The sequence below is a fragment of the Gopherus evgoodei genome, chromosome 5 (assembly GCF_007399415.2).
Source record: "Gopherus evgoodei ecotype Sinaloan lineage chromosome 5, rGopEvg1_v1.p, whole genome shotgun sequence".
In the NCBI taxonomy this organism is placed as follows: Eukaryota; Metazoa; Chordata; order Testudines; family Testudinidae; genus Gopherus; species Gopherus evgoodei.
Window position 1 is genome coordinate 135925414 of NC_044326.1, and position 288358 is coordinate 136213771.

At 43.6% G+C, this 288358-nt stretch overlaps 4 protein-coding genes and 1 pseudogene across 13 annotated transcripts; 3 read left to right on the forward strand and 2 right to left on the reverse strand.

The window, feature by feature from the left end:
• The first annotated feature begins 1803 nt into the window (after positions 1–1803).
• On the forward strand, positions 1804–65738 carry LOC115652910 (transmembrane protease serine 11C-like). The gene is made up of 10 exons (XM_030565558.1): positions 1804–2091; positions 12184–12305; positions 13202–13320; positions 35327–35394; positions 39433–39596; positions 54277–54315; positions 58676–58871; positions 59604–59863; positions 60728–60870; positions 64820–65738. Exons 1-10 carry the CDS (start codon positions 1940–1942, stop codon positions 64979–64981), a joined length of 1425 nt encoding a protein of 474 aa, XP_030421418.1. The 5' UTR covers positions 1804–1939; the 3' UTR covers positions 64982–65738.
• A 13841-nt stretch (positions 65739–79579) lies between these two features.
• UBA6 (ubiquitin like modifier activating enzyme 6) lies at positions 79580–127869 on the forward strand. 4 transcript variants are annotated; one of them, XM_030565366.1, is made up of 34 exons: positions 79580–79699; positions 80576–80788; positions 84952–85014; positions 87640–87734; positions 88865–88893; positions 90143–90237; positions 90815–90926; positions 91887–91967; positions 92999–93121; positions 94928–95051; positions 96861–96964; positions 98161–98223; positions 99380–99456; positions 102872–102938; positions 103862–104005; positions 104598–104665; positions 105063–105141; positions 106230–106310; positions 106854–106931; positions 108663–108844; positions 110303–110408; positions 111058–111147; positions 111267–111347; positions 112742–112870; positions 114635–114686; positions 114801–114864; positions 116045–116114; positions 117224–117295; positions 118298–118415; positions 119645–119838; positions 122129–122256; positions 123153–123240; positions 123562–123656; positions 125804–127869. In XM_030565366.1, the coding sequence occupies exons 3-34, from the start codon at positions 84974–84976 to the stop codon at positions 125937–125939; spliced, it is 3066 nt and encodes a 1021-aa protein (XP_030421226.1). In that variant the 5' UTR covers positions 79580–79699; positions 80576–80788; positions 84952–84973; the 3' UTR covers positions 125940–127869. The 4 variants fall into 4 exon arrangements, with proteins under 4 accessions (XP_030421226.1, XP_030421227.1, XP_030421230.1 ...); XM_030565367.1 differs by having other exon boundaries at positions 80674–80788; XM_030565370.1 differs by lacking the exon at positions 125804–127869 and adding an exon at positions 124556–125794.
• Positions 127870–130284: 2415 nt separating this feature from the next.
• Positions 130285–169117, reverse strand: STAP1 (signal transducing adaptor family member 1). 5 transcript variants are annotated; one of them, XM_030565375.1, is made up of 11 exons: positions 168214–169117; positions 164917–165002; positions 156218–156289; positions 148144–148257; positions 146633–146689; positions 141792–141964; positions 137617–137745; positions 136002–136071; positions 133613–133733; positions 133039–133179; positions 130285–130908 (listed from the first exon to the last, which is right to left on the reverse strand). In XM_030565375.1, the coding sequence occupies exons 2-11, from the start codon at positions 164926–164928 to the stop codon at positions 130832–130834; spliced, it is 966 nt and encodes a 321-aa protein (XP_030421235.1). In that variant the 5' UTR covers positions 164929–165002; positions 168214–169117; the 3' UTR covers positions 130285–130831. The 5 variants fall into 5 exon arrangements, with proteins under 5 accessions (XP_030421235.1, XP_030421233.1, XP_030421236.1 ...); XM_030565373.1 differs by lacking the exon at positions 168214–169117 and adding an exon at positions 164487–164699 and having other exon boundaries at positions 164917–164979; XM_030565374.1 differs by lacking the exon at positions 168214–169117 and having other exon boundaries at positions 130286–130908; positions 133634–133733; positions 164487–164998.
• A 237-nt stretch (positions 169118–169354) lies between these two features.
• Positions 169355–238060, forward strand: CENPC (centromere protein C). 3 transcript variants are annotated; one of them, XR_004000753.1, is made up of 20 exons: positions 169355–169470; positions 176275–176321; positions 177852–177916; positions 178244–178341; positions 182024–182114; positions 182224–182506; positions 182962–183165; positions 188853–189262; positions 190198–191080; positions 192351–192389; positions 194532–194614; positions 194968–195036; positions 197355–197459; positions 205133–205219; positions 209368–209463; positions 209832–209986; positions 210619–210709; positions 211588–211692; positions 216162–216234; positions 237792–237810. XR_004000753.1 is itself a non-coding variant. In XM_030565371.1 (19 exons), exons 1-19 carry the CDS (start codon positions 169456–169458, stop codon positions 237832–237834), a joined length of 2937 nt encoding a protein of 978 aa, XP_030421231.1. In that variant the 5' UTR covers positions 169355–169455; the 3' UTR covers positions 237835–238060. The 3 variants fall into 3 exon arrangements, 2 of the variants coding, with proteins under 2 accessions (XP_030421231.1, XP_030421232.1); XM_030565371.1 differs by lacking the exon at positions 211588–211692 and having other exon boundaries at positions 237792–238060; XM_030565372.1 differs by lacking the exons at positions 209368–209463; positions 209832–209986; positions 210619–210709; ... (1 more) ...; positions 216162–216234; positions 237792–237810 and adding an exon at positions 205914–206201.
• On the reverse strand, positions 169678–172319 carry LOC115652836 (annotated as a pseudogene).
• Positions 238061–288358: the final 50298 nt, after the last annotated feature.

Consider the following 288358-nt stretch of genomic DNA (forward strand, 5'->3'; position numbering starts at 1 on the left):
CACCTAGGCCAACAAGGCCTAGGCCTAGGGCAGCAAATTTGCAGGGGCGGCAAATTTGCTCGTGACTCCTCCCCAGCTCTGCCCGTTCCCCAAATCCCCAGCCCGCCTCCTCTCCCCAGGCGCACTGCGCTTTCCTCCTCCCTCCCAGGCTTGCCGCACGAAAGTGCTGGGAGGGAGGGAGAAGCGAGTAACGGCTGATCGGAGGAGGTGGAGCAAAGGTGAGCTGGGGCCGGCAGGTGTGGGGAGTGACTTGGGGGGGGCAGGGAACGCTTCCTGCCCCAGCTCACCTCCACTCCACCGCTGCCATCCCCCGAGCGCCACAACTCCCCTTCTCCCACATTCCTCCCAGGCTTGCCGCAGGGGAGCAGAGGTGAGCTGGCGGAGGGGGAGAGGCGGGGCAGCAATTTTTTGAGGGCCATAGGGCGCCAAATTTGTTAATCCGCCACTGGGGGTGCCCCAAATTTTCAGGTGCCCTACGCAGCCGTGTATGCTGCGTATGCCTAAGGATGGCCCTGGAGACTAGATGACCCTTGCGGTCCCTTCCAACTCTATTGTTCTATGATTCTCCCCCAGGGCTTCCTTCTTGTTCCTGGGGGACTCCCAGGGAACACCTGCAGACGCCTTCCTCTCAGCCCCCTTCTACTTGCAGCTCCCTGGTTTTCAGTGCTGTCCCAGCCAGGCTTCGTTCTCGGCTAACCCTCACCCTCCTCCTCTCAGGGGATGCCAGGTGACCTAAGTGGCTCCTCAGGCCCTTGTTACCCCATCAGGGCTGTGTGGGGGGTGCATCCCCCATCACAGTAAGTGACTTGACCAAGGCTGTGGAGACAGTCAGTGTCAGACTGCCTTTCCAACCTGTCTTTGGGGTGAGGATTTCAGAAACACCTGTGGGAGCGAGACACCCAAATCCTATTGACAGTTCCTCTTAGGAAATAAGCATTTTTGAAAATCTCACCCTTAGTCCACTGGACCACGCTGCCCCTACATGTCAGGACAAGTCACACTAGGTGCCGACACAGGAGTGGGCATGACCTCAGCCAGTTAGCTGGTTTTGGGGTGGGGCACACAGCAGGCCTAATGCTATCAGCATAACCCTGGATAGCAGCTCCCCCCCAGCTGTGAACTGAACCAAAACCAGAGGGCCCCACCGCTGTGATTTCCAAAGACCCCAAAAGTCTGTCTTGAGGGACTGCGAATTACCTGCTCATTAGGAAAAATCAGGGGCAAGCTTTCAACCCCAGCAGTCAGCTCCTGTCTGCTTTTATCGTGCTCAAGGTTGTCTTTGCAAGGGAGAGGGATGGACACTCCCTCTAAATGAAAGACAGAACTCTTTGGTACACCTTCAAGGCTGCCCCGCATTACGTGTGAGGGCTGCAGCCATGAGCTACGCAGGCCCAAAGGCAGGGATTATGTTAATCACAAGGTGCCTAACATATCATTACCCAGCCTGATGCACACATAGTTGTGATCCCTGATGCCAAGTGAGTCTGGGAGGAGTGAGCAGCTGGGGAGAGTTGGCCAGGCAGAAGCCATTTGTTTTTGTATTCATTTATTTGCTCTCTGTACTCATCGTGTAGGAGGGGAGCTGTAGAAGGGCCAATGATGCAGGCTCAAGAACAGGGATTTGACCTGGAGTTCGCACTAGAGGGTGCTAGCATTTAGGTCACAGCCCAGTGACATCAGCTTGCCAAAAAGGGAGTAATACTGAAGGGAAATGTGAAGCGCTTCCTGTTATGAATCCTGTCTGGTGAAGAACAAGTCTTCTCCCCTAGCCTGTGTGGCCACCCTGCCATGTGAGCCCAGCAGTGTCAAGCACAACTGAGTGCTGATCGGCAGCTTGGCGTCTCCATGCTCACATCTGCTTGGGGTTTTATATGCATGCCAGTTCCTGCGTTTTGCAATAAACCCACACGCTGCTGAGTGTTGCACCACAAGCAGCTCAATGAAGACTTTTCGCTTACCATCCTATTCTCCCTGCAACACCCAGCCGTGCGATGACTTTATGTACCAGCAGCATTCACGGTGCTTTCGAGACTTCAGTCGATCCCAGCGAGGCTACCAAACCTACCGGGATGTGCCATGGGACCTTCAAAGGTAGGTGACGTGTTTAATCCGTCTGAGCTGGACTTGGGGGATGCTGTTTGTGGAGAGATTTTGTTTACGTTAAGATGTGTCTGAAGGACCTGGAGCGAGGCCCCCAGTCATCTCCTCTCTTCCCTGTTCCAAAACCCAGTGGCTTAACCTCTCCCCATCTCTCCCTGTGAGGATGCTTAGGCAAATGCTGCTCATGATTAGGGTGACAAGACAGCAAGTGTGAAAAATTGGGAGGGGAGTGAGGGGTAATAGGCGCCTATATCCGACAAAGCCCCGAATATCAGGACTATGCCTATAAAATTGGGACATTCGGTCACCCTACTCATGATTGACCATTCTGAAATGTACAGACTCCCAGAGGAGAAGGGATTCACTGCAGGGAAAGCAGGAGGAGAGGAAATTAACTGGAAGGTCACATATTGAAAGCGCAAGCTGGTGGAATGGCCTGGCTTAGTGGTTCTCCACCAGGGGTGCGCATATCCCTGTGGGGTATACAGAGGTCTTCCAAGGGATACATCAACTCACATAGATATTTGGCTAGTTTTACAATGGACAACATAAAACGCACTAGCGAAGTCAATACACACTACAATTTCATACACACAGTGACTCTATACTGCTCTATCTACTATACACTGAAATGTAAATACAATATTTATATTTAAATTGATTTTATGTGCTAAAAATGAGAGAGTCAGCTATTTGTCAGTATTAGTGTGCTGTGAGACTTTTTTGTGTTTTTATGTCTGATTTTGTAAGCAAGTCATTTTTCAGTGAGGTGAAACTTGTGGGTATACAAGACAAATCAGACTTCTGAGAGGGATACAGTATTCTGGAAAGGTTGAGAGCCACTGGTCTGGATAAAAGGGAGTCATGGTTTGGGGGGGTTCACGGGCTGGATGCGAGGGGAACTTAGGGTTTGATGGGTGGGTGGGGCTCATGGGCAGGATGACTCGGAGAGCCAGGTTTGATGCGGGAGTTGGATCATGGGCCAGAAAAGCAAATTCAAGTGTAAATCCTTAGCTAGACTTAACTAGACCTTAAAGCTTTGGCTTCCATTTAGAAATGTATCGTGGCTGAGGCTGTTCCCTTATATTTCCCCTAACTTAGCTGGTCCCTCCTGCCCCCAAGTAGAACAATTTAAGGTGCCTTTTTTTAAAGGGCAAAGCTTCTGTGGCATGAATCCTGTGTTTTTGCCTGTGTGACTAATTACTCAGGGACAGATTGTGATACCCTTTCCCTGAGCAGCTCCGTACTCCAAGTGATCCCACTGAAATTGACAAAGAAACTATTATCTCCAGGGAGTAGTTTATTATGGAGTTAAAAGAATAAGGTCCTGATCCTGCAATGCCATTGCATTGCAAGCTCGGGGGTCTAATTTAGTAAGACATTTTACTGTTGATGAAGTTTAACATATTTTAAATTTACTGATGGTTATAATCTCTCCCTGGAAACTTGAAACAAAAAAAAATGTTGGTTCTGGGTTGGTGAGATTTAGTCTTTAAATGCACTGAAACTTTTTTTTAAGATTGTACAAAATATGGCATTGTCTTTGCAAACCAATACAAAGGAAAAGAACTAGTTCAACCTGTGTTCTTCCTAACTGTAGCAGCACCCTTTGCAACTTTTAATCTGTAATAGGATATGCATCTATTCAGCTACTGTGCATTTTAATATGGAAACAAAGCACCAGTGCGATCTTGCACAGTGGTGAATTTGTGCATGTAAGTGATGATGGAATGCAGACTAGGGTGACCAGATGTCCTGATTTTATAGTGACAGTCTTGGTATCTGGGGCTTTTTCTTATATAGGCACCTATTACCCCCCACCCCATCCCAATTTTTCATACTTACTGTCTGGTCGCCCTAATGCAGAGTAAGGATGAGATGGGCCATGGAGCTGCCTCTCAGAGCATGAAACTGGATAGAAAAATATCACGGTCGTTTTTCATTTGTGATTTCTTGAAGCAGAGAACTGAAAGGTTTTTTTGCATATAGGTGTGACACTGTATCTCAGGGGCTTGTCTATACACAAGCTGTTGTAGTATATTATAATACTATCCTATGGTATGTTTAAAGCAGTACAACCCTCCTATTGCGAATGCAGTTATACTGGTATAAAGGTGCTTATATTGATATAGCTTATTTCTTTAAGAGATGGGAAATATATAATACTGGTATGAGGGACTTTTTATATTGATAAAACTACGTCCACGCTAGAGGTTGTAACAATATAACAATTTTGTTATAAGAAAAAAAATCACACCTCTAACCAAAATAGTTATGCCAGTACAAAAACTGCATTGATCAGGCCTGAGTAATGTGTATAGCCTCCTTCTGTTTGGAAAGAAAGCTTGCCATTTGGAGATCATGTAAAAGAATTGCATCACTCATCCTGCAGCTACAGGGCAAATCTCTGAATTCAATTGTAGATCTGGGAAGCAAGGGAGTACACTAGCTTGACTTCTCAGAAGGCTCATCTCGTGAAAGAAATTTCTAAGTGCCCCGCACAGAACCCCATCCTGGCTAAGGCTCACTGTACTGCACTGACGTCAGAGGAGCTTTCGTTAGGTGTGAATTCAAGTGAGTTTTGGAACAAGAACAGTCATGAGCTATTGGAGCTGCAGCACCTGCCTTATCTCACTAATACAGCAATCACATTATTCCTTACTGAAAATACATTGCGACAAACCTGCGCAGGAAATAGAAATCAGAACCTTCAGGGCGTTGGTGGTGCTGAGAACTACAGCTAATGACTCTGTTGTTCATTCGAAAGCAGCATGGGAGCATTTCAATGACGGTTGAATCAGCATTGGCTCTTGTTTGTACATGCGCAGCTAGGTTTGTTTGTATTTTTTATAAAGCAGGCTCTGCCAGCTTTAGGGAAGTTGGGATCCCTATTCAAATTTAGCAGCTGGTGCCTTTCTCTGTAATTGAGCCAAGGTCCCAGTTCAATCCACCTCCCCCTAAATTTTGGAAAGTTCAAATCTAGGTCCCTGATCCAGCACAAGACACCTAAATACCTACTTAATCTGAAGTCTTTGAGTGCTGTAATGTACTTTTAGATGGGCATATTGCAATTTGGAGACAATTGCATTACAAGTAACAGATTTTGGTTTCATGTTGCCAAAGAACTGTCATAACCAACAGCAAGTTTAAAAGACATGCTACAGCACACACAAAAATCCAGTGGGACTTGTGTGGCTAAAGTTAAGTATGTACTGAAGGGTTTTTTTCCTTTTTTTCTGGATTGGGGCTCTGTAGGCGAATCTGAGCTTTGCAGGCTATTGGGCCCAACTATAACTGGAATGCTGAAGTCATTATCCTGTCATTATCCTGTTCAGTGATGCATCTTTTTAGAACTTTTTAAAGCCAGTCTGACAGCAAGCACTTGGAAAGACTGTACAGGGAGCAAGCCCTCAACAGACAAGGACCCCATTTGGTCTTGTTCATGTTCGATCTCTTTGTGGTCTGTGTTCCGAATGCAGCCTGGAGTGAGTGGATGCATCCATTGCCCCCATGGGAGACTGTGGTCCAAATGCCATGGTGATGTAAACAGCAGGGATAGTTACACACGTTGCACTGAAAAATGGGTGTAGGTGGTGAAGTACTGTAACTTGCATTCATTTGGCATTCAGTTGGTGATCAAAATGCGTGTAAATTGCAGGCCAATGGAGGCAGAAGGGGTGTGTGTATTGCAGGAAAGGGTAATGTGCCTTTTGCCCCCACATCCTATTTTAACTTACGCCACCGCTTCTCAAAACACTCCTGAGGCCAGCACTGGCCCTGGTGTCAGCGGTTGCATGTCTCATTGAATCAGACTTGAAACTGATTATTAAAGGAGCTAAACATGGTCCCCAGGCAACACCAAGCCAGTGCAAGTTCCTCTCATTTTGTACAGCTGGGACCAGATCCTGATCCCACTGAAATCCAAGTAAAATGCTTTGTGATTCAGTGGGACCATGATTTGATTCTTGTGGAGTTAATGAAAGTTATGTCCTTTGCCACTTTCACCCATTTTCTAACCAGTTTACGCCCGAGATATCACCCAGACCATCAAGTAGGCTGCTGCAGTGTGAGGGTCGGTATCTCTAGATCTTCAGAGTATGCAGTATCTTGAACTCTGCATTGCTTATGGGGAAACGTAAGGAGGAGCTCTTCAGTGAGAGGTGACTTCATCGCTAGTCCTAATGCAGATTGTTTTAACGACTAGAAATGTGGCCAAGAGGGGCCCCCCACTATAGGATCATAGAAATGTAGGGCTGGAAGGGACCTCAAGAAGTCGAGGCAGGACCAAGTCAACCTAGACCATCCCTGACAGGTGTTTGTCCAACCTGTTCTTAACGTTCCAATGATGGAGATTCCACAACTTCCCTTGGAAGCCTGTCCAGGATTTAACTACCCTTATAGCTAGAAAGTATTTCCTGATATTTAACCTACGTCTTTGCTGCAGATTAAGCCCATTACTTTTTGGCCCAACTTCAGAGGACACCGAAAACAAATATATGCTGTCCTCTTCATAACGGCCCTTAACAGATTTGAAGGCTATCAGGTCTCCCCACAATCTTCTATACTCAAGATTAAACATGCTCAGTTTTTTAAACATTTTCTCATAGGTCAGGTTTTCTAAACCTTTGATCATTTTGTTACTTTTTTCTGGACTTTCTCCAATTTGTCCACCTATCTCCTAAATTGTGGTGCCCAGAAGTGGGCACAGGACTCCAGCTGAGGCCTCACCAGTGTCAAGTAGACAAGAACATAAGAACATAAGAACGGCAATATTGGGTCAGACCAAAGGTCCATCTAGCCCAGTATCCTGTCTACCAACAGTGGCCAATGCCAGGTGCCCCAGAGGGAGTGAACCTAACAGGTAATGATCAAGTGATCTCTCTCCTGCCATCCAGCTCCACCCTCTGACAAACAAACAGAGTCTAAGGACACCATTCCTTACCCATCCTGGCTAATAGCCATTAATGGACTTAACCTCCATGAATTTATCCAATTCTCTTTTAAACGCTGTTATAGTCCTACCTTTACAACTTCCTCAAGCAAGGAGTTCCACAAGTTGACTGTGCGCTGTGTGAAGAAGAACTTCCTTGTATTTGTTTTAAACCTGCTGCCTATTAATTTCATTTGGTGGCCCCTAGTTCTTGTATTATGGGAATAAGTAAATAACTTTTCCTTATCCACTTTCTCCACATCACTCATGATTTTATATACCTCTATCATATCCTCCCTTAGTCTCCTCTTTTCCAAGCTGAAAAGTCCTAGCCTCTTTAATCTTTCCTTATATGGGACCCTCTCCAAACCCCTAATCATTTTAGTTGCCCTTCTCTGAACCTTTTCTAGTGCTAGTATTTTTTTTTGAGAGGAGGCAACCACATCTGTAAGCAGTATTCAAGATGTGGACGTATCATCAGTTTATATAAAGGCAATAATATATTCTCCGTCTTATTCTCTATCCCCTTTTTAATGATTCCTAACATCCTGTTTGCTTTTTTGACCGCCTCTGCACACTGCATGGACATCTTCAGAGAACTATCCACGCTGACTCCAAGATCTTTTTCCTAATTTGTTGTAGCTAAATTAGCCCCCATCATATTGTGTGTATAGTTGGGGTTATATTTTCCAATGTGCATTACTTTACATTTATCTACATTAAATTTCATTTGCCATTTTGTTGCCCAGTCACTTAGTTTTGTGAGATCTTTTTGAAGTTCTTCACAGTCTGCTTTGGTCTTAACTAGCTTGAGCAGTTCAGTAGCATCTGCAAACTTTGCCACCTCACTGTTTACCCTTTCTCTAGATCATTTATGAATAAGTTGAATAGGATTGGTCCTAGGACTGACCCTTGGGGAACACCACTAGTTACCCCTCTCCATTCTGAGAATTTACCATTAATTCCTACCCTTTGTTCCCTATCTTGTAGCCAGTTCTCAGTCCACGAAAGGACCTTCCCTTTTATCCCATGACAACTTAATTTACACAAGAACCTTTGGTGAGGGACCTTGTCAAAGGCTTTCTGGAAATCTAAGTACACTATGTCCACTGGATCTCCCTTGTCCACATGTTTGTTGACTCCTTCAAAGAACTCTAGTAAGACACGATTTCACTTTAGAGAAACCATGTTGACTTTTGCCCAACAATTTATGTTCTTTTATGTGTCTGACAATTTTATTCTTTACTATTATTTCGACTAATTTGCCCGGTACCGACGTTAGACTTACTGGTCTGTAATTTTCAGGATCACCTCTAGAGCCATTTTTAAATATTGATGTTACATTAGCTATCTTCCAGTCGTTGGGTACAGAAGCTGATTTAAAGGACAGGTTACAAACTCTAGTTAATAGTTCCGCAACTTCACATTTGAATTCTTTCAGAACTCTTGGGTGAATGCCATCTGGTCCTGATGACTTGTTAATGTTAAGTTTATCCATTAATTCCAAAACCTCCTCTAGTGACCCTTCAGTCTGTGACAGTTCCTCAGATTTGTCACCTACAACAACCGGCTCAGGTTTGGGAATCTCCCTAACATCCTCAGCTGTGAAGACTGAAGCAAAGAATTCGTTTAGTTTCTCCGCAATGACTTTATTGTCTTTAAGCGCTCCTTTTCTATCTCTATCATTGAGGGGCCCCTCTGGTTGTATAGCAGGCTTCCTAATTCTGATTATTACCACCTTTGGAGTTTTTGGCTAGCCGTTCTTCAAACTCCTCTTTGGCTTTTCTTATTACATTTTTACACTTCATTTGGCAGTGTTTATGTTCTTTTCTATTTACCTCACTAGGATTTGACTTCCACTCTTTAAAGGAAGTCTTTTTATCTCTCACTGCTTCTTTTACATGGTTGTTAAGCCACGATGGCACTTTTTTAGTTCTTTTACTGTGTTTCTTAATTTGGGGTATACATTTAAGTTGGGCCTCTATTATGGTGTCTTTAAAAAGTGCCCATGCAGCTTGCAGGGATTTCACTTTAGTCACAGTACCTTTTAATTTCTGTTTAACTAACCCCCTCATTTTTGCATAGTTTCCCTTTTTAAAATTAAATGCCACAGTGTTGGCCTGTTGAGATGTTCTTCCCACAACAGGGATGTTAAATGTCATTATATTATGGTCACTATTTCCAAGCGGTCCTGTTACAATTACCTCTTGGACCAGCTCCTGTGCTCCACTCAGGACTAAATCTAGAGTTGCCTCTCCCCTTGTGAGTTCCCATACCAACTGCTCCAAGAAACAGTCATTTAAGGTATTGAGAAATTTTGTCTCTGCATTTCATCCTGAGGTGACGTGTTCCCCAGTCAATATGGGGATAATTGAAATCCCCCACTATTATTGGGTTCTTAATTTTGATAGCCTCTCTAATCTCCCTCAGCATTTCATCATCACTATCACTGTCCTGGTCAGGTGGTCAATAATAGATCCCTAATGTTATATTCTTATTAGAGCATGAAATTACTATCCATAGAGATTGTATGGAACATGTGGATTCACTTAAGATTTTTACTTCATTTGAGTCTACATTTTCTTTCACATATAGTGCCACTCCCTGCCCTGCATGACCTGTTTTGTCCTTCCGATATATTTTGTACCCCGGAATGATTGTGTTCCATTGATTGCTCTCAGTCCACCAGGTTTCTGTGATGCCTATTATATCAATATCCTCCTTTATCACAAGGCACTCTAGTTCACCCATCTTATTATTTAGACTTCCAGCATTTGTGTACAAGCACTTTAAAAACTTGTCCCTGTTTATTTGTCTGCCCTTGTCTTATGTGCCAGATGCCTTTTTATGTGAATGTTTCTCGTCTGATCTGGCCCTTATATTATCCTCTTCCATCCTCTGTTCCTGACTAAAACCTTGAGAATCTCGATCAATAGACTCTCCTCTAAGAGAAGTCTCTGTCCAATCCACATGCTCCTCTGCAGCAGTCGGCTTTCCCCCATCTCCTAGTTTAAAAACTGCTCTACAACCTTTTTAATGTTTAGTGCCAGCAGTCTGGTTCCACTTTGGTTTAGGTGGAGCCCATCTCTCCTGTATAGGCTCCTCCCATCCCAAATGTTTCCCCAGTTCCTAATGAATGTAAACCCCTCCTCTCTACACCATCGTCTCATCCATGCATTCAAACTCTGAAGCTCTACCTGCCTACCTGGCCCTGCGCATGGAACTGGGAGCATTTCTGAGAATGCCACCATAGAGGTCCTGGATTTCAGTCTCTTCCCTAGAAGCCTGAATTTGGCCTGCAGGGCATCTCTTCTACCCTTCTCTATGTCATTGGTACCTACATGCACCACGACCACCGGCTCCTCCCCAGCACTACACATAAGTCTGTCTAGATGCCTCAAGAGATCCACAACCTTTGCACCAGGCAGGCAAGTCACTATACAGTTCTCCCGGTCATCACAAACCCAGCTATCTATGTTTCTAATGATCAAACCTTCCATTATTAACACCTGCCTTTTCCTAGTAACTGGAGCTCTCTCCCCCGGAGAGGTAACCTCAGTGCAAGAGGATACCCCAATACTATCTGGAAGCAGGGTCTCAATTATGGGAAGGTTTCCCTCTGCTCCCATAGACTGCTCTGCTTCCCTGGGCCTTTCATCCTCCTCAACAGCGCAGGGGCTGTCTGACCGGAGGTGGGACAATTCTACAGTGTCCCGGAAAGCCTCATCAACATACCTCTCTGCCTCTCTTAGCTCCTCCAGTTCTGCTACTCTGGCCTTCAAAGCCCTTACGTGGTCTCTGAGGGCCAGGAGCTCCTTGCACCGCTTGCACACATCCGCCATCCACCCACAGGGCAGGTAATCATACATGCCGCGCTCAGCACAATAAACTGGATAGCTCCCACGCTGCTGCTGCGCTTCTGCCTCCATTGTCTCTTAGTTAATGAAGGAGTTGTTTAAAGCAAGAAGTTTTGACTGTAGACTAGTTTATAGGTTTTAAAACAAAAAACAGCAAGGGGCCTTTGCCCCCTTCCCACTCCCCTTCCAAACTCCCTTGCGAAACTCCCTGTTAGCAGCCCCTGTTCGCAAAGCTCTCATGTCTTACATACAACACTTCCTGTTAATACACCCCAGAATGATTTTAGCCTTTTTTGCAACTGCATCCCATTGTTGATTCATATTCAATTTGTGATCCACTATAACCCTCAGATCCTTTTCAGGAGTACTACCAGTTATATCCTCCACTCAATTATCTAAGTAATTAATAAAAATATTGAATAGTACCAGACCCAGGACTGACCCCCAAGGGGTCCCAGTAGATATATCCTCTCATTTTGATAGTAAACCGTTGATACTTTGAGTGCTATCTTTCAACCAGGTTTGCATCCACCTTCTAATAATTTTATCTAGACCACATTTCACTAGTTTGCTTATGAGAATGCCATGTGAGACTGTGTCAAAAGCCTTACTAAAATCAAGATCTGTCGTGTCAACTGCTTTCCTCCTATTCACTAGGCCAGTAACCCTGTCAAAGAAGGAAATTAGGTTGGCATAATTTGTTCTTGACAATTCCATGCTGGCTATTCCTTATAACCCTATGATCCTCTAGGTCCTTACAAACTGATTGTTTAATAATTTGTTCCAGTATCTTTCCAGTGTTGAATTTAGGCCGATTGGTCTATAATACCTTGGATTCTATTTGTTCCCCTTTTTAAAGAGAGGTATAATGTTTGACCTATCTCACTGCCAACTCTTGTGATTTTACTGCAAGTCTCATGATATTTGGTGTCTTTATTAGAAATCCTGCTCCTGGAGTTATGTGAACCTGTTGGCTTTCATTTAAAGAAGGTAGTAGGTTTTTAGAACACTTGACCATGAAGAGAAGTTTGAAAATGTGACCCAGGCGACCCCTAAAGGTTCAATAACCAGAAAGCAAATAGAAAGAACCCAGCACTTGTTTTTCCTAAACTCTCATGATTGTAAAGCCAATCTTGTGATTTTTAAGGGTCGACTCAGGCTTTTTGACTGTTTAGGGTGGCAGCAGCACCCTGGAGCATTTTGTCTGGGATGGGGAGGTCGCGGGGGAAATGACAGATTGGGATTATTGGTACATTTACTAATAGCAGGGGATGTTTTTCCCCCTTTGCTTTTCAGAGTTCAGAAGTTGGCCACCAAACCGAGATTTTTCAAGCCCTGGAAGAGTGCTCTAATCGCCGTGGCTATAGCGATGGCAGCAGCAATCACCTTTGGCCTCCTGGTGTATTTTTTGGCCTATGGTAAGTATTGTGTTGATTTCACTGTTTGGGCAGGTGGTATGGTGCAGCTGCCTCAGGTTCAGGTGCTTTGCACGTTACTGGGAGCCAGTGTTTCCATCAGCAGAATTAAAACTCATCTCGGAGGGAATTACCACCAACTTCGACATCTCCTGCTTCTTTCCCCCTTCAGCAATCTCTGCTCCATGCTGCCTCCTGCCACATGGGGTAGCAAGTATCACTGTCGCTATTGTCTCTCGGTCATAAGGCCACTGTCTTGTACTCTTTTCAGATCCTTCCTCTAAACCCACCTCTGCTGTGATGCCTGCACATCACTGCCGTGTGGCTCTGGTTTGCCAAGTAACCAGCGCTTCCTGAGAAACTATCCGTTCTGTTGGTCCCTTCATCTCTCACCCGGCCTGTCTCATTCGGACTGTGAGCTCTTCTTTGCTATGTGCCTGTACAGTGCCTGGCCCGATGGGACCCTGATCCTTGAGTGTGGTTCCTAAGCACCACTGCAACACACACAGTTGTGGGTCAGCCCGGGAGGGCAGTGGGCCCATTCGATATTTCTTGCCCATGCTCTGGTGCCATGTGGGGTTGAATATGAACTGCAGCTTGTTGGCAGAGAGGTTGATGGGGATACCCTCCTGGGGAATCGGATGATCTGCCCCCTCATTGTTACAGCTCTGTTCAGTCCACATGGAAAGGTCAACCCCCACCCCTGTTCTATTCAACAGGAAGCTTTTATCCACTGCTGCCAGCTCTTGCACCGCTGCCATCTTAATGGCATTAATGCAGGTGAAAGCCTGCCCACTCTTGGGCCATCAAATGTTTTCCCAGGAAACCCCAGAGTGGTCTGAGTCAGCCCTTGATGGGCTGTAATGCAAGTATTCCCCATTCCTTTTCTTTCCTTTCAGATCAGAGGCTGTTCTATTACAATGGCAACTTTAAAGTCACTAGTATCCAGTACAGTGATGTCCTGGCCAGACAATCCTCAGGAGAGTTTAGAGACCAGAGCGGAAGGATCGAGAGACTGGTATGTTGGGATTTCTCTCTGCTGCTGATCATTGAACATGCAGGGGGTGATATAACGTAAAATCAGAATGATGCGCTGTTATGCCATAAAGCTCCGACTCCTGTCCCCTAAGCTCCAGGGCTGGCCTGTGTCAGGGTTTGCTTATCTCTGACAGCCGCCAACTTGGCCAACACGCTTGGGATTCAACCAGGGATGTCCAGAGCTAGAAGCATGAGCTGCTACAGGTGGCTTGAGTTCCCCAGCTCCCTTGGACCTTTATCATGTACCCAGAAACGTTTCCTCTTGTAAAACATTCACCACTCTGCTTTCTGGCTCCCACCCAATAGAAAAATGGTACCATTTCTCCTTCCCTGCTTTTTCTTTTAACCTCCGATGTTCTATCCCAAAAGGATCAATGGAATGTATTCAGACTACCTTCGTAAAATTGCCTGTGGCAATTTAGAAAACAACTCAGTATATAAATGAATAATGACAGACTCTTACTGGATCGAATCCTGCCCCTTAATGAAACCAATGGCAAAACTCCAGCTGACATAGCTGAGAGAAAGAAGGGCTGTCTGTGGTATTTGGAGCAGTTCCTCTACTCTGGGGCAGTTCTAGGAGAAACATTTCCTCTACTCCTGAGATTCCTCCTAATTCAGCCCAATTCGCTCCAGACAATTCAAAGAATTCTTATTAATTGGCAGTTTTCTCAGCATTTCGATCCAAAAGGTTTTCATCCATTTGTTAAAACCCAGCTTCTTGTCCCTTTGTTGTCATTGTTCTTGCTTCCTAATTCATCTGGATTTACTCGAATCCCTCTGGGTTCAGTGTTTTAACAGCCATAAGCCTCCACTTTGCCATTAATCACAGGGATGCTTTGTAGATAAATGCAGCATGTTTCCTAATGATAAACACGGTGAGCAAAGGTGAATCATCCTAACAATTAGATATGCTCAAACCACCTGTTGTGCAACTCCTGGCAGTTTCTCCCTGCTCCGATCCTTGTCTGAATAGGCATCCTTCATCCATACTCAGAACAGGTCAAAGATGAGTTGCCTTTAAAGAGCTGGTAGAATACAGGGGAGAGTGACTCCAATACCTTCCCTGCTAGCAGCTGCGTACACATTTGTACTCAGTGCCACTTTGGTGCTGAGCACCAACACAGCAAGTATGAATAACGCTTCCTGCTTCCTTATCTCCTCGAAGGCCGACAGGAAGGTCGGAAATCATGCCAGAGCGCTGATGAGCTTGGTGCACCAAGCAGCACCCAACAATTGACATGAAAGTCTAGCATACATATTCCCGGGGCGAAGCTGGGAGCTGGAGGAAATGGGGAAGTAGATGATGAAAGGTTTCTGCTCCCTGGCTTGCTTACCCTGAGTGGACCTTAGAGTTCCCTCAGCACTTTCTGAGAGAGCAAGACGTTAGCCTGGGGACCTGATCCAATCTCAGCTCAGGTTGTGCTATTCGGGCTAACTGGATAAGGTATCTTCCCTTCCCACCCTAAAATACACTCAACCAGATCTCCTCCTCCTGTATGTGGTATCTAGGGAGCCAAGAAGCAGGGACAGGGTTCATAGTTTCTGGATGTCCCCGCCAAGCTTATTTTATAGTGGACCCCCCTTACTACCCATCTGATCTCCTCCTAGACTCCTCAGATACCATTTCTTCTCTGCTGGCTTTTCTGCATCCCCGCTCCACCCCCCTAAACCCCACAGTTCCTGCCTTTCCCCATGTCAGATTTTAGTTCGGTTTCCTTTGCCCCCACAAAATCCATCTGTTTTCCCTCAGGCCCCCACAGAGGCCAGCTTCCTGTCCCTCTCAATAATAACCTCAATGGGGGTGCACAGCTCTAGCGCCAGCCTCAGCTCTGCCCTGGTCCAGCCACCTAAGGGCTGTGCATCTGTAGTGGTTACCTTGGCTCACTGTGGTTGAGGTGCCTCAGCTCTCCATGCGGTGGCTTATCTGGGTGACTTCAACCCCGGCAGTAGCACTGCAGGGCCCCAAGTAGGGAGAGGGCTGCAGGGGCGGGGCTTTCCTTTTGAGATGGCTTGAAAATCCCCACTTTCAGATTCCTCTTCCTTTGCCATTGGCCTGGCCAGGTCCATCCCTCCATCCCTTGTCCCTACACCCCCGCATTGAATTTAGACCCCTCCTCCAGCCTTGTCTCCCATTACTCTCCTACTGGGGTGTGGTATTTAGCCAGCTTCTGACTGGGTGGGCAGTGATTGTGGAGGTGTCAGTGGCAGCGCGGCTCCAGAACAAACTATGCGGCCAAAGGAGAAGTGTAGAGGGGCCAGATCTCTACACATATGCCCCAAGAGCTGTGGGGGTGGAACTGGATTTCCCCAAGAAATATCAGTCTGTGCAGGTTTGCAAGTCTGCCTCGTCTTCCTTCATGATAATTTGAATCCCCCCTTCCCATTCCAGCTCTGACAGCGTGTCAGCAGGGGGGGTGTACGGATCAATGCAGCATGTATAAAGCTTTTAGGTTTCCTTTCAGATGGAAGGTGCTAGATGCGTATATATGAAGGCCAGATGGGACTATAATGATCATCTACTCTGACCTCCTATAAAACACAGGCCATGGGATTTCACCCAGTTACTCTTGAACCTAGCCCATATCTTGAAGTTGATCAAGAGCATCTTCTTTACAAAGACATCTAAGCTTGAATTAAAGACTTCAAGAAGTGGAGAATCTACCACATCCTTATGTATAAAAGTTTAGGATAGGCTTACTTCAGTGAATATCACTCTTGAAATATAATACCTGAGTATGTTTGAGAACAAATAATGTGGGTTTGCAGATACTACATTGTCAGAGCATCAAATCCAGTTACTTCTCTACCAAATATTGTAAAGTACTTAAAAACACTGGAAAATTATTATTAAAATTTAGAAATGCTATAAGAAAAGTATTGTAGAGCATGCTATACAAATACATTTATTGTCAATGGGAAAGTATTACAAAATGGATTGTGGGGAAAATGGTCAGTTTTGAAATGAACTACACTGAAGTGGCTGTCTTGGAACTGGGTATAGGAAAGGAGTTCCAGGTTAGATTACCAGGATGATATGGGAGAGATTCTGTCGTATTTACACCGATGCTACGTGGTTAGAGGGATGTGTTTAACTGTGACAAGGTGGGTGAGATAATATCTTGTATTGGACCAACTTCTGTCAGTGAAAGAGACAAACTTTTGAGTTACACAGAGTTCTTCAAGTCCAGAAAAGTTACTTCGAGCAGCAAAGTTAAATACAAGGTGGAGCAGATTTGTTTAGCATAGGTAGTTAATACATATTCTAATCTAAGGAATCATTCAAGGTGGAGTGGCCTATTGACACCTCTGCAGTCATATGAGGGGAAAAAACGGGGTGCTGGTTAATGGGTTACAAATTGTTGTAATAAGGCATACATCTGGTGTCACTGTTCAGTCTGTGATTTTAGTGTCTAGTAGAATTATGAATTTAAGTGCCCAGGCTCATCTTCTGAAAGTGTTGTGCAGGTTTCCTTTGAGGATGAGGACTGAGAGGTCAGGTATAGAGTGATTGTTGTGTGAAAAGTATTCACCCACAGGTGATAGGGTGTTTTTATCTTTTATCATTTTCCTGTGTGAGTTTATTCGGAAGTGTAGTGATTGTCTGGTTTCACCCACGTAGTTGTTGTTGAGGCATTGAGCGCATTGGATGAGGTACACCATGTGTTATGATAGGCGTGTGTAGGACCCATGGATCTTGAAAGGTGTGATGTGGAGGGTGTTGATCATTGTCATAGTGGAGAGATGGCTGCAGGTTTTGCATCTGTTTTTCTGGCAGAGTCTAGTACTGCTTTGAGTTGATGTGGCCTGGTTTGTGTGGAGCTTGCTTCTGATAATGAGCTTGGAGAGGCTGGGAGGTTGTTTGAAGGCCAGAAGAGGAGATTCAGGAAAGATTTCATTCAGGATGGGGTCCCCATTGAGCATGGGTTGTAGCTGTTTGATGATATCCTGTTTGGAGTCTAGTGTGAGGTGGCAGGTGGCAGGTGACAAGTAGGGGTGTGCAGTTTGAGGTGGGGTGGTTATTTCTGCATTTAGCAGCTTCTCTTGGCGTATTTGGGTGGCCTGTTCCTTGAATCGATTTACTTCTCTGGTGGAGTTTCCTTGTTTGGTAAAGGCAGTTTTTGCCAGCCGACCAGGATGAGGGTGGTCTAGCTTAGTGTCCAAAGCAGGCGGCAGGCCGGAGCCAGAGCTGTAGTCAGTTGCCAGAGCTAGGGTTAAGACCAGAAATCATAAGAGCCGGGAGTCGAGCCAGAGTCCATAGTCAGGAGCCAGAGGCAAGGTTCAAATCCAGAGGTCAGGAACTTGAGCAAGCAGGGTAGCAGGCTAGGAAGGGTTCAAGGCAGGGATGGGAGAGAGGCAAGGCTGGGTGCAAGGCAGGACCAGATAGGAATAAGGTGGCCCAGGAGCAGGCACACTGGTGGGCATGAGTGTTGAGAGCACAAGGTGCTTCTATTCCTGGCTTAAGAACCAACCTGCTGGCCTCGGAAGCCAATCAGGTTGTGTGGTTATCAGGCAGCTGTTGCAGGCCAGCTGTACTGACGAGGCTGCCTGGAGACTAGCTCTGCTGCAGGCCCCAATTCCTGACAATTTTGAGTATGTTAAGGTGTGTGTCCTGTTCTGTGGTATCTGAATGCCTGGCTGTAGAGAACAGATTTCTCGGTGTGTTTTGGGTGGTTACTGGATCTGTGAAGGTAGCTGTGGTGATCCATGGGTTTCTTGTGTATAGCTGTCTGTAGGGTTCCATTGTTGAAGCTGATTGTGGTGTCCAGGAAATTGATGCTAGTGTGGGAGTGCTCCACAGAGAGTTTAATGGACGGGTGGTGGTAAGTTGTTGAAATCTATGAGGGAGATTATCATCCATGCAGAGGATGAAAATATCAAACCCCAAATAAATCCGTTTTACCCTGTATAAAGCTTATACAAGGTAAACTCATAAACTGTTTGCTCTCTATAACACTGAGAGAGAGAGATGCACAGCTGTTTGCCCCCCTCAGGTATTAATACATACTCTGGGTTAATTAATAAGTAAAAAGTGATTTTATTGAATACAGAAAGCAGGATTTAAGTGGTTCCAAGTAGTAGCAGACAGAACAAAGTGAATTACCAAGTAAAATAAAATAAAACACGCAAATCTAAACCTAATACAGTAATAAAACTGAATACAGATTAAATCTCACCCTCAGAGATGTTTCAATAAGTTTCTTTCACAGACTGGATGCCTGCCTAGTCTGAGCACAATCCTTTCCCCTGGTACAGCCCTTGTTCCAGCTCAGATGGTAGCTAGGGGATTTCTCATGATAGCTTCCCCACTTTGTTCTGTTCCACCCACTTATATATCTTTTGCATAAGGTGGGAATCCTTTGTCCCTCTCCAGGTTCCCTCCCTCTCCTTCTCAATGGAAAAGCACCAGGTTAAAGATGGATTCCAGTTCAGGTGACAAGATCACATGTCACAATAAGACATCATTACCCACTTGCCAGCACACTCGTATACAGGAATACTCACAAGTAAAACAGAGCCATCTACAGTCAATTGTCCTGGTTGATGGAAGCCATCAAGATTCCAAACCGCAATTAATGGCCCACAATTGCATAATTACAATAGGCCCTCAGAGTTCTATTTCATATTTCATATTTCTAGTTTTCAGGTACAAGAGTGATACATTTATACAAATACTCAGTAGATTATAAGCTTTGTAATGAAACCTTACAAGAGACCTTGTGCATGAAGCATATTTCAGTTACATTATATTCAAACTCATTAGCATATTTTCATAAAATCATATAGCTTGCAACGTCGCAGGGTGGATCTCAGAGGGCTGTCCATTGTCTTGTAAATATTAGAGCCAGGCAACTATGCTGTCACTGTGAAGGATGTTGGTATGTAGAGAAGTGACATCCATGATGGCAACGACGGTGTTCTGAGGGAGGTTGTTAATGTTGCAGAGTTTATGGAGGAAGTCAGTTGTGTCTTGGAGGAAACTGGCCCTTTGTGTGGTGAGTGGTTTGAGGATGGTTCCTATGAGTCCTGATATTCCTTTAGTAAGAGTGCTGTGGCCAGATATGAAGGTTCTGCCTGGGTTCCCTTGTTTATGTATCTTGTGAAGTATATAGAAGGTCCTTGGGGTGCATTCATGGGGGGTGAGGTTGTAGAGTTTCTCCTGGAGTTGTTTGGGGAAAGATTTGATGATAGCCTCAAATTTCTGGGTAAACTGTGGTGTGGGGTCTTCTTCGAGTTCTTTATACTGTAGAAGTTGGTGTCGGAGAATTGTTGGTTGGTCTTGTTAATTGTTGAGGACTATGATGGCACTCCCTTTTGTCTGCTGGTTTGATCACTATCTGGTGGTGAGATTTCAGGGATTGTATGGTTATCCTCTCGGTGGTGAAGAGATTGTGGTGGATGTGATGTTTAAGGATTTTATGGTCAGTTTTTTTCCTGAAGCAATCAATGTAAAGATCAAGAGTGTGGTTTCATCCGCTCTGTGGTATCCAGTCAGATTATTTTTTTCTTACGATTGTTAGTGGGGATGTGGTATTTGTGAGTGGTCTCATCATTTTTGTGAAAGAATTTTTTGAGGCAGAGTCTGTGGAAGAATTCTTAAGAACATAAGATTGGCCATACTGGGTCAGACCAATGGTCCATCCAGTCAAGTATCCTGTCTTCCAACAATAGCCAATTCCAGGTGCTCCAGAGGGAATGAAAAGACCAGGTAATCATCAAATAATCCATCCCCTGTTGCCCATTCCCAGCTTTTTTGACTGCTGTTGCAAATTGAGAGAACTATCCACAATGACACCAAAATCTCTTTCTTAAGTAGTAACAGCTAATTTAGACCCCATCATTTTATATTGTGATAAACTCAGGACAGATAGCTGCAAGGGAGGGGTAGGAATCAGTAACAGAAGGTTAAAAGGCCCTCCTCCTTATCAACTGAGAGGCAACCACAGGTCAATCAGGTTCAGCTGGGAAAGGTTACCAAGGTAGTAAATTAGAATTAGCTGAGGGGGGAGCTACCTGAGGTTAATTGGGACCAGCTGATTCCAACTTGGGGCTGCCTGAGACCTTTTTAAACCCTTCCCTGTGGAAGGAAGGGGAGGAGAGTAGAGAGAGAAGAAGCCCTGCTGCCAGGAGTGCAGGAGCAGAAAAACAGCGAGACCCTCCAGGAGGAGAGGCCGTACTTTCTCCCACAAGGGGGGTAAGAATTCACTAACCAGGACTAGTGGAGATACAGGGAGCAAATTTCCCTTGTGTCCCAAGGGGGACCACATTACCTGAGCCTGTCTCACCAGGGCTGAAAGGAGCAGAGACTGGGGAGACTGAGGAGGTGCCTTGCCACACGTGGTGTCAAAAGTGGGATAAGAGTGAGACTTCGTGGCACGTCATCTTGGGGCAGGGTAAAGCACCCCCCAACCCAGAGAAAAAAAAAACACAAACAAACCCAAAATGGAGGATGTAGTAAAGGCATTGTTGCAGGCCACTGCAGCCCAACAAGAAGCTACCAGGGTGCAGATAGCTGCCCAGCAGGAGGCAGTGCGAGTACAGCAGGAGACAAATCAACTACTGATGAGCCAGGTGGCTCAGGATCGAGCCACCCTGCATGAGGTTGTGAACCAGTTAAAAGCCCTGACCACCCTAGCGCACGGCCCCCCTGGGACTCGGCCCCTGCGGGCAAGTCACTGCTTACAGAAGATGACGATGGATGATGACGTGGAGGCATACCTCCTTGCGTTTGAGAGAACAGCCCGGCGGGAGGCCTGGCCCCAAGACCAGTGGGCCAGTATTCTGGCTCCTTTTCTGTGTGGGGAGGCACAGAAAGCATATTTTGACATGACAACAGAAGCAGCTTCAGATTACTCCCAGCTAAAGGCGGAGGTCCTAGCGAGGTCTGGCGTGATGACAGCTGTAAGGGCACAACGGTTCCATGAGTGGACATACCGGGTCAACAAAGCCCCGAGGTCTCAGCTCTTTGACCTGATCCATCTAGCCAGGAAGTGGCTGCGCCCCGAGACCCACCGGCTGGAGGAAGTTGTGGAAACCATGGTGCTGGACAGGTACATGAGAGGGCTACCGCCGGCCATACGAGGATGGGTCAGTCAAAATGATCCCTCCTCCTATGATGAGCTAGTTGCCCTCGTAGAGAGACATCTAGCAGCGCAGGAACTTTCTCGGACCACTGCGGAAGGGAGGCGCCAGAGTAGAAGACAAGTCCATGTACCAAGGGCTCGAGTTGCTGTAGCTCCGGGCCGAACTCTGGAGGGGAGGAAGGAGGCCAAAGAGCAGCCAGAGTACTCGGAGGGACTCGGGGACTGGGAGAGAAAGACTCGGGGGTAAGGCCTCACAGCCCGAAAATTAGGGGGCTGCCCCGAGCAGGATACCGATGTTATGCATGTGGAGAGATAGGGCATATAGCTGCCCAATGCCCAAACCTAGAGGAGCACATGCAATGCGACCTGGGAAATCTGGAAGAGCCATGTGACCTGATAAATCTAGTAGGGGTAGCGATGGTCCCTCATAGATATACTAGGTCAGTTAAAATGAATGGCATAAAGACCACCGCATTAGTAGACTCAGGAAGCGCAGTCATGCTGGTCTCGGGGAAGCTGGTCGGGTATGATCAACTATCCCGGGCCAAGTGCACAGGGATATCCTGTGTCCATGGGGATGTCAATTACTACCCGACCATCCCAGTAAAAATGGAGGTCCTGGGGAACCCCATTAAGGTGATGGTGGGGGTGGTCCCGAAATTCCCCTACCCAGTCCTCATAGGACGAGACTTCGCAGGGTTCAGCAGTCTACTTCCTGGAGGGGAGTCAGAAGGTGATAATGACCCAGAGAGCAATGGGATGGCCTCGATAGTTAGTGACCCCCCGGCCTTCCATGAGTTTGCCCAGGATTTATTCTCGCCCCCTGAGAAACCCAGGAAGACTCGGCGAGAAAGGAGGGCAGATAAAAGGAGAGGAACAAGAATCCTGACCCAGAACCAGAAGCCTATACTCGTAGGGGAAAAAGCTGGTCGGACTGACAAGGAAACTAGGCAGGAGGCTGTAAGGCCAGCAGCTGGGCCCAGTTCCCCAGGGACCTCCCTCGAGGGGGAAGGGGAATAGAACCCCCTGAGTTTGGGCAAATTGGGCCTTCACTAGAGAATTTTGGGCTGGATCAGGCCAATGATCCAGTATATAATAATATTCGCAAAGAAGTAGTTGAGGTGAATGGGGTCCCTGTGGAGGGAAGAGCCAAGGGCCCAGGGCCATATTATGTGATCAAGAAGGATCTGCTATACAGGGTAGTCCGTATCCAAGAGCAGGTCGTGGAACAACTCCTAGTACCACAGAAACATCAGAGGGGAGTGATGGAGCTAGCCCACAGCCATTTGTTCGGGGGCCATCTGGGAATAGATAAAACCCTGGATTGAATTCTGCAGAGGTTTTTTTGGCCTGGAATATATGCGGTGGTCCGAAGATATTGTGCCTCCTGTTCGGAATGCCAATTACATGGGCCCCGACCACGCCTAAGGGCACCTTTGGTACCTCTGCCGATTATTGATGTCCCCTTTGAGCGAATAGCTATGGACCTAGTAGGGCCGCTGGAAGAATCGGCCCGAGGCCATGAGCACATACTGGTGGTGATAGACTATGCCACCCGGTACCCCGAGGCTGTTCCCGTACGGAACACTACGTCCAAGATCATAGCTAAAGAATTAATCCAGATTTTTGCTAGAGTGGGAATACCTAAAGAGATTCTGACGGACCAAGGGATTCCCTTTATGTCTAAATTAATGAAGGACCTATGTGCCATGCTCCACATACGGACCCTAAGGACATCAGTCTATCATCCGCAGACAGATGGCCTCGTCGAACGTTTTAATAGAACATTGAAGAACATGATACGAAAGGTGGTGAGCCGGGATGGGAAAAACTGGGACACCCTGTTACTGTACCTAATGTTTGTGATAAGGGAGGTACCACAAACTTCAACTGGGTTCTCCCCATTTGAACTGTTGTATGGTCGCCACCCCCGTGGCATATTGGACATTGCCAAGGAAAGTTGGGAAGAACAGCTGAACCCAGGGAAAAACCTCATCGAGCATGTGTTGCAGATGAAAGACAGGATAGCCCAAGTCACCCCCATAGTGCGGGAACACATGGAAAGGGCACAAGGGGCCCAACAAACATACTACAACCGCCAAGCGACGATCTGAAAATTCCAGGTGGGAGATCGGGTAATGGTGCTTGTACCCACAGCGGAGAGCAAGCTCCTGGCTAGATGGCAGGGGCCATTTGAGATAATAGAAGCCATTGGAGAAGTCAATTACAAGGTCCGACAGCCTGGACGCCGAACGCTGGAGCAAATCTATCATGTAAACCTGTTGAAACCTTGGCAAAACAGAAAAGCTCATGTAGTCACTCTAGGGTCACCTCCTCCCGAGAGCAACCCACCTGGCCAAGTGAGAATATCCCCAGAATTGACCCCTGAGCAACGATCTGAGGTGATCACCATGATCAAGCGCAACGGGGACGTATTCTTGGAAAACCCAGGCAGGACTACGGAGGTTCACCATCACATCCTCACAGAGCCTGGAGTGAAGGTGAATGTCAAGCCATACCGGGTCCCGGAGGCGAAAAGAGAAGAGATCAAAACAGAAGTCAGGAAAATGTTGAAGTTAGGAGTTATTGAAGAGTCACATAGCCAATGGTCAAGTCCAGTGGTCCTTGTACCTAAACCAGACGGCAGTACGAGATTTTGCAATGACTTCCAGAAACGAATGAGGTGTCCCAATTTGATGCATACCCTATACCCCGGGTAGATGAGTTAATTGACCGACTGGGGAAAGCACGATTTTTGTCCACCCTTGATCTGACTAAGGGTTATTGGCAAATTCCCTTGGCCAAGGCCGACAAAGAGAAGACAGCCTTCGCAACACCAGAGGGACTGTATCAATACACAGTCCTCCCTTTTGGTTTACATGGGGCTTCTGCAACCTTCCAACGGCTCACGGACAAACTGTTGCATTCACATGGCAAGTATGCAGCCGCCTATCTTGATGATGTCATCATACATAGTCCAGATTGGGAGACGCACTTGGGAAAGGTAGAAGCAGTCCTCGACACCTTGAGGAAGGCGGGGCTGACTGCAAATCCCTCCAAATGTGCAATTGGGCTAGCAGAAGCCAAGTACCTGGGGTATATAGTGGAGAGAGGCGTGGTGAAGCCCCAACTCAACAAGTTAGAGGCAATTCAGAATTGGCCCCGACCAGTCCGGAAGAAACAAGTCAGAGCATTCCTGGGGCTGGTTGGGTACTACAGGTGGTTCATCCCCCACTTCGCCACCAGGGCATGCCCGTTAACAGACCTAACGAAAGCCCGTGGTCCGGACATAGTAAGATGATCTAGCGCGGCTGAGGAGGCTTTTGCAGATCTGCGGACCGCCCTCTGCACCAACCCAGTGCTGGTATCTCCAGACTAGGAGAAAGAGTTTATCCTGCAAACGGATGTCTCTGAGGTTGGATTGGGAGCGGTTCTTTCCCAAATAGTTGGAGCAGAAGAACACCCAGTCCTGTTCCTCAGTAGGAAACTCCTGCCCAGGGAACGTAAATATGCCATAGTAGAGAAGGAATGCCTGGCCATGAAGTGGGCCGTAGAAAGCCTTCGCTACTACCTACTCGGACGGAGGTTTACCCTTGTCACGGACCATGCCCCTCTGAAGTGGATGCACCAAAACAAAGAGAAAAATGCGAGAGTGACAAGGTGGTTCCTGTCGCTACAGCCCTTCCACTTCAGAATACAACCTAGGTCCGGAATAGAGCATGGCAACGCGGATGGCCTTTCAAGGGTGCATTGTTTGCCGACCCAAGTAGCCCAACCCTGTAGTGTTGAGCGGGGGGGGGGGGTTATGTGATAAACTCAGGACAGATAGCTGCAAGGGAGGGGTAGGAATCAGTAACAGAAGGTTAAAAGGCCCTCTTCCTTATCAACTGAGAGGCAACCACAGGTCAATCAGGTTCAGCTAGGAAAGGTTACCAAGGTAGTAAATTAGAATCAGCTGAGGGGGGAGCTACCTGAGGTTAATTGGGACCAGCTGATTCCAACTTGGGGCTGCCTGAGACCTTTTTTAAACCCTTCCCTGTGGAAGGAAGGGGAGGAGAGTAGAGAGAGAAGAAGCCCTGCTGCCAGGAGTGCAGGAGCAGAAAAACAGCGAGACCCTCCAGGAGGAGAGGCCGTACTTTCTCCCACAAGGGGGGTAAGAATTCACTAACCAGGACTAGTGGAGATATAGGGAGCAAATTTCCCTTGTGTCCCAAGAGGGACCGCATTACCTGAGCCTGTCTCACCAGGGCTGAAAGCAGCAGAGACTGGGGAGACTGAGGAGGTGCCTTGCCACAATATGTATAATTGGGATTATGTTTTCCAATGTATATTACTTTGCATTTATCAACACTGAATTTCATCTGCCATTTTGTTCCCCAGTCACCCAGTTTTGTGAGATCTCTTTGTAACTCTTTGCAGTCTGCCTGGGACTTAACTATCTTGAGTAGTTTTGCATTATCTGGAAATTTTGCCCCTTCACTGTTTACCCCTTTTTCCAGATCATTTATGAATATCTTGAATAGAACTGGTCCCAGTACAGATCCCTTGGGGACACCACTATTTACCTCTCTCCATTCTGAAAACTGACCATTTATTCCTACCCTTTGTTTCCTATCTTTTAACCAGTTACCGAACCACGAGAGACCTTTCTCTCTTATCCCATGATTGCTTATTTGTTTAAGAGCCTTTGGTGAGAGACCTTGTCGAAGGCTTTGTGAAAGTCCAAGTACACTATATCCACTGGGTTACCCTTGTCCACATGCTTGTTGATCCTCTCAAAGAATTCTAATAGATCTCTGAGGCCTGAGTTCCTTTTACAAAAGCAATGTTGACTCTTCCGCAACAAATCCTGTTCCTCTGTGTATCTGATACTATAATTTAACCAGCTTGCCCGGTACTGAAGTCAAGCTTATCAACCTGTAATTACCAGAATCACCTCTAGAGCCTTTTAAAAAAATTAGTGTCATATTAGCTATCCTCCAGTCATCTGTTACAGTAGCTGATTTAAATGATAGGTTACATACTACACTTAGTAGTCCTGCACTTTCATACTTGAGTTCCTTCAATACTTTTGAGTGCCACCTAGTCCTGGTGTCTTATTACTGTTTAATTTATCAATTTGTTCCCAAACCTCCTCCACTGACACCTCAATATGGAACAGTTCCTCAGATTTGTCACCTAAAAAGAATGGCTCAGATGTGAAGATTGATGCAAAGAATTCATTCAGCTTCTCCATAATGACATTATCTTCATTTGAGTGCTCCTTTCACACCTCGGTCATCAAGTGGCCCCTCTGGCTGTTTGGCTGGCTTCCTGCTTCTGATGTACTTAAAAAATGTTGCTGTTAGCTTTTAAGTCTTTGGCTAATTGCTCTTCAGATTCTTTTTTGGCCTGCCTAATTATATTTTTATACCTGAGTTAATACAATGACTAAACAACTAGTTCTATTTATTGGGTCCATTTATAAGGCACCCATCATTTTGGTATCAGAGTGCACTTTACATAGCATGGATTATGAGCCATTAACAATCCCAAATATAGGGCCATATGGTGGAGTCGTTGTTAATTTTGTTATACAGTCCTTACTCTGGCAAAGTCTAATTCAACTGAATAACAATGAGAACTAAGTCAAACAAACAAACAAACACACAAAAAGAGTTGCTTTATGGAACTCATGCTTTTTAGTCCCATGGTTTTAAAGAACAGAAGACAGGAAGAAACTTGACTGCATGGAATTCCAGGGCCAACAGCTAGCTGAAAAGCTGGTACGATCAGGTGTGTCTTGTAAGGTACTTTAAAGACCTGATTCCAGCAAAGTGCTTAAGAAGGTGAGTTGTTCTTTTGACGTCAGTGGAACCACTTGCAGGCTTAAACTGAAGCATGTGCTTTGCTGGATCTGGGCCTTATTGTACCCAGGTTTTGGCTTAGGCATAGATTCCGCAGGAGAAGATCCCAGAGGTGGGAGCTGGCCATGGAGATCTTCCTGGAGCACCAGTTTCCATGAGCTTTCCTTTTGGGACAGGGTGATGGAGTACACCCAGTGACTGTAATTGTGGTGGTGGTGGATAAGAGGAGAAGAGAGAGGGCTAAACTCAGAGGTGATGTACAGGGTGGTGGGAATTACATATTGGGAAGAGTGTGGTTATAGTCCTGTCAGTCCCAGGATATTAGAGACACAAGGTAGATGAGGTAATATATTTTATTGGACCATCTTCTGTTGGTACGAGAGAGAAGCTTTCAAGCCACACAGAGCTCTCCTCCAGGTCTGGAAAAAGCACTCAGAGCTGAAGGGAAACTCTCTGTGGCTCTAAAGCTTGTTTCTCTCACCAACAGAAGTCGGTCCAGTAAAAGATATGACCTCACCCACCCTGGCTTTCTAGAATTGAGAGGAGGGTATATGAGAGTCCAAAGGAGTCTGAACTGGAATAAGTTACAGAAGAAGGAGGTCTAAGGATGTGTGAAGTAAAGCAGAGGCCTACTTCACCATATGACTGTTTGTACCCTCCTCCTAATGCTTGTCCTGCTACCACTCTCGCTTCTCTCCCCGTAGTGGGTGAGTTACACCTGTGAGACTCAGACTGAGTTGGCCAAATTATAAAACCAGCTACGGTGTGAGAGGGAGTAAATTACACATTGGGAAGTGGGCGTGAGTCTCAGCAAGCCTGGCTTGGTTAAATTTACATGTTGAAAGGGCTGGGGAAAGGTGTGATGTCTCTCTCAACCTAAACTCCCTTCTGAATATGACCCACTTTTCTAAAACTTGGGCTTAAGTCATTTCAGCCATTCTAGTTGGTGGCCAACATTTGGAACTTTACCTGGAAATGGATTTGCAGTGAGGGTAGGGTATGATCCACTGGGGAAATATGCTTCCTCCATCTGCCTCACTCAGAAGGCAAGTATTGTAGCTACATTCTGCGCTAGCCAAAGCTTTCAAAGGGCCATCAAGTTTAGTCCTAGGCAGGGGGGTTTGCAATAGCAAGTCCCCAGCAATGTGATCCTATTTTTATCAACTTTCATAAACCTCATGGGATAATATTTTTAAATATAGTTCCCTAAAGTTAGGCTCCTATGGCCTTATTTAGACAGGTGCTGGGTGCACAGGTTACTTAGATACCTAAATGAGGACTTAGAGGTAGACCCAGTCAAAATAGTAGAAAAAAAATCTTTGAATAACCCAGGATGGTCTTTTGTTTTGTTTTGTTTTGCTGAAGATTTGGGTTTTAAAAATATGTGCATATCATGAAAAACTAAAAACTTTCTGGTTTTCTAAATAAACATTCTTAATTTTTTTCAGTTTAGTATTTTTCCCCCTTCTTCTCCAGCCTTTCTTACCTTTTTCCCTTTTCCATTTTACCATTGGAAAAACATCACAAGTGTTAGTTTATATTTTTTCATTAAACAAATAGAAGTTCTACTTTTCTCTTGGCATCTAATTTCAACAACAAAAAATTTTGTTGGGGGGAGGGGCTTTTTTTTCTGAAATACACATACATACTATTTTTTGACAAGCTCTGCTTAGGAGACCTAACTTTAGCTAACTGAATAGTTCTTGTTTTTCCAAAAACATGGCTACCAATCTAGTCTGTCACAATGTAAGCTCCCTCGAGAGGTGAAAATGCTACTCTACATGTGTTACTCAAATGTGACAAAAGAGTATACTGCTGATTCCTGCACAAAGCATGGAATTAGATGGGGAAACAGCAAAACCAAATGCCTCCCTGCAGCTCAGCCACCTGGGAAATGTGGCTGAACAACGGAGGAAGTTGGCATGATGATGACTGATTTATTTAGCTACTGAGTTGGAATTTTATAATGCACTCAACGTTCAGTATAAAGCTGTAGGAAATAACCAAGTTGTGGTTTTACTTGATGCACACTGTACCCTAAGAAAGACAGTAACATACAAAAGGCATCATTTCTTTTTTTGTGTCTTAAGTTCATTCAATATTTGGGAAAATACTTGAATATGTTCTTAAAGTTAAGTACATGCTTAAGTGTCATTGAAGTCAACCGAACATACAAGTATGTTTAAAGTTAAGCACGTGTTAAGGTGCTCCTCTCAGATGAGATGCTGTACTGAATCAGGGCCTTAGTCAGGTACCTGTGTTTATATAGGACTTTCACTTAGCAACAGGGGGGAGAAAAATAGTCACAAAACTCTGGGAAATGTGATTTAGGTCCCAGAGTTAGCAGATCCAGCGTGGTATCTGAAACGAATTATTAATTATATTTGTTAGTGAGATGATTTCGAGTTGATGGTATTCCTTTAACAAAAGCAGTATATATCTCCAGAGCTGCAAATATACACACAGTGTTTGCCTGAGTTTACAGCTCTTTGCAAGTTTTTTTTTGTAATGGAAAGTACTTTTCCTGATGACATCCATACCAGCTGCTTTTTCATTTCCCCCTTGGTTTATCAGGGTGCCAGATGTGATAAACATTCTCCTGCATATGAGAAAGCCTGGAACAAAGGTACCAGGAAGGATCTTTTTGCAAAAAAGGGCAAAAGCAGGTCATTTGCCTGCAGGTCTAATGGGTGCCCCAAGTGCAATCACTGGGCTGTTCACTGGATCAGGATCCCAAGTCAGTACTGAGAAGAGAAAAGATTAGAAGAAAGACTTGAGGCTCTGTTACAGACAAACTTGATACAGGAGCCCCTGCCAACGTATGGCTAGAAAAGATGCACAAGAAACCCAGGTATAAGAAAAATAAAATAGGCTAAATGTCATGAAGCTCAATTATCGGTAAATTAGGCTATCAGATCTGGAGTGTATGGTTGACATGGAATCTTATCTTGGTTACACAGCTGTAAAGCCAGAATCATTCCACTGACTTAACGAAAATTAAATCAGTAGAATGACTCTTGATGTACACTGGTATAACTGAGATCAGAATTTGGCCCTCGTAAAAGCCTTAAGCTCCATAGCTGATATTCCAAGAGGCAGTTGTTTAAAACATGCGGTCAATTATGGGGGGAAAGAATCAAAACAAAACACCGTGCATGTGTGAATTATGATTTTTCAAACCCTTATAACCAGACCACATCAAAACAAATCTTCCCAGGGATACTGAAAACCACTTTTCTCCATAGGGCTATTTCCCTCCAAACTTCAGCTTCTCACCTCCACCTGCTCTGAAGCATCGGCTGTTCAAAAAACAAAAAGCAAAATGTTGTTATAATGGGGAAAGTGCAGTTAAAACAAAAAATACCCCTCTCCTTGTTCTCCAAAGCGTCTGACCCATTTCTTTCAGAATTTGTGAAAATATTCATTGGCTGCAGGGTGAAAGTTTTAGAAAGTTAGTTATGAACAACTGAAAACAGGGAGTAGGAATGGAAACACTTAGGTGACCTTAACTGAGGCTGCCTCTATTATTACTGGTGTCATGAAGCTATAACGCAGCAAAGAGTCTGTCAAATTGGTTGCGTTAGGGATAAACATTGTGGTTGTTTAAATCCTGAAGTAAAATTCCCTCTTCAGGAACTAACATACTTGATTAGTTATTTGTCCTCAACCGCTGACACAGCAAGGAACCATCCAGATGAACTCTTTATGGCAGTGCACAATCGGATTATGCCTGCCTGCCTCGTTTCTTTGGGAGTCCCTTCCATTTGATTTCTGATGTGCTTGTGATCTCCTTTGTGCATAGACTGAGTGAGGAATATTCTTTCCTGCCCTTTCAATTAGGAGAGATGCAGATTCCTGATGGACCATCCTACATTAGTTGTGTTTATTTGAGTTCTGCTGAGAATGTTCTCTATTTCTGGGCCTGAAGCTCACAAATTGCTGCTGTCACCCTTTTTCCCTCCATTTTGTTTGCTTAAGGCAAATGATGTTGCTGTGGAGTCATTACTGGCTGGCATTGCCAGTGTCTCAATTAGTAAAGGGGACGTGTCTGCCTCCAGAAAGCATGCAGAGGTCCCTCTTTGCTCAGGGATCCATCAGCTGATTCCAAAATGCTTTCTCAGTACCAGCCAGCCTCCATCTTTCTCAAAGAGAATGAGATTGAGAAGGCCACCAACTCAACCCTGGCTTAAGACGTTGCTTTGGAGTGGAGACCTCACTTGTCAGACTTCAAATGATCTGCTCCTGGCTATAGCTATAGAGCAGTTCCATGCTGAGACCTTTCAGCAGGTTTTGATCCATCAGCCATGGTATGATGCCTTTGCAGATAAGAGGCATTGCTGAGATGTCTGGAGCTTCTCTCTGAGATGGAAGCCAATCAATGGGGTTGGCCAACCATGTGTCAGCAATAAGGTATTTAAAATGTGATGTCTCTGAAGAACAGGTTTCTGTAGACATGAAATCTCTTGAGGTATGTCTGCTCAGCAGTTGGGAAGCATGATCCCAGCTACAGTACAGACACACCCTTGGGAAAATCATTTCTAAACAGAGGGTAGATTGTCATCAGTATGACGATGATGCCCAGCTACACTGTAGATCTCTGCCCCATCCATAGCCCATGGTGACTGCACAACATCAATACACACCTTTCTCACTATGGGAGCCTTTATTCCCTTCTCTTTTGATCCCTTTCTCTCTCCCTTATAAATTGGATCAATTTGTTTGTATGTGTTTGTAAAATATCACCATCTTAAACTTGTTTTTATTAAATTATGTTACATGGGTATATTCTCCTGTATAGTATACAGGGAAATGGACACTATAATGTGTAATTAATAACATTTGTTATTGGTAATTATTCATATTTTAGTATTATTTTCCATTTAAAAGCTATAAAGAAAGCAATTGAACCAAATGACTAGTTACATCTTATAGTGATAGTAGGAAAAAAGTCTCATAACAAGCTCCAGATCCAAAGGAACCAACAGGGTATAAAAGAAGAGCGCTTTCTGAACCTGAATGTGGAAGAAATATATCTGGCACTGGTTGGAGATATAGGAACCAATGTTTGGAATTCAACAGGACTTGTGTTCCTGAGTCATTTGGGTGCTTTTCAAAATCTCACCCACATAGTTCAGTGGGTTTTGGCAAACACCCCAAAGTTCCGAGCTTTTTGCCACATCCTTTGGTAGATCCTGCTTCCTTAGGAATGTCCTTTAACATCTCTGGAGTGTTCCATGGAGAATTAACAGAGTTATTGGAAAGAAGAACTAGTACTGACGTCTTGATGTAATTCTCAAAGGAGGAAAATTTGTGATAACACTCAGTATGAGGGGAAAATGCTCTTTCACATTCAAGTGTGGAATTACACAAATGAGACCAAAATCCAGTACTGGGCTTACTTGCTTACACTCATTGCTCAGGTTTGAAATGTTCAGTATCTATCATAACCGGGAAAGGAGCTAGGACATCCTTGTTATGTCTGGCTGGATCACCTGACTCCTTTTAGTTTGAAAACAAAAGACTTTTTTCTGATGATTGACTCATATTTGGGCTAGTTTGACTCTTCTGTAAGCTGCAAAACAATGATTCATCCCCTATCATGGAATCTGTCTATATTGGCAAGACACGGATTTCCTGATTGGTGTTTTCAGAAAGTGCTTCAGAATGGGGTGTGCGTGGGACTTGTGGAGGGTGGAGCTGAGCATGTTATGAGTCCAAACTACCCAAAGTCAAATGAGTTGTTCAAGCTATCAGAAACAGGGGCAAGAAAACAAAGGATAATGAGGCTCCATATCTGGCTGTATCGACATGTAGAAGTGCTCTGAAAGGCTGATGAGGCTTTCTCCGCACAGTTAGCAGTGATTCTGCCAGCTAGGAGTGGGCGGCTGGCAAACAGATGCACAAAAGCTGAGAGAAAATATCTATACATCTATAGTTCTCTATAGTTCTCGACATATACACTGAGGCGGGTGGGGATGTGTGTAAAGTCTTTGAACCCGGTCCTCATCTGGCGTGAATCAGCACAGCTTCTTTGTCTTCAGTGGAGCTGTATTGATTTACATCAGCTGAGGATCTGGACCTAACTTCTGCAGCAAGACTCCCAAACATCTGTGCATCACATCACTGCTGAATTGTGCATCAACCTCAGACCAACTGAGGATGGAGGGGTTTATGGAATCTGATATGAAAGCAAGTAATGCAATCCATGCAATTTTCCCTGCACCATTTATTGTATCCAGTTTGATATATTTTGTGCTGACCCTGGGTTTTCAGTTTACAGCAGATGGCAGATTTTGCTAACGATGGTGCATAAATTCATGGTAGAAGGGTCTAGGTGGGAACCAGGAGGTCTGGTTCGCTACACAGGAGATAGTAGTGGCATTGGGGGTACTCAGAAGGAGTGGGGAATGATTTAGGATTTGGATAGTCCAGAGGAGATTGAGGGCTCTGGCAGCAGAGAAGGGGATGTTTTTCTCTTTTCTCATTGGCAGGGGAAGAGATGATTTGACATTTTGTGGAGGTATTAAATTCCTAGCACCCTACCCCAGTAACACTTGACAGCATCCAGCCAATGCATTGCTATTAGTCATCTATAACCCACTAATAGTCCCGCCCCCGAAAGCTGTCTATCCTCCTCCTTCCTTTCCCCCCATATGATGTGAGGGGTAGTAACAGACCACTTCACCTAAATGGGCCCTTGAAATATGTGTAAACTGCTTATGCTAAACAATCTGTTCCACCTTGCATTTTGCTGTGATGCTGAGCATACCTTTCCCAGACCTGAAGAAGAGCTCTGTGTGGCTCGAAAACTTGTCTCTCTCACCAACCGAAGCTGGTTCAATAAAAAATGTTATCTCACCCACTTTGTGTCTCTGATATGCTGGGACCAACACGGCTATGACAGCACTGCACAGCTAACCGCCGGCAGTGCCACTTCTGAGTAATGCAGCGATCCTGAACTCATGCTGATCAAACTGTGTATCAGGCCACAATTGTAAGATGCCTGCTCTCTCTCTTGGGCCAATCCTACACTACTGCCCCTTTCAACCTGCCAGGGCCCAAACATAGGATGCAATGTGTGACAAACAGCAGCAAACATCAGATTTTCTGGGATTGTTTCTGTTAGTGTAAATAAACTTCTGATGTAAATAGTGTTTGACAATAAAAAGGAAGGGGTAGTAGGTTGGTGTGGAAGGCAGGGACACTGTGTGTGGGAAGGCCGTCTGAATGAAATCAATGGGACTTTGGCCACTGATTTCAGTGGGATCTGGAGAGGCAGTCACTTGCGTGTGTACTAGAAGGCAGGTCTGTTAGCCCTTGAATGCTGAAGGCCTGAGCTGAGAAGGAGTTACCTCAGGTCAACTGGGGACACGGGAGTCCAACTAAGGACTGCTTGTTACCTTGAAAACATCTGTCTTGTGGTGAGAGAGAAGGAGAGGTGAGGGACAAGCTGCGGCAGGGAGAAGAGGCTTCTCCTGTGGGGGACGGCTGCTCTCCTCCCTTTAGAGGGAACAGCGAAACTAAGGACTGGCAACCAGAGGCCAGTGTAATAGGACGATACCCCAGAAAAGGGGCAGGGAAAGATATTCCCTTGTTGTTTTCCAAGTTTGTTTCTTTGTTTGGCTACCCCGAGGCCCACCGGTACACACTGGAAAATAAAAGCCGAGCAAGGAATAAAACTCTCCAGAGTGGGAGTGATTTATTGCAGGCCCCCCTGTCCCGAGGGGGAGCATTGAGCCCAGCGAAGTGAAGAAGGTGCCTTGCCACACTTACGTGTTAAGAAGATCTGCTCTAGAAGATCTGTTTTCTAGAAGATCTGCTCTAGTCCAATCAGGAATTAGTTCTGGGAAGTCCTGTGGCCTATGTTTTATGGGAAGGCAGATTACACGATCGGATTGCCTGCTTCTGTTTTTTTAATCTATGAATTTGTGAATTATTATATGAGGAGGCAGCAGCCCTGTAGGTGGATAGTGTTATAACAGAATGCCTTGTAAACACACACTCTCTGTTTACACTGAGTATTTTTAACGGGTTTTTTTTTCCTTTCTTTCAACAGATAGACCAGACATTTCAGAGTTCCATTTTAAGAAAAAAATATATCAGGTCACGTGTTGTCAGACTGAGGTATGTAAGATTGCAGCCAGGAAATCCAGGAGAAGATGTAATGGATTGTTCATCCTGCCCCAACATCCTGTTCCAGTGCAGACTATAGCTAGTCATAGGGCCCACAAATCCTATAGTGATTGCTGTTGCCTGCTGAGGGCTCCAGTGCGATTCTTTGCTGGTGCAGGGGTCTGGCCACACAGAGTTCACTGCAGGACCATGGCCTTAGGCAGTATGGAGAACAGTCTGTCTAGCTGACAGTCCACCATCACTACGTCCTGGAGTTTCCAAGCATATGATCTGAGTTGCTGGAGGAACTGGAGGGATAATGCTCTACACCTCTGAAAGTCAATCCTGAAAGCGCAGTTCATGATGGTCTTTTGATCTTCAGTTAAACAAGGCAGGAACATACTCTGCTAATCACTAAACCTCATTTGAATTGGTTGGTTGTGGCCTGTAGATGACCGAGAAGACTGGTGAAACTTCTGCACACCAAAACTAGGTGCATTATTGTGCTGGGGTCTGTAGTAGGCACTAGCTCATACTGCAGACATTCCACTGAGCTGTCCAGAACTGACAGGAAGAGAGTCAAGCCTTTATTCCTTCATTAGAATGTAGAATTTTATTTTTCATTTTCAGTTCTCTCCTTAAAGTGCACCATAAAGTCTAGGTGCGTGCACAGTAACAATATTACACTCACTCATATGTACTAAACCCCCAAGATGAACCAAAGCTACTTCATGATCATATTGCTGCAGATGGATCTCTCCTTATATCTCCAGTCTTTGTTACCATTCTGCCTCAGGCATTGATCCAGGAGACTGCATCAGCACGTTGAACTCCAGTACTCGTTTAGCTGTTTAGCCTGTAGATTCTTTGAGGCAGGGCAGTCGTTTGTAATTTGGTCAGGAAGTGACATGCCTCTCTGTGGTGCATTATAATTCATAGCAACGCAAATGACTTACCAAGACAGGTGACACATCTTCTGTCTCAAGGTCTTTGGCTCTGGATTTTTTAATGTACATTTCCCGGGGTGTGAGGAGGAGCTGATTGTACCTATCTCAGTGACTGGAGAGGTATGGCCTGCAAGAATTGACCATCATTTCTGTATGGTGCAGCACAGGAAGTGGAGGTGGGGGGTGAGGCAAGAAGAGGGAAAATGTAATGTGACGTGTGATAAGATAAGATAATCACTTGATGATGATGAGTCAACAGTGTGATACTGTTGCAAAAAAGCAAACGTGATTCTGGGATGCATTAATAGGTGTGTTGTAAACAAGACACGAGAAGTCATTCTTCCGCTTTACTCTGCGCTGGTTAGGCCTCAACTGGAGTATTGTGTCCAGTTCTGGGCACCGCATTTCAAGAAAGATGTGGAGAAATTGGAGAGGGTCCAGAGAAGAGCAACAAGAATGATTAAAGGTCTTGAGAACATGACCTATGAAGGAAGACTGAAGGAATTGGGTTTGTTTAGTTTGGAAAAGAGAAGACTGAGAGGGGACATGATAGCAGTTTTCAGGTATCTAAAAGGGTGTCATCAGGAGGAGGGAGAAAACTTGTTCACCTTAGCCTCCAATGATAGAACAAGAAGCAATGGGCTTAAACTGCAGCAAGGGAGATTTAGGTTGGACCTTAGGAAAAAGTTCCTAACTGTCAGGGTAGTTAAACACTGGAATAGATTACCTAGGGAAGTTGTGGAATCTCCATCTCTGGAGATATTTAAGAGTAGGTTAGATAAATGTCTATTAGGGATGGTCTAGACAGTATTTGGTCCTGCCATGAGGGCAGGGGACTGGACTCGATGACCTCTTGAGGTCCCTTCCAGTCCTAGAGTCTATGAGTCTATGATGATAACCCTGAGGCTGATGCTAAACAAAACAGCCTGCTGGAGAGGACATTTATAGCTATTGGGTCTAGATTGGGGCAGGGATCACGTGATTGTAAAATGCCTGGTGCCTTTTGAGGGGTAATAGGTCTCTCTGTTGTCCAGCACCAGCAGATAATGAGAAAACCCAGTTTGGGTTTGAGAAGTGTTCTGCTTGCTGCGGATTGTCATCATGAGGCTGAGTTGGTGAATTCTGCATAAGCTGTTTGCATCCATTTTTTTTAAACTTATTTCCCTTTTCTGTCAATTATTTATTTATATTAAAGTAGCACTTCAGAGCCCTAGTCTTGGACCAGGATCCTGTTACGCTAGGCACCGTCATGGCCAAGATATCACAGAATTATCAGAAGCTCTCTCTTTTCCAATCAGCTTCTCCTTGCAGTCTGAGTCCCCAGTGATACTAAAACACAAAGCTTATCACATCACAATTCATGCACAGAATCCAATGTGAAGTAACTGATATCACCAACTATGGGTTGTGTTATCACTTAAGGAATTGGGTAGGAAGAAGAGGCTGAGTGGAAAGGAGATCTTCTCTTTACACACCCTCTCTTAATTGGTCAGCACTCATGGGAAAGTATATACTCAAAGAGCATACTGGATTAGGCCTATGAGGTAGGTAGTTCAATCCTCTGCATCTGGCAATGCCAAGTAACTGATGCTGCTGAGAAAGTGATAAATAAATAATGATAATGAACAAATTCAGTCCTTGTATAACTTTCCTACTTTCAATGGGATCCTTTGGTGTGAATTTAGCCTTCATCGTTGTTCATATGTGGAGGAGTTTCTTCCTAATCCTCTGAAGTGATGAGTTTATACCCTGGGGAATAAGTTTTGAGTACCTCACTCCGTGAGCTGGTTTCCATACTTACAAAGATCATGTATATATCAGTTCAAAATTATCCTATTCATTCTAAAATCTAGCCACAGCATTAGTCTGGCAGCACACTGTCGTTACGAAAGTTACATTACGTGTCTAAATGTTGGCTGGATTAAACCTGTAGTTCTTTAGCATTGACCATTCCCCTTGACTTTTCCCAGTCTTAAAAAGACCACTGCAATAGTCGTCGCAAGTTATAGAGGTGTCTGTATGTGGAACCGGTTATCCACCTGTTCTTCCTAATGATACTGTTATGTTGTTAAAAGCCCCTTTGGGGGAGTTGGGGGAGCTTTTCAGTAACTAAAGTGGACCCCTGATTCGTTGGAGAGTTTCAGTGATTACTATGTGGTTTCTGCGGTCCTACACCTCTCCAGGATTCCCATGCAGAGACACTGAATTCAGCTTTATCTCCATCCAAATCTGGAGTGGCAGAATGGTTTTAGTCAACTCCTCCCTTTCCCCCAGGTTTCCCCTTTGCTAAGGCCTGTAGATTCCTTAATCTGTTATTTACTGGGGCCCAAATTTTCAAAGCTAGGTGCCTAAAATTAGGCCCCTAATACAATATCTAGGCTGCTGGCACCTACACTAATTGTCTGATGTTTTCAGAATTGCAGAGCCTCCACCCATTGAAATCAAGGGGAGCTGCAGGTGACCAGGTTATTTGGGTGCCCAGTATAGAACGAGTGACCCATGTCTAGGCACCCAGGATTGAGAATGTTGGCCTGGCTGCCCATTCATAGGAAGAACAGGAGTACTTGTGGCACCTTAGAGACTAACAAATTTATTTGAGCGTAAGCTTTCGTGGGCGACAGTCCATTTCATCGGAAGCATAGAATGGAACATATAAGAAGAGTTTAAATATACATACAGAGAAGATGCCATACCAGCTCTGTATGTACATTTATACTCTTCTTATATGTTCCATTCTATGCATCCGATGAAGTGGACTGTCGCCCACGAAAGCTTACGCTCAAATAAATGTGTTAGTCTCTAAGGTGCCGCAAGGACTCCTGTTCTTTTTGCGGATACAGACTAACACGGCTGCTACTCTGAAACCATTCATAGGAAGTGTCGCTTCTCCTCGGATGTAGCTTTCTTGCATAAATCTGCTCAGTTACAATGTCCTGGCATCTGCTCAGATTTTTCAACACTTCCCTCTCTCTTTACACAGCCTATGGCAATCCACATAATCCCTTAAATTAATCTGAAATCACTGTAGGATCGAATGAAAAACCAGGAAGTGTAGGAAGAGCAAAGCAGATAAGTCACTTACCTCTGTCTTGTTGATTTGCAGCCCCGACACTGGCGGAGTGCTGGCACAGGTTGTGCTCACGTTCCTTTTCTCTGCCACTGATGATAAAGCAGCATTTCTGGGAAAAATCGATAGTGTCCTGCAGAAGAAACTGAGTAAATATTCTGGGCCTGTGCGAATAGATCTTGCATCTTCTACCATCTCAAGTAAGTGTCTCATGGCTCTGTTTTGCTCTTGGTTTGTTCTTTGTGCTTTTCCTTTCTTTGTATAATGCACATTATTTTGCATTGTAAATATGAGTTGTTTCCTTTGTATATCTGTTCTCAGTGGAACTCTGGGTGAAAGTCATCCCTGTACCTGGGGCTAGCATAAAGTCTATGTGCCCTTAAGCCTTCTCAGTAGTGCTTAAGGGGGCCTTCAGTGGGCCATATGCTTTGCGCTGGCCTTTTCTGCTCAAGGCGGATGAATTTCACCCCTTGGGCAATGCTGGTAGCTCTGGGAATGGACAGCCCTAGTTGATACTGCTGAACTGCAGCAGGCAGCAACACAAATAAGCGAGCTCCTTGGCTTCCAGGGCTCTTTGCTTCTTGCCTTAACCTTGCAAACTTGACACCGTGGGAGCATCTGAAAACACATTCCAGCTGTGTCACTGTGGACGTGTCAGGTTCTAAAACATCCTTCCTGACCTCCTTTCTGTTTTGTGTGTGTGTGTGTGTGTGTGTGTGTGTGTGTGTGTGTGTGTGTGTGTGTGTGTGTGTGTGTGTGAGTTTACCATCATTTCCCTCATCAAAAACAGTGAATGTTTCCACTTATTTTAAAAGTTTCAGCACCTATAATTTTGGTACAGTAAATGTTACCAACTGTCACTCTTAGGATCAGTTCCCTACCTCATCTTGCTCCCTCTATGCGCAGCTGCCCAGTTAGGGAACTTTCATGCAGACTTATGGCCTTTGTTTTGCATATGAATAAGGCGAGCTTCACTTATTCTCTCTTCCTTTGGAGGCAGGGGTTGGCTTAAACTATCCAAAGGTAAATAGCTGAACAGAAAGAAGTAAATACCTGCACTTTCCAGCATTGCAGGCTTTCCTCTTGCTCCACCCTGAGATGATATAATACACACCTGGGCGTTGTATTACCCTGGTTTTCTGTAACAGTGTATTTAGACTATCTGATGCAGATAAGTGCAGGCTAGATAGATATGTTGAAATGTCAAGATCAGTGCTGACTGCAGGAGCATTTGGTCAGACTCCATGGGTTCCAGATCCAGGGTTTCTCCCAGTCGCAGATGACTGCAAGCTGCCTCTCCTTCCTTCTCTCAGCTCTTGTATGGACTGCCTTGCAGGCATAGAGTAAGACCCAAATGTGAGCTGGCTCATGCCATGTGTTTCCTCAGGAACACTCCATTTGTAACCTGTGATGTGGAGAAATGGAAGAGTCCACTGGTTAAAAATCAGACAGATCACCCCAAGCCACTGAGCTTTGTAGCAAAAGTTCTGCTTTGTATTATTATTTATTGTTCATATTACAGCAATGCCTACAGATCCCATTCAGTGATCAGGGCTACATTGTGCTAGAGCATGTATTAAAAAAAACCCCACCCAAAGTCCCTGACCCAGAAAACTCACCATCTGGGATTTCAACCGTATGGAGCAGGTGAACAATGTGACAGATGGTGGTGGAAGGGGATGAGGGTGGACAAGGTAACAGGAGAGAGATAGATATTTGCATAAATTAGAAGTCACAATGGTCTCCACAGTTGCGGGAGGCTGCCAGCCTAACTGACTGCGGAGAGGAGTCATTTGCAGATTTAAGGCCAGGGCTGGCTGACAACATTTTGGCACCTGAGGCGGGGAGCTCAAATGGTGCCCCCATGCCCCTAGCTTGTGCCAAAACTTTGAAAGGTCTCAATTCTGCCTTCTTCCTCTTCTACTCCTCTCATGATGCTGCTCTGCTACCTACCCCAATAAAGCAGAACTAAGAACTTAAAATGCCTTGTTTAAAAATGTTAAGTAACACTTAACTTTCAAATGCCTGAACAGCAAATGTAACTTTTCTTGTCTGCATAGTAAACACTGGCATTTTTATCTGTTTGAATAATCAAAGTGATGCTTTCCGTGCCTCCTTGGTTGCAAAGATTTGAACTGCTTCCTACTGAAGGTCCACAGTCTGGGCCAGCTCATGCTTTATTGAGATGGTTGCAAGGTTGACCAGCCTCTCCTGTGTCATTATGGAGCGTAGATGTGTTTGTATTAACTTCAGCTTGGAGAAGCTGCCTTCTCCACTGGCAACTGTTACAAGAAGTGTTAGAAGTATGCACAGAGCAACAAAAGCATTTGTAAAGAGGGTGGTCATCTTATTTGTGCAGATGTATTCCAGAACAGCCTTTGGAGTTCATCCTGATGAAATGTATCTTGAAATGACTTTCAGTTCATCACTTAAATCACTCACATCAATATCGCGCATGTCATCATGTGTCAACACTGTCTCTAGTGCCCTGCATTGCTGGTGTAGGTCTTCTTCAGATATAATGAGGGGGTTTGGAATATCATACAACATCCCAAATATACTGCTGTGTTCCTTGAGCTGCATGAAACATTCAGCTAACTGTATTGCACAATCTAGCATCTGGTTAAAGAATTGAACTTTGAATTGTTGTTTGGGGTCTCTTATGGGATTATCCCATGCCTCGTCATCAAAATGTCTTTTTCTTCGGTGACTCTTGTATTCTTGAATGGGTGGGAAAACAGCTTTGGTGTGAAGTTCCTCTGCCAACTTCTGTGCTCTCTTCAGAACATTTTGAAATCCCTCATCTGACAGTAAGACTGTAGATGTGACTTTGCTTTGTCTAGTTGTTCCATTGCTCCAGATATATCAAGGTCAACACCTTGGAGTCTCTTGCTTACAACATTTATTTCAAACAGTATGTCATGCCACAACACTAAGCCACACAGAAATTTGAAGTTTTGTATGTTTCTGGTGATTCCATTTCCCTCTGCCATATTCTCCCATGAACAGTTCCTGTCATAGCATTATTCACCATAATGGCAACTATGGCATCATCTGTCTTCCCAAGTTGGTGTTTGATAGGCTTTATCGCCTCCACTCGACTTTCCCATCGTGTAGCACTCAATGGTTTCATTGTCAGAGAGGATGTTCCCCGATGTTACTTCAAAATTTGCCATTGATGAGTTGATGCAGAGAAAAATATGTAAATACTCTGAATTATATTAAAAAATTCAGCAGCCTCACTAGAAGCTGATGCTGCACCACTGACCACCAAGTCCAATGAATGAGAACTACATGGAACAAAAAGAGCTTGAGGGTTTAACTCTCGGATTCATGTCTGCACTCCTCTGTTCTTTCCTTTCATGTTGGCACCATTATCGTAGCCCTGACCTCTCACGTCAGCTATCGCAATTCCCGTATCGTCCAGCTTTTTAAGAAGCATATTTGTCATATCAGTTCCTGTAGTATCATCAATGTCAATAAATTCTAGAAAATACTCTCTGACATTCACCATTGCAGGGACAATTTTCACTAGGTTCTGTTGTTGTTACAAAATGCACCATTAAAGTAAAATGTTCCGTATGGCTGATGTCAGGTGTGCAGTCCAGAATAACGGAGTAATATCTTTCTGACTTCAGATATGCCACAATCTTCTGTTTGACTTTGTTGCCAGTAACTGTATGATCTCATTTTGAATTGTTTTTCCAAGGTAGTGGTGTGTGTACATTTCTTGGGTGGTGATTCTTCTTAGATGCTCCTGGAGTACAACATCAAACTCAGCCATCAACTCCACAATTTTAAGGAAGTTTCTATTGTTTGGCACATACAGCTGATCTGAAGTGCCACTCAGTGCTAGGTTTCGGGTAGCAAGCATTCTCACAATGGCAATGAGCCTTTTCAGAACATTTTGCCAGTAAAGAGACTGTGATGCAATCTTCTCTTGATGCTGATCATATATGGTGGCCTCTACCCTTAGTCTCATCTCAAGCTCTTTCCATCTATGGAATGCTCTCTGGTGATTTGCTCCCTTCTCATGGCATACCAGATTTCTAGCCAGATTTTTCCAGTCCTTTGTTCCTGTAGAACCCAATGTGGCTGGAACATTAGACTGGAAGAGTTTGCAACAAAAACAGTATGCAGCATTCTGGGTTTTTGAGTACATAAGCCATGGCCTCTCCACTTTGTCAGCATTGGGGATTTCACACCAGTAATGTGTTGGATGGAAACTTCTATTTTCATTGTCTTTGGGAAACATGAAGTTTTTCACTTGCTGTGGCCCATGCAGTACAAGGAAGTCCCTCAGGCTACTGCTCATGTGGGTCCACAGTCCTGGATCATCTAGACTTAAGGAATTAAACTCAGCAGCACCTGTTTCTTGCACCTCCATCACACTCTTCTCTGATCTACATTTTTCTTCAGGAATGTGCATGGTTCCATCCATTTGAGATGGAGAGATGGATGCTGCAGTAGCTGCTAGGTCACCGGCACTCTGGCTAACTGGAAGATCAGGCATCTCTTCACCACTCACATCCTCACTGGGGCCAGAAGGCTCAGCATGAACATTTGTGTCTATGTATCTCAGGAGAGCTCCTTCCTGCTTAGATAGAAAAACTTCCTTTGCTTGCTTTCTTTTTCTGAATGCTGCCCCAGAGGGGTGTTTTCTTCTTTCATTCATGACTGCTGTTCTGTGCCAGCTATAGTGGCTCTCAACATTCAGTTGAAGGGGACAGATAAGCAGGCTGGTAGCAGGCCTGAGTGAGGAAAGATATCAGCGTCTCAAGGCCCTAACTGGATCCTACTACTTCAGCTGACTGCCTGTTCGCCTCAGGTGGGTTCAGGGAAGCAGCAGGAAACAGGAAGCTCCCTGAGAAGCTGGTGTGAATCAGTCCAGGCTCTTGAGGGTCCTCGAAAGTACATAAGAGGCTCCTCCCTTCTCTCTCTCCCTGCAGCTCCTGCTACTTTGTTATTCCCTCTCACCTTTACTGCTGCTTCCCTGTTATGTCTCTTGTACCCTCCTTCCTCCAGCACAGCACTCCACCATCTCTGTGCATCTAGAGCAAAGAGAATACAATATACACCAGCAGCAGACACAATTTTCTACACTCTGGGTCCTAATGGCATTCCCCTCCCCCACCCCAAACACACAGTCTGTCGCCTGAGGCGGCCGCCTCTGTTCGCCTCGTGGTAAGGCCAGCCCTGTTTAAGGCAGAGGTAGGTTCTAAGGAGGGATTTTAGACGAGCGCAGGGTGCTGGCTCTGTGAATTTTGATAGGGAGTTCTCAAACTTCAGGAACAGCAGAGAGGAAAACACACTACTTGCCTGATCAGCTGCATGTAATCAGAATCTAGTAAATGATGAGAATTAGATAAAATGATGCAAAAGCTTTGTTTTTCTAACTCACAGATGCATCGAGGCCAGGACTGTTAAGATACTGTAATTGCTTACAGTAAACTCACTAGTTAAATGGAATCAGATTGTTCATTAAATACTCAATTATAGTAAGATGACTTCTCAGAATAGGTTTTATAAAGTTATCTGATTACGTATAGGACTGAGAAGTACTGCGGCTAATCTTTGAGTTGCTTTTTCTTGTCTACCCTGATCTGAGTGTAAAACAGTGATCATAGAATATCAGGGTTGGAAGGGACCTCAGGAGATCATCTAGTCCAACCCCCTACTGAAAGCAGGACCAATCCCCAGACAGATTTTTGCCCCAGATCCCTACATGGCCCCCTCAAGGATTGAACTCACAACCCTGAGTTTAGCAGGCCAATGCTCAAACCACTGAGCTTGACACAATAGTTCTAGTACTCCGTACAAAGACAATGTAAACATAAAACAATACCCTGCTCTTTCTGGGAAAGAATAGTAAGAGATTCCCTTTGGGATCCACACCTGGGCAAGTAAATCAATTTTAAGCAGTTCTACTTCTAACAATCCTGACAGTGGTCATATTTATAGTATTACATTAGAGTGACTGATGGACTTATCCAAGCCCTCCAGACCTGAGTATCCCTGTGCCTTGTAGGGAGCTGGGTGATGTGGAACGTGTGCACCAAGATCCAGAATGCCATGTTTTGGCATTATCCCTGCAACAGGCAGAAGTGAAATCCTTCAGCTGAACTCTGGGGTGTCTAGGAGTCCCGAAGAGGATCTCTGGTTTGCAGTTCAGGCCTAATTCTATTCGGAACAACATGTAACACAAAGTACCCTATCCAGCATCAACCTTTAGAACAAAAAGGACAAGTAAATTCTGAGGGTACCAAGCTTTTGTCCAGGTTATGAGGTATCCTTACCAACTTCTGCCTCATTCCATCTTGTTTCTTGTTGTCCTTACAAAACATAAGGGTATTCCTAAGCATATTCTTAATGGCTTCTTAAAGCCAGCATAGATCCTTTCACTATATGTCATTTACCAAAAGCCTATGGGTTTGTGCCATAATATATAAAAAAGCATCACTAACTGGTTGAACTCTTATTAAAAATCTAGGTCAGGTACTCATTTGCATGGCACACTAGGAGGTTCCGACAGGGAGAATGAGTAAACCTTCCTCCTAGTATCTCACCAACTTGTTGTTCAACACCATGTCTCAACTTGTACTTGGTTCAAAAGTAGTGATGCTGGGGAGCAGCTGGAACAAACTGCCTAGGAGTCTGGTGCACCTTCTGTTATCTGAGAGCCGTGATCATGGGCAGCTTTGCAAAGCTGGTGTGAAAATTCACAGCCACAATATTTTGCTTGCCCACCCACACCAGTATGGTGGAGACAGATATGTTGGGAAGACTGATGATATTTTACTAGTCTATTCAAAACAAAAACACTTTGCACCAAGCAAGTCGGGAAATAGAAATTTTGCAAAGCTGAAAAAAGGGACGAATATACCGAGTGTCTACATTTTGTCTCATCATTACACGCTGGAAAGGAAAAAGAACAGGAGGACTTGTGGCACCTCGAGGCTAACAAATTTATTTGAGCATAAGCTTTCGTGGACAGAGAAATCTGCAGAAATACATTAATTTTGGTGGATAATATGCTGAAGATACTACAGTTATATTTAATAATTTGTAATTGTATTTAATATTTCTGCAGCAGAGAGATAATGGTGTCTTCATACACCAGACACAGTAGAAAATACAGAGATGTCTGGAATCTCTCATCCACTTCTGTGAGCTCCTGGGAAATATTCCAAAGCTTCCTGTCTCTTCTTGGTACTATGCCTTTTTCTACAGATGCAGCTGGAAGCCAGTCAAGCCTGTATTCTTTTGTGGGCCTCAGGTAGGCCTCGGTAGCTCATAATACAAGTTCTCCCTGAAGATGAAAGCAACCTAAGTCCCATTTTCACTAGATAACAAGCAAGGCAGCAGGAAGGGAAGATGCAACTTGTGGCCCTAACTCTGGTGCTGAGGTATAGCAGTGATAGGTGTCTTAGAAACACCTGAGATAATAGATTCAGTCTTCTACTGACACTTGGTGTGGAGAGGGATGTGAATTTCTTCTTCCTTTACCGAATTGGTACCAGAAGAGAAGGCATACATGACCTAATTTCTTTCCCTTCCTCCCATCCTTTCTCCATCAGCAGGATTAGAAGATGGAAGCAATTCACAGCCTGATCCCTTCCCTGCTCCAGCAAGGGGACCAAAAAGGAAGGCAATTGCCAACCCATTTCTCCCTCTCTGCCAGCTTGCAGGCCTTGCCAAGTGCAAAGTTGGCTATTTGCTTCTGTCTGGAAAAAGGAAACTAGCTGCAAGATTGTTGGTGCCACCACATCAAAGTATGAAGAACATATTCTCATCTGTCCCAGAGTCAGAGGTTTTGACCATGAACAACATGAGTCCCAAATTTGTTTCATATAAGAAGAAACATCTATTATTATTTTTATTTATTTATCTACCAGTCAAAACTTTCTAGACGCTTTACAAGCACAGAGACCAGCATCTAGGAGATAGATGTTCTCACTTGTCCTAGTCGGAGCCTCCTTCATTGCCATGCAGATGAGTATCTGACCTGGATTTTTGTGGATTGCTTCATTGGGTTGTGTTTCAAATAGCGTATTTGGGAGCCTGCGTATTTCCACTTGTATACAAGTGACAACAACCTGGAGGAGAAAAGTGGAACATACATCCCCATTCTGAAAAATCACATCAAAGGCTTTCTGAAAGTCCAAGTACATTATATTCACTGGATTGCTCTTGTCCACATGCTAGTTGACCCCCTCAGAGAATTCTAATAGATTGGTGAGGCATGATTTCCCTTTACAAAAGCCAAGTTGACTCTTCTCCTGCAAATCATATTCATCTATGTGTCTGATAATTCTGTTCTTTACTATATTTCAGCCAGTTTGCCTGGTACTGAAGTTAGGCTTACTGGCCTGTAATTGCCGGGATTGCTTCTGGAGTTTTGTTTTGTTTTTAAATTGATGTCACATTAGCTGTCCTCCAGTCATCTGGTACAGAATTTGAGTTCCTTCAGAACTCTTGGATGGATATCATCTAGTCCTGGTGACTTATCACTATTTAATTTATCAACTTGTTCCAAAAACATCTCAGTCTGGAACAGATGCAATTATAAACTACTTATTATGGGTGGTTTAATGATTATTAGCTATTTCAATACATGGTTAATCCATTGTTATAGAATCTATCAGGTCAATAGGTTGCTTATAACTACAGTAACTCCTCACTTAACATTGTAGTTATGTTCCTGAAAAATGCAACTTTAAGCAAAATGATGTTAAGTTAATCCAATTTCCCCATAAGAATTAATGTAAATGAGGAGAGAGGGAGGTTTTAGTTTCCAGGAAAATTTTTTTCACCAGACAAAAGACTCTCTCTCTCTCTCTCGACACACACACACACACACACACACACACACACACACACACACACACACACACACACACACACACACACACACACACGGAGTATAAGTTTTAAACAAACAATTTAATACTATACACAGCAATGATGATTGTGAAGCTTGGTTGAGGTGGAGGAGTCAGAGGGTGGGATATTTCCCAGGGAATGCCTTACTGCTAAATGATGAACTAGCACTCGGCTGAGCACTCAACAACACATTGTTGTTAATGTAGCCTCACACTCTACAAGGCAGCACAAATGGAGGGAGGGGAGACAGCATGGCAGACAGAGACACACACCCTGTGTATGTGAGAGCGAGAGATGCGCATTGCCCCTTTAAGTAGGCTGACACCACTCTAAGTACATTGCCTTTTTAAGTAGATCAGCAAGCTGAGACAGCAGCTACTGCCAGCAAGCTCCCTCTGTCCTGAGCCCTGTCATGTCCCCCCCCCCACTCTGTGGAGATGGGGTAAGCGGGGGGCAGGAGCATGGGGAGAGGGACACCCTGACATTAGCACCCCTTTTCCCCTGCACAGCAAGCAGAAGGCTCCAAGGAGCAGCACATGGCAGTGTGGGGAGGGACAGCTGAACTGCCGGCGATTAATAGCCTGCTAGGCGGCTGCTGCACAGGGAACTTAGGGGAGTGGGCAGCTGATAGGGGGGCTACCGGTCCACCCTGGTTCGAAGCCCCCACCGGCTCCCTCCACCAGGCTGCTCTTTCTGCAAGCAGTGGACAAAGCAGGTGGCTGCCAAACAACCTTATAAGGGAGCATTGCGCAACTTTAAACGAGCATGTTCCCTAATTGATCAGCAACCTAACAATGAAACAACGTTAACCGGGATGACTTTAAGTGAGGAGTTAGTGTACACAGTGGTGTTGTAGCCATGTCGATCCGGAGATATTAGGAGATGGCGGTTTGGCCTTGGCCCAAGAAGAACATCACAGTTGGCACTAACTGCTAGCCTGACCAATGAGATTATGGAATAAATAAGCACCCCTTAGAGGCAGGGCTCAGGCATGCTGTTGATGTTGTGGATTCACTTTGTGAGGCTATCCATCCAGTTCCTTTTAGGGCCCTAACTTCACTCAAAATACATTTACAAAAAAACACAAAGAAGGGGGAAAAAACTAAGGCCAAACTTTTCAAATTATTCATAAAACCAAGACACCTAAATCCATGTGGAAGCACACCAATAAGTGCCGAGTACCAAGCAGCTCCCACTGATTTTTTTTTTTATGGATGCTGCTCATGCTCATCTCTTGTGAAAATTATGCCATGTATTTAAGGCTCCTGAATCCTCACAGAGGCTCTAATTTTAGGCCCCTAGTTTTGAAAGTCTTGGCCTTTGTCACCTAACTTTATAAACTTAAGTTTAAAAATTTTGCCCTAAGCCCCAATTCTCTGCAGTGCAGAGCCTGCTTTGTTTCACTCCAGTGGCTCCAAGCAGTCCTGATGCCAGCTGATCTGGTCATATGAGGAGTCTCTTTACCAGTCCTAAAGGGACCTTTGGTAGAGATGAGCTCCTACAGTGTTTCTTATGCCACTTCACTCCCAGCCCTCAGGGTAGGGAGCATGGGCCGGGCCACTGTCCCGCTGGCAGATCCCTGGCTGCCCCCTGCAAAAAAGTATTACTCCTACCTTAGGGCATATGTTCGTGTACTTTGCCTTCCTCAGTGGAGGGTGAACGTGACTTTGCATGATCTGCACAGACTTCGATTATATGGAATACTTGCAAAACATGCTAAAAATGAAGCTGTACAGACAGAGAGAACATACATTAGGTTCCTTATAGACCTTTACACCTTCCCCAGAAGGTAAAATGTAAGTGGCCAAATTCTCCTTTCAGTTACATCCATGCAACCCTACTGAAGGCAACAGTATAAGTCACAGCTGAATTTGGCCCAGTATAAGGTATGTGCCACTTCCGACATAAATAACCTAGGCAACTATCAGGTGCTAGAAGGGGAAGTAGAGAAAGAGAGCTGCTTAGCAGTACAGATGAGAGACACAGATCAGTGAAAACATACCAACTGAATCACTTCTGGTGCTGGTTGGAACAAACTGACTGATCCTTTTGTCTCCCTCATTGGTTTTGCAACCTAATGTAAGTGATGGTAATTAATTACAGGCTTTGTACTTAAGCTTTTAATAGTTAGATGTCCCTCCATCCCAAGAGTGGCAAAAAGAAAAAGAAGTCACTATTTGAAATTAACGAAGAGGGAATGCTGAAAACATCTTGTATCTTTCATTTGTAGAGAAGAGGTGCACTTTTTTGCTGTTCATTGCATCTGTCTAGAAATCAGTAAGAATTGAATACTCTCATTCTTCTCATTGGGTAACCCATCAAATGTTTTCAGTGGGAGCAGCTGAGGACTGAGCACTTTTGAAAATCTGGCCGTCAGTGCTTTAAATCAGTAAATTTTGAATGACTATATTGTAGAAATAAACATCAACGTTATCCCTCAAAATCCATAACGTTAAAATTAAAACCTTCCCAGCTTAGTTAGGGATTTATCCTTCAGAGTGGAGTGTGTACAGGAGTGAGCACTTATACTGTGACTGGAGCCCACAACTGACCACTTGATCATTGATCAAAATTAATCTATGTTTATTATGCCAGTAATCTTCCATTATAATGAAGAACAGTGAATCATGGTTTAAAGTCAGTCATAAATAATTTCCCCATCCCTACAAAGTAACACAGCAGCTGCACAATGACAGCAGTCTATACCTTTAACATTGTCCTTCCCTCTGCTAATGCTCAGGGATTCTAAGACGTGTGTGTGAACAGGATGGTTTTGGGTTTTGTATCATAACATACTTTTTTTTTTTTACTTAATATAAGGAAATTAATTTGCCCAGGTACAGTAATTGCTGACTGCAAACAAACTGAATTCACGGAACAGATAGAAAGGAGTGTCAAGCCCACAAGCAGAATGCCACTGATATTAACACAACAGACAAGCAGTGTGATCCAAAGCCTATTGAATTCAGTAGAAAGATTCCCACTGATTGCTGTTGGTTTTTTATTAGGACCCAGATATAGTAAGGTAAAGAGAAGGCAAAGGAGCAGGACATGGATGAGAATAGGTATTGGGTGATACCTAGGTGAAGGTAGAGAAGGCAGAGGAGAGGGACGTGGATGAGGATAGGTATCGAGTGATACCCAGGTGACGGTAGAGAAGGCAGACAAGTGGGACGTGGATGAGGATAGCTATCAGGTGATACCTAGGTGACGGTAGAGAAGGCAGAGGAGCGGGACATGGATAGGGATAGGTACCAGGTGATATATAGGTGAAGGTACAGAAGGCAGAGGAGTATGATGTGGATGAGGATAGTATAGGGTGATACCTAGGTGATATTAGAGAAGGCAGAAGAGAGAGACATCGATGAGGATAGATATTGGATGATACCTAGGTGACGGTAGAGAAAGCAGAGGAGAGGGACGTGGATGAGGATAGGTATTGGGTGATACCCAGCTGACAGTAGAGAAAGAAGAGGAGCGGGACATGGATAGGGATAGGTGTGAGTGATATGCAGGTGATGGTAGAAAAGGCAGATTGGGATGTGGATGAGGATAGGTATCGGGTGATATGTATGTGAAGGTAGAGAAGGCAGAGGAGCGGGACATGGATGAGGATAGGTATCGGGTGTTACCCAGCTGACGTTAGAGAAGGCAGAAGAGAGGGATGTGGATGAGGATAGGTATCGGGTGATACCCAGGTGACGGTAGAGAAGGCAGAGGAGCAGGATGTGATGAGGATAGGTATCGGGTGATATGTAGGTGAAGGTACAGAAGGCAGAGGAGTTGGATGTGGATAGGTATTGTGTGATACCTAGGTGACGGTAGAGAAGGCAGAGGAGAGAGACGTGAATAAGGATTGGTATCGGGTGATACCTAGGTGACGGTAGAGAAGACAGAGGAGAGAGACGTGGATGAGGCTAGGTATTGGGTGATATGTAGGTGAAGGTTCAGAAGGCAGAGGAGCGGGATGTAGATGTGGATATATATTGGGTGATACCCAGGTGACAGTAGAGAAAGCAGAGGAGAGGGATGTGGATGAGGCTAGGTATCAGGTGATATGTAGGTGAAGGTACAGAAGGTAGAGGAGTGGGACGTGTGGATATGTGGATATGTATCGAGTGATACCCAGCTGACACTAGAGAAGGAAGAGGAGAGGGACTTGGATAGGGATAGGAATCGAGTGATATGCAGGTGAAGGTAGAGAAGGCAGAGGAGAGGCACGTGGATGAGGATAGGTATCGGGTGATATGTAGGTGAAGGTAGAGAAGGCAGAGGAGAGGCACGTGGATGAAGATAAGTATCGGGTGATATGTAGGTGAAGGTAGAGAAGGCAGAGGAGAGGCACGTGGATGAGGATAGGTATCGGGTGATATGTAGGTGAAGGTAGAGAAGGCAGAGGAGAGGCACGTGGATGAAGATAAGTATCGGGTGATATGTAGGTGAAGGTAGAGAAGGCAGAGGAGAGGCACGTGGATGAGGATAGGTATCGGGTGATATGTAGGTGAAGGTAGAGAAGGCAGAGGAGAGGCACGTGGATGAGGATAGGTATCGGGTGATATGTAGGTGAAGGTAGAGAAGGCAGAGGAGAGGCACGTGGATGAGGATAGGTATCGGGTGATATGTAGGTGAAGGTAGAGAAGGCAGAGGAGAGGCACGTGGATGAGGATAGGTATCGGGTGATATGTAGGTGAAGGTAGAGAAGGCAGAGGAGAGGCACGTGGATGAGGATAGGTATCGGGTGATATGTAGGTGAAGGTAGAGAAGGCAGAGGAGAGGCACGTGGATGAGGATAGGTATCGGGTGATATGTAGGTGATGGTAGAGAAGGCAGAGGAGAGGCACGTGGATGAGGATAGGTATCGGGTGATATGTAGGTGAAGGTAGAGAAGGCAGAGGAGAGGCACGTGGATGAGGATAGGTATCGGGTGATATGTAGGTGAAGGTAGAGAAGGCAGAGGAGAGGCACGTGGATGAGGATAGGTATCGGGTGATATGTAGGTGAAGGTAGAGAAGGCAGAGGAGAGGCACGTGGATGAGGATAGGTATCGGGTGATATGTAGGTGAAGGTAGAGAAGGCAGAGGAGAGGCACGTGGATGAGGATAGGTATTGGGTGATATGTAGGTGAAGGTAGAGAAGGCAGAGGAGAGGCACGTGGATGAAGATAAGTATCGGGTGATACCTAGGCGTTAGTTGCTGTTCAAGAGTCACTGGACAACTTCAAAATGTTATTGAACAGGTGAGTTTTTCCACTGGCCTGCAAGTAACCAGGAATGTGGCTCTGGTTAGAAAGTGGGTGTTGTAGCCAGGGGACTATATTGATGTTTGCTTGCTTGACCCTGTGCCCATTAAGATCACTGATAACCTTTACACAGACTTCAGTGAGTGCTGAATCACACCATAGATATGGTGTAATGAATTGGGGTAGCAGGGTATCTCAACAGTGCCATCAATGCCCCACCGTGACACACCAAATTATTAGCATTAATTTTATTTATTTATTTCAGCCTCCAAAAGTGTACCTGGCACCTCCCAGTCCAAATAAGAAGCTGTGGGAGCAGATCCTCAGGTGGTGCAGGTTGTCAGCTCCACTGAAGTCAGAGCCAACGCTGACAAACTACACCCACTGGGGAGCTGCGCCATGGTACCTGCCCTGAAGAGCTCACAGTCTCAGGGCCAGATTGTGGCTGACCCTTACGCTGCTGCAGAGTGTGGTGTGGGAGAGCTTACGGAGCTTTCTGCAGTGCCCAGGCAGAATTTCAGACCCTGTGCTCTGGTCCACAGGAAATGGCTGGCTGTTTAGAGAGAGACCAAGCTGTAGCCCATCAGGGGATATAATAATGGGTGCACAGCAGAAAACTTTCCACCTCCAAGTGATTCCTCTGTAGCAGTTCAGCTCCACCCCACCCTTTACTATGGGCTGGGCCTAATCTGAGCTACATTCATAGGTTAAAAACCCCGGGCTGTGCTGAACTCACTCTGTTTGTTTGTTTATTTCAGATATGAGGCCCGAGAGAGCTGAAACCCTCTTCAGTGACTGTAAGTGAAAGCACTGCATGCTTGGCAATTCCCTGACTGTTTTAATAAATAGTCTGATCATTTTTCTGGCCCTTTAGGAAGCCTCCTCTTTTTCTCTTGAATGAAGTTGACCTTACACTTTACACAGAGCCTTCCACATTCATGGGGGATGCATCTTCCCAGTTCCTTCTGGTTTTACTAGGATGACCATATTTCCCAAAGGGAAAATGGGACACCACCGGGGGCTCGCCTGAGCCTCCCACCCTGAGGGGGGCTTGCCTGAATGAGGTGTCAACATTCTCCAGAGTCTGGCGGATCGGATCTGATCTGACTCCATTACACTGTTGTCTGCTGTGCCATTGATGAAGTTGGATGCCTTTAGAATCACAGAGGGAGTTTTCTCACCTGTTCCAGGTACTCAGCCTTATGGGACAGAGCGTCAGCCTTCCCATTTCTGACTCTTGGGCAATAGGCAACTATGAAGTCAAACTGGATGAAGAAGAGGGACCAGTGGATCTGTTGTTGGTTGAAGTATCTGGTTGCTTGAAGATTTTCCAGGGTTTTATGGGCTGTGAGCACTTGGACAAGAAACCTGGCCACTTCCAGTAGAAACACCATTTTCCTCTCTGTACTACGTGGGTTTCCAAGGACTGGGTGAACCGGACTCCTTTTCACAGAGGGATGGTCAGAGGAGCAACTAGGCTGGAAAATCTCTCAATGAATCACTGGTAGAAGTTAGCACAGCCTAGGAACCACTGGACCCCACTGGTGTCCTTTGGTGCAGCACAGTCAGAGGTGACGGTCACCTTGCATAGGTCCCTGGTTATTCCCTCAGAGGAGATAATGTAACCAAAGAATTCTATTGTATCCTGGTCAAACTTGCATTCTTTGGGCTTTGCATATAGATGACATTGGCAAAGTCTAGGATGCCGTGGACATGCTGATCATGAGAAGCCTGATTGTCAGAAAAGATGAGTATGTCATCCAGATAAATGACAACATGGCATTCTAACGCATCTCTGAAGATATTGTTTATGAAGTACTGAAACGTTTCTGGGGCATTGAACAAGCCGAATGGCATGACCAGGCACTCAGTGTCTGTACCCCATATGGAAGGAGATCTTCCACTCATCTCCCTCTCTATTTGGGACAAAGTTATAGGGTCCGTGAAGGTCCAGCTTAGTAAAAACCATTGAAGAGCGGAGTCTTTTGTAAAAGCACATTAATGAGAGGGAGAGGACATTGATTTCAAATTGTGACTCTGTTTAAAACTCGATAGTCAACACAAGGCCTTATTGATCCATCTTTTTTCTTCACAAAGAAAATTGGAGCCCCAGCTGGAGACATGGAAGGATGGATAAATCACATTTGTAGATATTCCTGGAGGTAGTCATGGAGAGCCTGAAGTTCTGGCTCTGAAAGGAAGCAGACGCGGACAAAGGGGATTGGAGTGGGCTGAAAGTTGATGGGACAGTTATAGCTGCAATGGAGTGGCAGAGCATCTGCGTTCTGTTTCTCGAGCATATCAGCAAAATCCTTATATTTAAGTGGTAACATGGAGGCAGCGGACTGGACTGCAGTGGATAAAAAGACTCCCTGGGGATTAACCTGATCAGACTTGGAATCTCGAGGAAAGCTCCCAGTCTATGGTCCCCATATTTGGATTCCAGGGACAGAATTGTTGGCAATGTGGGGCACCGAACAGTATTGTTCCCACCCACCAATGAATGCATGGATCATAAGAAGTGTCCAGGGCATGCTGAGAACAACTGGAAAATGTGGTGCTCAGATAAGTCCAAACTGAAGGGTTTCTTGTTGACCCTGAAGAGTCATCACCTGCAGGGATGTGGACTGGGGGGTAACTGGGCCTGATGAAATGAGTGAGCCATCAATAGATTCTACCAAGTCTGGAATGTCCTTGTGTTTGGTGGGGATCTGATGTACTCATATAAAGTCCTGATCCATGAAGTTGCTAGAGGCATCAGAATCCACCAGTGCCTCCAGGTGGACATTGGAGATGGAGGGGTGCGGGCTTGCAGAGGGAGTTGCAGATGTGTCAGTATACACCTGATTATTGTCAATCTATCAGCAGACAGGTACCGATGCTGGGTACCAATAAGAGGTAGAGAGTGCCACCCCCACCCAGACTCCCTCCTGGGGGCTTGGCATTCCCTGACCAGGGTGCAGAGTGCACCTTAGCGGGGCAGCCCAATGCGAAGTGCTCTGGTCTTCCACAGTACATGCATAGTGCCAATGCTCGATGCTGCATTTTCTCTGTTGAGCTGCATGTGTTGGGGCTGTGGGAAAAGCACTGAAGCTTGATGGACTGGAAACAGGAGGACTGGCAGGAGCTGGGAAGCTGAACTTCTTTCTTGGCTGCGTTCCATCAAGCAGTTGTCAATCTTTATGCTGAGTCAATCAGGACATCCAGAATGGGTGGGGAGTCCACTCACGTGAGCTCATCTTTGATGTCATCATTTAGGCTGAAGCAGAAATGATAATACCGCACGGCTTCGTTCCATTCAGCCTCTGCTACCAAGCAGTGGAACTCTGTGGCATACTTAGCAACGTGCTGAGGTCGCTGCCGTGATGCTCGAAGGGTGGTCTTGGCTCTATGCTCAAAGATCATGGCAATGGCATGAATGAAGTCTTCAAGCTAGCCAAGGAGTGGGCTTGCTTTCTCTAGGAGTGGGAATGCCCAGGCCAGAGCTTCCCCAGTCAGCCAGCTAATAATGAGCCCCACTCTGCATTAGTCAGTGGGGAACAACTGCAGACGCAGCAGAAATGGGAGCAGGGAAAGACTGGCCAGGAAGGTTCTGTACTAGCCACTGCTCTGGACCTCTTGTCAGCCTAGATCCTCTGTTTTAGAATTTGGGCTGCTCAAGCTGTCAGGAGACCAGATCACAGGCAGTCATGCCTAGCAGTCAGAGCAGGAGTCAGGCCTAGCGGTTGGAGGCCGAATTCCAGAGTCTGGGGTCGAGACAGGGTCGGAGTCAGAGCTGGGGATTGGAACTGAAGTCAGAGTCCGAATGACAGAGCCAAAGGTTGAGGCAGAGTTGGAGTCAGGAGTCGGAGCCAAGGATTGGAACTGGATTACCAGGAGTCAGGGAAGGCAGGAGCAAGGCTGGGACAGGATGGGAACAAGGCTGGTCAGAATCTGGGCTGGAGCTGTGGAAGAGCAGAGCAGGACTAGGGCTTGGAGAGATGAGCGCAGGGAGGCAGAGAGTCTGTGGACATGTGTGTTAAGCAGCCAGCAAGCTACTGTTGCTGCTAGGATTAAGAACCGGCCTTCTGGCTGTCTCAGCCAGTCAGGCAGGGCAGTCCATCAGGCAGCCTAGCTGGCTCAATAGGGTGTCAGGAGTACTGATCAGGTGCAGCTCAGGGCCTTATGCCTGACAGATCGTCCGCTGCTCCTGGATTTCCAGGTAGTAGCAGAAGGCAAGAATCTTGTCTTTGTCTCTGCTTGGCAAAGAGCTTGTCACTTTTCTTGTCAGAGGCACACCTTGCTCTGGTTAACCATGCCTTTGTCACTTCTGGCTTGGATTAGTGCAACGTGCGCTACTTGGGACTACACTCAAGGACCATTTGGAAACTTCAGCTGATGCAAATCGCAGCTGCTAGCTTCTATAGCAGTGTTTCACTGAGAGAGCATTGCATACACGCTCCGTATGTTGCACTGTTCTCCAAGTCATGTCTGGCTGAAATTCAAGGTGCTGCTTTTTCTGTAAAATACTAAATGGTGTGGGTCCCACCTGTCTTAGAGAGATGCCTTATCCCAGCAACTGAGACCAGCTGCAACCAGGGCCGGCTCCAGGGTTTTTGCCGCCCTAAGCAGCATGCAAAAAACCCCCAAAACCGTGATTTGCAATCTGCGGCAGCTCTACCACCGCCACTTCAGTCTTCGGTGGCAATTCGGCGGCAGGGCCTTCGCTCCAAGAGGGATTGAGGGACCTGTCGCCAAATTGCCACCAAAGAGCTGGATATGACGCCCCTCTCAGTTGGCCATCCCAAGCACCTGCTTGCTGAGCTGGTGCCTGGTGCCGGCCCTGGCTGCAACATTCAAACGGACAATCTCTGGAGCGGGATGCAGGGTGAAAAGCTCATGACTCTAGAATTCGCTCCTCTTAGTCACGCAGTTGAGCCTGAGTCTGTTGAACTTCGTAGCTCTCCACAAGTTTCATCTGTTCTCTCAGACTTTTACTTGAAAGGGTGGGTGTGGACAGCCTCCATATCAGGGAGTGTTTTGAGTTTGACATTATGTCATTACAGGGTCTAATTGCATGTTATCTTACGGTACATTTTGTACATGTGCCTAGAGGCATCAGTAGGCACAATTAGTGCATTGAGAAATGACTTATGTTCTCTCTCCCCATTTTGACAGTCTGCGGGTTACGACAGAATAGATCAGCAAAATCAAAATCATCATCAATATCAGAACGAGTAGTCGGAGGGTTGACTTCTGCAGAGCTTGGAGATTGGCCGTGGCAAGCGAGTTTACGGCAGAACAACATCCACCGTTGCGGTGCAACGCTGATCAGCAACACGTGGCTTCTGTCTGCAGCTCACTGCTTTAGAAAGTAAGTTCCCAGCTCTGAAAGAGGCTGCAGTAAGATGTGGTATGTACTGACATGCACATCAAATGGTGCTCCATTCAGAACCAATGCCAAGTCCCGGAAGGGCCGTAGTAAAGTTGCAGCGTTTCAGGCAGAGAGCTGTGACCATTCTTTTTGAAGCTTGAGAGAATAGTACCTGAGGAAAAGGCTCTGAAAGATGCTCCAAAGGAAGCTGCTCTGCCTAAGGTCAGGTAGAGCAAGAGGAATGACTTTGTGCTATCACAGCTTGGCCCAAATATGTATGTTTTTTGAGCCATTAGGTCACCTTACTCCTTTCCTTCTATGGGCAGTGGTGTGAGTTGTTCCCTGAGCAGAGGTTAGAATTTGATGGTTCCATCACTCCTTTTTTGAATAGCCAAGGAGATAGTGAAGACTGAATGCTTCTAAAGGGTGTGGCAGTATAAAAACTGGAATAGATTAAGGGTCTGCAAACAGCAAGGGAAACACCTCTGGTTACCTGCTGTAGTGAACTGGATTTGCTTTGTGTATTGGGAAGCTACCTGGCCACATTTATGATTTGGCCAGTGAGTAGTACAGATGGGATGGTGTAGGCACAAGTCCCTATTCCACCAAAATCTTCCAAGGATTTTGTAAGGAACTATGGGTGAGGTTTTGAGCTACATACACTGGACCAAGTCTAGAGACCTTTATCTCCATGGCTTAAATATATCTACAAAGTTCTTTCATCTTTTCCAGAGCAAATAACCCACGTATATGGACTGTTACCTTTGGAACTCTTTTAAGACCTGCAAGAATGAAACGCTTTGTCAAAGCTATTATTGTCCATGAAAAGTACCGTTATCCAGCACACAACTATGATATAGCTGTCGTGAAACTCTCGAAAGGAGTTGATTTTACAAATATTGTGCATCGCGTCTGTCTGCCAGATCCATCTCAGATTTTCCCATATAATTCTGACGCTATCATCACAGGCTGGGGAGCACTGAGCGACGATGGTGAGTGCCTCCATCTGCAAAAAAAAAAAAAAAAAAAACATCAGACATTTTACATTAATGATGAGTCCAACTAACTGTTTAGGTGAGAGCAGCAGTGTGGCCACATCTTGTTTAATCCTTGCAAAAAAATAATAGATTTGTGTAACTATAAGAAACATATTCCTTATTTTCTTGCTTTCTAATGTTGGATTGGAAAAAGACAAAGCTGCCAGCCACTGAAACAGAAACTAGGGAGGAGTCTGACATTCTGTTTCTGTCCATACATTTTAGATTGCAAGCTCTTTGTGGCAGGCACTGTCTAGCAATGTATTTGTACAGTGACTATGGCAACAGGGTGCTGGCCTTGACTAGGGTTTCCCAAAACCTTTGTGAGATATGTATTATAACGTGTGGAGCAGAGGTGCAAACTGAGCTGGAGATAGGTGGCTTACTAAAGTTCACGCAGTCAGAACACAACTAGCCATAGAACTAGCCATCTTGGCTCCGTGTCACCTGCTGGAAGCATTAGCCTCTGCTCCATTGTATGGTACTGTACTTAAGAGTAAATAGCCTGTGGTAGGCCTCCTCTCCCACCTCAGTGATACCACGCCTAGGTCCTCATCTGCGCGTGGGCCATCTTAATCAGTGACTCACAGCTCTTTACTGTGGAACCCTTCAAGCCCTTCCTACAAAGTAATGGTTATAATGTATGTATAACTCCTCCCATATAGTACTCCAATCTATGAAAAGTGGTACAAGCTGGAACAGCTCTATTTCTTCTTAACCCAGCCCAGCCCTCTCACCCATGAACAGATGCTAAATGCTCCTTCCACATCTTAGCTAGTGCAAAGGATTTATATTTGTAGAGTCATTTTTTCCCTTCAGGCCCGAGTCCTAATGTTCTCCAGGAAGCAACAGTGAAACTTATAGACTCAAACACTTGCAATAGGAGAGAAGTGTACGATGGGCTCATCACACCTGGGATGTTGTGTGCTGGATACTTGGAAGGAGGAGTAGATGCCTGTCAGGTAGGTCTAAGCTCAATACTTAGAACTAGCAGGGAAAATGACTTTAAATTATTAAATATAGTGATTCCCAAATCTTAACTAATACTGTGTATGCTCCTTCCCTGGACTCTTTGTTTATATGGGTTCTGATTCAACCAAGACTCTGGCTAAGAGGTTTGTAAAATAAAACATTTATTCCATGCAGTTTAGCACATAAAACTCATATTAACAGAACTAGGATAGTACCTGTAAAATTCAAAAGGGCAAGATGGAACTGGAGCCCTGTAATTCAAAGTTAGCTTGTGCCCGATCTTTATCTCCCATCATGGCCTGCACAGTTTGTCACTCACTCCCCATCAGCTCTCACAGGTACTATCATCTCCTGGCTTCCCTGTGTTGCTGCCTCAGCCTTCCTCCATCCCCACCCTGCAGCTGCTGACTTCTTGTTGTCAAGTGATCTGTTTTCTGCTAGCAAGTGGGCCTGATTCTCATATACATTATAGCATCAGAGGGGTAGCCGTGTTAGTCTGGATCTGTAAAAGCAGCGAAGAGTCCTGTGGCACCTTGTAGACTAACAGACGTCTGTTAGTCTATAAGGTGCCATAGGACTCTTTGCTGCATTTACATTATGGGCTCTGCTCTAAAAAGGGGCCTTAATGTGAAAGTAAATTGTTATACTGGAGCTAGTCATGACAGCATAGTAAAGATTAATTATAGTTATGCCTATTTTAAGGCCCTTTTACACTTCTAGAGGGGCAAAAAGTGGCCTTAGTATAAATGAGAATCTGTCCCATAAGGAATAAATTACTTTGTACTATCTCTCTGCTAGCTTTGACGCTGAGTGATACCTGACCTGCTTTTTTTCCAGGTAATAAAAATGAGGCATCATCTGAGATTGAAGTGTCAAACATTAAAAAATTCCATAGCAACAGGCAGCCAGGACCAGACAGTAACCATTCAAGAATTCTGAAGGAGTTTAGGAATGAAGTAGCTGAGCAATCGCTCATTAAAATGTGCAATCACTCATTAAAATCAATTTCTGGTCTGGAGAGCAGCAAATGTACCTATGTTTTCTAAAAGGTGCTAGGGCTGATCTTTGGCATTACTGAGCAGTTGGACAGCTTCAGGACCAGGAAAACTGGTTGAAACAATAATTAAAGATTGTTATAAAACAACAAGATGTACACGGGATGCTGCAATGTTTGACCTGCAAAGACTGCCAGGAATATATCCAAACAAAAACTGTCTCCATGGCAATATTTTTAAAATTTCTATTGAGGTTCTGAAAAGTTCATCTAAATGTTGAGTCTAAATACTTAACAGCTCCACACTATTGCCCCAATCCTGCAAAGAGTTCTGCGTATGCTTAACTTTATGCATGTGAGTATTCCCATTCAATTCAATGTGCACAAAATTATTATATGCAAAAGTCTTTGCAGGATTGGGGCCTAAATATCTTCAGTCCAGATAACTTAGTTCCTATGTTCCCATTCTACTCCACATAGAAAAGGGCTGAAGGGCTGTCATTTATATCTTTCAGTAAAGTTGGGGAGGGGAAGGGAATATATTCACTGTTATACCAGAACTAACTTGCCTGAAATCCTGTAAGCTTCCCAGACCAATCTGCTTTATGTGTGATGCTATTTACATAGTGTCTGAATTTAAAATCTGAGAGAGGCTAATGTGTTTAACATTTAAAGAAATGTCATCAACTTAAAAACCACAGTTCTGACTGAAAACTTAGTTTTAACGTACTATAGTTACAAGTAACACCTAAGATTATTTAGAAGAAAAAGGATTGCGGGAAAAATATTGTTCTTGTTCCATTTGCTGTGTGCCTTTGACAACACTTTGTGTACAGCAGTTGAACTGTTTCTCCTGAAAGACTCCCTCTGATTTCAGTGGGCTTGAGATCAAGCCCTTAGTCAGGTTCCCCTGTCGAGAGAGAAACTTTAAAAATTATAATTGGGAAATAGGATTGTAAAACCACAGAAACTGACAGGGGGACTCCATGGCTGGCAAAGAACCACAGCTTATCATGTAGGGCAGTGGCTCTCAACCTTTCCAGATTACTGTACCCCTTTCAAGAGTCTGATTTGTCTTATGTACCCCCAAGTTTTGCCCCACTTAGAAACTACTTGCTTACAAAATCAGGCATAAAAATACAAAAGTGTCACAGAGCACTGTTACTGACAAATTGCTGACTTTTTCATTTTTACCATATAATTATAAAATAAATCAAATGGATTATAAATACTGTACTTGCATTTCAGTAAAAAGAACAGGAGTACTTGTGGCACCTTAGAGACTAACAAATTTATTTCAGCATGAGCTTTCGTGAGCTACAGCTCATTTCTTCGGATGCATAGAATGGAACATACAGACAGGAGATATTTATACATACAGAGAACATGAAAAGGTGGAAGTATGCATACCAACAGGAGGAGAGTCAACTCTTCCTGTTGGTATGCATATGTCCACCTTTTCATGTTCTCTGTACGTATAAATATCTCCTGTCTGTATGTTCCATTCTATGCATCCAAAGAAGTTTCTTAGTCTCTAAAGGTGCCACAAGTACTCCTGTTCTTTTTGCAGATACAAACTAACACGGCTGCTACTCTGAAACCTTACATTTCAGTGTATCTTGTATAGTGCAGGTTAAACAAGTCCTTGACTGTATAAAATTTTAGTTTGTACTGACTTTGCTTGCGCTTTTTATGTAGCCTGCTGTATGGTATGCGTACTTCTGTTTGAGAACCAGTGCTAAGGGCACATCTGCACTGCAAATGAAGGTGTGACTGTAGCATGGGTGGACATGCCCATGGTAGCATTAGTTTAGCTAGTGTGGATAACAGTAGTAGTGAAGACGTGGTGGTATGGGCTTCAGCACGGGCTAACCGTCTCAGTACAAGCCAAGCAGGGACTCTGAATACCTACTCTGGTTGCTGGCTCATGCTGAAGTTGGTGTCGCCACGTCTTCACTACTGTTGCTACCCGTGCTAGCTAGATTAAAACTCACGTGGGTATGGCTACCTGTGCTGCAATCACACCCTCATTTGTGGGATAGATGTACCCTTAGTTTTTGGAAAGTGACTAAGTTCCAGGTTGATAGTGTTCCTTTAAATAATGCTCTCTTCCCATTTTCCATCAAAGGAAGCTGTCCCTTTCCAGCTATTACAGGGGCGGGCAAACTTTTTGGCCTGAGGGTCACATTGGGTTTCGTAAATTGTATGGAGGGCCGGTTAGGGGAGGGGGTTGTGGCCCGGCCCCCACCTCCTATCTGCCCCCTGGGACTCCTGCCCCATCCAACCTCCCCTGTTCCCTGACGGCCCCCTGGGACCCCTGTCCCATCCACACACACCCACTCCCTGTCCCCTGACTGCCCCTGGAACCCCTGTCCCGACTGCCCCTGCCACCCCATCCAACCTCCTCCTCCTCCTTCCTGACTGCCCCTCAGTACCCCTGCCCCCGTTCAACCCTGTTTCCCCTCTGAGCACCATCCATACCCTTGCCCCCTGACCACCACCCTGAACTCCCCAGTCCTCCATCCAACACCCCCCCCGGCTCCCTGCCCCCTCACCGCGCTGCCTGGAGCACCGGTGGCTAGTGGTGCTACAGCCATGCCGCCAGGCTGGAGCTGGGTCATGCTGCCACTGCGCAGCACAGATACCGGGTCAGGCCAGGCTCTGCAGTGGCGCTGCCCCAGGAGCTCACAGCCCCGCCGCCCAGAGCATTGTGCCAGCAGCAGAATGAGTGAGCTGATGCTGCTGGGGAGCGGGGACAGCAGAGGAGGGGCTGGGGGCGAGCTTCCCGGGCCAGGAACTTGGGGGCCGGGCAGGAGGGTCCCGCAGGCCGGATGTGGTCCATGGGCCGTATTTTGCCCACCTCTGCCCTATTGCCTGTGAAAATAGCTATATTTTCCTTTCTGGTTCACTAAATTTCTTTTTTCTCTTTTTTCCTCCTCTCATAGGGTGACTCTGGTGGCCCACTGGTTAGTCCAGATTCTAGAGGAATGTGGTACCTCGTGGGCATAGTGAGCTGGGGAGATGAATGTGCTAAACCAAATAAGCCGGGAGTCTACACACGAGTGACTTACTATCGGGACTGGATCACCTCAAAAACTGGCCTCTAATGCATCAGAAGTCACAACTGGACTAAGCTACACAGGCTGCATGGAGGTCATGCTCGTCTGTAACTCTACAAGGTGTCATTTAATCCATATATCCCTACATCAATTCCCGTCCAAAGCAGGCACTAGCTTCGATGCTGGAGATGCCATAACCCCTTGTGAATTCACACTGAAGGTGTGAGATCACCTGCCTCCTCTCCAAGCTCGGAATCACTCTGGCTTATTAGAGGAGAGGAAAACACCCCATCAGAATGAAAAAAGCTACTGATTTATTTATTTTACTAGTTAAAAAGTGTATGTACTTCTCCCAGGAAAGGAAAGTTACCTGCCCCAAGGTCTGATGAGTCCCCCAGCCTTGGTACTCTCCTCATCCTCCACTAGGGCCTAAAGTCTTAGTCACTTTTATTCTAGCCAGGCAATCCTGGACAGCTCCTCCTTTCAGAGCCTATCAGCACAGTCCGCCAATTACAGGACACTGGTTGCAATTAAGACTCAGGGCATTTCCCTCCAGTTGCTGAGAGCCTGTCCTTCCCCACTGCTCCAGAACATGGAATGAGGACTAGAAATAAACCAGAGTATCTAGCAGGGGTCTAGAAACTAGGACTAGAAATAAACCAGAGTATCTAGCAGGGGTCTCAAACTCAAATGACTATGAGGGCCAGTACATTGGCCTGAGGGCAGCATTACTGACATCTCCCACTTGCTGCCCTCGGCTCTCCCCCACTCCACCCCTTCCATTAGGCTCCGCCCCTGCCCTGCCTCTTCCCTGCCCCCATTCCAACCCCTTCCCCGAAATCCCCACCCCAGCTCTGCCCCCTCTCTGTCCCAGGGGGTGCAGGAGGGGTGTGGGGTGTGGCAGGGGATCGGGGTGCAGGAGGGGTGTGGCAGGGGGCTCAGGGCAGGGGGTTCGACTGCAGGAGGGGTTTGGGGGGCGGGCTCTGTCCCGGCACGCACTGGTGGCACGGCAGAGTCCTTGCCTGCCTTGCCCCTGTGCCACTCCGGGAAGCAGCCGGAACATGGGGGAGCAGGGCCACGGGGAGTGGGGGGGGTATTGCTGTTGCTTTAGGCACCACTCCCAGCATCTCCCATTGGCCGAGAACCGGGAACCATGGCCAATGGGAGTGCTGGGGGCAGTGCCTGAAGCAACATCAATACACACATCCCTGTGCCTCTCCTCCCCCAGGTTCCCGCCGCTTCCCGGAGCGGCATGGGGGCAGGGCAGGCAGGGACTCTGCCGTGCCACTGGTGCGTGCCGGGACAGAGCCCGCCCTCCAAACCCCTCCTGCAGTCGAACCCCCGCCCTGAGCCCCTTGCCACACTCCGAACCTCTCCTGCACCCCAACCCCCTGCCCTGAGCCCCCTGCCGCACCGCTCCTGCACCCCGATCCCCTGCCACACCCCACACCCCTCCTGCAACCCCTGGGACAGAGCCCGCCCCCCAAACCCCTCCTGCAGTTGAACCCCCTGCCCTAAGCCCCTTGCCACACTCCGAACCTTTCCTGCACCCCAACCCCTGCCCTGAGCCTGCCCTGCCCTGTCCCGGTGCGCGTTGGGGGCTGGAGCTGCTCTGGGTAAACGCTGGGGGAGGACGGGGGCTGCGAGGAGCTTGCGGGCCGCAGAAAATAACCTCGTGGGCCGCCTGTGGCCCGCAGGTCGCATGTTTGAGACCCCTGGTAAATAGCATGGCAGTGCAAGGTCCTGGCGCTAGGCCACTGCACTTACTCTTAAACTGCAACATCAGTGCTGACCTCAGAACTCTGTTGGAACCAAAGGCAGGTAGCACTGCCTTCTCCCGCAATAGTAAGTAGTGCTATGCCAGCGAGTACATAACTTAGCTGTGACGCCACCTTCGGCTCTCTTGAGGAAGCCAGGGGCTACGATGAGGGGCCATGGCGGCTGTGAAGAAACTTCAGAGGGAGTTTCGGAGCTCACAAGAGAATCTAACTGTCCCCAGAGCCCACAGTCAGAGGTCCGAAGGGGTAGTCAGAGTCTAGGGAAGTCACAGGAATCGGGACTAAGGGCAGAGCTAAGCTAAGGTGAAGGAGGATTTCAGTGACTCCAAAAGTAGGTTCCTGGGGGGAGAAATCTCGCATGCGGGTATGAAGTATATTTTTAATTGCAACTCAATGGACTCAGTGAAGCACAGATTATCTTTAATTTTTAAAAAATCTTTATTACAGTTGGATGCTTCTGCTCCATTAATGTACCTCTAGGCTGACTTCTCTCAGTCTGCACAATGTACTTGAATTGCCTCAAACACACGATATATCCTAGTTTGGTGCTTATTGTGCAATAGCAACGCAGTTTATTTTGTTTAAAGAACAGGAAGGAAAATCAGATCGCAGAAAAGACTCCCACCCTTTTTGTTCAGGCTCTCATCTAGATGTTTGTGAAAGGGGAACAAATGCTCACCATAAATTAGAGCTTTAAGTAAAGATGTCATGGACATTTCTGAGCCTCTGGCTCACTGAAAAGGAAGACCTGAGTGGTTTGCTTCCTACTCCACTGGTGGATTTATCCCTGCCAAGGATGACCATTATCCCGACTCAGAAGGCTAAAGGGTAATTTTAAACATTAAGAATAGGCCAAAGGGGACATTCAAAAGGAAATTCCCTGGGATGACCCCTCTCCTCCAGCACGAGAACTTTACCACCCACCGCTTCAAATGATAATGCACTTTTTAAAAAATGTCACGACGAAAGCTTATGCTGAAATAAATTTGTTAGTTTCTAAGGTGCCACAAGCACTCCTGTTCTTTTTCCTAGTAAAGGATCTCAGGTGCATAATGCTTGCCCTCCCACCTCCTAATCCCCTTGAAACCCACCACTGCTGCATCAGTGTGAGGCACCAAAGTAAGGCCAGTTGCGCCTCCTCCTGTGTCTGATTGGCCAGGAGAAGCAACTGGTGGTGTAAAATACAGAGGATCGCCTTGAGGTTTGAGAGAAGCTGGAAATCTCCTACTGCTGAACAGCTCTTTAGAATTCCCTGCTTCCTTTTCTGCTCACATCTTCTGACCTAAGCATCACAGTGGCCCTTGATGACTGACGCTGACGGGAGTTGCAGGGTGCTCAGCACTTTATGATAGGTCAAACCACTCATTTGGGTGTCTAAATATGGATTTAGGAGCCTAACTCTAGGCCTCCATTTTTTGAAAATCTTGGCTTATTTTCAGATATTTTTCATAATTAATGGTGAGAAGGTTTTCCTCTATCTTGAGCCACCGTACTTTGGTCTGAACAAAATGGGTGCAGTGTCTTAGGCAATTCTCTACTTTTTAAATGGTGGCATTTCTACTCTGATTTGCCATGTCATTTTAAATTATTGTTCTTTCTCTGCCAGTAAACTACAAAGGATATCTTGGAATATTCAGGGTTAGGTCAAATCCAACAGGTCTGTTACCTTCACTTATTGACAAAGGTTGCTAATCGTGCACTATTCTGTTGCTGCTCCTTTTCAGCTGAGATGTCATTCTGGGCCAAATCCAGTATTCAGGGAAGAGATCCAATGGGATTTCAATCAGGATCTTTATGAACAGTGTTCTCAGTCACTGTGCCCTGATCACATTATTGATAGGGAACAAGGGAAGGAAGCAATTTCTCACCTCCAGAAGGAACATCAGGTTATACAATAAAATAAGGTGACTAAAAAATCATGAGACACATTTTCCAAAGGGCAGCCTCCCTTGTCCTTTTTGTGCCTGGAAAATTGTCACCCATTTTTCTGGGCTTGTAATGGAACTGCAGGTGCAAATCAGGGTACTTGTCCCTGTAAGTACTTGAGTGCAGGTGAGAAGAAGGTGGGTAAAAGGGAAAGAGCTCTGACTTGTACCTGGAAAAAAAAAAATTTTTTTGCCTACAAAATGGGTGACCAAGCTCATCTTATATAACCCATAATCATCGGGTCCCAAACGTATACTGAAAGTGATGTGTGTGTGTGTGTGTGTGTGTCTTTATTTATATCTATACATATTAGGCCTGTCAAGGGATTAAAAAAATTAATCACAATTAATTGCATGATTAAAAAGATTAATTGTGCGATTAAACAATAATAGAATACCATTTATTTAAATATTTTTGGATATTTCTAAATTTTCAAATATATTGATTTAAATTACAACACAGAATACGAAGTGTACAGCACTTGCTTTATATTTTTTATCACAAATATTTGCACTGTAAAAAAACAAAAGAAATAGTATTTTTAAATTCACCTGGTACAAGTACTGTAGTGCAATCTTTTTATCATGAAAGTTGAACTTACAAATGTAGAATTATGTACAAAGAAAACCGCATTCAAAAATAAAATGATGTAAAACTTTAGAGCCTACAAGTCCGGTCAGTCCTATTACTTCTTCAGCCAATTGCTCAAACAAGTTTGTTTACATTTGCAGAAAATTATGTTGCCTGCTTCTTGTTTGCAATTTCACCTGAAACTGAGAACAGGCATTTGCATGACACTGTTGTAGCTGGCGTCGCAATATATTTTCATGCCAGATGCGCTAAATATTCATATGTCCCTTGATGCTTCAACCACCATTCCAGAGAACATGCATCCATGCTGATGATGGGTTCTGCTCAATAATGATACAAAGCAATGCGGACTGACGCACGCTCATTTTCATCATCTGGGTCAGATGCCGCCAGCAGAAGGCTGATTTTCTTTTTTGGTGGTTTGGGTTCCATAGTTTCTGCATCAGAGTGTTGCTCTTTTAAGACTTCTGAAAGCATGCTTCACACCTTGTTCCTTTCAGGTTTTGGAAGGCACTTCAGATTCTTAAACTTTGGGTTGAGTGCTGTAGGTATCTTTAGAAATTTCACATTGGTATCTTCTTTGCATTTTGTCAAAGTTGCACTGAAAATGAACAACATGTGCTGGGTCATCATCCGAGAAAGCTATAACATGAAATATATGGCAGAATGTGGGTAAAACAGAGCAGGAGACATGCAATTCTCTCCCAAGGAGTTCAGTCACAAATTTAATTAACGCATTTTTTTAACGTGCGTCAGCATGGAAGCATGTCCTCTGGAAAGATGGTTGAACTATGAAGAGATATATGAATCTTTAGTGCATCTGGTACGTAAATATCTTGCGACGCCAGCTACAACAGTGCTATGTGAACGCCTGTTCTCAGTTTCAGGTGAGATTGTAATTAAGAAGTAGGCAACATTATTTCCCATAAATGTACACAGACTTGTTTCTCTTAGTGATTGGCTGAACAAGAAGTAGGACTGAGTGGACTTGTAGGCTCTAAAGTTTTACATTGTTTTGGTTTTGAGTGTAGTTATGTAACAAAAAATACATTTGTAAGTTGCACTTTCATGATAAAGAGATTACACTACAGTGCTTGTATGAGGTGAATTGAAACATACTATTTCTTTTATCATTTTTACAGTGCAAATATTTGTAATAAAAATAATATAAAGTGAGCACTGTACACTTTGTAGTCTGTGTTGTAATTGAAATAGCTATTTGAAAATGTAGAAAAACATCAAAAATACTTAATAAATTTCAATGTATTCTATTGTTAGTGCAATTAATCGTGATTAATTTTTTTAGTTAATTGCGTGAGTTAACTGCAATTAATCAACAGCCCTATATATATATAATCTCACTTTGGAAGTGGGAAAGGCAGCATTTACTTCCGATTTTCCCTGTGAGAAACCAAAGCACCAAGGGGAGCATGACTCTCCACCTTACTCAGGGACTTGCAAGCCAGACAGAAGCATTGTTCTTCACGTACTAGTGAACTGTCTGGCCTAGTTTTGTCTTTACTGCATGCCAGTGTTTTATTTATGAAAGCAAAGTTTATTAGCTGCACTAAAACAGAACAAAGAGAACCTTGTATAAGTGAAGACCCCTTATAGTATTGTTAAAATTGAGCTATGTCAGAGATTTAAACATGGTAAAATTATTATATGTCAAGTGTGATTAAATATATTTTAAAAATTCTCTCTTAGTTATTGTCCATCTTTGGTTTAATAGTAACCAAGCCCAAGTTCTCCTGTTTCCAATATTTCACATTAATCTGATTTAGTCTAGTTTTCCAACTTTTTGTGGCAAAACTAGAGCCTTTATTTTCTCTCACTGATCTCAGAATGGTTTGACTTGCATTATGATTGTCCAACAGAGATTTCTGCAAAGACTTAGCCACATAGTCCACAACTCAGCTCAAAAACTAAGAGGTGGATTTGTGGGAGAGATGGAAGAACAACATAAACTGAAACATAACCTGAGCTCCTGTCTGAACTTAGAATATTTTTAAGGTTTGAACAAGTTCAGGTTCGACATGTCTTGCTTCTGGGCTTGGAAAAAGCATGTCCTCGTTGTATTTCCAGCTACTCTGCTGTAAAAAGTTTCATAAATTTCGCAAGAGATTTTCCAGTTTTACAGTTCCAAGTGGTTTGGCTAAGCTTCCAAACTTTGTGTTGTCCTCTCTGGAATCAAGTCCAGAATCCTCTAGCATGCACACTGGCCTCCAGCCAACTTGAAAGGGAGCTGCTTAAACACAGAATTTTATCCATGGTGGTGTAAAGAATATTTGCAGAGCATCAGCAGAACTGCAGTATTCTTATAAACCAGCCTTCAGCTATCACAAAGCTGATTTGCTCAACCCCTAATGTGCTGTAAACAAGACTGTACAGTACCTTAAAGTTCTCTTATGTTACCTCAGCAGTTGCTTGATCGACTTTCCAGCAGGTGTTTTTATTAACTTTCATGAAACCAAGTGCTCTGTTTCGTTGTGTTTTTAAATTAAAGCTAGTGCTACCCTGTCAAATATTAGCACTTTTGTACAAAGATTTTTATGTCTATAGCTGTTACAGGTTGCATCACCAAAAACATAACATGCTCCACCCCACCCCAGCCCCACCACGCCAATCCTTTCTGGCATGCCATCCAGGCCAGGCCAGTGGTATATAAAGTAATGGGAGGAAAGTCAGATATGTTCAGGGTTTTATAGATCAGTATCAGAGAGCTACATGTGCAAATGGGATGTCAAATAAAAATGATACAAATGAAGCAGTATAATGTGTGATGTTTATATTTCAGGCCACACTTGATTAGTAAATTCTTACAAATGACAAAGGTTAGTGTAATATAATCTGACAAGGATTAGACACAGATCCCTTTCTAAGTAATCAAAGGACGAAATTAAAGACAAAAAATGCTGATATTAATGATCTGCTACATGGTAAATATTCATGTAATTGTCTCTACATGCCAGCTCAGTGTTGCTGTTATATTATTCTCCCATGTTCTTAGATTCCCCTTCCACTTAGAGTATGTCTATATTACTCGCTGGATTGGCAGGCAGCAATCAATCCAGTGGGGGTCAATTTATCGCATCTAGTCTAGACGCGATAGATCAACCCCTGAGCGCTCTCCCGTCGACTCCTGTACTCCACCAGGCCGAGAGGTGCAGGCAGAGTTGACGGGGGAGCATCAGCCGTCGCCTCACCGCTGTGAAGACACCACGATGAGTAGAACTAAGTATATTGACTTCAGCTACACTATGCACATAGCTGAAGTTGCGTGACTTAGATCGATCCTCCCCCCACAGTGTAGACCAGGGCTTAGCCATCACCTCGTGCCTAAAGCACTCCCTTTGCACTCTCCTCCCATGCTTGCTTCACCATAGGCCTGAAACTTCCCTGAGCAGTGGCAAGAATCCGACTCTTCCTTTAAAAACCTCCTCTGTAACAGATTTCAGTTACCGATCTGCCTGAGGCGTCAGGTGATCAGGCTGAGGCCACAGGATCATTTGGGGAGGAGATGATGAAACACACCAAGGGTTTAAATTTTAAAGCTTTATTAATAACATAACATAACAGCAGAGAGTGCTGGGAACACTCCCACATCACTCGGGGGAAGAAAGAAAGCGTTAGCGCCCCAAGCCCTAACCCACTTTCATACTCACACATGCCAGGCCTGGGTGTAATGTCAGAAGAAGAGGAGGGGAAGGGTGGACGGGAGTTCTGTCCTGGGTCTAGGCCCTCTGAGGTCCACTGTTGATGTCTGAGTTGCTCTGGCTCTCAGGAGGGTTTTAAGTCCTGGGTTCCTTTAAGGGTGTACCTCTGCTCTTAGGGCTCTTTGTGCCAGTCCAAACCAGCTTTCTGTGGTCTCTTCACTATTCCTAAAATACCCCAGTTCCAGGGACACAAGTCGTCTCGTCTGTGTTTTCAATTTCCGCAGGCCTGGACTTTGTTTTAGTCTTTGCTGGCCTTGCTGTCTCATAGGCCTGTGCAGCTGGATTTTTCTTTCTCATGGCTGCTTGAGAAAGCCTCAAGCCCCCATCTTTCTCAGCTGTCAGCCAAGTCTCAGATGTGAGCAGTGTCCTTGGGCAGCTGGGGCCAGCATCTTACCTTCTGACTGAGTTAGCTGAAATGTTGAGTTAACTCATTCTTTGCTCTCTTATTCTTCTCCCCTCGGCCTCTCATACCTGCAAAGGAAACTTCCACTCCCCACTCACACACCTTTGACTTTCCCCAAAATGCTTTGCAATGATTGCAACAGCGTTAGCAATATACAATGCTGATCTGCCTTCCCATGGGGACTCCCTGAGGGAGGGGGCCTTGGGGTGTGACACCTCCACTCACACTTTTGTGAACTCCACCTGCACAAGTGCTCATATTATAACTTTAAAATCCTGCCTCTCTGGGTGAGGGTTCCCTCACTTTGTCACCCAGTGCTTGGTGTGTCTGAGTCATTCATCTTTGGTATGCCTGTTGCAGTTAGCACAAATTGCACACACAGACTGCACTAATCCAACTTGCATCATTTTAAACCAGTGCAACTTGTGTGTGGGCACTTCTTTATATCAGTTTAGAACTGGTTATACCAATGTAGCTGTTGTCTGTAAAATTATAAATACAAGCTAAACCACTACAAGCCAAGTTTAACCTGATCTGAGTGCCCACACACAAAGTGGCAGCCATCTAATTAAACCAGTATAAAATCACACCTTCAGTTAAACTGGTACAACTTTGTGTGTAGACCAGAACTTAGATTTTAACATGTTCAGGAGAAGGACCATGTCTCTTTCGTTATATATATATTCACAGTGAGGATGAGCACACTAGTTCCAATCAAAGAACAAAATATTTTATCCTTGTATTTTCCATTTTTAATATATACTATTTGAAGCAAGCAAACAAATATAATTCTTACGTGTACCTTTCATTTCTGAACCTCATCCTGAACAGCTGCATTGCTCTCTCGCTTGCTCTCACCAACCAGTCACACAATTTAGAATTTTGGTGTCCTCTAGTGGTCACATGAAATGTCCTTTCATCTTCCCATTCATTTTGCCTGAGAATTAAAGGATTTGGTGAAAGGAACTCTGACTCCAATCCTGCAGACCTATTCATATGTTTAACTGCACCCATTGTGAGCAGAGCAGTTGCAGTCATTGGTATCACTCACAGTGCATAAAGTGAAGAACGTGTAAATCTTTGCAGGGTTGGAGCCCCGGTTTCCCCAGTGGCCCTCTTTGACGTGACTGCCTTGCAGGCAATCCATTAGAGAAGAAGACAACAACCCGGACAGGAAGGGTAGCAGGGGGTCCTGGGGCTCCAGTGAGAGGGCAGTATGAGGTTCCCACTGACCAGGGAAGGTGGATGCCCTGGCCCGCACCAGGGTTGGGCTATCATATGTGTTGGGAACCACAGCATGCCCCTGCTTGCTCTCATGACCATGTTTGGCCTTGCTGATCCTCGCAGCTGTCTGGGTTTTCAGATCCTTGGCGGGGCTGATGGCGCAGCTCGGCCTCGCTCAGCAGAGATATCGGACAGACACCCCACCATAGGAAGAGCTGGATGTTCATGCAATGGGTCTCTGCAAGGACCTCATTAGAGGACGAGGGTCTTAGACTCTAAATTATTCTATCTTTAAAAGTACTTATTCCTGCTAATACATACTCTAAATTCCAGCCTTCCATTTCGGTCATAAGTATCTTTAAAGGCTTACAGCTAGTATGTAACTTCACACTTTTATGCAATATATTCCTCAGATGTATATGTGCAAAACTAGTTCATGAGGGTTACTTGGCTCCATCAAGGGTGAACATACTTCTCAGATTCAGCCTCTTCATCTATATTGGCATTTTGGGCATGATTCTCCAGTGCCTTACACCTTGTGCAATCATTTACATCTGTGCAAATGAAGGACAAAGTAGGGTTATTCAATGGCTTTTCATATTCACTTTACCAAATTATGCCAGGCCACACAAAGGGCCAAACAGGGCAGAACAGGACCCTTCCATTTACAATACCCAACTGTAGCAGGGTGTATTTCTTACCCTGGAAATAGGTCACAAAAGGAAGAACTATTTCAATCATTAGACAACTTAATAATACTTTAACTCACTGCAAATAAGTTGTCACGCTTCAGGGCATACTCCAACCACTAATTGATGGGGTTTAGAAAGAACTTCTCCTATGGCAATTATTTCTAAATTATTTGCTATGTGGCATTTTGCAACTTCCACTAAAGCATGTGGTCACCGTTAGACACAAAACAACAGACTAGAGTGACCACATGTCTGATATGGCAGAGCAATTCCTATAACCAGTAACTTTGGAGGGAACTCAAACTCCATAACATGAGAGAAGGTGTGAATCAGCAAGCCTCTCAACTCACTAATACTTTTTTGTTCTCTACATTGTTGGGGGGCTGATGGCTGCTAATACACTGAGGAGGTCCAATCCATACCCACAAAGGTGCTTAGGTATTCTGCTGAACCAGAGCCTAAAATAATAGTATCAGCCTGTCTACATTAGTGCTCCCAAAGTTGTTAACAGCAATGGAGGTGTACTGCTGGTAGCAACAAAGGGACATTTTTGAAAAATAGCCCTAATGTAGGTGAAGACAAACTGAACATGCATCATGTGTTTATTGGGTAATCCCAGCTTAGCTGTGTGAGAAATTTAAAAACCACTATACATCAAAACAATAATATTGCTGTCACTTTATGCTATCTAGGCCAGCTCTACAGCACAGACCTATAGCTACTGAGGATGAAGATAGGTGAAAGTACGCAGGGGTTGTATAGAGATTGGAAAGTAGGGTATCTCTAGGGGGAGGAAGTGAAATGTGTAATGGTGGGGGCTGTAGGGTTGGGTGAAGGAGTCTCTGTGGGGGGTAACACATGGGTGTCTATGAGGGATGGGAGAGACGAGAGTGTTGGACAGGGCGTTTCTGTGGGGCAGGAAGGGTAAGGATAGTTCTGAGGAGACGGTAGTTGTGTATTATGGCAAAGAGTAGCAGTTGGGGTGTATCTGTGAGAAGCTGTGGGTTCAGATGGCTGTGTAGCAGGTAAGGGGAGGTGTGGCTGTTTCTCCAGGGCAGTGGTCAGGGGTACTCAAAAGGTCTTCTGGGGATACATCAACATCTAAATATTTGCCTAGTTTTACATCAGGCTACATAATAAGCACTAGCAAAGTCAGTACAAACTAAAATTTCATACAAAGTTTTGTTTATACTGCTCTCTATATTATACAGTGAAAAGTAGGTAAGATATTTATACTCCAATTGATTTATTTTATAATTTTATGGTAAAAATGAGAAACTCAGCAATTTATCAATAACAGTGTGCTGTGACACTTCTGTATTTTTATGTTTGATTTTGTAAGCAAGGGGTTTTTAAGTGAGGTGAAACTTGGGGGTAGACAAGACAAATCAAACTCCTGAAAGGGGCACTGTAATCTAGAAACACTGAGAGCCACTGCTCTAGGAAAGGCTGATGAGAGATGATGAGGAGGTGAGGATGGGGAGGTGAGGATGACTGTATAGGAGAGAAGCTGGGCCAAGTGTGTCTCTGTGAGGTACTAGGGAGGTGGACTGTCCCTGGGGAATGTGGAGGCTGGAGTTCATACACAGGGCTATGATGGAGCATAGGGATAGGGGTTAGAGTTGCCAACTTTCTTTTTGCAGAAAACTGAACACTCTTTCCCCGCTCGAGGCCCTGCCCCTGCCCCGCCCCTTCTCTGAGACCCCTCCCTTTCTGACTCCATCCCCCCTCCCTCCATCGCTCGCTCTCCTCCATTCTCACTCGCTGGCTCATTTTCACAAGGCTGGGACAGGGGGTTGGGGTGTGGGGTGGCCTTTATCTCAGGTGGCTCCCAGAAGTGGCCGACATGTCCCTCTGGCTCCTAGGTGCAGGGGTGGCCAGGTGGCTCTGCATACTGCCCCCATCTGCAGGCAGCACCCCCGCAGCTCCCATTGGCCCAGGTTCCTGAGTGATGGGAGCTGTGGGGGTAGCGCTCGAAGCCCCCAGGCTAGAGTGACCAGATGTCCTGATAAAATCAGGACTGTTCTGATATTTAACTTTCTGTCCTGCATCCTGACCGATGTACAATTGGGATGCCATTTCTCCCAATATTGTAAGGTTGCCAGGCCTCCAGTTGGTGTGGGGCTGGCAGGCTCCTTATCCGGCTGGCTTTGCACAGGTCCCTGGAAGTGGCGACATCTCCCTCTGGGTCTGAGGTGCAGGGACAGCTGGGGCTGGGGGGTTCTGTGTGCTTCCCCCGCCATCAGCACTGGCTCCGCAGCTCCCATTGGCCAGCAACCACAGCCAATAGGAGCTGCAGGGGCAGCACCTGCAGGCAAGGAGGCATGCAGAGCCGCCTAGCTGTGCCTCCGCCTAGGACCCAGAAGATGTTGATGCTTCCAGGGAGCCGCCGGAGGTAAGCGTGCCTGGAATCCCCTCCCGCACCCAAACTCCCTCCCACAGTCAGCACCTTGAACCTTCCCCTCCTGTGCCCCAACCCTGAGACCCCACCTTGCAGCGGGGGCCGTAGCCATATGCCCCCGACCCATGGTGGGGGATGGAGCTGTGGGCCCCCAACCCGCTGCTTCTGTCAGGGCCTGCAGCCAGGGCCATGCCCTCCCTGCTCCCCCACCTTGCAGCTTCCTACAGCTGTGCGCTCCTTCCCCCGTGGCTTCAGTGGGGGCTGTGAGCCTGTGGCTGCTCCTTCCTCCGCCCCCAGCATGTGTTCTGATATTTTACTCTTGCGATCTGGTCACCCTACCCCTGGCCATCCTTGTGGCTGGGAGCCAGAGGGACAGGCCGGCTGCTTCCCGGAGCCACGTGGAGGTGGCTGCTGCAGCCAGCTGGACTTTTAGCAGCCTGGTCAGCAGTGCTGAGCAGAGTCACCAGGGTCCCTTTCTGACTGGATGTTTGGATTGAAAACCAGATGCCTGGCAACCCTAAGTGGGGTGCGTCCCTGAGGAGGGAGCGATAGACTACAGGTGTGGGAGGAAGATGACAAGGGGGATATAGAGGATAGGCATGGCTGAATAGTGAATAGGAGAAGCAAGGGTTCTCCAGGGTGGGGCTCATGGGAGATAAGGGTAGCTGGGTGGGGCTGCAAAGGGCATCTGGGGGTGACAATGGCTCTGGTATGGGCTGGTGGGAGGCCAGGGACTCTGTGGAGTAGGGCTGGCTGTGTAGGGTAACAGGCTCTGTGGCTAGGCTTACATGGAGGGGCTGGGGTTGCATGGAGGGGCACCTCTCTGGGGTGCAGCTGGCTGTATGAGGTAGGAGGGTTTCTGCCACTGGGGTTCTGTGTGGGGCTTGAGGAGGTGGGATGGCTCTGGGAGATCCCACTGCATGATGGACTCTAGGGGCTGGGAGCCCAGTTGTATTGGGCTCTGTGTAGGAGTGGGGCTGGCTACAGGGGCTGAGGGGAAGGGGATGCACAGATGTGGGGTGCTGTACAGTGCTGGGCTGAGTAGCTGTGTGTGTGCTGGGCTGGTCGGGAGCTCTGTGCAGGGCTGTGTAGGACTGGGGCTGTGCAGGGCTGGGGCTTGGCGCTGGGCAGGTTGCAGTGCCCGGGGCTCGGTGCTGGGCTGGGGGCAGGGTGTAGCACCCAGGGCTCGGTGCTGGGTTGGGGGCAGGGTCCGGGGCTCTGTATGGAGCTGGGGGCAGCACCCAGGGCTCTGTATGGGGCTAGGCAGTGTGCAGGGCTCTGTACGGGGCTGGGCTGGGTGTAGGGCCCAGGGCTCTATATGGCGCTGGGTCAGGGCCCAGGTCATTATGCAGAGCTGGGAAGGGCTAGGTGCAGGGCCCCGGGCTGAGTGTAGGGCCTGGGTCATTGTGCAGGGCTGGGTGTAGGGCCCAGGGCTGGGCTGGCTGCAGGGCCCGGGTCATTGTGCAGAGCTGGGTGTAGGGCCCGGGGCTCTCTACGGGGCTGGGTTGGGTGTAGGGCCTGGGGCTCTGGGCTGGGGCAGGGCCGGGGTCATTGTGCAGGGCTGGGAGGTGCAGGGTACAGGGCCCGGGTCATTGTGCAGGGCCTGGGACTCTGGGCCGGGCTGAGGGCAGGGGCTCTATACGGGGCAAGGTGCAGGGCCCGCGGCTGGGGCAGGGTCCGGGTCATTGTGCAGGGCCGGGAAGTGCAGGGCCCGGGGCTCTCTACGGGGCTGGGCTGAGTGTAAGGGCCGCGTCATTGTGCAGCGCTGGGGCAGGGCCCGGGTCATTGTACAGGGCTGGGAGCGGCTGCGCAGCCTCGGGAACAGGGTCCGGGTGCCGGGCCGTGCCGGGGCGGGGCGAGGCGAGGTGCCGGCCCAGGGCGGCGGGGATTGGCGGCGGCAGGGCCCGGCCCCTCTGCCGCGCAGGCGGGGAAGCGCTGGCTCAGGCACCGGCCCGGCGGCTGCTCCTGCTGCTGCTCCAGCTCCCGGGGCTGTTGGCGGCGCCCGGGCCTCGCAGCCGCTGAAACCCGCCACGCGGTGAGAACCGGGCCGGGCCGCGGGCCCCGTTGGTGGCGAGCTGCGAGTGGGCGCGGCGAGACCCGGCCCGGTCGGGTCGCAGCTGTCTCGGTATCCTCTCCCCGCCGTGCTGTGGCCGGCCTAGGGGAGGGGAGGGATGGGGTGGACGGGGGGTAGTAGGGGTGGGGGAGTGGCGTGGGGACAGGGTGGTGGGAGTGGGCTGGGGTAGGTGGGGGGCGGGGTGGGGGAAGGGAGGTGGGGTGCGGATTGTGGGTGGGGGGTGGCGATAGCAGGGGTAGGTGAGGTGTGGAGTGGGGGGTGGGGAGTGGCGTGGGGGTTGTGGGGATAGGTGGGGTGGGGGTGGATATGTTCTGAGAAGTGCAGTTTTGGCCCCACGGGGCACATGCCTGACATCGCCCCCCATGGTGACCAAGGAGTGGGGTGCGGGTGTGGGATGGAGGTTCTGGAGGGTGTAAGAAGGGGTGTGTCGGGTGGAGGGACTTGTGGCTGGAGTGTATGAGGGGTCTTGGGGGGTGAGTGTTGGAATTGGTGTTGAGGGTGGATTCTGGCAGGTAGAGAGTGGGGAGGTATGAGCTGAGAGGTATAAGAATGGATGGGTGCTGGTGGATGGTCGGGGTTATAGGAATATGAGTATGGGGGATATAGGGAGGGATATGGTTGTATGAGGCACTTATTTAGGTCTCATTTTTTCCATATGGGACATGTGATATTTTATGTGGAAAATAAATGACTTTACAACAGTTGTAGCCCTTTCTCCCTTTTTGTTTCTCATATTTCCCTTCCTCTTCCCCTTCTCCCAACCTAACACTGGTGCTCTTAAATCCCACTCCGTCAGTGGTAGCAGAAATCTTACCAAGTGTTTTACTATTCTTACAGGTGTGTGCATTGCAGTCATTGGTCATCTCTGAGGTGTTTCATATTCATACAGACCACTTTCCCCTTCATCCTTCCTCTCCTTCTGTTTCTTGCTGCAGTGAAGCCCTTCTGAACTCTTACCAGCAACCAGAAGTGGCAGAAACAGATCCTGCTGACCTCCCAAAATATCCGAACTAACCAAATACCAGAATATTTGTGTGCTCTCCCTTTTGAGTAAGTGCCACAGTTTCATACCACAAATCTTACACATGATTTTGCCTACCAAATGATTAGGATTTCAATCAAATTTGTAGCATCTATGTTCATATAGCAAGTAACAGAATACTTGTCTCTGCCTTGAAGTTAGGGTAGACACTTGCAGAAGTCTTTTAAAAGTTAGGCAAACAGGGTGCTGTTAGGATGTGAAATTGTGAGCTTAATGAGGCACACATTTCAGTTGTTTAGGATAGCAAAAATCCTGTAACTGGAGCTGACTGCACCCTTGGTGGTCTCAACAAAATGATCAGATTATTAGACATAGAGACTGAATTACCATCCTGCTCTGGATGTGATCTAGAATGAATTAAGGCAAATGGGCTGTGTCTTGGCTGTAGTTTTTGTGAATCGGTGTCATTGTTGGTGCATAGCACTGATGCTAGCAATGGTGGGGGCACTAGTGTAGATTATCTGCAGGTGTTATCAGTCAGGCCAGCTATACCTCTAGTATGTCTAGTCTAGATGATATGGTGGTGATAAACCTAGAAGCCAGTATGTGTTATTGCTTCTACTGTTAGCGCTGGGGGGTTCTCGTATGCTGTAATGACTGAGGGAGATATTTCCAGTGTAGAAAAAGCCCATTGGTGCAGTGTGAGGGGGAAACTTACCAGAGGCAGAGCATCTGTGACACGTGCCATGTGCATTTATAGTTCTGTATAAATAATAAATGCTCTATGGATTAGATGACCCTAGCCTCTAGAGGTGTCACTCTGACAACTTTCAGGATTGCAAAAGTCAGAGCTGAACTTCTCTCAGAAAAGCATTAGTACTGCTTAATAATTAGCCACGAGTGTGTTGAGCATGATGGATGTTCTGAAGACAGTATGTTATTTCTGTCACATCCTCCTCTTTTAAATATAAATTTATGCTGGAGAAATAGTCTGACAGCGCTGAAGTCCTCTGTCCACAGGGAGGAAGGATAGTCTTTTGATTATCACCAGACTGGTTCTGGGGAGACCTGGGTCCAGTTTCTGTTCTGCTTCAATTAATGTGTGGCCTTGAGCAAGTCACTCAGGATATGTCTTCACTATCAACCAAACTCCACCAGCCAAACAACAAAACACCAAATATGCACATCTTTGAGAGGCTTGCAGAAAGTAATCTTGGTCCAACTGTCCCGTAAGCTCATTTGTCCTTTGAAAGACATTCAAATGAAGACAGGATTTAGTTACAGGAAAATATTTCTCGGTTTGCTTGAAAGCCACTTTAAGAACAACAGTATCCTTAAGGTTTCTTATTGAATAAGAGATGTATCTGCTGCTAAATATAATGGGTTTACTGGCAGCATGGTTGTACAAAAGACACTGAAGGGAAATCTGGAATTTATATGTACAGTGAAGGAACAATGTCCAAGCGAGTTGTGTGTGGTATACATAAGCTTGGCAGAATTCGATTTTCATCTTTTTATAATTTTGATGGATAATATCAGTGTTTATTTTTAAGCATTTTTCGATTATCAATTTAAACTTTCAAAGTTGTGCAAAATTATGTTTTTTTTAAATCTTTATTGATTTAAATGTTCATAGTTGCAGAAAATCATGGGGGGGGTCAGACTATACATACTTTAGTAATAGACGTTGAGATTCAAAAAATTAAAGCTTTATAACTGTTAAAACACATTGTCTGCATCACGTGTCAAAATATATGAAGTAAATATCCTTAAATCAAACTCGCTAGTAAGTTCTCAAGCAGCATTTTCTTACTTTGTCTATCTGTAAATTTTGATTATTATAGGAGGAAATATTTTTGGCCAGTTTGTGCGTGTATATGGTTAAATTGATATTCACCTCCATTTACTGATAAAAATCGAATCCTCCCAAGCCTGGATATATGAGGAGAAGGTTCTCATGTCTAATTCAACCTTACTGTTCACACAAGACTGGGAATTTACAGATGCTAGTACGTTCTCAGTTGAATGTCAAGTGACAGGGAGGTGAGTCAGCAGCATACCACTATAGTACAAGCAGCTGGGCTTTCTGTAAAGGTGGAGAATATGGATATATGTGACATCTTGTCCTTAAGGGCTGATACCTGCTGGCTCACGTATAAAGTTGCATGAAAACGGTCCCTGTATCCATAAATTGTGGAGCACAGTATACATAAACTGTGGAAACACTTTAATTGTTTCCACAGTTAAACTTGTACCTCCACTTGTAGCTCATTTTCCACTATAAACGTATTTTTACCTCTGCATCTACCCCTGCAATTTCTTAACTTTCAGTAAAAATTCATTCTGCCTGAAATGTGACGTGAGTTGTAGCTGGCTATGGGAGACATTGTCTTGGAAAGTTTGAATTGATCAGGTTATTATTTTCTGGGATACTAGATTTTATTTTGCTGGAGTGAGGGGAGAAACATTTTTTCATTTGAAAAGTCTTAACAATTTTTTGAAAAATAAATATCAAAAAAGTCTTGGCCTAGAACCTTCTTATTTGCTTTATTCTTAAATGATATCTAGTTTGCAGTATTAGAGGTGAGGTAGAAATCTTAAATGTTACTGATCACTGAACTAAATGCCAGATAAAATAGCATTAAAGTATATTAGAAAAGTAAAAAGCATGAATCGTGAAATGTCTGGATGTTGCAAACAAACCTGGTAATGGGGAAAATAAAAGTTTGGTTTACCTTTAAAATATAGTGTGATGCTCATGTATTCTCAGCTGTTTGCTTGCGGGGTTTGGAGCAGTTGATTTGTTTTTTGAGCAGTCTTTTTCTTTTTTAACAGGAGATATAAGACAGAATATATGGTTTTGTTTGATTTACTTTTGTTAGCGGTCATGTTAGGGTGCATTTGATGAGTCGAACAAGTAAAAATTTAACCTTTGAACCTAACAACTGTGACAGGCATTTCTTTAAAATGAAGCTATTTCCGCAGCATTTGAATTCTCCTCAGGAAAACAGACCTTTTGGGTCTCTACCTTGAATGTATTGCTAGACAGGGCTTGTAGCCTTTCTGTTGGATCCCGTATCACGATATTCACATCTTGCACTCTTAAGTGCAGTGCACTTTAATCAGTCCCAGAGCTTAGGAAATTTGAATTGAATGTGTCATCTAATGACAACTATAGGAATTGCCATTTTGGATCAGACCAGTGGTCTATCTAGTTAAGTATCCTGTCTCTTCTAGGAACCACTACCAGATCTTTCATAGGAACGTGGCTTGATTCCCAACCTGGACAATTATGGAATAATCTGTCCAGAGGGGAAGTTTCTTCTTAAATTCATCTCTTAGTGGTGAACTTATGCCCTGAATCCAATGTATTTTTGTTCTATCTAATGTAACTATATGTTTCTATTCATAAAAATGTCTAATCCTTTTTGAATCCTACCAAGTTGTTGGCCTTTATCTTGTGGTTAAATGTGATATATAAAAAAAAAAAGCCCTGTCATAAACTTGAATTTATGTAAAGGCATTCAATTTTCAGTATTTCCTATTCTGTTCTTTACACAGCCTAATATTTTGAGTGGTTTTTTTTTTGGTTTTTTTTTACTTCTGTGTATTGACTTTCATTAAGTGGTACGGTGTCTGTTTCCCAGTAATGTAAATGAGTGGTTCAGATAATTCCTTCCAATTACTCTTATTCTTCAAATCCATTGAACCTATTTTAATAAAAATAAAAATGTAAAGCCATTAATATATAGTGAAATTGTACATGCTCGTAGCCAGGAAATTTAAAGTTGTCTCTCTCATCTGGCATAACTTGGACATATTGCACTAAGTAAGTTAACATGTAATTTCTGCGTTATGAAGATGTCAGGTTCAACTCCATAGTTAGGTTTGAGTTTTGCACTTAAAGCAGGGATTTTATCTCTATTATAAGAGGACAGATTGTAAACAGCATTGAGATCCTTAATTTTTGGTTTCTTGTATGTTTCTTGTGTGTTTCAACTTTTGGGTATATAACGCTACATCTGTTCATAGATTATCTTTTTTAAAAGCTGGAAGGAACCATTATTATCTTGTTTGACCTTCATATCAGTGTTGTTTTTTGTATTTCATCTATATCTAATTTGTTTCTGATGTGACTAAGAAAACAATAGTAGGCATTTATAAAGTTGCTTCATTTGTAAGCATGCTCTATTCATTTTGTCGTCCTTTTTTCCCCCTCTCCCGCCCCCAGCACAAACAAATTATATTCCATTATGGCAACAGACTCTATGGAGATCGATGATGCTTTATACAGGTAAGAATGTGATTCCTGTTATATCACTGTAAGGTATATCTTTGATATTATTGCAAGTAGATACACTTTGCTGTACCCGGATTAATACCCGGATTTGAAAAAAGTATTTGCTGCCTATTAGCCAGAGTGAAAATATCTCTACTACTGTGTCCCCTGCAATTTAAAGGAATAAAACATTTCAAAGTACAGTACACACAAGTAACATTGTGACTCCACTTTCTATTTAATACAGTCTTTCAAAACTTGTAACTTGATATTGGGCTAGCTGAATGGCAGGTTATTTTTTGTATACTTAATTAATTTTATTGGTACTTGCCATACAATACATTTGTCCAGCTAAAGAACTGGTCAGATACTGCAGAGTAAGTGCCAAATTATCTGAACAATACTAGTGAATTTTTTTGTCAAGTTACTGTGTTGTCAGCCATACATAATTACACCCCTTATGTTTTGTATATTTTCTCTTCCTTCCTGATGTCAATCCACATTCACTGTTTCTTTCCTAAAATAGACTATTGTGTATCTTTTCTCCAGTTGTTTTCTATTTATTTCCTCTTCTCCTTCCCTCTCCCTCCACCCCTTATCTTTCTTCTGGCCTTTTCCATATTGCATTCTGTGTCCCTCCAAAACATAATTTCTGTCTCTTTATTTCTTCCCTGTCCAGACCTGTCTGTCCTACACTTCTCTTTTCTAACTTACCCAGTCAATGAGTGTGCTGAACCCTGCTTGGGAACCGCTGACTAGTTCAGGGTGTGATAAACTTGAAACTCCCTGCCCACGCTGGCTGCTTCAGCTCATGGAGTTTTTTCATCATTCTTCCAGTAGAAATGTGCTCCCTTGGAACAGGCTGGGCGTTCAGTGCACCCTAAATCCTTGTGATCCTTTCATCCAAAGCTTCCTGAGACATCTTAATAAGATGGTTTGCTGATGGGCTCATTGAATTTTGCTGTCCCCAAAACACCTCAGCTGTTCCATTTCTTTCTTCCTTGGAGATGAGACTTCTATAATTCTATTACAGAGGGAGACAAAGCAATATGTTTGTTAGAAGAGTGGGTTCAGCTCCATCACATATACTGTAGAAATTAAAATCTTTCTACTTCATGTTTGTGCATGACAAATGTGTTTTAACTAAATAGTTAGTCGATTTTAATATCTTGTTGTTATACATTTTTTAATTGTCTTTTGCAATATTTGATGGAAGTGCTAAAAGTCAAATTTTGTCATCAAATGTCAGAATTGGATTCTGACTTTCATTTGCAATTTGTAACCCATAAGTAGTAATAAATAATATATTGAGATATACGTATCTCATAGAACTGGAAGGGACTCAGAGGGTCATTGAGTCCAGCCCCCTGCCTTCACCAGCAGGACCAAGTACTGATTTTGCCCCAGATCCCTAAGTGTCCCCCTCAAGGATTGAACTCACAACCCTGGGTTTAGTAGGCTCAAACCACTGAGCTATCCCTCCCCATAATGATTCCTACATTATGACAATAACAGGACCTGTCTATATTGGAACATCATAGCCCTGAAGATGGTGAGGTAGGGAGAGAAGTGTCTGTGTTGGAAAGATATAAGTTCTCAGTTAATGATGTTTCATGCACCAGATGTGATACTTTAAACATACTGAATTCCCTTATATTTTAGTGGCATAGTATTTTTGCACATTGCATACACTTACATATTTGCCTTTCTTGTGCTCTCCTGCTCATCCCCTGTGCCCCAGGACTTCTCCCTTCTCTTCACCCTGCCCCCCCAAAAAGTACCTGACAAATCTTTGGGTAGACCAGTTGCTATGCTTCTATGAATATCAGTACCATATCAAACAAACCTAATTTCTCTCGCTTAATCATTTACAAAATAAGTCACTGCTCTTGATACAGTAAATGAAATTCAGAATGGTTTCAATAATTGGATATACTGAGTTGAAACCAGATGGTTGGAAATGTTAGAGAGCTGAAGATCTCTAGAAGTTCAGCAGTTGGATGTACATGAGCTACTTTGAACTCTGATTTGGTCAGGAAAATTCCCGGTTCTGAGCATGCTTGTGCCTGCAAGAGATGTAGTTCCAAGTATGCCCTGATGTATCCTGAAGAGAGAAGTCTTGAACTACGTTGCAATGAATACAGACCCCACAATGTCAGATTTTAAGGTAGAACAGCATTAATTTTTCTTTGTATGGCTCAGATTTCCATATCAATTATGCTGAGTTTGCAAGTAAAAATGTTTTCTAACTCCCACCCCACACACTTGCCTTGGCCTCTGAAACTCAGAACTTCTTTCAATTCATGCATAATTACTAATTCTTTGTCTTGCAGAATCTTCTGTGTCCTTAAACTACTCTGCAATCTCACTGTTTTTAGATTGTCCTTAGTTACGTATGCGCAAATCTTTGAATGGCTAATGGGGTTTTATACATTTTACTGATGGCATAATTTGGTCTGCAGAGCTTTTATCGCTGGTGGCAGCGTGAGAGATGGTAAGAAGCTGGCTTGGCTGTCAGAACCCAGGCTGAATTTGCAGGGCTGGTAATTTGCAAGTGAAAATACCTGCAAATTCTTGAAATAGTGTGTACTTATTTTGGAGGGAGTTCTATTTGTGTGTTGTTTTGTTTCTTGCTTGTAGTCGGCAGAGGTATGTTCTTGGAGACACAGCAATGCAGAAGATGGCCCAGTCCAATGTGTTCCTGAGTGGTATGGGTGGGCTTGGTGTGGAGATTGGTAAGTTTAGGTAGCATTTACCTTTAATAATGCATATATATGTTTTAAATAAATTAAATTTAGTGTGTATTGAGTGAATAAATGTACAACTTACAAGAACATAGAGCAGAACCAGAATATGTAATATAGAAATATTTTTGTAGCTAGATGATGTAAAGCATTTTGAAATACGTTTGTAAGGCTTATTTATGCTGTTAAATTGTTGCAGAAATTGAGTGATATTCTTTGGCCTGTGTTATGCAGTAGGTCAGACTAGATCATAATGGTCCCTTCTGGCCTTAATCTGTGAATTTGTACAATTAAATAATCTGAAACTACAGGCCGTATTCTCACTCTGAGTGGGGCAAAGTTGTTAGAATTCGGCCCTAACTGGTCATCTGAGAATTCCCCTGGCATAGGGGACCTCTGACCTGGTACCTCTGCTTTGGATGGGGAGGGGCATGTCAGCCGAGTGCTTCTGTGCCCTGTCAACTTTTATCCGGCATGTGGTCCCTTCTACTGACTTGATTGGGAGTTTTATCTGACCCCAGAATTGGGTGCATGGTCTTTTGAAGTGGTAATAATAGCCCTTTCTTTGATTAGAGTTCCTGTAATGATGCTTGTTGGATAGAGGATTGTCAGAAAATAAATGCAGTTCACAAGTGAGGGATTAAAAAGCTCCTTCTGTGTTCCCTGGATTTCCACTAAGGAGCTGAATTGACTCTTTTTTAAAGTTATTCAGCAAGATATCTGACTGGTGCAAGCTGTTAAATTTATATGTAAATAGAAGGAATGAGTGATTTCACTACTGGCAAGTAACTTTTCAATCACTTAGAGCAGGGGTTTTCAAACTTCGTTGCACCACAACCCCCTTCTGATAACAGAATTACTACATGACCCCGGGGGTGAGGTATGGAGGGAGAGGGGGCCAGAGCCTGAACCCCAGTTCCCCATGTGGGAGAGAAGGAGCCGGAGCCTGAGCCCTACCACCCCGGGTGAGGGGAGAGCTCAGGCTTCAGCTTCAGCCCTGGGTCCCAGCAAGTCTAATGCTGGCCCTGGCAACCCCATTAAGATTGAGTCGTGACCCACAGTTTGAGAACCGCTAACTAAGAGCTTTACGTTCAATCCTGTACATGTTTTTTTCTTTTCAGCTAAGAACATAGTTCTAGCTGGAATAAAGGTATGTACATTTTTTTTTGTTGTAAAAGGAATTGGTATAAATTTCCTTTTAGTTAAGTAACGTTTTCATTTTTGCAGTGACTGGCAATGTTCTTGATCAGAGATCAAATGATTGAGAAATCTAGAGTTTTATCTCACAGTGCTGATAAGACAGGCTATACTTGTTCCAGAAGTACATTCTGACTCTCTCCTTAGTCGTATTCTCATAGAAGGGCCCTTTTGAAAAAGAATTCTGACATACATACTCTTGGGGGCATTCTGTGCCAGAAAATTAAAAATTCTGCACACACTATTTTAAAATTCTGCAAAATTCTGTGAATTTTATTTGTCAAAATAACATTACATAATCACGCCAATTTCAATTATGTTGGTCATTTATATCAAACTGCCTGTCAAGTATGTTTGTAACAATACGGGGACACACACAAATTCCCCCAGAAGTACAGAGTTAAAGAAACCTCTTTGACAACCCAGTTCCTGTTTCTTTGCCCCCTTCCTCCCCCAGAGTCTGGCCAGGGGGCCAGACACTCACATCTCCTCCCCCGCCAGAGCCCAGCTGTGGGGCCTCCCCTTGCCCAGGCACCTGTCTCCTCCTCCTCCTCCCCCCTAACCCCATAAGCCTCAGGATCCAGAGGGAGAAACAACCTGATGTTGGGTCCCGGGCTGGCAGGGAGTTTCCTGCGCACCACCCTCTCCTTCTCTCAGGGCATGCTGGGAACTGCAGCTGTCAGGAACTCTCTAGCTCACTTTCCCTCCCCCCGGAAGTCTCTTCTGTGTGCAGCTGGGCTCTGCTGAGTCCAGTGGCTCCTAGTTGTGGCTAGCAGCACCGCAGACCATTTCTGAGAGTGGGAGGGAATCTTCCTTTTTGGTGAAAAAATATTGCAGTGACAACTTTTACGTAATTTTTACCAATTACAGTTAGTGGCTATGAATAATCAAGTTTCATACCTTAAACATGAGTCGTTGCCATGTTGTATACTGAGCAAAACATTGAAATGTAGACATATTCTCTGATTGAATTGTTTATTCAAGGGCAGTAGGAAACGGTGTGGAGTCTAATGTTTTTAATTAAAGCAGTACATCTAGCAGTTCTATTTAGCTCACTTAGTTTTACTGCAGTTTTAATTCTTCAGAATCTCCGTATTGAACATGATACCTAGGCAGGAGTATATCGTGACTATGTGAATTTCTTTCAATTGATGTTCCATGATTTGTCGGTTTTAACACTCCCCTCCTGAACATCTTTGAAGGCTCTTACAGTTCATGATACCAAGCAGTGCAAGACATGGGATTTGGGAACCAACTTCTTCATCTGTGAAGATGATTGTATAAATCTAAGGAACAGGTTAGTACAGTTATTTAGATGTTTTTGAGCTATCTACTGTCTCTTGTGTGTAACAAGAATGTTTGTTTTCCACTGCCTATGAATATATTTTATGTTGTACGTTTAGTGTGCATTACATCTTGTTCTATTGGAGTCATTGCCTTTGAGCACAGTGCCCAGGTATAAAGGGAGAGCATTCTGAAGTGGGATTGAGTCCTGTTTGCTCTGCGCATCTTGACTTCCCATAGCTAGCAGCACGTAAGCAGTGATTGTTTCTTTGTAGCGAATGAAAGATCAGAAGTGCATTTCTTTTCCATCTTTCCAAGGTTGGCTGAAGAAAGCTAATAAACACCTTATTTGTAGTCTTTCAATCTTCCAAAGCAAATATTAAAAAGTGTTAGCGGTCAGACTCTAAATCTTGCTATCTGGTTGATGGAGCCAGAGTTATCAGAGCACGTGTGGTAAATTATTTTAAATGTGAGGACGCGTGAGTAGTCATTTGCAGTAAGTGTTTATTGTAAAAGAAGACTGTAAAGAAATAAGCATTCTGGGAATTGATTGGAGGATGCCATTGAAAACCAGAATGCTGTTGTTTCAGAGCTGAGGCCACACTTCCTCACATCGCAGAGCTCAACCCATACGTCCATGTTTTATCATCGACTGCACCACTTGATGAAACCACAGACATCTCCTTTCTAAAGAAGTATCAGGTATGTAGTATTTATTTAAAGTAGCTGTGCAACATTCTACCTGACCAGAGTAAGTAGTTTCTTCATTTTGTCTGAAGTGAAACAAAACGCTCAAACTATTTTTTTCATCTTGTTAAATAGAAGATGAATAGGTATTGTGCCTAGGCTGGTAAAAATTGTAAGAATAATTTTGCAAGACTGAAAGAACATGTTCCTGACATTGAAATTAAAGCTGTCAGTGCATAGTTAAATGTCAGATTGTTTCACAATTTAAATTCCAAGACAGAGAATGGCAAAGATTACAGTTTCTGCTCTAGAGCTGACCTGGCTGTATTGTACACTTTATAACAAACTGTGATGTAATTGAGATTCATATTTATCCTGAAAAACACAGGAATGGAAAACGCTACATATATGCAATGTGATCAGATTTAATGATGTAGTGGCAACAAAATCCTAAATTTTTAAAAGCATGTTTGCATGTTGATGTGAGTTTGCAGCTTGGACATTTGTACACACTTGAAGTGTTGGTGAGTCATTTGCATTAGAACATATGAGACAGTGCACATTTTCTTTAAATAAAATAAAAATTAAGCCAATATTGTTTGCATTTCCTAATTTTATGCCTTTAACCTTAAATATTGAATTAACATGGTTTACTTGAATTTGTCTTTTTTTTCCTTTAACACAGATATTCCTTGTTACTAATACAAGTATTTAAATAGTCTGAGTTAGGCTTTGAACCTCACTACTTGCAGGAGGGGTTATTTGACTGTGCAGGAGGAGTGAATTCTCATCTTTGCTGTCACTGTCTGGAGACTGTGTTAATAGAACAGAAGCACATCTGTTCAAATTGTGATGGTTAAATCTGCGCAATAGAGGCTTTCTTACACCTGCACTCTAAAAGGAAAGGTGCATCTCTTTTTCTTACTGGCTTTCAGCAACACCTGGACATTATTTCTTGTACCTTTTTGTCAACAGTGTGTCATATTGACTGAAACGAGGCTATCACTGCAGAAGAAGATTAATGATTTTTGCCATGCTCAACACCCTCCTATTAAGGTAATGCAAAACTGCGGTGAGCTTATTGGTCCAGATCGTCCTGTGTTGATCCATGTATGGAGGATTCTTCCTTCATCCTCCTCTTTACACAGAAGTGTGAAGAGGGGAATGCTACCTTCACAGCCAGGGCTTTGAAGTAGAGCCCAGAGCTGGAGCGCAGAGCAGCTCCGGAGCACTGGAGCTGGAGCGGAGCCGGAGCACAGCTTCAAAGCCCTGTTCACAGCACAATGCCTTCCACAATCCCCTTTTGCTGGCATACTATGGGTGCCCTGGAGATGTTACTTTTAATGGTACCATTCCTTGCCCTGCTCCTGGATTTTTGGATAGATGCCCAAGTGGGAGGTAGAAGAACTTGTAGCTGTATTATCTCTTTCTGGGTACACTCCACAACTTGATGGCGAGAGCTGCTAGAAAAGGAGTGCAAGTGTTTAAAGTGAAGTAGATAGATCTAGATTGTTCTGTCATCTAGTACCACTGAGAACAAGGAGTAATGGTCTCAAGTTGCAGGGGGGGAGGTTTAGGTTGGATATTAGGAAAAACTTTTTCACTGGGAGGGTGGTGAAGCACTGGAATGGGTTACCTAGGGAGGTGGTGGAATCTCCTTCCTTAGAGGTTTTTAAGGTCAGGCTTGACAAAGCCCTGGCTGGGATGATTTAGTTGGGGTTGGTCCTGCTTTGAGCAGGGGGTTGGACTAAATACCTCCTGAGTTCCCTTCCAACCCTGAGATTCTATGATTTTATGGTGAATCTGATCCAGAATGAATCGAGACAAAATACAAGCGATGGAAAACATCTTTTTTCATTAGTTTTGTTGTGTGCTGATGCCATCTCTGGTTCCAGCGGTATGTGTTTATTTAGAAAGATTGATGTAGGGCTAAATTCTGTCTTTTGGCGCAGTGTTTTCTGTATTCTATACAGTACACGGTGGAATTTGCACCTAAATTAACTTCATTGGATAGTATTCTTAAGTGGCAAGAACACTTCTGTTTTGTGCACCATTAAGAATGTTCATAGTTTTCCCTTCTTTTATAGTTTATCAGTGCAGATGTGTATGGAATATGGTCACGTTTGTTTTGTGACTTTGGTGATGAATTTGAAGTGCTGGATACTACAGGAGAGGAACCAAAAGAAATCTTCATTTCAAACATAACACAAGTAAGAGCTAGAAATCAAACTGCCATGATCTGACTTGTTTTATGATCTACACTTAACTTGATGTCATCTGTCTGTAACATGGTAAATTTTGGATGCTGCATCTGATCAGTTCCAGAATTTCAGGGAATGGTTTATGCATCAGTGGACTGAATCTTAATTTGATGAAAACTGAAAGGGAGAGCAAGGGGCACATGGAGCCCCTGGCAAGTGGTTAGCAGCCTGAGCAGTTTCAGCTACCTCTGTAATTGTGTATAGATCACAGATAGAACGGGTTGATGGCAGCCACTAACAATGATACCTCCCTTTTCAGCTTTGCTCATCATACCAATACAGTTTGAAATGCACGACTGCATGACTTTTCTCCCAGACAAAAAGAAAAGAAATAAGAGGGGTGGGGTAAGGAATGGGAGGATCCTAGTATGGGGGTGGGAGGAAGGAGGAGTGCACAGAGCCCTTGGCATAGAGGAGAGGGTGGGCAGGGATTGCAGGCAAACCCTGAAGTAGAGGGACATGGGAGGGTAGCATGCAGGGAAATTGTTCAGAGGAGATGGGGGGCACAGGGATGCAAGGAGCACCTGGTGTGTGCAAAGAGCTCAGCCTAAAGAATTTATCACCCCCTAATTGTTTGTTAGGTGTCAGTATTGTGGTATCACCTAGAATCCAGAGGGGTCTCGTTTTGCTCCTAGGCACTGTATAAACGTACAATGGAAGACAGTCTCAGCCTAGGAAAACTTACGGTCTCAATAGCCCAGCAGACAAAGGGAAAAGAATATAACATATAAGCAGGATGATGGCTTGGCAGTGTCATGTTAATGCCACAATTGTTTTCCTTTTGTTTTGTTTGCTTAAAAATTTTGGGGTTCATTTCTTTTTTTGTTTGTTTTTACTTCTCAGACTCCGGTTAGGGACTTGATCTGGCTGGAGTTCTATTTTCCAAGTTTTGTTTTTACAACAAGCTTGAAGTACAGTGAACAATGGTGTTATATAGTGCAACAGAGGTTCATATTGATGTAATAGATATGTTAATATTAGTCCCTATCTTGCAGATACACCCCTCTAAATAACATAAGATTTCCTGGGGATATGTACAGGAGGAGGAATAAAGTGAGTTTGGCCAAGGGAAAACTACGTATATTTAAATAAAAACATTCTGTTTGACCTGGCCAGTGGTCTCTGTCATCTAGTGAGGGTGGAATAGATCCATAATTCTCCTTACATTGTTTGTCAGATTAATGCCTTCTTGGACAGGAATTGTTATTTAGAAAGTAGAACAGGTAATTATCTTTATATCTGAAAGTTAAAAATGTTACGGGTGAGGAGACCAACTTCTTCAAGGAGTCTCTCTGGTTTCAGGAGAGCAGAACTGAAGAAATGAATTAGGAGTGTGGTATGGAGAGGAGCAAAGCCCAGGGATTTTTTAAAAATGATATATTGGTTCCCTGGGTTTATTGAACTCAAGTTTCTAAAGTACTGTACTTCTCTCCAGGGATCTAAAGAATTTTTTCCAGTATCTGTTAGCGAAAAGTATTTTGATGAATTCAGATAAGTGGTAGTAAGATCAGTTTTGGATACAGAATTCTGGAATAAAGACTTCTTTTAGGGAAAGGAAGGAATGTGTAACAGATGTCTTTCATGAACTGCTTTAAGACCTGGCTTGCACTCTATAGCCAGTTTGTCTTCAGTAACAAAGATATTAGCAGTAAAGTAATAGAAGCCTGCTCCTACCTCTTCTACGTGTTTAGTTGCTTCTGAGGTTACACTTTTAGGACCGTTCCTTACTAACTTTGCAGTCGATTCCATTTTCAGTCAAACCCTGGGATTGTCACTTGCCTTGAAAATCATCCTCACAAGCTGGAAACGGGACAGTGCTTAACCTTTCGGGAAGTTAATGGAATGTCTTGTTTAAATGGATCGATGCAACAAATAACGGGTAGGCCTTGTATCTATTGTTTTACTTGTGCAAAAGGAACACTTTTTTTTGTGCATTTTCCCTCACTACAATGCCAGTATGCTTGCAGCAGGAAGAATGTAGATACACTGGTGTAGATCAATACTGAATTAAAGGATCTCCTGTTTGTGGAGCTCTGCTTGGTGGTCTGCTAGATTAGAACATGCTGAGATGATGTGAAAGGATTTTTTTATAAAATGAGTATGAAGAGGTCAGAACCACTGGAATTGGGACCATCTACAGTGTTTGGACACCTGATATTTTTAGCATTCAGTCATTGATAGTATCCTAGGAACATGGAACTCATATCCCATCTAAATCTCGGCCAGTCTCTCAAATTTAATTGTACTGTAAACTTGTTAAAGTAAATTTTAAGGTAAAATTTAAATTCTGAAGGGGAAATTTACAGCACAATTATGCCAAATTATTTCAAGTCAGTTCTGTGTTCTTTATTAGGGACCTCTAAATGATAGTACTTAATTTTTTCTGGTGACATCTGGCTATGTTAATATCATCATGTAGGTTTTGTAGTGCAAAATTTCTTAGGTAACATCTTATCCTAGCTGTGTTGGAGGTAGAAACTGTAAATCTATAGCACAGAGTCCAATAATGTTAGTGATGAAATGTCTGCCTTGTTTTGAGCTTTTCTGAACTGAACGCTTCTGTTCTTTCCTCCTAACTTCCCTGATTTCTCCCTCAAGTTCCCCTTTCTGCCTTTGTTTTCCAGTTGGCTAAAGTACCCTGATGCTTAGGGCTACAATTTTGGCATGAATGTCATGGTAATCGTGCATTTGAATTCAGTCCTTTAAATCTTGGAAATGAATGTAAAACTACATTTAATTAGGCCCCCAAACTGATTGGCACTGCTACCTGATGTATGGGGTCACAGCACCACTCAGGTTTGGCTTATCAGCCCCATAGAGATGGAGGGGTAGACAGGCCAAACCCGAGTGGTGCTGTGACCCCATGTGCCAAGTCTCAATGCCCCTAGCAGGGAGCCAGGCCCAGCCCTGCAGTGAATGCAGAGTGGGTAGGTTTGCAATCCAAACCCCTCTTCCCTCCCGCCTCCCAGCTTTACCTTTCACTTTGTGTGTGTTGACGTAGCAAAAACTACATTATTTGCTGACTTTCCGGTGATGTACTGATTCCCCCCCACCTCTGCCATGAAATTTACTAAAAATTTCTGTGCCAAAATCATAGCCTTACTGATGCTTATTCCCTAACAATATTCTTCCATAACTAAATGATATTTTAATGAATGAATTTTTGACAAAGGCCTGGTTTTTGCCCTTAAGTGCTCCAGCTGCTTTGCAAAAGTTCCTGCCTCTATTTCCATGTTATTCTGCTATGGTGCTGAGCTTGGTTGATAGTACAAAATTAAGTGAGTATTGTTTGGGCTAAATTGGGTTGCTCTAATTGTCCAGTCCCAGGGGAAACCAATATTTCGTATTTCCTGTTCCTTTATGGCTAAACTGATAACAAAAGTTCCTTACACTTTAAAAGGGTGTGTGTGTTTGTGTTTGTGTCTATATAACAAATTATTTTAAACTAATGCTTTAGGCCCATACATGGGAAAAGACATGAAATGTTGAAAAATGGGTAAACTACACTGACCATCATGGTTTTGTCATAGAGATGAACTATAGCAATTACAACCTGAAAAGAAGCAATGACCGAGTAGAAGTATTAGCAGAAATAATGTACATTGCTGAGAAATGGAATAACTGTATGTACCTAAGCTGCTTATTACATAACATTGTCACCAAAATGATTAACCTTTTATCTTTTCAGTGGTGTCACCTTATTCTTTCAGCATTGGTGATACTTCAGATATGGAGCCTTACTTACATGGAGGCATAGCTGTCCAAGTAAAGACACCCAAAATATTTTGCTTTGTAAGTGTTCTCTTGGTGCAGCATGTTTTTCTTCTAAATAGAAGTGTGTTTTTTTTTAAAAAGTGGAATGAGAATTGAGCGGTTGCAGATAAAGGTATATGTAGAAGGTATAAATAGGATGAAAGTACAGGTAACTTTTTGGCTAATGTGGTACCCCCCCCCATACGGTCAGAAAAGTAGTAATTTCATTATTCAGTTGCAGAGAAGCCTGAAAACTTCAACTTAAATTTGTTGTTCATCAGTCCAGTATATCTGAATGTTTGATAAGCCTCCTTCTTAACCCTAGCACAAGGGAATGTTGTAAGAATACCTCTTGGCTGGGATGTTGGAGAATATGTAGTGCTTTCAGTGAATATGTGAATATGTATAGCATTTCCCCTGTTAACTCTGCATGTGGTCACTTGTGTGTGGCAAGCTCAAATTACTACCCCACGTCTCTAGAAGTGAAAGGTTAGTGTCCTCTCCCCACTACATTGCCTTTCCACTCCCTCTTTCCCCCGGACGTACACACACTTTTTTCCTTTAAATTGTTTTTTTAGTCTGGGTTCTACACCAGATTCTTTTCATATGATCTTAACTGCTCAACTGTTCTCTGATGTTATTGTTTCTGCTCCTATCAAGTGTGAAGTGGTAGCTAGATGGTGCAATGGAACAGTGCACTGGCTTATCACCCCTGGAGACCTGAGATCAAATTTTGGACTTTCCATTCCTTTAAATTGTTTGTTCCCAGATGATTCCAAGAGCTTCTAATGGACAACCAGAAATAGCATTTCATGTGGTGGGAGGTCCATCCTGTAAGCCACCACTCAATGATACACAAGTGCATTTATCTAGTTTCCTTGTGCACTTACAAAACCATCACAGAACTGGCCGCTGGTGTAGAATCACCAGTAACTGACAGGCAGAAGTATTGCTGGAATAGGTATAGCCAACTGGATATCTATCATAGCTGCAGATGTCATTTGTAGAAACTCTTTGAGCAAAAGTAGAAATACATTAACTTCTGTAGCATTAGTGAAATGAAGAGTAATAGAGATGAGAACACCGAAAAGAAGGTATGTGTAGATTTCAGTGCTTCATGTGTGGAGTTAGAGATCAGTTACCATTGTTGTCCCATTCATTGCCCCATAATAGAACAGGATATGTAAGTAAATAGATGTAATACATTCTGTTCAGGAGATCTTGTTTTCTTCTAGGAACGGCTGGAGAAGCAGTTAAAAAACCCAACTTACCTTCTTGCAGATTTTAGCAAACCTGAGGTAATTAGCATGTGGATTTTTTTAAGACTAAATATCCCATAATTTTGCAATATGAAGTTTCATATCTGTCTACTTTTGTATTGGTTGAATGTGAGTGTATTGGAAAGTATGGAGTGGGAAGGCGAAAAGGGTCTCAGTGTGAAATGGTAACGTAAAATGTATGTTTTGTAAACATTTATTGTTGTAAAAGCTCTTGACCCAGAAGTCCTGTTTGGGATTTTGTGGGAAAATGTAAGAGCCAAATTCAACAACTTGTTAAGAATTCTCATTTTTCATATAAATATCTAACTGCAAGGTATACTATTCTGTGATTGGCTAGGGCTACTAACCATTGATTTCTGCTGCTTGAAATCTGAGAGCTCCCAATATATTAAATGTTAAAAACTGCCTCACTAATATTTGAATCTAGTGCTGTTGTCTTCCCACCACTGATTTAGTAACATACTATGGACCCCCAACTCACACAACTTTAATCCCATTTAAACGTTGAATCAAAACGTTTGCGCTGGTGATTCCATCCCACACTTCATTTTTTTCCCTCTTTTCTTCTGGGGCTTTCCTTTCCTGACAACTAGTGTTTGGCTGTTGTATTGGAGAATGTAACTATCATTTGCTTTATTAGGTACTGGAAAGCCTTGCATTCAAACTCTTTTTGTTAGAGCTGAAGTGTTAACTTTGACCTTCAGCTGTGCTCCAGCAAGAAGATAGCTAACAAAACTTACAGAACACTGTGGAAAAATGTTTGCCATCTAGAAAAAGGACCAAAAAGGTGGAGGGGGGAGGAGGAAAGTTTAATCTTAATTCTAAAAAAGTATTTAGCAGCATCCTCTGGGGGTTTGTGTACACAGTGCACACCAGAGAGGTGTAAATTCTAGAGTGCTTTAAAGTGTTGTGCTTTAACTGTTTTGGGTGAACCCTGCTGATGTGCTTTGAAAGGTTCCTAGTGCGTGTTAACATAGTACTCTTTCAAATGGGACTATATCAATGTGCACTAGGTACATTTCAGCAGGATCTAGCTAGGGCAGTTAGAGTGCAACACTTTAGAGCATTGTACAACTTATATCCCTCTGGTGTGCATTGCTGCACTGTGTAGATGGGCCCTGAGTTAGCCATGGATTAGTTCTGTGTAAATCAGACATTTCCTCTTCCTTAACAGGCACCGTTGCAAAGTCACACTGCCATGCTTGCATTGAACCAGTTCCAGGAAAACTTTGGTCGCATGCCGAACATTGGGTAATGTCATTTGAATACTGTGTTTATCTTCTGATGATTAATTTGTTTCATTTCCAGTATCAGACTATTGCAGGGGAATGTGATGGATTGTGTTACTGGTGAGGTACCTGGAGTTTTTCATCTCTAGATCATGAGTTCAAATCAAGGCCAGTTTAGTAATGATAGAAAGTAACAATCTATGGATATGCCACTGAACAGTTATCTTTGAGTTTGGTCTTAGTCCATGACCCACTCAGAAACCACTCCGCTATCTGGCATCTCACTGTCAGTTTCACCAGGAGAGGCCAGATATCTAACTACTTTTTCTTCAGTAGCCATCCCTGTATGTCATGGTGGTTTCCCATTGATGGAGCAGTGTGCAGAAGCTTGCAGTGCCACTGCACTATGTGATCCCCTAGCTCTTGTATGGATAAAGAGGGAATTTTAGTCTCACCTTTTACCACCAATAAATTCATATAATTAAGTCCCTGTACACATACAAACATAAGTAGTCTTTAGGAGAGGGGTGGGCAAATTGCGGACCGCATTTTAATCCACCCCTTGAGCTCCTGCCAGGGAGCAGGGTCAGGGGCTTTCCCTGCTTTGGTGCTCCAGTGGGGATCGGCGCTGGGGGCTTGTCCCACTCCGTGCATGCTGTGACTCTGTGCGGCTCCCAGAAGCAGTGGCATGTCTCCCCTCCGGCTCCTACTGTAGGGGCAGCCAGGGGGCTTCGCATGCTGCCCCTACCCCAAGTGCCGTCTCTGCAGCTCCCATTGGCTGGAAACTGCGGCCCATGGGAGGTGCAGGGGCGGTCCCTGCGGACGGGGCAGTGTGTAGAGCTGCCTGGCTGGCACTGCATCTCCACGTAGGAGCCAGAGGGGGGACGTACTGCTGCTTCCACGAGCTGCAGGGGCAGATGGGGCAGTGTGCAGAGCTTCCTGGTCACGCCTCTGCGTAGGAGCTGGAGAGAGGACATGCCACTACTTCTGAGAGCTGCGGAGGCAGCACCTGCGGACGGGAGAGCATGCAGAGCTGCCTGGCTGCACCTCCACGTTAGGAGCCGGAGAGGGGGACATGCCGCTGCTTCCGCAAGCTGCTTGAGATAAAGGCCACTCAGAGCCTGCACCCCTGACCACCTCCTATGCCCTGTGACAAAGTTCCTCCTCTACCTTGGTGGGTCCTGCGCTTATTGGCAGATTTGCTCACCCTAGTGATCTTCCCCACAGTCTGGATCAGCTCCTCCTGTGTCTGATCAGGAATTGGGAGGTTTGGGGGGAACCCGGGCCCACTCTCTACTCCGGGTTCCAGCCCAGGGCCCTGTGGATCGCAGCTGTCTATAGTGCTTCCTGTAACAGCTGCATGACAGCTACAACTCCCTGGGCTACTTCCCCATGGCCTCCTCCAAACACCTTCATCCTCCCCACAGGACCTTTCTCCTGGTGTCTGATAACGCTTGTACTCCTTAGTCCTCTAGCAGGACACCCTCTCACTCTCAGCTCCTTGTGCCTCTTGCTCCCAGCTCCTCACATGCACTTCCTCTCCTCTGGCTCCTCCCTGCCTGACTGGAGTGAGCTCCTTTTTAAACCCAGGTGCCATGATTAGCCTGCCTTGATTGGCTGCAAGTGATCTAATCAGCCTGTCTGCCTTAATTGGTTCTAGCAGGTTCCTGATTACTCTAGTGCAGCCCCTGCTCTGGTCACTCAAGGAACAGAAAACTACTCAGCCAGTGACCAGTATATTTGCCCTCAGCCAGACTCCTATACCCCACTGGCCTGGGTCTGTCACAGCCTGTCATAACATATTTCCCAGATTTGGACCTTAGCGTCCAAAATATGGGTGTTAGCATGAAAACCTCTGAGCTTAGTTACCAGCTTGGACCTGGTAAAGCTGCCACCACCCAAAAAATTAGAGTGTTTTGGGGCACTCTGGTCCCCCCAAAAACATTCCCTGGGGACCCCAAAGACCCAAATTCCTTGAGTCTTACAGCAAAGGGGAGTAAACCATTTCCCTTCCTCCCTCCAGGTGTTCCCTCCCTGGGTTCTTGGAGAGATATACAGAAGCAAGCTCTGTGAATCTAAACAGAGGGACTCCACCCTCCCCGTTTCCAGTCCTGGAAACACAAGTACTTCCCTCTTCACCCAGAGGGTATGCAAAGTCAGGCTTAGTAAATCTAACACAAAGAGATTTTCCCCCTGACTTCTTCCTCCCACCAATTCCCTGGTGAGTTGCAGACTTAATTCCCTGGAATTCCCACTAAAGAAAAACTCCAACAGGTCTTAAAAAGAAAGCTTTATATAAAAAGAAAGAGAAGGACATAAAATGGTCTCTCTTTATTAAGGTGACAAATACAGGGTCATTTGCTTAAAAGAAAAAAATGAATAAACAGCCTTATCCAAAATGAATACAATTTAACACATTCCAGCAACTACACACATGTAAATACAAAAGAAAACAATATAAATCTATGGTCTTCCTATCTTTGTACTTACAACTTGGAAACAGAAGATTAGAAAGCTGGAGATAGAAAAATCACTCTCATAGCCGAGAGGGTCAGACACAAGACAAAGAACTCACACACAAACTTCCCTCCACCCAGATTTGAAAAAGTCTTGTTTCCTGATTGGTCCTATGGTCAGGTGTTTCAGGTTACTGGTGTTACCCCCTTACCGGTAAAAGAACATTAACCCTTAGCTATCTGTTTATGACACAGCCCAACCCCCCTGCCCCAGCAATAATCCCCCTCATGCCCTCTGAATCCGTCGGTCTGAGCCTGGAGCACCTTCCTGCACTCCAAACCACTCCCCCTCCCCCCGCATCCCAACCCCCAGCTTCAGCCCGGAGCCCCCTCCTATACTTTAAAGCCCTCTGCTCTGGCCTGATGCCCCCCCTACACTCCAAACCCCTCATCCCTGGCCCCACCCCAGAGCCCACTCCTCCATCCGGAGTCCTCACCCCCTCCTGCATCCCGATCCCCTACCCCAGCTTGGACCCCCTCCTACACCCTGAACTCATTTCTGGTCCGACCCCAGAGCCCTCACCCCCTCCTTCCCCCCGAACCCCCAATTCGTGAGCATTCATGGCTTGCCATACAATTTCCATACCCAGATGTGGCCGTCAGGCCAAAAGGTTTGCCCAACCCTGCTTTAGGAGTCCAACTTCAGGTGGTGTTCTAAGCTTATATTGTCAGAGCTAAAATACCAACATTAAAACCTTTTGTGTAGACATATCCAGTAAAGACACCTATTTTTGAACTAAATATTACAGTTTTAAAACAGATTTTAAGATGTATTTTCAGCACTTTTACAGTCAAAAACTAGACATATTTCTTGAGTTTGCTTTCTGGCTTTTTGCATAGGGAATTGTTCTTCTATGTTTGTATTCATGGATAAAAATCTTTACTATTAAGCTTTCTTGCTGTTTTTGTCCTGGGATTTAGATGCCTTCAAGATGCTGAGGAGATGTTGAAAATAGCAGTATCCGTAAGTGAAACACTGGAAAGCAAAGTGAGTAGCTCTTAGCTAAGTTGCAATTACTCTACAGTGTTATGTAGGTGGTTATAGTATGAATGTGATTAATATTCTTAAGAGCTTTTGTTATAGATAATTTTAAATACATGTATACCTGCCTTGCTTTAGTTTCTGGCCCTTGACCCAGCTTTTGTTGGTATTCTTTTGATGGATTTTAAACCTACAACTCCTGCTGCAGGAAAAGAGAACTATGCATCCTTTCCTCAGGGTGGGTTTGGCCTCATACAGGCTGGACATTCCCTGGAGTCTAATATGAAAACCAGGCTCCATTGCCCCTGGATCTTGAGTCTTGTGCAGTTCTGGGCTATGTAGGATGCTCTCTAGAAACCTCTTTCCTTCCATCCTGTCCGCCGTTTGCTTTTGCCTGCATGTTTGTACCATCGCCTGTTTGAGGGTAGTGGTTTAGGAAGCGTAGCGAGAGGGAGCTAGTGCTGATTAAAACATGGTTAAATCTAATATGGGTTTACTTTTGGAAGTCTGGGTGGCTATTAGATGAACTGGTCTCACAGTGGCTGTTCCCCTTGGCCCTGGAATCCCCACGTTGTCATGCCTAGGAGTGGCAGGCCTTCTCCCAGGATTGTAGGGCATACTTCCTTAATTTGTAGGGCTTCAGACACTTCAGTGTCTCTTCCCCCATAGGAAAGCCACATCTGTTGGCTCCATTGTCAGAAAAGCTGGATGATGAGAAAAGCCAGATGTTGAATGGGTATGGAGACTTGAAATACTGTCACTTCTAGAAGTGCTGGTACCTTTAGGTCAGGGTTGACTCTGCCGTTCCTGTTTTCTGGATAAAAAGTACACGTCGTTGCCTGATTGATAGCACTATCTCACAAGCACAGAATATTTTTCATTTCTGGGAGAAATTCATAAAATCCTCTGTATTGTGGATTATCTTTCAGCCTCAGGTGAATGCAGACATAGTGAGATGGCTCTCTAGGACTGCTCAGGGATTTCTAGCTCCCCTTGCTGCGGCAATAGGTGGTGTTGCTAGCCAAGAAGTCTTGAAAGCAGTAACGGGAAAGTTTTCTCCTTTGCAGCAGTGGGTAAGCTTTTTCTCTCTCTTTTTTTTTTTTTGATGTTTAGCTTTATTAATACATGGCAGAGGGTTTGGAGGTTGTTTCCACATGCTAAAATTGAAGGCAAGCATAGACACTTACTGTTGTCTTTGTTGGTGTGAAGGTATGATGTATGCTAACTTGAACTATGGTAGATAAGAATGGTGCTGCCACGGATGCTGGGACTGTCCTCTAGAATGCAGTTCAGTTATGAACAGTCCGAGACTCATAGGGAACTACTTTCAAAAGGACTGGATAAGTGATGTAACTGTCATAGATCAAAAGAGACATCTGAATGCTATGAATGTACCAGCTTTTTCTCTGGCATAAATGTTTATTTTCAAGTTCATTATAAACTTATAGTAGCTAGGAAAAATAACTCCCAAGTTAATGATGCTATTTAATCGTATATTGACAGTAGAGGTTTAGCCTTTGTCTTCCATATTTAATTTTCCTAATTTTCATGGCTACATATTGTACACAGAAAGTGTGCATTCCTAATTGTCTCCTTCTAAATCAAATACATTTACACATTAATCTGAAGTATTTTCATGTGATCAAATTATTTCTTCCCCCTTAGCTGTATATTGATGCATTGGATATTGCTATATCTCTAGACAAGACCAGTTGTGAAGAATTCCTCCCAAGGTAAAGCTGAAATATTCTAAATGTAATAGTGTTTTATGTACTGAATCACTTGTGGGCATGCAATCCAATTTTTGAGATTTTAACGTAGTAATACTTCAGTACATACTTTGCGCATTTTTTAAAATCAGTTAGAGGAAATGTTCCCTAGGTGGGCATATCTTATTTTTAAAATCACAGAAGCATAGAACTGGAAGGGACCTCGAGAGGTCATCTAGTTCAGTCCCCTGCACTCATGGCAGGACTAAGTAATGAGTCTTGAGACTGTATGAGTTGTGGGGAAGTTTTCACCTCATTTTCTTAGCTAATATTGAAGCACAATATATGCCATTTATCATGTGTAGGTTAGTATCACTCTTGCCGTACTGTTTTCCCTCTTTATCTGAATGTGTCTGCACAGGGGAGATAAATATGATGCCTTGAGAGTTTGCATTGGAGAGTCTCTGTGCCAAAAGCTGCACAAGCTGAATGTTTTCCTGGTAAGTTTGGCTTATGATATGAAGTAACGTGTTATGTGAACTATTGTATATTATGGTGCAAGTAATTATAATTGTCCTCAAATTAGCCAGAGCTGCAGTGGTTACATGAATAACTGGCCAGATAACCATTCAAAAGTAAAAGTAGATTCTCAGTAAGATACATTAATATCTAAGAGATCCATTGTAAATTACTGAATTGTGTAAATGATGCCTTGGAGCTGTGTACAATGAGACACTGCTCATGTGGACTTCCTTGAAGACCAGAGTCTTAATGAGTAAAAGAATAAAAATATACAAAGAATGCATTGCAAAATTATAACTTTTAGAATGACAGTTTGGTTCCTGCTGTGGTGCTTCATAATGTCCTGAATATAAAGGAACTGTGGCTGTATGTGGAAAACAAGTCTTATTAATACAAGGTGTTTTAAATCTTTGGAGAAAATCTTGTAGCAAGAAGTGAAGAGTGATTTGGAGAAATCTATTTGTAATTGTCCAGAAAGGTCATTTAACCAGCCTAACTTGGTAAACTTTAATAGTAGTATTTATAAGATGTCCACTGCTTTGGTTTCTGGGCTCCTTTTCATAAAACAGCCCAGAACATAATCTTTCCTGCTTTGCAGTCCATCATAGCAGCCAACCTAATTTTCCTCAGAGAATCCATGGAAGTAGCTAGAAGCTAGTATAAAAAATATCAGGCAAGTTAGTGAAAAGCCTGATAGAACAATGTCTTGGATCTCACTCAGAGAGTGGCTAGGTTAGGGTTTAGTTGTATATTTGGCAGTGAGTTGGTGGCTTGCCAAAAAGAACATTCTCCCCCTAGTTCTTGATGGTTTCACCCTTCATTTAAATGGTTGGAGCATTCCTTCTGCGTGAAATTGTTGTGGCAGGTCATATGGTGTCTCTGATAACTGAGGCCTAGATCATTGAGGACTTTTATAGCTAAACATCTGAATTTTGAATTTCACTTCAATATTTACTGTAATTTATATACTTTTTCAGCTAATCTTATATTATGAAGTCCCCTCCTATTTTTTTAAGCGATAGAAATAAAATGATGGCGTTGACCACTATAATTGTTTTTTCTTTAGGTTGGGTGTGGAGCAATAGGCTGTGAAATGTTAAAAAATTTTGCACTTCTTGGTGTTGGTAGTGGCCGAGACAAAGGCATGGTAAGTTTTATGCACACATTGGCTTGTCATTATGTATCTAAACAATAACATAAGACAGGGTTTATTGTAAATATGGCATGCTTTGGATGTATTGGAAACTATGCGGGGAAAACGATGATGGTATGCAGAGATGTGTGCTTGTCTCATTTTTTTCCCTCTTTTAAAGAGGATTGTTTCTAATGAAAACCAGTTTAAATACCTTCTTACAGATACATATTTAAAATAAAAATTGTATCCCATTGTAGTCTTATTAAGGAGTTAGTCTTGTTTTGGATTGAGTTCTTGGGTAGGAGGAAGAGAGTTGCGTGTAAATTGGGATGTTCATGTGTGATTTGGAAGTAGAACTCATGAGCAGCACTCTTGGGAAATAATTTGTTTTAAAATCTAAGATATTAAAATAGATTGTTGTAACAGTCTTAATGCTCATGTTACCATCTGTCAATCTTATTTTGACACTGGAAACTAGATTTTATAAAAAGAGCAGTGCTGAACAGCACACTTAATTTCTAATTTCAGTGGTTCTCTTTTTCCTTCTTGCTGTAGGTCACAATTACAGATCCAGACTTGATAGAGAAATCCAACTTGAACAGGCAGTTTCTTTTTCGACCCCATCATATACAGGTAGACTTTCTTTTTGCATCATTACCCACTGTGAGACTTTAGCTTAAGCATATAAATATTTGTGTGCAAAGAAAGGAGTCTGAGAAACTGGGGGGCGGGGTTGGAGAGGAATGGACTTTAACAATACTAAATCCAATATTTAGACTTATTCATACATCTAAAATTGTTATTTATGTTAACACCAGTTTAATGGACTCAAAGGGCCTAATTCTCCACTCGTATACACCAGTGTCACTCTATTGACATCAGTGAAGTTATTCTTCCTTTACATAGCTGTGAGTGAAGAATCAGAACAAAGACCTTTTGCAGGTCACTGAGAGTGATGAGAATTATGAACAGAATTAATGATAGTCTGCTTTAAACACTTTCGCCATGACTTTCTGAAATATTTGTATGGAGACCCTGGAGTTCTGATGCTAGATGTTTTAATTTGCAGTTCATAATGGTCAAATCAACTTGCTTGCCTGTGTGCATCCTTGCATATAAATATACGCTGTCTTAACTATTCCCCCCAGTTAATGCTGTCAGTTAGGTGGATAATGTGACCTTTGAGGTCAGCCGCCTGTAGATGACATTTCAATAATTCAGTTTTAAAATCACAGTGCTATTGGTTATTGTTTGAGGTCTACTTCGGGTAAGCACTGGTCACATTTTCCTGCCTATATGCAACTGAAATACACTTTTAGCCACAGATGCTACCTAGGGGCAATCAGGGATTCAAAAGCACCACAAGCAGAAAGTCTACTGTAGTAATAGTGGCAGACACCATCTCTACCCTATTCTGTAGATCAGGAGTGGGCAAACTTTTTGACCCAAGGGCCACATCTGGGTATAGAAATTAAATGGCGGGCCACGAATGCTCACGAAATTGGGGGTTCGGGTGTGGGAGGGGATGAGGGCTCTGGCTAGGGTGTGCTGGGGATGAGGGGTTGGGAGTACAGGGTGCTCTGGGCTAGGACTGAGAGGTTCAGAGGGCGGGAAGGGGATCAGGGCTGCTCTGGGGCAGGGGGTCAGGGGTGCAGGTTCCAGGCGGCGCTTACCTCAAGCAGCTCTCAGTAGCAGTGGCATGTCCCGCCTCCAGCTCCTATGCGAATGCACGGCCAGGCAGCTCTGCTCACTGCCCCGTCCACAGGCGCCACCCCTGCAGCTCCCATTGGCCGCAGTTCCTGGCCAATGGGAGCTGCAGGGGCGGTACTTGGGACAGGGGCAGGGTGTAGAACCCCATGGCTGCCCCTACATGCAGGAGCTGGAGTGGGGACATGCCGCTGCTTCCAGGAACCACGCAGAGTGGGGCAAGCCCCCGACTTCGCTCCCTGGCTGGAGCTCGAGGGCCGGATTAAAATATCTGGAGGGCTGGATGCGGCCTCTGGGCCATAGTTTGCCCACCCCTGCTGTAGATGCTTTCTCTCCAACTTCCCCGAACCACCAGTATTGCATCTTGTCTGGATTGGGTTTGGCCAGGCCCTCAGAGCAGATCTTTCACAGCCTGTTTTGGATGAATAGGATGATTAAAGGTGATGAGCTCATCTCTTGAGTAACCATAACTTGGTTTCCTGTCTAACTTTTTATTTCCTCATTTTCAGCGGTGCGGTTCAGATTTATACATTTTATACATTGAATGGTTGTTTAATCTGCAATCCTGGAGGAACTTTCGTGACCTAAATCTAGCCACCTTGACTCTTGGTTTTAGAATGAATAAAGATAAAATAAACACATTTTTCTTTTGATTAGAAACCTAAAAGCTATACTGCAGCAGCAGCAACCTTGAACATCAATCCTCAGTTAAAGATAGAACCGTATCTTAATAAAGTGTGTCCAGCCACAGAGAACATTTACAATGATGAATTCTACACCAAGCAAGACATCATCGTTACAGCGCTAGACAATGTGGAGGCAAGACGATATATAGACAGGTACGTGTGTTGAGATGGGCATCAGATCTGCTCCTCTGGTTTTTTTCCCCCTAATCTTTTTTCCTCCAATTCTAGTGTTTTTTTTTAAATGTGACTTGACAGTAGTATCCTCAATCTTGTCTTTCAGACCTTGAGAGGAATGTAGGCCACAAACTGGATTGCCTTTTAAAAAAAAAAAAAGTGCGTGTGTGTGCGTAAAATTCATCTTAGCTGATATAAACAGTGGTGACAGCATGTGTTAGGGATGGTCTCAGAATGTTTTCTCTGGCATGAAATAGCAGCCAAAAACTGTAAGGGAAGAGGTGGTGGAGAATACCTCTGAGATGCTGAGAATTGCATCTTTGGCCATCCATTAGTGTAGCTGCACTAATGGAAACTATTAGTGTAGACAAGCAAGGCCTCAGTAAACTGATCTGTTGTTTGTGGCTTCCCCTAGTTTTAAGCAGAAATAAGCTACTTCAGTGCAAATCAGTTCATAATGGCATTGCCTTTATGATGGCATAAGTGATTGAAATCCTCAGTAAGACAAGGCCCAAGACAAGTTCAGGAGCTAATCTGTCAGTCTTTAAAAAAAAAAAAAAAGTCTTTCCTATATCCGTAAAATCTATTTGGGCTACTGGATACCTGTGACATCGCTGGATAATGCATGACCTGGGCGTTCCTGAAAATGGAGGGAAGGGAGGTCCATTTCTAGTTGCACACTGAATGCCTCTCCTGGCCTGGATAATGGAAACATTGAGCACAGATATTAGAAACTGATGTAAATTTTCAATGTCCTTTGCAGTTCATCTTGAAAAATGCGATTGATTCTGGTCTGAGAAGTGATTACTTTTAAATGCTGCATCATGAGGTTTCCCCTTTGTTGTGGCTCAGTGACTTCCATGTTGAACTTGCTATGTGTTATTAGCGAGATTATGTAACTCACTGTTCAGCAAAGTATTTAGTGTTGGGACAATAAATACAATATAAAAACTTAAAATACAAAGAGTTTGAGGGTTGCAACTTTAAAGGGAAGTGTAATTTGGGAGAGAATTTCCCTTTATGGGGAAAAAACATGAAGGTGCTTTTGAAGAGTGTAGAGAGACATGAGTTCTATCATGAATGGTCCACACAGGATAAATGAGACCTGCCAACTCCAGGACACTATGAAGGAAAACTCAACCAGTAGATGATCTGCAAGCACAGAATCCCAGCCAGAGAATGCTCAAAGGAGAGGTCTGGAATGTAGTCAGGGCAAACACTGTCAAGGGCTAAAACATCAGGTTTGACAGCAAACCTAGTTTTTGAGTTATAATGAAACAATCCTTCACTTATGAAACATTCAGAAGCAAAAAAAAGAGTATCCATGAAGATTTTTTTTTGAGGACATTTGGCTTGATTTCAGTTACTCCAGAGAGGTCAATGAGATCCTGAATGATTTTTTCCCCTGATATCTTTTATGTTGTATTTCCACTTTAGTCGTTGTGTAGCAAACCTGCGTCCTCTCTTAGACTCTGGAACAATGGGAACTAAAGGACACACAGAATCTATTGTGCCTCATCTGACAGAGTCCTATAACAGCCATGTAAGTGTTCTTTTTGTAACAGTAGCTTACCATGTGTGGCTGATCCTACAAGTGCCTTTTTTCTTATACTTTTTCTACCTCTTGTGTATTTTAAGTGCAAGTGACCCATTTGAGTGATCTCCTGTTGTTGGAAAGTCAGACTTTAAACTGTGGCAAAAATTATTTTTCTAAAGATGTTCGCAGAGGAGAACCAAAACTAAAATGTTTTAAGGGTTTTGTTTCCTCTATTTAAGCAGCAGTTACAGTGGGATCAGAAATTAAAAGTAATTCTGAAATAACCTTAAAGTGTTGGCACCTGTTCTTATTTGAAAATGGGGAAGTGATGCCCTTACGTAAATGCAGTATCATGGTTCAGTTTTGCTTTTGGAGCTCCTACCCTCTTGCCTTTTAAGTTTTGTTTTTCAGTTGCAGTGAAAACCGTTCTACTTATAATATCCCTCTTGCCTGTAAAGACACGTCTAATGCCACTGTGGCAATTTAGCCTTGTTCTGGCAGTCTGTTTTTATAAACAACCTCCAACAGCCTTTATGTTTAATGTCAGTTGACATTCAACCTACAGATAATACAGACATTCACAGTGTACCGATAGTAATATACTTTAACATGTCTCTCAGCATACACTGCTCTTTTTTTTTTTTTTTTAATTTAGCGAGATCCACCAGAAGAAGAAATACCTTTTTGCACTTTAAAATCTTTCCCAGCTGCCATTGAGCACACAATACAGTGGGCAAGGGATAAGGTAGGTGTACTGCCTGGCAAAGTACACACATTCTTTCTGTATTTAGAAGTGTGTGTGGGGGGATCAACTTGAAGAATAGGGACCTGCACAACACCATAGTTCTGTTTTTGTTTTTTTAGTTTGAAAGTGCGTTTTCTCACAAGCCTTCATTGTTTAACAAATTTTGGCAGACCTACCCATCCGCAGAAGAGGTCTTGCAGGTAGGAATAAAAGTTATGATTAAAAGAAGGGGCTTAAAGTAATGGCTGTTGTTTTAAGATCAAGATTCAAGTTCAGTTCTGTTTTCATTCCTAATACAGAATCTGTGATGTGATGATAATCATTAAGGCTGTAGGTTTGTAACCGAAGTCACGGATTCCATGACTTTCCGTGACTTCTGCAGCAGCCGATGCGCCATGGCATGTGTACCCCTGCCCCTCCCCGCAGCAGGAGAGTTTGAGTGTGTGGGGGGATATGGGGTTGGGGCACAGGATGAGGTGAAGCGGGCTGTGGGCAGCGCTTACCTGGGGGGCTCTCCAGAAGCAGCAACATTCCCCTTGCTCAGCTGCTAGACAGAGGCGTGGCCACGCAGCTCTGTGTATTTCCTCCACCTAGAGCCCTGGCTTCGCAGCTCCTGCTGACTGGGAACCACAGCCAATGGGAGTTGCAGGGGTGGTGCGGACAGGTGGAAGCAGTGCGCAGAGCTGCCTGGCCACGCCTCTGCCTAGGAGCTGAGCACGGGGGATGTTGCTGCTGCTTCTTTTGCACCCAGTGTGATCAATGATTATTAAGGCTATGTTTTAGTCACAAGTATTTTCAGTAAAAGTCGTGGACAGGTCACGGGCCATGAATTTGTTTTTTGTTTACTGCCTGTGATCTGTCCATGACTTTTACAAAAAAAAAAAATACCTGTGACTAAAACGTAGTCTTAATAATCGTTGATCAGATTGGGTGCAAAATAAGATTAGTTATAAATATCCACAATAGCCTTATCAGGAACACCTCTACCACTTCCTGAATTGCCACTGTCTGAGTTAGTATCCCAAAGCTGAGTCAGTTGTGTGTAGAAAGCTTCTCTAGCTGATATGTACCTGTACACATGGGTAGGAGCAATAAGTTGTTATACTGTCCTTTGATATTAAGAAAATATTGGGCATCTTCCTGAGAACTGGTGCAACAACTAATCTGAAGAAACTAGAAAGAAACTTATTTGCTTCTAAGTAAATAATTTCATTTTTCTGCATGGTAAATTAATATGCAACTTCCAGTAAGAGGATTTGCACACTCATTCTCTATACTGAGCATTGATTACCCCATGGTAACCAGGACTGAGGCCAATAGAAACAAAATGGAATAAACCTCTAACAAGCAGGTAACTTCAGAACTGCTATGTTAGGCAATAGAGTTTGGAGAAATTGCAAAGCAGAAGCTGCAAAAAGGGTGGCATGAAGTGAAATAGTGAAGCCTAGAATAAAGAATATTTCATAAATTAGACTTCCACTTTCCCTTTTCTTAGTAAGGTAACAAAGTTTAATTTACTCTTTCATTTTATTAAATGGTTGTAACAGAGCTTGTCGAGTCTAATACTGTTTTCCTATTCCCCCTTTCTGTTCAGAGAATAAAGTCAGGAGAGAGTTTAGAAGGCTGTTTTCAAGCTATCAAATCACTCAGTAGAAGACCCCGAAATTGGTCTCAGTGTGTGGAACTTGCAAGAATAAAATTTGAAAAGTATTTTAAACATAAGGTTTGTATATAAAACCTGTTAATGTTGAGAAATGGCTTTTGATTAATTGAGGCTTATAAAAGAATTTTTTATTTATCTCATGGATAAAATACCAAAATTATTTGCAAAAAGTTTTTCAGATCTGTTTCCTGTCTCTTTCGTCCAGAATTATCAGGCAGCGAATCTTTGCCACAAATGCTACAATTAAAAAACTGCAAAACCCAGCGCATCTCTTCAGAAGGTTTCACATTGGGTGTAGTCTTCCATAGATTATTAGATGTTTTTAACTTAATTTTATAAATCCTCACGTTATTGTAGTGTATTAGACTTAAACTTCGGGTGGGACTTGCTGTATTTTTTGGCAGTGTATGCACTGATAAATATCGTAGTCCTGCTGCCCCACAAGGTTGCCCTTCTATTAAAATATGGCTTATGCTTTCAGTGAATTGACTTTGAAGAGCTCGTGTAAGCTCGAAAGCTTATCTCTCACCAACAGAAATGGGTGAGAGAAATGGGCCCCTGTCTCTCTCTTGTTGCAGTAGACTCTTAATATGGTGCAGTAGACTCTTAATATGGTGCTAAGATTGCTGTCACCTTACTTCTTGTATTGGTGTACTTACTCAGTTTTCTCATATACAGCAAACAGGATGATTAAAACATGCCGATTGTGTTGATGTAGGTTTGAAAGTGTGATAAGTAATGTGCTTAAATTATGTGTACACAAATGAGTGACTGTGTTGCAGAAAAAGTACTAATTGCATGCACAGTTCCTTGGTTGCTAGTGTGTACTTCACATGTTACACAACATTTTTGGATGAAGACTGGAGAGTTCCCTATTCAGTTGGCACCTGTATCTTCTGATAGGCACGAATACTTTCATTACTTCAACCCTATGGTTCTGTACGATTGGGAAGGAGCTCCCTACATCAGGGGTGGGCAAACCATGGCCCGCGGGCCAGCTCCGGCCCCGCAGGGCTTTGGATCCGGCCCATAGGATTGCCACCCCCTCTCAGAAGTGGCCAGCACCACATCCCTGCGGCCCATAGGGGAGGGAGGGCAGAGCAGAGGACTCCGCACACTGGCCTTGCCTGTTGGTACCTCTCGAAGCTCCCATTGGCCGTGGTTCCTCGTTCCTAGCCAATGGGAGCTTCAGGGGAGGTACCCATAGGCAATGGCAACACGCAGAGCCCTATACACCCCTTCCTCCAGGGGCCACAAGGACATGGTGCCTGTTGTTTCCCGGGGCAGCGCAGGTCCTGGGCCAGGTTGGGCATGCAGGCTGAGAGCCTGCGCTATTCTCGGTGCGCACCGCTGCCACCCTGGAGCCTCTCCAGGTAAGTGGTGCTGGGCCGGAGCCTGCACCCCAACCCCCTGCCCTGAGCCCCTTGCTGTACCTTGTACCTGTACCCCAATCCCCTTCCCTGAGCCCCCTCATACACCCACACCCCTCCTCTGCCCCAACCCCTTCCTGCACACCGCACCCCCTCCCACACTCTGCACTCCCTCCTCCACCCCAACCTCCTGCCCTGGCCCTACATGCAGTTTCCACACACCCAGATGTGGCCCTCGGGCCAAAAAGTTTGCCCACCCCTGCCCTACATGTACCTAAAATTTCTTTTATTTTCATAACGGATTAGAAAACTTTCCCTCTATCAGAGGGAAATATGACAAAGCTGGATCAAGACTTTACAACACCACAATGACATTTGTTCTGTTTCATTCATATTTTGAATTGCTGATTTGTGTATGATGGAGTATTAATAGTACTCGACGTTTCTTTTCTAGGCTCTTCAACTACTTCATTCTTTTCCCCTTGATACCCGGTTAAAAGATGGAAGTAAGTATAAATAGCCACTTATACCTCCCTTTGATGTGACTTCATATAGTAAATCATTGCTTTACTATGTTATTAACTACTTAGAATTTCACTTTAAATTCTTCCAACTACCAGGTTTGTTTTGGCAGTCACCAAAGAGGCCACCTTCTCCAATAAAGTTTGAATTCAGTGATCCTTTGTAAGTATTGTACCTCTATTGATATTTTGTATATACATGGAGGAAGGGAGGGATATTATGTAATAGGCTTGTGCAGCAGAAAAATTGTCGTCTGTAGAACTTGAGGTTTTGAACTGAGCTAAGACCCACACAAACTGAAGTGAGGTCTGCATTGGATACACTGCTGCCTGCAACTTCCCCGTAATAGCAACCTCAATGTAACCAAGGCTAGACTTCAGTGTTGCAGATAACTAAACTCAACGTTTTCATGCAAAAGAAGCATGTCAAAGTCTTGAGGTTTTTCAAATGAAATATCGACTTCTCCTTTGAGAAACTGCTCCTCACTCTTGGGGAAACACTCACCTAGTTTGTGAACTCAGCCTCTTAAAAAGTGGGATCAAATGGGAATATATGGCAGTGCATTGGATGTAGTTATTATAAGACTGAATTCTTTTGAGCGTGTGAAAAGTATGCGGTTCCTGTAACAAGCATTTCATTGAATTCTGTGGTGTGACGCTGACAAGAATAAGGGGAAGACTAAAAGTAAATCACACCGGCCTCTCTCGAAGTTGTGCAGTGTCAGGACTTGATTTCACTATGCTGCTGCAATCAATGCAGTGGGTGTCGATTTAGCGGGTCTACTGAAGACCCACTAAATCGATGGCAGAGCACTCTCTGGTTGACTCCGGTTCTTCAACTTCCTGAGAAGATTAAAGTAAGTCGACTGGAGAGTGTCTCCCATCGATGCAGTGTAGTTATTCACGTAGCTGAAGTAGTGTAACTTAGGTCAACTTACCCCGGTAGTGAAGACAAGTCCTCAGTGAGGATTTTAACATTTTGACAAGATAGTTTTTGATTGTGTTCAGCTGTCATTAGCCAAAATCCTTCTTTTCTCGTGTGTTCCATCTACTTTCTTAATGATCCTGTCATGTAAGGAAAATTATTCTTGGGCAGTAGTTCCCTGATGTGTAGAAGCATCCCATGATATGCTGCTGTTAGTACTTTGGTAACACATCCTCTTTCATTTTTAGATGATAAGTATTTAAGGGCAGGAACCTTACCTTGTGTTTTTTCAGAGCCTGACCCACTGGGGCCCCAATCCTCATTTGAACTACATGGTGCTGCTGAAACACAAATATTATTTTAAAATCTGAATTTAGATTTTGGTACAAAAACAACTGCCTTCTGTTTTTTTCAATAGACACTACAGTTTCATAGTGAGTGGTGCAAAACTCTTTGCAAGAGTATACTGTGTCCCTGTCACAGAAAAGGTAGGTAATAATTATAATTAGAGCAGAGGTTAGATGCACTTGATACTCGGTATGCATTGAGATGCTACTGTTTGTGTTCGGTCTTCAGTGATAAATTGTTGAGAAACAAAATACTTTTAGAATTACAACTGATCCCTCAAGTGTTTTAGTCTTTAGCATGATGGTCCGGTGCCACCATTGCTGCTCCTTATCCATATTAATCTTTAAGAAGCTGCTCTACTTTTTAATTGTCCAAACTTTTCTTTAATTCCGTCCTTAACAAGAAGAAAAACTAAACTAATACCTCAGCCGCGTTCAATCAGGATTTATTTCATTTGCCCTCCTGTTTCCTCCCTGCTATGACCTTACCTTGACAATATTTGTAAAGGCCTGTCTTGCTCCCCTTAACCTTTTTGGCCAGCATTAACTCATTTTTCTTCCCATGTCCTTTTTCCCTATAAGCCGTAAGTGTGTGTTTTCTTGCCTTGCCCCCATGATCTTTATTTACCGTTCAGATTTTCACCCTCAGTCTCTCATGTACCCACTTTGGCCACTTTTTGTTCTTTGCAATCTTCTTCAGCGGATGAACTACAGTCAAGATGCAACACAGTATGTTGTCTCAGGCTTTCCCACCCCTCTCAGTAGCGCTTAGATGAAGGAAGAACAGGAATTTTAAATAAAGGAAATGCTGGGTTATTTTTCACTGTTGTGCATTTGACTTGTTAATACACATCTCTAGCTGCAAGAATATATAAACATCATAGAGAAGTGGATGTAAACATAGTAGCGTTAACATATGTCTGTCGTAACTTGTATAAGTACCTAGTTGTGTGTAATACTGTGATTGCGTTTTATAATGTAGATAAATGCCACTTTTACAAACTTTAGACCTCATAGAACTGTTCAGTGTGAAATGCCTTTGTGTCCCCCAGACTGATAGTTTATGATGATTCTTCAATGTCAAGCCAGTTCGGGGTACCTGGCCCATAAAACTGTAATTCTGCTGTAAATGAACTATAAATTACAAATATTTTTTAACTTTGCTTTTTTTAAAAAGTGTAGTAGATATAATAAGGTTTTGTCTATTTCTTATAAAGTAAGCTGCAGTTATCTTTATTTAAAAAAAACAGGATTTGTCAGAAGAAACTATTTTGAAGATAATTTCGGGAGTAAATATACAAGAGTTCAGACCTTCAAATAAAGTAGGTTTAATATTTTAATAAGCTCTAAGTTAAGCAAACACCTTTCTTGTGATGTTGCTTTTGTCAGTTGGTAATTCTCCCCTCCCTGTTATATGGAGGAACTCCTGGTGAGAATATGGTTTGGGTAGCATAGGTTCTGCTTTGTTTCCCCATGTTTTATAGTCAAGATTTTGTATTTAAATATCCCAGCTAAATCAAGCCCAAATGAAGCTGACAATGATCTGGACTCTTCAAAATTATTTTTTGTTTTTAAAATTGAATCATATGAGTGCAGTCCATGACCTTAAGCCTCCAGGCTTTTTTTATATCTGCACATCGAAGTTTTTTAGTTAACTTTTAATTTCTGTGACAGTAAATGCTCTGGGTTACGTTATTTTAATACTAGGCAAGAGAATGGGATTATTTGTCTCCACGTAAAGCTAATGTTTTAGAACTTTATTAACCAAAAAGATTTCAGTAGGTCGGATCAGGCTGCAACCGCTTAAAATACATGGCAGCAAACTGTCTCTTGTAATTTTCTTTGTGGAGAATGGAGGTTTGAATTGTTGAGACTATACATCCTGTTCATGTGTAGTGCTGTTAGGTTGTTGGTGATCTTGATAGTTTGGCAGAAATATACACGTCAGGGCTTCTCTAGCTTTGAAATCCAGCAGGGCACAGCTGCAGCTCTGCGTTGTAGCACTTCAGTGTAGACACTGCCTAAACCAATGGGAGGGGTTCTGTCCGCACAGGTAGTAACACCTCCCTGCCAGGCAGTAGCTAGGTCGACAGAAGAATTCTTCTGTTGACTTAGTGCTGCTTACATGGGGGTTAGGTTGGCTTAAGGATGCCATTCAGGGATGTGGACTTCTTCAGTTTTCCTAGACATTGAGAGAACATCAGCTTTTTGGTTAGATGTGGTGATAATGCAAGGCAAATGCCACATGTAATCAGTTTGGGCAAACCTGGCTCTTGGGCTAAGGGTAATACCATGCTGCATGTTCATGCTGCATCTATTCATAGGTTGTGCAGACAGATGAAACTGCAAGGAAACCAGACCACATTCCAGTAAGCAGTGAGGATGAGCGGAATGCTATTTTCCAGCTGGAAAAAGCCATATTATCCAATGAAGCTCTGAAAAGTGAGTAACTTCCTTTGTAAAATACTCCACTACTTGTTGAGTTGTAGCTGCTACCGTAGTGCCAACTGTGCACAGCTCAGGTCTCTGGAAAAATAGTTCAGTATCTCACCAGCTTTTCACTTTGGTGAGGGCTTGTAAAGCTTTCTTGTTGTGTATCACCTAAAGAACCAAAACTTTCTTTTAGAGATAACTATCCATAACTCAGTGGTCCCCAATGTGGTGCCCGTGGGTCCCCGCCGTGGCATCTATGTGCGCCCGCATACTGGCCGGCAGACAAGCATCCTCTGAAATGCCACCGAAAAGTGGCATCAACATGAGTCGCCGCCGAAATGCTGATTTTTGGCAGCATTTCGGTGATGCCTCTTGACGTTGCTGCTTCTCGGCAGCATTTCGGCGGATGCTTGTCTGCCGGCCATGGTCCTTGGTGGCTCATCATCAGGCGCCCACCACCCAGAAAAGGTTGGGGACCACTGCCATAACTTGTTGTTTAAAAATATAAAAAACACAGAATGGCTTTGAAGGGTTCCCTAAGAAATAAACATCTGAGTCCTTGTGGCTTTGCCATTCTGACTGTTGTATCTCTTGAAGTACAGGTTCTCAACCTGGGTGTCAGAGCATTGTGACCACCCTGCCCTTTCCCTATTGCTGTGTGTGTGGGGAGGGGACGAGGGGGTGTCCTGGCTAGATCTCAGTCAGATTGGAAGTGGTCCTGGTATGGAAAAAAGGTGAATTACTTTCTAAAAGGGAACTTGATTTGTAATTGCTCTCATAGTAAAAGGGTGCCTGGTCAGGTACTTCAGACACATGAACATTTTGATGCTTAAAAAATAATAATTAGATGTAACTATAGTCTCAGTGAAATGGTTACACACTGCTAACACTGACACAGAGGGGATCCGTACAGTTCAGGGTGGGGAGAAAAACACCACAAAACAGGCCAACACTGGTTCCTGACACTGCAAAGGAAAAAGTGCTTGGTGTCTCCGTTACTATTAAACAAAAAAACAACCAAAAGAAAAAAACACCCAAATGGACAAAACTCAGTCGTCAAATGTAGCAGCTGCTTCTCTTTGTAGCACAGATAACCCTGCACCAGGACCTAATACTCCCTAATCTTTATAAAGCACATAATTGAAACCGTATTAATAAAATAGACCCGGAACAGCAGTAATTTATTTTAGAATTCATTCATCTTATTGGTGAACGTTTGATTTTTGTTTTGTGAACAGATGACTTGCAAATGAGGATGCTCTCCTTTGAAAAAGATGACGACGCTAACGGGCATATAGACTTCATAACAGCAGCATCTAATCTGCGAGCCAAGATGTACAACATTGAACCAGCAGATCGGCTCAAAACAAAGCGCATCGCTGGAAAGATTATTCCTGCTATTGCAACGGCTACTGCTGCAGTGTCTGGCTTGGTGAGTGAGTTTACATATTGAGGAGTCTTTATTTTGCAAAACCACCTCTGATCTGTGAGAAGCAAAGGCCCTCTTTTCTGCCTGTTCTTCATTGTTTGAGTGCTGGTTAAAGCTACTACATCCCTGCTGCAAGACTTTTGGTAGAAGTGATCCTAATCTAGGTATAACTTGACAGTGGCCTCTTGCTTCTGTGATCCTGCAGCGTAGGCTTTGTGGCATTGTGGAAAGACTGGGAAGGGGGGGTATTAATTACCAGTATAATGTACTTGTCTTTAAACAAGTAGAAAACTTTTTGAAAGGCAAGAAGCAGTGTTTTCTGTGGTATAGAATGTGTGTGTGAAAACCACCATTTTGAATGTGATACAGTATTTGATAGCAGTATGAGAATTCATTAGCATAGTTTATAAACCAATTTCTATCATGCTTTTAATGCTAGTTTGGCAATTAGAAGGACACCTTAATGTGAAAACATTAAGGGTAACTACTGCATTTACAAAAGATTTGATTAACTAGTATTAAAATAGGATAAACCGGTATTAGTGTTAACACCAGTGTGCGTGTCATGTCGTAGCAAGAAGGTGTCAGCGACCAGACTTGAGGTAAAATATCAGTTTGCAATCCTTTATTTTCACTTACATTCCTCACTTTATATCTGAGAAATGGTGACTCCATTGTGATCAATACAGGCCATGTGCTGTCAAGGAGAGAAGCAGTTGCCACTGAGTTTAAGCTTGTGTAATGTGAGAATCTTTTCAATTACTTGAAAATAAATTCATGCCCCTTCCTTTTTGTCACTTTGGTTTGTGTGGTCTTAGCTCAGTTCAAAACCTCAAGTTCCACAGATGACAATTTTTCTGATAATTCACTTATGCAGTCCACCAGCACGGGATGAGTTCTGTATCTACACAAACGGAATAGAAGTGGAATAGCAAAGAAATTGTTTATAGTCCAGGAGAATAAAGGCCTGGACTGTGTCTTGCTGATCTGTGTATGGATCTCTACATTTCCACAGGAAAAGTAGGACACTGTCACTTCCACACAGAGGGGTAGGCATTCTCTGCAGCACCATCCCCTGCTCTGTGCACCCACTACTACCTAGTAATGCAGGTGGAAGACTCATATTCCCTCACTTCGGGTCCTTTGCACTGCTGTTGGACAGCCAGTGTTGGCATGGCACCAACAGGAGTGGTAATGCTGGGGGGGGGGGGAGGGGGGTTGTTTCAGCCTTCCAAGTATACAATCTCTTAACTTCTTGCACCAGAGGGAACCTTTCCAGAGGAGGGTGTGAGCCAGCCCATGTTCATGATTGCTGCATATCTGGGTTATGATAATAGAACTTCATTTGTAGCAAAATAAAAACAAATGTCCAGGTCTTAAAAAATCATTAATTTTGAATATAAAGCAATAAATTTCCCCCTTACCAACGAAGGGGAAAAACCTGAAGATGCTATTGGCATTTTTACAGCAAACATCAATCTTAAACTGGAAAATCAACAGTAATGTGAGTGCTCTCAAGGTTAACTATTTGTACCAGCTCCATTTTTGGCTGGGAATTTCCTCATTTTCCAGAAATGATGACAAAGTTTCAGTGATGGGACTAACTTTCACGTTATGCAGTGACTGAGGAAGTTGCAACTTCTGCAGGGATAGACTCCACTCCTTCCCCAGACCAGCCCTAGCCTGCTGCTCTCCATGTCAGAGGTGCTGCAAACTTTGCTGTGTTAGAGTTCAGAACTCTTTGCAGTACCAATAACCCAGCCACTCTTCCCCTCTCCCAAAAAACAGTCCAAGCTCTTAGTCCTTGGCAAAACCAGCAGAATAAAACATATTTGGAGTTACTAGGCCAAGATGTTGGGTTATTACTAACCAAAATATTTGAAATGTTTAAGATCTGAGATCACCACCTTATTTTTTCTGAACCTGTCTCTCCCAAGTTCCTTGTCTGGTTTGTCTCGGGCTTTCCAGAAAATTCTACCCTACTGTCAGAACACATGTGCCTGGATGTAGAATTAGAGCTATTAGGGAGGTGTTTGAGATTGGGCGCACTGGAAGGTTAGCTTTAACCTTAATTATGCCCTGCCATGCTGACACTGTCCCCTTTCTCTGACCGTGATTTCTGTTGTTCCTAGTAATGTTACTGGAAGGCCATACCAAATGTCTTCCACATACAAGTCTTAGCCTGCTGTATCAGCGTGCAGCTGGTTACACCAGATTTTATTTACCAGCTTTATCCCAAGATACCGTGTAATTTGTAGAGTATTAAGTAGCTCTGTCTTTGTGTTTACCCTAGGTTGCCCTGGAACTGATCAAAGTTGTGGGCGAACATCCATTTGAAGCATATAAGAGTTGTTTTTTAAATCTAGCCATTCCAATAATAGTGTTCACAGAAGCTGCTGAAGTAAGAAAAACAGAAATAAGGTAAGGAGTAAAACGATGGTGTGTTGTCTAAGAACTTACATTTGATAATTGAGAGGGGTGTAATGTTACATCAGGACTGGAGAGACACAGTTAGTATATATGGGGGTTGGAGGGAACACATATAGCCTGGCTACGTGTTGTCTTTTGGACTTCACGCAACAAGAATATGAAGAAACCACAGTTGGGTTCCAAGCAACCATGTTAATTTCGTACAGACATACCAGGCCTCACTACCTGCTACCGCTCTGGCGGGTTTCTAAACCACAGAACACAGTGAGCACGTGGAGGGGTAGTGCCCAATTCCTGTCACTACACTAAGCATTACTAATATTCTTAGATCTGATGAGGCTGTTCTCAAATGTACAGTGCCAGGGGTTGGAAAGCCAACAGAAACATTTTGACCTATACAAACTGGAGAGCAGATTTTCCAAAGTACTCAGCATTGTTCTCAGTGGGAGTTGCTGATTACTGAACTTACTGCCTTTGTAACTATTTCAGTTAGTAAATGTATTAGTCAAACATTGTTCAGTCTGCAGAGTCTTTGGTTGCAAATATACATATCTCTGCAGTATAAAAATACAAGTTTGCCAGTATCTTTCTTCACCGTATTTGTTCTACAGTCGTATTTAGAGGCTTAATCTGGGTTCAGGACTTCCTTGCGCTAGGTAATGTGTACATGCATTCTGAGCGAGGTCTCAAAGAACTTAGTCTAAATAGACAAGACAGACAAAGGGAGGGAGGGGAAATAGGGGCAGAGAGAGGAGGAAAGTTAAACAGTAGGTTAATGGCAGAGCTACTGATAATGACAATATCGGTTTCTGAAAAAAAGTCTTTGAATCCACAGTTCCAGAGTGCAGATCAAAGGAATGTTTAGCACTCTGTTCTTTTTCAAATAGAAATGGAATCTCGTTTACAATCTGGGACAGGTGGACTATTTATGGGAAAGAAGATTTCACTCTGCTGGACTTCATAAATGCTGTCAGAGTAAGACTTCACTTACCGTAAAGGTTTAGTAGAGGATGGGGGGAAGTGGCTTACTTTTTTTTCTGGCTTGTGTCAAGCTCCTATTAATGCCAAAATAATTTTTAGGAATAAGTGCATTTTGTGTGGCCCCTGATCAGAGCTGTAATTGAATATATACAAAGATTTAATCAAATCAATTTCAATAAACCATTGGTCAATTTTATATTCAATGCATGAAAAAATTTCTAATTTTTAGATTTTTAGAAGTGGTTCTATCATTTGGAACTAATTGTCTGTCTGTCTGGCACAATCTGCTAAAATGTTTGCATTCCTGAATTGTAGGAGAAATACGGAATAGAGCCTACAATGGTTGTACAGGGCGTCAAAATGCTGTATGTTCCTGTGATGCCTGGTCACATCAAAAGATTAAAGCTGACGTAAGTATTAATAGGGTAGTAAAAACGAACTGTGGATCCAGGAATGTGACCTGGTACGTTAATGATTCCTTTTACTTATTTAATGTGGCTGGCACCTAGATACCATGGTGATAGGCACAGCATAAATACATGAAAGCTCTTGATAGCTGGATTCCCTCAAGGGATTCCTGAGCGGCAGCTTGGAGTTCTGTCCACCCATTCATCGTGCACTAGGCTCTAACTCAAGCCACAACTGCGGATGCAACTGTAGGGATGGCAGTACTACAAGCATCTCTGCTGACAGCTTCCCTACATCCTTCCTCACTCTGAACACAGCTTGCCAGTCACTCGTGTGTGGAATACGCATAGGGACCAGCACTCAGCAAAGAAATGGAGGTTACTTAATGTAACTGGAGGTTCTTTGACAGGGGTGGTCCCTATCTGTATTCGACTACCTGCCCTTCTTCCCCTCTGCTTCGGATCCTGTTGGATTGTGCTAAGAGGAGGAACTGAAGGGGCATCGACCCGCACTGCCTCTTATACCTTTGGTCAGGAGCACAAGGGAAGCTACTGCGCATGTGTGTCAGTGGATTCTGCTCTGGGAAATCTCTGGACTTGGGCACATGGCGTGCATGCGTACCCATGTGCGGAGTACAGATAGGGTCCACATATCTTGAAGGACCTCCAGTTACAGTTAGTAGTGTTCATTTCCTGAGTGCTGGGGGCACAAAGCTGCAGTTTATAGCTGGCTACCAGCAGGCGTTTCCACAGTGAAAATGGAGTCCTCCATAGGTTTGATTATATTTTATTCACCCTACAAAATTGTTTTCTTTGGTCTCTTGATGTTCAGTGTTTAGCTGCACTGGTGACTAGTGCATTTTGAATTACTGTATAAATCCTAATTTGTTTTTATTTCCAAGGTGCTGCACATTTTTATTCTTCCTTTAAAAATAATTGCAACCACCAAATGGCTCAGATGTGCCAATTAGGCGTTTTGATACTGTCCTTGCATTCAGAATGATGATCTGCTGCATGAGTTTGTCATTCTGTCTTATGAAACTTGCTTTTAAGGATGGCTGGGTAGCTCCATTGAATTTGCTGTCCACCTCCTGTGGAAGGGTTAAGACCCTTATTGTTCAGGTGAGACGAGACTTACACTTTCAGTGGTTCTTGTAATGCAGCAAATAATTTCAAAGAGAGCAAACTTCAACTACATTCCAAATGAAGACCGCAAAGCTCACAGAATCTGACTGCAAGGCACGGATATGTTGTGTCAACTCAATTGAAATGGTAAAAATATTTTTGGATAAGTGTTAGAAGTGTAATCTAAACACACTGTTAATTGGCTCTTGCAGTTCAGAATTTTACTATAAACTTTTTGTTAAGAATAAGATGCTGTGCAGTGAGGCCACTCTTCCAGGGTGGTACTTCGATAATAAAGCCACATATGGGGGCATGTTTTAGCGCTATCTACAGCAGTAAGTCTACTGGCATTGCAGCTAATATTCAGCAAGGGCTCAAGCCTGGCTCTTTACCACCACCACTACCCAACTCCAAAATCCCTGGCAATAGACTGCAGCAGAACAGTCCCATTGCAAGGGGACCCCATAACTTCCTGCATGCAGAGCTCCAGGAGAGCCATGGAAAGAGCCACTGTTGGTGGACAGGGGAGGTTCGGGAAGTGTGACCATTGGATTTGTTCATACACAGTACAAATCCATTGGTCAGAACCACATGTGGGATGTACAAAGGCCGTGGTCATGACTGCTGGCCATGTGATCAGGGAAACAGCTATTGCATGGATCTGTCTGCTCTATTGGTGCATGATGGGGGAAAGAATTGTTGTCTTCCTCCAGTCTCCCAGCCCTGCTCAAAAACTTTTCTTTGCTTTTTATCACAAGCAACATAATAGCTCAGAGGTTGACTGCTCTGAGAGCAAAAACAGAAATAGACTACCTGAAATGTGACCTTCCACAACCAAGAGAGAGCAATTTTGGTACATTGCATAAACAGAAGTTTCATTGTCTTTAACCAAACTTCTGATGCGTTGGACTTCATTCCTGGTAGGGCTCTGAAGATAAAACAATGTCCTATTACACAGGATAGCTCAGCCCAGCCTGCTCTTGGCTTTTTTTCTTGTGCTTACAAAACTCATCCTCTCTTTGCAGGATGCAAAAGCTAGTGAAACCATCAGCTGATAAAAAATATGTGGATCTCACAGTGTCGTTTGCTCCAGAAACAGATGGAGATGAAGACTTGCCAGGGCCACCAGTGAGATACTACTTCATCCATGAAGACAATTGATGGTAGTGCTACTAAAGTTGCTGTAGGACCATTTGCTTTGAAGGGAGTGTGCTGATTTCGGCTTAAAACAAGTAATACATATTTCTTTGGTGAAGCCTTAATTAAAACAGGGACAGTTGAAGTCGGTGAATTGCACTGAAGAGGTCTGTCAAACTGGATTTACTGTTCACCTGTCCCTATTCTTTGCATACATCTGTCGGTTCGTAAAGAGGATTGGAGGTCTGCTGAAATGGAATGTCATGTATAATGCATACCACAAAGAAGAGATTTATATTAATTTATGGGGTGGGAAGGGGAATGGCGAACTTAGCATCTTATTTCAGTATGCACGATAAACGTTAAATGGAGGGAGAGAGCAAAAATTGAGGAAATTGTTTTATAACATGGTGGTCATTAATAATCCATTTCTTATGACTCTCTTCTAAAATTGGGGTGCCAACCACATAATCTGAGTACTAGGCCAAATTCATCCCAAGTGTAATTCCATTAAAAAAGCAAATGAATTTGCCTCATTTACATTGTTGGTGTTCTCTTCCGAGCCATTGCTATCACTGTATGTTGGAGCAGTTCTTTTAGGTCAGTCTGGATGTGGAAATGCAGGGGGTGGATTCTCAGTGTGTAAATTGTCAGCTCCAGTGAAGTCAACCGAGTGACGACAAGTGAGTTCTGCCCCAGGAGCGCAATTTGGGAACAGTGAAGTACGGCAAAAGCTGAACTCTGTTGGAGAGTTGTGCCCTTATTCTCCCAATTAAGCTCTTCTGCTTGATGAAGAGACAGATGAAGTTGTTAAATTTTCTGCCTCCAAATCAAGAGCACGGTAGCAAATTGTTACCTTTTGAAGGAGGCGGGTCAAGAGAGTATTCTGTGTATTTCATATCAAACATTTGGTTCCTTTTATCTCCTCTTGATGCCATAACTGTAGAAGGAAGCTTTATATAGCATAATCTGTCTCTACAACACAAATCTGAGTTAATCTGAAAATTTGAGTTTATATTTGCTTCAATCTATAATTTAGGCATCTAAAGTCTGATAGATCCATTTAATTCAGTAATAATCAGGAAATCATTTTGGCTATGGCAGTTAGTAGAAAATGCTGGTGCAGTACGACAGCTTCTGTGAGTTTCCCTGATTATGGAAAAACTAAAGCAAGTGAGATGGGAAAAAAAATCGCATCTACTAACGTTGCCCTGAATATTATTCTTTTTCCTTTGGAAATAGTTTGTATTTACTGTATCTCCTGCATATGATGCAAAACTTGTTAACCACTATAAAATCAGTAATGTCAATATATGATTCAGTTTATTAACCTTTAGGGATCTTTTGGAGCCTAAAATATTGGATAATTGTGCTTGTTCTCATCTCCCCTTTCCTCCCAATTTGTTTATTCAAGAACAAAATATCCAGATGGTTGGGCATTTGGACACCAGATATGTATTGAATTTACAAGCTGGAATCCATTAAAATTATTCCAATATTTGGGAATAAGTCTTAAATGTAGTACCTCTTTTGTAAGGTGTATATATTTTTTACTCTCAACATAGTTTATAGATATTTTATAGTTTTAACAGATTTGGTTTGAAACCCAGCTGGTTTATTTAACTTTTTTTTTTTTTAACAACGTCTCTTTAAAAAAACAACAACAAACATTCTGTAAAACAGGCAAAGAGAAGGCATTCTTAGAGATGGCAAAGTGCATAATAATTGACATTGGGCAAAAGGCAAACAGGGAAGACTATTTGAGAGTAAATATCTGCTTTTGAGTACTGACTGAAATGTGTGTTCCCCCCGGCAATAGCAGGGAGTGTAAATCCCAAATGAAATCTGTGATATGGGCTTTACTTTTTATTTAAATATTTGGGGCAAACGTAAAGCACTGTGAACTCTAAAAGTCAGGAGCTGGGAAACAATAAAATGTAATTTGAGTAACTAACCTCTTTGTTTGTTTACTCAACATGAAAATGGAGTCTGGTATATTAGCTGGATGTTAATAGCACACAGAACAGTTTTGAAAATAAGGAGTCTATACAAGTACTGGGTGCTATCCTGACTTACATCTGATGGTCTCTTCAGGGTTAAAGGTCAATATTCAAATATAACATACTGAATGGCCTTTGTTAACAGCTTCTCACTTCCTGACCGTATGTAGTTACATGCAGTGTTGGCACTTGAAAACACTCGTGCGCTTTTGTGAACTCTAAATATACAGGTGGCAGGAATTGGGGGCCAAAATTAGCAAAACACTGATGCATCTCCACGTCTCACAAACAGTGGGTGCCCTTTGGATGCCCATTCTGTGGATGATTTCTGCCTAGCTGAACCGATGTATTTCGAGTAGTACACCTCTACCTCGATATAATGCGGCCCTCGGGTGCCAAAAAATCTTACCCCGTTATAGGTGAAACTGTTATATTGAACTTGCTTTGATCCACCGGAGTGCGCAGCTGCGTTATATCCAAATTCGTGTTATATTGGGTGGCGTTATATCGAGATAGCGGTGTATATATACTAGGTCATTGCGCATTCTCCGTTTGATATGTATTTCTCTGGATTTGTCTGAACAGAGGTTGATGTGCAAGTTTTTATGAACAAATGTAAAGCGAACTTAATATGACAGAGAGAGATGTTGCCCCACCTGCCAGTAAGAATTGCTCTTCATCTTTTTTCACATTAAAAATAACCTGAACTACTGACAAAGCGAATGAACATATTTTTAAATGGAGATGTCTACAGTGACATAATAGTTGCCAGGTGTGCACTGATTCCAATCGATGATAGGTTAAACACGAGCCCTAATGACAACATGAACTATGCTACTGCTAATCACTTTAGCAAAACCACAGTTTGCACATGGAAAGTACAAGACACACGTGTAGTGAAGGAGAATAAAAATTCCCAATTATTTCAATTCACAGCGATGTTCAAATTGCAATTTTGGATATTGCAATCTTCTGCTAAGTGATGCTGCTCAGACAGATTACTTCAGCAGAATGGTCCTCCTGTGTATGTACTGAAATAATCTGAAATGCTATTTTGTAAACATGAAGTTGCTCTCTAATACATTGGGAAAAACCACTGTTCAGCAAAAAGGATCCAGCAATGTACAGTGTGAAAAGCAGTGTGCTCTCCCTTATTTCTCTATTTGAATAAGACTGAAGAGGTGGTGAGAAAAGCACCTACAAGAGAGAGAGATTATTTCTGCCATATTGAGGGCATCCATCCTCCTCTTTTTACTCATTTCGCAGCCTAGGGCTGCTACTGAGCTGCAATTAGATGCTCACATAGCAGCAGTGAGCTCTGAGCTACGTCTGGCTAGGCAGTTGTTACCATTTCTTGCAGAGTTAGGCAGTGCTTACAGAAGCACGGTCAGTCACCTCAAGATTTTGCTCTACAGAACGTTATCCCTTCAGTCGATTTGGAACTCGAAGCTGGTGCACAGTGTACCAACTTCAACTTAAGTGGAGAAATTTCACTGATTACCCGTTGATTTCCAAGTGGAGCTTATGGTGTTTAGTTCTGAACTATAAAGCTCTAAATGGACTGGAAGTTACCTAGGTGAGGGACTGCTTTTCTCCCCGATACAGTGCTGCTGCAGTTGCTATCTACTGCTCAAGCTTTACCTACTCAATTAATACAAGTGGGGTTTCAGTGCTAAAGGAAGCAAATCCTTTGGGAGGGCCTCTGAACTTCAGAATTAATTTTCCTCTTTATTGGGCCACAGTATCCCAAGCCTAGACTTTATGGGGCTCTCTGAAGATCATTTCTTTTGGCAGGGTATAGGGAGGGAAGGTGCACTGATTAAGAGCTAGAGCTGAAATGGGTTCCCCCCTGTTCCTGTTTTTGAGGAACATAAGATCGGCCATACTGGGTCAGACCAAAGGTCCATCTAGCCCAGTATCCTGTGTTCTGACAGTGGTCAATGCCAGGTGCTCCAGAGGGAATGAACGGAACAGGTAATCATCAAGTGATCCATTCCCAGCTTCTGGCAAACAGGCTAGGGACACCATCCCTGCCCATCCTGGCTAATAGCCATTAATGGACCTATCTTTCATCAATTTATCTAGTTCTTTTTGGAACCCTGTTATAGTCTTGGCCTTCACAACATCCTCTGGCAAGGAGTTCCACAGGTTGGCTGTGCATTGTGTGTGAAAAATACTTCCTTTTGTTTTAAATCTGCCTATTTCATTTGGTGACACCCTCCCCCCCCAGTGATTTACCTAGCTGCCTAAATTTGGCTTCCAGGACCTCTTTCCTATCCTTCCATATGTCATTGGTACCTACATGTACCACAAACACTGGCTCCTCCACAGCACTACACATAAGTCTTATCTCGATGTCTTGAGAGATCCGCAACCTTCACACCAGGCAGGCAAGTCACCATGTGGTTCTGCCAGTCATTGCAAACCCAGCTATCTGTGTTGAATGATTGAATCCTCCATAACTATTACCTATCTCTTCCTAATAACTGGAGTTCCCTCCCCCCGAGAAGTAACTTCAGTGCGAGAGGACACCACAACATCATTTGGAAGGGGGGTCCCAACTATGGGATCATTTCCCTCTGCTCCAGTAGGATGGTCTCCTTCCCTGAGACTTTCATCCTCAACAGCACAGAGGCTGTCAGATGGGGTGCGATCATTCTACTGTGTCCCGGAAAGTCTCATAAGGCTGCTGAGACAAATGTGCTTAGAGCCATGGAGATGGACTTTGTTTTGACCAACTGGAAGCCTTGGGAAACAGATATCCAGTTTAATGTGCCGTAATTTATTCCACCAGCTTCTGAGATTTGTTGATACAAGGTGAGACTGTACTACTAAATTTAGCTCACAGGGATTTTGGGGGCTAGAATGTGACTTTTTTCCCCTAAGAAAACGTCCATCCTTCCTACATTTTCCACTTCAAAGGGGTTGATTTGCACGTTGTCTGTCAGCTGCTTGTCTCTTCACTCTTTCTTTCATCTCTTTGCCACGAGTTTCTGAAAGAATGGGAAAAACACTTGTTAACACTAGAGAGTGAAAGTGTCATGGCACAGCCATTCCAACTTCAGCAGCTTCCCAGCAGAGCTTCCACTCTCAACTCTCTCTCTGCTTATTTGCCTTATTTATATTGTAGGTAGCATCTACAACCTCCATTGGGATAGGCACTGTGCACGTACGTAGATACTTGTTTCATTTTCCATACTAATTTGCCATAAACACTCCATTCCTTCTGTGTTGGGCTAGCCCTGACTCCTCAAGACAATAGGAGAAGCTGGCGGGAGATGATTTAAATATTCAAGCTGTTAAATTATAGTGGTGGGAGAAGTGCACTTCCAACTCAAGGGCTGCCCTAGCCAGCAGTAGCAGAACTGCCCTTTGTCTACTCTGTCCACCATGATCAGAGGCCCTTTCACATTGTCTACTGTAAGTGTTGTTCCTAGGTCAGTAAGAGCACCTTCGATTATTGCAGCAGTTTTTAAAACTGTTGCTTTTCACCATTTTTTTCTTTCAATTTCTCTGAAAGTCCTTGAGTCATTTTCTCAGAACTGCACGGTCTGGATTCCTCCCTCTGCAGAGGAATCAACTGGGTTACTTTAATATATGGAAGCATTTCTCTTGGCTCTAGGTTTTCATAAAGTTTATTCTTACAAAATCTAAGTTTGGGGGCAAATTTGAAGTCAGTGTCCTTCAGCATAAGCAAGGTAAGTGGCCAACGGAGGTGGCTTGTAGCGAATATTCATACTGAAGCACCTAAAGGCCCCAGTTGTGACTGGGGCCCTAATGTACCAGGTGCTGTACAAAGAGAGCTCCAGGCCCTGAAGAACATCAATCTCATGCCATAAAGAGGATGACAATACAACATGGAAGCAAATCTGGTGAAGTGGCAGAGGTTTGTTAATTCAAGGTGGTGGTGTTTTTTTTTAATGGGTTAGAGGAAGAGAATTGGAGGAGTGGAAGAGTCACAGCTTGTCACCTGCCTGGACATGATCAGAATGGCGGCTTTTGGAGGCATCATTGCGAACGTGAGGTTTAAAGAGGATGTAGGGTTAGGAACTGTTCAGGTTTTCAGAGTTTGTACAAGGGGCAATGTGGGGGAGAAAAGGAAGGAGCGAAGGCCAGGGGCTGACATTGTGATTGGTTACTAGAGCAGCTGGGGAGGGTGGGACTAGGTAAGAAAGATAAAGACAAGAAGCTTATGCACTTATGAGGCAGTGAAGGAGGGAGTTAGCTGAGGGACGCCGAGGGGTTGACGTGGTCAGAGCACAATCCAGGAGAGTTTTAGCAGCATTCTGAATGGAACTTAGAGAGCAAGGCTGCAAGTCAGAGAGGTAAATTAAGGGCTTGGCTGAGCTTTTCCATACAGACGGACTGATGAATGGCTAGATGTTAGAGACCTGTAAGAAAAAGCAGCAAGACTGAAAAATATGAATATGTAAAGAGACAAAAGGTGGTGACCATATCTACCTTCTCCCTGAGCCTGGGCCCAGCCAGGCAAAGCCACTCAAAGCTGCCATTTGTGCCAGTGCAAATTATGGCTTTACTTGTACCAGGGCTTTGCACAGGTGCAGCTCAGGAGTAGCAGCGGTGATTGGCAGGGCTGAAGACAAGTTTCCTAGCCCAGCTGGCAGCAGCACAGTTTCTATGTGCCACTTTCATGTGATCACGTGTAAGGACAGTGGGGCAGGACAGTGTACATAGTCCATGCAGTCCTTGGCCTCGCTGAGACTGCCAACAAGTGTCAGCATCAACTGAGGCTTGTACTCCACAGAAATGGACAGACCACACCAATTCATTTAACATAGGCGCTGGACGGGTCAGTCACTGCAGTCATCTGGGTTGAACCAATAAGCTGGAGGCAAAAACCTGTCTTCCATCTCTAATCCCTCCCCCTGTTCACTGACAATATCTGCTTGCATCTACCCACCACCCTGAGAAGTCCTTGTCGGGGAGAAGCAATGCTGCTTTTGATAGTAGGGTGTGCAGACTGATAGATCAGGAGAGAGGCTCTGAATGCTGCTGTATCCCCCCACTGCACATGACACTTCCCTCCCCAAAAAACTCACTTTCCCATTTTCAAACCTAACTTTCAAAGAAACAGAAGGCCCGCAAAGCTGTGCTGTCCTCACCATGCACGTATCTGGCTACAGGATACTGCTGAAGCAGTGCTGTTTCTTTCTCAGGCATAGGGCTCCGGGGAGGCTTGGCTCTGGGCTGAGAGACAATCACCGGGTGTATGTCTCTTGGGGCATGGTCTAAAGAAAGTTCAGCTGCAGAAAACGGACAGAAGATTTAATGTTCCCCTGTGTGTGAGAGCAGTCTCCTGAAGAACCTAGCCCCATTTATTAAGAATAAGGATATGTCTACACAGCAAAGAAAAACCAGCGACTAGCTGATGCCAGCTGGTTCGGGCTGTGGCCCTGTTTCATTGCTGTGTAGACTTCTGGGCTTAGGCTGGAGCCCAAGCTCTGAGACCCTCCCAGCTCTGCTGAATTAATAGGTGGCTTATTTCAGTTGTTTTGAAATTAGAGTGATCCATTTATTTGATAGAATTCACCCCTCCTCTGTTTGTAACGTGAGATGTTTTTGTTCAAAATAGTCAATCCATGTTTTATGCCCACATGCTTGCAAATGAGTTACTGCCAGTATAGACACCTTGCAGTTAACACAGTTTAAGAGCTGGAATTCAGAAACTGTGCTTACATGTAGAAACAAGCTGCATACCCAATTTGTTGTCATACGTGTGTGTAACAAATGGCTTCAGGCTCCCTTGGGTTTGATTCACAAAGTAATCAATGACATCATGAAGGCTCTGGCGTATAACCTAGGTGACAAAAAGGGGTGTGAGAAGTTACTGTGAACTATGTTTTCAGTCAGCAATGTGCTAGCAGGTACGTACCTAAAGATATTGTCAAGTGGCTGAAACTGGATTCACCCTCAATGCACTGTTTCAAGGGCCACCTACTATAAGGGCAGTGAAAACAGGAGCTTCCCAGAGCACCCAAATACAAGGGCAAAATACGTGCTGAAAATCAGCATTGCATGTTAGGCACATTGTAGGAGGGGGCTTATGCATGGCACTGATGGGTATGCACTGCAGGCTTGGGCCTTGAACAAGGCTGCAGTTTGGGCTTCCTTTCCAGAAACCCCTCCTTCCATCTTTCTCTCCTGCAAAGTACAGCTCCAGCTAGGCAAAGGAAACAAAGCACAGTGCTAGTACAACACAGCGTGGGTTCCTCCCTTGTTCCCAAAGTAAAGAATAGGCTGAGACGTGACACACACCACTAAAAAACACTTGTCTCTTGAGGTTCTGCCCCTCTTCAGCTCAAAGCTTATCTAGACAGGCTATCAGATCCTACAGTGGGAATTTAGGTTGAGTGAGGACTCCTAGGTTTGGCCTTGGATTTTAATCTTCTTGTGGGAGAGGGAGAAAATGAGCTGAAATGTTTTAATAAAATGGCTCCACAGGATATTCCACCACCCCTATCATGGCACAGCTTCATTTTAGGATCATCATCAAAGGCAGATGTTTGACTAGCAGGAGGAGATGCTAATACCTGAGAGATGCTTCCAGGACAACAGGGGAGTGGAGAGCTGGCCTGACATTTTTGGGGGTCCAATGCCAAGTACACCATGTGCTCCCTTTCCAGATTTACCCCCTTTAAGGGCCAAGTTCCTCTAGGTTTGCACACCTATGACAGCCTTGTCTGTGATCCCTGGAAGCTGCTGCAACCTCTACCATTGTCAGTTTGTGAGGCTCCATGGCTTTACTATTTGTCTGGTGTTTCACAGTGCTTTTTATCAGTTGATCTCAAAGTGCTTTACATAGGAGATCATACTCAGTATCTCCATTTTACAGATGAGGAAACTGAGGCAGAAAGTGATCTAGCAGGCCTCTGGCAGAGCCAGGAATACAGCCTAGGTCTTCTGGGTCCTAGTCCAGTGCCCTCTCCACTAGGCAACATTGCCTCTCATTTGGTCTTTTGTTTTAATTCAGCTTTTTAAACCAATTTCTGTATGTAATGTTTGGGCTCTGCTTCTGAGCACTTATAGCAACCCATTGAACTAGTACCAGTTTGTTTAACCAGCTTTGGTTTAGTCCGTTTCCTCTCTCCTTTCTGTACTAGGTCAATAACATTTCTATATGAGCTAACAGTGCCCACATCCAATTCCAGTTAGTCGGGGGCTATTCGGTGGCAGATGCCTCAGAGAAAAGGAAACTTCTTGTAGATTTCAGGAGACTGAGTTGAACGGTGTGGTGTGGTAACACCCTTAAGAACTCAGTCAAGGGCCACAGAGGTTACAATTTCCTACTTTGAGCAGTTCCACAAGGAAGCTGGCAAGGGCCAGTATGGGCACAGAGATCTAACCAACCTGCAAATCCAAATGAAACCTTAAAAGTTATCCTGTAGTGCCACGGTAATTTTGGGCGAGCAGTTTGATTTCTCAAGTTTCAATTTCTAAATTGTGATGGAAGACCAGGCATTTCAGAACTATATAGAAGAAAAGTGTGAGCCACCTGGGAGAAAGTTGCACTGATTTAATTTAAGGTGTGAATTTCAATACATCTAGTTATACTGGTAAAAAAAACCAACCAAACAAAAAGCTGTATGGACACTTATTTCTGTATAAACCAGGGTAATTTCAGTTTAGCTTAAACCTGTTCTTAATTCTGCGTGTAAACAAGTTCAGATACGAGTTCAGTTTCCAGGCTGGTCACAGACATAGAATTAACTTCTCAATGGTATAACATGATCCAATGCTGGAGTTAAAGCTAGACAAATTCAGAGAGCAAATAAAGCATCCATTTTTAACTGAGTAATTAACCACTGGAAAAAATTACCAAGAGTCGTGGTAGATTCTCTATCACTGACCATTTTAAAATCAAGATGGGATGTTTCTTCAAAAGCTCTGCTCTAGGAATTATTTTGGAGAAGTTCTTTGGCCTGTGCTACACAGATCAGCCTAGATGGCTGTCCCTGCTGGCCTTGGAATCCCTGCTTTTTTTGTTCTACTTTTCCTACTCTTTCCAACTTTCTAACATAGGCCCAATACATGGTTTTTTATCTCCAACAAGGAAACACCCACTTACTGGTCTTGACAGTTCAATTGTGTAACCTTTGCCCATGTTCATCACTCGGTAGTGCTTTATGCATGGACCACTGACACAAAAAGAAAATACAGTATTAATACACTGCTGTTCATAAAATACAGTGTAAATGAAAATGAATGGGGATGGCTGCAGGTTTCCTGTCTTTTATTTAAGATGTTCATTTGATGGAAGGTTTCAATACACTAATGTTGTTAATCTCTTTTTGGAACAGTTCATTTAAAGGTGACCAGTAAGGGGGAAAAAATGGTTTGTTTGCCTTTTTGCTGCTTTGTGATGCATCAAGAAGCTGGAAAGGTATTTTTAGGTCTTTATTTTACTTTAGAAATACCAGGAATAGCCAGTTTTGTCTTCCCAGGTTTTGCTTGAGGATGCTGGAAACAGCAGCAGGGCCTAGGAGTGTGGGGTCTCTGGGAATTGTTTTCTGGTTCTAGGTGAAAATCTCATAGAAAGAATGCCAGAAACTTTAGTGACTTTAGATTTCAGACTCAGACAGTTACAGAAATGTTCTACATTGTGTTTCAAAACAGCACAGGAATTCCCTAGACCGCGGCAGAGGGGACCCTTCTGTGCGCCCAGCTGCCAAAACCCTCTGTGTCATGGACCATCCCAATCTTCAACCACTGGCACCACAGGGACTGCAAAAGTATGTGTGTGTATGGAGGTGGGAAGCACCCAAACAGGCCAAATTTGAATGATGATGTAACCCCATGCACCAGGTCACAACACCCCTCACTCGAATTTGACCTACCTGCCCCTCCGTCATGCCAATGGGGAAGGGCTCTGTCATTGTCACTCAGCTTCAGACAGGGGACAAAGTGGGGGTGAGGGATTGGGTCCCCTGTCTCTATTGTGCCGAGTTCAGACTCTCAAATGTGGAGGCACATGGTTCCCACCCACCTCCATTTAAAAATGGTAGCAACGGCCATTTGCCCTTCCCCCTCAGTCTCCAGTGCCCATGTCACCAACCCAAACCCTCCTGGGGACTTCTGTCTGCGTTGGGGTCCTACCTGAAAGTCTGGTCCCCCTAGGGAAGGAGGCAGAAAAGGTAGTCCTTGAGGTGAGTGAGGCCAGGAAGAGGAGAGCCCAAGTGTGTTTGCTACCTACAGCCCCAGAACTTCGTTTTGGGTCTCAGCTGCCTCTGGTTTTGAAGCTCTCCAAACACTGAAATGTAACAAGTTTTGTGTGGTTTGATGCTGAGTTCAATTTTATTAGCTTTAACTCTGATCATTTGTTCTAGTGTTAGAAATGGCTCCAGTGTGTACACATGTTTTTTGGTGCTTACTCTAGGGTTTGAAAGTCTAATATTCCATGATGTAGGAGACATTTCAAGGACCAGGCTCATGCCCTCTGCCTCATCAGGCCAGCATGCTTTGGCTGATTTGTATCTCATTTGTCAATGTATCAATCCTCTCTTTCTCTGTAAGCCAATCACACTGTTCCTTGAGCCCATGCTCAGTGCCTGATTTACCTTCTCCCAATTATTCTCACAATACAGGACAGATTTCACAAGCAGTCCCTGGGAATTCTACATTAGGCATCATAATACAGTACATGTCAATTAGCAGTTAGATTATATCTTGTGGATTCAACTTACTCTATCACCTGTCTGATAGTGACTGAGTAGTTCTTACTGTCACTACCAGGCCGCAGGATCAGGTTCCCCCAAGAAGGATTCTTCTCTAACATCTCAATCGCTTTCTGCCGTGACACTGCATAGAAGCACCTGCAAAGAAGGGAGGAGAGAGGCAGCATGAACACACTGAGTTCCACTAGCAGAAGCCGATCATTCTATGGGCAGGTAGCATGAGTCTGGATGAGGACTAGATCTGCCTATTTGTAGCGTATCCTGTACCTTAAGTATCCGGGGCTACCGTTTGCCTTTGTTGCTCCAAGAAGTCTCACACCTGAAAGGGTCATTCTATAGAGTGATGCCACCATGTTAGCCAGTCGGCAGAACTCCAGATAGCCATGATTCATCCCTTTCAGTGTTTCAGAGTGGTAGCTGTGTTAGTCATGGGGCACAGCTCAGATGGCAGGCGGTGTAACCAACAAGGCTTAATACCCAAAGCAAAGTGAGTAATGTAAACTGACCCATTTTGCTCACCTTAGATGGAATACTTTGAATATCCATCACCAGCAAATATATTACCTAGTACAGTATAATTTTCCTAGAAAGACAAACATATGTGACAGTCTAAGGCATGGTTGAAAAAGCTTCCAGGAAAGCAGCATATGGTCCATTTGAACTTTCTCAAAACAAAACACACTGAAACAGCAAGGACAAAAATCTCTGGCGAGTGAAGAGACACAGGATGAGGGCAGTGTCCTTTCTGAAATGCTGCTACAGTAACTGGAAGTATCAGGAGTGACGGGGCTGAAATGCCAATATTCTGTAGTGTTGAAGAGTAATCTATGTGATTACTGAATTACAGAGATGAGTCTGAACCAAAGAACCCAAATTCTGTGCACTGAAACCCACAGCTGAATCTAGAGCTAAACTTTGCAAATGATCCCTATCTCTACAATTGGCTAAAACAAAATCTCAGATCCAAACAGCCCTGCCTGAATTTTGATGTGTTCAGAATCCAGATCCTTTGGCCCATCACTATGGAAGAACCTGCAGTCTATCATGGCTCCTATTGTTTATCAGAGATTTTTTTGAAGATAATGATGTGCTAGTTCCTGAAACCAAGAATGCACCCATCAAATACACATATACATACGCTACAAGGAAACAAGCTAGCAACAGTTGCTCGCAGACCTCTGGCACCCTCTTCTTTTTATGTAATAGGTATTTTCAAGCACTGGCTCAATAAACCAAAAGGGACAAGTGTAGTGCAATGTTCAATGAAAGGACAAATACATAAAATTCCATGCTACTCATGACAAAGTCAAATGTAGGCCCCTGAATGAATAATGATTAAGGCTGCAAGTCTGTCATGGAAGTCACGGCTTCTGAGACTCTGGGACCTCCATGATTCTGCAGCTGCTGGTGTGGCTGGCCTGGGGGCTGCCAACTGCTGCTGGGGCAGTCTTAGGCCACCGTGCCCCTCCCACACAGCAGCAGCAGGAGTTTGGGAATGGGAGGGGGTTCAGGGCTGAGGCAGGGAGTGGGGTGTGGGAGGGGGTGAGGGCTCTGGACGGTGCTCACCTCAGGGAGGGGAAGGGGGTCCCCGGAAATGGCAACATGTCCCTCCCTCAGCTCCTAGGTGAAGGCATGGCTAAGCGGCTCTGTGCGCTGCCTCCGCCTGCTGGCAGCGCTCCCGCAGCTCCCATTGGCCATGGTTTCTGGCCAATGGGAGCTCCGGAGTGGGCGCTCAGGGTGGGGGCAGCATGCAGAGACCCTTGGCTGCAACTCTGCCTAGGGGCTGCAGGGACATGCCTGCCACTTCTGGGAGCTGCGCAGAGCTGGGTAGGAAGCCTGCCAGCCCTCCCCTAGCCCCCCAGCACCTGCGGGGGTGCCAGGCTGTGGGCTGCCCCCCGCACCAGCAGGGGTCCTGGGCCACTTCCCCCAGAGTACCCACAGTGCCCCTGGGCCACTCCCTGCCCCAGGCACCCAAGATTTAGTCAGGGGTATATAGTACAAGTCAAGGACTGGTTACAGACTATGAATTTTTGTTTATTGCCAGTGACCTGTCCATGACTTTTATTAAAAATACCTGTGACTAAAATGTAGTCTTAATAATGATTGATATAAATAAATGGTTTTGTTTGTAAGAACAGTGTAGTGAGGGGGCCCCGCTCTCCCGCGCTCCTGAGGAGAAGAGGCCAGAAAGGGTGCAGCCATGGGCGGAGCCCCTTCCGCCTGTCCCCCCCCCCCCCCGGAAGTCAAGGGGCAGGACAGGAAGTACAAAAGCCCGGCCCCAGGGCTCAGTTAGAGGGAGGCGGCCAGAGAGAGCAGATGATAGGGCCCGAGCTCCTGCTGGGCCCGGCCTATCCCACCCGGTACCCGGAGGGGTACTGGCCTGACCTCCCCTGGGGCCAGCACTCAGAGGAGCTGACTGAGTGGTCTGACGCTCGGCCTGTGGAGGAGTGGACTGGACCTCCCGATGCCCGGTACCCCGAGGAGTGGACTGGACTTCCCGACGGTGGACACCCTGAGGAACCCATGGTCTGGGACGCCCTGGACGACGCTGGCAGAGGGCAGGTACCCAGCGAGGGGGAGGTTGGAAGTGGCCCGGGGGCAGCCGACCTCAGTCAGGCTGCAAGCTCGCCTGAGCCAATGGCAGTGTGTTTTGGTCAGGATTCCCCACTGACCGTCAGCACCGTTAACAGCTGCTAGGGCCCCGGGCTGGAATGCAGTGGAGTGGGTGGGTCTGCGTTCCCCCTGCCACCCCTCCAAGGGTGGCAGACTCCCCTCCCCTGACCTGAGGAGGCTGTCTGAGTTACCTTGTTGCTCAGCCCCTGCTGAAAGGCCTGAGCATAGACTGTGTGTTTTGCCCCGCCCTGCCCAAGGGCTGGGGCGTACGTATATACTGTTCTCTCGTGCTCAACCCCACAGCAAGGGATGGGCCCGAGGCAGAAGGAGTGAGGCGAGCTGGTGTGGCTCCCCTCCCCCCCCCAAGGAGGGTCGAGCCCCGGCCGCGCTCTATTACAAACAGCCATACTGGGTCAGACCAAAGGTTCATCTAGCCCTGGTATCATGTTTTCTGACAGTGGCCAATGCCAGATGCCCAGAGGGAACGAACAGAACAGGTAATCATCAACTGATCCATCCTGTCACCCATTCCCAGCTTCTGGCAAACAGAAGCTAGAGACACCATCCCTGCCCATCCTGGCTAATAGTTAATGGACCGATCCTCCATGAACTTTATCTAGTTCTTTTTTGATCCCTATTATAGTCTTGGCCTTCACAACATGCTCTGGCAAGGAGTTCCACAGGTTGACTGTGTGTTGTGTGAAGAAATACTTCCTTTTGTTTGTTTAAAACCTACTGCCTATTAATTTCATTGGGTGACCCTTAGTTCTTCTGTTCTGAGAAGGAGTAAATAACACTTCCTTATTTACTTTCTCCAAACCAATCATGATTTTATAGCCCTCTATCATATCCCCCCTTTAGTCGTCTCTTTTCTAAGCTGAAAAGTCCCAGTCTTATTAATCTCTTCTCAAATGGCAGCTGTTCCATACCCCTAATAAATTTTGTTGCCCTTTTCAAAACTTTTCCAATTCCAATATATCTTTTTTTTGAGATGGGGTGACCCCATCTGTACGCAGTATTCAAGATGTGGGTGTACCATGGATTTATATAGAGGCAATATGATATTTTCTGTCTTATTATCTATTCCTTTCTTAATGATTCCCAACATTCTGCTTGCTTTTTTGACTGCCGCTGCACGTTGAGAGAACTATCCACAATGACTCCAAGATTTCTTTCTTGAGTGGTAACAGCTAATTTAGACCCCATCATTTTATTTATATATATATATATATATATATAGTTGGGATTGTGTTTTCCAATGTGCATTACTTTGCATTTAACAACATTGAATTTCATTAGCTATTTTGTTGCCCAGTCACACAGTTTTTGAGATCCTTTAGTAGCTCTTCGCAGTCTGCCTGGGACTTAACTATCTTGAGTAGTTTTGTATCATCTGAAAAATTTGCCACCTCACTGTTTACCCCTTTTTCCAGATCATTTATGAATATGTTGAATAGGTCTGGGCCCAGTACAGATCCCTGTACACTTATATATAGGAAAATTATAATGCTCTGAAAGAAAAGAGAAAATTCTGATCAGACTTGTAGTGACATAGTTCAGTCTGAACTTACTCTGGCATAGTGTTCAGTATTTTAACGTAGTCTCCATTGTTTGTCTCCTCTGTGCTCAAAGATGCACTGGGTGACTCTTCCATTGCAGTCCTCCTTTTCTTTTCTTTCTCTAGCACCTCATGCAGCTTAATAAGTTGTCCAGGTAGCAGTGACCTACACACTGGAACTGACAACTGGGAATTAACAAAAAATAAAGTTGCAAAAGAAATGGAATGGGGAGAATAACGTTGGTGGGTGTTAACCGTGTTGGACCCCACTACCACCACACACTAATAAAAGACAAACCACAAAGCAGAAATCTTTTTTTAATTGCTGGATTTAGTAGATGAGCACTGGCTGGTAAATGGAACTGCCTTGTGTCCAATCCTACCTTTGAATAAAAACTCCAGAGTGATTTGAGCAAGTGGAGCTAGATGTTCATGGCAGTGTTGGCGATGGAAATATAGTATCTAGGCCTGTTTATTAGCCTGAGATAGAATTTTGGCTTTTGTTTGTCCGTTTGACTTCTGACATTCTTATATCCTTACTAACCTGTGACCAAAGACACTGTGTGTTGCATCTGCCCACAGCCAGCTGGGGTTTATAGCACAATGAGAAAAGATGAGGAATAGAGTTAAAATGTTGCTGGGTATGGTGGGAGTTTAATATACAAACGTACACTTGAAGGCTGCCCAACTCCTCTCCCAAGCCAAGGTCAAGCAACCAGGCAGGAGAGGTGAGGGAGTTGGAGGGAAGGTATAAGAAGGATAAAAGCCAAGGAAATGGTGATCCTGGCTGAAACACAGTCTCACTCCCTACCCCTCCCATGGGGTACAAAAGAGGTGGTACCAAATCCCCCAGACTCAAGACCCTCCAAAATGGAATCTGACTACAAATCGTTAGGGATGGTACCAGGGGCGAGCACTATAGGTATAAGTAAGCCTATTAAAAAGGAGAAGGAGGTGGGGGGAAAACAGGAGAGCTCCATTGCTGTGAAGAGCTGGGATATCCTTGCTTGTTCACGCCAATAAACATGGCATTGCCTGCGCTTTGGACTCTGGTCTTCTGCTTTCTGTCTGCATGACAAGAACCAAGGGAGGGCATGGGAGCCTTAACAACCAAATGCAGCTGTGGCCTGACTTTCTGAGATGCTGAGCACCCATAGCATCATTGATTTCAATGGGAATTGTGGCTATTTAGCACTTCTGAAAATCAGTCATAGGGAGTGTGTCTACACTGCAATAAAAAACCCACAGCACTGAGCTTTGGAGCCCAGGTCAGTTGACTCATGGCCACAGGACTGGGGCTGTGAGGCTAAAAACTGCAGTGTAGACATTCAGGCTTGGGCTTGCCTTGGGAATGCACCCAATGTGTAACTGGGAGCCCATGGGGTTTCTGAGCATGGACTCCAGCCCAAACGTCTATATGGATATTTTTAGCCCCGTCAGCTCAAGTCAGCTGGCCTGGGCCAGCCACAGCCATGTCCTGGATATTTTATTGCAGTGTCGATGAACCCTTAATGGCCGGTCTACATATGAAATTAGCACGTTTAACTAAAATCAGGTTTTAAATCAATTTAATTAAGGCAATGCGAACTTCGATGTGGACATACTCAAATCAGTTTACAACTGGCTTATATCAATAACCAATCATTATCCACCAATTTGGTCATTTAAGCAAAACTGATATATGCCAATTGTGAACAGAAAGAAGTATGTCCACATAGGAGTTTGCACCAATTTAACTGAATTGATTTTAAAACTTATTTTAGTTAAGCCACATCTAAACACAAAATTTAAGTCTGAGCCTGGGGCTGTGAAGAACAATACCTGGTAAATTGACTAGCAGAAAGTGGTTTTCAATCTTTTTTCATTTGCACACCCCTAAAAACCATGTTGAATGGAGGTACAGACCCCTTTTGAAATAGTAGACATAGTCTGAGGCCCCCCAGGGGTCTGTGGACCACTGGTTGAAAACCACTGGGTTGGAAGAAAGAAAGGGAGAAGGCCGCAAAGGTCAGGCTGTTGTAGTTAAGACATTTCAAATAGCTTATTTCAAGTCTTTTCTACCAACCTGACAGCATTTGACAAGGCTTGTGTTCTGACCAAAGCAGAATCACACTCCAGTGATTTGGTCTGAGCACAATGGGAGATTATTTGCAAAGAAGCATCTTGTCCACAGAAAAACAGTAAGTGAAGCAGAAGTTATTTAATAATGACAATTAAATAAAACTAAGTGAAACAGCCCAGACTTTGTCACAGAGTGAAGAAACTTCAAATTAAGCCAACGGAAGCCGTCCTTCATGGACAGCAGCCACCCTTCATGGACAGCAGTCTTTCTGTAGGCTCTTTTTACTAGAGACAGGTATTGTGGCTGTTTCAATTTGAAACTCCGAAGAGAACAGCACAAGATAATACATGGGTTGTCCTGGATGCTGGGGAGAAACTGCAGTTTGCCAATGGGGGTAAATCCCCTTTTGTGCAATACTGAACTATTGAATTTTTAAAAAATCTAGTATTTTACTAAAAGGGAACATGGCAAACACTGCAACTGCTCAAAATTGTAAAAAACAAACGCGAGTCCACAGTCCTGCAAACACAAAGGCACATGCTTAATGTTATGGTAGTTTGAAACAGGGTGGTCCTCCCCTGTAAGGACCCCCAGGCCTGGGACCAGCCAGGTCTGTTCAATCAGCCCACCTGTGCCATAATTAGCTGCATCTTAGTGAGAGAGTCAGGTGACAGCACCCAGCCTCATACTAGGGCTGAGAAGGCTCACTTTGTAGTAAGAACTACGGACAGTGACAGTTTCCTGAAGAAGGGCCTGAAGAGACTTCAGGAAAAGAGTCTGGGCTCTATTCCAAAGCCAGAGAGTGACTTAAAGATAACCTAGAAGAGGTTAGGAAGTGAGCCTGGAGGGTGGGCTGAAGAGGAGCCTAACTCCTGTAGGACTTTCCTTACCCTGGAAGGGGGTCTGAATTAGATGTAATATAGCTGGTGGGCAAAGCTGTGGAAACAGGCCGTTGTAGGGCCCAAGAAGCACCTAGGGAGTGCTAGATGCAAAGACCCCTGCAATGCCATGCCCTGATGGTAGGGGTGATGCGGTGAGTGAAACTATTTAGAGGGTTATGGGTATGTTAAAAGTTACGCTTGTGCCTAAAGTGTTGGCAGGATCAGTGCCTTAGGGAGCCTAGCTTTACCTCACAGCAGGCTCCCAGTTACACATTGGGTGCATTCCCAAGGCAAGCGTATGGACTGAGGCATGGGATCTCTCTGTGACCCAGTACAACAGCATGGGTGTATCTAAGGAAGGGAGACTGAGCCTTCAGCACTAGTGTACAGCCTGAGGTTTCTGCTGTTAAGAAAGCCCCTGGGTATGACATAACCAGTTACGCTGGCTCGGTTTGAATCATGTGACTAGTGAGAAGTACACGGATAGCAGGACTTTGCACAAATAGGAGCCAGTCTGTCACATACAGGGCATTTGACCAACTGTGGCCCTTATGGATGAGTAATCTTTTGGCACACAGCTGTGAGTAGCTGAATAACTTTTGAAGAAAGGAACTTCTGTTAAACGGATGAACTTTTACTGATCTACAGGAAAGAAGCAGCTGTGATGCAATATTGGCATACAGAACTTTGAGACCAATGTATGCTGGGCTAATACCTAAATAAATCAAAAACCCCCTTCAGCCAATGCAAGGTGTTGTAGGATACTTAACATAAGTGAACAGGATTATAGAATTCAGGCCAAGTAATTGCTAGAAATGTGTGATTTTTATTATAATTTCATATGAAATTCATATACATCTCTACCCTGATATAACCCGACCCGATATAACACGAATTTGGATATAACGCGGTAAAGCAGTGCTCCAGGAAAGCAAGTGTGCACTCCGGGGGATCAAATCGTTCGATATAACCCAGTTTCACCTATAACACGTAAGATTTTTTGGCTCCCGAGGACAGTGTTATATGGGAGTAGAGGTGTATTAATATTTTTTGCAATATATATGCAATGTTCTAATTGTGTACTTAATGCATGTTAATATGTTGTTTGAATAATTCATATTGATATAATTAATCACTACCATATTAATATTAGTCACACTATCAATGTAACTTTGTGTATGATATATAAAATCACACACACATTTGTAGCAATTACTTGGCCTGAATTCTATAATCCCGTTCACTTATGTTCAGTATCCTATAACATCTTGTGTTAGCTGAAGCAGACTTTGGCTTAAGCAGATGGGTGTTATACCATAGTACAAGTCTAGAAGGTGCCTGCGTGACCTTGGTAGTGGTAATGCATTTCTTCAGAACAAAGAGAGAAGAGGTACACCTGGTACCATCAAAAACAAGGTGGAAAGATGACTGGCTAAATCTAGCCTTAGCTGAGGCATGGGTACCTTTTTGCTGGTGAACAGGTAGGATAGCCTTGGGGTGTTACTTTGGAAGCACAGCTCCTGTGTAAGGTGAACTTAGTATGGCATGAGATGGCTTCCTGAAAACTGGTATTGTACCTGAGCTGTTTTTCCCCTGCACTATACTACTGACTTTTCCACAATAAACTAGGCTGATATGGGTTATTTGGTCTTGAGTGTATTTCATACAAACCAACATGTGATCAAGCAATTGATGATACAATTTTCACCTGCTGAGAACCATAGAATCATAGACTATCAGGGTTAGAAGGGACCTAAGGAGGTCATCTAGTCCAATCCCCAGGCAGATTTTTACCTCAGTTCCCTAAATGGCTCCCACAAATTTGAACTCACAACCCCGGGTTTAGCAGGCCAATGCTCAAACCACTGAGCTATCCCTTCACCCCAAACCAGCACTAAAGAGCTTCCCTACCTGTGTGACTGTGAGGATAAAGCCTTTCCATTCCTCCCCACTGTCATAGTCCTCGACCTGAGAGAATAAAAAGTAGAAACCTAAGAGTGACTCCAAAACAAAGTATTCCCTGGTCTCTCCTGTGTGTGTCCCTCTCACAATCCCCTGAGTCTGCATTTTTAAGTTGACTTGAGCACAGCTCTCCTAAGGAAACTTAAGGTGACACTTGTCAGGTTTCCTCACTGTCACCTCTTATCTACCATCTTTTTGTGCTGAGTGTTCAATCTGTACTCTGACTACGGGGACCATATTACCCAAAGGGAAAACAGGACACCACGCAGGGCTGGCCTGAGCCCTGCCTGTCCCCCACCCAAGCCCTGCCTCCCCACCTGGACAGGGCTTAAAGGGACTGTCCAGGCTAAAACAGGACATATCGTCACCTAACTTTGACCTCCACTGGCAGCTCCCCTTCTGATTCAATGCACAGGATGCCATAGTGACTACCTACCTTGAGACTGAATACAGGTACAATCCCTCTGTATGACTCCCTCAAACTCCTTCTCACATAATGTGGAGGGGGTGGTAGGCTTTGGAAAATGGATTCCCTTTGCCCAGTACTTAGCCGGGGTGAAGGGTGAGAACAGGCACTCTACAGAGAGGCAAAGGCACCAGTACCTCATCACTACACTTCTGCCTCTCAGTGTGTATGGGGAGAGGCACAGTAGGGGATGAAGACCTCCATGTAACTATTTTTTTGGGGGGGGGGAAGAGTATTGTTCCCCCTCGTGTACTCCATGCCCCACATTCATCTTCACTGCTCCCTCTTGCTTTCTTATCTCCTTTTCCATCCTTCTCTCCTCCCTTCCCCCTCACCCTTACTGTATGTGAGAGACAAGGGAGGTAGAAGTAAGCATTGCACCGGAGGCAGACCTGGGTTCCCTAACTGGCCCTGCCACCGACTGGCTGTGTGACCTTGAGCAAGTCACTTTTAGCTCTGTACCTCTGTTTCACCTCACGTCTTGTCTGTCTTGCCTAGCTAGACTGTAAGCTCTTCAGGGCAGGGAGGGTCTATCTGACTAAGTGTATTTCCAGTGCCCAGCACAATGGGGTGCCACTCGTGCTGGGGGTGCTATGGAATGAATACAATAAGTGAAGGAGATAACATGGAAGGGAAGGTAGAGACAGGTGGAAGTTGAGCCCTAACACTGGCCAGGAGGAGCTGGGGGGAGGAGAAGCCCCCTTGCTTCAGCAGGGAGCAACAGTGACCGTGTGTGCAAAGGAAGCCCTGCAAATGCCTCCCAGGGCTGGAAAGAGGGGAGTGCCATGGTCCCAGAAGATAAAGCCTTGGAGACTCCTCCCTAGGATAGGAGTGGCACCCCCACTGCCTTTTGGGGGTGGGATCATGTGCCAACCTTTGAAAAATAACAGCCCTGCCATTGCTTTCTGCTATGTTATGGTGATCAGGAGCAGCTTGGATCAACATGGCCAAGGTGCGTAAGTCATGCCTTTCCAGCTTCACTGGGTTCACTCACCTTCAGCTCCACTTTCTCATTTCTCAGCATCAGGATAAACTGTGCACCGCACTTTTCATCTGGATAAACGTTCACTACTGATGTCGAATTCGTCAGCTGTAGTTTCTCTAAATACTGAGAAAGGAAAGAAAGATGGGGCATGCATTAGAGCACATCTAAACAAGTCAGCTGTTCCCAGCAGACACTAACTGAAACAAGAAAACACCAGGATTTTCTTAAATTTCAGATTGGTGCCATTAACATACATGGCAAAACAAAGTCCTTTATTGCTTCTTTTAGAAACTATTTTCAGCTACAATATACATTTTGGGAAAACTTCTCACCACTCTTCAGTGTGGGTATGCAGCACGGACCCCAGAATTCAACAACATTCCCAGACTGATTACAAATTGTGCTAGATTCAGCCCTGGGTTACACTGATGTTTCCCATATGGAGATAGGTAGCTATTTTATTGATTCACCCTGGCAGCCAAATATGGTGGGTCTCATTAGCTGCAATAGAGGAGCATAAAAAGTTTAGTCTCTTTGGAGCAAGAGGTAACTAAATGGTGGGACAGAGGTTGTCCTGCATGGAGAAACCCTAAGAAGAGACCACTTAGCAGAGAGGGCAGGGTAAAATATATGGACCCTATCATGCCAATAAACACACATATGAATATTTATTGGCAGTATAGGGCCTGTCGTGGGGTGTACCCATCACTGTACCCATGATAGGCATCTTTAAGGAGAATAAGCCCAGCTCAGCTCAGCTCACCTGTAAGCAATCAACTCCTTTGGTAGCTAGTTGGTGGCTAATGAGCACCTGCCTCTGATAAAAGGCAACCAGATGTCACTTAGGAAGACTACTCCTAAGACAAGGGGTTCCCAGGGAAAGGAAATAGCTCATCACAGGCTGGGCTCCCTACAGCCATGTGCCGTCAGGAGAAGAGTTGCAGTTAGCAGGAAAGCCCTGGCTCCAGATAAAAAAATCAAGATTGAGAGTTAGCAAAGGGCTTGGATGTGGGATTGATAAACTCAGAAGGAGTCTGTTTCCTGGATGAGAAGCCTGGGTGTAGTTCAGTCATGCACTTCTGTGAACTTCCCGATAGTAAATCAGACCTTTGGTAATGGGAATGCTGTTTGACATGCTAAAGCCACTCAGGGAAATCGAGGAAGGGTGCACTTCCGCTGCTGGACCTGGCAGCAAGGGGTGCATATGGATGGCACATGCTGTTGATAGGCTCATAAAGTTTAGTTTGAGCTCCCCTCATCTGTGCTCTTCTCCAGGGGGTGTAGGTTGTGGATACCTTACTGCTCTGAAGCCACTTCACTGTGGCTAATTTTATACTGAGATGAAGCTGTAAAACTCTTCTCTCTGCCCTAAGGTTCCCCCAAGCATGCCACTGCAAGAACATTAGAGCTACAATGAAAAACAAATAACAAATGTTAGAAAGCTGGAAATGCAGCTTTAAGGTGACACCTCTTACACAAAACATCCACACAACTTTCTAGCTTCGAGCCCTGTAGACTAACAATAGGAGTTACAGTACTTCACTAAATGTTCCCTCTAGAAGTTCTCGTTATGGTTGACTTACGGGAGCACAGGAGGTGTCTGTGACTATGCATGGATCTGCTAGAGAAAAAAATAAAGGAGAAAACCTCTTTCTTTCTGTCTATCACAAGGCCATCTCAGTATGTACATCCTGTGATGGGGAACATTTCGGGGATGGTGCTTGAGTTCTGTGGAAATGTAGAGTAAAAGTTTGTTAATTCTTTAGGGTAACTACCTGGGAATTGCTGGTGTGAGCGTCTTGCTCAGTCACCTTCTGATTGGAAATGAACAGCACTTACAGCTCCATTCATTGACAGGGCCACCCAGAGGATTCAGGGGGCCCCTTCCATACAAAAAAGTTGCAATACTATAGAATACTATATTCTCGGGCTCGAAAAGTGGTCCATTAGCTTAGTCAGGACCAGGTTACAGGTCCAGGGAGGGACTGGAGAGCGTGAGTAGGGAAACACCTTCTCCAGCCCCTTGAGAAATTGGGCTACCATGGGGTTGGAAAACACAGAATGCCCCAACTCCCCTGGGTGGAACGCCGAAATGGCAGCCAGATGTACTCTAATTGAGGAGGGGGGCGAGACCTTGATGTTTAAGGTGCAGCAGGTATTCCAGGATAACTGGAACAGAGGCCTGAAGCAGCTGTATATGCTTTGGTTCACACTAGCAGGAGAACCTCTTCTACTTAGCGAGGTATGCCGCCCTAGTGGAAAGTTTCCTACTGCCGAGGAGAATTTGTCACACCTGAAGAGAGCACTGGCTCTCCATCACGTTCAACCACAGAGTTTCTACGCCATGAGATGCAGAGACTGCAGGTTCGGGGGGAGCAGGTGCTCACGGGCCTGCGTGATGAGATCTTGGTGCAGGGACAGAGCAATCGGGTCGGCTACTGACAGCTCCAGCAAAGTCGTAAACCAATGTTGGCGGGGCCAAGCTGGGGCAATGAGAATCTTTACCACCTGGTCTCTGCGAATTTTGAGAACTCTGTGGATGAGCAGGAGCGGTGGAAGGGCATACTTTAGGCTCCCGCTCCAAGGGATCGCGAAGGCATCTGCGACTGAGCCCAGACTGTGGTTTTGGAAATAGCAAAACAGCGGGCATTGACTGTTGTCCCTGGTGGCAAAGAGGTCCATTTGGGGAAATCCCCACTTCTGGAAGATCGATTGCAAGACATCTGGTCTCATTGACCATTCAAGCATGCGGTACAACCTGCTGAGGTGGTCTGCCAGCTTGTTCTGCTCCCCCGGAAGGTATGACACTAAGAGGTGTAATCAGCGGGCTATACAACAGTCCCATAGGATAAGGGCCTCTCAGCAGAGGGGAGAGGATTGGGCTCTGCCCTGTTTGTTATGTAGAACACGGCGGTAGTGTTGTCTGTCAGAACTGTCAAGCTGTGACCTGTTAAAGCAGTGTGAAAGGTTTGGCAGGCTAGGCGAACTGCCCTGAGCTCCTTCACATTGATGTGGAGCAATATTTCATCCTTGGACCACAAGCCTTGCGTCCGAAGGTCCCCCAGGTGCACTTCCCAGCCGAGGTCTGACGCGTCTATTACTAGCATCAGCGTGGGTTGTGGTGCGGTGAAGGGGATCCCTTCGCAAACTACCTGCAGGTTGAGCCACCAGCGCAGGGAGTCCAACACCTGGGCAGGGATTGTCACTTCAAGGTCTAAGGGGGTCTCCGCCCAGGCGATAAGACCGGACTAGCCACAATTGTGAAGTCCTGAGCTGTAGTCGAGCGTGTTTGACTATGTGGGTGCACGCCGCCATGTGTCCTAGGATCTGCAGGCAGCATCTGGCCATGGTTGTGGGGAACTTCAGCACTGAATCTATGGCATGCTGGATGGCCAGAAATCTGGATTCTGGGAGGCTCGCTCGTGGCTGTACCAAATCAAGGACTGCCCCAATTAACTCCAACCTTTGTGTTGGTATCAAGGAGGACTTGGGCACATTGACTAGAAGGCCTAGCCTGCGGAATACGTCCAGTGCCACCGCCACATGGGAACGGACTTCCTTCTTGGACTGACCTGCGAGAAGCCAGTTGTCTAGGTATGGGTATACTTGAATTCTCCTTTTTCGTAGAAAGGCTGCCACTACCGACATGCATTTTATGAACATGTAGGGGGCTGCTGCCAGGCCAAAGGGTAGGACTGTAAACTGGTAATGGTGCTGGTTTATGGTGAACCGCAGGAACCGCTAGTGAGTGGGATGAATAGCGACGTGAAAGTATGCATCTTTCATGTTGAGTACGCTGTACCAATTCCCCGGATCCAGGGATGGAATAATAGTGCCTAGGGAGACCATGTGGAAGTGGACCTTGACTAAGAATTTGTTAAGTCCATGCAGGTCTAAAATGGGTCAAAGACCCCCCTTTGCTTTGGGAATAAGAAAATAACGGGAGTAAAACCCTTTGCTCCTTAGATCCCGAGGGACGTCTTCCAGTGCCCCCGCCTCAAGGAGCATCTGTACCTCCTACATAAGGAGTTGTTCATGAGAGGGGTCCCCGAAAAGGGATGGGGACGGGGGGTGGGAGGGAGGGAAGGAGGAGAACTAAAGCCTGTATCCCACTTGTACCATGCGTAAGACTCAACGGTCTGATGTTATATGGGACCATGCATGGTAGAAGCAGGACAAGTGGTTCAGGAAACATAGGGAAAAATCCAGTAACTGGCTTGGTATGCTGTCTTCGAGTGCACCTTCAAAACCCTTGCTTGTTGCCAGGTTGCGGCTTGTCCTGGCCCTGACCTTGGCTAGGCGTGTTGTCTCTGCCTATCCTATGATACAGCTCCTGCCTAGGGCAGGGCTGGTATTGTCTTTGCTGAGGCAGCTCGGGCTTGAAAGGTTTCCTCTGCAGCACCGGGGTGTGCATTTCCAATGACTTGAGGGTTGCCCGGGAGTCTTTGAGGCTATGCAGCCTGGCATCCATTTGGTCCGAAAAGAGACCAGACCCTTCGAAGGGGAGGTCCTGAAGGGTATTCTGGACCTCTGGCAGAAGACCTGAAGCCTTCAGCCACACCGAGCGCCTCATCACCACTCCTGAGGTGATTGTTCTGGCTGCTGCATCCGCTGAGTTGAGAGAGGCCTGCAGAGAGGTCGTGGCTACCATCTCTGCAGCTTGAGGTCTTCAAACCACAATTTGAAGACTTCAATAACTCAGACATAGGTTATGGGTTTGTTATAGAAGTGGACGGGTAGGGTTCTGTGGCCTGCTTTGTGCAGGGGGTCGGACTAGATGATCACATTGGTCCCTTCTGACCCTAGAATCTATGAATCTTTCCTTTACCCACGAGGGCCGCAAACTCAGGCTGAGTTAAAATTGGGTCTGTTCAGGATGGCCTGCTGCTTCGCGATCCTCTACTGGAGGCCCCAGAAGAATAGACCTTCCTGCCAAATAGGTCTAGACATTTAGCCTCTTTGGCCTTAGGTGCTGGGGCTTACTGACCATGTCGTTCCTGTTCATTGACCGCTGAGACGACCAGTGAACAGGGGGCTAGGTGACAAAAGAGGAAGTCATATCCCTTGGAAGGGGCAAAGTACTTCCGCTCTACACCTTTTGCTGTTGGCGCACTAGAGGCCGGGGTTTGCCAGATCATCTTGTAGTTGGACTGGATTGTCTTTATGAGCGGGAGTGCAATTCTGGAGGGGCCCTCAGGGCTTAAGATGTCCACCATAGGATCTTCCTGCTCTACTGCTTCCTCCACCTGTAGGCCCAAGTTCTGGGTTACCCTGCAGAGCAGCTCCTGGTGCGCTCTGTGGTCAATTGGAGGAGCCCCGACACCGCAGTGCCCACCCTGGCTTCATCTGGGGATGATGAAGAGGTGAGGGCCTTCTGCATCTCGTCTTCCAGCCCTTCGTGTCCTTCCTTGCATGCTGGGGGCTCCTCCGGTTCCTGCCTGACAGACTGCCTCCAGGATGGCGCCGGGCTCGGTGCCGCTTCCACTCTCCTGTGTTCCAGAGAAGCGTCTGGTGGCCTGGATACTGTGGCCTTCTTGGGTGTGGAGGGGGGCTTGTGCAGCGACTAAGAACGATGCACCGAATAGCCAGATCTTGAGGATCTGGGGGAGGGCCCCTGCTGTTGGTGATAGGCCCATGGTGTCCAAAAGGTCCCCTCAATTCCCAGTGGGTCAGGGGCAACTGGGAATCAGCAGAGGCCGAGCTTGATCGGGCCTGACGCCAGGACCAGTGCCGGGATGGTGACCTTGATTGGTGCACCATTGCTGGCTTGCCTCTTGATGGCACTCTAGAAGACAGTGCTGGAGGCTTCTTTTTGGCAGGGAGGGGGCTTGCTGCCGACAACTGGATTAGGTCCTTTGCTGCCTCAAATGAGTCTGGTGTGGATGGCTGTTCTAGGAGCTCCTCTAGCCCTTCCTCTGCACTCAAGGCGCTTAGCCCGGGGCTCAACGGTGCCGGAGCCACCAGAGCTGGAAGATGTCCTGGGGCAGCGCTTCCCTTTTGAGTGTTTTTTTGCTTGGGCGGTGCCAGCTTCCTATGTGGGGAGCGCCCTGGGCTTGTAGACTGGCCCTTTGACTGTGCCGGTGAGGTCGAATGGTGCCAGGGGTTTTCTCGTTGCCTCGGTGTGGCATGCTTGCAGTGCCCCACCGGTGCCGGATCATGAACTGATGCTGGGGAACTCCACATCGAGGATGCTGGCGCCAAGGCCAGATGGCCCAAGGTTGAAGGTTGCAGCACGATCTCCTTGAGTAGCTGCTTGAGGTGAAAGTTTCTTTCTTTCTTAGGCCTGGTCTACACGGGGGTGGGAGGGGAGGGGATCAATCTAAGGGTACGTCTTCACTACCGGCCGTATCGGCGGGTAGCAATTGATTTCTTGGGGATCGATATATCGTGTCTCATCTAGACGCGATATTTCAATCCCCGAAAGTGCTCCTCTTGACTCCGGAACTCCACCAGAGCGAGCGGCGGTAGCAGAGTCGACAGGGGGAGCCACGGACATCGATCCCGTGCCATAAGGACGGCAGGTAACTCAGTAGGTATTCACATAGCTGAAGTTGCATATCTTAGATCGATCCCCTCCCCTAGTGTAGACCAACCCTCAGATACGTCGACTTCAGCTACGCTATTCTCGTAGCTGAAATTGCGTATCTTAGATGGACTTACCTCCTGTCTTCAAGGCGTGGGATCAATGGCTGCGGCTCCCCTGTTGATTCTGCTTCCACCTCTCGCTCTGGTGGAGTTCCGGAGTCAATGGCAGAGCGTTCAGGGATCGATTTATCGTGTCTAGACGAGACACGATAAATCAATCCCTGATAGATCGAGCGCTACCCGCCGATCTGGCTGGTAGTGTGGACATACCCTTAGTCTTTGGCTTAAAAGCCTTACAGATCTTGCAGCGTTCACTCTGATGTGATTCCTCCAGGCAACGGAGACACGAGTCATGGGGGTCACTAATCAGCATAGGCTTGTGGCATGTGGTGCAAGTCTTAAAGTTCTGGGCCTGCGGCATGCCTTGCAGCCCAGGGCTGATGCTGAAGACAACTTCCAACATCTAAGCAAAGAAATCTTAACTATCTATTATTAAGAAGTGCTAACTACTGATAACTGTTAACTGCTGATAACTATGCTAAGGGACACTCACAAGTTGCCGTTAGAGATGGTAAGAAGGAACTGAAGGGGGCTCAGGTCGGCAGGGGTATATATGCACCAGAATGAGGTGCCACTCTGGCGGGGCTCCCCTGCTCCCCCACCAAGAGCCTATAAGGGAAAAAGTTTCCGACGTCTGTGCACTTGGCGCGCGCACACCTAATGTGTAATAGATGTGAACAATCACTCGAAGAAGAAGAACTGGATCCCTTATCTATAAAATGGGTCTCAGAAAAAAATCCCTGCCCATGCTGCTCTGAGAAGCTATACATAAACAACACGTGGATGTTGCTAGCAGAGTTTCAACCATAGTTCAAACAAGGCAGACTACATCTATGTGGGATATGAAAGAACTTTTGCTTTATATTGGCCCTCATTTCTGAGGTGCAGATTTTTGGCTAGAAAGGCAGAAGCTCTGTGTTGGAGCAGTTTATTGGACAGACTGGTTTAAGTACCAATATGCAAGATGCGGAGGATGTGCATATTATAACTATACTGCACCTTTCACCCTGACTGATCTCCAAACAGTTAAAAAAAAAAAAGTGTATACACACTACAGCAGCTGCTTCTGAAGTAAACATGAGGGAGGGAAAGTCTTAGTCAAGGACTGGACAACCCCCCCTGCTCTCATAAGTGCCATGTGCAACATGTTCTTGAATGACTCTGTCTAGTAAATGGGGTGGTTTCAATTAATTCTCATCTCAAAAGTGAATACAGAGAATAGCCTGAATGACTAAGAATCTTGCTAGGAGCAGACACGTTTTTTATTATTTTCTAACAGGCTCTCTGTTACAGTGCTTGATACATGCTCCATGGTTTCAAAGATGTGAGAACAACGATGGGAGAGGCACTTGCAGTAAATGAGTATATACGCACTTGGTGAAAATGACTACTACAAATAATCATATATACATACACACAAGCATGTTGTACTACTCACGGTTGGAGTTTTCTTATCACTATAAAAGAAAAGCGTAGTTCCTCTGAGTTCTGTCCAGTACTGTTCAAAATCCTGTTGGAAAAGAGCAAGTGGCAGTTTACCTGGAAAATCTTTTTAGCCCTCAAAGAAAAGTGAATGAAATATGGATAAGAAAATTACCATAACCCAGGTGGGTTTATTTCGGTGTTTTATAGTTTGGAAAAGGTCAAAAACCTTCTGCTTATAACTTCCAGTAAATGAAACAATTTGTAAAATTATTTCATTCCAGGTCAGGAGTTCCGATATATAGACTTCAGGGCTGATTCATTATTGTGTTACTCCAGTTTATGCCAGTGTAACCCTATTGGCTTCACTGGAGTTATTCAAGTTTAAAACTAGAGCAGCATCATAGTGATCCATGTTCAATATCTTGGTTATAGTAACTGACCAAGTATTGGTATCAGTATGGATTATCAATAGCACGGACAATTTCTCAGTACTGATGACCAAGTAGTTTATATATTTTTTGACATTTTTGTCCCTCCTTTAAAATGTGAACTCCAGCCTGGGGAAGAGAACTGTTTAATAGCTTTTATTTTTTACATTGCTCTCCCTAAATTGCATAAAAAGTAGACTCTGTACTGAAAACGGATGAAAAGGAGAGCTGGAATTGTATTAATTCAGACTATAATGACTGTGAACTAGGGTGGGAAACAGGATTTGGGTCATCTAGGGCAAACAGCAAACTAGACAAAATGCAGACTTTCCTCTCACCCCTGTCATCAAGTCAGTTTGTTTTAATTATTTAAAGCAGTTAGGGATCAGCACAAAATCAGTCACTTATTGTTCATCACAGATATACTTTCTTTATAGACCTCTGTATTTATTCCATGATTTCTACTAAAAACCTGGACTCCTTACATCTTCCTCTATTGACTGGGAATGTATGATTACTGCTTTAGGTAGTGAATATCTGTCTAGACACCTTCTGAAGACATGAAAGGACCAAGATTTAAAAAAAAAAAAAGTGTGTGTGTGTAAAGTTAGGCAGGCTACTAAGTCCATTTCTAGGTGTGACGGGTTACCCCCCACTCTGATGCAGTGCCACCTAAGGTAGTCCACCTGTTCCACCAGCCTGGGCTACCTTACCCTGTCCTGCTAAGCCAGGCCCCTAAGCCTCCTCTAGCACACACACGGGTAGGGACACACCCAGTTGCAGAAAGGCACAGACACTGAAATCAGTACTGCATGGGAAAGCTTTCAGCAAAGGAACTGCTCAGCACTCAAGGGCTCTCCCCCTCTGGAGAGTAAACCCCAAATTGTACTGTCTTGCACAGAGAACTGTACAGCATAAGCTAATGGAAATTTGCCTTCTCCTTCAATGTGCAGAGAGAGATGCACAGCTTTTTGCCCCTGCTTCCCACGTTATGAATTACACAAACTGGGTTTAAAACAAAAACAAGTTCATTAAGTACAAGAGGTGTATTTTAAGTGATTGTAAAGGATAGCCAACACATCAAAGCAGATTACCTTAGTAAATAAACAAAAATAGCAAACTGAGCTTAACACACTAGATAGGTAGGATATAAATTAGCAAACTCTCACCCTGAGTGATAAACAAGCTGGCAGATTCTGAAGGCACAAGCCGCTTTGGCTTTCTCAGGTTTTCATATACAGGCTAAAGATCCCTTTAGCCTGGGACCATCACTTCCCACAGTTCAGTCCTTGCCCCTCAGGTGTTTCCAGGTGTGTTGTTGTAGGGAGAGTAAGGACCCCCCATGATGTCATTGTCCCCCTTTTATACCTTCTTCTTACTCACTGCAAAGCTCTTTTGCTGTGACCTGGGTCAAACAGTTCCCACTGTGTAGTGCTATCTCTGAGACATTTCTGTTGTACACAGTTCCTGGGGTAATCCTTGTGCTTGTGTGCATTTCCTCAATAAGCCATTAACACTGTTTGGCCTGTTTACTGTCGTACCTGGCAGGCTGCTTGTGAGTGTTTTCAACTTCACTACACGTTTCGGTAACACATACATACAATGATAGCACATACAATCCAATGAGATATTAATGTCTAGCAGATCAAGCCTTTTAGAATACCTCACAAGACACACTTTGTACAAAACACGTCCCAATTACATGACAGTGGTGAATATTGGGGTGTCAGGGTGTCACACTAGTACCTAACTGAGGTCTGAGTTTTTTTTCAAAAGTGCTTATTGCCCACTAGCAATCATGTGGAATCCCCATCATTAGAGGTTTTTAAGAACAGGTTGGATAAACACCTGTCAGGGGCAATGTAGGTTTACTTGGTCCTGCCACAGCACAAGGGGCTGGACTTGATCTACATTTCTAGGATTCTATCATTGATTTCAGTGGGAGATGTGGTATACAGGCTGTAAAACAGTCATCAGATAATGTCTCTGCTAACCTGGGCCAAATGGAAACTAGTGGAAGGCAAACAAATCCAGAGATGAAAGCCTTCACATCCTGTCATTGTTCCCCTGAACAATCTAGTCCCACAAAGATTAATATTAACTGTACTGGTTTGTTCCTTCACCAATATCTCCCTCTAACCTAAAGCTAGATTGTTACACTCCCAGTGACTCTTTATCTACTTCCCCTTTCAATGACGAAAGACTATCGATCTGCAACCAGCCATAGCCTTATTGTTATAAATCTTCCCTATAATGAACATGCTAGTTAGTGATGGGAAAGGCTGTAAGACACTTGCAATTAAATACTCTGCTCTCTTGTCTGAGGATGCATGAGAAGCATATATTATGGGCAAAGCCTTTCATTTTGGGATTTTATTTGTTTAAAATTGCCCAAATATTTATTGGTGTTCATTGCAAAAATTAAAAAACAAGTGAAAATCAGTGCATAAAATTAAATTAATAGTTTTCTGGGTAAATACAAGGGTGGTTAATATTGAGAGACAGGAGGACAGAAAAAAGCAACAAAGAAAAGGAAGAGTATTGAATGTAAAAGCAGTTTCAGGCAGTGGTGTATTTCATGAACTCTACATTAACAGTATGTAGTACATATGCCCATGCAGGCATGTGTCTCTTCCAATACCTTGCCTTACTTTAACAGACAACCTCACATTTACACGTAGGTGGAGGTGTGTAGGTTAATAATGAATTAGTCTAATGTCATGGATTGGATTTTTTAAAAAAAATAACCAACATTCAGGGGAAAATCAGTAAAACCTTTTGTAAAACCTGGGGATTTTTTGGTAAAATTTGGTTTGAAAAGAGAAAGAAGGGCCTTAATTATGGACTAGTGAATGAAGATAGTAAAACTGTAAAATGTACTTTTTTGGCAAAAAAATGAGTTTCTCACACCAGGGTAAACACTGCAAGTCGGCTAGGTCTGACAAACTAAGGCATGCAGGATATTCCCTCCCTTCCCCTAAACCTCTACCTGGTGACCTCTCCCCCATAAACTTCAGTCTCATAATAATTCTTTTCAGGAGCTCTCCAGAACCACTTGTGGATTAGTGTGCTTCTCCCCACAGAATTCTTGTAACCTCTGAATTGATAAACTGAGGGATGTACACTGCACCAAGCATGGAGCTGATACACAGAGCTGATACATGTTTCTCTCCAGCCCCATTGCAAAGCAGACGCAGACTGCGAATCTTTATCTGCTTCTCAAAGCATGAGAGGCAGCCCAACTTGGTGCTGCCTCATACAATGACCTTGTGGCAAAGTTACAATTTAGACCAAGAAAACTGGCAATATTTTACAAGAAGAATATTTACTTTTGAAAATGAGTACTTGGGAGACTTGATCCTCTCATACAGCTATAGTTGTCAGGCTCCCCACTTTGGATAATGTGTAAAAGAAGAGGGGTCTGATTCTTCACATGCCACTGTAGCTCCACTGAAGTCAGTGAATCCCCTCCCTCCACACACATACAGAACGAGCTGACACAAGGGCTATGCACCACTTTAATCTCTCATAACCCCGTTTTGAAGGCTTAAGTAGTGCATAGTCTTTATATAGACTCTCTGCACAGGTATGAATTTCACCCTAATAAGAATGAGCAAAACTAGTCGCTCTACAAGCTCTATATATTCAGGAATGTTTTTGGGTCACGGGTAAACAACCTCACCACTGCCTATAAATAAGGTGCACAGACTTAGTCACCTGTATTCCAACTAAAATTAATAAAATTGTGAACCCATGCTGCCCTCTCAGCATAGCACTTGCTCTATAACTGGCTGTCCAGAACTGCCACTTCAACTGCATGTAATGTTAGTTTTCCCTTTTCCGATTTGTTGTGTGATAATGCTGTGGCCCGAGTGATAATGGCCATGTTCTACTCATGGTGTTACTGCATTTCAGAGGTGGCTGAAGTGATTCCTATTTGTAAAATGCTTGGGGATTAAGAGCAGAAGCATTATATAAATGCACATTTATTAATATTAAAACTACCGGTGGGAAAGTGCTACTAAACATGGCTATTTCCATCATGCTAGATAAAATGAAGAAATGTTTTAGAATAAGTCTGATTGCTACTAACTATTTGAATAGCAAGATTAGTAGTTTACTTATGGTTTCTTGGTGTTTCGGTTTACTGTGCTACCTATTCCTACACATGTGAATCACTGTGCTATTTTTGTCTTTCAACCATCCATCCTTAGTAGCATGTAACTCCTGTGTGCTCTCTGGCTCCATCTACACTGCAGTTTCCTCCATGTTATGAAACTTTTCTTGAACAAATTTTAATTTAAATAATTCCGATGGCTGGTGCATCATTTTTTAAATAGGTATTTTAAAAAATTTTTTTTTGCCAAAGCTACTTTTTAAAGATAAGTTCTGTCCATGCAAGCTAGCATTCCAGGGTCAACAGAAGTCATTCCTTAGATATGCATGTAAACTGTAGCACAGATGGGAGATCCTTGTTTCTCTAACTGATTTTCATGGCTCTGCCAGTGACATCAACACTGGCATTTATTTGGAGCTGAAAGAAAGGAGAGCAGGGAGAGACAGGCAAGATTGCCTTTAAGGACCCGATTCTGCGAAAAGAACTGTGCAAGTTGACTTTTTGGTTGTGCAGAGCCCTACAGAAGTCAATGGGGAATCCACATGGGCACAAAGGTCTGCTCATGTGGTTCTATTTATCACATTCAAATAGACTTTGAAGAGCAAGTAATGAATGTGCATTCGTTTATTATAAACAGGCCCTGACCAAGAACCACAGATCCAAGCCACATCCTGTCTTTAGGGAAATTTGACTCCAGATCCAACTGCAAACTTCACAGCTTGGTTCCGGCTCTTTTTATTAATAGCAGATACACATTTGAACTGATACCTCAAACACAGAGCTCCTGGTGCTCTGCTTGATCATAAAAGATTGCATATGAAAGTTTGGAAGAGAGGTGTACTGTCTTGGTCTTCCTAGCCAATATTTTCCCCTCCTCAGTCTGTTACGTTGCATACTGTGTGCCAGTGGGTCATCATCTTCTCTCCCTACAGCTGGCTGTCTTTCAGTATGTGACATTTTGGAGGCTATTTCAGGATGAAAGGTCCTATATAAACGTTCTATTATATTATTTTATAGTATGCTCTGTATACAAGCATAACAATGTTAATGATAGTCATATCTCAGATTGAAGTTTTTATTTTTCTAATCGCTGGTCCAAGATGAGAGCTTCAGTCATGTATTGGTCCTGAAATATCAAGATTTTCAAAAATGAAAGTCTAAAAGTTAGGCTCCTAAACTCCCATTTAGGCCTAAGTAAGTGACCTGATTTTCAGAGGAGCTGAGCAATGCCATGTCCCCTGGACTGCAACAGCTGACACCATTTAGAATATTTCTAGCCATGACGGTTTCGGAGGTATTGCCTCTTAAATGTAACGCTGATCTCTTGGTGTAGCAATGGGGGTTTTTGCATTGGTTTAGGACCATCTGTAATCACCTCAGTACACATTTTGTCAATGGCTCAGTTTATTTTTTATTTTATCCCATTCACTGCTACACATATTAGGTTTCACATAACACCAGCAATCCTCACTATGTTTATCAACAACGCACACCCCTAGGCGAGCTTGGGGAGACCTGCTAGACTTTTAAAACCCTGCTGAAAAAACATTCTAGGGAAACTGACCTTTTCTGGTGGCAGGCAAAACAATTATGGAGGGGAGAGATGGGCAGAAGTATCTTTATTCCATCCCTTCTACATACTGAAGCTGCCTTCAAATCTTTTGACTATCTTAGCATACTCAATCATTATTATTAATTTATATGGCACCATAAATGTGCATGGTGCTTTAAAATACAGATACAGGCAGACTCCATGCCTTAGAGAATGCATGGTTGAAAGCCCTGCTCCCGAAAAGGAATCCGCATGGGCATAAGGATCCACCTACATGAATCTCTTGGCAGGGCTGAGGTCTCAGTTAAGACCATAAAGAGGGGAAGAGGAATACAGATGGAATGTAAACGTCTGCAAAAGCCAAACTTTTGGTAATATCTATTGTTATTCCCCTGCTCCTGGACACTTTTGACCTAACCTTGATAGCAAACCCTTCCATTATTAAAATTTCATAAGGAAATGCAGTTCTGTAACAGACCACTCCCATTCCTGATATGAATAGTCTCACTACAAGTTTCCATGGCCTCTTCTGATGCCCAAGAAAATCATATTGCACTGCTGAAAATATCAATTACATGTATGATCTCAGTGTTGTGCAGTGAACTGCCAGTATGTGAGTTAGTGACTCTGGAGAGAGGGTGGCTTTTAAAAGATTTCATACACAGGGGAACTTGAAAAATATCTGCTGTTTTATTTCTGTACTGTTATGCAGCATAATGAAATTTCAACCAATCTTCCATGCTGGGATACATCATTAATAGTGATGTTCAAAAATATCACTCTTCTGAACTTCCTCTTGCTATATTGTAGTTTTAAAAAAAAAAGGGGGTAGTAGTTACTTTTTTCTTTGTGAGATAAAATGTATTCCCCCACCCCAACTCTACTAAAAATAATTATGGGGAAATACAAGTTTACCTTCAAACTTATTTTTGAAAAAATCATATTTGAGCAGTGATCAAGCACAGAAAATATTAAATCTTGTATGGCCATAACTGGGTACGGGAAAGGATCATAATGGAGACTGTTTTGCAATCTCAATTATAATGATCACTACCGAGAGCTAAAATAAATAAATGTATACTAAAAAGCAATCAGCATGTTCAAGGATCTGATCTGTAAATGTTTAACTAAGAATGTTCACACATGCATACCAGATCAGTATCAGGGTGTAAATTATTGTCCTGCCTGATAAAAATTCCACTGTACTGTGTTTCCAAAGTAGTCCATAAATAAAAGTTAAATGATTTCAGCATTATATATTTTTAATTATTATAAGTCAACGCTATGCTCATTTTAAATGCTAGATGACTGACAATTTCTGGTTTAAGACTAGTATGGGATATTTCAGAACAATATTAACGAATCAAACTTTGCTCTTGTGGCTTAAAATGTAATCTACGTGTCTCATCATTATCGCAGCTCTGAAATCAGTCCCAATCAACTTTCCTGTAGATTATTAAAAAAAATGATGGGGTGCTGAATATTATGGTGTGTAATGCAGTTGTTTTGATTATATACATTTATAGAATAAAACTGAAATGGAGTAAGAGTCCATTGGAAAACCCAAAATAAACTACAGCTTCAGAAATCAACATCTTTCTCTATCTTTGCTTGTTATAATATTGTCTACAGAAAAGGAAATGCATGTCTATAAATATGGAGACTATTATGTACATGTAATATTTATATTATTTTGTTAAAGAGTCTATTTAGTTGAATATATATAAATAAGAATCTGAAAGCAAAAAAAAGTAGTTTCAAGTTTGGGGACTATTACTCTCTGATGCAACAGAAGAAAGTGCCAAGAGATACTCAGATTTGTTTACACACAATCTTGACTGAAATAACTAAATCTGTTTTAATTCACACCTTTAGTTATTTCAGTGCAAATCTGTGTGTGGATACTTACTTCAGAATAAGAGTTTCTGATTTTGATTTTGCTTAAATTGGTAAAAAAATGACTTCAACTAAATTGTAATGGGACACGTTTATTCTGAAATAAAGAACGCACAGGACTTTCACTAAAATAACTAAAGGTGTGAATTAAAACAGATTTAATTATTTCAGTGCAAGTTGGGGGCTGCAGACCAGCCCTAAGGGACAGGTTTCAACACCTGTAATGAGTTACAACACATTTCTCAGAAAAAGTTTAATTGAATGCAGCTGCTCGGATTGTGCACCTTACCTGGTGCTGTGCACGTCTGATAGATAGAAATCCTTCAAAGTACAGGGGCAGAGCAGTAATCCTCTGTCTCTCTTGGAAGATTCGTCGTGGGGCTGGTTCAGGGATTTTCTCAGGCTCAGCCATCCTGCTCCCTCCCTATCTGCTGAATTCTGTCTGTATTCTTTTCTTCTGTGTATTCTTGTCTGCTTATCTTCAGCCTCTGGCAAAGGAAAGCTCACCCCGGTTTGAGAAAACAAGGTGACGGTACAAAGAGGAAGTCTCAGTAGTTATTTTTAAATAAACACACTGCACAGACCCCTTGCTCACAGTATAACATGAAGAGGAACAAGATTAAATGGATTAAAGGGAACTTTCCTAGCACGCTATTTGTATGTTTCCATCCTGCAGACCAAGGTTCACAATCACAAATGATAATTATTCCATTTCTTACCAGGATTATCATTACTGGATTTAGTGGGGGATCTGTCAGAGAAATCTCCCTCTCACAGTTCAGACTCTGGAATCTTTACAGGTGATCTGCAAAGAAAGAGAGATTGTGCCTGTTTGCTTCTGAAATGTTTGTTTTGGCTTTTAAAAATTCTACTTGGCTTTTTACATTAAGAATGTCCAACAATTGCTTTTGCTGCAGATCGGGTGCAATTCTGACCTAAGAGTGATTGAGAGAAGAAGGTATTTTTAGTGAAAACTGCTGTTTTTGTTGTTGATGCATGTGTAACTCAGATTTCTGACAAACACTTGGATTTTTCACAAAGAACGTTTTTCCCCCATCATCCCCAAAAGTTCAGACAAGGTATGGGAGAGCTCCCTTTCCCAGGGTGAAATTCTGGCCCTATTGAAGTCAATGGAAAAACTCTTGTTGACTTCAACAGGGCCAGGATTTATCTTCAGGTCTGTGTCCCTTCCAGAAATCCTCAAGAAAGAACAGGGACAGCAAGACATTGGGAAATTTCTATAGGTAACAAACAAGCAAAACGTATTTGAAAGTGTGCTCTATAAAAAGGGAACACATTTCTTCCCCTTATTCTTGTGGGTTACCCTCAAGGCTCTTTTTCTGCTTCCCTGCAAACTTCACGCAGATCCAATAGGGCTTCAATATATGTGACCTGCTTGCAAGGCAACTTTTAGACTGTGCAATTGCTAGGCAAGAATAACAGAAAATCTAGTACTTTGCAGAACTATGTGAAAGTAAAACATCTATTTTTACTCTGCAAGTAATGATTTCTTGGAAAAGTCCATATTATTAACTTTTTGCAAGAATTTATTAGATGGCAATTTTTTTCCCAGTTGTGCTACTTTTGGCATATTTTTGTAGTAAAATGGCAGAACTTGACTTTACTAGGACAATTCAGCAATTGGGCAAGATATGCACCATTTTTGCGACATTCAGTAGCTGAAGAGGGGCAGTTACTATACTTCCAGCCTTGGAAAGCCAGCACAATCTAAACCCACCATCAGTTCAAAACAGAAATCAACATGTAATAACTGATGCAGTCTTACTACATTGACAGATTACAGAATGATTTAGTGAAGGTTTTGACCCCATAAGATTTTATATTTCAACTCAGAGGTAGACCCTTGAGGTCTAAATCATTACTATCTAAATAATACTAGACCTGGCTGATCACTGTGCTGCAATTTATGTGGGTGTTTGTCTGAATGGAAAACGGATGTCAAATGCTAGTAAAACAGAATGGTAGCATTATACTCACATTGCAGGGATGTGAATGACTGTATAAAGTGTAGGATGCTGGAGAAACAGTTCCTTTGTTTATTAACTCTTAAGAATGCTTCTTTTTAATAAAATCACTGGAAATAGCATGTCACATATAGTGTAAAGATTCTGACTCTTTAATCAACACATCTCTGTAACAGGGTGTTACCATATTAAAGTATATCAGTGTGTGATGTTTCTCTAAACAGAAGCTTGCTGTGGAAATCTTGTTTTGTCACTGATATTTAAATAACAAGGATTTGTAAACCTCTTAACTATTCCTAAATAAATAATGTCTCTTTTTTTAAATTACTTTTTTGGTTGTATTTTAAAGTGACTGTTCGTTCTCAGTGAGTTGCCTTCTCAGCTCTAGAGCAGTGTGACAGTTTCTCTTTTGAAGTTTTCATCATCATCTTTTTTTTTTTGAACACAAACTGTAAGATACGTTGTACCATTTAAGAGGTGACATTTAGACCTGTTTGAAGCTTCCCTTTCTTTTGAGATGTGCCATTTATGATGAAATATCAACCATGATACCTTTTCCATTAGGGAAGGTAATTTTCACAATGAAAGAACTACAGTCTGTTCCCAAAAACTTCTTGTTGTTTTGTTTTTATAAAACCAAACAAAACAGCAACCAACTAAACCCCAAATAAATTCCAGGCACATCTGCAATATTGTTTTATATTTTCATAAAACTAGATTTTTCACTTGAGGGGATCCTCTAGAGCCAGATGCCTCAAAACCTCTGTTAAGATGCTAACCTATTCTGCATTGCCCTATGCCCATTTTATTCCACTCCAGTGGAGCAAAGGTACCATGAAGACAGCAGAGCTTTTTACCAGGAAATATCACTAGCACAGATGTTTCTTGGATGGCACTGAACTGACTATAATGGCTCTCTGCCGCTCCCTTTGAACTCCAGTTTAGAAGGAATGCCAGGGCTATCACCACAGTGCCACTGAAATCCAGCTATTTTTGGCTGCTGGAAGGACCCTAATGGGCTACTCCAGCCTCAGACAAGTTAGAGTATCTCTGAGGCTGAAATTAGAAGACTTCAAAAATGTCTTTATTTTAAAATTTTTGCAGAGTCTAGTGTGTCTATATGTACATCTACGTATGCAAATCCCATTACAACACACATTTTTAAGCAAGATGCAATTTTCAGGGACAAGAAAAGTAAAATGTTTGAGAAATTGCCTTTATCTGAACACTTGATGTGATTGTGTGTCAGTTATGCCAATGGAGAAAGATGGTAGCAACTGCTAGAGTCACAGGGCTGATGTCTGGTTGATGTTTGTGGTCAAAATAGCAATGGACTGTTTGACTGTGAATTTAAAAATAAGCCAGGCCTGACCATGAGAGGTACACTAGAAAAGAGGATGTACTCAGCAGCACACAGCTGGAATGGATGAACAGCTGGAGCATGTGGCTTCTGCCATAAGCAGACTATGCAGCATGTTGCCAAAAAGGGACCACAATGGTCAAACGACAGATCTTCCCTGTGCCTCCAATTTCTATGGGCCAAATGTTCAAAAATGGCCTCTGATTCTTCAGTTTTTAGGTGCTCGCTTCTAGCACCAACAGCCTAGATTTTAGCAGAGTTAAGCACCAGCAGCTTCTATGAATCTCAACGTGAGTGATGGGTGCTCAGCGCTCCTAAAAAGTCAGGCCCTTGTCTCCAGAGCTGGGCACCTAGAAAATGAGACACATTTTACAGCACTTAACAAATTAATAATAAAAACATGGACCTCAACGCTAGAATAGCACCTGTCCCATGTTAGGCAGCCAATAGGCAGGAGTGAGAATCTTGCACAGCAGGTATTGTATCTTTAGAGAAGGAGGAGGAGCTCTTGTGGCACTTTAGAGACTGTAACACATTTATTGGGGTATAAGCTTGCATAGGATAAAACCCACTTCATCAGATGCATGCAGTGGAAGAAACAGAAGGAAGAGAGATATATATATACACAGAGAACATGAAAAAATGGGTGTTGCCAAACCAACTCTACCCACCTTTGTGAACTGCTTTAGGTTCTCCAGATGAAAACCACAGTCTGTTAACCACATTTCTGCAGGGGGCTGACGCAGCCACCCATTGAGTCTACGACTGGTCTGTAAAGCGCTGGGGGAGGGGGTCAGGCACTGGCTGTGGGATTCTAGCCTGGGCTCGGCTGCGGGAGTTCACTATTTAGCACGTGGCTCGGAGTGAGGGGCTGCGAGTGCATGACAGGCTAGCTTAGCACCAAGGGGGGAGTGCGGGCAGGTCTAGGAGCTTGCGAAGGGCTGGCGATGAATGCACAAGGGCACGGCGTGGGGTAGCAGTGTGTGCAGAAGCGGCCAAGGGTGAGTAAAACGGGTGGGTGAGAGCAGGCAAGAAATTGGCACGTTTGAAAGGGTGGGGGGGGAGGCTGGTGTCTGTGAGGCAGCGAGGCGTGGGGCAATGGGTGGTAGGGAAGGCGGAGGCGTGGGGAGTGGGCACAGCCTGGGTGGGGGAACGCGCCGAGTGTGAGGGAGGCTGGGTGTGCAAGAAGGCAGGGCGGGGGGGGCCCAGGTGTGCCCAGACGGTAGGGCTGGGTGTACAAGGGGGCGAGGCAGGAGTGCGCAGCCCCGGCAGAATGGGGGCCGCCGGGGCGGATGCGGGCGGGGATGTGACTGTCGGGGCCTCGCGGAGGGCGGCGGGGATCTGAGGTACAGGCAGGTGCGCACGGAGAACGGGAGTGCGGGCTGGTGTGCCGGAGGGGAGGGGGGCGGGTGCGCGCGCAGGGCAGGGCCGGGAAGCTGGCTGGTGTGCTGGGGGGCGCGTGCGCGCGGGAATCTGAGGTACAGGCAGGTGCGCCGGGGTGCGAGTGCTCGCGGAGGGCGGGAGTTCAGGCGGGTGCACCGGATGGCGGGTGCGCGCGGAGAACAGCAGTTCGGCCTGCTGCGTCGGAGGGCGGGGCCGGGAGGCGAGTCTGCGAAGTCGCTCCCTGGCTCTACTGCGACCCCTCCCGCCTAGGGCCGTCAACTTTGTGGGAACCAGGTTCGTGCGCAGGCGCAGCACCCAACAGCTAGCAGTGAGGAGGGGATGGCTCTCTATGACGCACGCCCCCGTTAACCAATGAGCGTTCCCCATCTCCTCCCTCAGCAGGAGCGCGTGCGCAGCGGAGGAGAGCCGAGTTTTCAAATAGCCGGAGCGGAGACGGGCGGCGCGCGCAGGCGCGCACGGGCGCGGTCTGGAGCGGCGTAGGCGTAGGCCTGGGGCAGCGCTGGGCCAACATGGCGGAGCCGCTGGTGAGAGAGCGGGGGGAGGGCTTGGGGATGTCTCGGCCCGAGCCTGGTTACTGCTTGCGGGGCTCCCGCCCCCGCCTTGGGGCTGAGCCGAGGGTCCTGGGCGGGGGGTGGTTTCCAGGGCAGGATGCTGGGCGGGGTGGGGGGGGGGTTGAATGTGGGGATCCTACCTGGGGGTAGTTATTTCTTAGGTGTGTTACGGTAGAGCCGAAGAGCCCGGGGGGGGGCCCGGTAATTATTGATTAGGTGTGTTACGGTAACCCAGAGGCTCCCCCTGGGGGGTAATTATTGATTAGGTGTGTTACGGTAGCCCAGAGGCTCCCCGCTGGGGGGTAATTATTGATTAGGTGTGTTACGGTAACCCAGAGGCTCCCCCTGGGGGGTAATTATTGATTAGGTGGGCTATAGTAGCATCCTGTAGTCCTGTGGGGGTAGTTATTTTTTCGATGTGTTACGGTAGTGAGCAGGAGTCCCACGGGGGGTAATTATTTATTAGGTGTTTTTGGTAGCACCCAGGAGGTCCTCCGGGGGTATTTCTTTTTTAGGTGTGTTACGGTAGCGCCCAGGAGCCCCCTCCTCGGGGTAGATATTTAGGTGTATTACAGTAGCGTCCATAGGCCAGGGCCCCATTGTACTAGGCGCTGTACAGATACAAAGCTCGCCCCCCATAGCCTGTGGAGCTGCCTGCCTAAGCATACGACCGTGGGTGGAGCCAATAACGTGTGGGTGTTAGGTGGTGTGGGCTGTCCACTCCACCTGTAGCACAGGCCAGCACATCTTCCCTGCAGTCTCTTTCCTGTTGCAAGTGGGCTGAGGCTGCCCAGTGTGATGGTAGCTGCATGTTTGTTTGTTTGTTTTTCAAAGAGATCATTTTTATTTGCCACCAAAAATAAAATAAAATAAAATAATTGACCTTGGCTCCAACGAAAGCAGGCAAGATCCATGCATCATGTCAACCACAGGAAGAAAGAAAAAATCACAAAGAACCACCTCTGGGATTTGTTTCATGAAAGGAACTGTTGATCCTGAAGTGTTAAAAAAGAAAGAGCGAAGAACCAAGTCCGGCAGCGGTTTCAAAATTCGCCCGAAGTCTTTATGACATGGAAGAGCATGACGTTGTACATGACCTGGTGACCATTGTTCCACGTGTACAGCACCCTCTCCCGCGGGTTATAATCCAGCATGGAGATGTGAGAGTACTGGTTGTGGAACGGGATGTCCGTGTACTCGTAGCTAGAAGTGTTTGTGTAGTAGGCAAAATAGATCTTGGCCCGGGCCAGGTTGGAGTTTGTGACGTAGAGGGTGCCGCAGATCATGAAGGACTTGCCGGTGCCGCGCTTGGGGTAGCCAGTGTCCCAGCTGCGCAGGATCTCCAGCGTCTGTGGGTCCACCTTGCTCACCACAATGTTGCCGGCGTTTTGGTTGGTGGTGTAGACCGCTCACAGCTCGTTCTCGTCCACCATGAAGTCAATGTCGGAGAAGCCCCCCCAGGAGTAGGGGAAGGTGGTGGTGTAGCCTGCGGCATTCAGGCTGCGCTGCACCAGCACGCTGCGCGAGTGGAAGTGGTACTTCACCATGATGTTGCTCTGGTACTTGTTATAGTAGAGGGAGCCGTTGAAGACCACGTGGCCCGTCCCGGCCCAGGGGTGCGGTAGCAGGTGCTGCACGAAGTTCTGGCCCGTGATGAAGTCGTTCAAGGTCCAGAACTCCAGCATGTTGCAAGCCAGGTAGATTTTCCTGGCTTCTTAGGGCTTGTCTGCACTACCCGCTGGATCGACGGGCAGTGATCGATCCAGCGGGGGTCTCTATGCGATAAATCAACCGCTGAGCACTCTCTTGTCGACTCTGGTACTCCATCAGAATGAGAAGTGCAAGCAGAGTCGAAGGGAGAGTGTCAGTTGTCAACTTACTGCTGTGAAGGTGCACAGATCTAGGTATGTCAACTTCAGCTGTGCTATTCACTTAGCTGAAGTTACCTATCTTAGATCGACCCCGCTCGGTAGTGTAGACAAGCCCTCAGTCTCCTGTGCTGGGGCTCTTTGTCTCACACAAGGGGATGTTTAGGAAGTGCCTATCATCCAGACATTTTAATGTACTTGATAATCTGTTTTTTAGTACTCCCTGCCGCAGCAGGGTCCTCATTACACTCAACAGTTCCCAGCAGTTACTGTACGTTGGGGTTATTAGAGAAGTTTCTCTGTGTAGTTATAATAGGAAATAACTATGGTAATTGGCATATAATGGCAAATATTGACTTGTGATCTGCAAGGGGCGAAAGAAATCTATATTCTTTATGATGCTTCTTTATGATGTACTTATTTTAAATATTAGAAATTCAGGTCTGGAACTATGTAGAAGACCGAGTGGGATTATGACATCACAAAAGACTGAAACCTCAGCAGTTTAAATGTAACAGATTTTTAATGGTGACTTAAAAAAAAAATTGTTCAAAAACATTTATGAGAAAAAGTCTTTGCTGAAGTTCCAGAATTCCCAATTCTTTAGTTAAGGTGTGAGAGGGTTTCATACACATTTGAGATTACCAACGAGTTCTCCAGCAATTTCGGGGAAAGTCAGGATTGACGTTCCTAATATTTCTCAGGCTAAATAAAGAAAACAGACGCAAACCTTTTTTTTGGCTAAATGAATTTTTAGTCCTTTTTTAAGCAAATGATTCATGAAGAAGCAAAGAAAGGGCTCAATTAAAAAAAAAATCTGTTGCAGTTCATTTTTAAAGGTGACTTCTGTAGGTCAGTCTAAGTCAGGCCTCCACAACATGCGGCTCGTGTGGACTCACTGTGTGGCCCACGGGGGGTGAGTAGGTGGGCTCATTGTGCAGCCCGCGGGGGACAAGTAGGCAAGTGGTGGGTGAGGGAGGGGGGCTGAAGAGGTGGGCGGGCAGTGGCGGGGGATGATGAGGTGAGCCGGGGTGAGTGAGGGGCTGAGGAGGCGAGCGGGCAGTTGTGAGGGCTGAGGAGGCTAGCCAGGGGGGTGGGGGCTGAGGAGGCAAGTGGGCGGGCAGTGGCGAGGGGTGAATAGGTGAGCAAGGGGGGTGAGGGGCTGAGGAGACAAGTGGGCAGGCAGTGGCGGGGGTGAGTAGGCGAGCGAGGAGTCAGTGGCTGACTTGTTCTCCTGATCTGATCTGGCTCCCATCCCCTCTCCAAGGGTTGCAGCTGTCTGGAGGTGCTGCCTTCCACGCCTTTCTCATTCACACTTCATTCATTAAACAGGGCAATTGATTACAAAGTTGGGGGAAGAGCTTGTTCTACTAATAGCAAAAAGACATTTTTCTTTTACCTTAATTATACTACCTTAGGGGCCTGCTATACCCTATTACCAAGGTTCAATGCTGCCGTTTTGTCGGGGCAGCATTGGGAAAGGAGTGTTTGTTTCCGTAGGGCAGGTGGTGCTGGGGGGGGGGGTATTTCAGGGGGGCTGGGTGGTGCTGGGCGGGGTGTTGTGTTTTGGCGGGGGCTGGGGGGGTGTTCAGTGGGGCTGGGTGGATTCGGTCCTCAGCTGTTTTGTTTGGAGTAATATGGCCCTCGCCGCTTTACAAGTTGTGCAGGCCTGGTCTAAGTAATCATTCTGGGATGCAGACAAATGTTTTTTATGTAAGGGTTTGTAGATTAATTACCAATAGCTTGTTCTACCATGTGTATTACATATGTGTTTTAAACTTGCTCTCTCACCACAACACTGTTATTAAGCAGGCTTCCACAATGTAATACATGAGTTCCTATCAAACTTAGTTTTACAGTAGTTGGATTTTGTGTGAACTTTGTGCTATTGTGTTTAAAGTTTCTTAGGCAGTTTTCCTCAGCTGTTGGAGAGTCTCATAAATGTTAAATATTGCCATCTCCATTTTCTGGTAGCAGGTCCTAGACATGGCCTTCTAAGGACTATGAGAAACAGACCTAGCAACAAGTAAAATTTACTCAAGCAATACCATATCCATAGGCTTGTAACTCTTCAGTCTTCTGCTTCTCAATGTGATACAGGTGAGATCTGCTCCAGATCTTAAAGATGACTATGAGTTACCAGTAGCTGTACATTCAGAATCACATTTTGACCATTGTATCTCAGCTCCCTCTACATGCTTCCCAACTGCTATCTTTCTGACCATGTTCAAGCAATGGAACTTCCTGCTGGATCTGCACCTCTGATGCTGGTTCCTGCTCTCTGATTGTACCAGACTGTGTTCCATGTATTAAATTAATAGCATTCTAGTCACTCCTTGTTATTTAAGAGTTAACTTGTTCTTGATCCATGTGTATATTGGATTACATGACCTGGACCTCCATGACTTCTCTGCTACTGCTTTTCTTGACTGTAGTCCTGGGGGTTCGTTGTTGCCTGGTGTCATAGCCAACAAATAGGTTTGTGGTCAAGGCTCTGGTCCTGCAGTTGCTTCTCCATTGACATGATCGCTGTTTGCTTTGAATCAGCTCTTGTACTGTCATTGGGTTTTGATGCTTGAGGAAGATTGCTTCATGTTAAGTGGGGGCTTTGATGTATTCTTCACCGCAGAGCCCTTGGGATTTGTCTTGATGCGTGGCTGCCCTGGTTATTTCTTCACAGGATATCATCCTTGTTCCTGTCTAGCTGGTGGAAGAATGGAAGTTCAGAGGCATTAAAGTGTCTGTTGAGTGCAGTTTCACATTCAGTTACCCCTAGGCGTGAGAGTTGTGCTCAGTGTCTGGGAATCAAGTATAGTGTGACGTTGAGTGTTGGATGTGCCAACAGATGTTATCAAGGACCCCGTTAGGTTGAGACAGGAATACCTGAAATTCTATCTTAGGTCCTCTGAGAGATGCTCTGCTAAAAGCTGTCCTGAGGCTGATCTAAATTGTTTTCAAAGTTGTCTACCTCAAAGCACAAACCTGTAGTTCCTCTGCTGAGTGCTTGGGTACTCTGCAGTGGCATTATTCAGGTTGGCATAATCCCAGCAGTGCCATTTTGAAGCTTATCTTGATACGGTTTGTATCTTCATACAAGCTAAAAATCTCTCATTTGAATAGCTTTTTGTGCATTAGCACTGGGGCTTTGCTGCTGTGACAATATCAGACTGCAGACTCCATTTGTGATGTTTTTTACCTTGTCTGTTGTCCTGTTAACTCCATGCTGGACTTAAATTCCAAAGGTTGATGGCAAAGTCTAACAACAGATGGTCCTTGATTTAAGTGCTCTCCCATTGACATTGAATCATTCTAAAACATTGGCTGACTACTGTCCAGGAGAACTGGCTTATCAGAGAAGAGATCACCTGTCAATAAAGTGACCTGGTAAGTGTCTGGGATCACCTGAAGAGGCTGATCCAGGAGGAAGGGACTTGTGTTAATTTAGATGGAATCGAGGTGTTAACATCACTCTGTAACTGTCTAACATTAAACATTGAGGGGCCCCTGCTGGTTCTAAATGCAGCTCTTAGAAGTGGAGGGCTAGATAGAGGATTTATCAACGGTCTGGTGTGTGGCCAAGAAGAGGCACTCTACTAAAGCTGTGACAGCTCCAACCTAAGTGCTCCGAGGTAGTGAAATATCCAGTAACTCTCTAATATATCATTATTGCTACCTTTGAAGTAGCTTCTCATCTCAACCAGCCTCTGACTACTCTGCCTTAAGCCTCAAAATCTAATGGCAACACAAGAGCTGACTCAGTACAAATAGTGCTGAAGACAACGCAGAAGAACTGCAGGACCAGAGCCATGACAATATAGCTATGTGTTGTCAATCATAGGAATAATCTGGCAATTTTCTTCAGTGGCCTACGTGCCCATCCTAGCTGTGTTACAAATTCAAGGTTAAAACCCCAAGGACTTGTTAGTGGAATAAAGTCATCAAACCATTTAGTGTGTGTGTGTGTTTGCTTGCCTCTCTTACCAAAAGAACCATGTTGAAGTACTGTTTGTAGGCATTGCTTCTTGCTTAAAAAGGATCTAGGTAGGAAGGTTCTAGAGCAGGGTGCCAGATTCACTTGGAGCAGAGGGCCAAGTTCTGTTTGTATATGGTATACATTCAGAACTATGCACTCTACACAATACACGGTAGAATTCACTGATGGTCGCAGGAGATTTCTATAGCTCGAGAGAAGAATACTATATTTGTTCAGTGCTTTATTGTTGCATTAATCATCAGTGAGAAAATAAGCTCCCTTTTAAACCTGCTGCTGGGAGCAGGACTGGATGCAGGGTCAGGAGCTGGGGCTGGCTCGCTGCACCCCTCCGAATGTTCCTTCATGCCCCCCAAGCGGGATGTGTCTCATACTTTCTGGACCTTCTGAATTAAACGATTTAAATGACACTTTGGAGCATCACCTTAATGTTGACACTAATCAGATTGATAGAAGACATGGGAGTTCTCTCATTTGCGTCATTGTTTCAGGCGGTCTTCAGACTCGGGGAGACATGACTGCATCAGTTACAATCATTGTTCATTTGGAAAAATCATCTGTGCAGTCATGATGACTAGAAAGTTTTAAAGTGAAAGCTTAGATTCTGAAGAACCTGAATGTCATGTGTGCCATGTAATTAAATCATGCTGTCTGGGTGCTTTACACCCCTATTTTAGAGGTAAGTGGTGTTACTGGCTATTGGTATACATGTGTGGGCACAGCTACCAGTACTGTAGAGGGCCAAAAAGCATTAGCTAAGGGAATTCCTACCTGTTTCACACCAGCACAAAACCAAAGCCTGGAAATCCTCTGGACTGATGTACTCATGGAACAAGAATTAGTTAAATTAATTTCCATTTCTTTTCTTTTCCAAGTAGTATCATGTTTGATAATAAGTGACTTTTGTTTTTTTAACAGAATCATTTGAAAAATGACTACAGAGCAAGATTCTGCAACGGAGGAGGGTAATTAATTTGTGTTTGCATTTTAAATTTTTAATTCTTAGACACTGACCACTTGTGAAAGTTATGTTTGGTTTATATCAATAGGATAATATCATAATTGCAGTCTATCAGCTATATCCCTTTAAATTGGTTATCAGATTTGCTTAGTGTTTTGCTTTTATTTTTGTGATGTGGCTATGTGAAAGTTAAGATGTTAAATACTGAAGTAGTGATACTGAAAGCATCTCATTTTTTCCTCTTGGATGTCATGGACAGTTGAGCAATCCTCAGTTAAATAGAATATTTGAAGGTGGACATTGAAAAGCGAGTGCATGGTTGGTCACTCAGAAGTCAGTTAATGCCAGTGTTTAGGTTGTGTACACAACCTTAATCTTGCTTTTAGCTACTACATTACCCCATCCAGCAACCCTTTGATTTGCCTCTGGGTAGGAGGGTGAGTGAAGGTAGGGCCTTGTTGATACTCCCTCCTCAGGCCCCAGGATCTTTTCAGAGCATTTATTTCAGCCACCCCAGGTTGAATAGAGATCTTGATGGTGAGGATGGAGGACTTGCAGGCCTCTCTTACCAAGCTATTTGTCAAAGAGCTACTGGAAGGGGGTGGAAGCTGATAGTTCTGAAGTAGGAAGCTCTGCTCACTTCGGAGACCAACCTGCTGTGCTTTCACTGATTGTTACTTGATGGGGGGAAATTTCTGTTTCTGTTCCCCATCTGTCCTAGCTTCCAGTGTGGATGGGGTTACAGTTTTGCACCCCCACCAGCTGGGTAAAGCACTTTACAGAATTTTCAGGTATGCTTCATTGGTCTGTGTGCATTTTAACAGTCTGCAGGAGTTGTTCCTCAAGCTGTTCCTCCATTGCAAGTTCCACTGGGGACCTTATTCAGCCCCATCACACCTTAGTTTCTGCAGGAGCCATTTCCCTATTTACAGTTGTCCCTGCCAATTTGCGGTAATACATTTTGTTATTTTTGCTATGCATCTAAGTCACATGTGCATATGCTGGGAGTCCATTTTTAGGTGCACACTTTATTAGCTTAGTGAAAAAATCTACCCTACTTGCCTAATATCTGATTTTTAAACCTTGTAACTTACTCATATCAAAAAACAATTTCTTCCTATCCACTAGTCAGTGATACCCAGTGAGGGCTGCTCTCAAGCAAGATTTCATCTTTCATTTTAAACTCTTTTACCTGTACGGCAGTTTAGGAAAAAAGTTGTAAATTTTATTCTATGAGAAGACGACTTTCCTTCGCTCCCCTCACACATAACATTGGTTGAGCAGTTTTCCCTTGAATTAAAAAAATAAACAAACAACCCCAAAACACTCCATGAAGAAAACTGAGCATGGTAAATGAGAAGTTTACAGGAAGTTATGAACTAATGTAAATAGTGATTTCACTGTCAACCATTATATAACGTTAAGCATAGTGCTTGCTGCTGTATATGCTGAGATAGGTTATGTGCAAATTTAAAGTAGGTAACTTTTTATTGCAAACGATTCTTTCAATGTATTTTTTCCTTCTTCCTTCTAGAAAACAACAGATTAATGTACAGCCAGGCCAAAATGTACTGAAAATTATACGAGATTGTTTTGAAAGTAAGCTTCAAACATTTGTCTGTAATTAGTATCTTTGATTTATCTTTTTATGAGCAAGTCGTAACACTCTCCTTAATTTCACCTAGTGGAAAAGGAGTAGTTGTATAAGCGGTTTGATTTTTCATGTAGCATGTCTATAGCATAATGCAAAAAAAAGCAATGATCTTTCTAAAAATATATGGAAACTGCACTATAACCTGTTACATAAACTCTGTCGTTCCCTGTTGATAGGATATTTTCTCATTAATTTTGAGAATCATATTTTTGAAAACGTGCAAGCTATGTACTATTCCATTTATCTCATTACATTTACTTTTTTCTTTTTAGATTGTGTTAGTGATTCTACAATAAATTCTCCAAGCATAACACATTGCTCAACCCCTATCATTTTAAAGCAAAAGGAGGATTTATTACTCAGCAAAGAGGTCAGTTTGTTAATATAACTGTGTAACTGTTTGGTGTGGGAAACAGTTCCCTTTTGTTCCCATTGGACAGAGTTTTATACATGTACCTCTTGATGTATCCAGTCTGTACATTTTCTTTATATTTGTGGCATAATTTAGCCCTCTACTGCAGGGGCTCTCAAACGTCATCGCACCGTGATCCCCTTCTGACAACAAAAATTACTACATGACCACAGGAGGGGGCACCGAAGCCTGAGCCTGCCCAAGCCTTACTGCCCCGGGTAAGGGGGCCAAAACCTGAGCCTTACTGCTCTGGGCAGGGCTTCAGCCCCAGGCATGGTGCCTGCAACCTGAACGCTGCCGCACAGAGCTGAAGCCCTCGGGCTTTGGCTTTGCCCCTGGGCAGTGGGGCTTGGGATTCAAGTCTGGGCCCCAGCAAATCTAAGCCAGCCCTGGTGACCCCATTCAAAGGGGGTCCCAATCCACAGTTTGAGAACCGCTGCTCTACTGTAATGGTTGATAACATTATTTTCCTCAGTTGTCATGGTAAAACAGTTTGAGCATATTCTCTAACAAAGGTTGTCTCTCTCCCTGCCTCATCCTTTTTCTCATAATAGTTTACCCAGCTTTCATTCCTGATAACTTTCCCTGGTAGTCTCTCAGGTTCAAACTTACTTTGAACTTCTGCTTCTCTTGTCATCCTCCCAGCCTCATCTGTTGGTACCACTAAACCTTTTACAGTTAAAACTTCCACTACTGCAAAAAGCAACAAATGCTTCCTTGGCCACCCGCTGCTGGTTAGCAGAACTAGCTTGCGCCCTAGTGGAAAAGAATTCAGTTGTGTTTGTTAGATCTTGCTTTGTGTTCTTTTTCCCAGCAATCAAATGGAAGTAGTATAATTGAGGCGTTGACGGAGGACGCTTGTATAAAAGGAGCTTGTTAGCTCATGATCTTTGGTTGTTTGTAAGAGGTTGAGTAGTTCACTTTCTAGCTGGCTTAATTGAAACAGAAAGTCTTTGCCCTATGATTGCACCTGTCGGGGTACTCTCTGCTACCAAAGGGGTCAAGCTGCTATCTCTTGGGGTACACCTATACTGCAATAAAAGACCCGCAGCCGGCTCGCATGAGGTGACTTGGGCTCATGGAGTTTGGTCTGCAGGCCAAAAAATTTCAGTCTAGATGTTCAGGTTCGAGTCTAGCCTCTGAAACCTTGCGAGGAGAGTAGGTCTCTGAGCCTGAATGTCTACACTGCAAATTTTAGCCCTGCAGCCTGAGCATTGCAAGCCTAAATCAATTGACATGACTCTCAGGCTCAGTGTCCTGAGTTTGTTTTATTGCAGTGTAGACATGCCCATAGTTTGTTACCACTATTCTGCATATTTCAAGATTTCAACTAAGACAGCTCATTGTAGGGATCCTGTATTTATCAGAACAAGTGCTTCTGTATATGTGTGGTCTACTTAGATGTTTATATGGCCCCTATCAACATCCTATCCAGTTGCTTTACAGATATTAATCAGTTTATCCTCACAACAGCACTGAGTAAGGACATATTCCTTATTTTACTCTGAGGTTGATAAAAATCATGACTTTTAAAAAATCAATAATAAACTTTTAAATCACGATCTTTAATTACATTTTTTCAAATTTAAGAATTTATATGTTAGCACTTCCCTTTTTATAGTCTTACTAAATTACTCAAGTAGCTGTTACACTTTAATTAGCTTCTTGCTCATTAGCAGAGTTTCAAATTTTATATAGGTTTTTTTGCACTAAGAAATTTCACGCGTAACATGCTTATCTATACTGAAAAAGACAAGTTCAGAGCTTCACTTAATATTTTGACTGTGAGAATAATACAAACTCAAGCAAAAAATTAATAAGCAAATAGCCCCTGCTGTATTTGCAACCAATACCACCTTCTGGTACATTGAACTTCCACAGATCAATAAAACTGAAATGCTTTGACCAGGCAGTAATAGTCCATCATGATTTGTATTTTGAAGTCAGTGGGACTTTTGCTTTTAAGGTACTCAGGTGCTTTTGAAAATCCCACCCTTAGGTGCCTAAATCTGAGCCTAAGGAGCTTAACTTTAGACTGAAATGTTTTAAAAATTTGGCCGGTGTATAAAAAAATTCACAATAACTTTAATGTATTGAAATTTATTTAATGCATTGTATTTTCATTGTGAAGCAGTTTTGTGTTAATTCAACAAAGATATGATGGCACTAAGATATTTTTTAATAAAAAAAATTAATTTCTGATTTTGCAATCATTTATGCGCGTTGCCTAATTTTGCACACTTGAATAGTCCCATTGAAGTCAATGGCACGATTCAAGTAAAGTTACAAACCTGCTTAAGAATTTGTAGTGGTAGGGCCTGTCAGGGTTCCCTCCCCACTCTAAACTCCAGGGTACGGATGTGGGGACCCGCATGAAAGACCCTCTAAGCTTATTTCTACCAGCTAAATACTTCACCAGGGCACAAATTCCTTCCTTGCCTTTAGTATCGCTGTCACCACCAAGTGATTTAAACACACATTCAGGGAGGGCCACTTGGAGCCCCATCTCCCCGCAGAATATCCCCCCAAGCCTCTACGCCCCCTTCCTGGGGAGACTTGAGAATAATATCCTAACCAATTGGTTACAAAGTGAGCACAGATCAACCCCTCTGGGTCTTTAGGACACTGAAAAAACAATCAGGTTCTTAAAAGAAGTTTATTTAAAAAAAAGATAAAAGAATCACCTCTGTAAAATCAGGATGGAAGATAACTTTACAGGGTAATAAAAAGATTCCAAACACAGAGGATTTCCCCTCTAGGCAAAACTTTAAAGTTACAAAAACAGGGATAAAGCTCCCTCTTAGCACAGGGAAAATTCACAAGATAAAACAAAAGATACTTGAACGCATTTTCTTGCTATTACTTACTATTTCTGTAATATTAGATATATCATTCTGGTAGGAGCTGGATTACTTGCTTGGTCTCTCCCTTTGTCTCCTGAGAGAACACCCACAGAGCACAAAACAAAGCCCCCCCCCCCCCCCCCAGGTTTGAAAGTATCTTCTTTCCCCATTGGTCCTTCTGGTCAGGTGCCAACCAGGTTATCTGAGCTTCTTAACCCTTTACAGGTAAATAGGGATTTTATGCTATCTGTAGCTGTATGTTTATGACAGGGCCTTAATTTTCAGTATTTTGTTTTGGTTATGGCAGTTTTGTAAAAATCAAATGATACTCCATCAGCAGTGTTATTAACACCCCTCTTCCTCAGCATTTATAATTTAGTTTATTATGTATTACAGTTTCAATAGAACAGATTAAATTAGTTTTTACAAAGCTTCAGTGGGATTCATGAGAGATTTTAAAAAAATGATTTAAATCAATTACTTACATCAACCTACATTGATGCAGAGGCTAAATAACTTGCTCAGCATCTTATAGGACTAAGAATTGAATTGTGATGAGAGGCTTGAAGTGGTTTAATTACTTGAATGTTTTATCACTTTACTGACCATTACAGACTGGAAATGTAAGTATTAAATTGTGATGAGAATCTGCTTTTAAATGATTTTAAATAAGATTGTGATCAGAAAATAGGCATGTAATGTAAGGATTTATATTTGTTAAAATTTTTACTGTTGCTGTATCATAACAAACTTTTTTCTTTTCTATCTCTCCTGCTGTTCACTGTCAAACATTGCAGTCAAATTCAGGTTTATTTAACTCTGTGAAGAAGACATTTAAGTCTACATCCTCTGTAGTTGCATCACCAATAAAATCAATCAGCTGTTCAGGTTGGTGGTGTTATCATTGAATTGTTAAATTTTTGGGGTAAATATGTCTTGGGATTTTTACACAGTTTTTAAAGGTGAAAACACTAATGCTGTTTAATATGTATAACAGGACAGTCAACTGAAGCACATCAGAAATCTATAGCACTTGGCAACATAATTAGTTCTGACAGAAAAGAGCGGTGTGTATTAAAAGAAGATACAAACTCAAGTGATGATGATCTTTTTGATGCCGATGTTCCTGTTAGTTCTAACAAAAAAGCAAATAGTATATTTAAAGCTGTTGAAAGATCAAGCCAAAGCCCTCCTGTCATCTTTGATACTGATGAGGATAATTATGAGGTCATTGGATCACCTGTTCTTCTTGTTGAGGAAGCAGAAACATCTGTACACTTGTAAGTTGCTAAATCTACAGTAAATTGCTTAGCTTCACTTGCTAAATCTACAGAAGAAATATTTGAAAATTCTACTATGTAGCAGTTTTCAGTGCTTACAGTTAAATTTAAATCAATTGGTAGTGATTAAAATGAGACTGTTGTATGAGTATTGGATAGCCGTGGTTCCTTCCAAATTTTTTTTTTGCAAGCCCACTTCAAGTTATCAGACATGGTAGAAGTAGTTAATGTTAGACTACATCGCAGTGTCACAGAAATAGAAATGTAGAGCTGCTAAAATAGTCACCTGCAAAACTATATTTTAAGTTGCTTGACAGAAATTTGCTCTTAGCTTAATGATATATTTTCATAACTTTTTTAAGAAACATGTAAACTGGAGGAGGATCTAGAAAGAAACTTAAAGTACGTTTAGAGATTAATAGTATCAGATCTAAATACTGTTTTTTTACATATAGATTAAGTCTTGATGAAAAAGCAACTCCAGCAATGATGAAGAGACAGACAGAAGTTCAAAGGTCAGAAGGTCTTCAGGCAAGGACAGAAGAGCAGATAGTTCCAGTGGAAAGAGCAAAATGTATTGCTATACCTTCTGAACAGAAAAAGAAGTCGCTTTCTTCACCATTCTTAGTGGCTGTGACAACAGGAACTGTTGAAAAAAGGTGCATTGAAGTAAAATGTAATTGTTAGCAAGTAATTAGCACAATCTGAAGTACTGTAGCAAAAAATTTACCTAATACTGAATGATGTATTAGAGCAAGTCCATCTGATTACTAAAAGTAATCAAAAAAAAATTGGAAATAATGGCGGTTAATAAAGTGTTTTTAAGGTGTCCCAGAAGCCACAATTGAGGAAAAAGGCCAGTGGTTAAAAAATGGACAACGTTTAGAAAGGAAGTGAATATAGCTATAAAAAAAGTGATGTATAACAAATGAAAGGAAGGGGAAGTTGATGGTAGTGAATATAAATCAGAAGGTAGTAATGGTATAAAATTGATAAGGGAAGCAAAGGGGCACAAAGGAGAAATGTATGGCTAGTGGAGTTGGGGACAGTAAGAAGGAGTTCTTAAGTATATTGGGAACAGAAAGTCCTAACAATGGTATTGGTCCATCACTAGATGGAAATGGTAGAATTATTAACAGTGATGCAAAAAAGGCAGAAGTGTTCAATAAATATTTCTGTGCTGTATATGGGGAAAAAACAGTTGATGTAGTCCACTTTCCATTCCATTAGTATCTCAGAAGGGTGTTAAACAGCAGATACTAAAGTTAGACACATTTTTAAATCAGCAGGTCCAGATAACTTTGATCCAAGAGTTTTAAAAGTTGTCTGAGGAAATTCCTGGATCCATTAATGCTGATTTTCAATAATTCTTGGAACATTGGGGAAGTTCCAGAAGACTGGAAGAAAGCTATTGCTGTGCCAATATTTAAAAAAGGGCAAATAGGATGATGGATAGATGTGTTAGTCTGCCATTGATCCCATTATATTTACATTTAACTACATCAAAACACCTCTTGTTTGCTTGCACCCTGCTTACCAACAGATCCAGGGAAAGATCATGGAGCAGCTGATATAGGACTCGATTAATAAAGAATAAAAGGAGAGTAATGTAATTAATTCCAATCAACATGTGCTTATGGAAAATAGATCTCATCAAACTAACGTGGTATCTTTTTTTCATGAGATTACACATTTGGTTGATAAAGGTAATAGTGTTGATGTAATATACTTAGACTTCAGTGAAGTATTTGATTTGGTACCACATGGCACTTTGATTAAAAAACTAGGATGATATAGAATTAACATGGCACCCATTACATGTATTAAAAGCTATCTAACTGATAGAGTCTCAAAATGTATTTGTAAATGGGGAATCATTGAACAGGTGTGTTTCCATTTTTAGTCCTGTGTTGTTTTACATCTATCTTAATGACCTGGAGAAAATATAACATCATCACTGATAAAGTTTGAGATGACACAGTTTGGAGGAGTGGTAAATAATGAAGAGGACAGGTGATTGAGAGAGAGCGATCTAGATCTGTTGGTCAGCAGGGTGCAAGTAAACAAGATGTGTTTTTATGTGGCTAAATATAAATATGTACATTTAGGAACAAAGAATGTATGTAGGCCATACTTACGGGATGTGGGACTCTGTTCATCATTCATCAGTGATTCTGGAAAGGATTTGGGGGTAGTGCTAGGTAATCAGCTGAACATGAGCTCCCAGACTAGATCAAAGTTGTTCTTTTTGGCTTCCAAAGCTATGAATCTAAGTCTGAAATCTGACATTACTTTTTAGTAATTGTTTGTTTTGTACATTTATTTCCATCTATGATTCTTGGGTTATCAAAATTTAAGTTATCTAACATAAAAATCGGTAGCATTTGAAACTACTGTGCAGTTGAAATCTTGAACTGGTTTGAGACTCTGGCAGAGGATACTGATGCTGAATTGATGCCACTATAACTGTCATTGGTCTCAGAAAAAGAGCCAGCAAACCCTAGGTCTGTTAATACTGTAACCATCATTGACCAATATCATACGGGTCATTTGAGAGGTGATATGGTTATGTACTGTAAGCTAAGTGACACTTGTTTTTTAAAAAAAAGAAGCAGGGAGGCAGCAATACGTGCTGACTGCAAAACTTTTAGGAAAGCCAAAGCCATCACACTGGAGATAACTTCTACCAGGAGCAACATTGGCTTTGTGTTTAAACACTTGAGTGACCTCACTGACAAAAAGGATCAGTCACTCGGTGAGGTCAACTCCAGTTCTTGTCAGCTAATCAGTACAAAAGCAGAGTGCGCGACATTTCAGCCTGCCGCTTAGTGCACCCACAGTCTCTTTGGACCGTGACAGAAGAACATAAGAATGGTCAGACTGGGTCAGACCAGTGGTCCATCCAACCCAGTATCCTGTCTTCTGACAGTAGCTAATGCCAAGTGCTTCAGAGGGAATGAATAGAACAGATGATCATCTAGTGATCCATCCCCTGTCGCCCATTCCCAGCTTCTGGCAAACACAGGCTAGGGACACTTCAGAACATGGTTTTGCATTTGTGACATCCTTGCCAATAGCCATTGATGGACCTATCCTCCATGAATTTACCTAGTTCTTTTTTGAACTGTGTTATAGCTTTGGCCTTCACAACATCCTCTGGCAAGGAGTTCCACAACTTGACTGCACGTTATGTGAAGAAATGCTTCCTTTTGTTGTTTTTTAAAAATCTGCTGCCTATTAAAATGATATGAAGGCTGCTACTGAGTTGACCCATTTTGCGCAATTTGATCCTAGAAAATTCACTTTTAATGAAATAAGGTGGCAGAAACGTGGAATTCTAGCAGAATTGTTAAAAATATCCTGGCTACAAACACTGTTAATGTCATTTGGAGAACAGTATCTGTCCCATCGGATTGGCAAACAGGCATTATTTTTCTGCTTTGGAAATATAAAGGCAGCAGATGAGATTATTGTGGCATTACTCTTCTGTCTGTCCTGGGGAAAAATTTTGTTTCTGTTTTGTTGACCTGAGCTGCTTATATATTAAGGAGCAAGGGAAGACTATAGCAAATTGGCTTTAGTCCTGGCAGTTTCATGACGGAGCAAATCTTCATGCTATGCCAGCTTATTGAGAAGATATGCCTCATTCACGTTGTGTTTGTGGATATTAAAGCCACCTTGGACTCTGTTGACAAAGTATTGCTTTGGCTGAACTTGAAAACTTGCAGGCCTTCCTTAAAAGCTCTGTAGAATGTTCCATCTTCTAGATGATGACTCTTCAAGCTACATTCTTTTAAATGGGGGGAAAAAACACCTTCTTTTGAATTAGGTTAGGCATTTGACAAGGATACATTGCTGCCCAGAACTCTCCAGTGCCGTTATGGGCTCTGTGCTTGACCAGACACTTAGTAAATGCATTTTCGGCATATGCCTTGGTGACAAGAAACTCACTGACATTGATTTTGTCAACAACATAGTACTAGTCATCTTATCAACGGACAAGCTAGTTGAGGCACTTAAAGCTCTGGAAAGCTCATTGGCAAATGTCAGCCTGAAAATTAGTTGGCAGTAAAACCAAAATTCTAGCAGACAGCAATTTCATACGCACTGCGGGCTCCAGCATCCAGTTGAGATCATCTATGATTTCACCTATCTCAGCTCTGTTGTTAACATGAGTGATATCAAGAAAACTTGAAACCTGCACTGCAGAAATGTTACCAGTAATGAGGCACCTTATCAAGAATGTCTTTTGCAAACTGAATAATTGTTTAAGTAGAGAGGCGAAGCTTGTGGTCAGTATTCTGACCTATCTTACTGAAATATGGTCCTTCCCTGTCAAGATTGAAAAGAAGTTGGACACGGTTCAGTTGAAGCATCTCCGAACGATCGAAAACGTTAAAGCGTACGAGTTCAAGTTGAATGAAGATATTTATTTTCTAACTAAACAGGTGCCACTCACTCAAATGGTTGCCCAGTGCTCTTTACGGTAGTATTGTTATCTGCTCTGAAAGCCTACCGACTTCCCTGAGAGAATAATCTTCAACTTTGTCCCAATGAAAGCTGGGAGGAAAAGACCCTTGGGAAAATCTAGAACATGATGGCTGGTGGGTGTCAACAGACATCAGTCCCTCATTGGCATCTTACACTGTAATGTGCCAGATTTGGCTCAGGTTAGGATATCATAGAGATGCATACCACATTCAGTGGCCTCTGCTCTGTCCAAGTGATAGCATTAGAACTAACCAACCAACCTAACCAATTTTGTACCTTTGTGATTTGACATTTATTATTCTTGCTTGTATATGCCAAAGTAGTGTATAACTCCTAGTTTTTTGTGGATTCAATACAAAAACAGTAGTGTCTGAGTGGGATAAAGGTGGATTTATGCTGGGGCAAGGCTGTGTGGGAATGATTTTTAAGAGTGATGGTGGAGTTATGCTCTCTGGAAGTTGGCTGTATGGTTCTTAGCCTGAGATAGAATATTGCTTTCTAGGGAGTTTAACTTAATGGGAGACGAAGTTCGCTGGGATGGGGATCAGGTGGGAGCAGTGTTATGGCTCTCCAAAGTGTCTGAGTTAATGATGAGGTACAAACCTGTGGCCACAGATAGGAAAAAAAGGGGCTGTGTCCCTATTTGGTCAAGTGGCAGGGAAAAAACAGGATGGAATGATTAACAGATTAATAGATTCTATGACTGGAAGGGACATTGAGAGGTCATCGAGTCCAATCCCCTGCCCTCGTGGCAGGACCAAATACTGTCTAGACCATCCCTAATAGACATTTATCTAACCTACTCTTAAATATCCCCAGAGATGGAGATTTCACAACCTCTCTAGGCAATTTATTCCAGTGTTAAACCACCCTGACAGTTAGGAACTTTTTCCAAATGTCCAACCTAAATCTCCCTTGCTGCAGTTTAAGCCCATTGCTTCTTGTTCTATCGTTAGAGGCTAAAGTGAACAAGTTTTCTCCCTCCTCCTGATGACACCCTTTTAGATACCTGAAAACTGCTATCATGTCCCCTCTCAGTCTTCTCTTTTCCAAACTAAACAAACCCAATTCTTTCAGCCTACCTTCATAGGTCATGTTCTCAAGACCTTTAATCATTCTTGTTGCTCTTCTCTGGACCCTCTCCAGTTTCTCCACATCTTTCTTGAAATGCAGTGCCCGGAACTGGACACAATACTCCAGTTGAGGCCTAACCAGCGCAGAGTAGAGTGGAAGAATGACATCTTGTGTCTTGCTCACAACACACTTGTTAATGCATCCCAGAATCGTTTGCTTTTTTTGCAGTGGCATTACACTGTTGACTCATGAATGCTGCAGTTATTTGAGCAGTACCTTGTAACATGCTCAGGTGTTGTAAAGTCACTGTTAGATTTTCAGGATTAAACTCTGAGGGTTTTTAAATCGAAGCATTTGAATACTGCTCAGAGATGAAAGCTCAAATTGAATTAAATCCTCTTCCTTTCAGTTGCAATGAAAAACAGAAGTGGATTAGTCCCAGTTGGCATAAAACAATTTCTGAAAATGTTTATTGGTGGTTAAAATCTTGTACATACAAGTGTAAAGTATGGAAGAATGTTCCAGGAAAAAACAAGTTAAATTTAAAATTATTTTGCTGTTTGGATTGTTATATTGTCCATAGTAGTACAATGCTCAAATTACTGGTGATTCTTTCTCCCCTCTCACTTCCCAGATATTATATAGTTGGTAAATAACCCAAAACATTCTAGGCATTTATCTTTCCTTTAATACTTTGTCTCATTTATTTTTAAAACTGTTTTATATATTTGCTAAACCAAATTACATGAGAGAACCCTTTTTTTTGTATTTTTATCCTTAGGTGTTCAACTTCAATACCACCACCACCACCTCTTGTAAAAGATTTAGGAATGGAAAATGAGTGTGAGTTTTTAATTGATGAATCAGATGGTTTTTCTTTTACATCCTGGTTTTCAATTCCCAAAAAGAACAAAAAAATAGAGAAACAGGCCTTATCAAAGCCTATGCCAAAATCTCAGCCTTCCGAAAGGAAAAAGACAGTTTTACGAGAGAGCAGGAAACGCAAGGATAGAAAGGCACAGAATGCAATACCTGTTAAACTGACTCGTATGGAACAGTCAAAAATGAAAACGTGTGACGTTGCTGAAGGGATACACGTTGAGTTACAAAATGCTTCGGATACAAATCTAGGTTTATCTGACAAAAAGAAAGATGCTCTTAAATCTGTAAAGCAAAGCAGTCCTCACATAGGTAAGTTATATTTAGAAAAAAGATTAAGATGTAAAGACTCTTTGGATTTTTATACTTGCAAAGGCAAATGTTGAAAATTGAATTGTGATGAAAGAAAACAATTAGTCTTTTACATTCCTTATTAATGGGAGATCCTTCTGCCCTTGATTTGCCTGTTCTTAATTGAATCTGTCAACAACCGAAGACTTTTTCCTTTGGTTTAGAATGGTGGTACTTCTACTGGGAGCTGATCTTCTTGGGGATGTTTTGATTGATTCCAGGGTATGTTAAATCAGGGAATGGGGAACATAGGAAAATATTCCTAGGTCCCCTTGTTCCTGAGACTCTCTATGATTATTCAGCACTTGGGAGGCAGGTTGGAAGAGTCCTGAATGGAATGGAAGGATCAACTGAGGAAGTATGGTGTGAGTGTATGTGTATATATAGCAGTAAGGGAGGCAACAGCGACTTATTTCCCCCTTGCCCACATGTGGAGATATCAAGGAAGGTAGCAGTGATTACTTGCTTCCCTGTTGTCATGGGGACCAAGGAAAATGGTAACACCTGTGTTCCACTCCCAACTTTGTGGAAAGGAGGTAGAGATATGTGGTGTGTCTGCAGGGAATCAGCATTTGAGGAATAATGGGGGAGAGCTATTTAACAGGAAGAATAGAAAGTTGACTTGGAAGCATCTATGGGAGAGCAAAAGTTGCTGCAAATCTTTCTAGATTAGGGTTTAGAACCCAGCAGATGAATGGAATGTGGTACACTGAATATTTACCACTGTACACAGAGTATTCAGTAGATAGTGTTGCTTTGAGAACTTTAAGTGAAAATCACCCACCAGAGAAAAAATTATGTTCATGATATTTCAGTTAATAATCAGATATATACATAAAGTTGTTCCTGTGGCATTAAAAAAGGAAATTAATATGTGCATTTTTGTATGTTGGCAGAAGAGAGTGAAAAACACACACCTGGACAAAGATCCACAAGAACCCCAAACAAGAAAAACTCCACAGCCCTGAAACAGACACAACCCAAAAAATTCACTTTTTCAGTTTCCAAATCAGACACAGATATTTCTGATACAGAACAACCTAAACCAACAGAAATACCTAATGAAGATTTGTTTGGGTCTTGTAGTATGACTGAGCAGCCTCAAGAGCAGGTTGTGTCTTCAAAAGAGGATCGTAATTTTCCAAAACATCCCCAGTCCATTTTAAAAACTGCTCTCTCCCACACGACACAAACTGCTAAGCAGAAACTTTCAAAAGTTGCATCATCTAAAAAACTGGTAGAAAACCGAAGAAATCAAGTTAGAAAATCTGCCCGTAAATCCAGTAGTAGAAAATCCAGGGTACAAATCTCAGAGGAGAATTCTGAAAGTGAGCCCATAGAGGAGGTGGGTGAAAGAGATTTTTTAAAGTCAGACAAAGTGTTTGCCCCTTCATTGCAACAGGGATCTCCGCCTTCTGCATTACAGAAGTCCCATAAATCCCCCAAACCTAAAAACCTCATACATTCACTGGAATCATCTGGTAATGTACATATCAAAACTCCTGCAAATTCTAAAAAACCTTCACAGATTTTCATAGACTATACAGAAGACTCTGATGAGGGGAAAAGAGCATCAGCTGAATCTCTACGGAGGACAGCTAGTCAGATTAATCAAAGAACAAATATGATTGATTGTTCAAATCCTGAAAATGATGAACCTGGGAATACAACACATCACAAGGGTTCTTCTGGCCAGGACATGGCAGAACAAAAACACAAGAAGTCAAATGCATCTGTGAAAACAAAATATAAAAAACAGAATAATGTCCACCGATCACAGTAAGTGGTTTTGTGTACTTTTTAAAATGAATATGCAGTGCAACTTAATTGTTCATAAAACATCTACCAAGATCGAGGCATTATTAAGGTGTAGAATAATTCAGTAAAATTTGTAAAGAGCCTTAAGAGGAAACTCAGACTTGAATTTATATTCATGGCTGTTAATTTAAAAAAGTAATCAGTTGCATTTTAAAGGATGCAATCAGCTTGAGTTGGGACCTCACTTTTTTCCGGGGGTGGGAGAGGAGCAGGGGAATACTTTTACAAAACATAGGAATCTAGGAATTCTAGGAATACCAAATAGGACCAGTGGGCCTATCTAATCCAGTATCCTGTCTCACAGTGCCCAGTGCTAAATGCTTTAGAGGAAGGTGCAAGAATCCCCATAGTGGACAAATATGGAACAACCTGTTCATAAGGGAGTGCTTCCTCCGAACCCTATTAGTTAGTGTTTGACTTATGCCCTGATCCAAGAGGGTTTGTTGTCCTCCTTGATATCTAAATGTTTTATTCTGTCTAATGTAACTGTTTTTATCATATAAATGTCTAGACTCATAAAATACCAAATTCTTCACAACCAAGACTGATAGAAATAGTTCTTTGGAAACTGCTTATGCATAAGGTTTTATGTGGAATAATATAGTTAAGCCAGGCATTGCAGCATTCTATGAGTCTGACATCCAGATAATGGGGGAGGGAAATGCTAGAAATACATAGACACAAAGTAAACAGTGCAGAAACTGTTCAAAAACAAATCAGATTGGTTAGATAGATATTTTTCTAGGTGAGTGAATTTATATAGTAAATAGAAGAGACCATGAAAAGTAAATTCCATTAATAAGTCATTATTACAGTCTAAAAATTACCACTCATCTTAATCCTAAGTACCAAGAATAATGTCCAAAATATGAGTGACATACATCAAGAGAAATGACCAAACCATTCACCTTAGTGTTGGGTTTGAAGAAGCAATTTTATGACTTCCTGATATTTCTTATTGAAAAAAAGGAATCTGTTACTTTGATCAGTTACTTTTAACAAATGTAGTAGGAGATGTCATATTTACGTTTGCACAATATTTACTTGCAGTGAAGTTAGTACTAGGTTAATGGTTGGTCATTACTGCTGATGATGCCTGGCTCTGATTCAGACAAACTAACTTCTGTACTCTTATTTTGTATCAGTATTTTTCTAAAATTCCTTCCATATGCCCCTCTTTACTATAAATAATTACTTTCAGTAAGATTACTAACAATTGCATCTCTTCTAGAGTCTCTCCTGCACCTGAGAAAAACAAGAATCATAGCAGGTAATTTCCTCTGTTGTGTGTAGAACTGTCATCTTAATATTTCTCTGCACTAAGAGACCATAGCAGTGCTGCAAAGTCTTCTCAGTAGGATAAACGAGCCATCACTAGGGTTTTGCTTTTTTTCCTGACTCGTTGCCTTGATCCCAAATCAGATTGGTATTTTTAAATCTTGCTTGGTAAAGAGCTATTAACAGTAGTACCAATAATACTAATAGTATTATCAGTAGCATTACTATGTAGAAATATATTATTAATAGTAATAGGAGTCCCAACTGAGATTGAGATTGTGCTAGGCATTGTATATATGCATACATCCTCAGGGAATTTAATGTCAAAATAAATAATACAGGGGCTCATCTGTTGAGTGTATTATTAATTTTCATATCTTAATTCAATGAAACTCAATATTTTAATTTAAATGAAGCTGCTGCAGAATTTCTGGTTTGTCACACCAGTGTCTCAGAGTTCAGTGGGTAGAGTTGCAATTTTTATGTTCAGCTTGCTGTAGAGTATTTCGGTTATAATTTAACACAGACTGTTGGGTCCTAACTGCCTGGAGTTAGTGTAACCAACAATAGGAAGGGAGGACGAGTGTAACAATGATAAGACAGCTCCCTGAAGCCCGTTGTGGAGAACTTCTCTGACTTCATTGGGACTCTGTGCAGGCAGACTATTGGGCCACTGAGTATCAAGTTTCAGGAGTGGGCTTAACATAGTCCAAGTTCCAAATGATTTTCTCTATTTTCTGTCCCCTCCCTACTCCTTTTAAAACATTTTTAAAGCACTTGTAGATACCTATGGAACATTATGGGGAAGGAAAGAAGGGAAAGATGGTGAGGCACAATGATGAGGAGCAAAGAGTGTTGGCATGGAGAAGAGAAGGGAGTGGGGAAGGGTTCTTGGTGTCTGTCAGGAGGAGGAGAGGAGGAAGGGTGGTGAGAAGAGATGGAGTAAATGACACCAAAAGTCTGTCTGCAGGAAGTGAAGGAGTCAAAGAATGAAGTGCTGATTTGAAGAAATGCAGCTCTGACATCGGGAGAAGCTGACTGCTTTAAGGCTTCCAGAAGAGCTGGAGAATGTCCAGTTTCAACTCCCGTCTGCTGGCAGCCACGTGGTGGTGGGACCTGGATGGGTCTCCCTGTTTCTGGTATAAATGGGGGCAATGAGAGGTCCTGGAAGCTTAGCTGTCCCTCCCTTTCCCAGCTGCTGCTGACCTTAAACACAGCACTTAACCTTTGTACCTCCATTTCCTTGCAATAAAATGGGGACAATATTTACACATGTTTGTAATGTGCTTTGAGATCTACCAATAAAAAGGGCCATATAAAGTATGGAACTGATGTTTACTAGAGTAAACTGGTTCCTCATGATAAATGTCTGCATGGATCCACATCCTTGAATGATGTATTCACTGGCACACAAGCTCACTCATTCTACTAGTAGCTAGCATGTCTATTGAGTGGTGTGCACACACTGCCTAGTTTTGTACCCATATTTGAGGGAGCATGGACCCAACTGCCCTTCAATTCCTTCCCCTAAATCAAGGATCTATAGTAAGACTCTAGAGTAGTCTCTGTGGTTTCAATGGCCTTTGCAGCTGTTTCGCTAGAAAGGGCTCTGTGGAGACTATTGCTTCTAGGTCAAGAGTCTTCTGTGGGCAAGTGCAAAACTTTCTCTTTATAGCTGCTCTGGGCTTCTAATCTATCCCAGCTGTCTGTCAGTCAAGCATTTCTGTTTGGGCAAAACAATCTGCCAAGTTTATTGCATTACTTACAACATGCTGTAGCATCTGTAGATACCATGTCCTCTATCTTCCAAGCCCCTTAAGTACAGATGTTCTGCCACTCCAATTCTACAAATATTTTCATCAATTTAATTTTTAAATACCAGATGTGGTTTTCTTCCCATTTCCCTATACTAGGCTGCAAATGTACAATGGAATGTCTACATCCATTTCCACAGCCTCTTTTCCTCTTCCCTCATTTATGGTTTTTTATTACATTGACAAATACTTTACATCTTTAGAAGGACAAATTGTTAATGCATTATGAAAAAAAGCTTTGAAATTTGATACTATTCATTTTGTAATGTTTTTATTTTTCATAATTAACATTTTCACACCAATGCTATTTTTTTTTAAAGTGGGCCTGTACTGAAACGTTATGTAAAATTTACTTCAAAAAATGACGAGCCTATTGCATGTGACTGGGAGGATTCATCCTCAGGTTAGTTTAAAGGTGGTATTTTCTTTGGGTTCCTTTTTTATATACATGAGAATATTGGAAATTTAATTTAAAGTATTTAAAAAACTACTCAATTTAAAATTGCATGCAATATCATGAAAGGTTTTGGAGGAACCAAGAGGCTGAAGGTCTGTTCTTTAGTTCTGGGATCATCCATGAATGCGCTAACTTATGTATATAATGCTTTTTCCTTCAGAAAATGGGTTTTACCTAAATTTTTGAAATATTTTTGGTTTTGAATTATATGTAAATGTAATGAGGTCAGAGTCCTGTGGAAAAAAAATTGCATATGATCATGGTAATTCCTGTTTGGTGATTTATATTGCATTTTTCAGATAAATCTATAGCCTTGGATGGTGATGCAAGTGAATTTTTGGCAAACACACAACTAAAGCATAAACTAGGTACGGTTATTTTTTAAGTTCCTTTATGTAAATGCATGAAATACAACTAGGCTTTCAATTTTGCAATAAATTATTATGTGCAGTAAAACCCACAAAACTCTTGTGGGGAAAAATAAGTAGTATGCTGTTCATTTTGTCTTTTATATTATGATTGTATGGTAATCCCAATCAGATTATGGTCCCATTGTGCAAACACAGAAAGGTGTAATCCCCAAGAGCCTACCATCATGATGAAAAACATGTCAAGGGTGGGAGAATGGAATGCAACAAACAAGCAGAAGTGGTCATGATGGTGATAGGCAAGACTTGTTAGTTCCATCTTTTAAAAACAATTAACCAATGTCTAATTTTTAAAATAAATTTAAACTCTGGCCTTAAATATAAAAATATGTAGACTAAATTCTGAACTTTCTCTTTTTTGGTTATATTCAATTTTCTTTTTAGCCTCACCATGCTAATATTAATGATGTTTAGTTATCACTATTTTATCTTGTTTTTACCCCTTTCATTTTTATTTCATTGTTTAAAACTCTGGTCTTGTATGTCTTAAAAATTATTTTAAACATGTGGATTTTGGTATTTAACATTTGCCACTTTCTGTTACAAATATTATAAATTGTGTTGTCTAACTCCAAGGCCTGGTCTACATGGTACGTGTGTGTGTGTGTGTGTGTGTCTATCTAAGTTATGCAACTTCAGCTACATGAATAATGTAGCTGAAGTAGACTCTGCCTGTACCTCTCACCAAGCTGGAGTACAGGAGTCAACGGGAGAGTGCTTAGGGGTTGATTTATCGCATCTAGACTAGACGCAATAAATTGACCCCCGCTGGATCCATCGCTGCCAACCAATCTGGCAAGTAGTGAAGACATACTCTAACTTCTCTGTATATTTTAAAGCTCTTACCCTCTTGTCTTTAAATTAAGCCTTGACCATTTATTCTTTTCATTTAACCAATGCCTTATGTTCCCACTCCATGAGGTGCTTTCGCATGTAGCGAGAGCTCTTACTCCCTCTTGTATAGTCCAAGGTTTATAGTAGTCCATGTTGACTGTTACTTATCAGCTTATTTTCTTCTGGATGCTTACAACTTCATTTATTTGTTCCATTATCTTTCTGGGTACCAAAATTAAATTGACTGGTCTGCAATTCCCTTATTCCCCTTTTTATAGACTGGTACTATATTTGCCCTTTTCCAGTTCTGTAGGATCTCTCCTGTCTGAGTTTTCAAAGATAATCGCTAATGGCTCAAAGATCTCTTCAGCCAGTTCCTTAAGTACTCTAGGATAGTTTTTTTTTTGGTCAGGCCCTGCTGACTTGAAGACACTAACTTGTCTAAGTCAGTCTTAACTTATTCCTTCCCTATTTTAGCCTCAGGTCCTACCCATTTACACTGATGTTCACTATGTTTGTCATCTGATCATCGCTATCTTTTTGGTTAAAAGTGAAACAAAAAGGCATTTAACACTTTGGCCATTGCTGCATTTTCTGTTGTCTTTCCTTCCTCATTGAATAATGGATCTGCTCTCTTTGGTCTTCCTCTCGCTTCTAGTGTATTATAGCCTCTTCACTACTCTTACTGTTTGAACCCATTTTGTTGCTGAGATAAATTGAATGAAATGTAATAGAAAACCAGTATGGGGAAATATTGGACAGATAGGGTGAAATATCTATGTGGTACTTGTGCATGTGAAATATGATTGGCAACGCTTGTGCGGTCATAAAAGCAATGTGTTATAGCCAAAATGTTAAGGATATGATGAATATTCTGTCTTAGCCTAATAAATAGTGCTATTGGTTTAATATCAGTATTCTGTTAAACACTATTCTGATAAAAACTTGACTAATAAATAGTTCCATGTTAATTAATGTTGTAATCTCTGAGCTTCTGATGGTGAAAGCAGTTGTTGAACACTGTTCAAATGTTGCCGATCCTGGTATGCTTGCCAGTAGACCTGCATTTTGCATATTATCCAGAAAACTGCCTGTTTTTGTTTTTTTTAAAGGCTTGGTTGAAAGCTAAACAACATGCAATAATTTTGCAAAAGAGTGCACATTTTGTAAAGCAACAAGTCTCTCACACTAGTGAAATTTCAGCCTATGCTACAGTCACCAGATTGAAATATGCACAATAGAAAACAAATCCCTACAAAATTAGTAAAATATCTTATGCTGTGGTCAGTGACAGCTTACTTTAGAGTCTTCAACAGGGGTAATGATTCAGAGGAAGTAATTAGAGTGTGTTGGACTTCTACTGATAACTTCTAGGTTTATTTTATCCAATATGAATTATTTTTTTCTTTAAATCTGTTTATTAGTAATGCCATCCCAAACACCCAATGTTCGTCGGACAAAAAGAATACGACTAAAGCCTTTGGAGTATTGGCGAGGGGAGCGTGTGAACTATATGATGAGACCTTCAGGTATTGTTTCTATATATATTTCTGCTTGTCTTTAATTTTAGTTCAGTGTATTATCAGAGTATATATCGGGACATATTCTTCTCCTTAAAACATTAATAACTAGAATTAATGTCGTAAGATTGCTACACACCCTCAGAAAGCAAAGCGGCCCATTCTGTGCTTCTGTATGTTAATGTTGTATTCCTAAAGGGGGGAATAAAGGGATTTCTCCAAATCAGTATTCTCCTACAATATAGACTCATGAAGGTAAGAGAAGGAAAAGACCTGTTAGGCTGACTCTGATCCTTCTTCCAATGCAGAATTATTTTTCTGTGTCTCTTGTTCTAATTCATCCAGTCTAATTTAAAATCTCGCAAGTAATGGAATACATCTCACTATCAAGGACTTTTGCATTGCACATCAGCCTCCATTTTTCCTTAGTTTAATCACACTGTCTGTGATTGCATTAAATTTTCTCCATTCTTGTTTTTTTAAATAGTTGACTTGTCTTATGTATTACGTACCTAGAGTTAGGGCCAGATTTTTGAAAGAACTCAGCTGCATTTGCTTTCTATGGGAGCTGCTTGATTCTGAAGTTTTTTTTAAAAATCTGGCTACTTTGCTTTAGGTGTCCTGTAAGAGTGCTAAGCAGTTTTGAAAATCAGCCCAAACTGTGCTAAACTGTTCTGAATGTCTGGCCTACATATCTTAGGTTTTAGTCTTTCTGGATAGATCAGTCCTCCATGCTGTTTGATTATTTTTCTTGCTTTTAGAATCATAGAAATATAGGACTGTAAGGGACCTTGAGAGGTCATCTAGTTCAGCCTCCCCTGGCTGAGGCAGAACCTACCAGGACAGTCCCTGATACATGTTTGTCTAACCTGTTCTTAAAACCTCCAGGGATGGGAATTCCATAACCTCTGTTGGAAGCCTGTTGGAGTTCTTAATGATGCTTATATTGGGAAAACCTTTCTAAATAGCTAACCTACATCTCCCTTGCTATTGATTAAGCTGATTGCTTCTTGTCCTATCTTCAGTGGACTTGGAGAACAATTGATCACTCTCCCCTTTATAAAAGCCCATAACGGATTTGAAGACTGTTATCAAGGTCTCACCTGCAGTCTTCTGTTCTCAAGAGTAAACGTACCCAATTTTTTAATGTTTCCTCATAGGTCAGGCTTTCTGAAACTTTTATAATTTGTATTACTTGCCCTGGAGTCTGTCAAGTTTGTCCATATCTTTCTTAGGGTGCCCAGAACTGGACACAATACTCCAGCAGAGGTCTTACCAGTGCTGAGTAGAGTGAGACCGTTACCTCCAGTGTCTTCCATATGACACTCTGGTTAAAATACCCCAGAAAGATATTTGTTTTTTTTACAGTTGTATCACAATGTTGGCTTATATTCAATTTGTGATCCACTATAACCCTAGACCCTTTTCAGCAGTGCCTTATTCCCCATTTTGTAGTTGTACATTTGATTTTTTTTTCTCCCTGAAGTGTAATATTTGGTACATGTCTTTGTTGAATTTCACCCTAATCATTTCAGATCATTTCTCCAGTTTGTCAAGATCATTTTGAATTGTAATGTTGGCCTCCAAAGTACTTGCAACCCCTCCTAGCTTGATGGCATCTGCAAATTTTATAAGCATAATCTCCACTTTATTATCCAAAAAGAACAGGCACCTTAGAGTAATTCATAAAAATAGTTAGTACCAGACCCAAGACAGACCTGTGCGCGACCCCTACTAGATACATCCTCCCAGTTTGACAGTGAACCATTGATAACTACTCTTTGACTATGGTCTTTCAATCAGTTGTGCACCACCTTATAGTAATTCATCTGACCACATTTCCCTAATTTGCTTATGAGACTATCTTGAGGGACTGTGTCAAAAGCCTTTCTTCAGTAGGCACCCGTCAGTCTCAAGAGACCATGGATATCTATCCCTGAGAGGTAGATCCTTACTAAAATCAAGATATATCAAGTCTGTTGCTTCTCCCCCATCTGGTTGGCCATAACAGTATCCAAGAGGAAAACTAGGTTGGTTTGTCATAATTTGTTCTTGATAAATTCATGTTGTATATTACTTAGTACTCTATTATCCTTTAGGTGCATACAAATTGTTTCTTAATTTTTTCCAGTATTTTTCCAGGTATCAAAGTTAGGCTGACTGGTCTATAATTCCCCAGGTTTCTCTTTTTAAAGATAGGTACCATGTTTTCCCTTCTCCAGTCCTCTGGGACCTCACCATTCTCCATGCGTTGTCAAAGATAATTGTTAAATGTTCCAAGATTTCGTAAGCCAGTTCCTTAAGTATCCTAGGGTGAATTTCATCAGGCCCTGCTGACTTGAAAACATCTAACTTACCTAAATATTCTTTCACCCATCTTTTTCCTATTTTATCTTATCTTCTTTATCCCTAGATAATATTAATTGTATTAAACATCTGGTCACAGACTTTTAAGTGAATACTGAAGCAAAATGAGAACTAAACAGTTCAACCTTCTTGGTGTCATCCATCATTAGCTCTCCTTTCCTGCTAAGTAGGGAACGTATGCTTTCCTTCATCTTTCTCTTGCACCCAATGTATTGATAGAACCTCTTAATACTGCCTTTTGTGTCTCTTGTTAGGTGTAACTTGTTTTGTGCTTTAGCCTTTCTGATTTTATCCCTGCATGCTTGTGCTATTCTTTTGTATACATCCTTCGCAATTTGTCCATGTTTCCACTTTTTGTAGTTTTCCTTTTTGATTTTTCAGGTCATTAGAGAGCTCCTGTTGCAGCTGCATATTAATTAGCCTCTTGCTATTCTTCTTATATTTCCTTCACATCAGAATAGCTTGCTGTTGCAGCTTTAATATTGTCTCTTTGAGAAACTGCACGCAATCCTGAACAACTTTTTTTCTAAAATTTTCTTCCCATGGGACCCTGCCTTCCAGTTCTGAGATTGTAAAAGTCTGCTTTTCTGAAGTCCATTATCCTTATTCTGCTGCTCTCTCCTTCTTTTCCTTAGAATCATGAAATCTGTTTATCGTTTCATGATTGCTTTCACCCACGTTGCTTTCTATCATCAGATTTATAACCAATTAATCCCTGTTAGAATCAACTCTAAAATGACTGCTCCCTGATTATCTCCTTCACCTTCTGAAAAAAGTTGTCCCTGGTACATTCCAAGAATTTATTAGAGATTTTTTTGTCCAAACTACCTTCAGTTTGTTTATCTTTCTGTTAATGTGATGCTCAGAGCTGAAGGTGAGGTTCCTGATATAAAAAAGTATAAAATATTACCTTATTTTTAGCAGTGTGTGATAAAATACCTTTGTGCGTTCTGGCCAAAATTGCACTGATCTTTTTGTATGAAGTTGCAAACTCACATCAAAGGAAAGTTTCTTTCACCATTGGTGTTGGCCAGATTTCTTTTATGCATTGGATGTGTGTTATTTTGCCCTCTTCCATGCTTTCTTTTACCAGCTTTTAGCCTTCTTTTATACATGTGGATTAATCAGAATGAAGTATATTTTAAGCTAGAATTAGAAAAATGGTTATTAACATCTAAATATTACATCTCTTTGGTTTCTCTTGTCCAGTAATTTTGTTAGATAAATTAAAGCAATCTTTACAATTACTAATTGCAAGAAAATGAACATTAACATAGTATTTATGGTGTTCCTTACATTAAGTACAGGGAATTCTCAGAATGCTGCAGTAACATTAATTAGGCAAAAGTTAAATTAAAAACTTTAAAATTTGTAGCTTTTACCTAATTAATGCCTACAGCTCCTGGCCTTCCTTTCCTTGTAAAGTATTGTGAACCTTCCAGTTTGCCCTGAATGCAAAAAGATCCACTTCAGAACACTGAAATTTTTGATGATCAGTTTGAAGGACTTGTAGTGAAGACAGCTCTGCCTGAATAATTTTCTTTCTGTTCACACAGCTGACCTTCATATTGGTGGTGCCCTTGATATGCAAGGCCCTGTTGGACAGTAGATGGGTTTCCGCCCACTGAATTAATGATTCAGCTTCCTCTTGTAAATCCGTTGACTTCATACTCTCCTCTTGGTTGTGTCGTTACCAGAATGACAGTTTGGCAACACTGGGACCAGTTGTCAAAGAGCATACTTAATGCTCTCAGCTGTAAAAAAATTTATTTTTTTTTGTTTCAAGGACAGTATCTTTTGAGCCACTGACTTGGAGGAGTTGCCACATCCTTCGAGACTGGTGTGTCTCTTGTTATGACAGACCTCTCTGGCTCTGCCGTGACCAGCCCTTCCTGGACTATTTCTGGACTCATCCATCAATGCAGGAATTTCAGTGCAAGTGATGGAATGTTTACTTTTTGAGATGGGAAAATCAGAACATTTCAGGGAAGGGACAGCAGAAAATTCTGCAGAGTCCTCATGCATTTTTTACCTAAGGCACTATCCCTGTGCAGGATACAGTCATCCCTAGAAGTTCAGGAGGGTGCCTGCTGACATCCTCAGGAGGGTAATTGCTGATCTGATCTTGCTGCTCTTTCTATTGACTGAAAGATTTTGTGTACTTCTGTCTTTATTGGCACTCCAAGATATAACTTTTTTTGGATTGGATATTTTTTATTTTTGACTCAGTTGCTTGAGTGGACCTCTCCTTGGATGTGCTCTGAGGAGAATGTAGTCCAGGAAATCGTATACTCATATACCTTTTTATCTGAGAAAAGCCACAGAACAACAAGGATTTTCGTGAACGCTCAAGGCACGGATGACCATCTGAAAGGCAGTGCTTTGTATTGAAAGTGATGGGTCCCTTGAGTGAATTGCAGAAATCTCCTGTGTGTTTGGTGAATTGGAACATGAAAATAGGTTTCTTTCAGTTTGATTGACACAGGATAGCAGATTGCACTGCGATGGACTTCAAGGTCTGCATTTTGTATTTGATTCTCCTTAGGAACTTGTTCAGGTGGTTTAAGTCCAACACTACTCAGTCCTCCCTGGATCTCTTGGGGACCAGAAACAAGATTAAGTAGTGGCTGGAACAGTCTCTGATTTGCAAAAGATAATCTGTGGTCTTCAACATATTTATCTTTTTTTTGTGGATTTGAGGATACTGGAGAAGGAAGGAAATGGATCATTCAGGATCTTTGAGAGTTCTGTGATGTACTCTTCTCGAACCACACCCAGGACCCATCTGTCTGATGTGCGGAGAGGTCATTGATCCTTGAATTTTAATAGTCTCCCCCCAAGTCGTTGCTTGTCCAAACTCTCCTGACCATATTCAGGCATTGTTTCTGGTGTCTTCAGTTTCATTGCGGGAAGACTGATCTCTCCACTGTGTTAAGCCGGGACCTAGGGGCCGAGCCCCATTGCTTTCCTGTGGGCAAAAAGCTCTGTTTTGACTTGGATCCTGGAAGACCTCTGAATGTATCCCAGAGTTCCCTGCAGTAGCTGCCTGGTCAAGTGTGCTCTCCCCTCCTGCTCCAGCACATCTTCACTGCTGCATGGAGTTTGCCCAGAACAGAGAGCAAAGCTGACAGCTGGGAGGCATCTCCGGGATGTTGGGAATCCACTCCCTCTCCCTGCAGGGCATCTGTTTGGTTCTTGCTGCACTCTCTGGTCCTTGCTCCTGCCCCCCCCCCCCCCCCCGTGGGGCTGCATGTGTAAGGGCACCCAGGCTGCGTGCACTGTCAGAGCGGCAAGTGGGAGCCAGCCTCAAAATGTCCCTGCAGTCCCCAGGGAATCATTTAGCCCGGTTTCTTGGAGCGTGGTTGGGGCAGTGGATAAGAGATCCCAGGGGGTGCTGGAGCACGCTGCACCACAAACCCTGGGGATACGTTTCACTGCTCCGCAGCCGGCAGCAGTCAGGTTGGGATGTGTGTGTGTTTTCCTCTGAAACCTACATGTTATGTCAAACTTCAAAACAGGCAAAAATAAATAAAAAACCAACCAACCAAAACCACCTTCTCTGAACATCCCATTTTAAAAATTAAGAATCACAAAGTTTAATTTTAATAGTTTGATATCCCTGGAGACTGATATCCCAATTATCTTCAGAACGGCTGCACATGGGCATTTTCCTGCCAATGTGACCCAGCCTAGAGATGGAGAGCCCAGTTCTCAGGTTAGATGGTACTTCAGTATAAGACCTTCTTAAACTGCAGCCATTCTACTGAGACAGTCACAAAAGGAGCTGCATGTGAAGTTTATGGACTCAGGTGTTCCTTATGGGCACCTGAGTCCCACTAATAACACTGCCACAGTTAGGAAACAGGGTAGACAGTAGACTTTTCCCACAGTGCACCACATTCTTAGGGCTAGAGTGTTGACATGGGGTGGAGGCACTAAGCATTTCGGAATGTTTAATTTGACTCGGGTCTGTGCACTGCAGTGTGGACGCCGGAGCCCTAGCTTCAAGTGCAGGTTAGAAAATCATCTACCTAGGATGAAAATGCAATGTAGATGCTCAAGGTTCTCTGACACGGGTCAGCTGATTTGAGTCCAGCTAACCCTAGACGTACCCTAAGTGTCTGAGGTAATTTCTTGAATCCTTTTTAAAATTTTACTCCTTTGGGGAGCTGAGATTCGGAACCTGAGTCAGATGAACCTGTGAACCTGTTCCACTAACGGGCATCGCTTTATGTTTGCCTCTTTAAGAGTGGATAAAAGGTCTGTAAGGAGACAGTGGAGCTGCTGATGGAGGCTCACAAGATGGCAGGCATGTTTCGTGCCAAATCTAAGCGTTCCCTAACCAAAGAGGGTGTTTGTTTCTTTCTTTTATTGTGGGGGGAGGATTCCTTTCTCCTCTCCTCCATGCAGAATTCCTGACTTTCCCTGGGATTGCAAATGGTCTGATGATGGAAGTGATGGGAGATGATGAAAACTGCGCTGTGATGGGGTGCGTGTCTGAACCAGTCTGCTCCTGGCTCTGTCTGTGGCAGATTCCGCTGGTCCTGCTTATGGTTTCCCTGGGCCACTGCCCTTTGATGAAACCCCCTTTCGTAGCTGAAGGGCTGTCATCATGTGCTTGCCATTTTTCAATACATTTGCAGCCTGGCTGTCAGACTCCCCACTGATGGGGTGTGCCTGGGGAACTGGCTCCTGGGTCAGAGTAAGGCAGCCAAAGCAAAGCCTCTTCAACCCAGCAGGTGAAGAAGCTGGAGTGCACATGAGATCGATACCTCTCCTCCTGCTCCATGTGGCCGGGGTACAGAGCAGGAGGAATGCAGCATTGGGCTCCTGTTTGGACCTTTCTTCACCATGCCCTGAGCCTGTTATCTGGGCAGACAAGGGGCTGGGTGGGTGGGCACTGTGGAAATCCCAGGCAGGAGACTGCCTCTTGAGGTTTTTTTTTTTGATTCTCTCACAGCAGGTACTACGTTCCACTGCCCTGCAAGCAGTTACAGGACGCAGAGCAAAACTCACTAGGTCTCTGGAAGGTGGGGGCTAGTTCCCAGCTGTAGTCCTGCCCACAGCTGTAGACCCACACTGGGGATCTGTGGATCTAGCCTTGAGAGAGAATCTGAGTTTTTGGATTGTATTCCCAAATGTGTCTTTGTTGCTTCACAAAGATGATAATTAAAAAAGTTAACCAAAAAAGCAGTGTGTCCAAACAGAGCAAATTCTGAACTGCACTGTTTAAAAAAAAAAAAAAGCTTTTTCATGAAAATAATTTTTAAAATGCCTACTGTGCAATAATGTTTGTCACTTTTCTTCTGTTTCAGGAGGGTTTGTGGTAGGTGGAATAGTGTCTCCTGAAAAGGATCCATGCAGGAAGGCTAGAGTGAAGAGAAGACATACGCCAAAAACAAGTATAAACTTCCTTGAAACTTATTTTGTGTTTTTATTTCAATAGCAGTATGGAGCAATGGTTCAGATTATGCACAGTGCTAGCTCTTCACACCCCTCAGTACTCCTTTGGGGGGAAATTTTGTAAGAAGTTTAATTAATGTTAAGAACATAAGAACGGCCCTGCTGGGTCAGACCAAAGATCCATCTAGCCCAGTATCCTGTCTTCTGATATTAATATGAATTAAAACGAACATGTTAGTGTGGGCAGGGACATTGGGCTTTAAAACATTGGTCATGGGTAACCCTAGATTAAGAAGAACTTCATGTAGTGAGAAAGGAGGAGCTACTTGAGGGAATCGGAGGTTGGTGATAAACTCAGTGCAATGAGTAAAGAAAGTGAACTGCAGTTCTGTCATTGATCAGCCTATTGGTTAGATAATATAAATTAATGCTTGTAGTCCTATTATGTGTAGGTAAGCTTCTGTAACTACCAAACATTTCACGAACTCAAGCATTGCCAATATCATACCAAAAGGCAATGCACAAAGGTCTTATGTATATTGGGAAAACGCATTGTTTTAGACATATTAACTAACATGTTTTAACTAATTTAATGTTGTATGATTTTATCCTCAATGTGCACGAGGACAGTTGTTTTAAAAACATTACCTGGTTGTGCTGATGAGACAAGTAGAGTTCTTGTCCGTACTACAGATGGTGGTGACTGATCTCATGATTGAGTTGGTCCGCAGACGATCACTTAGAACCAGAGCACCATATTCCCTCCCAGTAAAGAAGCCAGCTCCTTGTCAATCTGTTATCTGGTAATGGGTATAATTCCAGAAGCCTGCTATTTCTGAGCAGAGGTATTGAGACTGCCTACTTTCTAGAATGAAGTCTATCAGAAAAAAATAAAATTTTAACTTGGAAAAGGTTTGTGGTGTAGGGCAGATAGGTCTCCACTAAATCTGCTTTAACTATTTTAAAATGCTCAGAACAAAAACTCTAAAGACTTTTACTTGTGAATTTGGATTAGGACTGTCAAATGATTAAAAAAATTAATTGCGATTAATTGCACTGTTAATAATTGAATACAATTTATTTAAATATTTTGGATGTTTTTTACATTTTCAAATATATTGATTTTAATTACAACACACAATACAAAGTGTACAATCCTCACTTTATTTTTGATTTCAAGTATTTGCACTGTAAAAAAATAAGAAATTGTATTTTTCAATTCACCTCATACAAGTACTGTAGTGTAATCTCTTTATCATGAAAGTTGAACTTACAAATGTAGAATTATGTACAAAAAAAAATTGCATTCAGAAATAAAACAATCTGAAATTGTAGAGCCTTCAGGTCCACTCAGTCCTACTTCTTGTTCAGCCAGTTGCTCAGACAAACAAGTTTGGTTATAGTTTGCAGGAGATAATGCCCGCTTCTTGTTTACAATGCCTCCTGAAAGTGAGAACAGATGTTCTCATGTCACCATTGTAGCTGGCGTGGCAAGATATTTACGTGCCAGATGCGCTAAAGATTCATATGTCCCTTCATGTTTCAACCACCATTCCAGGGGACATGCGTCCATGCTGATGACAGATTCTGCTCAATAACAATCCAGAGCAGTGCAGTCCGACGCATGTTCATTTTCATTATCCTAGTCAGATGCCACCCGCAGAAGGTTGATTTTCTTTTTTGGTGGTTCAGGTTCTGTAGTTTCTGCATTGGAGTGTTGCTCTTTTAAGACTTCTGAAAGCATGCTCCACACCTCGGCCCTCTCAGATTTTGGAAGGCACTTCAGATTCTTAAACCTTTGGTTCAGTGCTGCAGCTATTTTTAGAAATCTCACATTGGTTCCTTCTTTGCGTTTTGTGAAATCTGCTGTGAAAGTGTTCTTAAAATGATCAACATGTTCTGGATCATCATCCGAGACTGCGGTAACATGAAATATATGGCAGAATGCGGGTAAAACAGAGCAAGGGACATACAATTCTCCCCAAAGGAGTTCAGTCACAAATTTAATGCGTTATTTTTTTAATGAGCGTCATCAGCGTGGAAGCATGTCCTCTGGAATGGTGTCTGAAGCATGAAGGGGCATACGAATGTTTAGCATATCTGGCATGTAAATAGCTTGCAGTGCGAGCTATAAAAGTGCCATGCACATACCTGTTCTCACTTTCTATTGACATTGTAAATAAGAAGAGGGCAGCAGTATCTCCTGTAAATGTAAACAAACTTGTTTGTCTCAGCAGTTGGCTGAACAAGTAGGACTGAGTGGATTTGTAGGCTCTGAAGTTTTACACTGTTTTGGTTTTGAGTGCAGTAATGTAACACAAAAAAAAAATCTACATTTGTAAGTTGCACTTTCATGACAGAGATGGCACTACAGTACTTGTATGAGGTAAATTGAAAAATACTATCTTTGTTTATTATTTTTACACTGCAAATATTTGTAATAAAAAATAATATACACTTTGATTTAAATTTCAACACACAATTCAATATATATGAAAATGTAGAAAAACATCCAAAATACTTAATACATTTCAATTGGTATTTTATTGTTTAACAGTGTGATTAAAACTGTGATTAATCGTGATTAAATTTTTTTATCATGATCATTTTTTTTGAGTTAATCGTGTGAGTTAACTGCGATTAATTTACAGCCTTAATTGGGGGCTTAATGTCCTTTTGGCAGCAGGTTTGACCTATCATGAAATCACTGAAAGAAGATGAATTTCTGCAGTCATTTTTCAGGGTCACTTAAGACATGCATTTGAACCTCCCAGTAAAGAGCCCTTTGTCATGGGATAGTAATGTGTTCCTGATTATGATAAACGTTACTTTTGGGGTCATGTTTCCTACCTGGTAAGTCATTTCTGACTTCAGCTGGTAGCAAAATAACTTTAGGTTCTAGTGACCAAACCTTTATACTATACATGCGTTATACTATATTTCATAAGACTAGCTGGTACTTCAGACATCTTTGAATTTCTCTCTAAAGGGGATGGTAATTTTCCAGTTTAATAAGCCAGTCATCCTCAGAGGCACTCTTTCATGAACTCTGTGGAAACATCACTGGGTTTTTAGCTAATGCAGACTAAATCTCTTAAATGAAAAAGCTGAGTAAATTTTCTAACATGAATCCCTAAGTTCTACTGAAACCAAGAGAACTATGTTGAAATGTCTGTCTGACTGCATCTGTCATTGCTACAGCATACAGAGGCCTGCAGTTTGGAGAGGGTCATGTCAAAACTTATCTGAGGCAGAGTGGCTTTGTTTCCAGCCTAAGATTTGTCCTTGTGTGGGAGATCTGCAAAGCTGCCACGTGGTAGTCTCCATGTATTTATGAAGCAGTATAGTTTGACATCAAGAAAGAAATCCAGGTTCTGACTGCTTGTAGGAATTACTCCCCAGTTATAGGGTGCCCAAACTGTCCTGCCCCTTAGAGGTTGTGTGAGAGTTGGGATATCTTACTTTGGATTGGTTGCCTGCACTCATCCTGAAGATTTTACCTTAGAGGAGTCTTAATTTTCTGTACTTTGCAAGAAGTTACACTGACTTCCTGACATTTGGCTGGAAGAGTTACATTTTATTTTGGAAATATCCCTTGAAATTTTAATCTCCAAGTGAAGATCCTGTAATCTTGTAGAGAAAAGGAAAAGCTTCACTTGTAATAATTTTTCTTTGAAGGTTTCATCTTTGAGTATTCCCACTCAGTCACCTCCATCAGAATTTGGTAGGGGAAAGGCTTTTTCGGGACTTCATAAAATGTTTAAAATTTTAAGTAGCTTCAGGAACTCCAGTGTCTTTAAAGCAGCAAATGAACTTTAGAAGGAAGATGGAGGTCTTGGAGATGTATTGTTGTTACTGTTGTGACAGTAGCAGTTGCCACTGTTCTAGGGAGTCCCTGCCTGTCTTGCATAAGAGAGTGACTGCACTGATAAATTATAGCTTCAAAAATTTTGTATTACAAGTAATTCCCATTTATTAAGGAAGTAGTCTTTCAACCTATTTGAATATTTAAAATCTGAGGAATTATTTAAATCCTTCACTATGCATTTGAATTCTAAAATATTTGAGAAATGTTAGTGGCATAACATCATCTCAGGTTGTTTTAAAAATGTACAGTGATTAGTTTTTTTACACTTTTATTTTTCAGGGAGTCATGTTGTTGAACAGTTGAATGTCTCCCTAGCAGATACTTCTAAGCCAACTGCTGTATGGGACCCAACAATTAATGAAGAGGTTTTACTAGGTAAGTTGCTGAAATGACATGACCTGGTTCTGAAGAATTCTGTGACAAGATTGCAGAATTTGGTCCACCTTTGGGGTCATACAGGGAAGTATGCTGATCAGGGCTTCCTCTGCACACCTAAACTCTTGAGGTGCTGAGATATCCCACTTCCTCATGCAGAAAGTCAGGGGAGCCAGAGAAGGGGAAAAAGGTAGAGAGATAGCACACTACTCTAGAATTTTTCAGTCAACTGAACCTGGAATCTTACAACAAAGTACTATGCTGAGTACTTAATATGATTAAGAAATTGGATGACATGCTGTGCTAATGACAAAAATATTTAATATACACATTATTGCTCAGCTTCTGGCAATTTTGTTTTTCTGTAGAGTGTGTCAACACTGGAAACAGTCATTCTTGTTTCTTTAATGATGAGTCAGTGGAAATATATAAAAACCTGAATACATCTGTTTTTGCTGCTGGTAAATTGATCTTGAAACCGCTTAAAGAAAAGGGGCACCAATTTGTTTACACAGATAATATAGTGAGTACATCTGTTTCCTTATATATTCTTCTATAGCAAAATACCATGTACTGAAAGGCTTTGATACTTTAAAGACCTGTTTAGTATTGTTAGAAGTATTTTACTACTTGACGTTAATGCTGTATTTGTAACTTTTACTATGTTTTCTTAAAAAGGAATACATGTAGAAAACACATTAATGAAACCTTTACATTGTAGAATCAAACACTGAAAAATAAGGGAAAGTCACTAAGTTAAATTTTGCTCTACAAAAGTAACTCGGCCACCTGGCATGCGTTAGCCTTCCTGTGTTCTTCCTTCTATGGTAAATATCCGGATATTGTTAATAAATACCATAACATGTAGGCAACAATGTAAAAGTCTTACTGTAGGAGAAAATGTTACATGTCAAATACCTTTATTAAGTGCTTGATTTCACAACCATAATTTGCAGTAGAGGGGAGTGATGAGAGGAGTTGGGGGCTTATTGGTTTTTTGGGGTGTTTAATTTGTATTTGTACAAAAAAGCTAGTGTCTATGAGAAGAGAAAGTTTCAACCTAAAGGATTTTTTTCTTTGATAGTACCACGATCATTTTGCAAAGAAAATATTTCACTAATGCTAGAATATTTGCTTTTGATTTGATTTCTGAAGGCTTTCCATGTTATCCATGGCAAGATTATTTTTACCCTTCATAAGACATCCTACTTTCTGACTACAGGAGATTTTTTCTATGTCCCAGAAGGTAAGTGCATTTTAAAAATAATTTGTTGCAAAAGGACCAGCTGAAGGGAGAGTATAAGTGGTGGAAACTAAGCTGAAGGGGAGGTAGGGGGTGGAGGGGGAGGCTAGGAGAAAGATAGGGAATAATTGGGCAACCTTTGCTGAATCTGGGGATAAGAACCTCATTAAGAGGTGAACGAATCCCAAAGGCAGAGAGAAGTTAATGGTCCATTGTGTGTAAGCAGTAACACAAAACAGTGTATGTTTATGTTGGTTATCTTCAGGCTTCAAGTGCACTATGAAACCAAAAGCTATGACCTTGTCTTCAATCACTCAAGAAGAGCTAGTACAAAGTGTAGCAGTACTACCTGAAGTGTTAACATTTTCATAAAAAGGTTTGGGGAAATCCCCACTATGTTTGCCCAAATCATGGCTATTATATCTTGCTACCAGCAGAAGGCAGGAAAAGAAAATAGTGAGGTCATCTTCAACCTGTGAAAGTTACTAGACTGCCAGACACTGTTCAGTTCTTTGATCTTTTCTGGTCAGCTAAAGCAGCTTGCTTATTATGGGATCGATCTTCAGTTGAGTTTTACTGATATGACTTTATGGTTGGTTAGGGTTATGATATATATTTTACTGAAAGCTATACTATGTTGAAACCTTATTATGGATGCAGTTATACCAGCAAAAAGGTGATTTAAACCTGTATAGTTATTTCCCTTCCTGTACAGGAATGGCTATACCATTTATGCTGACATAACTGCATCCCCACCAGGTGGATAATACGGGTATAATTAAAGCAGTGTGGCTTTCCACTGTAGACGAAGGACTAAGTTATTTGGCTTTCAGTGTAATTAGTTTGTAGCTCCATTTTTTAGCAGGATTTCCTGTCTTTAGGTTAGTAGCCCCAAGCAAAGGGTCAAAGACTTTTCAGGGGCTGGAGATGACATGGTTAGAATGGCTCCTGTCCTATCTATTGCTGTGGACAATGCATCTTTAAAGGTATGTACTGAAACCCTGCAGGATTTAGTCTAGATTGCACCTGCCAGAATACCTGTCACTACAAATACTATTAGGTATGTTTTTACTAAACGCAAGCATCTAAAGCCCCTGGTGAATTCACCATATAATCTTACTACTGGCCCTCTATTGGCTATAGATACCATGGATGCTAATTTCTCATGCAGCTGTCTATCCACCCAATAACTACAGACATCTGACTGTCAAGGACTTACACGTTCTGTGTGATAAATATGGTAAAACTACCAAAGCCAACTCTACTTTGACTATTCTTTCCATGGTTCAGACAGGCACAATTATATTTACCATCACGTTTAAATATGAGCTTTGTCTAAACTTGGAGCTTCCACCAGTATTCCCATCAAAAGAGTTTGCTCCCTTTAGGAATTATAGGTCTGAAAAGTCCTAATGTGTGGACAAGGTCATTGAGTTAAACATACTAAGTGTCTTGGAGCTCAGAACCATGAAACAGGCTCTGTTCATCTGCCCAAGACTTTTAGTTCTAGCATTTGGATTTAGTCACTTTCAGCAGCTGACTGGATCAAGAGTATTAAAATTGCCAAAGAATCCAGTCTCCTGTGCCTGTAGAAGGAGAAAAGGATTTGGTTGCTCTTGGATCCTGAAATATGGTAGGAAAGACAAAACATCAGCAGAGGAGTTGAGCTGAAAATCAGTTGTACCCTGGTTAACGGTAAGTTCTGCAAGAGTTCTCAAACTCAGATTAAAAAGTCATAACATTGAGAAAAAGAGTAAAAAAGGTCTCCCACTTCAAAAGTAAAGAAACTTTGTGAATAAACTTGATACAGGGAAGTAGTTGTGACGGAGCTATAAAGAATGAGTAGTCAAAACTGAAGAAAGCATTTTAAGTGTTGGATATTAGAGGCACTAGGAAAAAGCAGTTTTTACTGACTTACTTTTCTCACAAATTTCATAATATTCCAGCTAGGATATTCCTGTTGGTTTGCTGTAATATTGGAGGGGATTAGAAAATTGTCCTGTTTGTTAGTTTCTAATCATACCTTTTGGGACTTTTTTATACAATGCCTCACAATTTTGGGAGTGAAAATAGAGTTTTCTTTATATTGTCACAATTGCTTTTATTGTTGTTACTGCTCCAGTTTTCTAAAGGAAGTTTTTTTTAAAGGAATGCGTTAAGCTGGTAAATCTTCCTTCGTTAGGGGTCTAACATCACAAAAGTTGTTTCCTGTTTTCATCTGCTGGTAGGAGATTATAATTAAGGCTAAGATTTAGTCACAGGTATTTTTAGTAAAAGTCATGGGCTGCTCCTAGGCCACTGCTGCTCTGGGGGGTCCCTGAGGCTAACGGCAGGCTCCTGCTCAGATTGTTGGGGTTGACTGTCTCTGTCCACCCACTGTTCTTTGGCTCCTGGGGACAGCTCTCAGTCCTCCCCTGGGGCCAGCCACACTGGCTGTTGCAGCTGTGGAAGTCAAACATGTCGTGGAAAGTCACGGAATCGGTGACTTCTGCGACCTCTGTGACAGATTCACAGCCTTAGTTATAATATGGTCTGAGTTGCGTATTATGGGACTGAAAGAAACCCAATTAGCAGCATGTAAAAAATGGCCTTTTCTATTATTTTCCTCTTTGGTTGCTGTAATAATATGAGGGAGGGATAATTGTTTCATTAGTTATGACCTGTTCAGTTAATCAGATACAGGAGCAATCTGAACTTTTTCCAGGCAATCTAAAAAAGTAAATGTTTGATTTTTTTCCCAGTCCCTTCTGGAGAAAGAGATTTATTATTTTACTGTTGTGTGATCAATTCCATTATACACAGCTTTCGGGAAATCTTTTAATCAGTTCATCTCCTGTTCTGGGTTTGGTTCCAGTTTAATACAGTTTCAGGAGATTGTCGTTTCTCTAGTTGCTATCTTTCTCATTAGCCCCAAGTTGAAATCCTGTGATGAAGCAGGTTTGCAAACTGTATTAACCTAGAAGAGGTTCTTCTTAAACCTCTTCACAGTAAAGGACCAAAAACATAAGTCCCTCATTTAGATGGGTGACATGCAAAGTTCATCTCAGTAGTAACGAATTAATCCCAGTCTGTGGTGGAAATAAATAGTTCAGAATATTAGGATTGGAGGCAGAAAGAAGGATCAAGTTGTTGTCAGAAGCCCACATTAAGAACCTCTTTCACTGCAAGGAAGAAGTCTTGGTGGAAGACTTTGGGGATTGTATGAACATATATTTTATCTCCCTTGAGGATTCAGTTCCCTTAGATCCTTGGCACTTCTCTGATGTGGGGCCTCAGACCCAAAACTGAAGGGTAAGAGGTCTGCACAGGCTATCTGGAGCTTTGGGAACACCTACCACTTACTGTAGAGAGTTCAGCAATGGAGGCTGCTTCTCAAGAACAGATTATGGAGCCAAAAATAGCAGTGAGATCCATAACCACGCCAGAGCCAAAATTATAGGTAGCCCAAGGAGAATTACTGCCCGATTTGAGACACTTGGAAATGATAGGACCCACCTGAAGATACTAGATGTCAGTGCATTGTAACAGAGGCTAAGAGCTTCAGGTATTTTTGGTGTGGCTGAGTTTTTTACTCTGGTCTCAGAATCCTCATCTGGTTGTAAGATCACTGGATGGAGCTAGAACCAACAATTACTACTCTTGTGAGTGTTAGCCAGTAACTGAGCAAATCTGGATCTCGTGAATGCTGGCTCTTCAGGTATTCAGAATTGACTTTCAAAGCCTCCTTTAAAAAAGAAAAGCAGCAGGCACTGCTCCGCCTCATTTCGGCATAAAGGGTAAAGCCTACTTAGCCAGCCCCTTAGGGGTATCTTCTCCCTGATACGTTTCACGCTGAAGCTGCGCTGATCCACTGGACATTTGGGCATCACACAACACACATTATTTACAATCTAACCTCTTTTCACATTCAGCCACAGCCCTACTGGAGTGGTGCAGCCTGGCAAATGCCTGCCTGGAGTCTTCCAGGAATAGAGTGATAATTACACCCTGAGCCCTTGAAGTATTCCATTTATCTGCACCAGAATACTGTTCCTAGCTATAACATCTGCAAGGAAGACAGCAAGTTACCAACTTTGGCTGATTATTTATTGCATTAAGTTGGTCTTGCATCTGAACACTAATGTTCTGTTTAAAATTGTCATAAAATTCCACTTGAATCAGTTTGACACCTCTGGCCTAGTTTCTGAAATCACATAATTTACCTGTCTAGGCTAGGTTACACAAGTTGGATATTAAGAGGGACAAACTTTTTGTTAATTACCCAGTTTTTTCCTTCCAAGATAAAGTTAAAATGGAATCTGTTCCATATTAGTTTGCTGTAAATGGATCAGACAGTATTAAAGCTTATGACTTTAATTAGTGATGATTCTGAAGTAGACAGTCCATTTCACTAGGTTGAAGGCAGCTTTTATGAATCTTACATAATATTGTGATGGGATCCCTGGGGTACAACCTGGAAGTGGGCTTTCACTGTGTCCTCCTAATTCTCCAGCCTGCGCTGTCTCTCACAGTGCTTTGCTAGTGATCAGCAGCAAGCCCCTCCAGGTGCTGTAATCACTCAGTACAACAGCATATGATGCCCAACACCCAGCTAGATTGCATGAATGCTTCCTGAAACACTCACAGATCACACAGAGAAAGGCACCAGCAAATCTCCCAAGCCCCCCCCTCCTTGAGGAGGTTCTTACTTCTTAATGTATCAAGAATAAGGATCTGCAGCAACAATTTCTGAAGGGAAAAAATTGGCCACTTACCCATGACTGATAAAATCTCTGTGTATGGTCTCTACAGATCCATACTTAACTTCCATCCTTCTCCACTTCCTTAGGGTCCATCTACTGGTGTTATGAATATAAGTGGAAAGTCATTGAAGGTGGTAGGGGCTGTAAATCTCTGTAACTCCCTTCAAAAGCCTTACTCTATAAGAAGTATGTCACCTTTTAAATGGTTCTAAGTTTGTGGTGCTGTGAGCATACAAATCGGTAGTGAAGATCTGCAGACATTATTCTTGAGAACTCCAATTAATTACAAGTTTGAACCCCTTGAGGGGATAGTCTTGATTTTTTTTTCTTGGTATGAAAATCACAGCTTTTATTCAAGTTTTCTTATAGCTGTTGAGGGCTAATGACCCAATCTTATGCATTCCCTTCAAGACACTCCTCAATACACATCCTCTTAGAGTTAGTCTAACTCTATATCAAAGTAAACAATTCTCGATGCAGTTTCTTTCCTCCCAACTCTTAATAAATTTTAAATTCACATTCAGACTTTGGTGGCTTGCCCATTATCCTTCTTCGGAATTATGCATGAAATCCTGTTTAAGTTGTTGACCTACCGTAACTGCCAAAGAGTTCAAAATGCCTATAGGAAAAGTGTTCAAAGTTAAGTGATGCTACAGCAACTTGGTCATAATGCTATAAAATGTTCTGATGACTTTTTATTCTTTTGCTCTTAGGAAATGGTTACAACATACGGAATCTCCTGAATGAGGAAAGTATTCTTCTTTTCACGCAGCTGAAAGGAGAAAGGTGGGGAAAATAACTTTGTACATGAAGGTTTCACCTAAAATATATTTAAAGTTTGTACGCAGAGTGGTTTTCTATTATCCAATTACTCTTGAATATAAAAGGACCTTTTATGTCCATCTGAACTTTGTATTTCTTAAAAAATTGCATTTCTAAATGTTATAGCTGTGCATATACAAAGCAGTTTTTCTACTACCAAAAAGAGGATACCTGAGCCCCTATGGAATTAAGAAAATTAAGACACTTAAAGGGTTTCTTGTACCAATTAACTCTGATCTCCTGTGTGTATACAGTTATCATAACCTAGTCCCAGATTTGGACCTTAGCGTCCAAAATATGGGGGTTAGCATGAAAACCTCCAAGCTTAGTTACCAGCTTGGACCTGGTAAAGCTGCCACCACCCAAAAAATTAGAGTGTTTTGGGGCACTCTGGTCCCCCCAACAACCTTCCCTGGGGACCCCAAGACCCAAATTCCTTGAGTCTCACAACAAAGGGAAATAAACCTTTTCCCTTCCCCCCTCCAGGTGTTCCTGGAGAGATACACAGAAACAAGCTCCGTGAATCTAAACAGAGGGATTCCACCCTCCCCGTTTCCACCCTTGGGAAACAGAAGTACCGAGAGCTAATCTCTCTTCCCCCCTCACCCAGAGGGAATGCAAAGTCAGGCTAGCAAAATCTAACACACACAGATTTCCCCGACTTCTTCCTCCCACCAATTCCCTGGTGAGCACAGACTCAATTCCCTGGAGTTCCCCACTAAAGAAAAACTCCAACAGGTCTTAAAAAGAAAGCTTTATGTAAAAAGAAAGAAAAATACATAAAATATGGTCTCTCTGTATTAAGGTGACAAATACAGGGTCAATTGCTTAAAAGAAATATGAATAAACAGCCTTATTCAAAAAGAATACAATTCAAAACATTCCAGCAACTATACCCAGGTAAATACAAAAGAAAACAATAGAAAACTTACTGCCTTACTATATTTGTACTTACAACTTGGAAACAGAAGATTAGAAAGCAGGAAACAGAAAAATCCTTCCCATAGCCGAGAGGGACAGATTCAAGACAAAGAACTCGGACACAAACTTCCCTCCACGCAGATTTGAAAAAGTCTGGTTTCCTGATTGGTCCTCTGGTCAGGTGTTTCAGGTACTTCTTTCCAGGTGTAAGAGACATTAACCCTTAGTTATCTGTTTATGACAACAGTATAAACACTTGATTGTGTAACAGACAGGTAGAGGTATTAATTTTTTAAAAATCATATTTTAATAAATGAACTATAGTGTATGGTTGAAAGCTTATACCACCTTGTCCTGTGCCTTCTCCTCAAGTCCTATATGGTGGCTGTTAGTAGAGGTTGCAGACAATTTTGAGATTTTCACATGCCCTTTTCAAATGTGAAATTCTTCACTTTGAGAAACTATACCAATGGAAAGTTGATATTTGGGTAAGTTTTGGACAGTATTTTTTTATGGTAGATTTTCTCTTTTGCTTGTCATTGCTGATACCTCAGGCCTCTTTTTATCCTTGTGTCATTGATAATAGCAATCACAATAGTCTGTCCAGCTTTGATGTCACTGCACTGTAATGCATCTCAGGGGACAAGACGTTAGCAGAGATAGAAGTTGTCAGCTCTGGCTATCTCCGAATGTCTCTTTGTAACATTTATATTTTCTCCGGGCAGTTCAGTGCTTTCATCTTCTTTTTTGAAAAAGGAAGATGAGATCTAGGTAATCTCTTTTGACGCATCCTATGTTGCTTGACAAATACCTCTCATTGAAATTAGTAAACCTTCACCTCATTGGTAACCCATTCCCACAAATCAGTAACAATCTGACTGAATTCTGGGCCATTTCCAAGTTGTCTTTTGTATACATTTGAATACAGATTTTCATTTTAATCATTTAGAACTGTCTGATCACACTGCATGCTGAGTCGTCATGTCCTTGTCAATTTATTGTTTAATGCTTAATAAATATAATTTCATTTGTCAAGTTTTAACAGACTTGATGGTCATAACTGTAAATAAAATACAGCTTTTACATTTTTTTTTTACAGATGAAAATATGAACATTTAAGTTGACCATCCAAAAGGTTTATTATAATATTTGAGGGCCTGTTAGAATCCCTTGTCTGCAATCCTACCTAACATTGAAAGTTGAAATGGTCAGTGAAAGAGTACTATTCTCCTCAGGTTTCCATGGCCAGTGATCCCAGGAGCCTTCACCAAAATTGTTGACTTTGAAGCCAAGAATTTTATATAATTTTATTTAATGGGTTGGGGTTAACATTCTAAACCAGGAAAATGCTGAGATCTAAGATCTCAAATTTGTTTATCAACATTAGAGGCAGTTGTTTTTTGACAAAACTGATATGTAAATGGGATCAAAGGGAGTCATTATTGAATTGCTAGACACACTCCTGCTTTGTATACTTATCAGCTTGCCATGATTTAAATAAGACATTTTAATTGTCTAGGTACATATTTAGAGCATTTCTGTATGAATTTGATCTATTTAGCATTAGGACTGTTTCACTATCAATAAGCAGTTTAATTATCTTCATAAAATGTTTCTTAGTGCATTGTTAAAATGACTAACCAAAGACAATAGGAAAGTATTTTCATTGTAATTAGGCCAATTATCGCACTCAAATATATGTTCAACTCAAATACAAGTATTACAGGCAGAGCTAGTGTTAATGCCGATAGTTGTTCTTTGAGTGTTTGCAGGTGTGTATTGGACTCAGGTGTGCTCATGCTTAGTGTGTCATAGCTGGAGAATTTTGTGTAATAGTACCTGTCGGGTTGGTGCATGTGCCTGTGCCACCTCAGGCCCTGTTCTGAGGCTGTATAAAAGGGTAGCACTGCCCTTGCACCCCCAGTACCTTCTCCTACCCACAGCCTGAGTCGGAGATCCCTGTGCAGTTTACCTCATAGTTACTGCATCACAGTGAGTTTTCTCTGTGTTGTTTTTGGAGGTTGTTAGTAGTAGGTTAGTTACCCACTACTTAGTTTGTATTCATTTTAAGTAGTTAGTGTAGAAATCTAGTGATACACCCTCACCAGGTTTAAGCACTGTCAGTAGTGTGGAGTGATCCCCACACATTGATCGCACAGTGCTTGCAATGTCTTGAAGAGTGTCATAAACATACAGCTCAGGGTACCATAAAATCCCTTCTTAGTAGCTGTACTGAATTGCCTTACCTGTAAGGGGTTAATCAGTTCAAGTAACCTATTTGGCACCTGACCAGAAGGACCAATGGGGAAGGAAGATACTTTCAAATGTGGAGGCGGCAGGGTAGAAGGTTTTGTTTATGCCCTTCGTTTGTTCCCTCTCTGAACAGAGAGAGACCAGATAGGAAAAAACATCTCCTAAAAACATACCTGAAATGAGCATCTAAGATTACAAACATTGTAAGTAAGGCAAGGAAATGTGTCAGATTATTTTTTGTTTTAGCTTGTGAATTTTCCCTATGCTAAGAGAGAGTTTTATTCCTGTTTTTTGTAACTGTAAAGTTGAGTCCAGAGGGGAGTCCTCTGTGTTTTAAATCTTTTTATTACCCTGCAAAGTTACCTTCCATCCTGATTTTGCAGGTGTAATTCTTTTACTTTTTTTTTTTATAATAAAGCTCTTCTTTTAAGAACCTGATTGATTTTCAGTGTCCTAAAAACCAAAGGGTTTGGTCTGTGCTCCCTTTGTTAACCTATTGGTTAGAATAGTATTCTCAAGCCTCCCAGGAAATGGGGTGAAGGGGTATGGGGGGATAAGGCTCCAAGTGTCACCTCCCTGAATTTTTGTTTAAATCACTTGGTGGTGGCAGCAATGCCGTCCAAAGACAAGGAAAGGAATTTGTGCCTTGAGGAAGTTATTAACCTAAGCTGGTGGAATATAAGCTTAGAGGGTCTTTCATGTGGGTCCCCACATCTGTACCCCAGAGTTCAGAGTGGGGAGGGAACCCTGTCAATGAGGGACACAACAGAAATGTGCAGTATCTTCTGGTCATTCAAGAGAATGCAAATTCATGGAGAACAGCATCACAAACAGCACCTCATGGAAAAGCCAGGAGGCCTGCTTAAACACCAGGACCTTTAACAGATCATCCGGCCCCTCACACTGCCTCAAGGGTGGCAGTGGTCTCGTATAGACCTCTAGACTTTGACTCTTCCCCTTGGAGAAGAATAGATTTTTCTCCTTCCTCTGGGCTTCTGTGTAAGAGAACTGATAAGACTGACTGGGGACATTCCAGCTCAGAGACTTTCTCCTCTTCTAAAATGAGTGTGGACCATCACCGAGACTCTCTGAGCACCCAGGATAGATAAGGGGTGTCCATCTGCTCCACGGTAATGAGGCTAGAATACGGTAATACTGTGCCATCAACTCGGGTACCATCTGTGGAACAGCTATTGAGTCCGGTACCAGTGATTTCGATTTCAGTCCTGGCATTGTCACTACCAGTGATGCCACAGGCTTATCGGGCAGCAGCTGGCTTACTGTGCCTTTCTGTCCCAGAGTGTCTTCTGATTCATGAGTTTTCTGCTGTGGAGATGGATCCTGCAGTTCCTGGCCTGTCCAGATAGGCTGCCTTGCAATGTAGACTTACTGGCACAATTGTTAGTCCTGGCTAGGAAGCCTACTGAAGGAAAGCCCTGTTGTACTGGCTTTTTCTTTGGCCTCAACATCAGCCTCCATATCTTGGCTCTACATTTTCAATATCAGGCTGTTCTCTGAACAGTGTAACAATGTTGTCCTATATCTTGGCACTGGGGCCAAAGCCTTTCTTGGTTCCCCTTCTCAATGCATCCTCAATCTCATACGGTACTCATGGTAATGACTACTGTACTGACTCTGGTACTGATTCTGTTTTTTTCCATGGGCTACAGACAAAGCAGGACGCTTAATGACCCCTTCAGGTTTCGCTTGTTCATTTCCTATTGCAACAGGCTTTGGAGTCGTCCTCTACTTCTCCATCCCCTCCTAGGTGCCAGTTTCAGAAGTCTTCTAAACCACCATCAGAGGAAGAGCATTGATACTGAGACTGATTCTACAGCAGGCACAGAGAGTCATGGCCTGGTACATACTGGCTTCCTATGTCCTACTCATTTCCTTACTGGCCTCCTTGAAGCCCTAAGGAAGCTCCCAGCTCTCCAAGGTCCTGATCATCGGCACACTCTAGGGAGGGTCAGCAGACCATTCTGTTCCTTGAGCCACCTGTTTTGGGGGCACACATTGATATTACCTTCACTGAGTCTTTGATACAGCAAAGCAACCCATTACTACAGGAACAGGACTTGCCCCAGGAGGGTCCACTTGCACCTCCTCCATGGTCATCCTCCTCACTGGATGAGCCTACAATCCCAGATTCATTTTTCTTGGGTTCTGGAAGACTTTAAGTCTTACCAGGACCTCCTAAGGAGGATGGCTGCAGTTTTGGGCATCCAACTGAGTTTGTCCAAGAGAATAGTCGGAACTTTTGGTCATGTTTCTCAGGGATGTTCCCATACTGGATATATGTAGGGCTGCTGCTTGGTCCTCTGTGCATAACTTTACTGAGGACTATGCCATAACCTCTGCTTCAAGGTCCCATTCACTCTTTGGATGAGCAGTTGCTATTCAAGTAGACTCCAAGCCCCTCCTTCTGATGGTACTGCTTGTGAGTCATCTGAGTGGAATACACATCTGTAACCACTCGAAGAAGAAAAAAGTCACTTAGCTATATTATAACTTTTGTTATCAGAGATGTGGGTGCAGGCATGTATTAAATGATCCACCTTCCGTCCCCTTTGCATTGGAGTCTTCAGTCATGTATTCCAGTGTGGAAGAATTGAGAGGTTTATTGCAGTGCTGTCTTTACATAGCCTCAGGAGGGACCGTGAGGAGTTCCTGGGTGCATATGCTGCCCCAATAGATACTGCTACATAAAGTGCTCTGGCTCTGGCCTGGTGGGCATGCACACATCTGAGTGAATTCATGTCTGCACCCACGTCTTGAAGAACAACAGTTGCAATAGATATAACTGCTTTTTTTTCTAGTTGCCTAACACTTTTCATTAATAGACTTTCAGTCACTTTTGTAAGTTTGCCAGTTTAACCATTTGAGCTGAAATTTTCCATGTGTGCTTTTTGCTTCAGATTGAATTCTCTTTCTGAAAATATTTTATCCATTTCTGAGAATGAAGTGAAGGGTTTCAGCACCTGCTTTTGGAGCAAGAGTTTGAATTTGACGGGTGGATGATTCAGAGAAATACCCTTTTCTGTCCTTGTGAGAGTCCATCCAGATTTGTCCAAATTATAAGCCTCTGAAAACCACCATTTGCCTATGCTCAGTAGAACTTGTTAGTGGCTTGTTGTTGAAACTTTGAACATTTTAATTGCACTGAGCTTGCTCCAAGGCCTCACTGAAATCCCTGCCTGCCTCCACAGAGTAAACAGGCGGTAGAGCAGCTGCAGAATATGCTTTGGCCTAGGGAAAGTGTTCTGGGCTGGGAACATGAGTTGTGATTTCAGCTGTTCCGCTAACTGGTAAGGGAATCCCATGCTTTTCACAGCCCTTATTGAGTAAGATTTTGTGCACTTTCTTTAGGAGGCAGTCAATAACGTTTTCTCCATTGTGCGGATGGGATAACTGAAAAGTTGCACCAGGACACAACTGACAGAGCTAGGAATAAGTAGCAGCTCTCTAATGTGACACACTCTACCCTTCCACTTTGCTATGCTGATTTTGAGTGAGAATGTGAGAAATCTGTGTTTCTAATCACTAAAACACACTCCCCTTCTGAGCCAGAAATAGCACCCAGGCGTTTGGATTCCCACCTTTCCTCTACTACAGGAGTAAGCAGGTGTGCCAAAGGTGGCACACGAACTGATTTTCAGTGGCACTCACACTGCCTGGGTCCTGGCCACCGGTCTAAGGGGCTCTGCATTTTAATTTAATTTTAAATGAAGCTTCTTAAACATTTTAAAAACCCTATTTACATTACATACAACAATAGTTTAGTTATATATTATAGACTTATAGAAAGCGATCTTCTAAAAACATTTAAATGTATTACCGGCACGCGAAACCTTAAATTAGAGTGAATAAATGAAGACTCAGCACACCACTTCTGAAAGGTTGCCAATCCCTGCTCTACTATATAGCAACTAGTTGGATAAGTCACTGTCTCCCTCTTGCGGTTGGTCCACAGGGAGAGTAACAGCCTGCTATTGTTGCCAGCTACTCCATTAGCTCAACTGATAAGAAGTTAACATTGTGGATCTAAAGGTCCTAGCTTTCAACTCTGTTGATGAGACAAGCAAAGGGCATGCTCTACTTTCCTTCTCTTCAGCCTTCACATCTCTGAAGTGTTCTAATATTAAGTATATGTTTTCCATTAACTTCATTTACGTGTAATTAACCTAATCCTTGGAGTTTACAGGTTTCAGAAACTTGTAGTAGAAAGTTAACATATCTATCACATCTTATTCATCATTTAGCCAAGCTATACATTTGTTTAAAAACATTTCTTTCTTAATGTTGTAATGCTCTCCCTTAATGATTTCTGTAGATTTGGATATGGATAGAGACCTCTTTAATGTCTTTAATGAAGTAAACACAAAGGGGAAATGTGTGATTATGGGAGACTTCAACTTCCCGGATATAGACTGGAGGACGAGTGCTTGCAAGAATAATAGGGGTCAGATTTTTCTGGATGTGATAGCGGATGGATTTCTTCATCAAGTAGTTGAAGTACCTACGAGAGGGGATGCCATTTTAGATTTGGTTTTGGTGAGCAGTGAGGACCTCGTAGAAGAAATGGTGGTAGGGGACAACCTTGGTTCGAGTGATCATTAGCTGATTCAGTTCAAACTAGATGGAAGGATAAACGAATGTAGATCTGGGATTAGGGTTTTCGACTTCTCGAGGGCTAACTTTAAGGAGTTAAGGAAATTAGTTAGGGAAGTGGATTGGACGGAGGAACTTGTGGATTTAAATGCGGAGGAGGCCTGGAATTACTTTAAGTCGCAGCTGTGGAAATTGTCGGAAGCCTGCATCCCAAGAAAGGGGAAAAAAAACATGGGCAGGAGTTGTAGGCCAAGCTGGATGAGCAAGCAACTCAGAGAGGGGATTAGGAAAAAGCAGAAAGCTTACAGGGAGTGGAAGAAAGGCGGGATTAGCAAGGGAAGCTACCTTGGTGAGGTCAGAACATGTAGGGATAAAGTGAGGAAGGCTAAAAGCCGCATTGAACTGGACCTTGCAAAGGGAATCAAAACCAATAGTAAAACATTCTACAGCCACATAAATAAGAAGAAAACAAAGAAAGAAGAAGTGGGGCCGCTATACACTGAGGATGGAATGGAGGTTAAGGATAACCTAGGCATGGCCCAATATCTAAATAAGTACTTTGCCTCAGTTTTTAATAAGACTAGTGAGGAGTTTAGCGATGATGGAGGGATGATAAACGGGAATGTGGATATGGAGGTGGATATTACCGCAACTGAGGTAGAGGCCAAACTTGAACAGCTTAATGGGACAAAATCGGAGGGCCCAGACAATCTCCATCCGAGGATATTAAAGGAACTGGCGCGTGAAATTGCGAGCCCGTTAGCGAAAATTTTTAAGCAATCGGTAAACTCGGGGGTTGTGCCGTATGACTGGAGAATTGCTAACGTAGTTCCTATTTTTAAGAAAGGGAATAAAAGTGATCCGGGTAATTATAGGCCTGTTAGCTTGACGTCTGTAGTATGTAAGGTCTTGGAAAAAATTTTAAGGGAGAACGTAGTTAAGGACATAGAGGTCAATGGTAATTGGGACGAATTGCAACATGGATTTACTAAAGGTAGATCGTGCCAAACCAATCTGATCTCCTTCTTTGAGAAGGTGACGGATTACTTAGATAAAGGAAATGCGGTAGATCTAATTTACCTCGATTTCAGTAAGGCGTTTGACACGGTTCCACATGGGGAACTGTTAGTTAAATTGGAGAAGATGGGGATGAATATGAAAGTTGTAAGGTGGATAAGGAACTGGTTAAAGGGGAGACTCCAGCGGGTCGTATTGAAGTGTGAACTGTCAGGCTGGAAGGAGGTTACTAGTGGAGTCCCTCAAGGATCGGTTTTGGGACCGATCTTATTTAACCTTTTTATTACTGACCTTGGCACAAAAAGCGGGAATGTGCTAATAAAGTTTGCGGATGACACAAAGCTGGGGGGTATTGCTAACACGGAGAAGGACAGGGATACCATACAGGAAGATCTGGACCACCTTGTAAACTGGAGTAAGAGTAATAGGATGAAATACAATAGTGAAAAGTGCAAGGTCATGCACTTAGGGATTAATAATAAGAATTTTAGATATACATTGGGGACGCATCAGTTGGAAGCGACAGAGGAGGAGAAGGACCTTGGGGTATTGGTTGATAGCAGGATGACTATGAGCCGCCAATGTGATACGGCTGTTAAAAAAGCAAATGCGATTTTAGGATGCATCAGGCGAGGTATTTCCAGCAAGGATAAGGAGGTGTTAGTACCGTTATATAAGGCGCTGGTGAGACCCCATCTGGAATATTGTGTGCAGTTCTGGTGTCCCATGTTCAAGAAGGATGAATTCAAACTGGAACAGGTCCAGAGATGGGCTACTAGGATGATCGGAGGAATGGAAAACCTGCCTTATGAAAGGAGACTCAAAGAGCTTGGCTTGTTTAGCCTGGCCAAAAGAAGGCTGCGGGGGGATATGCTTGCTCTATATAAATATATCAGGGGGGTTAACGTTAGGGAGGGAGAGGAATTATTTAAGTTTAGTACTAATGTAGGCACGAGGACGAATGGGTACAAACTGGATATTAGGAAGTTTAGACTTGAAATTAGATGAAGGTTTCTAACCATTAGGGGAGTGAAGTTCTGGAACAGCCTTCCGAGGGAAGTAGTGGGGGCAAAAGACTTTCCTGGCTTTAAGACAAAGCTTGATAAGTATATGGAGGGGATGTTATGATAGGATAGTTTAATTTGGGCAATTGATCTTGGATTATCACCAGATAAGTCTGCTCAATGGTCTGCGGGGAGATGTTGGATGGGATGGGAACTGAGTTACTGCAGAGAATTCCTTCTTGGGTGCTGGCTGGTGAGTCTTGCCCACATGCTCAGGGTTTAGCTGATCGCCATATTTGGGGTCAGGAAGGAATTTTCCTCCAGGGCGGATTGGCAGGGGCCCTGGAGGTTTTTCGCCTTCCCCTGCAGCGTGGGGCATGGGTTGCTTGCTGGTGGATTCTCTGCAACTTGAGGTCTTCAAACCAATTTTGAGGATTTCAATAACTCAGTCCTGGGTTAGGGGTTGTTATAAAAGTGGATGGGTAGGGTTCTGTGGCCTGCCTTGTGCAGGAGGTCAGACTAGATGATCATATTGGTCCCTTCTGGTCTGAGAGTCTATGAAAGGTTCTAGTGACTTTAAGGATCAGCTGTGCTTTACAGTTTACTTCTAGAGGCATCCTTTTTTTAGATCCTTGGCATCCAGGAATTAAATTGGTAAAGGATGTCATATTTTTCTGAGTTGTTCCCACCTGTGGTGCTGTAATGAGATGCCTCTGCTGGACTTCATGGACTCTCAAGACTTACTCCCTTAATAGAGATGCCATTTGCAGTAGACTGTTCATATAGTCATGAAGCGATCATCCTTCCCCCTTTTTTTGTGGGCCTCAATCAGTAGTGAAATGGTTAAGTATTGACCTTGTAAGTTGTTTCAGCAGTGGTGTGGTTGAGATGGTAGGAGTAGTTCATGCTTCTCAGAGCTAGCATTTCAGGCTGTCTGCTGACTTGGACAGACACAGCTGCATTGGTGTCACAGGACAAGCTGGTCCTTTGAGTGTTGAGGCTCAGCTGCACCTGTACCACACTTGACTTGCCTCTCTGTGTGGCGGAAAAGAGTGAAGTCAGGTCACAGGTGGGTCATGTGACTAAACCAGGCCTGCTTGGGGTGGGGACTGAGACCAGCCTGTGGGAGAGACAGGCAGGGAGGAATTCCAGGGATAACATCCATGAGAGTCAGTACTCTATAAAGGAGTGGGAGAGCAGCCAGTAAATCTGAGGGAGCGTAGGAAGAGGCCCTGGGAAGGAGAAATAGGGCAGGCTGAGGCAAGGGGTGAAGAATGAGAGGACAGAGGGACTGAGCAGAGCCCCTGAGGGGCTAGAGCTGAACCCAGGGAAAGAGTGGTGTTGAAAGCAAAGACAGATGCTTAGGAAGGAAGAGATGTGCCTGGTTTAGGACTGGCGCAGAGACTCGCTTTGACAAAGCACAAGGCATGGTAAAGGGAACAGCCTGCATTTAAAGTACAGCTGCCCGTTCATAAATTAGAATAGTTCAGCAGCCTTACTAAAAAACACACTTTAACCACAAAAATCAGTCTGTTTTTAAAGTAAAATAAATCTCTCCTCCCCTAGGCTAATGCTCATCAGTGTTGTTGGAGCATCTCCAAAGACTACAAATGACATGTCTCTTCCTTTCTTGTTGATAGGAGGGCAGGCTTGGCTTTTATCGTAGAATAGTGGTATGATTTAAGATAATATTGCATGAAAGCTTGAATAGAAAGGTGGATTTTGCATTTGCTTCTGAATGCTGCAAGGTTAGCAGTCATTCTTATCTGGTAATGAGTTCCATAGGTTTGGAACTCTGTCTTGGGTCAGACGTTGGAGCGTGTTCAATGGTCCCATGATTTTCAATCAAAAATAATGATTTCACTAGTTCTTTGACCATACTTCTTGCCATTCAAGAGCTGGAATATTTTCTTTGAGCCACAAGTAGAGCATGTCACTTCCTGTGCAATATTAAGCTTTGTGTCCAAATGTGCTGTATATTTTTTTGAATATACGTTTTTACTAATACAGTCGGCTTCCAAAGGATTGTGGACGTCCCTTTTTCACACTCTGGATATCTGATCTTTTCCATAGACACATCACCCTGTTTGACAAGGGCAGTATAAAATGTCAGCAATTTCTTGAGGAGAGACTTCTGTGTTTTCAGCACCAGAACTATTTCCCAAGTATACGGGGGGATATTTTTTAGTGTCTTGAGAAGAGAACTGGGAATCAGGGCTCTAGGTTTTTATTCCTGCCTCTACCATTTTCTTGCTGTGAAACCTTGGGCAAATCACTCTTCTCCTCCCCCTTCCCACCCACTGCCAGCATATCAGCTTTCTCTCTTATACAATGGGTAAAATACTTAACTACCTCACAGGAGTATTGTGAAGTTTAATATCTGAAAAGTGTTTTGAGATCTTCAGATAAAATACTTTGTAGAATGTAGAATATTTATTAACCTGATACCAAGCAAGGTTCTCAAAATAATCTCTATTTAAATGTGTAGCTGTCATGGTATAATTCCCCACTCTGAACCTTAGCGTCCAAAAGATGGGGTACCAGCATGAATTCCTCTAAGCTCAATTACCAGCTTAGTACTTGTAGCGCTGCCACCAACCAGGAATTCCAGTGCCTGGTACACTCTGGTCCCCCCAAAACCTTGCCCGGGGACCCCCAAGACCCAATCCCTGTGGATCTTAACACAAGGAAAGTAAACCCTTTCCCTCACCGGTGCCTCTCCCAGGCTTCCCCTCCCTGGGTTACCCTGGAAGATCACTGTGATTCAAACTCCTTGAATCTTTAAACAGAGAGGAAAATTCACCTTCCCCCCTCCTTCTCTCTCCCCCTCCCAGACTCTCCCTGAGAGAGAAAGTAATCCTAACACAGAGAGAAAATTAACCTTTCTCTCCCCCTTCCCTCCTTTCTCCCCACCAATTCCCTGGTGGATCCAGACCCTGTCCCCTGGGGTCTCACCAGAATAAAAAAATAATAATCAGGTTCTTAAACAAGAAAAGCTTTTAATTAAAGAAAATAAAAACAGTAAAAATTATCCTTGTAAATTTAAGATGGAATATTTTATAGGGTCTTTCAGCTATAGACACTGGGAATAGCCTCCCAGCCTAAGTATACAAGTACAAATTAAAATCCTTTCAGCAAAATACACATTTGAACTCCTTCCAGCCAAATACACATTTGAACTCCTCCCAGCCAAATACACATTTGCAAATAAAGAAAACAACCATAAGCCTAACTCGCTTTATCTACCTAGTACTCACTATTCTGAACTTATAAGAGCCTGTATCGGAGAGGTTGGAGAGAAACCTGGTTGCACATCTGGTCCCTCTGAGCCCCCAGAGTGAACAACAACCAAAAACTAACAGCACACACGAAGACTTCCCTCCCTCAAGATTTGAAAGTATCCTGTCCTCTGATTGGTCCTCTGGTCAGGTGACAGCCAGGCTCACTGATCTTGTTAATCCTTTACAGGCAAAAGAGATATGAAGTACTTCTGTTCTATTAACTCTTACTTATCTGTTTATGACAGTAGCCTTGCTGTCTGCCCTTCAGAGAATGTGCTGTCATCTTAAATAAACCAAAGATAGTTGAACTGCTGGACTGGTTGTCAGTGTCCCCAGTTCATCCTATGCATTTAGATATATATGAAGACTACAGAATGAGTATATGGTTAGGTATGGCAACTGCCAGCTGCATTAGAATTGTTAACATTTACCTCTGCTATGCTCCATGAATTCCTGTATAGTAATGAGGACCTCTGGGAAAATCATGAACTTACAGTGTACTCCTGAAGCCAAGTGTCTAGACAGCAGATGGTGTGGATAATGTTAGCCTCCCAGGCTAGTCAAAATTCATTATGGCCTAAGATGAGGATAAACCACAACTATTAGAATAGGCCTCCTTCTCTGAATTACCTCTGCCATTGCACAGGAAAAGGAGGAAGGAGAAAAAGCTGAATAGGAGTTAAAAGCTGTTTGGTGATCTACTACCTGTGAATCACTTCCTAGAAAGTCTTGGTAGTGATTGTTATGCTAAACTTCTGGCACACATGAAAATAGTGAAGATGAATTGGCTTCACAGTACCTTGTATTTGGTTCGTCAGCTGCTAACTAACTTCAAAGCTATCTGCAAAAGTGCTTGAATGTTCCAACAATATCATTCCTTTGAAAGAGGGGGTTTGCAGTGGAGAAGTTTGTAACTTCTTTCCAGTAGCTTCCATAACAAGAAAGCCCAAATGTGCTTGAGATAATACAAGCAACAAAGGCATTTAAACTTGTAAAGAAAAAAATCTGAGCTAAGTTAGATCTCAGAAGGTCTGGTTTTTATTTGTTTAAGTAGCAGTGCCTGCTTATGATCCTGGTGCTAGCTGTTATATTCAAACGCAGCCCCAGCCAAAGCTGCTATGTCTAGTGTGTAGCGTTTGGAGAAGGTGTGCAGATATCTCCTAATAGGTGCCTTGCCTCTTCAGTGGACATCTGTACCTTCTTGTTCTGCCCACAGACTTAATTTAATCTTCTTTGGACAGACTTCATTTTTAGATAAATAATGGAATACGTTATTAAACCAGCTAATAATAGTAGAGCAGTAGGCTTTTCCTTGGTCCCGCAGTATGCCGTGAAAAGGGAGTCTGACTTCCTAAAACAGGAAGTGCAGTGCACATAAAACTGGCTCTAAGGACATAGAGTCTATGGAAAATTTTTGCTAAGGGAGAAGGAAAAGCAGAAGAGAAAAACATACTGGTACACCACTATCTTGATATAACGCCACCTGATATAACACGAATTTGGATATAATGCAGTAAAGCAGTGCTCCGGGAGGGTGGGGCTGCGCACTCCGGTGACTCAAAGCAAGTTCAATATAACGCGGTTTCACCGATAACGCTGTGAGATTTTTTGGCTCCCAAGGACAGCGTTATATCGAGGTAGAGGTGTAGTTGTGAAAATCAAACACTTTTTAAAAAATATAGTGCTACATTTATAAATCTTGTCTAGTCTATTACTAGAAATGTTTCCGCTATGCTCCACTAGGTGGAACTCTAAGCACAGTTATTTTTTAGTTCAGCATCTGTATTCAGCTATTTTAGGGGTTTTGTATAATGCACATCATTTACATGATACAATAACTTTATCCAAGGAAATAGCACAACCTGTCATTTTATTTACTTGATAGACAATAATGATTCCTATTGTATAATGCTATATAAAAGTGAGGTTGGATGACTAGTTAGATAATAGAAAACAGAGCATTTTATCTAGTAAGTTACTTGTTCACATCTGAGCCAGGTTAGTATTGAACAAGATCAATGTTTTTCTGTTAGTTGTACTTTTTGAGGTATGAGATGAAATAATGACATCACTTTACTTTTTCCTGGGCACATCCATATCATAGTTACCATACTTCTGGTAGGCTTAGCAGAGAGATCAAGGATCGAAGGTGTCTGTTACTCCCTGAAGCAAAGTACGGCCCAGTTTATGGACTAGTGTGGCAACACAGATTGGTCCTTGTTCGTTCCTGATCCATTGAACCAGATACTTGCCTCTTGTCAAAGACACTTTGTTGGTTTGTTGTAAAAGAACACTGAGTAAAATCTCTTGTGTGTATGCACTTCATCTGGTGTCGTGGTCATTTGTTAGGTCTGAGGGCAGAGCATTTCAGTTGGCTCTGATCTGCCTGAGCCTCATTTATATTACCAAATACTCCACAACAAAATTTCTACTATAAAGTTGAAGATTTTCTTCTGAGTAGGTTTTTACAAGGCTAGAGGAGACTTGTTCATGTTTTTATTTAAAAGATACATCTCCTTTAAGACTCCACATTACTCTCATGACCTTATGCAATGTTGGGTCTATACAGATTCTGCAAGTTGGAAAGAATCATATGAAGGAACATTAGAATGATTTAAATGGAATTCTAAAATACTTTAAAACGCAGAAAGGCATCTTAACATCTGACTTAACTCTTTGGCTTAATTCTTGGTCACTTTTCTTTAGATTTACACAGTATTTTCTGATATTCTTAATACAGCCTTATACTATAACCATGCCCACTTTCCTTTTTATTTTGAACATGTTACTCTGAAATATTTACAGAAATATGACACATCTGAGAGCTTTTGATACTAGAAACATTAGATTTTAATTTCAAATGAAATGAAAACTGTAAAAAATTAAAATGGAGATAACATCACAGTTCTTTCTGCCTAATAGGAGGCAAGTTATAGAAGTATTTTTATGGCACATATACCATTGCTTGTATGTTCTCTGAATGTTCTGTTGACTTCACAACAGTTTTTTTAAGAAGGCGGTGTCTGAATAAAGAAAGTTTGGGAATTCAGTAGTTGGTGGTTTCTTGTTCTAACTGTTGTAAACATGAATGCTCCTGTTCAATACTGCAGTTGTATGAAGAGAGTTTAGGGATTATCAACTATCAGTATATGAACCTACCTAAACCAACATGCCTAAAATTAAAGGGAGTGATAGGAAAGAAGCAGTTGAATGGGCCAAGGTCACAAATAGGTTGTGGTGGTTTTTTTTGTTAAAGTACAAACATTGTCAAGAGTTAGGATGACCAGACAGCAGGTGTGAAAAATCAGGACGGGGGTGGGAGGTAATGGAAGCCTATATAAGAAAAAGACCCCAAAATCCGGACTGTCCCTATGAAATTGGGACATCTGGTCACCCCGTCGAGAGTTAAGTAACGTGGTAGAAGGTGTTATGGTACGATTACAGAGAAACAGTTTCTTTAGATGCTTCAAAGTCAAATATGCCATTGAATGGAACTTTGTCTATTGAAATGGAAGAGCAGAACACAGTTTGATTGTGCAAGTGCAATATTTCCTTTGCCATTTTCAACAGAACATAGCCACCATGGTAACTTAAATTCCTATCCTGAGTTTCCAGTACTACTTATATTACTCATGTAGGAGCACTGAGTTTTTTCATCAACAACCCAAAAGGCAGTGTTCAACTGGTGATTATTCCATAAGAGCAACACAACCTGAACTTGATACATTGTATCCTTCCTTTTTGCTAACCTCACCTTCATTATAGCACAAAATGGGCAATTTAAAGAAATTAAAGTTAATTAAATATAGAAAAGTTTTTCAAACACAATTTGCGAAATTTTATTGCTGATGAGGAGACTCCCCTAGGGTGCGGTCGTCTCTACATTGAATAAACCAAGAACCCTCTCTTATGTCTCAATAAGTGCCAAGTCAGCTCTGGGGCTCATTAATCAAAACAAATTTACAATTAAGCTTATGAAATAGGACTAATTATATAGTCTTATAATATAATTATATAGCAGGGAAAAAGTGCTGAAGGAAGGACAAACCTTGAGAAGAAAGTCTGAGGCTCCCAGTATTGGCCCATAAAGTACAGTTAAGTGATAATTGCAGAGGTCATGCTGCACCCAGCAAATGTACCCTCATTATTAGTGTAGCTGCTTTGACTAATATTGGTAAATGCAAACACTTGCTTTTTGAGTAACTAGAATTTGTTGTACACTTTTATGAAAATTCATAGCTAAGACGCAGTGACTGTTGTAGGAATAAGTTAATACCCATCTGTCATAGCTGAACAAATATTTTAACTTATGAATGAGACTCAGTATATTTTAAGGGCTAAATAAGTTTTGATCATGTTTAATATTTACTTTTATGTTTTACTATTTGTTCCTTTTTTGTTTTTTTGGCTTAGGATCTCCTTAGAGCTCATAGATTCCAAGGCCAGGAATGGACCATTGTGATCTAGTCTGATTTGTCCTGATTAAACCAAATAAACCAAATGAAAAGTGTAGGTGGATCAGTCTCATCCAATCACAGTCTAGGCTAGATGTCATTTTGCTCTCATTAATTTAGTCGTCTTCTTCAGTAAAATGACTTGGTCATTGAATGGCCAGACTAACCACACTCTCCAGATACAAAATGAAGAACCTGTTTTGCTTTCTGAACCTGACAGATAATGAAGAAAATAATACAGTTTGCACCTCAGTTTTCCTCAAAACAATCCAATTCTGGTTTTGTAATTTATCCACTTTGCGGGGGCAGGATCAATGTCATTACCTTTCTGTATTTTAAGTAAGTGTATGACAAAGTGCCAAACTTGATTTTAAATCTCTTGGATTTGCTTAGTCTAATTTGTAATTTGTTATATTCTGTTTTACAACAACAAACTAGAGGCCCTCGTCCTACAGACATTTCAATATATGCTTAGTATTACATACATAAATAGTTCCATTGATGGCATTAAACTTCTTCACTTGTACAAAGTTAAGCTTGTGCAGAAATTTGTGGGATTTGGGCACAGGCCAGCTCCTAAATCATATACAGGCATTTTTTGGGTTAAAAAAACCCCTCTCCAAAGATTGTCATTCTGACATAATACAATATATTTTTAGAGTATTTTTCTAAGTAATAGAATCAAGTGAATATGCAGTTTATTATAAATATTCATATGCAGAATTTGAATAAATTGTGCCTTTCCAGAACATCATGTTCGAAACAAGAGAATGCAAAGATATGGTCTCTCTACCTATGCCTTACCAACAGTGTTAACATTATAAAATCAGAACACAAACCTTAGAAAAATCAAGAAATGCAGTACCAGGGTGACAGTTCTCACACAACCTTAGCTCTGACCCCTGTGGTCCCTGTCCTGAGGTGTCCTTAGGAAGGTGTCAACATCTTATGTTTCCCTTAGCATCTTTTGCCCATTTGTGTTGTCTCTGCCAATAAGCAGCAAATACTTCTCAGATTGTTGATGCGCAGAGCACTTTGAGGATCAATTGGACTATGAATAATTGTCTTGGTTTGGGGTTGTGTGCAGGGACAGTAACGTACTGTGACCTTCCCAATTTCTCTTTGTATTCCTGTGAATTAAATTATGTGATTGTGTTGTCACCTTAAGTCTGCATTGCCTTGCAGCTTTTCTAGGTTGTTTTAGTTCTGGGACTCAAACTCTGACATTGTGGAAGAGCACAGGGCCCTGTTTTGTCCCTGCAGTTGTAACTCCGTGTCAACAAGCATTTTAGCAAGCAAATTTACACCCTCCCTCTGTTCCTCCCTCTGCTCCTCCAGAAAGCAGAGGTAGTGAGGGAGGGCATGACTGCGGAGGAGAAGGTGCTTCTCTAGTTCTCTTCATCTGTCATCACCTCCTCTCCTCCTGACCTCTCCATGCCCACCTGGTGGGGTTGAGTGACCAACAGGAGAAAGGAAGCTAGTGGTGGAGGAGCTGCAAGGAGTTCAGTTACAAGCTGGATACAACACTGGGAGGGAGAGCAGCTGTGCCGTGCCTACTTCACCTCCCAGTTGAGCTGAGGGTGGGTCGTCTGCACTCCGCTTTCCCCACTAGTGGCAGAAGAGAGGAGCCCTGGAATCCCTTCTCATTGGGAACTGTGCAGCTGCATACCTCGGGGGTTTCCTGATAGAGAGACAGGGCTGTATGGCGCCTCCCTTCCCTGTTTCTAGAGGAAATGAAGTCCTGAGTCTCGTCTCTTCACCTGTCACAATTAGTAGGTCTGTTCCTGCTGGTAACAGTGAACTTCAGGAGGGCATGTGATGAGGTTGTGCCTGGAGGAAGGAATTTGTGGGAAGGGGAATTGGAATTGAAATGCATTACTGAAGGGGAGGGAAAGGGGACAGTTAGCCAGACCTCTATGGATTTTAGAGGTTGCAGAATCAGCTTTAAACGGCAGCCATGCTGAGGAGAGCTTGCAAAGACAATGAATCTTTAAGTGCCACCATTTCATCAAAAGACAGATCCTAATAACCACTGCTAATCTAAAAATGTTAGACCAAGCACAGCACTGGCCCCCAGACCTGCAGAGTCCATCCTATGTCTTCCTGGTGCCCTCCAGGACCTCTAAAGAGTGTTCCTCACTTAGAGTAGAGGGTGATTCCCAATGTAGAATCTCCGTACGGCTTTGGAAGGCTCCTTGTACCAAATCAGCCAAAACGGTCAGTCCCCTGAAGAGCCAAAATAGTCTTCTGGTTTGGAAACTGAGGCACTGAGACTGTGAATTGACTAAAGGTAAGCCAGGAACTGAACTGAAAAGTCCTGAGTCCCAGTCCAGTGTGTTAAACACAAGACCGTCTTTCCTGCCTCTCATGGGGTGCAGAGTGGTATTTTCCATACAGATCCCAGAGGGAGATTTCCACCACCTCTTAAATATTCTGGTTCAGGTGACTTCCTGACATCACAAATGAAGTCTGGAATAGACCATTGAACAGAATCCTCTGTCCTCCACTCACTCCATTGTTTCAGCCACAGGGACATGGGCCATATTTAATTTCTTGAACATCCTGAATTCTTTAATACACAGACTCTCATCCTCTAACTATTGCTATAGGGTAATTCAGCTCTGGCACATTCAGCCATAATTTTTTGAAGTGTCTTGGGTCTTTCATATTAGAGTTCTGGATTCTAATCCCAGCTGCTTTAGAAGTGACTCTGCAACTCCCGTTTGCAAAGCCGGCTAAATGTAAGTTGCCTCTTGCTACAGTAGGCGTATGAAACCATGGTGTTGAACAGAGCTCATTCGTATCCCATAGAAACCCAGTGCAACTTTGCAGAACTAAAAAGAAAATCTAATACATTTTAGGTTGTTATTTTGGTGCTGGTTCTTGGTCCTGGACTCAAGGTCTCAGCAGGAGAAGTTCAATTAAATGTTTTGTGGCTAATGCCTGTAAATCCCTCCCCTGATCTCTGTGCGAAAAAGCAGTAGCAGAAAATTAAAATGTTAAATAAGTCCTTTTATATTAGGAATGCTTTCATTAAATGCCTCCAGACTTGCTCCACAAACTCTACTCCAGGCCTAGAACTAGTGTAGCAGTTTTCAGTCTGATTATATATGTGGATTTTAGAGCAGTTTGAAAATTCAGCACCCCATTGCAACTCCCACATAACATGGTGCATCTAGAGTGAATACTGTGTGCATTAAAATGTGTACTAAAAGTTCTAACAGTAATTTCTGCACTTCAAATAATTTTTATTGTGACTAAACAAAATATATAGTCACAATAATCAACAAAATAAAGCATAAAATGAATAACATTTATAGATAAAATGCAATATCATAGCAAGGAGTGATTTTGTACTGACAACTGGCATAGTGGTTGAGGGAACCATAAAATCTTGGAGCTGTCAAATCGAATAGGTTTAACAGATTTCATTAATCTGGTAGAGGCTAATCTGCTTTTTTAGTATAAATGAGGTTGTTGCTTTTTGTGAAAATCACTGTTGTATCTGGATCCAGGGTAGGCAACCTATGGCACGCATGCCGAAGGTGGCACACAAACTGACATTCAGTGGCACTCACACTACCTGGGTCCTGGCCACCAGTCCAGGGGGCTCTGCATTTTAATTTTAAATGAAGCTTCTTAAACATTTGAAAAACCTTATTTGCTTTACATACAACAATAGTTTAGTTATATAATATAGACTTATAGAAAGAGACCTTCTAAAAACATTCAAATATATTTCTGGCACGCAAAACCTTAAATTAGAGTGAATAAATGAAGACTTGGCACACCACTTCTGAAAGGTTGCTGACCCCTGATCTGGACAATATATTTCCTTGCTGTTATGAATAAAATTTGCCTTACTGTCCACTGGCTGTTTTTAGATCATGGTATGGGCAAGTGGGTGAGCAGTACATTTTTGCTGTAAGATTTATCTGCTAGTTTGAATAAACTAACTTCCATCCTTTTGTGTATTTCAGGCCAATTATAGAACATTCGTTAAATGAGTCCTCTTCACCATAGCCTGTCCAGTAAATTGGAGATCATCTTAACATTGGATATTGGGGGATTCTAAAGAAGTCCATAATTACTTTTCAACTGGAATTCTCTTCGGGTCTGGGAATATATTGTTTCATGGACATTGAAACAGATCTCTTTGTCAGCTGTAAGTTGTAAATTTATGTAACCATTTGTGGTCACACAAGTCATTTCTGGTTTTGTATCAATAAAGTAAATAGTGTAAATCAGAGCCTTAAATTCTTCACTCTTTTATAGCACATTTAAGAATGTGTTTTCTGGCACTTTATGGGGTTTCTTCAGAAAAATCCAGATATTTGTATGACAACAGGCAGTGTCTCACTTGTAACATTCATTAAAATATGAGCTACACCGGTGAAACTTCTCAGTGGTTTCATCAAAAGTGTTCATCACTGGTCTGTCTGCTCCCATTGAAGCCAAAGGGAGTTTGATTGTTGACTTCATTGAGAGGGCTTTTGCAAATCCTGCCCGTAATTGTTGTGGTTTTCAGTTTTGAGCTGAATTGCCATTGTAATCCAGGTGGTCTTGTGTGTTACATGCAGCCCAGAGTCCCGCACAGAAAAGTGAGCTTCATAGGATTCTTCCCATTGCTGAGCTGGGTTACAAATTTAGTTAGCGCCTGCTGCGTAATCCTGTGCATTCGCTATTCTCATCTTGAAATATCTGACAGGTCACTTGCATCTCCTTCAGCATCCATTGTTTTCAAGATGTTCTCTGTTAGCTGGAGACAGTGATCTCTGAGCATTACCCACTATGGCAGGTCTCCGACAGTTATCAGAGTGAAATAAAATGAAAGCACCTCCCATCCCCTCAGGAAAATATGATCCGTTAGTTTTTCATTTGCCAGAAGCATCAGTTTTTAATATTTTTCCTTTCCTTTTATCTCCCAGGAATATCAATCTGCATAGATCTATTATTAATACCACAGCAAGAAGCTCAGCTTCTCAGAACTCTTTACTATAGGTCATAAAAGTAGGTCTCCCCAGAGCCATTTAAAATAGGAATTGGATTCAGGTAAACTGTGAATACTGTTGTGTTTTTTAAACAAAACATCCTTACAGTTCTTAGTTTATAAGAAGAGGGTGCTCTTGGCTGCGGCAGTGTTGTCAAGTGTTTGGAGCTGGGAGTCTGGAGCAGCACTGACGAACTAGGGGTATGTACACTGCAGTCAGGAATGTGATTGCAGCTCGTGTGGCTATACCTGAGTTAGCCTTTATTGCGCGAGCTCAGGTACCACAGCAGCATTCAATGCATACTAGTCACCGAAATAATTACATAGGGTTCTGGGTGGGCTTGTACAGCCTGTGCTGAAGCCTGTACTGCCGCAGCTTCACTGCTTTGGTACTTGCTCTAGCTTAATCCAAGTTAGCGTCGGTATGTCTGTGTGAGCTGCAGTCACCGCCCAGGATTGCAATGTAGATGTACTGTGGGGGTTGGGGGAGAGAGAGAGAAACCTTACAGCTTTTGGAATGGGGGGAAAAGAGAGGAAAGTTTCCCTGAGCAGGGTGATCTCTGCTACACGCCACTCTATAAAACTGATGTAGAGAAGCTTGTGGGAATCTGGCCTTTGGCAGTTTTCTAACTAGTTTAGTACTCAGATCACCCCCATTCACACTGCACAGGAAATCCATGTTGGCATCCTGCCAGCTATAATCTCAATGCATAATTCTGGCTAAGACTGTTCCAGTGCTGTTAGATCCTGATCTCACACCCACTGAAGTAATTGCCAGTGGTGAAGAATCACGCCTACTTAAGGATGTGCTTTATTTCTTAAAGCCTAGCTTTGTGCTGTGGATCTCTCCCACAGGTGGAGAATTGACTCCTTGCTTAAAGTAAGTATACACCTTATAGAAAATTGGAGAAAAGAGCTGGAGTGATTTCCTCCTGTGAAAATATACAGCACCCATGAGCTGAAGTAATTTTAATAGATCAGTTACAAGTACTGTGTTCTGATGAATTCGCTGAATTTTGGGTTCCTTATCCAACGTACAGAATCAAGAACTCCAATGTTTTTTGATCAAAATAGAATTAAAAACCAAGGAATTATGGAAAGTAAAATAAGGATAGGTGATGGTGTTTTCAAAGCTGACTAAATGAAATCACAATAAATCAGTCCATTCACTAAGGGGTTAACTTACTCCCATAGCGTAGCATTTTCAAAAGCGTTTAATTCCCAGTTCCAAAATTAGCCTAAGTCCCCTTGTATGCAATGTTGTTGTAGCCCTGTTAGTCCCAGGATGTTAGAGAGACAAGGTAGGGGAAACGTAATGTATTTTATTGGATCAGTTTCTGTTGGTGAGAGAGACAAACTTTCACGCTTACACAGAGATCTTTTTCAGGTCGGGGAAACCAATAAAAGATATTACCTCACCCACCTTGTCTCCCTAAATCACATTGCAATTCACCGTAGTAGTTCAGTTAGTGCACTCAAGTTACTCCACTGGATCTAGCCAAGCTCAAGTGATAGGGGAGTCAGTAACTACACTGCAAAACAACAGTGGAACGACACAGTGATTGGATTAGCAGCTGGTGAATTATAACATCCACACTGCATTACTAGCTCAAACTTCAGCAGCATTGGAGCTCCATCCAATCCCTGCTGAATCCCCTTGGATGAGATAGCTAGCTTGAGCCTAAAGCACCACTTAACATGAGCTAGAGACTTTTGTGTGTGAAAGGGAGTCAGGTTAAGGGCAAAATTTGAATTATAGCTCAAACTGACACTACCCTGAAGACAACCCCTAAATCATATCTGAAAATGGAATATCATATAGGCATGTTTGAAAATGTTGTCCGTTATCTAGTGTCTAATTATCAAGGCTTGTTCAAAGCACTGGGGAATATACTCCAGGGAACAGTCCTGCACTGTAGGAGGATGATCTACTACAAGATCTCATATGCAGGTCTCTGCTCTCTACTATGATCTGAAAAATCTGAACATGCATTTCCTGTGCTGATTAGATCCAGTCATAAATCTCACAGTACGACTCCAGTCCAACAAAATTGATCTTGTGATCCAGTATTGTGCATGCTGATCTCCTCCTGTACTTCTCACATTTTTTTCAGACATCCATCTCAGATATGGATCAGCTGCCTTAACAGAATATTATAACCTTGGTCTGACTCTTCCCCTGTCTAGCATCTTTCTGCATTTGATTTCATCTCTCCTCCCTCCCTTTTAGATACTATTGAGGATTAACCTTTGCAAAGACATATGTTCTCACAACTCTAATGCTGTACCTCAGTGCATTTTATGATCATTCTACATTAGTGCTGTATGTGCTTAGTTACTGGAAGCAGATATTCTTGTCATAATACAGTGGGCATACAAGCAGATCCAACTTTCCTAAATAGCATTTTATTAAAAACAATAAATAACTAAAATAACACTGATCACTCAGCAAAATCAAGGCGCTTACAATGTTCCGCTAACATGGAACTTAAGTGCTCAATTTGTCCCTTTCAAATCTGCACGATAGCTCCTTGGTGTAGTGGTTTCTAATTAGAGAGCAGAGTTAATCAGGTTTACTAAAAGCTATCTGGGATCTAGATGCATAGATTCTTCTTTGAGTGATTGCATATGTCCATTCCACTGTAGGTGTTTGTGCTGCAATGCCAGTTGTTGGAGAGTTTTTCCCTTAGCAGTACCTATCGGGGTGACACAAGCACCCTCTGCTGCCTTGTACACCATATGCAGGCATAAAGAGTCAGGCTGCTCCTGAGCTCTCTTAGTTTCTTTCTGTCTCCTGGGATGGTGGTTAGAGCTCCCATTCTTGCCTTTGCAATTCTCTTCTGCTGCTGTAAAAGGTTCTGTGTAGTTAGAGTAGTTTAGTTAGTACAGCTTAGTTTTTTTTTTAAAAATTGTGCATCTCTTGTGCCTAGTTTGAGTACCAGTCTTGGTACCGGAGATATGCTGTGCTCTCCAGGCTTCGAGCCCTTGTGTTAAGGCAATGCCTATTAGTGACCCTCATCCAGCTGCCTTAAGTTCTTGGGGCAGGCTCAGGTAAATGACAGATGCGGCTTCTGTAAGGGCTTTAAGCCCCATTTGAAGGAGGAAAGAGCAGCCAGGCTTAAGTATCTGTATCTGGAATCCGCACTCCAGCATCCATCAAAACTGTCCTCCTTGGCCCAGGTCCTGAGTGCTGCAGCATCAGTTAACAGGGCTTCTCTGGCCTTGCTGTTCCAAGAGGCCTGGACAGACTGTTTCCACAGGTGCAGAATCGTATTCCCCCATGGAGCCTGAATCTAGTCCTGATGACGCTGGTGGGTCCCACTCCCCTGCCGCCATTCTCTCCCCCTCTCCCGCCCCCTTTGAGCCTCTAGTGACCTGCTCTCTGGTGCATCTTTCTGTGAAAGTGTCATTTGTGGTGGCCAGTATGTTGGCCAAGAGAATAGGGGAATTGAAGTCATTAGTATCAAGTCCTCCATACACCGTTTTCTACATGGACCAAGTTTACCTTCATTGTCACCCAAAGTTTCTTACCAAGGTGTTTTCCAGTTTTCATATTAACCCAACAGTCTTCTTGCTGACCTTCTTCCCAAGGCCTCATGCTCATAAAGGTGAGGAGAGGCGGCATACGCAAGATGTTAGAAGAACTTTAGCTTTTATTTAGACTGTATTAAACCCTTCAGATCTTTGACTCAATTGTTCATTACATTTGCAGACAGAAAGAAGGGCTGTTCTGTATCCACTTAAAGGAGTTTGTCTTGGATATCCAGTTGTATTCAACTATGTTACCAATTGGCTAATGTGAAGTCTCTGGATGGAGCATTGGGTCATTTGACTAGATCCCAAGCAGCCTCTGTGTCCTGTTTGGGTCATGCTCCCATATTAAATGTTTGTAGCCTGATGACCTGGTATTCATGTCATATGTTTACTTTTCACTATTCTATCTCCTAATAAGCTAGAGACAATGCTAAATTTGGACTGATGGACTTATAGTCCCTGTTCAAATAGATTCCGAGCCCCTGCTCCAGCTGGGACTGTTTGAGTCACAGTGGAATGGACATGTGCAATCACGTGAAGAAGAAATTGTTATTAACCTTTCCGTAACTGTTGTTCTTCAAGGTGTGTTGTGCATGTCCATTCCATGACCCACCTTCCTTCCTCTGTCTGTCGGGTTCTTGCTGGTAGGAAGGAACTGAGAGGGGTCAGGAGCAGCTTTCCCCTTTATGCCTTTCACGGTGTGTGAGGCAGCAGACGGTGCTTGTGATGCCCTGATGGGTACCCCGAAGGGAAAAACTCTCCAACAATAGTGCACTGAAGCGCACACACACCTACAATGGAATGGACATGTACAACACAACTTGACAAACAAGGTTAGTAACTATTCCTTTTTTTTAAAGCTTATGATTATCTAGTAGAGGAGTTTTCAACCTTTGGCTGTCTCACTATGGCCATTGTATTATGGTACCACCTCCAACTTAGCAGTATGGGAAGGGCAGCGTGGTTGCCTCCCTTGATACCTGTTTAGTCCCAACCCCTGGTGGAGAACACTTGATCTAATCTGACTTCCTGCATAATGTAGGCTATGGATTTTCACTCAGTGATTCCTGTGTGGGGCTCATAACTTGTGGTTGAACTAGAGCATGTTTTTGAGAGAGACATCTATTTTTGATTAAAAGGCTCCAAATGATGAAGAACCTGTCCCATCCCTTGGTAATCTGTTCCAGTGTTTAATTACCCTCACTGATAAAAATGTTCCTCTTAATTCCATTCTGTGAAGAAGTGAGTGCTGTGTTCTCTTTGTTTTATTTCGAACCAATTATTCATGAAATATTTTAATGATCTATTTTTTAAATGTCATATGTAATTGCTTTTCTTTTCCTTGGTGGATTCTGTGAGGTCTGTCTGTCTGTTTGCCAGCCACACCAGCACTGCACTCGGCCTCCCACTGTTGTTTAATGCCCATCAAACAACTACAGATTTAATGAGCTGGAGAAGGTTCAGTGGAATTTCCCCCCAGCATTGCATATTTATTAATGGGCTTTGCTGTTCATTGCAATGTGATATTGTTAGTCCTGTTGCAGTGCAGAAAGCAATTAGGTTTTTCTTCTTTTTCGGCTGAAAAGGAACTACTAGTTGAGCAGTGGCATGGATACAGCCCAGTGCCCTTTCCTTGGTAGCTGACTAGAGATCTCAGAACTGGTGCGGGACTATGCACTTAATTGCTAACAGAATGAGGGGTTGTCCTGACCATTCTTCTCTGATGGCAATTCCAAAGGAGCCAAGCAGCAGGAATGCCTGTCTTCTGTCTATCCTCGTGACAACTATGCTAGCACTAAGGAACTGCAAACATGAATATCTAAACGTTTTTCTAAGTGCAATAGACAAGGGTTTTCTACATTCCTGTACATTTTAGGGGAAGATTTTCCAAAGAGCATAAGGCTCTTTCAGTGGTATTTATGGGCTTAGGCCATTGAAAGTCAATGGGACTTGTGCTTCTAAATCCCTTGGGCACTTTTGAAAATCTCTTCCATAGATAGCAACTCTTAAAAGAAAACAGATTCTCTATTACTTGGGTCAGATCAATGCATTGAACTAAAGCAGAAGGTATGGCTGCTTCATTTAGGAAGCAGGGAGCCCGTCTTGGCCCTTCCTCCGATATATGGTTCCTGCATTGTTCAAGTGAATCCTGTTGCTTCATGTTTTTCTTGTCACCCATGGAAATGTTGGAAACCACTAGACCATGCAGGGATTGAGAAGTGGTAAGTCGCCCAAAGGAATGCTCTTCACAGGGCTCAAAAGGGTAGAAGGCTGAATTGGTTTCAGGTTTAGCAGTGTTTAGCGGAGTGAGAGAAATTCTTCCCCTTAAAAGCATTGCATATTTTCTTGAGTAATATTACACAGAAGACAAGACTATGGGCCTGATTCTGATTCACACAAATGCCACTCTACACTGGCAGAGTAGAGTAAAAGGGCCTTAATTTAAACAAGAATATGACCAATGCTTTACCCTGCTTTGTACATGTGCACACAGGAGACTTAATTATAGTACAGGGCTATCATGGCCATTGGCCATCCCTAGAGAAGCCATCAGAACATGTTTGTTGGAGAAGCTGCACTTCTCTGAGGCACACTGCGGTGTGATAGAGATAAACACTTCGCTCCTTTTAGCACACTAGACAAGACTTCGGGACTGCTCTGTTGTCTGATAGAGAAGGAAGAGATTTTTTACTTGAGATCACATTTAACCATGCACCTTGCAGTTCGAGATTGGCCAATACAGTATGTTTTTTCTAGTGCTGTTGTCTAATCTGGTTTTAAATCAGATCTGCCCACTCCTGTAGGCCACTATATTGTTTGCACTGGATTGAAGTACCCTGGAGTGCTATGGTCTGCTTTCTCTTGGGACTCAGCTCTCGCAAACACAAGATTCATGTTTCATGGATAATAAGCAGTTTTAATGAAATAATTATTGAGTATCATGAAAGATATTCCTTGGCTAACTATTCTGAATTGGCTTTTATAACCTGTCTGTGTGTGAGACACCTAGCTGGAATGCACAGGTCGCCAAGACCACAGGCTTGATAATGTGAGGAATTGAGAGGATGGGGGAGTTTTTTTTATTGTGCGTAGGCAGAGTGATAGGACTAGGTGGACACAATTACAGTTTGATGGCTTTCTCCTTTGGTATTGTGTCAGACTTTCCCTTATCCTCCATTCTGACTCCAGGCCTTTCACCTGCCTGTGGTGTTGGTAATGAAGCATGTGCTGGAATACACACGCACCTGTATTTGACGGGCACTTCCCGCTAGTCTTCCTGTTTGATAACCTAACAATCTGCAGCTGACAGTGGGACAGCAGAGCTGTGCCAAAACTGGCAGGCGGGGCGTATGGGCCAGACTTCGCCTTGTACCTAAGAGCGATCGTCCTCTGACAGCTAACATCCTTACAGGGGCCCAAACAGAGCCCAGCTCTGGTTTGACAGCGTGACCAGGGAGACCGCTTATACTATTGTCTGAGGAGCATTGCATTTATACTGGTCTTGCAGGAGAGTTGTCCCTGCTCAGTGTAGTGATCTCAGATTCTGCTCCTCCTTGCTGTCTTTCTCACTTGCCCTGTATGAGAGAAACAAACATACTATAACTTAGTGTATCAGATCTGCAGGTGGCAATGGCAAGCGCTTTGTAACACCGGCTCAGGAGCTCCCGTGGTTGACTACTGGCAAACTTATGACATGAAAATAAGTGTCTTTTAGCCTCTTCTCAGCACATTTAACATTCCAGTAGAAGATGGTCTAGACCAATACAGAGCCTAAGGAAATCAAGTTGTGAGGGACAGACAGCCTGGTATTTATAATGCAGAGACTCAGGGCTGTTAATTGCAGGTTTCAGAGACTCCCCACAAAAAGAGGTTGGAGAACTAACACCAGTAAGACCCAGAGAGCATGAGCGCCCTCAGGGCTCCTGGGTCCCTCGGCTGGCCTTTGAGCAGATCATTGCTCCAACACTTTCCTCACCTGGGAGGGCAAAGAGCAATAGATCCCACTGCCCAGCAGTCTCTCTCCAGGAAAAAGGAAGAGAGCAGGGCTGCTGCTCCCAGCTGTCTGCTCTTGGATGGCTTAAAACTGAGGAGCTGATTTCCATGAGGAACTCAAGAGAGCCCTGATGTGAGGGTGGTTACTTGCAGCTGGAGCATTCTGTAAACTGAGTTGTGTTCTAGCCACGGGACCCTCTGCCTGTCCCACCAGCAATGAGGAAGACACCAGGCTGGGATACCCACTGCCAGATTGCTGCGTTCAGGAGCACATTGCAAGTGTAGTTTAGGTTAGTAGCTAGATTGTTACCTCAGGAGATGAGCCCTAGGAGGTGGGACTCTGCTTGCTAAGGCCTTTGGTGAAGAGCCTGGGGCCTGCGGCCATTGACTTGATTTGGTGATCAGTCTGAATCTTTACAAGGTCCTGTAGGGATTCCCACTTGTGAGCACCCCTGGTGTTAAGCTCATGAAACCCTCTTTAAAGCCATGTCCATTGGGGTGAACAAGCATCTCTTCGCTCTGTTGAATGTTCGGTGCTGCAGGGTATGTAAATCTTCCCCGCACCCCGGTGCCTCAGTACTTTCTCCACTGCCGCAGACAGCGCCCGATACCTGTGGTGTGTCTGGTCCATCTCAGGCAGACTTTACCTTTGTGCCCAGTCTTGTGTGGTAAATATTTCTGTTACTGTCACAGCAGCTGCGTTTTTGGTTATGGCACCATCCAGGGCCAGAGATTTTCACAGGGAATACCTAAAAGTGCTAGCTGTGCACCCGTTTAGCAGAAACTCAAGTGTCCTGATCTGAGGCCTCAGGGTCGCTGGGAAGAATTGTGAGAGGTACCAGGAAACAATTGTCTTTCTTGCTGGGTAATGTGGGTGGAGATTGATTGGCCTTATTGGTTATTCCTTTTGCTGCTGTTCCCTCCCCTCAATACAGTTCAAAATGCTAAATTGCTGGTCCAGGAACTTTTCTCATTTTCCTTTTAAAGTGGCTTCTCTTACCAGAGGGGATGGTTTGTGCCAAACATTGCTCCATATTATCCTTTCCATTCCTTACCTTCTATGGCCTGAAAATCTTCAGGCTCAGGACCAAGGGAAGGGGCAGAAACTAATAAATAAATAGAGAGTTTTGGGGCCAGGTTTTCAAAACAGCTCTGCTCCCATTTGGGCATCTAACAGATTTTGGAAAGTGCCCTGCACCCACCAGTTGCAAACACAACCAGCTGGCAGGGAATATGTTTGAAAACAATGGGAACTGCTTAGTGCTTCAGAAAATCTGGCTACAAATATTCCTAATGAATCCTAACAGCATCCCTGTGAAATAGGTATGCAAGTGCTGAAATCCCCATGATGCAGAGGGGAAAGGTAAGTGATTTGACCAAGATCACAGCAAATAAGTCAGATCCAGGACTTGACGCCAAGTCACCTGGCACCCAAGCCTAAGCCTAACCTCCTAGGTCTCCGTGACTGCCAGGCAAGTCCATTAACCTGATGTGTAATTAATTAGTAGCTGTGCATCATGTTGGCAACTATTATTCTTCAGCTGTCATTGGCACACTAGGCTCTTCACAAGCTTATATTGACAGGTCCCAGCACCCAGGGCTAAATCAAAAAAACCACAAAGGGTGGAAAAGAGATGCAACAGAACAAAGTAATAGTCAGGAAATAGCTTGCTGGTTCCACAATGTGTGTTGCCATTTTGTGATGCTTTGCATTGCTATTTTTCTCTCGGTGTTCATGTGAACAACGTACCATCTGCCATTTCCGTCTTGTTCTGGTTACCAGGTGTATGAGTCCACCCCGTGAGATGTTTCTACGGATGGCATAGGGTATGACGTCCTTCCTTGCAGCTCTTTCTGTGGCCTGGGGAGGGGCCCCCCCTTCAGTTGCACAGAACAAGGCCAGAATCTGCAGAGCATATGTCCCGTCTTCCACCATTTGGGGCTATAAGTGAAGATTACTTTGCTCACCTTATGGGTGCTAAGCAAGGCAAAACCCTCAGCAGGGCTAGAGAAAACGTGCTTTAACTCTGGTACACCAGGTTTACATGAGGCAATGAAACCAAATGCCGTTTTAGAACAGCTGGCAATACACAAACTAAAGTGCAGACAATTTTAAGAAGCCTGCACTATTCAGTGACCACCACTGATTCTTTATTAGAGAGGCCTCATGTAGTTCCTGCTATATCTTCTGACAATGTGTCAGAGACTGGCTGAGTTCTGATGGATAGGGTCTTTTACTTGAACCAATTCCATTCAAGAGAGAGAGCTTTTCTATCCAAAAAGCGGTGCGTGGTCTGCTCATTTCATTTTAACCTGACATCTCTCAAACCCTGTGTAAGCCTTGGACTGACTTCCTGAGGTTGACTGCGTGGTTCTCTTTCTGGGGTCACTTCCTTAGTTCCTGTTAAGGTGCTGTTTTGTTCTCCCTTATTTCCAATAGTTAATCAGTTGGACCTGATTCTTTACTCACCTCCACCAGTACAAACAGGAGTAATTGCATTGAAGTCAGCGATGCTGCACTATGTGAAACTGGCCTGACATGCGCATCAGCCCCTGAATGTAGTGTTTTAAAAATATATCTCTATCCCATCTGTTTGCCAATTCTAGATACTAGGTGAGCGTTGATACCAGGTAGACGCTAATGTCTTTATTTTGGTGTCTTCTCAGGGCTTGTCAACACAGCAATTAGTGCATAGAAAACCAGCATGAATCTATAGTGCACTAGGTCGCCACGCACTAACTCGCTGTGTTGACCCTGATACCGGGTGCCAAAAGTTCTGTAGTGCGTTTTGACGTACTACTGTTCGAAACCGGAGTACGTCAAAGTACACTGCAGAACCTTTAATGCACAGTAACAGGGTCCACATGTCAAGCTGATGCTCAGGACGCTAATGTGCTGTAGATTCACACTGGCTTGCCATTGCCACATGCTAATTTGCCCTGTGAGTAGCTAAGCTGCTGGGACCCAAGCAGTGAAGGGGTTAACATTTAGAGCACACAGCTCCAGTGGCTATGCAGTCAGCAACACAAATATAATCAAACCCAGGGAGTCGCCTTACAGGGAAAGTTTCTCTCTCCTCTGTGGAGAGTAGTTAGTAAGAAAACGTATATGAGAATGTTGGGTCTAAACTTTTGGTGAACTTTGGAGCAAAAAAAACACCCAGACTGGCCGTCTCTGCATAATCCTTTCTGAACCTTTTTTTTGAACAAAGCACTGACCTGCAAACTACTCATGACACCCCCTTCCTCAAGTAGCCATTAGCCTTTATCTCTATGCATTTACTTGTTAAACTTGCTCTTCCTGTAAAATCTTGATTGATTATGCATGACCATTATCTTTTATTAATCACTTTGTTTACTTCTGTGTATAAATATTGATGCTCACCCCTAATAAAGGCGCCACACTTATTCTAAAGCTTTTGGGGTAGTGTGAGCCCGTTGATCAACGCATTGGTGTCTGGTCTCTGACAGAATTGTGGGCCCAAATTCCAACTCCGCACGACCTTGGGTGTTGGAGAGGTGAGTGAGGACTTGCTTTATTACCTAACAATTTGGGGGCTCGTCCGGGATTCCTTCTGGTGCGGTACCTCTGTCCAGTGGTCAGACCACTCATGTATGAATTGGCAAGGCGCCACAGGAGATTTCTCCTAGCCAATTCAATATTGAGGGGTCGTGTATTGGACAGCAGGGTAAACGCCAGTTGGAGGGCTCCTGTCAGACACCATGGGTCAAGGGACTAGCGTGCCTCTTGAGAGTCCGTTGGGGATTGTAAATAAGTTATGGAACGAAGGGAAACTCCCAGTACAGACAGGAATGTCTAGGAAGAAGTTGTACACACTATGTGTAAGGAATTGGACTGGGTATACCGCGGTATTGGCCGACTCGGAGATGAGGTGGCCTTCGTATGGCTCTTTCGAACAGGCTGCCTTAAGAGGAGTAAAGAGCCAGATCGAAAAAGACCATCCGGGACAGTTATGTTACTGGTTTTGTTGGGACACAGCAGCAGAGCTGTGGAAATCTTTAAAAATTATGGCAGTCAGGTACTCTCCTGAGAGTGAACCCCCTCCAGGTTATTTCGATGAAGGGTGTAGACCACGGCGTGTTTTGACTCGTCAGCTGGTCCCCTCTGCACCTGCCCCTATTCCTCCGCAGGGGAACTCTCTCCTTGTAGCAGAGGGGAATCTGCAGGATCCCAGATTGGAATTTGTGCAGAAGGATGAGGAGGAATTGGAGGGGCAAACCTCGGGAGGAGTAGTTACTAGGCTTAGGTCCAAGCAGGTACAGCAGGGTGCATGCCCCCCCCCTGAGGATAGCCCAGAGGATGTCTCCGTCAAATCTCTTGCGAATAATAAAGTATAGTTAGAGAGATGCCTTTACAGGTGCACGATCAACCTTATATGGGCAATGATGGACGATTGCAACATGCTAGTATTGTGGAATATAAAGGATGGCTAGAATGGGATTTGAAAGAGTGGGGACAGTTGTCAGGGTCTTTTGGGGAAAATCCCCGAAAGATCATAGAACTTCTAGAAAGATTGTTTTTAAGTTATAATCCTACTTATACGGATGTGGATCAGTTGTTAAGTAGAGTTTGACTGGAGAAGAACGTAGTAGATTGTGGATGGCAGAAAGGACATGGAGAGATAGCAATGCAGCTAATCTTACTTGGATGGATAGGCGGGATCTGGCTGCTGGCTGGAATCCCCTAGACTGGACTCAGCTAAGGCTGACTCAGCTGCAAACAGATAGAGAGCGATTGTTAGAGAGACTCAAGGAAATGGCTCGCCGCTCGCCTAATCAGGCTAAGTTCATGCAGATTCGGCAGGAATCTGATGAGCCGCCCAGAAAGTTCTGGTCGAGGCTATTGGAGGGGGCCCGAATGTTCACTCAGATGGATCCTGAGAGAGAAGCAGACCACCCTACTCTTATTTCATTTTTTGTGAATCAGTCGGTGCCCCCTGTAAGGGATTACTTCTTAAAGTTTCGCCCTGGTTGGGGAGGTGAGTCAGTCACTTCAGTGTTGGAAGTAGCTGATTTTGCCTGGGAGAAAGAAAGGGAAAGTAGTAAAAGAAAGAGAAAAAGGAAGAATATAAGCTGATGGCTTTAGCTTTTCACGGTGGTGTTCGAGGCAAAGGCCGTGGCCGTGGCAGGGGATTCCAGGGTGCCCGGGGAAGAGGGTCCTGGCGACCCCAGCCATCAGGAAATTGTTTTCAGTGCGGACAGCCTGGTCACTTTAAACGTGAATGCCCCTGGGGACGCCCAGAGGGTCTGGTTGCATCCGCAGATGCTTACACAAGTGAGGAATACACCCCTGCACCACCAGCTCAGCCCATCCCCCAGGCCTGGATCAACTACGGGAAACAGCAGCAGCCGCAGCAAACTCAGCCTCCTCAATGACGGTACCCCGGGGGCGAAGGCAAACAATGTGATGGTCTTATTTCCTTAATGTCTTTAGCCGGCTCCTTTCTCACTTTCTCCCCTCCCAGCAAGAGCCTCGTTAACCCTTTCAGTCCAGGGACTGCCTGTCTCTTTCCTCATTGATACTGGGGCTACTTTCTCTCTTTTAAATCATGCCCCCTCTCCCTGGCTATCCTCTGAGGTTAAAACTGCGACTGGGGTGGAGGGCAACCCACAGTCTCTGGGACTCACTTTGCCTTTGAATGTTATTTATGCTGATAAATGTTTTTCTCACCGTTTTCTTTTTTCCCCAGCTTGTCCGATCCCTTTGATGGGCCGGGATTTACTCTGTAAGCTTGAGGCTACTTTAACCTGCACTCCTGAAGGGGTAGGATTATTGATGACAGTATTAGGAGATTCGGCCCCTACTCAGGGTAATTGGGAAACACCTCTCTCTCTCTCCCCTGACCTCACTGACTTGCCTTCAACCCTCTGGGGAATTTCTGACACTGATGTTGGCCTGCTCCTTTCGGCAGAGCCCGTAAGGATTCAGGTAAAGCCTTCCTTAACCCCCCCGTCAGTCCCTCAATACCCCCTGTCGCTGGAAGCCCGGGAGGGCATCCGCCCCATTATTGAGGGATTCATTGCACAAAAGCTAGTCCGCCCTCAGCGCACTCCCTGTAACACCCCTATACTGCCTGTCAAAAAGCCTCCTAAAAAGGACGGAGACCCTGTTCGTTGGCGCTTTGTACAGGATCTACGAGTTGTTAATCAGTATGTGGTCCCTCTTCATGCAGTAGTTCCTGACCCAGCTACTATCATCAGCCAAATCCCCTGGGATGCTGAGTGGTTCACTGTTATTGACTTAAAATCAGCTTTTTTCAGCATTCCTGTGCACCCAGACTCTCAGTATCTCTTTGGTTTCACCTGGGAGGGACAAAGTTATGTCTGGCAACGACTTCCTCAAGGCTACAGAGACAGCCCCACGATTTTCAGCCAGTGCCTCCGCCACGACTTGGAAGGTTTCACCAGTCCGCAGGGATCCACATTGGTCCTATACGTAGATGACATCCTATTAGGTAATCGCGAAGAAGCTGCCCTCCGCATCGATGGTAAGGCACTTTTATTATACCTACACACCAGAGGCCACAAGGTAGACCCTAAAAGATTCAGTGGGTCTCACAGAAGGTCCGATATCTGGGCTTCCTGTTAACCCCAGAAGGAAGACAGATGGACCCAGCCCGCATAAAGACTATTCAAAACTGCCCTCTACCGAACACCAAGAAACAACTTCGAGGTTTCTTAGGATTAATTGGCTTCTGTCGCCCCTGGTTGCCGTCCTGCGGGGAGTTAAGCAAACCGCTCCACCGACTCACTGCTAACCTTGCTCCTGACCCTTTGCAGTGGTCCCCGGACACTATTCAAGCCTTTCAGTTACTCAAGGACAGTGTGGCCTCCTCCATGTCTCTCCGCCCCCCCAATTACAGCAAACCCTTTCACCTTTTGTCCACGAGAGGGGCGGAATTGCTAGTGGTGTCCTTACCAGCTGAGCGGGCCCCACCATTTCCCGCTTGCTTTTTACTCTCAGCAAATCGACCCTGTCGCTCAGGGAACCCCATCCTGCACCCGGACTCTGGCAGCAGCTGCCCTGCTGATCACAAAGGCAAAGAGCCTAACCCTGGGTCATTTTACCACGGTTTGGACCTCTCATGCCTTGTCAGCCCTTCTGCGTAGGGGCACAACCCAAGTCTTTCGGCCCATCGTCAGCAACAGCTAGAGGCCGAACTCTTAGAAGACACTAACCTAATTTTTGAAAGGTGTGGACCCCTTAATCCAGCTACCTTGCTTCCTGACCTGCCAGTCCCCCAGGACCAGCACGACTGTGTGGAAGTAGTTTACAGCATCTTACAAATAAGAGACAACCTGTTTGACGTGCCACTGGACAACCCCGATTGCATCCTCTTCTCGGACGGAAGCTCCTTCTATGTTGATGGCAAACGTTTCACTGGTTATGCTGTCACCTCTGAATGGGACATTCAAGAGGCCGCCTCACTGCCAGGCAACTGGGGAGCCCAAGCCGCTGAACTCTATGCCCTGGCCCGAGCTTGCCAGTTGGCCGCTGGTAAGACCGTTACCATTTTTACTGATAGCAAATATGCTTTGGAGTTGTGCATTGTCATATCCACCTCTGGAAGTTTCGAGGTTTCCAGACAGCTGCCGGTAAACCCATTCAGCACCTCCCCCTCATCCACAAGCTTTTGGACGCCCTCCAAAAACCCTCTGTCCTGGCTGTAGTTCACTGCCGGGCCCATACTAAAGATAGCAGCCCCGTTACCCGTGGGAATGCCCTGGCTGACACCTCTGCCAAGAAGGCTGCCACCTTACCTTTAGCCATGCCCACATTGGCTATTGCAACCTCCTCCTTTACTCCACCGCACCCCGTACCAGTACCCGCTGCTGAACTAAAATCATGGGAAAGCCTCGGGGCCACTCTGGTCAAAGGGACCTGGCTTATGCCAGATGGCCGAGCCTGCCTCCCTCGCTCCACATACCCTGTGGCAGTTCGCTGGCACCATGATAAAGGGGGTCACTACGGCACGCACGCCCTCGTGGACACTATCGCCCGCTTTTGGTATGCTCCAGGCATTCAACCCTATTGCCTATCAATAGTGAAAGCATGCAGCACATGTCAGCGTAATGGACCTGCTCCACCTCTTAACAAAATTAAGGGTGGAAGACCTCCGTCTGCTGCTCCATTTCAACATCTTCAAATTGATTTTGCAGATATGCCAAAGGCTTTTGGAAAAAAGCACCTCCTTGTTTTGGTTTGCCCTCTGACTTCCTGGGTCGAAGCTTTTCCTACTGCTAATTGTACTGCTGCCACAGTGGCGAAGATTCTCCTTAGAGATATTGTACCCCGTTTTGGCATCCCTCTTGTGCTCGACTCAGATCGCGGACCTCACTTTACTGGTCATGTCCTTGGCCATTTAGAACAAGGACTGGGCATTTCACACTCCTTTCATACACCCTACCACCCCCAGTCTAGCGGGAAAGTTGAGCGTATGAATAGGGAACTTAAGTTTACATTGGCTAAATACTGTCAGGAAACAGGATTAAAGTGGCCTCAGGTACTTCCCTTGGTCCTGTTTCACCTTCGTACTCGCCCAACCCGCGCATTGGGATTATCCCCCTTTGAACTGCTCTATGGACACCCCCCTTTCAAAGGCGGGGCGCTACCACGTGCTGATGTTTCACTATTGGGAGGGGATCATATGACTGCGTGTCAGTTTCTCTCCCTACAGGCTCGCCTCCGTACCCTTTGGAAAGCCTCGCAGTTTTCCCAGACCGTGCCGCTGGAGGAACAAATCCACCCGTTCCAACCAGGGGACTTCGTCTGGGCCAAAAAGTTCGTTCGTGACGACACCCTCCAGCCAAGGTTTACTGGGACCCCACCAGGTTCTTTTGACAACCCAGACTGCAGTGTTCCTGGAAGGACGCAAATCTTGGATCCACCACTCCCACGTCAAGCCAGCCGTAGTGGACCACAGTGACGGACCAGCAGCTCTTGTCACCACTGAGGACACTGCCTTCGACCAGTGGACCAGCTTACCTCTCTCAGACATTAGACTTAAATTAACTCGAAAAAAATGAGAGGACCCTTTATTCTGACAACTGTATGTTTTTTATGCTTTTTCAGTTTATTTTCTGCTTATGAAGATAATGCTTTTATTAGATATTCCCACGAGGTTAAACTCGTATTTTAGGAAATAGAAGTGATTGCTGGGTATGTACTCAATTTCCAGTAAATGCAGCACAGGGACTCCCCTTCACACCCATTCCCCTAACCACTGCTAATATGACTTGGATGCCACCGACTAGAATAAAAGATCCAGTCCAACCCAATCTTACATGGGACAAAACAGAAGTGCCAATTAACAAATATCTCAGGGTAACCAATCAAACAGGATCACTGTGTTTTGTCAAAGAAAAAGGGTCAACTTTTGTGGGAACAAGTAAATGCAACATATATTTTAATGGCACCGCCTTTAGTAAAAATCTTGGCTTCAAGCCTTGCGCATCCCACTTATCCCATATGTGGATCCCTCACCCCGATCCAACCTTTTCAACTTTTTCATGGAGGGGCAGGTTTTCAGAGTCAGTTTTTAAAAAGCCCTGCTCAGATCTCGAAGGTGTCCAACTAATTGTTAAAGGATACACAATTGCCTTCTACAACTGCTCAAGCAGTACTACACTGCCCTTTGAGGACAACACTACAAAATTGTGCCTCTGCAGTTCACACAACGACCCCTCTGCGTTACCAGGGGAACAGTGGTACAACGGGCGGTGGGTTACCTCCTACTTTGAGAAATGGAATACCCAAAACGCATTATATGGAACATACTGGGTGTGCGGGCCCAAGGCTTATTATTTTCTCTCCCCTGATTGGGCAGGGTCATGTTATTTGGCATGGCTAGCACCGCCTTCTCGGATCTCCCTCACTCCCCCTCATTTTCCCCACGTTCGTAACATCCGTGAAACTGACAGAGATATTAATCTCCGTGATGGTTTGTCCTGGCAGCGGTGGGCTGGTCACACTAGCTTGAAGGGTGCTATCATCCGTCTACAGGGACTATTAGAATCTTTGACCAATGAAACTGCAACCCTATTTGAGAACCAGGCCGGGGAAATGTCCCAGCTGCGCCAGTTGGCTTTGCAAAACAGAATGGCTTTAGATATGATGTTAGCAGCCCAGGGAGGAACTTGCGCCCTCATAAATGAAGAATGCTGTGTTTTTGTAAATGACACCTACTCTGACACTTTTCAACGTACCAAACACCTAAGGGAAATGGCTAAAAACTACTCCTCTGGCCAGCCACCTTATGATTGGTGGGGAGCCTTATGGAATTGGCTGCCCGGATTTGGGTGGGTTAAAAACCTCTTGGTGGGTGTTGTTGGGGCCATGGTAGTCCTTATAATACTGTGTTGCTGTATTCAGTGTGTCCCCTCCCTCATAAACTCATGTAAGTCAGTTTATTCTTTTCCCACTTCAACTAAAAGCCTTACTCTCTTCGAATTGGCCCAGGCTGAAATTGCCAAGCGGCCCTTAAGATCTTGAAATAGGGTGTAGCTTTTTGATTAATAGTTATCTCAAAGCTACAAATGGAGGAATGTTGGGTCTAAACTTTTGGTGAACTTTGGAGCAAAAAACACCCAGACTGGCCGTCTCTGCATAATCCTTTCTGAACCTTTTTTTGAACAAAGCACTGACCTGCAAACTACTCATGACACCCCCTTCCTCAAGTAGCCATTAGCCTTTATCTCTATGCATTTACTTGTTAAACTTGCTCTTCCTGTAAAATCTTGATTGATTATGCATGACCATTATCTTTTATTAATCACTTTGTTTACTTCTGTGTATAAATATTGATGCTCACCCCTAATAAAGGCGCCACACTTATTCTAAAGCTTTTGGGGTAGTGTGAGCCCGTTGATCAACGCATTGGTGTCTGGTCTCTGACAGAATTGTGGGCCCAAATTCCAACTCCGCACGACCTTGGGTGTTGGAGAGGTGAGTGAGGACTTGCTTTATTACCTAACAAGAACAAAGGGATCCGTGGATAGAAAAGAGCATTTTAGGACTAGATGACTTCCTGAGGTCCCTTCCAACCCTGATATTCTGTGAAAGGCAGCTCTGAATGTCAGCTGCAAATTCCTTCCCAGACTAGATTGCAGTTTTGTTTTTTGGAAGAACGTGTTGACTTTTTATACTGTTTCCGCTCCTCATGAGAGGAGACAAAGAGATGGTGCAGTTTCTTCTATTACCAGGAAGGGTAAAAATCTCCTCTTCACTATAAATGGCAAGTCCCCACCTTGCCTACAAGTGTGGCTTGTCCATTGACAGTAGTGGATAAACTCCTCACGTATCTAATACAGAATATTGGATCCATATTCCTTGTGTGCGTACACTCATGCATATACTGTGTATATAGAACTCAGAGTAGCAGCCGTGTTAGTCTGTATCCGCAAAAAGAACAGGAGTACTTGTGGCACCTTAGAGACTAACAAATTTATTTGAGCATAAGCTTTCGTCGGCTACAGCCCACTTCTTCGGGGTGGACTGTAGCCCACAAAAGCTTATGATCAAATACATTTGTTAGTCTCTAAGGTGCCACAAGTACTCCTGTTCTTTTTGTGTATATAGAAGTATATTTTCACTCTGCTAAATCACCACTAGAGGTCAGTAAGATGTAAGGGAACTAATGAGGTCTTTCTGCAGAAAAGTCCTGTCTTTTTCCTAGACCTGTTGCTTACACGTTCAATTTCCACCTTGGTAGTGAAAGAGTTTCTTTATTCCTTTGGAAATGGCTCACACTCCAGTGAAGTGCAATTCAATTGCCAATGCTCCCATTCAGGATTTCCTAGGGCAACAAGTTCTGATGAACTAAAGAATCTCTTCTCCCGTTGCTCAGCAGCGATGCATGGTTTCCTCCCAAATTCCCGTTGTTTGTAATAACTAGTTATAAATGCCATCTTAGAATAATCTCCATACATTCAAGAGAATGTTTTAAGCGTAATGTAAGCAAAGCAGCAGTGGTTTGGGTGTAATTTTCCTTGCTTCACATTCTCTGTTCACAGTCGTGCATCTCGATATGCACAATGGTCCATTGTTATGAAGAAAGGGGGGTTGATTTCTAAGTGTGAGGACAATCCATGGGTTCTCCGTTGTCGGCCTGATTTTAGTCTTTTGGCAAAATGGTGTGGGAATTTAGGGCTTAGGAAAGAGACGTGATCATGCTGCCTTCAGCTCGGTGCTGGGCAAGCTTCTCTGGGGATGGCTCATCCTGCATCATTGCTGCTGCTGAGCAACATCATGGAGTGGCCAAGCTGTCTGGATTTCTTGAGCTGAAAATGGTTTGGGTGGTGAAAAGGTGGGATTGTGTGGTCAATATTAATAGTTAGTACTTAATGGCCCTTTATAGGGCTCAGTGTGCAGGCATTAGCATCCTCATTCACAGAGGCCTATCCGGAAAGGAAGGATGGTTGCCTGGCATGTGGGAAACCAGGGTTCAATTCCCTGCGGTGCCACAGGCTTTTTGTGGGAGCCTGGGCAAGTCACTTAGTCACTTTGTGCCTCAGTTCCCTATCTGTACAATGGGGTAATAGCACTGCCCTCCCTCACCGGGATGTTATGAAGAGAAAGGAAGTGCTCAGTTACTATGGTGATAGGGGCTATATAAGTACCATAGCTAGAAGAGGAGACTGAGGCATGGAAAGGTTCTAAACAACTGGGGATTGAACCCCTGTTTCCTGTCACCAGTCATCAAGGGACACAATATGGTTGATGGGAAGGTTTTGAAAGTTGAAAGGTGTTTTGTAGCTTGTCAGACCCATTCCTTAGTGCCTCTGCGCAGGAGGAACACAGAACGTTATTTGAGCTGTTAGTTCCTATCTACTAAGCCTCTCTGGTGAGATCAACAGCTGTGCGAGCGTGTAAACTCTCCCATCGTTTCACCTGAGCTGCTTCCAAGTTTTGGCCACGCAACTGACATTGCAGGAGACTGGCCTTACCAAGAGCTTGGAAAGTCTCCTGTCTCCCTCGAATACACGGCAACGATTAGGTTAGAAGTGACTCAGAAATGTGCTGGGCTCCCTATTAAACCATTTTCAGGAGTACCACCTGGAAATGATGTCATCACCTCAGCAACCGGCACGGTGTGATGCTCTGAATCTTTAAGGCAAGAATATGTAAATTGATGGACTGAACATTGACCAGCTGGGAGATGTGGCAAATGCTCCCTGGAAATCTTTCCTTTGCTGTCTCTAACTGCAGCGAAATTTGAATGTTTTTTTGTAAATAGAAAAAAATAACGATCACATTTACACCAGTGTAAATTTGGAGTATACTGATAGCAGAATATGGTTTCACGTACACAGAGCCAGAGCTGCTCTCAAGCACTTATATAACACTATCAATGGCTGATATGTATGTAATATAATAATGTTACATTTATTGAGCCCTTTAAGTGCAGGTATCTGATGACTGAGACCGAAGAAAATAGAAAGACAGGTGAGGGAATCTTAACGGAGTGTTTTTAGAAATAATGAATCTTTAATCTTAATGTAAAAAATGAAATAAAAGAAAAATTAAAAAGGAAAATAATGCAAAAAGTAAATAAAATATTTGATTTTGTTGGAGAAAATACCTGAGTATCCATTTGCATAGGTAGAAGATTGATATTGTAATTTTGTTTTTTCCATTTCTTTTAACTTAGGTTGATCTGTTTAACTCTCTCCCTCTCTCTATGTATACAGTAAAGTGCAAATTCTGCTAGTTCTGAGACTCTCCTTATTCTTTCCCATTTTTATTATTGTTTGTATTCCAGCTGCATGTAGAGGCCCCAGTTGAGATCAGGACATCATGGTGAGAAATACTCCTTCCCTGAAATGTTTTCAGTCTAAATGGGTAGAAGCAGTAAAGTATTGTTGTCTTTTTGTTGTGTATTTATGCAGTGCCTGGCACAATAGGACACTATTGCAAAATAACTATATGACCCTCTTTGTGCAGATGGGGATGTGAGGAGCAGGGAGGGTAAGTGACTTGCCCAAGGTCTCACAGACAGCCTGAGGCAGAGGAGGGGCTGACGTGTCAGGTCTCCTGAGTCCTAGCCTAGTGCCTTAACAACAAGAGCATCCTTCTGATATTGGTAATATATCGGAAATATTAAATTGGGATGGTGAGTTAGACAGAGGGGAAGGGAGTGGGCCATTTTCAGTGTTTGAGACTAGCTGAGTTAGATGTTTTCCCCAAGACAGCTTTTTGGAAGTATATAATGTACATTCCAGTTGTTCCTAGTGCTGACTGCCTGCGTGCACGATCTCACTAGACTAGAAATGGAAATCAGGCCTGGTTCTAGTCCCAGCTCTGTCAGGGACCTGCTCTGTCACCTAGAAGACCACCCCTGACATGATTACGTTCTTATTATGGGATGGCTCATCTACGTTTAAGTACCAGTTAATCTGGACATTTTTAATGTCTTGGATTTAGAAAATGTTCAGGTTGGAAACATATGGATCTTATCAAGGTTTCCTTCTATTGTGTGCATAAGAGATGGAGCACAGTGGCTGGAGCAGAGGGCTAGGAGCCGGGACTCCTGTATGACAGCTGGGTGACCTTGGACCTGTCGCTTAACTTCTCTTTACCCATTTGTGAAATGCAGATGATAGCTAATTATGAGGCATAATTAACACAGATAAAAAGCATTGAGCTCCTCAGGGGACGCACTGCAGAAGGGCAGATAATGTTTTAGATAGCCGTCGGTAAGTCTAAAAGCACCTGGAAAGCCACCCACTGGTGAAGAACAGGAGCCCATGAGTCCACCTGTGGTCTACGGCAGAGTAAAACATCTATTATGCTGCATGTCAGTATGTTTGCCTGCCTGCTAAGGAACCCCTCCCACCACAAACCTCAAGCAGGAAACTACTGGTACCCTGGAGGTAATGTCCAATTAGTACAGAGCTGGCATTACCCCAAGTCCTAACATGCTATTCATCTTAATTTGGAAAACAGGAGGGAGGGAGGAGAAGGGGAGTATAGAACGTGGTGCAAATCACATGTGAACACTCAATCTTAGCTGGGAGATTGAGAGCATTGCATCATTGTGGCAATTGTAATGGGCTCCCTAACTCCTCTTTTACTAACTAGGTGAACAAGTGCGTCCATGTTCATTTCAACCTATTGTGACCGAGGACAGAATACAAGCTTGAATGCATGTTGTGTTTTATTCTCAGCATTTTATGCTGTACTTAATATCACAAGTCAGCAGGATGCTGCAAACGATCAGCAATGTTTGATCTCATCCCTTAATTTTGTTAACTGTTTCTTTTGATAATAATTGACGTTTTGGTGGTTCTGTACGAAACCACTGCAGAATCTAAGAACACTATAATATTAAAGAGCCAATATCAGGTCTGCCTATTTCCACCTAATTAGTGGCTTTCTCTTGAATAAATTATGCGTTTTTAATACAAACCTTTCATGTCCCTGAAGTGTATCCCTCTGTAAAACCTGGACATTTCGGTTTCCACCTTTACTGTTGATGGCATGTTCCCTGTTTGTGCAATATCACTGCCCCATTTTAGCATGCCATTTGCCTTCAGTCGCCTGTAATAAAGGAAGGTCGTTACGAACCTTGCTTACTTTTGGAAGTTGTTTTCCTATCTTTTTCATAGACATGACCCTCTTCACCCTAGAGCTGTTTGAAAACAATGGGTTTGATCAAAAATGAAAATGTCTCAGGAAAAATGTCATTTTGATTCCATTTTTCTGTAGGAAATTTTAAAACAAAAGGAAAATTTTTTAAGTGATTTGCATTTTGAAAACTGACGGAAGAAATTTTCATTTAATTTCTCTTTGAGATTCCTCATGTCGAGCTTTTCACAGGGAAAACTGCCAATTTTTTGACCAGCTCTACTTAATTCCAGACTAAATTTCAAAGTTTCTAGTACAGAATGGATTGCAGGTGAAGTGTACTGTCAAAATGACTTGAGATGAAATCCTAGCCCCACTGATTTCAACGGAGCCAGGATTTCATCCTTGGTGCTTTACTTTTTCCAAGGCCCCAGTTTGAGATACCCTTAGGCTTGTACCTTACTTGAGTTTTGTGTGAGGTTCATTATGTGGTTTGGCTTTTCTGTGATCCACTATCAGCATGTTAAATGGCAGAGAGACACATTTTCGTCCCATTCGCTGCCCCTATCTTTCTCCTGAAAGAGTCACATTAGACACATGAAAGATGGGGAAGTAAATCACTATACTGAATGGCTAAAATCCATGGAGTAGAGTTCTCTAGGTATGCTATCTTCAGTTGTATATTTCATTAGGATGTGTGTACTGCCTCTACCTGTCAGCTCATAGGCAGCCACACAATAAAAAACATCTTCTCCAAAAGATCTGAGATGTATTGGTGTTATAGTAAGGGGCAGAGGCTTCACCTGAGATCAGGGCCCAGTTGTGCTAGGTAAGGTACATATGCATAGTAGGAGACAATTCCCATCCTCACTTGTCTGCACTAGAGATTTTTAACTTGAGTTAATTGATTGCTCATACATTGGTACATGCTCTCTAGAAATGTTTATTCCAGGGCGCACACTTATGTGGTTTACCACAGAGCTCGTGCTGAGACCTAGGCAGGTTAGATGAATTCCCCACTGTCTTCTTGGGTAGAGCCAGGAATAGAACCGAGTTTTTTCCCTGTGCCTTAAGACCCCCATCGTGTTGAGATCCCAAGTATCTGCTGCAAGAATGTGAACTCTGAATTGCAGTTTGGGCAATTACACTCTGAGTAGAACCAGTCTGAAACTTTGTGTCCGAGATAGGGTGACCAGATCACAACACTAAAATATCAGGACATTGGGGTGCCATCAGCCTCGCCCACATTGCACCCCTACTCCTCCTAGGCTCTGCCCCCACTCTGCCCCAGGTCTCGCCCTCCCCTCCCGCACCCTTCCTCATCCTCTGGCCCCCAGCTGGCTTGCTGTGTCCCTCCTCAGTCCCCCACCCACCGCTTGCATGCTCTGCCTGCCCGCCACTCGCTTGCTTGCCTCTTCACCCTCCCCGCCCACCACTCATCCCTACGGCGCTGACTTCCCCTTTGCCAGGTGGGTGCTCGCCCAGTCCCCACCTCTTCCCGCCCAAGCATCCACCCCCAATCTACCCCCTTCCCCCAAGCTCCGCCCCTGCCTTGCCTCTTCTCCGCCTCCTCACCTGAGCACACCGCATCCCTGCTCCTCCTCCCTCCCTCCCTCCCTCCCTCCTGGAAAGCGCTAAGTACTGCCGAACAGTTGTTAGGTGGCAGGAAGTGACGGGAGGGGGAAGCAGGGCCGGCTCTAGCCATTTGGACGCCCCAGACACACCGCGTGGGGTGCTCTGCCACTCGCCGGTCCCGCGGCTCCGGTGGACCTCCCGCAGGCGTGCCTGCGGATGCTCCACCGGAGCCACAGGACCAGCAGACCCTCCGCAGGCATGCCTGTGGGAGGTCCACTGGAGCCACTTGCTGCCCTCCCGGCAACCAGCAGAGCATCCCCCGCGGCATGCCGCCCCAAGCACGTGCTTGGTGCACTGTGGCCTGGAGCCGGCCCTGGGAGGAAGGAGTGGGGATGTGGTGTGCTGGAGGGGGAGAAGGAGGCAAGGAGGTGGGAGCTTGGCTACAATTTTTTCCCATGGGTGCTCCAACCCTGGAGCACCCATGGAGTTGGTGCTTCCCTCCCACTCGCCTCCTTACTTGAATATCGGGACAAATGGTTAAATATCATACATTGATCGGGATGCGGGACAAAGGGTTAAATATCGGGACAGTCCTGATTTTATCGGGACATCTGGTCACCCTAGTCCAAGATGTTTTTTGGTATTTTTAAAATGAAAAATGGCTTTTTGACTAAACGGAAATTTTCACATTCAGATTGCAATAGATTTTGTCCACCACCAACAAACAACCCCCCCAAAAAACTCAATTTGGAGTTTTTTCAATAACTGCCTACCCCTCCAAAATTTCAAAGAAATATAGTGATGAAAATGAAGAAAAAACATTTCCATAGAAATTTTTCATGGAGGGGAAAAAAATCACTTTCTGACCAGCTCTGAGTATCTAAAACTCTTGGGTTTCAAAAGGATACACTATCCGTCACTTCCTATCCTAAGTGCTGTGGGGGCATGCTGATCTCTCCTTCCTGCAATCCCCACCCCAGAGGTGGAAGTGTTTGAAGGGTGGGTTGGGTGGTTCCTGAGTTTGCTAAATTCTTTGGGATTCTGGGATGCAAATGTTAAACGTGAATTGACAGGGCTATTTCGCTGTTCGGGGTGGACTGGCATGCCTTCTACCTCCTCCCCTTTCCTCTTGCATGTGTCAGACATCATGGTCAATTTCAAACCCTGGTCTGGTTTCTCGGGAGCACACTAGTGACTAATGTGGTTTACAAATTTTTCCAGGTTCATGGACCAAACAGAAGCCCCCAGTTCAAACTTCTGTTGCCTAATGTAACAACCTGCTTTTTCTGCCCAGGTCTCATTTGAATGAGTTTTGGCAGCTCTGTGTTCTTGTGGTTTTTTTGGCTTTGGAGCATGTCTTTTTCTGTTCATGAACTCTATACAGTTTCTGCAGAAGCACACAGTCAGTTTTTGTGCCTTTGGCATATAAAGCTCTAATTTATACCTGTTGTTTAACAACTGGGTAGCTTTTTCCTCCACATCAATCGCACTGTTAGGCCGCTAAGGCACATCATTTGGAAGAGGATTAAGGATGTTGGTTCCTTTCTTGTTCTCTGCCGGCTGGCTCTAATCTGACAACGAAACCAGGCAGGATTTGCATTCTGTAACCTTGATTTAAAAAGAAATAAATCAAAATCTGGGCTCTGTTCCCGGTCTACCACTGACCTGCTCTGTGCCCTTGAGCAAGTAACTTCCCTTCTCTCTGCCTCTACTTCCCCTCCCCCACTTTGTGTGTGTTGTCTATTTAGATTGTCTGATATTCAGGGTAGAGATGCTCTCACTACATACAGCACCTAGCACAATGGGGCTCTGACCTTGGTTGACACCTGTAGGTGCTACCATCATTTAAATAATAGTTTTAGCATTGTTAGGTGTTTTTCTTTTTTAAAAAATTACAAGAAACAAAACAGCTACCAGCATTTTCTAATCAGAAATGTTTTTAGAAACTACTGGTGGGCACTTACATAGCCCCTGCCTGAAGATCTGCAAGTTTATACATGCTGCCAGCTTCGCACCTAACTGGTCTGGAAACACAAGCATGAAGGCAGCTAAATATTGTTATAGTCATTCTACAGATGAACTGCACAGTGGGTAAGACACTTGCCCAAAGTCACAAGAATCAAGGGCAGAGGCAAGAAAGGAATGGACAGGTCCCGAGTCCCGGTCCCCTGGCCTCATCAAGGGACTGCAACCTCTTCCCAAACCTTAGATCCCAGAACATGTTTCGTGGGAACAAGGAAGAGTGAGTTTCCTTACCAAACACAGGTGCTAAGTTAAGAAAGATTGACTCAAAATCTTTACTTTGTCGCTATCCTTTTACATCTCACCTTTGAGTAACCGTTGGGCTTGCGGTTACCTGGGAACATCCAAGCATTTCTAATTCCTAGATTCCAAGATTAATTTCAGCCCGCAAGCACCATCCAAGTTTGTTCTGTGTTGTTTTTGTCAGTGGTTTGAAAAATTCACCTGGGTAGCACTTACAATTAATTAGCCAGTGCTAATGGGTTTTAGATCCAAGGATAGTTTTGTTTTATCTTAGGTATTATGTGCCCCTAGCTGGCAATGATCTCCTCCCTTTTTCATGTATGAAACAGCAGCCACGGGAGGCATGCGGCTTGGTTTTGGATCATGAAATGGAGCAGATGATGATACTCATTTGGAAAATAATCTCCAGGCTTCAACCTTAGTGAAAGGGAAGGGCCTGGTGAGACTAGAAATCATACCTGTTACTATAGCACCGTAATAAGGATTTAAATTAACTTCTCTTTCACCGCTGCTCTTGCTTTGTTTCCTTTTGGCATTTTATCACTGGGGCAATGGAAAGTCACTCTTTGAGGAATGCATGCGGTCAGCTAGTGTCTCATAGCATGTTGTACTGCCAGCATCGTCATTTATACAGTACCCCCTTGCTATGATGAATTCCTGGGGAGCCAAGCCATTTGTTCAATATAGCCCGGGGTTCGTTGTAGTGAGGAAGGCTGAGATGTCCTCCAGCCCCGGGGCTGTACCAGGCCAAACTGCTCCTCTGGCATGCTTCTCAGTGCACATAAGGCACATATGGCCATCCTAGGCCTCAATCTTCATGCCAGGCAGCTGCAACGTGGGGACATCCTGGTAGTGCTCATCATGCCAGATCCCAGAGCTCCCTGCTCATCATTCTCTTCCTAGCCTTTATAAGCTCAGTGCTTCCAGCCTGCACTCGGCAGGTCCAGCCATCGATACGATCGTGTTGGAAAGAGTGTGGTTGGAGTCATCGTACATTACAACAATGTGCTTCTTGTTTTGCTTTAAATTAACGAGTGTTCTATGCTGGCTGCTTGTTTCCGTTAAGACTATAACAGGGTTCAAAAAAGAACTAGGTAAGTTGATGGAGGATAGGTCCATCAATGGCTATTGGCCAGGATGGGCAGGGATTGTGTCCCTAGCCTCTGTTTGCCAGAAACTTGGAATGGGTGACGGGATGGATCACTTGATGATTTACCTGTTCTGTTCTCTCCTTCTGGGGCACCTGGCATTGGCCACTGTCAGAAGACAGGATACTGGGCTAGATAGACCTTTGGTTTGACCTAGTATGGCTGCTCTTATGTTTCTTTTCCTGTTCTAGTGCTGAGTCAAATGCTGACCTGCCTTTGATGAAAGATTGGCTTTCCAGTGCTAGTGAGAATTCCTATCATCCTATGTCATAGACCAGATTTCCAGAAATGTGCAGCATGCACAGTTGGGGCAAGATTTTCAACTAAGCTTCGCTCCCATTTAAGCAGCTAAATAAAGCGCTCAGCACCTGTTTTGAAAATCCATCACTTTAGAGAAACTGCATGCTGAGCCATTTTGAAAGTCTGGCTAAAACCTATTGACACATATTGGCAGGTTCTCCTTTGCATTTCCTGAAAGAGAGCAGTTGTATGAGCTAGGAGTGGCATTTTGAAACAAGTATAAGGGAAGGAGGTGCCTCAAATCCTTGGGCAAATCCCAGCTTAAAGATCCAGAGAGAGCCCAGATTTTGACTCGTACAAGCCCGTGTCAGAAGATGCTGCCTGTCACAACTGATCAACCAATAAAAACCCAGTAGTTACAATCTAAGGCCATTGCCCTGAAAATCTATTCTCAGTATTTTGAGCCACAGAGGGCCCCCAGGAAGGATGATGCTGCCTTGCTCTCTTGTAGAGATGGTTGAAAAACTGAATCCTTTACATGAAAAAGTTTGGGAGGAGGGCCACCCACCAGAGGATGGGTTGGCAGGCTGGGCACTGTCTCATCTGCTTGGTTTCTGTTAAATGTTTTGACTCAATCAAATCATTTCCACAGAATGTCAATTCCATGGAATCAGCATTTTCCAATGGATACCGATTCCATCAGAAAATCTTTGACCAGCTCTACTGTCTGGTCCTGATTTGGGAAGCCTCCCACAGCAGACACTCCCTCGCAGTTGTTTGCTTCCTTTGGCTGTCAGGTAGGGAAATGTTGCTGTGACTCACCCTGTCATACAGTACTTGACCTGCATTATATTGCACAAGAATCACACCCCATGCGGTCATAATTACAAGACCTTTAATACTGGTGAAATGCACTCCCTCCCCCCAGAGGTCTTTGATATAAGGCATCGGTATGTTCTCCCAATGGCGCTTAACCCCCAGTATCAGCTCCTTGTAGCACTTCCTCATAACACTCAGAACGCTTCATGTGGTGCCTAATGCTGATGGAATGTATTTACAACCCCTGAAAAAGCGTGAAGTGGCAATGAATCAAAACATTTCTAAATGGTTTAGCAAGTGGAGGCCCCGCTCAGAGTTATGTATCCATCTTATCAGCGTGTTCTGTACTTATGTACTCAATAAAATAATGTGTTGAGAAAAATAGACGTGAAAGAACAGACACAGGGCCCAATCCTCAGTGGGTGTATGCCAGTGGCTCTCAAAATTTCTTATTGATGACCCCTTTCATGCAGCAAGCCTCCGACTGTGGCCCCCTTATAAATTAAAAACACTTTTTAATATATTTAGCACCATTATAAATGCTGGAGTCAAAGTGGGGTTTGGTGTGGAGGCTGACAGCTCGCAACCCCCTGAGGGGTCCCAACCCTGAGTTTGAGAACCCCTGGTGTATGCTGTCATAGCTGCTGCAGAGACTGCAAGGGAGCTACGTTGAGGCGCTGACTGATGACACTTAATCAGGCTGGGGAAAACCCTACCTAGGTGAATGTATAGGGAGTGATGCATTATATTTTGTATTACAGTGGCACCTCCAGGTGCCCTACCCAGCGTGCTAGGCGCTGTACATGTACATAACATAATACAGCTGCTGCCCTAAAGAGACCATACTTCTGAATCGCCAGAATAGAAGGGGAAACAGATGTGCAAAGAGGTGAATGACTCGCCCAAGGCCACACATGAGATGTGTGGAAGAGCTTGGAACAGAACTCAGGTCTCTGGGCTCCTGTACACCACCCACTGGGTCATGGCACCTCTTGTGTACAAGGTCCAGTAGCACGTGGATTCTAAGCCTGAATTAGGCCTCAGTTAAAAGTACTTGGTTCTCCAGCAAAGAATCAGTTAGTCTGAAGCTTTAACACAGTGTGGTGCTGACGTGGGGCACGCTCCGATTCCTAGCACTTTGTCCCTCCCCCCCCCGCACAAAAAAGCATAAATAAAGCTTTAAAACCTTACAGTAGCTGACATTAAAATACAAATGTGGGCACACTAAGCCTACAGTCAGTAATAATTTCACTGATTTTTTTTTATTAGAAAGTGTATATGTGGGAGCAGCAGTGCATGATAAATCAACATATCTGCCTCCTTACCGGCTTTTATGATAGGCATTAATGGTAGCAACTGTCACAGAGATTATAGCTGCTTTATTTCAACCGACTCTAAAAGACATAGTGTAATACAAGCAATTTTTTTTTAAGGATTATAAACGCCCCTTTTCCATATTGAACTGAGAACACAATTCCTGGTAAGGTTTGAAATTAGAAAAAATAAAATGTATCGTTTATTTGTTTTTGTAGGTTTTCCCCCCTTTGAAACACTTATTTATATTCTTCACACCTGCTCACAATCCTACTCCAGCAAAGCCGATTCTGACCCTGCTTTATTGACCACCTCTGGGGCATGAAATATTGCCTTGTGTTCCCCAAAATCCAAGCCAGCCCTCCCACCAGTGTAATGCTCAGTGTCTGGAGACTTGATTCCTTTCTTAGTTGCAAGTCTCCTTTGGCAATTAGCCTCTTGTTTGTGTTGAACAATGCAAGGATGAGGGAGAAATGTACGTTTGGTGTCCGTTTATGGAATAAGCTCAGCTAATGTGTTGTCCTTCGAATCCCTCCTTAACACTCTCCTTTGCCACGATGCCTACAAAAGAAACTTGACAATGATTAGGCTACTAGTGTGCTGAGACCTTGGCCTACTATGCTGACCAATATTGTCTCATTGTTTTCTTGTGTTGGTCTTAAGTTACAATTTAAGTATCTTGTTGTATAGTGCTTAACACTAGGTGTCCTGGTCTGTGACTAGGGCTCCTAGATGCTACTGTAATGCAAATCATAGAAGATTAGGGTTGGAAGGGACCTCAGAAGGTCATCTGGTCCAACCCTCTGCTCAAAGCAGGGCCAATCCCCAGACAGATTTTTACCCCAGTTCCCTAAATGGCCCCCTCAAGGATTGGACTCTCAACCCTGGCTTTAGCAGGCCAATGCTCAAACCACTGAGCTATCCCTCCCCCGCACTAATATTAGTGTGCAGGAAATGGAGCAAGCTCTTATTGAGCAGCACGTCCAGAGGATTCCTGTGCCACTGAACTCAACATTACATTGGGTGCTGCTGTAATGCACAGAGGAAGGGCTCCGTGTTCAACATGTGACGGTTTCGCACCCTGCTCTGGGGCAGAGGGCATATGAGAATAAATGTGTGCCAGTTGTTTTATCATCTTTACAGTTCTGAAATGTTTCTGCTTAATGCTGGATATATGTTGTTGGAACACTGAGATCACAGGCAAACCAATATTGCTAAATCATGTTCAGTTATATGCTGTCATAAATCAGCTTGACATCAACTGAAGATCACACTGTTCTTTGTGGGTAATAAGAAGTGAGGCTGAAAGATTGAAATCATAGTACTAATACTGTTATACGGAGAATGTTTGTTTAGATAGTCTCTGCCTCTAGGAGTTTACAATCTCTGTAATTACATGTGTGTGCAGCACTTATCACAATGGGGCCCTTATCTTTGTGAATGGGGCCCCTTAGGTGCTACAGCAATACAAATAACTACTACTAGTTAATGTTAATTAGGCAAAAAGTTTAATTCTAAGGGTTTATTTGTCCAGCTGTGTTTCTTAGTACAGAAAGTGAAAGATACAAACATTTTTTAAGATCAGATGTTTCTAAGAAACCTAAGGGAGTTAGGCACCACCAAGTCTGAATTTCAATTGGACTTGGGTGCCTGCCTCCCTTACGCGCCTTTGAAAACCTTAGCCTAAATCGTTAGAGGAGGCGTGCTCAGTATGTACTGCACGATGCAAAACACGTTGAGGATGTTTTCTGGCTGGTTTGCTTCTGGGACCAAGATTACCAAGGGGTGTTTGAAACCAGTGCGATAGAACATCTAGGGTTATACCAGATGAGAAGCTGGCTTAATATATGCAGACAATCAAGGTGCAGTGGATAGAAAAACTAAGTGAGAGATGATACATTGGAAACATATGAAGAATTCTGTGGCCCAAATTCTGTCACTGGAAGCTGGGCAAGCAGATTTTATGGAACTGCCAGTCATGCCTTATCTACAGCATTTATGCAAAATTAGAGCTGGTCAGAAAACATTTTTCTCCACAGAAAATTTCCAGGAACCCCCCCTTTTTACCATTTTAACCCTCCCACCCCGTCCAATGCAGGTTTTCCACAGGAATTTTCATTTTAAAACAGAACAAAAATATGAATTTCCAATTAACATTTTAAAACTAATTGAATTTGTTTTGTTTTGTTTTTACTTAAATGGTGTTTCATTCTAGTTTTTGGTAACAGAAAAATTCCAGTTTTTTATTTTTTGGGGCTTCTTTCTTTTCCTCTCCCATTTTTACTCCACTCCCTTTTTTCCTCTGGAAAAATGAGTGAAAAGGTAAGACTGCATGTGAAAATGTGGGAAAAATCACTTTTTCTTCAAATGGAAAAAGTGGGAAAATGGTACAAAGTGGAAAACCAAACCACATTGAATTTTAAGTTCAAACTAAATGAAATTTGGTTTAGAAATTTTGTATTTCAAATTTTCTGCTCAGAAAACAGAAAAAGTTAGTCAAAACCAACAGTTTCCCCTGGGAAATTCCAGCTTTTTGAATGAGAATTTTTTTTCAGCCAAAGCTTTCAACCTGCTATACACACAGTAAACAATATGGACCTTCATGAACAATGCAGTGCCCTGATTGGCACTAACTTGTCTCTTTCAATTTTTGGCAAGTAACTCCCTTGAATATATGGATCTTTTGAAGTGCATGTTATTGTTCTAAGCGTAGGTATAGTCAGTCCTAACCTGCTGTAATACATCTAGGTGTCTACATGAAGAGAGTCTTCATGTAAATGATCTGTAAGAGGAAGGACTGGTGCAGCATGAACATATTTTCAATCTCCAGCTGTCCTGACAAATAGAATAAAGCCACAGGCTGACACTGTTATTAAAAAGGAGCAAACAGCATCCATAAGTTGATGCATAAGCAGCTGATGCTCTCGTATAAAACACACAAGTGTCAAGTCAGATAACAGGATGTAATAAAAAGCAAGAGGGGAGATATTTCATGCTGTTTTGCCGCCTTGTGGGGGGAAAAGATTGTTGCCAGCTGTTCTCCAAGGATATTTGGAATGTTTGCTATGATAGCATCATGGTTTAGCACATAATTTATTCTTTTTCTTGAAAATACGATATTATAGGGGGAAACAGATTGCTGCTGCTTCCTAATACTGTGTGAGCTTTGGATGGTCTGACAACAGAATGGTTTTCACCTGGGCTGTGCTCTGCTGACAATGGAAGCTTTTAGAGTGCAGGTCCAGTGATTGCTTTAGCTGTGCTGAATCCCACCTTGGGAAGCATTGTAGATGAGTGATCGCCTTATAAAATACAGCAACAATGGAAACAGGCTCTTGGATAATTTGTTTAAGCCAACGTTTCTTTCCGATTCCCCCCCGTCCCCTTTCCCTGTTCTAGTGCCATTCTCCAGGGCACTAGCTCAGCCACATGATATGGGCTTGATGCAGGCATTGGTAGGTGGAATTCTTCTGACCTCAAAAGCTTTGAATGCTGTTGTTCCTTAGGAGCGTGCGTTAAATACATTTCTCTTTGCTCATAGAGCTTGATTTAAACAGCACAGTGTGGACTTGTGTTGACATGTATGTTTAAAACAATGGGAGGCGACAGTGGTTTATTATTCTGATTTGTATGACAGCAGTACTTCAGGGCCTGAGCCCAAGATTGCAGCTCCGTTGTGCTATGTGCTGAATGTGCACATAGGAATAAAAGACAGTCCCTGCCTTGCAAAGTTTAAAATCTAACTAGAGAAGACAGGCAAAAGGGCAGGGAAAGGAAGTGGTATTACCCTGGGCGGCTGAAGGGTAACTGAGATGTAAGCAGTTAAGGGCTAGCTCCTCAAGCTGGTGCAAAGCCTCATAGCTCCGCTGATTTAAGGAACTTGCCCAAGGTCACACAGGAAGTCTGTTGCAAAGTTAGGAACTTAACTTGGGTCTCCTGAATCTCCTGCCTGTGCCTTTAACTCTGAGACCATCCTTCCTCTGCAGAGGGCATCAGATGGCACCAATGCAATATTCTTACAAGTGAAGGCTTCCTACGGCCGGCACCTTGGTGCTGATTGAGCAGGGCAGCAGTTGGGGTACCCTGCTGGGGGAGTGTAGCTGGTGTATTCTGCCGACAAAAAACTAAACATGCCCCTTTGCGGGAAACTTCAGGTTGCTAGACCCAAGTCACTTGAAGAACCCTCCCTACTCCCAGAACCCTTTGAAAAATAATGTGTGACCCTAGGGGATAATCGGGCCCAGAATTGCCATCTCCCTGGAGTCCTTATTGCTGTATGGTTAGTCCTTCAGAATGTTCCTTGGTCCATATGGCGCTGCCGACGCTCTCGCCTGACATTATGGATTAAGTACAGCTGGGCACATTAATAAGAAGGGAGCGTTGCAAGCATAGCTCTCACACGAGGCGCACAGTTGCGAAGAAACCTGACACATCTGCCAATGCTGTCTAAAGAAACTATTAGCCAGTTGCCGCCTCCTGTGCTTGAGAGCTCGAGGCAATTTCGCAGTAATCGTTTCTAGGTTTCTTTCACACAGGCAGCCCGGCGCTGGGGAGCAACTTAAATATGTATCACGAAGGTGCAGCCTTAAGAGAGCCCTTACGAGAGCAAACTGTGTCTGGGTAATCTATGAAGGCTGGTTGCAGCTGACATTGTCTTTATTTCTCTGAACGCGTGCTGCATGGCGCGAAAGGAGAATGGAACAGAAATGGGAGCATTTGAATTGACTGGTCCAGGTCGGCCTCACATGCACATGTCCAGGGAATAAGGCCAAAGGAAGGGATTAGGGAGGAGAGGCTGCCGTGTTTGATATTATCACAAGGGGGGAGCATTGCTGGTGAGCTCCTGGGTGACTCTAGAGTCCAATCCACGTGAGTGCTGCACGGCTCATTCCTGTAGACCCAGTGATGGCCTTGCATGCATGTGCTTGGTGCCCACTGGAGTCTGCAGGGGTTTCATTGGGAGGGTTTATGAATCTTCTGGGGACAGCGTGCTGGGGAAAAGGCAGAGTAGTCTGGCAGCTGAGAAGCGAAGCGAGTGAGGACTTATGTCTGGAGCAAGCACTGGCTCTTTCCACTTCTCAGCTGCCCCTGGTCCAGTCTCACCCTGGTCTAGGCTGCTGATGGGTTATGCACCCTCTGCTCCTGGTTCTCATCCAACTCTTAGGTCAGAAATCTACAGGGGGAGGGAACCACAGATTAGGGGACTCAGGAAGTAGGTGGCAGGGAACAGTAGAGGATTTATCAGCTGGGCGACAGTTGTCGGACGTTTGGGGAAGCAGAAGGAAACTCTTGTTTGGAAAGGTGCTGGAGAAGAAGGTCATCATCTAGGCTTCTGCTGGTAAACAGTCTGAAAGCAAATGAATCTGTCTGCAGTGTTCAAAGAGTTAAAACATCTAAGCAAGTTCTAGTTTTAACATGCCTACCTCTGTATGGCCCACGACCAGACAGCTGTGTTGTGTTCACTGATGACTAGGGACAGAAAGCACCTGTGCGAGGGTGGTGTGACGACGGTCACAAGCAAGATGCATCAGCTAGATCTCCTCATTTTCTCCTCCTCCATTTACATGGATTCCCATTAGCTATATGTTTACATTCTCTGCAGAGAGTGACAGGGAATGGAGAGGAAGCTGAGACAGGATTCAGAGCTGAGGGCTTGTCTACATCAGAAAGTTGCAGCGCTGGTGAGGGAGTTACAGCGCTGCAACTTTGAAGGTGTACACATCTGCAGGGCACCACCAGCGCTGCAACTCCCTGTTTGCAGCGCTGGCCGTACTCCCGTTTTGTCTCGGGTGTAGAGGATCCAGCGCTGGTGATCCAGCGCTGGTAATCCAATGTAGACAGTTACCAGCGCTTTTCTTGACCTCCGTGGAAGGAGGAAGCCTCTGGTAATCAAGCTGGTTTCCTTTCCCGGTTTGCTCTCTCGGTCCCGGAGCCACCCAGCAAACCGCAGGGAAGGAGACCTGCTTGCTCGGGGTTCCGGGACGAGAGAGCAAACCGGGAAAGGAAACCAGCTTCGCCGCGGTTTGCTCTCTCGGTCCCGGAGCCAGCCAGCAAACCGCAGGGAAGGAGACCTGCTTGCTCGGGGTTCCGGGACCGAGAGAGCAAACCGGGAACGCCGCGGTTTGCTCTCTCGGTCCCGGAGCCACCCAGCAAACCGCAGGGAAGGAGACCTGCTTGCTCGGGGTTCCGGGACCGAGAGAGCAAACCGGGAAAGGAAACCAGCTTCGCCGCGGTTTGCTCTCGGGTTCCGGGACCGAGAGAGCAAACCGGGAAAGGAAACCAGCTTCGCCGCGGTTTGCTCTCTCGGTCCCGGAACCCCGAGCAAGCAGGTCTCCTTCCCTGCGGTTTGCTGGGTGGCTCCGGGACCGAGAGAGCAAACCGCGGCGTTCCCGGTTTGCTCTCTCGGTCCCGGAACCCCGAGCAAGCAGGTCTCCTTCCCTGCGGTTTGCTGGCTGGCTCCGGGACCGAGAGAGCAAACCGCGGTGTTCCCGGTTTGCTCTCTCGGTCCCGGAACCCCGAGCAAGCAGGTCTCCTTCCCTGCGGTTTGCTGGGTGGCTCCGGGACCGAGAGAGCAAACCGCGGCGTTCCCGGTTTGCTCTCTCGGTCCCGGAACCCCGAGCAAGCAGGTCTCCTTCCCTGCGGTTTGCTGGGTGGCTCCGGGACCGAGAGAGCAAACCGCGGTGAAGCTGGTTTCCTTTCCCGGTTTGCTCTCTCGTCCCGGAACCCCCCTTGAAGCCGCCCAACAGCGCTGCAGTGTGGCCACATCTAACACCACTTGCAGCGCTGGTTGCTGTAAGTGTGGCCACTCTGCAGCGCTGGCCCTATACAGCTGTACTAATACAGCTGTAACAACCAGCGCTGCAAAATTTTAGATGTAGACATGGCCTGAGAGAAATACCTTGGCACTGTTTTCTTGTTTCTCAAGTTTCACTGTTTTAGAACAACCAGTGATCTTTCTTTCTCCCTCTAGCTGTATTTATGTCTGCTGCCATTAGAAAGAACAGAACTGCAACTTCTTTTTAAGCTGGATGGGGAGTGGTTAAATCTCCTGAATTCCTTTCAGCTTTTGAAATGTTTTTCTTCTATCTCAGTACTCTCCCTGGGTTCTTTACCTTGTTGGAGCTAAAAGGAAATAGTACTTTTAATCTCAAAATACCTTGAAAGCCTTGGAGTAGAACATTTTAAAGTCAACCTCGTTGAAAGCACACAAAAGAGGCATTAATTTTTTGTTAATAGTTTTAAGAGATTTTTGTGCAGAAGCAATAAACGTGGACGTCTGAGAATATAAAGGGAAAGATGTGAGACAACAATCCTGCTTGAAAAAGCAAACAACCAACCAGTCCAAAAATGAGAGTGGCCAACATTTATGTAGCATGAGAGCTGGTCAGAAATTTTCCAACGCAGCGTTTTCCCTTTGGAAATGTCAATTTGTGAAAACTGAAACATTCAATGGGAAAATCTTGATTTCAAGAAAATGGTGATGGAAACCAGGCAGGTTTTCAGTGGAGCACTGCCTCGTTCCCTCCCTAGTCCTTCGAAGGCCCCCTGGGACTGTGGGTCCCAAGCTTCAAGGCTCCCAGCAACTTGGCAGACTCACAGGGAGCCAAGAGCCTCAAAGCCCTGAGAGCGGGGGCTCTGCAGCAGCCTGCCAGGCGAACGGCCTCAGCACTAGGGCTTCCAGGGTCCCCAGCTCGGGGAGCCTCAGAAATGTTTCGAAAAGTCACAATGAAATTTTGCAATATCCGTGTGCAGGAAATTCCGAAATTTCTATTTTCACTCTGTGTCGGATTGAATTTATTATTTTTTTAATTTTAGAACTTATCACGGAACAGGCTGTCCAATATCAGGCAATTTCTTCATTCTAAAGGGTCCCGAAGTGCTTTACAGACTTAGACTCTGTCTGTATTTAAAAAAAAAAATCTATTGGTCTACACAGGACTTGCCAGTCTGGATCAGACCCAAGATTCACCTACTCTGGTATCCTGTCTCTGACAGTAGCCAGTACCAGCTGTTTATGGGAAGGTGCAAGAAATCCAGCCATAGGGATTTATGCAATAACTTGTCCAAGGAAGTTTCCTCCTGACCCCCATTAGTTAGAAGTTGGCCCGTGCCCTGAAGCATGAGGAGTTAGATCCCTTCTGAAGTTGATGTTTAATTTTTGTAGTATTTATTATTATAACTGGATATTCTTGCTAGCCATATAAATGTCTAATCCATAAAAACATAAGAATGGCCCTACTGGGTCATCTAGCCCAGTATCTGTTTTCCAACAGTGGCCAGTGCCGGGTGCCCCAGAGGGAATGAACAGAACAGATAATTATCAAGTGATCCATCCCTTGCTCATTCCCAGCTTCTGGCAAACAGAGGCTAGGGACACCATCCCTGCCCATCCTGGCTAATAGCCATGGATGGACCCATCTTCCATGAATTTATCTAGTTCTTTTTTGAACTCTGTTATGATCTTGGCCTTCACAACATCCTCTGGCAAAGAGTTCCACAGGTTGACTGTGCATTTTTTAAAATCTTGCTATGCTCTTGGCCTCAATTATATCTCATGGCAATCAGTCTGACCAGCTAATTGTGCACTGTCAGAACATTTCCTTTTCTCTGTTTTGAATTTTCTACTTTCAGTTTCACTGCGTGTTCCCCTTGTTCTTGTGTTATGAGTATCAGTCGATGCTACTAACCCAATTGGTCTAACTCTGAGTGACTTTACAGTGTTAATGCTGCACTGGTTTGAAGTTTTTGGCTTGTGTGTCCATACTGTCCCTGTGCAGCCATAGGTGTAGTGCATTGCTTTCTAGGTAGGTATCCCAGAATTCCTGGGGTGTTGCATTCTGCCAGTTTGTCTATGGTGACTAATTGCACATGGCAGCAGAATGCATCCATACTAGCACTGCATTGCGACACCTGACGTTGGGTAATGTTGATAACTTAGATTGTAAGGTCTTTGGGGCAGGGACTGTCTTTTTGTTCTCTTTGTATAGTGCCTGGCCCAAATGGGTCCTGGTTCATGGCTGGTTTCCATTGTGATACAACTAAACAATAATTGATTCTTATTCCTGCGTGAAGTTAAGGTAACTGGAAAACACTTAACAGTGGATAAGCAGCTGGTGAGTGGTGACTGCTCCCTATTTTGCTAATGATATGTTACCTTATGTTCCCCTATCTCTCTGTTGTATTGACCTATCACTGCTTAGACTGTAAGCTCTTTAGCACTGGGACTGTCATTTCATTACTAGCTTCTGTAACAGATAAATAATAATAATAATAGTAAATTGCACCATCAACAAAAAAACAAATTTCTCCCACAGCTCCAGCAGGCCTAGCGGATGCTCAGATCAGGTCCTGCATGGCAAGTTGGGCACTCAGAATTGGCGAATGCTTTTGAAAATATAGACTTTAACTTCTCTGCTTTGCTTCATCTCTCTGTAGAATGCAGTGCGCTAAAGCATGACATCGCCTTACGCCAGGGCTGCATTTGGCCCAAGAAGTTCCACTGAGTGGGAAGTATTGTGATAGCAGAAGAGTTAGTCCTGGCAGTGTTAAGGCTGCCTGCGTATTTCAGTTGTAAGCTGCTGTGTTGGAACTTTGTGGAACTCTCACTGAAGAGGCTGAACTGAACCTAGCATCTGGGCAAAATTCCCAAACAAAAACTCAGTCACGGCCATTTTTAAGAACAAGGAGAATGGAAAACAACCATTTTCTCCATTATGAAATAACTCTTCTGATGGGGGCTAGAATGCTGGCATTCGGCAGGAAACTGCCTTTGAGCGTTCTGGTGAAAATTTCACTTCTTGGGGGAGTCTGAGAACATTCTCAACCATGCCAGTGGCATTTCTAAGAATCACGTGCACCTGGCTAATTTAGGTGTCCAGTGGTCATGCAGCTTCTTCCCTTCATTCTACAGATGTGTCTAAAATTAATGTTTGCTAATGTGCAATTACTAAAACTGAGCATCCCCAGCTTTTTAATGTCTGTAACACAATCACCTGCTGGAGAATGGCAGAGAGTGCCCAGAGTGTCGCTCTCCAGGCAATCTGTGTCGGTCAAACTGGTGATTAACAATGTCATTGAGACTATTTCTACAACTACCCTCATTTCTTTAAAAAAACAAGGAAAAAGGGATAATCAGCAATAACTGAATGCAGTGTAGCCCCATGTGATAAATTTACAGCTCACTGGGCTGAAATTTAGGATGCTCAATATAAACGACAAACAGGACTGACTTTAAAAGGCTACTGGTGGGATTTCAGAAAGCCGTTAGCGTTAGCCTAACTCTGCTCTCATTGGCATGTCTACGCCGCTCCTGGAAGTGAGTTCCCAGCTCAGGCAAACAGACTAGTATTAGTTTGGCTTGAGCTAGTGCACTAAAATAGTGGTGTGGATATTGCAGGACAGGCAGCTTAGGCTAGCGGCTTGAGCTCAGAGCCACCAACCTCCTGGGTCCAAGGTTTTCTGTGGCCCTCATGGGTGGTAATGGTAATGTAGTGGTAATGAAAATGGCCCGTTTCCAGCAATTGACAAGGAGCTGTAAGGAATGGGGGTGGGAGATGTAAGCATGGGGAAATAGTTTTACTTTGTGTAATGACCCATCCGCTCCCAGTCTTTATTCAAGCCTAGTTTAATGGTGTCCAATTTGCAAATTAATTCCAATTCAGCAGTCTCTCGTTGGAGTTTGTTTTTGAAGTTTTTTTGTTGTAATATTGTGACTTTTAGGTCTGTAATCGAGTGGCCGGGGAGATTGAAGTGTTCTCCAACTGATTTTTGAATGTTATAATTCTTGACTTCTGATTTGTGTCCATTTATCCTTTTCCGTAGAGACTCTCCAGTTTGGCCAATGTACATGGCAGAGGGGCATTGCTGGCACATAATGGCATATATCACATTGGTAGATGTGCAGGTGAACAAACCCCTGATGGTGTGGCAGATGTGATTAGGTCCTATGATGGTGTCACTTGAATAGATATGTGGACAGAGTTGGCAATGGGCTTTGTTGCAAAGATAGGTTCCTGGGTTCGTGTTTTTGTTGTGTGGTGTGTGGTTGCTGGTGAGTATTTGCTTCAGGTTTGGGGGTTGTCTGTAAGCAAGGACTGGCCTATCTCCCAAGATCTGTGAGAGTGATGGATCGTCCTTCAGGATAGGTTGTAGATTCTTGATGATGCGCTGGAGAGGTTTTTGTTGGGGGCTGAAGGTGATGGCTAGTGGCGTTCTGTTAATTTCTTTGTTGGGCCTGTCCTGTAGTAGGTGACTTCTGGGTGCTCTTCTGGCTCTGTCAATCTGTTTCTTCACTTCAGCAGGTGGGTATTGTAGTTGTAAGAATGCTTGATAGAGATCTTGTAGGTGTTTGTCTCTGTCTGAGGGGTTGGAGCAAATGCAGTTGTATCTTAGAGCTTGGCTGTAGACAATGGATCGTGTGGTGTTGATTGGATGGAAGCTGGAGGCATGTAGGTAAGTATGGTGGTCAGTAGGTTTCCGGTATAGGGTGGTGTTTATGTGGTCATCATTTACTAGTACTGTAGTGTCCAGGAAGTGGATCTCTTGAGTGGACTGGTCCTGGCTGAGGTTGATGGTGGGGTGGAAATTGTTGAAATCATGGTGGAATTCCTCAAGGGCTTCTTTTCCATGAGTCCAGATGATGCAGATGTCATCAATGTAGCGCAAGTAGAGTAGGGGTGTTAGGGGACGAGTGCTGAGGAAATGTTGTTCTAAGTCAGCCATAAAAATGTTGGCATACTGTGGGGCCATGTGAGTACCCATAGCAGTGCTGCTGATTTGAAGGTATACGTTGTCCCCAAATGTAAAATAGTTGTGGGCGAGGACAAAGTCACAAAGTTCAGACACCAGGTTTGCTGTGACATTATCGGGGATACTGTTCCTGACGGCTTGTAGTCCATCTTTGTGTGGAATGTTGGTGTTGAGGGCTTCTACCTCCATAGTGGCCAGGATGGTGTTTTCAGGAAGATCACTGATGGATTGGAGTTTCCTCAGGAAGTCAGTGGTGTCTCGAAGATAGCTAGGAGTGCTGGTAGCATGGGGCCCGAGGAGAGAGTCCACATAGCCAGACAATCCTGCTGTCAGGGTGCCAAGGTTTATGAATCTTGGGTAGCAAATAGAATACCCCTACTCGGAGTTCTAGGGGTGTGTCTGCGCAGATTTGTTCTTGTGCTTTTTCCGGTTGTTTCTTGAATAGATGGTGTAGTTTCAACAATTTCCACCCCTGAAGTATCCATTTGTCAATTGCATTCACTGATTCCCATTCCTCACTGTTTCCTCCGTGTCTGAGCAAACATCTATGAAGTTTCTCTTGGCACACAGGTGTTGTGCAGGCAGAACACAGTAGACCTTAAATCTTCTCCTGTTTCCAAGGGTTACAAAGTGTAATTTGCAGCATGTTTGATGCTGCTCCACACTGTAATAAAGATGATGCACGCTTTCTTGTAGACTAAACATTTGCAAGCAGGGCTGTAATCATGTCTGACCAGTGGGCAGGCCAGCTGTCCTTGCCTTCAGTCTCTGCCATTGTACTGCTGCTATCCACTGTCAGGCTGACTGATAGAGACGCCAAGACTGTAATGTCAACACACATGTTAAGCCAGACATGCAGAAATGTTATTTTTCTGTAGCCGGGATAGAGTTATAAGCAGAGGGGCTTTGCCACTTAAGTCACGGATCAGGGTGGAAAACTGATTATTCTGCTCGGCACAGCAAGCAGTGGTGACACGCAGCTTGGAGAATCAGGTGCTGCATCAGCTTTGTTTCTCTTTCATGCTTTGGTGTCTTGGGGTCACAAACCGCTGTTTCAGTCAGGGCTGAATGTTAAAATTACCACCTTCTCCCAAAGCATCTCATGGGATTGCTAATGGGCAAGTGGCAGAAACAATCCCTCCCTATTATCTCATCAGCGGGAGTGGGTAGAATCCCTCCTGAGCCAGAACTCTGGTTAGCACAGGAGAGGGGGAATGTCTAGGAGCCAGTTCTAGCTCTGATGCCAGGTAGCCCTAAATTAAACTGTGGCTGTGGGGTCTGCACAACATTGGAGGAATGGCTCAGAATTGCAAAGCTCTGACACGTTCCCTTCCCCAGCCTCCCCCCCCGCTCTCCAACGCACTCCTCGTCAGAGCCGGTGCTAGGCATAAACAGACTAAGCAATTGCTTAGGACCCCGAGCAGCTCAAGGTGGGGGGGCCTCTGTTTGCTTTTTATCATCAGAATGTGCCTGTTTTAGCATGGTGGAGCCCCAATGGGCTCTGCCCCCTGTCAGAGTGGGTGTCTAGAGGCACAGGTCTGACGCAGCTGCCCCTGACAGGGAGTTCCCCTACTCCCTGCGGAATTCTCTGCTGAGAATCTGCAGCCAGATGACAGCCCCTTTGTGCTGCCTGAGTGATGCAATTGTTTGGTGTCTAACGATGTAAAATCTGGTTATAAACTAAACTCTGTCCTTCTAAATGTCATTGCAAACGATTAGATTACACTCTGATTGGTCTAATTCTCCTGGCTGTGACTCTACTGAAGCCAATAGTGTTACACCATGGCTGGATTTGGCCCAGCCTGTTCAGAAATCAGACCTTCGCTCTCAAAGTTTTCCATTTTTTCCATTCAGAGGACAGTTCATTAATGAGAGAGGGAGGAGAAAAAGAAAATGATGAAATGTTTTTTTTTTTAAATGTATGAATCCCACTAGAGGTTTGATGGACACAATGGCAGAAAGATTGATCTCCCAGCTCGGGGAGAAATCAGTGAGTGCTACTGTTTGTAAGAGTTGCTAGATGCCAATTACAAAAATATAGTTTAATGTTTTCTGGAGTCTCAAATATATTGTACAAAGTGAGTAACCATAGGTGCTGGAACTAGGGGTACTGAGGGTGCTTCTGCCCCCCTGGCTTGTAGTGGTTTCCATTATATACAGCAGAGGTTCTCAAACTGTGGTCTGTGGACCACCAGTGGTCTGCAATTGCCATTCAGGTGGTCCGCAGATAGTTCCCTATAAGGTGCACCTGGGTGGCTGCACACGAGACAATGAAGGGCCACCCACATAATTAGTGGAGCCGTGCAGGTGTGGCTCCTCTCATTAGTTGCCTGGACCCTGGAGAACACTCACATGTAAGGTGAGCGGGTGGCATTAGGGGGAATAGAGGGTAGGTGGGAGGGGGCAGTGGGGTGAAAAGAGGGGGTGGGGGGAATTTGGGATGTGCAGGGCTGCAGCAGCCAGAGAAAGAGGAGACATTTGAAAGGTAAGACTACTGATATTAAAATATGAGTTGGGTGCTTTTATTTGTAGAACAAAAAAGTTAATTATTATTAAGTTTTTTTATATAGCGCTTTTATCCAAAGCGCTTTACAATAGTTAGCTAATGGTACAAACAACATTTGGAAAGATCATTAAGTGGTCCACCAAGGCCCTCAGCAATTTTCAAGCGATGCGCACCAAAAAAAAAAAAAAAAAAAAAGTTTGAGAATCACTGATATTCAGGGTTTCCAGTTTGGTTCAATGGCTCTCAGCACCCCCACTATACAAACTGTTCTAGCACCCGTGTGATTAACTCTCCTATTAGTAGAACTGTGGCTGTTCCTAAAGGATTTGTGCTCCTATCTCCCTTAGAAAATCCCATCCTTTAGCCAGAGGCAAGGCACAGGGAGAGACCACCTTGCATCTAGCAACTGCTCCCTCCCGCATTTTCATGCCCTCAGTCATCACATCCAAATGCAATCAAATCATCTTGAGCGAAGTCAAGGGATAGCTTATTACGTCTGCAACTTATTTTTAAAGGGGCTCAGGGCTTACCATTGGGCTGGGTTTTCAAAAGAGCTCAGCTCCCGTTTAGGCACCTAAATAAAATGGCCAGGTTTTTCGAAGGAGTCTGCACCTAGAAAGTCCCATGGAGAACAGTTGGTGCTACTGGGTGCCGTGAATGTCTGAAACTCTGGCCCTTAGCACCTGGTTCTCCACTGCCTTACGTGCTGTGTGAGGTGGAAAGATATAGCAATGTTCTTGTTGAAATAGTGAGTGTGTGTTATGGGCCCATCTCAGTGTTTGATCCACAAAGGATACGAGTCTGTCCCAGCACCAGCTAGAGAGCCTTAGCTGTGGTTCAGTCTCCAGTGTATCTGCCAGGATGTCAGTCATGACACTAGAATCATGAGGTGTGGTGACATGCTGTGGACAGAAGAACTCCCAGATCTGATCTTTCCATCAGAAGACAGCAAAAGTTTAGTTTAAAAACCAGATTTCAACCTTTTGGCTGCCCCCATGGATATATTTACTTGACTGTGAATGTGGAACAATTAGTTAAAGTGAGGATGAGGTGGAGATTAAAGATTATCTAGGCATGGCCCAACAAATTTTGAAAGAGAGAGTAGTTAAGAACCTCAAGGTAAATGGTAATTGAGATAAAATACAGTGTGGGTTTACCAAAGGTAGCTCATGCCTGACCAGCCTGATCTCTTTGAGAAGATAACTGAATTTTTAGACAAAGAAAATGCAGTAGATCTAATCTACTGGATTTCAGTAAATCATCTGATACAGTTCCACATGGGAAATTATTAGTTAAATTGGACAAGATGGGGATCAGTGTGAGAACTGAGAGGTGGATAAGGAACTGGTTAAAAGGGAGACAAAATTATATGAAATGTAATAGTGCAAAATGCAAGGTCATGCACTTAGGAACTAATAACAAGAATTTTTGCTGTAAAATGGGGACTTACCCATTGGAAGTGATGGGGGAGGAGAAAGACCTGGGTGTATTGGTTGATCACAGGGTAACTATGAGCTGCCAAAGTGAAGCAGTTGTGAAAAAGGCTAATGCAATCCTAGGATGCATTAGGCAAAGTATTTCCAGTAGAGCCAAGGAAGTGTTAGCAGCATTATACAAGACTCTGGTAAGACCTCCTCTGGAATACTGTGTGTAATTCTGGTCTCCTATGTTTAAGAAAGATGAATTCAAACTGGAACATGCAGAGAAGGGCTATTAAAGTAGGTTTTCCATTCCACTGATCATCTTATGAAAGGAGACTCAAAGAGCTCGGCTTGTTTAGCCTAACCAAACGAAGGCTGAGGGGAGATATGATTGTTCTCTATAAATACATCAGAGGGATAAATACCAGGGAGGGAGAGGAGTTATTTAAGTGAAGTGCCAATGTGGACACAAGAACAAATGGATATAAACTGGCCATTAGATGAAGGTTTCTAACCATCAGAGGAGGGAAGTTCTGGAGCAGCCTCCTAAGGGGAGCAGTGGGAACAAAAGCCTAACTGGCTTGAAAATGGTGCTTGCTAAGTTTATGGAGGGATGATATGATGAGACTGCGTATGATGGCATGTGGCCCACTGGCGACTGCCAGGGCAAAATCACCAACAGCAGGAGATGACTCTAGATGGGGAAGGCTATGAGTTACTATAGAGAATTCTTTCCCAGGTGTCTGGCTGATGGGTCTGGCCAACATGCTCAGGATCCAAATTATTACCATATTTGGAGTCTGGAAGGAATTTTCCCCAGGTCAGACTGGCAGAGACCCTGCAGGTTTTTCACTTTCCTCTACAGCATGGGGCATGGGTCACTTGCAGGTTTAAACTAGTGTAAATGGTGAATTCTCTGTAACTTGAAGTCTTCAAATCATGATTTGATGACTTCAGTAACTCAGCCAGAGGATAGTGGTCTATTACAGATTTGGGTGGCTGAAGTTCTGTGGCCTGCAATGTGCAGGATGTCAGACTAGATGATCATGCTGATCCCTTCTGGCCTTAAAGTCTATGAGTCTATTAATGATTTCCTGTGAGGCAGCTGTGTTGGATAGCATCCTCCAGTTCAGAAAAACAGAGATCCCCAACGTCACCTGATCTTCCGATCAGATTTTAGCCAAGGAGGGAGCAGTGGGTCATGGGATTGCATTGTTTTCCATATTAGAAGCTATCTAGGGGAGGATGCATCTACCCAGACTATATGCTAGGAAACGCAGTTGGTGGGAGACGTGTTTGCTCTGTCGCCTGGGGAAGCTCTCTGATCTGTCGGCAATGAGCACTGGTTAAGTTTGCAGTTGGGTAGAGCCCAGAATTATGCCACTTAGCAATAGGAGGAACTTATTTTCATTGTTGGTAACCTTCCCTCCTCCTCCCTCTTTCCTCCATGCGGGAATGCTGGCGGGGAGGTCCCCAGCCCTTTTCCCGCTAAGCGCATCTCTGCCGGGTCTCCCAACCCCTCCTTCTGTCCATCCCCTCACTTACAGCTATTGTAGTTCAACCCTGCAGTCTTCACTCAGGCAAAGCTCCCATTGAAGGGAAAGTTCTCCCTCCCCTGCCTGGGGTTAGTAACAGCCCCTCTCCCAGGCAGGTGGCTCTTTGAGCAGGGAGTGCATATGGAGCATATTTTAGTGCATATGGAGCGAATGGGAGTTGCTAGTTCCTGTCCTTCCTGGTTGCAGACAAGAGGCCGAGCTGCAGAGCAGTTAAGGGCCTGAGGTTCAGAAGCACTGACTGCATCTAGCACCAGGCAGTTCAAATCCCCCTCAGCGCTAGCTCCCTCAGGGTGTCTCAAATTGGATGCCCCCAAACCAGCTGCCATTTCTGAAAGCTGTTGCCTGAATGACCCCAGAATGGGCCAGATTCTCCCCTGTCCGGCGCCCTTGTGCCGTCATTTACTCCAATCCAAGTCAGGATGGGAGCAGGTGGAAATGTCTGCACGAGGGACAATGCAAGAAGTGCCTCTCCCCTGGTTAAAATGAGGTGCTCACACATTGCTGTGGAGGTGTCAAAATACAGCTGCTGGCCAGGATACAGTGATTCCTCCATCATCTGATTGTAAATATTAATTATCTGTGGAAGTAAAAACACATTCTGTGCTGGAAGCAGGATGTGCAGGGAAGATGGCGGCCAGGGACTAACAATGGGCCCAATGTAGCATTGAACAAGGAACTGTAGTCTGGAAACTACTCAACTGGTTAACCTGGTTTATGCCCTTCTGAATGCAACATTTCCCATTTCAGACTGGGGGCTAAGTCTATTTGTTGTTGTACTAAACTAACACAGAGAAACCATTTTAGCAATTACAGTAACTCCTCACTTAAAGTTGTCCTGGTTAACATTGTTTTGTTGTTACGTTGCTGATCAATTAGGGAACATGCTCATTTAAAGTTGTGCAATGCTCCCTTATAACATCACTTGGCTGATGCCTGCTTTATGCACTGCTTGCAGGAAGAGCAGCCCGTGGCAGCTCGCTGGTGGGGGCTTGGAACCAGAGTGTACCAGCAGCCCCCCATCAGCTCTCTCCTCCCCTAAGTTTCCTGTGTGGCAGCCGCCCAGCAGGCTATCAGTTGCTGGCAGTTCAGCTGTGCCTCCCCCCACTGCCATGTGCTGCTCCTGCCCTCTGCCTTGGACCTGCTCCCAGAGCCTCCTGCTTGCTGTGCGGGAGGGTGAGGGAAAGAAAGAGGCTAATGTCAGGGGGTCCCCCTCCCCACTACTCCTGCACCCCACTTATCCCATCTCCATGCGGGAGAGGGGCACACGAGGGGGCTCAGAACGGAGAGAGCTTCCTGGCAGCAGCTGTCATCTCAGCTTTCTGATTAACTTAAAAAGGCAATGTACTTAGAGTGGGGTCAGCTTACTTAAAGGGGCAATGCGCATCTCTCACACACACAGGGTGTGTGTCTGTGTCTCTGTCTCTGTCTGCCATGCTGTCTCCCCTCCCTTCATTCATGCTGCCTTCTAGAGTGTGAGGCTACATTAACAACAATGGGTTTAACCCCAGAGGGCTTAGCCACTTGCTAGTTCATCATTTAGCAGTAACGTATTCCCTGGGAAATATCCCACTGTCTGACTCCACCACCTCAACCAAACTTCACAATCATCATCACTGTGTACCAGTATTAAACTGTTTGTTTAAAACTTGTATTTGTGTGTGTGTATGGATATATATGGATATGTATGGCTATATATGGAGATATATAGTCTTTTGTCTGGTGAAAAACATTTCCATGGAACCTAACTCCCCCTATTTATATTAATTCTTATGGGGAAATTGGATTCGCTTAACATCGTTTTGTTTAAAGTTGCATTTTTCAGGAACATAACTACAGTGTTAAGCGAGGAGTT

Bases quoted from the DNA above. Each gene is read 5' to 3' on its own strand.
- LOC115652910 (XM_030565558.1), top strand. From the start codon at position 1,940: ATGAAGACTTTTCGCTTACCATCCTATTCTCCCTGCAACACCCAGCCG. The intron at 2,092-12,183 runs GTAGGTGACGTG...TTTGCTTTTCAG, and splicing joins GTGCCATGGGACCTTCAAAG to AGTTCAGAAGTTGGCCACCA. The intron at 13,321-35,326 runs GTATGTTGGGAT...TTCTTTCAACAG, and splicing joins GCGGAAGGATCGAGAGACTG to ATAGACCAGACATTTCAGAG.
- UBA6 (XM_030565366.1), top strand. From the start codon at position 84,974: ATGGCAACAGACTCTATGGAGATCGATGATGCTTTATACAG. The intron at 85,015-87,639 runs GTAAGAATGTGA...TCTTGCTTGTAG, and splicing joins ATCGATGATGCTTTATACAG to TCGGCAGAGGTATGTTCTTG. The intron at 99,457-102,871 runs GTAATGTCATTT...CCTGGGATTTAG, and splicing joins GGTCGCATGCCGAACATTGG to ATGCCTTCAAGATGCTGAGG.
- STAP1 (XM_030565373.1), bottom strand. From the start codon at position 164,609: ATGGCTGAGCCTGAGAAAATCCCTGAACCAGCCCCACGACGAATCTTC. The intron at 141,965-146,632 runs GTAGGGAAGCTC...GTTAATTCCCAG, and splicing joins TTATCCTCACAGTCACACAG to TTGTCAGTTCCAGTGTGTAG. The intron at 137,746-141,791 runs GTAAGTTCAGAC...CCTTCTTTGCAG, and splicing joins ATACTGAACACTATGCCAGA to GTGCTTCTATGCAGTGTCAC.
- CENPC (XM_030565371.1), top strand. The intron at 194,615-194,967 runs GTTAGTTTAAAG...TGCATTTTTCAG, and splicing joins CTGGGAGGATTCATCCTCAG to ATAAATCTATAGCCTTGGAT. The intron at 209,464-209,831 runs GTAAGTTGCTGA...GTTTTTCTGTAG, and splicing joins TAATGAAGAGGTTTTACTAG to AGTGTGTCAACACTGGAAAC.